The 288,358-nt window shown below is 44.6% G+C and overlaps 1 protein-coding gene across 4 annotated transcripts; it reads left to right on the forward strand.

The window, feature by feature from the left end:
- The first annotated feature begins 75,746 nt into the window (after window positions 1–75,746).
- On the forward strand, window positions 75,747–207,422 carry SEMA6A (semaphorin 6A). 4 transcript variants are annotated; one of them, XM_042250334.2, is made up of 20 exons: window positions 75,747–76,357; window positions 141,642–141,779; window positions 144,287–144,404; window positions 149,140–149,200; window positions 150,178–150,240; window positions 150,951–151,052; window positions 157,044–157,134; window positions 160,715–160,834; window positions 161,533–161,621; window positions 162,491–162,708; window positions 166,452–166,583; window positions 169,383–169,538; window positions 170,938–171,114; window positions 171,497–171,637; window positions 171,724–171,804; window positions 174,098–174,156; window positions 176,863–176,883; window positions 177,020–177,070; window positions 182,171–182,326; window positions 203,150–207,422. In XM_042250334.2, the coding sequence occupies exons 2-20, from the start codon at window positions 141,680–141,682 to the stop codon at window positions 204,352–204,354; spliced, it is 3,141 nt and encodes a 1,046-aa protein (XP_042106268.1). In that variant the 5' UTR covers window positions 75,747–76,357; window positions 141,642–141,679; the 3' UTR covers window positions 204,355–207,422. The 4 variants fall into 4 exon arrangements, with proteins under 4 accessions (XP_042106268.1, XP_042106270.1, XP_027825800.1 ...); XM_042250336.1 differs by lacking the exon at window positions 203,150–207,422 and adding an exon at window positions 202,769–203,143; XM_027969999.3 differs by lacking the exon at window positions 177,020–177,070.
- The last annotated feature ends 80,936 nt before the right edge of the window (window positions 207,423–288,358 follow it).

The raw sequence follows: 288,358 nt of genomic DNA on the forward strand, positions 1-288,358 counted from the left end.
CCTTCTCCCCTCTCCTCAACATCAACATCTACTCCTACAGCCTCATTTTCAGCTGATGGCCTTCTTACTTCTCTGAAACAACAGAGCAATTCAAAGACAGTCCCCATCCACCCCTCACCCTCTCATGTTCCTGGTACCAGCCTCTGCACATAGGCCCTCTGCCCACAGGCCCTCTGCCTTCCATGCATGAACCATCCGTGCCCCATTCTAAAGCCAGCCCCTCTGCTCTAACACTGGATTCTGTTTCCTCCCACCCAGGGGCCCCTGAAGTCCATCCCTCTGCCCACTATATAGACAATTCCATCAGCACATTAAGATGCTGTTATTTCCCCCATCTTAAAAAAATGCTTCTCTTGACCACACTTCTTCCATCAACCCAATAGCTTTCTTCCCTTCCTAGAAAAAAAAAAAATCACTTCAAAGAATTGTTTATACTCACCGTTTCATCTTTATCTCCATATTCTCTCTTAAATTAATCCTAATGAAGTGTTCATCCTCTTTACCCCATGAAAACTACTGTTGTCAAGGTTACCATGGACCATCTTGGTACTAAAGCCAATTTCTCATTCTCAATCCCCATATTGCTTGACCCACCTGCAACGTTTGATGTGGGTGACCTTCTCTTCTCCTTCATTTACTTTCTTTACTTGTTTTCCAAAACACTACATTTCCTCCTGCCCCACCCCAACCCATGACCTCCTTGAAACTCCTGTATCTCCTCTCTTGGTTCCTTCTCTTCTTTACCTATTAATGTTGGGTGCCCAAGCTCAGACCTTGAATTCTTCTCTATCTACCCACATTGCTTTGTTAAGCTTTTAGCTCAGAGCTCATCCTTCCACTAGAATGCTGCCAAACTCCAGACTCAACATCTCTACCTGAGACATCTAAAGGACACCTGTTCTCAACATGTCCAGCTTTGAGGTCCAAGATCACCTCCCATTCCATTGCTCCTGCGGTCTTTCCCATCTCGAATGATGGCAACTCCAATTCTCAAGTTGCTTATAGCAAAAACACGAGAACCATTCTTGGCTTCTTTTTCTCTTATATTCCATGTCCATTACATCAGGAAGTCATGTATCCAGACTATGAGCACTTCTCTTCACTATGCGAAGCTACCATCATCCCTCAACTTGGTGATTAAAATTGTCTCCTAATTGGTCTCCCGCTCTATCTCCCACCCACCAACTGCCTGTTCTCAACATTGCCACCAAAATGATTAGTTAAAATGTAAGCCATAGCAAGTTTCTCCTCTGGTTAAAGCTTTGCAATCCCTCGCCCTGCTTCGATCAGAGGGAAAGCCAGAGTCCAAACAATTGCAGACAAGTTACTACATGGTTTGACTCCTGGTTACTTCTCTGACTTCACCTTTTATTGTTCGTCTACTCCCTCACTGGACTTCCACCTCATATTAAACATTCCAAGCACGCTCCTACGTCAAGGTCTTTGCCTTGGCTTGTCCCACTTTGTGGGCTGCTCTTCTTTCAAATATCTACATAGCCTAGTCCTATATCGCCTGCAAGTCTTTACGATCAGTGAGTCCACTTAGAACATTCTATTACACTTGCAGTGACCTGCCCCCAGTATTCCCCAACCTTCCTACTGTGCTGTTTCCCATATCACTTATCATCATCTAATAGACCATGTAATTGACGCATTTATCATTTATAATACTTACTGCTGGTTCTCTACCCCGCCCTTAAGGCTCATAAGCTCAGGGACTTGTGTCTATTTTGCTCATGGGCGTGCCCTCCCAAGCCCTCAGAACATCGTCTGGCCCTTAGTAGATGCTCAATGAGTAATTTTTGAGCAAACAAATAATCTGAAGACAAAATCTACACAGAAATGGAGTAGAAAGGAACTTATAAGGTATGATTTTTAGGGACATGATGGGGCTTCTCTTGTCCCAATGTATTTCCCCCAACAATACCAAGGAACCACTGTCCTCTACCCTCTGTCCTACAAGTCCTACATTAGATTCAGTCATTATTAGTCCAGAATAGTGAGCCAAATAGCTAAAACACATGTTTATCATGAAATGCTGGTAGGACCTCAGAGAAAACTTGGATTGAGGTTGGCAAAGAGGTGAGGAAGACAGGAAACAGGGTGATGAGGTCAAAGGCCGCTGAGCCTGGGGAAAGATGCACAATCTTCTTGCCTCATCTGAAAAGCTGAAGGAGTACACTATGATCACAGTGTTTCATTCGTGCCGTGGAATAAACAATCATTGGACAGGAAATCAGACTGGGAGATTCACATTCTAGCTTTCTCACTTAGAAGACTGGGAAAATTATCTAACTTCCCCTCCACTCTGAATAGTGAGCATCATGAAGGCCCTCGGAACCTGAAAGATAATATTCAGGGTATATCCTTGGAAAAGATGTTGAAGAATTTGGGAGGCACGTGGACAAACATGACTGCCTCCATCATGAAGCCCGTGTCTGTCGTGTGAATATGGCTGTGACAAACACAGTCTCCATCTTCTTTAGAATGTCCTAGTGTCCCACAGAGGGCACACAAGGTGGAAAAGAGGGAAGATGCTGTTATTTGGTCATTCGTTCTTTATCGATCACTTTGATGAACACCTAGAAGTAAACGTGTCCCAACAGACATTTGTTTTAGACCAGGGGCAGATGACTGGGGAATAAAACTTGAAGGGAAAGGAGACACAGGTCACTCCTGCAAAATCCAGCCAGGCCAACATCCTGGGGTCCTCTTGAGGTTCACAGGTATCTGGATCACATGTTCATATCACCACGGTACAGCCAAAGCAAGTCAGTTCAGCCAGATTCTCATTCAGATCCAACTTACTTTCTCACCTAAACAAGGTCTCAAGTAGTCACTAATACAGCTGGTTTATATTGTTATTGTTCAGTCACTAAGTCGTATCTAATTCTTAGTGACTGCAGCACACCAGGCTCCTCTGTCCTCCACTATCTCCTGGAGTTGGCTCAAATTCATGTCCATTGTGTCAGTGATGTCCATCTAACCATCTCGTCCTCTGCCACCTCCTTCTCCCCCTGCCTTCAGTCTTTCCCAACATCAGAGTCTTTTCCAATGAATTGGCTCTTTGAATCAGGGGGCCAAAGTATTGAAGCTTTGGCTTCAACAGCATTCCTTCTAATGAATATTCAAGGTTGATTTCCTTTAGACAAGACTGGTTTGATCTGTTTGCTGTCCAAGGGACTCTCAAGAGTCTTCTCCAGTAACACAATTCAAAAGCATCAATTCTTTGGCTCTCAGCCTTCTTTACAGTCCAGTTCTTACATCCATACATGACTATTGGAAAAACCATAACTTTGACTACATGGACCTTTTCAGTAAAGTGATGTCTCTGCTTTTTAATATGCTGTCTAGGTTTACCATAGCTTTCCTTCCAAGGAGCAAACATATTTTTATTTCATGGCTGCAGTCACTGTCTGCTGTGATTTTGGAACCCAAGAAAATAAAATCTGCCACTTCCACAGATGAGCCATCCCCCCGCCCCAGGTCAGAAGGCATCCAATATGGTACTAGGGAAGAGCAGAGGGCAATTATTGATATCTCCAATAAGAATGAAGAAGCTGGGCCAAAGCACGAACATTTTTCTTGACACTCAGCTGTGGATATGTCTGGTGGTGAAAGTAAATTCTGATGTTGTAAAAAACAATTTGCATAGGAACATGGAATGTTAGGTCCCTGAATCAAGGTAAACTAGATGTGGTCAAGCAGTAGATGGCAAGAATGAACATCAACATCTTAGGAATCAGTGAACTAAAATGGACTGGCAAATTTAATTCAGATGACCATTATATCTACTACTGTAGGCAAGAATCCCTTAGAAGAAATGGAGTAGCCACTATAGTTAACAAACAAGTCTGAAATGCAGTACTTGGATGCAGTCTCAAAAATGACAGAGTAATCTTGGTTCATTTCCAAGGCAAACCATTCTATATTACAGCAATTCAACTCTATACCCCAACCACTGATGCTGAAGAAGCTGAAGTTGACCAGTTCTATGAAAACCTATGACACCTTCTGGAACTAACACCAAAAAAAGATGTCCTTTTCATCACAGAGGATTGGAATTTAAAAGTAGGAAGTCAAAAGATACCCAGAATAACAGGCAAATTTAGCCTTGGAGTACAAAATGAAGCAGGGCAAAGGCTAATAAAGATTTGTCAAGAGGATATGCTGGTCATAGCAAACACCCTTTTCCAAAAATGCAAGAGACAACTCTACACATGGACATCACCAGATGGTCAATACTGAAATTAGATTGAGTGTGTTCTTTTCAGCCAAAGATGGAGAAGCTCTATATAGTCAGTAAGAATAAGACCTGGAGCTGACTGTGGCTCCGATCATGAGTTTCTTATTGCAAAATTCAGGCCTAAATTGAAGAAGTAGGGAAAGCCACTAGGCCATTCAAGTATGACCTAAATCAAATCTCTTATGATTATACAGTGAAGGTGATGAATAGATTCAAGGGATTCAAGGGATTAGGTCTCATGCCTGAAGAACTAAGGAGAGAGTTTCATAACATTTTACAGGAGGCAGTGAGCAAAACCATCCCAAAGAAAAAGAAAAGCGAGAAGGCAAAGCTGGTTTGTACTCTCCCCAAATTCTTCATGGGCTGCATCACTTTCTGAGTAGCAACAGACAAATGGTACCCCCACACACATTCTCCCTCTCACTTCCCCATTCTTCCTCCTCCCTCCCCGGCCTGCCTCCTTCCCTTTCCAAAAACTGGTTTAGAAACCAGGACAGCATTATTTGCAGAATCAACAAATTAAGAGTGCTACTCACTGAAAAGAAACCAGATCCCATCAAGTGCCTAAGGTGTGACTGCATGTACATCAAGTTCAAAACCCAGCAACGCTCGTGGATGATGTGAGAGGTCAAAACTGTAGTTTACTAGGTAGGGGCTGTGGCTGGGAGCTCTGAGGCACTAGTAACGGTCTCTCTCTCCATTTGGGTGCCAGTATACTATAACGTACTTTTCTGTATGTTTACTCTGTGGTGGTGGTTTAGTTACTAAGTCATGTCCAACTCTTGCGACCCATGGACTGCAGCCTGCCAGGCTCCTCTGTCCATAGGATTCTCCAGGCAAAAACACTGGAGTAGGTTGCCATTGCCTTCTCCAGGGGATCTTCCCGACCCAGGGATGGAACCCAGGTCTTCTGCATTGCAGGCAGATTCTTTACCAACTAAGCTACAATTTGACTATAGAATAAATGTTTATTCTACTTCATTTAAAAAACAGTGAGGCGTTTCTTTGGGAACAAACTCCATTTCATCAATAAGACCCAGTTCAATCACACTAAAATGAATATTGTGTTCAATCCATTCCAAAACTGAGCATAGAAAAAAAAAAAAAAGTCACAGGAGTAAATGAAAAAAAATCTATTTTACCATCACATATTTAAATAACAGCATGAATGCTTATAATATTCCAGTATCAAATTATTCAAATATCTCAAACAGCACATCTCAAATATTCATATTAATATGGTAGCTATTGCCTAAAATACTAGATATATGCAACACATGAGTTTAATTAGCATTTGAAATTTCTGACAAAGCCAAAGCATGGTCTGAGAGCAAAGGAGAAACTGAATTCTAATAGATCTTCTGAGATATATTGCTCAGAAAAATCCCACATTCTAACATTTCAACAAAAATTGTAATATAGGACCCACCTTCTCAGCCCAGATTCTGAACCAGTGAGTACAGGGGACTGCCTCTGCTGCAGTAGAAGAGACCATCTGCTCAGGGTAGCTGATAAGCCCCACAAGACAGGAGGAGGCGGAGAAGCTCACCAAATAGGCAATTTCATACCCTCCTCCCCACCCCCAGGGTGGGAAGAAATGAGTGCAGGTTGAGATACCAAAAATACTCCAACTCCATCCTCATGGAAGGAAACAGCAGGTCCAAACTGCCTTACTTATGGATAACAAGATGTAATTAATAAATGTGAAAGCAACTTTGGGCTTCCCTGGTGGCTCAGCGGTAAAGAACCTGCCTGCCAAAGCAAGACACATAAGAGATGCAAGTTCAATCCCTAGGTCAGGAAGATCCCCTGGGGGAGGAAAGGGCAACCCACTCCAGTATTCTTGCCTGAGAAATCCCATGGACAGAGGAGCCTGACAGGCTACAGTTCATGGAGTCACAAAAGAGTCGGACCCAACTTAGCAACTATACAACAACAATAACAACAAAAGTATCTTTAAATGAGGTGTGTGCTAAGTCACTGTAGTCATGCCTGACTCTTCGCAACCCCATGGACTGTAGCCCCCCAGGCTCCTCTGTCCATGGGATTCTCCAGGCAAGAATACTGGAGTGAGTTGCCATGCCCTTCTCCAGGGGATCCTTCCAACCCAGGGATCGAACCTGTGTCTCTTACATCCCCTGCATTGGCTGACAGGTTCTTTACCACTAGCTAAATGTCGTGATTATTGCTAAAAGCACACTTTATAAGCCAAAGAAAACTGTGTTAGCCCATGTCACAGGCCCAGCTTCACATAGAAGTGACTGAACCCCAGTGCTGCTTCTTCCTATGATTTGCCATGTGTCCCATGTTATACTGGGCTTGCCAGGTGGCTCTAGTGGTAAAGAACCCACCTGCTAATGCTGGAGACACTAGAGACCTGGGTTCGATCCCTGGGTCAGAAAGTTATCCTGGAGAAAGGAGTGGCAACCCACTCTAGTATTCTTGCCTGGAGAATCCCATGGACAGAGGAGCCTGGGGGGCTACAGTCCATGGGGTCACAAAGAGTCGGACACAACTGAGTGATTTAGCAGGCATGCATGTTCTATCAGACTTTACATCTAAGAACTAGTTAAGGCACACGACTAGCCCAAAACATGTGTGATTATGCTCACTCTACATGGGAAGTAACTGACTTGAGTTTGAGAAGTTAAGGATCGTGTCCACGGGTACTAAGCGGTGGGTACTCTCCTGTCTGTGGCACACCAGCCACTCTGCCTGGCTGCAGCCTCAGCACCACTATTTTAGGAAAATGCTGCAGAGGCACAAAGGAGCAAGGAGCTCCATGCGCAGGGGGGTGGAGGGCATGTTCATGGGGATGGTTAAACCAGGTGTCTCCATGGGGCCTGCAGGAGCAGAGGCTCAGGAGAAAATGGATGATTCTTTCAAGGACTGTTTTCCTGCCACGAGACTGGCACCTGCACCAAGGAAGGATCAGGCTGCCACTGCTGGCCTGAGGACCTCCATTCCACACTGCTGGGTGCAGGGCCACTCTGGCCTCAACGCAGTTAGATAAATTCCTACACTGCTTCAAGGACCAACCTGTGTGATAGTCACTCAGTCATGTGTTCGACTCTGCAACCATGGACTGTAGCCCGCCAGGCTTCTCTCTCTCCATGGGATTCTCCAGGCAAGGATACTGGAGTGGGTTGCCATTTCCTTCTCCAGGGATCTTCCCTACCCAGAGATTGGACCCAGGTCTCCCACACTGCAGGCAGACTCTTTACAGTTTTGAGCCCCCAGGGAAGCCTAGATAAACTCCTACACTGCTTCAAGGGACCAAGCTAGAATACAGTACATGTGCCCTGGTGGAGCCCAGAGAGGCCAACTTGTCTACTGGGAAAGAGATCAGGTTATGAGAGGGCAATAGCTGAAAGTCAGGGACGGGAACAAAGGAAAGACCGTATGACATCATGGTTACAAGTCAGCCTCGGATGGACTTGGCCCTGCTCCCTCAGCTACAGCTGCACCCACACAGGCGAGATGCTGGAACTCTGCACCCCTCGGGCTGGCCATATGCAAAATGAGAAAAACAGAATTATCTCAGAGGCTTATTGTAAAGTGTGAATAAGCATATGTATGCAAAGTATTTAAAACACCTGCTACATACAAAATGCTATGTAAGTTTTAGATGTTTATTAATAGAGATCATCAATAATAGGTAATATAAAAGTTAAGGCAGATTTGGAAGCCTAGAAATATACATACTTGGTTGTTTTGATTTGTTTTTCTGACTTATCAAGGGAGAAAATAAACAGGGATGCTCAGAGTAGTATTACTTGAGCAATATGAAGTTGCTGATATTCAGCCAATTTTTTGTGCCTAAGCAATAGCAATTTCATATAGCTTGAGTTATGATTAATAGGAGAACTAAAAAGTTTGCTCTTCTGGTCCTTGAAGTGTCTGGACCTGCCTTGAATTTTAAGCTCAAGGGAATGCCAGAAGACTTCCTTCTGTCACAAATTCCAGTCCATTGCTGAGAGTGTGGTGGCTAAAAGGTAAATACTCAACCTGTTTCCAGAGAAGGCAATGGCACCCCACTCCAGTACTCTTGCCTGGAAAATCCTATGGATGGAGGAGCCCTGGTAGGCTGCAGTCCATGGGGTCGCTGAGTGGGACACAACTGAGCAACTTCACTTTCACTTTTCACTTTCATGCATTGGGGAAGGAAATGGCAACCCACTCCAGTGTTCTTGCCTGGAGAATCCCAGGGATAGGGGAGCCTGGTGGGCTGCCGTCTATGGGGTCTCACAGAGTCGGACACGACTGAAATGACTTAGCAGCAGCAGCAGCCTGTTTCAATGTGAACAGTTATTTTTTAAATATCCATCCATAAAGGTATAAAATAAATATGAAGTCTTTCTCTCCAACCTTCAATAATTGATGCCATCCCAAAATAAATATTCTTAAGAGTTTCTTAGATATTTAACCAGAAAAAAGTGTTGTTTTTACCAATATTTATTTTGATGCTTTTGAGAATTTTCACAGATGGGATCTTACCATGCATGCCACTCTTCTGCTTTATTTCAAGATGGACGTGGATATCATCCCACTGTGGACACAGGGAACCATCCTGGAGGATGGGAGGAGCGACCCTGAAGAGTCGGACAGACCTGCATGTCTGTTTGGGAAACAGGTGTCTGTTGGGGAAACAGTTGTCAGTTGAGGAAACAGTTGGTCGTGTTATGAGAACAGTGACAGTCCTGTCATAAAATTAGCTAGAAGTTTCAAAGGCCAGAAGGAAAGAGATCTACCTGTGGAAAATCTAATTGCATAGATGTGCCCCTAATATTTTTTAAAGAAAAAAGTTCCTATTCATGACCTTTTTGGATCCTTCCAGTCCTTAGTTATGAAAAATGGGACTGTAGTACTATCTTTGGCTCAGGGATGCACTAATTTTTTTTAAAACCACCTGTTTCTTTGCAGGACATACCAGTTATTAGAAAAGGAGCCCTAAAATTGACTAAATATCCAACACTCTTTGAGTTCAAAGAATTGGTCATAACTTATAATTTTAGAGTCAGCAAGACAAAGAAACACGTAAAACAATGTACTCTCAATTTGTAAGACACTGGAAGTTAAGTATTTCTACATGTATCATGGGTAGACTTAACAGGTTCAACAGACAAAATACAGGGAACCCAATCTAACTTACTTTCAGATAAGCAATACTTTTGGGAATATAAATTTGTCTCATGTAATGTCTGGGCATAATTATATTTAAAAAGTGTTCATTGTTTACCTTGAATTCAAACTTAACTGGTGCCCTGTATTTATGTGGTAACCATACTTCACAGTTTCTTCCTGCAGCTACAATTGTCCAATTCCTGGGACCATAGGATTTTATTCCAAAACCCTCTAGCATTGGAACATCATTAAACCATAATGGAGAATTCTAGAGAGGCCCAGAGCTGGTCCTTCCTGCCATTACCCCATTCAGGACGGTGTCAGACATGTGCATCCATCTCATAACGACTGTGCCTCAATCACAGACCCGTGAGGAAATGAGCAGATATTTGGATCCCCTCATATCAGAGAGAGAGAACCAGAGTGAAGAAGAATGAACATCTCTACTGTCTAAAAAATGTGTCATCAGAAAACAGCTAAACCAGCAGGGCTGCTTTCCTTTGGCCACAATTCTCTCCAATATAAAAAGAAGCCATTAGACTGGAATTCTTCAGGCTACATGTAACACAAAATATAATACTATTGCATTTTGTTTAATGCAAACACTAGGCTTTTATTCTCCAACCCTCAATTGAAGTTTCTTTTATGTATGTACATATTTTTCATAACTTTGTCGAGCTGTTGGCTTATCTTTGACGCTTTTAGAGTAGCCAAAGTGGGCAGGTTTCCATAGACAGATCACATTGCCTCTCAATTAATTAATCATCAATTCAACCATGTGAGCTGGGGCGCAAGCAATGCATCCATTTGTTTTGACACTTTAACTACCAGTTTGGATTAGCCATGTTGCTCATCAAATGAGTTCAACCGGTTGATAAAGAAAGCAAACAAACAGTTCACAGGATGTAGATTTGACTCCAATGCTAACCCATGAAAAGCGGTGATTAAGAGAGGGAAGAATGTGGAATAAAAGGGAAGCAGAAATGGTAAAGGAAAACGGGAAGAAATGGCTGAGATAGGCTGGACAGGGAGAAAACCAACAGTTCTCCAGACTCCTAATCCAGGTCGTTTCTATTAGGCAATTATTTTAATAACCCAGATAAAACAGAATCATAGTACATTTATCATTTGCAACTTCCTTTTTCACGCCACTATACTTCCTGAAGACTTTTTTCATGTTAGCACTTACAGAGCTACCTCACTGTGTTCACTACTGCATCCAGTGTCAATTTAAAGATATACCACAATTTATTTAGACCCCTACTAAGCTGCTTACCTTTACGGCTATTATAAACAATGCTGCTGTAAATATCCTTGTTCATTCTTTCTCATGCATATTCAAGAGGCTTTCTTCAGTGTAACTTCTGAAAAGTAGAATTTTCAAGTCAAGGAAAAGGAACAACTTTAATTTAAATAGACACTGCCAATTTGGAAATTGTCTGGAGGGTAATAATTTGTCTTCTGGGAGGGGACTGGGACTGGTGTCACAGCCAAAAGGAATTTTCACCTTATCTGGAATGCTTTAATTATTTTTTAAACAAAGGGAATGAGTTCACTTATTAATTATACAATGAAAAAATAAATTTTAAAAAGTGATTTTAGGTACAGAACACATCAACATCTTAAATAACTTTGAGATTCAAAGAGATTCAATCAACCTGCTCATTCTGTAAGGGTCCCATGAGGGGCAGTGTGCGTGGGGTGGGAGGGGAATAGCTGTCCTATTGAAAGGAGGCCAAGCTTGCTAGATACCCATATACACACAAACACAGAAATAAACACGCAATCAAAACGAACCCTTGATCAGGCCAAACACTTGGCTGCTGCATCTAAATCTGGTACAAGTTGCACTCCTTGGGGTCGGGGGTTTCTGAGGGAGCCACCAATGAGTGTTTCCCCACTCACGCTCTGAATATGAATAATTTAAACACAGAATTAATGGAGAAGCCAAAATGTCTTAATCGAGTTGATTTTTTGTAGGTTTGAGGATGCAGATTCTATATGCGAGCAGGGGGTCCTACTGACAGTGATCCTCAGAACCAGGCAGACTTACTCACCAGTTGGGGGGTGGGGGGTGGCGGGTGTCTGGAGCTTGCAGCAGGGCTGCCCCATGTCACTGTGCCAGTCAATGAGGGTCCCAGCAGCGCTCAGAGGACACATTCAGATCTGGATAATTCAAAGAGAATCCATCAGAAGGTGAGCAGGGAAAGTACTCTGAACTGAAGAAGAGCACTGTCCAAAGTCAGTGCCCCAGGAAAAGGGCTCTGAAAGAGATTTAACAAACAGGAAGTTTAGTGGGGCTTGCACTCAAGAGCTATGCCTGTTGTGGAGGGAAGAAGTGGGGCTGGGCCAGGGAAGTGCTGAATCCCTAAGTGCCATCTAAAGCCTCATCTAACCCAGAGACTGGGATGAGCCTTCCCAGACGTCCTGCTTGATTGATGCAAGGAAGCTGGGCTTTTACCCTCATCACACACTGGATGCAGGCTGCCTCTGGGAGTGGAGTGTGACCTGCAGACATCATGACCTGTGGCTCTCTTTGCTGTTGTTCTTGTTTAGTCACGTCTGGCTCTTTTGAGACCCCATGGACTGTAGCCTGCCAGGCTCCTCTGTCCATGGGATTTCCCAGGCAAGAATACTGGAGTGGGTTGCCGTTTCCTTCTCCAGGGGATCTTCCTGACTCAGGGATCGAACCTACATCTTTTGCATCGGCAGGTGAATTCTTTACCACTGAGCCACCAGAGAAGCCCTTCTGTTGCTCTCTTTGCTGCTGCTGCTGCTAAGTCGCTTCAGTCGTGTCCGACTCTGTGCGACCCCATAGATGGCAGCCCACCAGGCTCCCCCATCCCTGGGATTCTCCAGGCAAGAACACTGGAGTGGGTTGCCATTTCCTTCTCCAATGCAGGAAAGTGAAAAGTGAAAGTGAAGTCGCTCAGTCGTGTCCGACTTTTTGCGACCCCATGGACTGCAGCCTACCAGGCTCCTCCGTCCATGGGATTTTCCAGTCAAGAGTACTGGAGTGGGTGCCATTGCCTTCTCCATTGCTCTCTTTAGTGGAAGGCAATTCCCAGAGAGGCTTCATCTCAGAGGCACAAGTCACTCCCATTCTCAGAAGCTGGGAGAATGAGCTCCTCTTAAAGGGGATCTGGCAGAGTCCCCAGTGTATTCACTAGGGTTCAGTCCTGAGACACCTGGATCCACTTTCTTCAATAGTAAAATCTGGGAACACCTTCTCCAGGATTCTGGCTGGCCTGTTTTTCTGGGTCAACTTACCAGAGGAAGGTGAGTGACATGAAGTCCAGCTCCTGTTGCTGCAGCTGCTTTCCAGGTAACAGATACACACCATCCCTCCACTCTGCCCCTCATTTTAGATTCCTCTCCCCCTTGGCTAGCATCTCTGTGGGTCTAACCTGGCGGGGTCATCCTGGCCCTCATCAGCAAGATGATCTGAGCCCCTGGTCACTATGCCCTTCTCAGACTATGGTTACCCCTTCATCCATTTATTGTCAAAGTGGGCAAGGGGGTTCCAAGAGACACCCCAGTATGTTACAGAAGCCCTACCTCCTCCTGATCAGTAGGGTCAAGTACTCCTACTGGGATAGAAACTAGTTCCCTTGCTTGATAGACTGGCACAGAGTCAGTCAGTAGATAGAACTTAAGAGCTTAATGGGACACCCAACTGGATTTCCTGATAGAAATGTTCTCCCTCTGGGAATCAAGCCCGCAAAGCCTAGAAATGCAGTAACAGGAAGCACAAATTCCCTAAGTAGGTCACTGAGAGTGATATAAGGAGAGCCACACCCACTTCTACGCAGATTCACGCTTGCTGCTGGGGACACTGCCCTCCATAACAGTTGTTGATGTAGGGTATATACTGTGTCCTAGAGGATGGTGCCAATCCTCACAGTTTAACATCTCTAAGCTGGATCTTCGTTAAGGAGCTATTTACACAGACAATTTCTGGATGATGCAGCATGTAATGAGGTCAGCAGATTCCAAGGTCATGTGCCCACAGCCACACCTCCTGGTCTATAACCAGGCTCTTCAGTTCACCGAAATCCTGTGGCAGGGGATCAGGCACTCTCTAAGTCCTCTGTCACGCAGATGCTTTCACACAATTTCCTATCTGCTGTGCATGCTGATTCAGTCAAGACCGACAGCTGCTCCTTCCAAGATCAGAGGGGTCTGATGTATTGACTTGCCACCAAGTGGCTGGTGGGCCTCTGCAGGGGACGGTGTCAAATCAGCAGCTCAGCTCTCATCTCTGCTCCTAGAAAACTGGGCTTTCAGCAGTGGCAAACCAGCCTTGATGAGAGGAAGCCCATGCTGTTGAGTCAATGCACAGCTTTCATTCCTGATACCATGGCAAGAAGCGCATTTTGCCAGTACTGAGTATCCATCCGAGGATTGAATTCAGCCGGCTAAGTCACTTCACCACCTTGGCTGTTTAGTGCCTCTTCCATGGTTAATTCATGCTTTCCAGTGAGCATTCATATCTGATGCGAAGTCTGTCACACACCATGCTCCAGCCCATGGATGCTTCCACAGGCTTCCCCAGCTCTCCTGGTCCTTAATCCTCCAAACTTCCTCTTTCCAGGCCTTGATCATTCAGATATCTGTTGTTACTTTGGGCTACTTCTCTTTCCATGCGTGAGTGAGTGCATGCTCAGTTGTGTCCCACTCTTTGCAACCCATGGACTGTAGCCCACCGGGCTCCTCTGTCCATGGCATTTCCCAGGCAAGAGTACTGGAATGGGTTGCCATTTCCTACTCTAGGGGATTTTCCCAACCTGGGGATTGAACCCACATCTCCTGTGTCTCCTGCATCGGCAGGCGGATTTTTTAACACTGAGCCACCTGGAAAGCCCTCTCCTTCTATACATAGTGGCAGATCAGATACATCTTTCAAATCTCTTTTGGGAGGATTTCCCTTCACTCTTTCTTTCAGGGCCATCCCTGAATGGGACTGTAAGAGAGCAGCCCACTTTCAGTTTACACTCACATAAAAAGCCAATCCATCTATGAACCAGTGTGACCTTTTACCTTCAACATCAGATGGTCACAGGGGTCTCATTGGAGAAGGTCACAGAGAGGGTCTGACCTCCAGTTGACCAGAGAGATGGAATTAGGCAATGGGAGGCTCCCCACTCTCTGCCCCTCCTTGGAATGTACATGCTACCCATCATTTCCATAGCTGGAGCCATTTTCACAAGCACAGCCTTGAAAGATCAATGTGTTGTTGAGACCCTCTGGATAGTATACGTGGCTGAACTCAGTTAAGGCCTCCATACAAACTTTAGGATTCTACCTGTCTGGTTTGGAGATCCACTGGTCTTGACAAGCCTTCTATGTAAATTCCCTTGCTTGTGAAAACTACCACCTCCCAATCTGGAGTGGTATGCCTCATCTCTTTCCTTGCCCTGCCTGTTAGGGTGCTAGTTTGCTCATCAATAGACCTTTTCGTGCCCTAAAGTCATAGATGTGAACTGAGGGAGAGGCATCAGTGGAAGGATGGGAGGGAACACACACCAGGCGACCTGCTTGTGTGGTTTCTGTGCCCCTGCCCCTGCTTGTGCCCTCTCCCTGATGTAGCCCTTCCACTTGGCCATAAATTACAGTTGAGAGTGTAAGATCACACAATACAGTGGGTCTGACAGAGGTGTAAGGACCTCATGGATGTAGACCAGCCTCCTGGAGCTCAGAGCAGCGTGGACAAGGTTAGAGAGTGGATTTACAGGCAAACAGAAGGCATCGGGCATCCCCAAACCATGCCCACCGCAGGGGCAGAGCCTTGGAGGACCAGCAGAACTTGTTCTCAGTGGGTAACTCACCGCAAGTTAGTCTTCCCAAACTGACCAATCAGAAAGCATCTGATTTGCTGGAGTAGACTCCCTGGAGTACTCTGAGGATAAAGAGCAGACAGAGGTCAGACGTGCTTAGGGGAAGCCTATCCCAGTGGAAACCCAGAGTAGGACTAGAATGTATGCTTTGATAGGTCTGGACGTCAAGCCCAGGAGAACTAAGTGCAGGCTACAAGGGGGAGGTCAAATTAACAACTAGAATGTTCCATCTCCATCGTTAGCCAACAACTCTTTCTTTCAGTGAAGTTGAAAACATGCTAGAAGCCTGTGCCGCCCAGAAAGACTGCCGCTAGCCACATGTGGTTACTGACCACTGACATGTAGCTAGTGTGATAGAGGAACTAAATGGTTTGATTTTATCATAATTAATCTAAATATAAATGGCCACACATGGCTAGGAGCCATAAGAAAACACAGAGGCAGCCTTGATGCTAGCAATAAAGACCTTCAGCAGCTCAATCATACAGGGTCCTATGGAACTAATGAAGCCACTGGATGCTTTACCTAAATCCCCTGAACTTGACGTAGCAGAGCTTTTTTGGCCTGGGGTGGAGAATAAGCTGTGAAGTCTTTCAGGCCCCAGCCATACTAACCAGCTGTGTGATTGCAGGCAGGCTGCTTTATCCTTGACTCAATTTCCTCCCCCATGAAAAGAGAATCATACATTATAAGGCTGTTATGAGTAGGAAATGAGAGGACATCTGTAAGGTATCTGGTTCTCAGGGGTCATTTCGCTAATATGTCTTCTGATGGCAGCCACCAGCCTCAACTCTCTCCTATGCCTCCTGTTTCTCTTTAGCAAGACCCCAGCACATCAGCTCCGTTCTTCGGTCAGAGCCTGCCATCCCACTGTGGAAGGGTGAAGTCCTCCACTGCAGACACTTGCATTTACTGATCTCAGAGAATCAGGTCACGGGTGACTCAAGAGTATAAAATGGAGGGCAATGTGGTTACTTTGGTGGGGGTGGGGGTGGGGTTCTTCTATTATCTCACAAACATGGCATTTCCTTCCATCACCATCCCAATGACTTGAACAACAAAATTGCCTAATAGAAATCAGCAGCCTCACTGCATCAGTGGAAGTGAGATTCTCACCTATTTTTGCTGCCAGCTCTTCAGAGTAAAAGTCTAAGATGAGAGGATGAAATTTGAAGTTGAGGGCCCTTATCTGGGAATTACGTAATTCCCTCAGGGCCCGCAGCCAGAAGCCAATTTTGGCAACTGACCAGGGCTTACTAGAAGCCGGTCCCGCCCGCCTCTGTTTGTGTGGCTGTTTGGCGCATTGCTTTTGTTTTGGTTTGGGATGTTGTGAGTGACATTTGGAGCCTGAGTGTTCTCAGGTCCGCCTTTTCGCCTGTTGTTGGGGGAGGAGAGAGAAGCTCTTCCTTTGTTTGTGGGGCTCTTGATGATCTTGTTTCCTTTGTGGCAGGAGGGTCCTCGAAGTTCAGGAGTTCAAATTTTAATCCAGCTATGCTCTGGGTCCTGCTGATGAATTTACGTTTTAATTTTTCATCCACGGCTCGGCACCAGACATCACATAAATAAATGAATGCATAAATAAAATTCATGAAGCCGGGCTGGGGATTTGAAGCTGAGAGGTCTTGCTGCGTTTCAGGGACAAGTCTGAACATCAGAGCCTCCTCGTCCTGTTATTAATAACTATGCACAACCCTGTAACGAAGGGACAAAGTAGGTCAGTCCCAGCTGCACCAAAACAGAACAGTGGAGGACTTATCAAAGAAATTAGAAAGCCTGCCGTTGCAAAGCACGCTTTCACAGGCTTTCTTCTGGTGATAAACCTGAGAGTCAAACTCACGGCAGTGGATTGACTTTTCACCCTTTTCAAAACAGCAGCAATTCATCAGCAGTCAAGGTTTGTGTGGAAAAGGGTGGCGAGCGTTCGTGAAAATTAAAAGCATAAAGAAACTTCCACCCCAGTCTAATGTTATTCTTATATCACTTTCTGCTCTTTCTCGGGGTTCTGTCTTCCTGTATAAAATAATAAAATAATTTCAGTTTCCTCTCAACTCCAAAAAGTCATTTTGTACTCATCTAGGGGAAAAAACAACACCCATATTTGGATAGAATAAGCCAACATTTCTTCAGATTACCCATATTTAAGTAGTTCTGGCAGTTTGCAAATCTTTGGAAAGATGAAGAAAAAGGGTTTGGTAATCTGCCATCTTAAAATAAGCTAAATCCCTGGAGATAAAGAAAAAGTGGGATTAATTAAAGTCCCAGTGTCTTAAAAGACAAACGGAATGAGTGAAGACCTAGAGCAAGCAAGAGGAAAGAAGAAATTACATCCTAACCAGATTATGGGTTTTCCACTTCAGAGGTTTTCCTCCAAGAAAAGCCCCACGTTAGAAAACATTTTCTCACAGAAGTTGTCTTAGCTGACCGATGCAGAAGATCCGAGTCCATCTTCGGGCTGAGAGGAAGCAGACACTGTCCTCTCTGGTTCTAAAAATGCAGGTGAAGCAAGGGGCCACATACCCAACATGCTGCACCTGGACAATACTTGTAAATTCCCTTCTCACTCATCTCCTTTTCCACCTCCATTCAGAGGGCCACCTGGGGAAGGAAACCTGCCTCTAAATAGATATCCAGAAAAAGCAAATAACAGTGCTTCTACAAAAACATCTCTGCTAAGGACATGGGAACCAGTGCCCTGTTGTATATTTGCCCAACAGGCAGGATGGTCTGAGTTTCTTTTGCCCAAAGAGAAGATGCCTGCACTGTTCCCTTCCTCTACCTCCCCATTCCCACCCAGGTATCTGATAGCTCTATGCAATCAGGCAGCTTATGCAGCACATAACACTAGTGTCATTATTCATAACACCTCTGCAAGATTCTTCTGCCTCCCAATGTCACTTCAGAGGGGAAACAAAATCCTCAAAGAGGAAAGGAGAGAACTAGGGCAGGTGGTTAGGAGCCATGCCTGCTGAGCAGCAAAATAGCCCTTCTCACCTGTGTTGCTGTTCTTGGAGACTAACATATACACAAATATAGATATATACATATATATGTGTGTATATATATATAGAGAGAGAGACACACAGATACAGCCCCTCCCCTGAATTAACCATCATAAGTGAGGGGCATGTCCTTTGAGAGCACTGGCTCCGCCCCTGTGCAGCTTCCTGTCTCTAGAGGCCAGCCCAGATGGTACAATCCTGGGCCAAGTCAGAAGTGGATCCTGTTTCAGCTTCTTCCAGATGCACAGTCTTGAGCAAATGACATAACCTCTTTGAGCCTTCTTTCTTTGTGTGTGGATAATAATACCTAGTTCACAGAGTTGATGTGATGTGCATTAGAGTGAAAAAAATAACAGAGTTGGCAAGAATGACCATACCTGCCTATTCCCAGCAGTCCCACTCAGGAGAGTGAAGACAAGTCTCCCTATCTCCACCCAGAAGCATTTAGGAGTCTTCAGGCCCTGGGTTCACGTCACTTTCTGAAAGTGAAAGTCACTCAGTCGTGTCCGACTCTTTGCGACCTCATGGACTACACAGTCCATGGAATTCTCCAGGCCAGAATACTGGAGAGGGTAGCCGTTCCTTTCTCCAGGAGATCTTCCCAACCCAGAGATCAAACCCAGATCTCCTGTACTGCAGGCAGATTCTTTACCAGCTGAGCCACCAGGGAAGCCTGAGAGTTCATGAGGCCCTGAGTTCATGCCACTTTCTCCTTTGGTGTATACAGCAGCACATGAACACACTGAGTTCATCTCCTGCCACCCCTATAACAGCTAACTCGTCCATGCTAAGCAGTGAATGGAGAATAATCAAAGAAAGAGAAGAAAAGGAGAAAACATGCAAGATGTGTTTCAGGATGGGTGTCTCCCCTTTATCTTGAGTTGGAGACTGGAAGATACCTGGGTGGTAGTCAGAGACTAGGTGGTCCTGGAGAGTCGCCAACAACCCACCCATTCAGTGCCTGGTAGATATTTAAAGCAAGCAACATTTTTTACATTTTTGAAAAGGGTGTTGACTTTTGAATCGAATTCAGTGTAGTTCAACAACATTCTCTCCCTTGACCTGTGTTGTCCCTGGGGGCAGGTGAAGGTTGCCTTTAGCGCCTTTAGCTGGAGATTCACAGAAGTGGGGGATTTTGTTTCCTTAACTCCAGGCATTATGGGTGTTTGCACGCAGGCATGGATGAGCAAGGCAGCTGCACTGGACTCGCTTAACCTGCACATACCCCCAGTGAATGCTTGACTCTAGCCAACTAGCATCACATAAAAGCCAGTTTTTTGCTGACAGGTTGGGGAAAAAAAAAAAAAAGAGGAGTGGTATTGGTTTTAAAATATGTTTCCTTCACTATTAAGAGTTCTTCCCTTTGCTTTTATCTCAAGTGAAATGGCTGTGCTCTCATTATAAAACTGCAGGAGAGTGGGAAACAAAAGGAAATAAACTTCTGGTGAAATAAGTATTGCAGCAGCTTCCCCCACCATGCCCCCATAGCTGTGATAGAAGAAATGAAATACCTTTTACAGTTTCCTCAAATTATAACTCTGAGGAGGTTCACTTGACCCATTGAAAACGGTACCCCACTCTGCACACCCCACACTGACACACTGCACACACCGCACACACCCCACAATGCACACACTGACAGCATGCCAGGCATCACACTGGAATGGTGTGACTTTGCAGGGAGCCCAGTGGCATGATTTTACCCTGTGCTGTCTGGCCTTTCTGTAGTGTGTACTGAATGAGAGAGCAGTTGACGGAGGAGTTTCCCTCCTTGGTGTGACCTCTGGGGCTTCTTGACTTCCTAACAAGGCTTGCAGAGAGGTCACACCACAAGACTGAAGAAGCTGGGTACCACAGTCCCTGGCAGTTCTCCCCATTTGCAGAAGGAACACACATCCTTACCATTCTGCATGTTTGCCACTGAGTTCTCTGCACCCTCTCCAGGCAGATCCGGCTATTGTCAGTGAACACTGATGAGAATACCAAAGCCCAAACCTGAACTTTCTGCCAAACAAGAATCCATCTTTGCAGGGCTGGGAGGCCCCAGTCTTGGGAGCCAGATGAGCCTGCCTGATTTAGAGGCACTACCAATCTGATCCTTTAAATTGTTTCCTAGCAGAATGTAACCAGCTCTTTTGAAAGTCAGTCTGACTATAATTTGCTACTAATTGTAGTTTAAAATGAGCTGCTCTGAGCCCAGCTGATAGCCAAGCATAAATTCAAGTGGCTGCTCTCAGGATGTCCTTGGATTAAGGGGAGCTTGAGTATTCTCACAACTTGAGCTTCTGGAAACTGGATCGTTTCCATGTCTACCACATATATCACTTTACTCATCAAATTAAGGTAAGCCCCTAGATATTGGGAAGGCTAAGAATTATTTGGACAGTGTTTAAATTTCATCAAAAACAGCATCACAGTGGTGAACTGTGCATTTGCTTCTATTATACACGACTTCTGCTGGCTGCCCATCTTCTAAGTTTTTTACTGCTCCTTGAACTACTTACTCCTTAGGGCAATATTTGCAAAGTGTGGTCTATGGAGCACCCTGGCTTCTTGCAAAAATGCAGCTCCCTAATTCCTCCGGAACTATCCTACGGAATCAGAACTTGGGTGTGTGGTAGGGGACAAGTCCCAGGAATCCCCATTTAAAATAAGATCCCTGAAGAGGGTGATGCACACCCAAGTTTGAGAACCGCTGCCTTATAGAGAGATCAGGCTGGTTCATCACTGGGAGTTTTCAAGTCAAAAAACTGAGTGCTGATTGGAGCAAAATTGAAACCTAGAGGACAGAGTGGCGTAGAGGTGCTAGGATGAGCCCCTGCACCTCCCTCCAACCCCATTACCACTCCACCTCTTGCCACACCTCGACCTTGGGCACTGAAGTGGCTGAGTCAAGATCACAGACCACCTGTCAGGGGTCACCAACATTTGGTTTTGGTCTCCTCCTCTCTCTCAAGCACACACCACTCCGGTCAGGCTGGTGGCCTCTCTTGTCCTCACAGCAGCCGTGTTCATGCCAGTCCCCAGGTCTTTGCTCACTGGGTCTCCCCTTGCCACACAGAAGGTCTCACTCTTCCCTGTGATAATCCCAACCCCACATATCCCTCCTCACTCCATAGGAACCTTTTCTGTCCATTTCAGAACACTTTCATCTCTCCATCCTCTGAAACTTTTACTTCCCTTAAAACCAGTCTGGGTTTTTTTTTTAATCTTTTCAATTATAACTTAATGATGATATTTGTATAAGAATTCATCTTGCCAGCTAGATTTTGAAATTCTCTAGGCAAGGAAACTATTATTCTTTTCAATATTTCCCTCGGATTTTAGCACTGAGCACAAAGTAAGCATAAGTGCAAACCTAATAAATTCTTGTGAAAGTACTGATTGATGGAATAACACCTCCCTGGCTGCCTAGAGGATTTGTGATAATTTTAGCCACCATGACCCCCCTACCATGTCTGGCCCCAGTCATCACCAGCTGAATCGGTGGTGCTGCCGAGGACACTGAGGCGCAAGAAACACACACGAAGAGGAGGCCACTCAACCGGGCACTACTTGCTAGGCACCAACTCTATGCCAACCATTGGGTTGGGTTCTGAGAATGCAGTGATCAGTAAAACATTCTCCTTATGGAGTTCTGGCCCTCAGGGTGGAGATAATCATTCAGGTGATCATAAAAGTCGATATAAGATGACAACATGATACATATTAGAATCAAGGATATATGTGGGTTCTGAAAACAAGATGCCAGAGGACCTGACCTTCCCCATGGGGTCAGAAGCCGGGGCACCATCCTGGAACCAGAACTCTGAGCTTCCAGGTTAAAACTGTACAAATCTCCCCACGTTCTCCACCTCCCCTAGAATTTCAAGTAACATGACCTTCCCTTTGGGCGCATCCAAACAAACACATGCCTGAGTCCACGAGGCTGAATTGTGCCTGTCCAGTGATTCATCTGCCAATATTTGGCTCAATTCCTAGAATTCTCCTTGGACTTTCTGGCAGTAAAATGGGTATAATAGAGTCCTACTGAAAACACACTGTGAAGATTAAGGAATAAATGTAAAGCATTTGAACTCCTGGAAACATAAAGCAATCATGGCCCCAAGCTAGCAGAGATTTATTCCCAAATTTCTTCACTAATCAACCTCAGAAAAACGTGAAGGAATGAGGCTCAAGGGCTCTGGGTGTCTGCGTGTGTATGTGTGCGCACGCATGCGTTTGCCTATGTGTGTATGTGTGTACATCTAATAAATAAAACTCAGCTGCACAGTTCAGCTGCTCTCTTGTGACCTTCTGTGGTTGCAACAAAGGGACATTTCGAGGGTGCCACAAAAGAATTCTCTTAGGGAAATCTGGCCTCCTAATAGATGGCAGAGAGTATTGTTTAATCCTGAATGGCTTTGTCAGCAATAGGCAAATTCAACAAGACAGTTACCCTGAAAACTCAGTGTGTAGAAAAAGCAATAACATATGGAGACAGAAAAGTGTTTTTATTATCTTTCTCTGGAGCTTGCATAACATGTGCTCCACGTCGCTCTCCCAAGAGCATGTGGGAAGATAGAAGGGTGGCGGGGGGCCCAGGGAGTCAAGCAGGCCACTTAATATAGCCCTATCCAGTCAGGTGGTTGTGTTACGCAAACTCGCACATTGAAAACATTCTTTTCAACCTTTAAAACATGACATTCAAAACACCATTGTAATAAGACCCAGAAGATTTAAATAGATAATGCCTCTGATTTAATTTAACAAAAAACAAAACACTTTCAAAAACTAAATCTATTCTAGGAACACCTTTGATTAAATCTGACTTGCTTCTCATAGCCATTTGACTATTAATCAAACTATAAAAGATAACTATTTTTACAAATATATATATGCTTTCCTGGTCCATCTGGATGTCTTTCTTTCCAATACTCAAATAGTTCACATTTACAAGACAATTTAATGATAAGAAGATGTGCTTACATTTTGCTTTCTATGTGTCCAGCAACTTCCAGAATCCTTGGGTATCTTGACTCATTTACTACTTGCAACAGCTCTCTAAGGAAGATGTGATCTCTACTTCCATTCACAGATGAGGAAATTGAGGCACAGAGAGGTTAACAGCTTACCCTCCATCGCAGAGCTGACAAATAATAAAGTCAGCATTTGAATCCAGGCGTGTGGATGCCAGCATCCATGTTCTTACCCTCTCTGCCATAGTCTCTTTCTGAGGCTTATTAGGAAGAGAGATGGCTGGCAGTAACTGCAATTGTCTTGGAATAGGTTGGAAAAATAGAGTATTTCTTGAGGTCTTCCATAGGTTAATTTTTTAAACTCTTGTTTAGCTAGATGGTTAATGATAAGGTGGCCACAAGTTATCAGCAAACTAAATGTCATAAAAGAACCATGGATGGCTCATTCGTACCACCTAAGTCAGAATACGCAATGAAAGCAAGGAGGAGAAAATGTTTGAGAAAACTGTCTTCAGAGAAAAAAAGCAATAAGTTAAAATTGACTCCCGGAGGTAAAAAGACTCTACTCTTTGCAATTTACCCAAGTGCTTGGAGGTGACTTACAATTCCCAGCCTACGCTCAGATCTGAGTTTAAAAGTGCTTCTTTTAGCAGCTCTTGCAGGATAAATTATGACTTCAAAGTAGAAATGTCTCCATTCACAAAATGGGTCGCTGACAAGAGCTCTAGGGTATGAAGAAGCTATAACAAGCAAAGAAATATGGCAACAAGAAAAATGAATTTTTAGCCCAGAATCTGCTTCCACTTATCTCTTTCACACTTTGTTACAGTGAGCCTCATTCTCCCTCCCATCACAGTGGGAGGAGCACAGGAAAGGGAGCGGACTCAGTTAGAGCCCAAGGGTCTGGTCCACACAGAATGATGCTGGGAACAGTAGAGGCATCATATATGTCTCCCAAGGCCTGGGTGGCTTTTGCAGTGAGAGCTGCTGGCCTGAGGCTGCATCATCGTGGCTGACCGAGACTTGAAGACCAAGCCTGGGGCTGGTAGCCTGGGCCAAGTACAGCACAGAAATACCCTAAGGGAGCTTTCCATGAGGTCTTTCTTAGACAAGAGATTCCAGGTCAGTTGAGGATCTGCACTGGCCTGCAGTTCTTGCTGTGTAACGCTGGCCACCTCTACATCAGGATGGACAGGAACAGCCAGCATTGACATTTTTCAATGGCACACACAGAAATAGCTTTAGAAGTGCCAGTGTCTACAGTGTGGGTCTCTGGGCTTTATCTCTTCCCAGCCTGGCACTGCAGCTCTTTCTGAGCATTGGAGCATAGCTGGAATTCACACCAGTTGGCGGAGGTGCTGACAGCTCATCTGGATCTTACCATTGTCCTCCTTTACCCTCCCAGGGTAAGAACTTTCTCTTATCCCAACGCCCAAGAAAGAAAATTTGTTGAAACAGAGCTCCATTTCATGACGTCTTGGTTCAGAGAGAATTTGTGAGAATTCCCAAGAAACCATGTTCTGCCTGTTGATGTCACTCCTTGAAAATCATAACCACCTCCAGACCGGGCTTTGTGCCAAGCACTTTAGTTCATCCTCACCTCTAACCTGGGAAAGAGATATTTTTGTTCCTGTTTCAAAGATGAGGAAACAAGGTACAAAAGGTAATGATGTACCCTGCCCTAAAAGATGCAAGGGTCAGGGGTCAAATCAAGAATTTGCTCTGAAATGGTACATTTCTTCCAAGGCATGCCGAATGCACTCCCCCACCTTGCTCTGCTCCCCGCCTGCCACACCCCTGCTTTTCTCCAGCCAAGGTACCTGCCTCAAGGTCACTGGGTAAGGCAGTAGAAAGAAAACATGATCTGATCAGTGAGTCAGTTCTGCAAGGCAACTGGTGTGACGGGAAAAACCTTCTCTTAGAACTAAGAAGAGGACTTCTTTGGTGGGACAGTGGCCAATGCAGGAGACACAAGTTCGATCCCTGGTCTGGGGAGATTCCACGTGCTGCAGAGCCACTTAGACTCTGTGCCACAACTACTGAGCCCGCACTCTAGGGTCGACAAGCTGCAACTACTGAGCCTATGTGCCGCAATTACCGCAACTACTGAAGCCCGCACACTCTAGAGCCACACACCATGACTACTGAACCCACATGCTGCACTTACTGAAGCCCTCTCACCCAGAGCCCGGGCTCTGCAACGAGAGAAGCCACCACAGTGAGAAGCCTACGCACCACAACAAAGTGTGCTGCTGCTGCTGCTGAGTCGCTTCAGTCGTGTCCGACTCTGCGACCCCATAGATGGCAGCCCACCAGGCTCCCCCGTCCCTGGGATTCTCCAGGCAAGAACACTGGAGTGGGTTGCCATCTCCTTCTCCAGTGCATGAAAGTGAAAAGTGAAAGTGAAGTTGCTCAGTCATCTCCGACTCTTCACACCCCCATGGACTGCAGCCCACCAGGTTCCTCCGTCCATGGGATTTTCCAGGCAAGAGTACTGGAGTGGGGTGCCATTGCCTTCTCCGACAAAGTGTAGCCCCTACTAACTGCAACTAGAGAAATGCACAGTGATGCAGACCCAGTGCAACCAGAAACAAATTTAAAAAAATTTTAGAAAAAGGACTAAGAAGACATGGAGATGTCTTCTCCAAAGAAGACATCCAGATGGTCAAACGGCACATGAAAACATGGTCAACGTCACTAATTATTAGAGAAAAGAGAAAGGGTTAGTTGCTCAGTCATGTCCGACTCTTTGTGACCCCATGGACTGTAGCCTGACAGGTTCCTCTGTCCATAGGATTCTCCAGGCAAGAATACTGGAGTGGGTTGCCATTTCCTTCTCCAGGGGATCTTCCCAACCCAAGGATCAAACCCAGGTCTCCTGCATTGCAGACAGATTCTTTATTATCTGAGTCAAGAGGGAAGCCCACACAATTATTAGAGAAATGCAAATCAAAATTACAATGAGGTATCACCTCATACCAGTCAGAATGGCCATCATCCAAAGTCTACAAACAATAAATGCTGGAGGGGATGTGGAGAAAAGGGAACCCTGTGGCACTGCTGGTGGAAATGTAAGCTGATAGAGCCACTATGAAGACCAGTGTGGAGGCTCCATAAAGAACTGAAAATACAACTGCCATATGCTGCAGCAGTCCTACTCCTAGGAACATAGTCCTACCTCTGGACAAAACCATAATTTAAAAAGATATTTAATGCATACACCCCAATATTCATTGCAGCACGATTTACAATAGCCCGGACATGGAAGCAACCTAAATGTCCATTAACAGAGGAACTGATAAAGATTTGGTACCTACATACAATGGAATATTACTCAGTCACAAAAAAGAAAGAATACCATTTGTAACAACATGGATGGACCTAGAGATTATCATACTAAACGAAGTAAGCCAGGCAAAGATAAATATCATGTAACATCACTCATATGTGGAATCTAATTTTTAAAACATGATACAAATAAACTTATTTACAAAAAGAAATAGACACAGATTTCAAAAACAAACATGGTTACCAAAGGGGAAACATGGCAAGGAAGTATAAATTAGGAGTTTGGGATTAACACACACACACTACTATATATAAGATACAAAACCAACAAGGACCTACTGAATAGCGCAAGGAACTCTGCTCAATATTCGGTAATGATCTATATGAGTAAAGAATCTAGAAATGAATGGATATATGTATAACTGAATCACTTTGCTGTACACCTGAAACTAATACATCATAAATCAACTATTCTCCAACACGAAGTTTTAAAAAGGAAAACAAATCAATAAAATGAGGTTTGGGGAAAAAAAGAAAAGGGAGCGAAGAGTCTGTTAGCATGATTTAATATTTCCCTTCCCATCATCCTACCTCCCCCCTCCACTTTCGTGGCAAACTAAGAAACAAAATAAAGTCAACACTCCAACCCTTCCTGCAATCTCGATTTAGCCAGAAAAACAATGAAATCAGACCCAGCTCTCTGGGAACAGAGTATTGACAAGAGAGAGTGGAAAGAGTTAGCTGGGAGCCCAGTGAGGGGAAAAACTGGACGCATCAAGAGAAACAGAAATGAAAACAAGAGTGAGTTCTTTTATCTCTACTAACACACAGTGTCAAGATACAGATGGAGAAAAACATACGGGGAAAAATAAACAAGAAAAGTAAAGAAAGAGGAAAAGTTTTGTAACTGTGTCTCCTCGGTGTCTTCAGCCCCTGGCAGTCAGAGCTGAGGCTCTGGTCTTGGTTGTGTAACACTGGTCAAGACTGCCTGTTTCTGGCTTTCCTTTCCCAGTTCTGGTCAAGCCGTAATCCAAACAAACATTCGCTCAGTTCCTCAGTCCACTGGCATCTACCCATCCTAAACTGCTCCTCCGTTTTATGTCCATGACATACAAAGAAGCCAAAGGGAAGGCCAAAAACTGCTATACTTCAGTTCAGTTCAGTCGCTCGGTCGTGTCCGTCTCTGTGACCCGTGAACCGCAGCACACCAGGCCTCCCTGTCCATCACCAACTCCCGGAACATTAGTCACCTGCTTTCTTGTTCGAAGACTTTTATTTTAATACTCAGGAAATAATTTAACAGTCACCTTTACATATTAACACACACACAAATGCTTTCCCTGTGCTTTTTGAAAGATTTTGCTTGTACTGAATTCAAAAAATAAATGAGTAGGTGATAAACTGTAAAATTACTACTGCTGGGGTTCAATTCTGCCATCATTAACTATAGTCAGGCAGGATACAGACAGAGCTGACTAGGCATGTGGACTTGTCAAAAATAATGCAAATTTCACCTACAGGAAGAGCACAAATCATTTCCTGCAAAGGAAACAATGACGGGGGGACTTATCTTACCCTTTTCTCTCTTTCTAGAAATTAGGAAACAATCTAGGCACAATCGTCAAGTCTGAGGACGCATCCTCAGAGTACATTCTCACTTAGCTATGAGACCATCACCCAGATTCTGTTAAATACACACACTGTAAAGGAGACAGGCACAACTATGGCACTTTGTATCAAAGTGAGTCTTTCCACAGTTAATTGGAACTTTGAAAATTCTCTGAACTCTGTGATTAATTTTTGATGAGAGCAGAAAACTCGAAAAATGGTAGATGATGTCCATACACGCTACCTTCACCTACAAGATGCGACGTGGAGAAACACAAGGAGTCGCTAATAACCTCCAGTGACATGTTCTTTATTTAATGCACTCAGCTACTTAATTAGTATGCCAATATCAATCTTTAAAAGAGCTGTGTGCAAAGTCAGCAGGGGGTCTGAGTCCTGATGTTATGTTTCCCACAGCTGAATAAATGATTTTCCCTACCACCACCACACTCGTAGGCTTGTCCTCATTAGTATGTATGAAATGAGCGGAATAAGCATCGGGAGATTTATACTATAGCATACCCAACTTAATTAATAGGAAAGGGAGCCAACTTTGAGAGGAGGAAGTACAGGTTCACAGGTTCCTATACTTCGGTGTGATTAATAATATAAATCCATCATAAGGAGACTCTAAAAGTGCCTTGTGCGTTTTCTCTATTTAACTATTAACCAGACCTCAGTAACTTACAGATGTTCAGGTGCTATGATTCTCAGGTAGAGTTTGCAATTTAATCATAATATATCCTTAGCATCCCGACCCCACAGCAACTCAGTCATTCAGGGAATAGTAAGTGAGTGGCCACCCTGGCCACTCTGCTGTGTACATGGGACACAGAAATGAACAGGAAGAACCAGATTTTTAGGTAACTTTCAGGTAAGTAGAAGAATGCATGCATGCTCAGTCGCATCTGACTCTTTGTGACCCCATGGACTGCAGCCCACCAGGCTCCTCTGTCCATGGAGACAAGGATATAAATAAATGTGATACAGGGAGGGGGGCTGTCGGAAGGGAGATGTGTGTATAAATTGCTTAAAAAAAAAAAAGCCTCAGGCAATGACACTAGGGAGAACAGAGCATAGAGGGAAGGTAGCTGGAGAAAATTTCACTAAGGAGTAACGATTTGCAGGACACGTGTCCATCTCAGCCCTTGATGCCGTGAAGGCAGAATTAAGTCTTGTCCGCCAGTGTATGCCTGCACCTAGGACAGAGTATGTACACAAGATGTTCTAAATGAGCCAACTGTAAGTTAGAGTAAGTCTACCAGGCACAGAAGGATGTGACAGCATCTCAGGGCAGGTACACAGGCAAGGGTCAAACAGTTCTTGTATGGTCCGAGAATCACAAGTAATTTGTTACAGTGGAGAATGTGGTTTGAGTGAGGAAGCGATGAAAAGTGGAACTGGGAAGGGATGATAAAAATCCTCGCTTATAAAACTGGGTAAAATAAATGGCCACCTTCCAAGAATTCTTACCCCACTAAAACCCAGAGGCATATCGGAGCTCATGTCATCCTCATACATAAATAAAACAAAATGCCAGCAGTGCCTTGATAGCCATTCCTGGGTTGTTCCTTGACCCGTTTACACGGCCAAAAGAAAACAGAGTCAGGAATCTCAACCACAAAAGCATATTTCTTTCAGTTTGGAAAAATGGAAAAGTTCTGGAGGTGGATAGTGTCGCTGGTTGCACATCAACGTGGATGCACTTAATGTCACTGCACCGTACCCTGAGAATGATTTAAATGGTGAGTTTTATGCTACGTATATTTCACCACAGTAAAAAAATGTTTTTGAGTACCAACCATGCACGATACACACAGATTTTATCTAGAATTCTGGTAATGCTTTGACACCAAGCTCATTGCAGTTAGTTCATTATATTTTATTGAAACACACACTCCTACAGGAAATCAATCCTAAATATTCATTGGAAGGACTGGGGCTAAAGCTGAAGCTCCAGTATTTTGGCTACCTGATGTGAGAACTGACTTACTGGAAAAAAAAACCTGATGCTGGGAAAGACTGAGGACAGGAGGAGAAGTGGATGACAGAGGATGAGATGGTTTGATAGCATCACTGACTCAGTGGACATGAGTTTGAGCAACATCTGGGAGATAGTGAAGGACAGGGAAGCCTGGTGTGCTGCAGTCCATGGGATCACAAAGAGTCAGACACAACTGAGCGACTGAACAACAACAACAACATACACACAGCCTTAAGTATACAGTTCAATGCATTTTTTAATATGTGAACACACCAGTATCCAGATCAAGTCCCCACAGCAAGGTGTAGACAACTGCCAGCACTCCAGAAGGCTCTCTCCTCTCCCCAGGCACTCTCCACAAAGCTAACTGCAGTCCTGATTTCTAGTTGAAGAACCTTTTTTCTTCCTTTGAATACACTTGTTCATCCCTCACTTTTGCCTGATTTTACTCTGTAGATTTTTGTGCCAATTGTTGGCACTGATGTTGAGTTTTCTATTATAGTATAAAGAGTCATCACAAACTTACTGACTTAAAACAACACAAATGTATTCTCTCTCAAAGCCCAGGGGTCGAAAGTCCAGGCGTGCATTAGTTGGGCCCTTTGGGCTTCCCTGGTAGCTCAGCTGGTAAAGAATCCACCTGCAATGCAGAAGACCCCGATTCAATTCCTGGGTCGGGAAGATCTGCTGGAGAAGGGATAGGCTATCCACTCCAGTATTCTTGGGCTTCCCTCATGGCTCAGACGGTAAAGAATCCGCCCGCAATGTGGGAGACCTGGGCTCAATCCCTGGGTTGGGAAGATCTCCTGCAGATGGGAAAGGCTACCCACTCCAGTATTCTGGCCTGGACTGTATAGTCCATGTGGTTGAAAAGAGTCAGACATGACCGAGTGACTTTCACTTTCACTTTGCTCAGGACATTGCCAGGTGCAGTCAAGATGTAGACCAGGGCTGCCGTCTGCATGGAGATGCAGAGCCCTCTTTCCAGCTCACTGCTTGGTGGCTGATTCATTTCTTACAGCTGAATTCCTGAGGCTCCTGGTTTCTTACAAAGTGTCAGCCAGGGATGGCTCTTAGTTCTGAGCTCCTAGATATCACCCTCAGGCCCTAGCCATAGGGCTCTCTCCTTTTCCAGCAGGGCACCTTCCTTCTTCAAGGCCAGGAGAATAAAGCTGCTGCTGCTCCTTCTCATCTCTTGTAAAGGCTCACTGGATTAGCTTACTCCCAGTCAAGAGCATTTCCCTTTTTGATTCAGTCAAAAATCAGCTGATATGGAGCATTAACCACGTGTGCAAAATTTCTTTTGCCATAAAACAACACAGTGATGGGAATGGTATCCCAGGCTATTCACAGCCCCATCCACACTTGGGGAAGGGACTGTATATAGCATACACACCAAGGGTAGGAGACTTGGGGCTGTCTAAGAATTCTGCCTGCCACAGTTGCTTTTCAAGTCATCTCACCTAATGGATAAGACAATGAAATCATTATTTTTCTATGTAAGACATGATAGAAAACACAAAGGAAAGGAAAATAAAAACTGTAATGCCATTTGCTATTATTACCAGATATAATCACTCTTAGCACTTTAGTAAATCTGCTTCCGGGATTTTCCTAAGCATTATAAATATACATATATGGGTATTTATAGAAGGGAGATCTCACTGTGTAGACTGTTAGTTATTTAAATTGAGTTTTCAGGCTGGTTCTTCACTGTGCGCGTGGAGGCCTATTTTCATCTTCTGGGGTTTAACATACATTGCTGAGCAGCCCTACATTTATCTATGCAATATACTTGTATATATACGTGTATACATATAATTCTAAATGCTGCCAAGCCAGAATGTGCAACAAATCAGCAAAGTATCTAAAAAGTCCTTCTTTCCAGGGGGCAAACACAGAGCAAATGGTCCAGGAAGCATCTTCTTCAGCTTACAGGTTTGCCCAATGGAGTTTTATTGATTGGTACAGGGGTCCCAACCTTTTTGGCACCAGGGACAAGTTTCACAGGAGATAACTTTTTCCCAGCTTGGGGGGTGGGGTAATGGGTGGGGACAGTTCATCAGTCATGTGAGCGATGGGGAGTGACAGGTGAAGCTTCACTCACTGGCCTACCACTCATCTCCTGCTATGGCGCCCAGCTCCTAACAGGCTGTAGACCAGTACCCACGTGAAGCCTCTAGGATGGCAGGAAGTGCAATGAGTGAGCAGGTCAATGAGGTATGATAGAACTCATTTGTTACTAATTATTTTTCTCTTTTTCAACCTGTAGTGGTAACTGGGCTTTCATATAATAGGACCACTTAGGCCATCGGCACATAGGTTGGCCGAAGTGACTCATCTTGGCCACAAAATAGGAATGAAGGTGATGTGTGCCAGGGCATGACAAGAACTGCTCCGTGACTGGTGATGCTGGCTTCACCAGCTCTTCAAGCTGGTGAGCTGCTTCAAGATGGCAACTGTGTCAGTAGGGTCCCTGGACGACTAGCAGAGCATGCCCTCCCCTGTAAGCTCACACTGCACAAGGAACTAAATGTTGGGGACTTGCCTGGTGGTCCAGTGGCTAGGATTCTGCACTCCCAGGGCAAGGGACTGGGGTTCGATCCCTGGTCAGGGAACTAGATCCCACATGCCGCGATAAAGTTTGAGTGTCGCAACTACAGATCGTGAGTGTCACAAATAAGACCTGGTGTAGCCAAATAAATAAATGAATTTCTAAAAACAGAAATGAAATGCTGTATGAAGCCACCAAGGGTTGTTTCCTACTGCAGCATAATCTAGCCTTACCTGAATAATACCAAAGGTAAAATGTGAGAAGAAGTTTTTTATTTTTGTACATTGGAGCAGATTCAAGTTCATGCCTATTAAAATACCTCTCCTACTAACTTGCATTCTGATGTGTTTTTGTTCCAATGGAAGGGAGCAGGTAAAGGAAACGAGGATGTACTGAACGGTGCACACGGGAGCCTGTCCTCGGAGTGAATGTCTTCCTTCACGTGTGACTTGGTAGAAAAGAAAAAGTTGAGAAGAGCAGATTATCACACTGGGGCTGGCAGGAGGAAGAGCTGAAGTGCCCGTCCCCCTCAGTAAGTGTGTACCCACTGCTAATTTGTCAGCTTAGTTAGGATCTGAAAATGAATGTATCTCAACACATATCCAAGCTGTGAAAGTCTAACTCCACCAGCATTCACCCTTCAAAGTAGGACAACATAAAAAATGACTTTAAAAATACATGAGTAAGTCTTTATGTACATTTAATCAGCCCTTTGAAGTTATGTCTAATTTAATTAGCAAAGGGTAGAGTCTCCTAACTTACTGCTGTGGCCAGTTACAATTCCAGGTGGCCAAGACAGGTATGAATTCTGATATTTGCTATTAATATAAAAAGAAAACAGGTACAAACAAACAAAAACCCAGAACAAAACCAGTTCTTTTTAACATAATGAGGAGAGATGAGATTTTTAGCAGAGAGCAGAAAGAATGCTTTTAGACAAACTACAATCTAGATTCTAGTCAGGTGGCACAGTATTGTATTAGATAATGAACTCAGCACCTGCCCCCAGCATCCATCCCCTCTCTTTGACTCACCTTTCTGATCTTTTCCCATGAGCCCTTGTGCTTTGAAGGAGTGAATGTGCCCTGCTCCTACTAGGTATATAGCTCAGGCCTAAAATAATCAGTGTGATCCCCTTCCATGGCTACAGTAACTGGCTCAGGTAAGGAGAAGGCAATGGCACCCCACTCCAGCACTCTTGCCTGGAAAATCCCATGGATGGAGGAGCCTGGTAGGCTGCAGTCCATGGGGTCGCTAAGAATTAGACACGGCTGAGCAACTTCACTTTCACTTTTCACTTTCATGCATTGGAGAAGGAAATGGCAACCCACTCCAGTGTTCTTGCCTGGAGAATCCCAGGGATGGGGGAACCTGGTGGGCTGCCAACTATGGGGTTGCACAGAGTCGGACGCGACTGAAGCGACTTAGCAGCAGCAGCATGGATGGACAATATGGGAGTCAGTAAGACCAGAGGAGATGCTTTCTGCACCTTCCAAGAGAGAAGCATCCTTGCCCTTTTCTGAGAGCTTCTGAATATGACCATCTCTCTGGCTGTTTCCAAGGATACATGTTAAAGCAAGCATCCTATGAATTTGTCAGCAGCTCAACTACCACCACGAGGCAAGACCAGCCCCAGGATAAATCCACCATACTGGTGGGCAAAGAAAAGAAGTGGTGAGAAACCTGATGACGTTAATGAACCACTGAATTAAAGAATCCCTCAGAGTTCTGTCCTACCTGTAGGCTGCCAGCTCTACAGGCCAACGAATATGCTTCTAATGTTTCCTGAAGCCAGCTTTTGTTGGGCTTTGGAGTCCTTGTATCTAACACACACTTAAACAAATATAATTACAAATTGATTGGAAACCCAGCTGCCCGAAGACCTAGATGAAACCCCAAAATCATAAAGTAGTTGCCCATTTCAAAGCAATGGCTTTAAGCAGAAAAGTCTACGCTTTCTAAGATGACAGATCATAGAAAGCTACTCTTGCAGTTCCAATTATTTTGAACAAAATGGTAGACTGTGAATAATTTTAGACGTGGTCTTTCTAGCGGCTTTTGAGTAAAAAGGTGTGATCAGGAAGAGAATAAGAGATTTAAAAAAAAGAATGTAGATCTGGCAATAAAAACAACACATTTTGCTTACTGTATGTCTGGCAGTATCCTAGGCAGTAGACAAATTAACTCACTTACTCTTCATAATAATTGCATAATGCTATTACATTTATCTCCATTTTTTTCAGAGAAGAAAACAGAACCTTCAGAGGTTAAGCATGGTGCCCCGTCCCAGGTCCCATAGCTCCTAAGAGCTGCAACTCAAGGGCTTCCCTGGTGGCTCAGTGGTGAAGAATCCACCTGCCAATGCAAGAGACACGGGTTCGATCCCTGGCCCAGAAAGATTCTACATGCCTTGGAGCAACTAAACCCGTGTGCCACACCGCTGAGCCTGTGCTCTAGAGCCCAGGAACCGCAACTACTGAAGCTGGTGCAGCCTAGAGCCCACAGTAAGAGAAGCCACTGCAATGAGAGGCCCCCGCACTGCCATGAAGAGCAGCCCGAGCTCACTGCGACCAAAGAAAAGTCCGTGCAGCAACAAAGGCCCAACACAGCCGACATAAATAAGTAAAATTTGTTTTTAAATGCTGCAGCTCAAGCCAGAGGCTGGCTCCAGTGCTGACCCACCACCTCTGCTGCTCTTGCCGTTTCGGTCCTTAATTTAAAGCTGTCATTGAGATTTCCCACTACGATCCTGGGTGTTCTCTGTGTACTCTTCGTTGTAACTTCCTTTGAAACTCAGCATGAGACATAACTAGGGTTCATCTGAACGAAGCACAATGTTCAGACAGGGACATACCTGGCAGAGCTTAGTAGACAGTGTTTGAAGTGATTCATGCCAAGGAATTAGGTAAACAGAGGGAGTTCTCCTGCCAGTTACTTGCACAGACTTCGCCACCACCTACTAACCTGTTGATGTCACTGAGAGCCAAAGTTTTTCTCTGTAAACAGATCCGACCTCTCTTTCTCACTCCTCTTTACAGATAAGGATATGAGGACAAAAAAGCACTTATTTGGAAGAGGATATATATATATATTTTTGCTTACATGGTAACCTTGTTAGTTAAATCTAATCTAGCTTAAAAAGTTAACAAAACAAAATAATGCATTAAAATGTCTGATGGTAGAAATGGATGCTCTTATTGTTTTCATTGTACATGTAAACCATGAACTCCATGAGTTACATGAGACAGTCTTTATTAAGCTCTTTCTGCATCATCAGTAATCCTGGGTAAGGGACTAGAGAAAACAACAAAATATGTCTGTGGATGGTTACTCTTTTAAAATATTCACTTATATTTTTTTCTCTTTGTTTCTCATTTTATCCCAGTAAATCTCTCCCATCCCACCCCATTCCAACACCAGATCAGATCTCCATTCATTCAGGAAAAGCACACAATAGAGGAGAAAACAGGGCAAACCACAAGCTTTTGTGTCTTTGTTTTGTAAAAGCCCCAACCTATGGGGAGAGATTCTCTATTCATATCCTGAAGAAATAAGAATGGAGCCATTCCTCTCAACTCTCCCAGTTCCCGGGGCTTGGGGAAGCGTAGAAGAGGCGGAGGCCCAGGATCCGTCCCAAGGGCAGAGAGCTGCGCCTTGCATTAAGCAGTCCTCTAGGAAGGCTGCCAGCCCCCAGAGGGATGGCTACATTGTGCACACTGACAGAAATATAAGCAGCCTTCATGAAGATTCCTGGGCTCCCAGCATGACATGGGAACAGCAGACCATTAAAGCTGAGGACAGAGGCGACAGGCTCTCAGGCTTACCCTGTCTGGAGCGCTAACAGAGGGCCCAGTGTCCCCTGCCTCCCCAATCCTCGGCTCTGCGGAAGCTCCCAGAACCCTGGCACGGTGCCAGAGGAGGGGTGAGAGAAGCCCACGGAGAACTAAAATTTAGTTGTGTTTTGCTTGTTGGCTCGTTTTTCCACAGGCTTCCCAGAATGGGCACATCATAGTCAGTTCTCAAGTTGAGCTACAGAAAGTGAGAAGTATTACTTGTGCAGCAGAGTTCGGGGTGTGGACCCTGTGGCTGCTAAAGAGAACTCAATCCCCTGCCCTAAGAGTTTATAATCTTCTAGTACCCAGAATACTGAGACCAATAACACAGAACGTAGCTTACATGATGACAATGTGGGGTAGGAGATGTGATTTGGAGCTAGGCACCCAAAAGAAGCTCTCTGGAGAAGGTGGGTAGCTGACATGGTAACTCAGCAGAGGGTGTCACAGCAGGACGTGCAGGGCTGGGGGCAGACTCTCCAGGCCATGGGGCAGAAGGAGCCAGGATGGAGAGTGAGCATATATATTCAACAGCATCAATGAAAAGGAGATAATCTAACCAAATAAGTTGAGGGACTAGTGGATAACTAGAAAAATAAAGGTGGGCAGTCCTGTAGAAGGTCTTGAGAGCCTGGCTCAAGTCTGTACAACACAGGCAACAAAAGTATCCAACTAGACTGTGAAATCGTTTTTTAAAAATTATATTCTAAGAACTTCCCTGGTGGGCCAGTGGTTAAGAATCCACCTTGCAATGCAGGGGACATGGCTTCAATCCCTCGTGGATGAACTAAGATCCCACCTGCAGTGGAGCAACTAAGTCCGTGCACCATAGCTACTGAGCTATGGTGCACTGCAGTGAAAGATCCCACATGACACAACTAAGACACAATACAACCAAATAAATATATGAATATTTTAAGATTTATATTTTAAGATGAACATGAAATTGATATAAAAGATTACTGATAGCCAAAACAGGGCTTCCCTGGTGGCTCAACAGTAAAGCATCTGCCTGCAATGCAGGAGACGTAAGAGATGCAGGTTCAATCCCTGGGTCAGGAAGATCTCCCGAAGGAGGGCACGGCAATCCACTCCAGTATTCTTGTCTGGGAAATCCCATGGACAGAGGAGCCTGGCAGGATACAGTCCATGGGGTCACAAAGAGTCGGACACAACTGAAGTGACTTAGCACACACAAGTAATGTTACAGGCCCAAATCGTGTAATACATTGTGGCTTGCTATTTTAAGCTGCTGTTCACCTCAGTCCCACTGGAAATGGGTTGTCTTGGTTTGGGCTGGGAAAGAATTACAGGAGTGAAGAGAAAACAAGCGTTTCCATCCTCAGAATGCTTCATTCTTGTAACGTTCGGAGCTACTGCTGTTTTATGTCTTCTGACACTTTGACGCACTGCTGCACAAGGCAGCTAGGAAGACAAACAGAGCTAATTGCAGGAACAAAGCCACCTCAGAGTGCTTGCATCTGTTAGGGAAGGAAGAGAGAATTCATACAGAAACAAGCAAGAGTTGTGCAAAAATTACCTCTGGAACATGAAATATATTCAAAAGGATTCAAGGAATTGCTTCAAAAAATAGCAGTCTTTAGAAGGAGAGTCCCGGGTTCAAATCCTGGTCAGTCACTTAAAGACCACGGATAGCCTTGAGTATGTTACTTGCAAGACTGGCCCTTATGACCTCGGGAAAATTAGAAACAGGTGGCCCTCTAGGCAGATGAAACTCCTAAGACGGCAGAGGGCCCATTTTCGACCCACACCCTCCCACTCACATGACTAGGTACCCACGTGCAATGAGCAATCCACACAGCTGTACATAGTGGCTCTATGACCCGAAATCTCAGAATTTTCATTTCCTCTTTATCTGCTGAAAGAATCTTATGGGGCTGTTTGGAGGATTACATTGCTACAGAGCAAACACAGAAAGCGTGCTGCAAGTCTTTACTATTATTATTCATTTTTATTTATCTAAATCTTTCCTATTTTAGGGCAGAGGTGAGCAAACTAACCAGCCCACCACCTGCTTTTCTACAGTTGGACAGGTAAGAATTGTTCTTATAGTTTTCAGCGGTCGGAAAGAAAAGAAGAATATTTTCTGACATGAAAATCATTGCTGTTTAGTCGTTAAGTCATGTCCAACACTGCAACCCCATGAACTGTGGCCTGTCAGGCTCCTCTGCCCATGGAATTCTCCAGGCAAGAATACTGGAGCAGGTAGCTGTTCCCTCCTCCAGGGGATCTTCCCGACCCAGGGAGCCAACCCACGTCTCCTACTCGGCAGGTGGATTCTTTACCACTGAGCTATATGGGAAAGTGAAAGTGAAAGTGAATTCGCTCAGTCCTGTCTGACTCTTTGCGACCCCATGGACTGTAGCCTACCAGGCTTCTCTGTCCATGGGATTCTCCTCTGGTCCTTTACAGAAAGGATATGCCGAACTCCGATTTATGCTGTTTTTTTTTTTCATCCACTCCAGGATTTGCTCTTCAATCGTTCCCAAGGATTAGAATTAAATCAAAATGATTTTCCAAATTCTGGAGCACCAGTTGACTAGCATGTTGAAAAAGAAGCATTCTTATCTTTCAAAACACTGTCACCTCTTTTCATGGGTAATGACAACGTGCTTAACATTAATTCGCCTTCCGATATACAAAGATAGTTGTAGCACTGTGTTGAAGTCAGAGCAAACATGTGCCCATAGTGGCTGCCTAAGGGTTCGCTATATGTTAAATAGGTTCAAGTTTGAAACCTGTTTTATAGTCTACGCAGACAGGTGCCAAGCAAACTTCAGCTGCCGCATGATGCAAACATCCAGATATTTGGAAACATCTGGATAACTGACAACGTTTCACTTTTCATCTGGATTAGGCAGTCAGCCTATTTCAGCTAATGAGAAGAGCCAAATATTATCAAGAGCTGTACTCTAGACACTAACTAACATGGGGAAAGGGCCCACTTTCTCCCAGCTTTTCCAAGATAAGATTCCTATTTGGCTTCATCCTTTTTAGCGCATCCACTATTTCCCTCTTTGTTTCTCACCTTCTTTCCAGATCTTTTTTATTTTTTGGCCTTGACTTTCTTTCTAGCACAACCTCTACTGCAAAACTTATAGAGTATCACCTTCTTTCCCCATCTTTAGTCCCTTTTATCCCAAGAACAAAAATGACTGGCTTCATAATAATTGAAATTAGCCATTCAAACTCAGAGCTCAAGTCTCTGAAGGTGTACCTGGCTTTTCAACTGCCAGAGACTGTTTTGTGTCCGGTTGACTAGACTTCATCCATGGAAGGATCCAAGGTCATAGAGACAGCCTTTCATTTACCCATTCATACTTTTTCTATTATTTTCATATGATTTTTAATAGTCTGTTCCATGTTGTAAGTGTATATAATACCTCTATGATATAAAACAGGCTTCTCTGGGCCACTTATCCCCAGTTATGGCAATTACACCCTTTCCTTGACTTTGGCTATTTCAGGAGGTGGTAAGGGTCTACACTGGCCCACAGTCTTCTTTTGTGATAACATGGACCTTGCCAAGACAAACGCAACCCTCTCCCACTGCTCCCCTAAATTCTTGATTGATGCTCTGCCTTTATGAAGTCTTGCTGTGAACACAGCATTTAATCCATGACGCTCCTGTCAGGATGCCTTTTGCACATTCCCAGTGACAGCTTTTGCATCTCCAAACAACACTGTAGGGTTAGCTGTAGCTCCAGATCACATAAACAGGGATAGCAGCTGCAAAACTGTGAATTTTATTGTCTTTGCTCCTAAGTTGCCAACTTCATGTTTAAAGAAAAAGAGCAACAAAAGAAAATTGAAAATAATTTTTAAATAATTATTGCATGATTTCTGAAGGTGGTGAGGTGTGTTATGTTCATACAAACACTTGATTTCACTTCTGCTTAAAGATCACTATGAAAAATACAATTTTCCTGAAATCCTCTATATTTAAAGAAGAAAAAATTATGCTTACAATGCTAAATTGGTCAGCCTAATTTTAATGTTGACCAAGATCATAGAAGACACTAAATACAAAACTCCTAGAAGAATGTAAATAGTGATGATGAAATAGCAACCAATCTGGTTGTATAACAGGAAACTCAAGGAAGACCACTTTAACTTGCAGGTAAAATTACATTACAAATTATGCCATTACAAAACATTTCTGTAGAGCTAAATTGCCTTCCAACACTTACTAGAGTCAGACTCCCACCCACTAAAGTCAGACCCCACTGAAACATAATCTGGATACCTGTAGAGTTGTGTGTGTGAGCAGACAGAGTGGAAAAGAAGAACAAGCAAACAGCAGCAATGCTAATATCAGTGATAGCAGCAGCTAAACAGTGGAAATGGCAAAATTGTGGAATTTGACCTAACTCTTGATGGAGCAATGACTCTGATTGACAACAATTAAAATGCATCAATATTTCAAGAAGACTTTTGATTCAACTCCCATAAGCAAATGTCCTCCATGCGAAAGTTCAGAACTGTCCTGGACTATGTTGTCACTCCTATTTAGATAATACCCTCGAATCACAGTCCCGCCCCCAGGACAGTTATCAGTAGTTCAGTGCCCACATGTAGATTGCATACTTTGGAGAATCTTCCCAAACTGCATAGTTGTGGTCAAAGCTGTAAAGAAAAGCCAGCTCCAAGAAAAATGTAGGTCAATATTTAAACCCTCGATTTTTAAACTAAAAGATGGTTCCCATATGAAAAAAGAATAGTGTAAAAGGGAGGTCAATAGTTGAGAATTTGATTTGTATTAAAAACAGACCTAAAAGAATTATAGGTCCAATTAGTAAACTGGGTCTCAGTTCACATTTCTGTTTCCAGTGTAATGATGTATTTATTTAACTATCTTCAGATATTCTTTGTACTTGGAAAACAACAAATTTCTATAAACTATTGATGATCCTTCAAAGAAATAAAAGAATAATATGTAACTTTCTTCTCCTGTGTGCACTGTGTCTCTGTTCCTGCTGCCTCAAATGAACCCTGGTGCCATCAGTTAAACCAAGCTGCTTCATTTACTCACTATTCCATGTTCTGGGCAGTGTGCTCAGTGCTGCTGCTGCTGCTGCTGCTGCTAAGTCGCTTCAGTCGTGTCCGACTCTGTGCAACCCCATAGACGGAAGGCCACCAGGCTCCCCCGTCCCTGGGATGCTCCAGGCAAGAACATTGGAGTGGGTTGCCATTTCCTTCTCCAATGTATGAAAGTGAAAAGTGAAAGTGAAGTCGGTCAGTGGTGTCCAACTCTTAGCGACCCCATGGACTGCAGCCCGCCAGGCTCCTCCATCCATGGGATTTTCCAGGCAAGAGTACTGGAGTGGAGTGCCATCACCTTCTCCAGTGCTCATTGCTAGGGATTTAGAATTAAAAGGCACAGACCCTGCTTTTCCAGATCTCATAAGTAATACAGCCGCTATGATAATAGTGTGATACAGATGAGCTGGACAGAGCAGCCCAGCCCTGGGGTAGTGGAAGGAGGAAGGTGGTGGTGGGATGCGTGGAGTAAACAGGCTTTTTCCAGGAATTAAGAAGCAGGAAATAGTGACAGATTTTATTTTCTTGGACTGCATAATCACTGCGGACAATGAATGCAATGAAATTAAAAGATACTTGCTCCTTGGAAGAAAAGCTATGACAGACCTAGACAGCATATGCAAAAGCAGAGACATCACTTTGCCAACAAAGGTCCTTCTAGTCAAAGTTATGCTTTTTCCAATAGTCATGTACAGATGTGAGAGTTGGACCATTAAGAAGTGCTGAGCGCTGAAGAACTGACGCTTTCCCACTGTGGTGCTGAAGAAGACACTTGAGAGTCCCTTGGACTACAAGAAGATCAAACCAGTCAGTCCTAAAGGAAATCAGTCCTGAACATCCATTGGAAGGACTGATGCTCAAGCTGAAACTCCAATATTTCAGCCACCTGATGCAAAAAGCCAACTCATTAGAAAAGACCCTGATGCTGGGAAAGATTGAAGGCAGGAGGAGAAGGGGACGACAGAGGATGAGATGGTTGGATGGCATCACTGACTCAAGGGACATGAGTTTGAGCAAACTCAGGGAGATAGTGAAGGATAGGGAAGCCTGGCGTGCTGCACCATGGGGTCACAAAGAGCTGGACACAACTCAGTGACTGAACAAGAACAGGAAGCATGAACTATGCTGGAAAGGGGGTAGGGTTAAGAGACATTCAGGGAAGGCTGGGAACATGGTGGGAGACACCCAATAACACTCTTCAACTTGTACTTCTGATTATTCCCCCTCCACTAACAATGCACTAGGCTATAATGTATTCTTTTAAGATCTGTGTTAATATCTGTAGGTGCAGCACACTCACTCCAAGTGTTGTTATTATTTTGGCATCTCAGTATGTCCTCCCAGCCTATGGGTAGGATATCAGTTCCAGGATCCCCTCAGACAAGAAGACACCCAAATCCAGGGATGCTCAAGTCCCTTACACAAAATAGCATAGTTACCTTGGCTCTTGTACCCAAGGATTCTACATTCTAGGATACTGAGGGCCAACCATTTTTTATTTATCTTTTTCTCTATTTACAGACATTTAAACCATTTCCATTGTTCAGGTATTATTTCTGCTGTTAAAACAATGCTGCTGTAAACATTCTTACCACTCCTCCTTATCCACTTGTGAGAGATATTTTATAAGCAACACATCCAGAAGTGAAAATGTTAAGTTTTAGTGCATGTAAAAATTCAAATTTACTAGATAATTCCAGAATGTTTTCCAAAATGGTTGTATTCCCTCTTCATTGGTATATTGTTTGCTCACACTTTCTCCAATCCTAATGTCATTTTTTAATTATGAGGAGTCATAAATGGCACATCACTTTTGTTTCAATTTGTAGAATTCTGGTCATTGATGAAGTTGAATCTTTTTTTTCAATACCTGTTTATTTCTTTTGAACTTCTTTTGATAATGATCTGCTTACAACCTTTACAGACTTCTACTTTTTAGTCTTTTCTTATTGATTTAAAGACATTGTTATAAACTATATTCTGGATATCAATTCAGCCTTTATTATATGATATATACTCCTGCTAGTCCATTTTAACTTCAGAATGTTTCATATTATTTTTTATCTATATATTTTTCTTCACCGTTGTTCTTTAAAATGAACCTGTTTAATAAGTCATATATCCATTAAAATTAGCTCATTGGAAAACATACACACATATATTTTGGCCTGTCAGAGAATCTTGTTACAGATTCAAATTATTTTTAGCATTACTAGACTTATGAAGCAGAAGTGCCCTTTGTAAAAGAGTTCTAACTGGACCATGAATAAGACATCTCAACATTTAGTAAAGTGATTTTCCCTAAAGCTTAATCACTATATTTTCAGCATATAGTTAAAATGTGCTTATTTATTTGCAGTAATTTTCAAAAAATCTTAATATTCTTTCTACATTAGTACATTCATTTTCAGCAGGTTAATGACATCTGCTTGAAAAAAATCCAATACTTAATTTTTCTTAGAATGTGGCTAATTTTACTTTCTGAATCAAAAAGTAACAAGTTCCCATACTGAATTAATTTTTCTTATACCACAACAGCGGTTCTTTTTAGTACACTTGATCTTAGCCAAAATGGCAAGAAATGATCATCATGGTTCTTTTAAAATGGCATATGTTAGCACTGACTTCATCTGATTAATATGTAACAAGCATATAGACCAGAAGAAATCAAATTTTCTGGCATTAAGCAAAAATGAAGTAAAATACTGCAGATAACAGAATCTTTCAATTTCCCTGGCAATGTTTAAACAATGCTTTTTAAAGCCTGTCTAAAAGATTATCACACCAGAAATGTCTACCGACCCTCCCTCAAGGAAATAGATGCAAGTAAGTGACACAGAATAATCAACATGAAATTTAACCTTTAGAATAAGGAGAATTGGTCAAGATAAATTTTCAATTCCCAGTTTGTCACTATGTAAAGTAAATCCTCAAGAAGTGGTAATTTTCAGTCTGTATTTCAGACCCCTTTGTCCACTGAGTCTCTTGTGAGAACTACTTAGACTCAAAACACACATGGCGGGTGGGTGGAAGGAATGAGCTTTGTTTTATCTTTGTTAGTGTAGCAGTTTCTTTTAAAGGCTCTTCTGAAGAGCATAACAAGCTCCCAAAAGGAGTGAACTGGCAAAAGGCAGATGAAGACTACATATAGGATCGTTAGCTCCTGAAACCTTAAGTTTTAAAGCAGTATAGGTAGACTTGTATCTAGAATTGAAGAACTAGTTAATAACATCTGTGGGAGGGCTTGAACATGCAGGCATCGCTATGCTCTGCTTCACTCAGTTAAGATTTGTATTTACAGATGGCCACCGGCCACACAAAAAGATGTTCAGCACCACTAACCATCAGAGAAATGCACATCAAAACCACCATGAGATATCACCTCGCACCTCACACAGTCGGAGTGGCAGTCACCAAGAAGGCCACAAATGAAAAATATTGGTGAGGATGTGAAGACAAGAAAACCCTTTTACACAATTGGTGGGAATGGAAATTGAGGCAGCCAGTATGGCAAACAGTATGGAGGTTCCTCAAATAGAGCCAAAAACAGAACTACCGTATGATGAAGGAATTCTGCTCCTGGGTATATATCTGAAGAAAATGAATGAAAACACTAATTTGAAAAGAACCATGCACCCCAAAGTTCATAGCAGCATAACTAAGATATGGAAGCAACCAAGTGCCTATCAACAGATAAACAGTAGGTGTGTACATATATGCCTATATACACACAGTGGAATACTGCGCAGCCGTAAAAAAATGAATTCTGCCATTTGCAAAAACATGGATGGATCTCAAGTATATAATGCTTAGTGAAATAAGTCAGAGAAAGACAAATATTGTGTTATCACTTACATATGGAATTTAAAAAATTAATGAATGAGCGTAACAAAACAAAACCGACTCACAGATACAGAGAGCAAACTAAGGGTTACCAGTGGGGAGAGGGAGGGGTGAGAGGCCGGATAAGGGTAGGCAATTAAGAGGCACCAACTACTATGTATAAAATAAATCAGCTACAGGGATACATTATACAGCACAGAGAATATAGCCAACATGTTATAACAATTTTAGATAGAGTATAATCTATTAAAAAAAAACATTGAATAATCATGCTGTACACCTGAAACCAACATTGTAAATCAACTATACTTTTTAAATTTAAAAAAGGATTTGAACTTAAAACATAAAATTGTAATATTTCTGTTGAGATAAAGCTTGGATGGCAAGTAAGAGATGCGTGGCTGAAAGTTTCTTAGAATGACAGATTAAGTGAAGAGCTGGGCAGACTCCTTCATGTTTCCAACGGAGAAATGACTCTGTAACAACCTGTGATGACCTTTCCTCTGCCATCTTCTAGAGGCTTCTTGCTTAAATACCTCTTTCTCTATCTCCTCTTTAGGATACATTTCCTCAAAATATCTAGCTACCACAGGGGCATACACTGCCGTGAAAATACATGGCTATTTCATGCGACTCTGAGGGGCTCTCAGGTTCCAAACTATATGGAGAGAGGGAGCTGTGGAAAGAGCCTGCCACAGGCCTGCAATTGTGGGTCTGTTCTGTTGAGACTGAACAAATTTTTTACCCAACCTCAATAGAACAGCCAGCTCTATGAAAACCCTTGACTGAAGTAACTTACCACTTCAGCACGCTCAGTGGTTTTCTGAAGAAGTCAGCCCAGCAGCTCTGCATCCCAGCTCTAGGCCTTCTCCCTGTGAAGGCAGCTAATCTCCCCGAGTTTCCATTTTCTTATCTCTGAATCCCCTGTGCACACAGTGCCTTTCAGCTCTGAGGTGCACAGCAAGGACAGTCAATGTCAAGTACCTGTTTGGCAGAAGGAGTACTCCTGGAATCCAGCTCCAGTCAGTGCCTGGGGAGCATGCATTCAAGTCCCAAGCGGGTTGAGGACGTTCAGTGCTTCTGCCATCCCTGGAGGCCGTGTAGGCAGATGGCGCAGCCGCAAGGTGCACGAGGGCTGCTCACTCGCGTGGGACTGTGCGAAAGCAAGAGATGAAGCTTTGTGATCTTCAGCTCCTGAAATCCAGGAGTTTACTTTCTACTGCTGTATCATCTGGGTACGGACTTGAAAGGCATACTGTCAGACCCCACCCCTGGCCTGCTAACTCAGAAAATCTGGAGATGGAGCCCAGGAATCTGTGTTGGAACAAGCTCTCAAGGTGATTTTGACATACTCTCCATACTCTCATGTTTGATAACCATTGCAGAGACATGCTGACCCAATCCAGCACATAGTGACTATGGGAGAAATTATATTGGTTAAGTCACATGACTGGAGACAAACCAGCTATTCAGTTCAGTTCAGTCACTCAGTCGTATCCGACTCTTTGAGACCCCATGGACTGTAGCACACCACGCTTCGCTGCCACCACCAGCTCCCAGAGCTTGCTCAAACTCATGTCCATCAAGTGGGCAATGCCATCCAACCATCTGATCCTCTGTCATCCCCTTTTCCTCCTACCTTCAATCTTTCCCAGCATCAGGATCTTTTCCAAGGAGTCAGTTCTTCGCATCAGGTGGCCAAAGTATTAGAGTTTCAGCTTTAGCATCAGTCCGTCCAATAAATATTTAGAACTGATTTCCTTTAGGATGGACTGGTTGGATCTCCCTGCTGTCCAAGGGACTCTCAAGAGTCTTCTCCAGCACCACAGTTCAAAAGCATCAATTCACTGGCACTCAGCTTTCTTTATAGTCTAACTCTCACATCCATACATGACTACTGGAAAAACCATAGCTTTGACTAAATGGACCTTTGTCAGCAAAGTAATGTCTCTGCTTTTTAATATGCTGTCTAGGTTGGTCATAGCTTTTCTTCCAAGGAGCAAGTGTCTTTTAATTTCATGGCTGCAGTCACCATCTACAGTGATTTTGGAGCCCCCCAAAAATTAAGCCTCTCACTGTTTCCATTGTTTCCCCATCTATTTGTCATGAAGTTATGGGACTGGATGCCATGATCTTAGTTTTTTGAATGTTGAGTTTTAAGCTGGCTTTTTCACTCTTCCCTTTCACTTTCATCAAAAGGCTCTTTAGTTCTTCGCTTTCTGCCATAACAGTGGTGTCATCTGCATATCTGAGGTTACTAATATTTGATTATTGATTATTTGGTATTGATTATTAAGGTTATTGATCTTTCTCCTGAAGTATCAAGAAGCAACAGTTAGAACCAGACATGGAACAACAGGCTGGCTCCAAATTGGGAAAGGAGTATGTCAAGGCTGTATATTGTCATCTTGTTTATTTAACTTATATGCAGAGTACATCATGTGAAATGCAGGGCTGGATGAAGCTCAAGCTGGAATCAAGATTGCCGGGAGAAATATCACTAACCTCAGATACATAGAGGACACTATCCTTATGGCAGAAAGCAAAGAAGAACTAAAGAGACTCTTGATGAAAACCAGCTATTACAACTAAGTAAAAACACTCCAGGTTATATTCCTCACAACAAAATATGTGGGTTATATTTTATAAATGGAATCTTGATTCCCAGTTAATACATGCTCCTTCCTCTATTTGGAAATGAAGATGGGGGGATTCTTAAAATGCTCCAGAATTTGGGATGTCATAATCCCATTGCAAAAGTCAAGTTTATCGTCATGTGTGCATGCTTAGTTGCTCAGTCATGTCGACTCTTTGCGACTCTGTGGATTGCATCCCAGCAGGCTCCTCTGTCCCTGGGGATTCTCCAGGCAAGAATACTGAAGTGCATTGCCATGCTCTCCTCCAAGGGGTCTTCCCAACCCAGGGATCAAACTCAGGCCTCTCGCACTGCAGGTGGATTCTTTATCATCTGAGCCACCGGGGAAGCCCTTTATGAGTATAATCAAGTTGATATGTGAGATCCCTTGGTAAAATGTGGAAATGAAATCCCCTAAGTTTATAAATATTTCATAAACAGTTATGCAACACAGCTGAAATTACCAAATAGTAAACTCATAAGAAAAGTTGCAGTTGTATGGTGTTTCAGAATTTCAGCTGTCTAGCTTTCACGACAAGTGTGAGTGTGCGTGTCTGTTTCAGTGAAGCTGACCTTCTTTGATAATACTTAAATTTAACTATGAGATTTATTTTTAGTTTTCCTTCTCACCTTTTCTTTGTTCATTAATGTCTGTTCAGACTTTACATCTTGTTTTGGCCGCACCACTTCTTTAGGTGCTGGAATAAGCAGCCTGTGATTCTCAACTGAAAAAAAAGCAAGTTTTATGTGCTCAGGCTGAGCCATGAATCTGTCTTGTGATGACCTTGGACATTTTTAAATAGCCTAAAATCTTTACACTATGTTGTACAGAGCCTATGGTTTTGATTCCAAGATGATAATGTCTCACTTATCATGCCCAGCCTCATTAATTTGATGTGACAATCAATTTTTCTCTTAAAAGTACTGAATAACACATAATTATTTGTCCTTATTAAAAATGAATTAAAGCAAATTTTGTTTGAAGAATTTGCTGGCACCCATGGAGATTTCCCAAAGATCAGCAGAATCACATTTAAAAAACACATTTCTGAGAGTACTGAAACTTAACCATTCTTAAGTAGCATACACAAGAGCAAGAACAATGGAATTTTCTCCTCAAGGACTCTTTAAGAATTAAAGGACAATTTTGTACACTTATTTGGAATGTTTGATGCTAGTGGCAATCAGAATATTTCTATTTCAGCTGTACTAAGGAATTTTCTCTTTTTAAAGTATCGATAACAGGCTATGACTGTCACATTTCCATCATTATTCTCAAAATGTTGGACAGAATCCCCAGCTAACAAATGGATTATTATAACATCTTGGAAACCCTATTTTGCTAATCCTTAAAAACCCACATTTTCTCAACTTGGAGTTTCATATCACTTGCAGATTCCATTCATCAATCATTTAACAAACACATTTGCCCTCTCTTACTTTAGATACTTTTCTATTTGATTTTATTTCCCATGCCCATCCCTCCCTTCTATAAGCAGCCATTCTGATACATTTTGGAGAAGGAAATGACAACCCACTCCAGTATTCCTGCCTGGGAAATTACATGGACAGAGGAGCTTGGCGCACTAGTCCATGGGGTCGCAAAAGAGGTGGAGATAACTTAGTGACTAAATAACAACAATCCATGCCCATCCCTCCCTTCTATAAGCAGCCATTCTGAGATGTTTAACGTATGTCTTTTTATTTGTACCCTGCAGAATATGCATTGCTGTTCTGCATATATGTGCTATTTTTTAAGTGGCCTTGTATTATATATCAAATTTTCTTTTACCCCACTATCACTCAGCACCATGTTTTCAGATATTCTTGGGCTTCCCTGGTGGCTCACATGATAAAAAATCCACCTGCAATGCAGGAGACCTGGGTTCAATGCCTGGGTTGGGAAGATCCCCTGGAGGAAGGCATGACAACCCACTCCAGTATTCTTGCCTGGAGAATCCCCATGGACAGAGGAGCCTGGTGGGCTACAGTCTGCAGGGTAGCAGAGTTGGACTTGACTGAGCGATTAAGCAGACACGATGCCATATACAGAGTCAGTCTACTCTTCCCAATTCTTGTATATGAATGGTGGAGCCTTTTTTCTAGTTATTAGGTATAAAGGGTCAAGCAAGAAAACTCATGGTTCCTGCTTCCACAGAGCCTGCATTCTACTTGGGAGAGTGGACTTCAAGGAAATAAACACACATGGTATAGTAAAGTGTTCATCATTCATTTTTTTTCAATAAGTATTTATCAAATGCCTTCATGTGCTAAATATGATGTGAAGCCCTAAGAGAATGAGACAGAAGAGACACTTGCCCTCATGAAGCTTACATTCCAGAGGATTAGCCAAGACTTGCAGATGGTGGTAAGGATTTAAGGTCAATGGCAAATGGTTAAGTGGTTCTCTGCAACAGAATGATATGATGCCATTTGTATCTTTATTCCAGGTGCAGTATTAGGGATAATAGATTAGAGGGAACCAAGATGGGATGCATGGTCCTCCATGGTGGTAAGGAATCTGCCTTCAGTGCAAGAGACCTGGGTTTGATCCCTGGGTTGGGAAGATCCCCTAGAGGAGGAAATGGCAACCCACTCCAGTATTCTTGCCTGGAGAATTCCATGGACAGAGAAGGCTGGCTGGCTACAGTCCATGTAGTCGCAAAGAGTTGGACACGACCGAGTGATCAACACACACACACACAAGATGGGGTTCAGAGAAACTAGTTAGGAGGCTGTTGCAGCGAAACAGTTAAGAAACGACAGCAGCTTCAGCGGGTGTGGTGGCAGTAGAACAGGAAAGAAGAGAGGGAGATATGACAGATATAGGAGCTAGAAGAAAACATTTGCAAATGAATCAACTGTGAGAGGTGAGGAAATATCAAGAAGGATCCTTGGTCTCTAGTCTGACAAGTGAGATGAGGAAGACTGAGTGTGACCCGAGATTAGTGAGAAAAGCAAAGCCCTATCTGGGCCATGCTTGTGCGGCATCTCAGTGGAGGCGTCAAGCAGCAGTTGAGTGTGTCAATCTGATTTCCAGAGCAGAGCTATGGACTGAAGATGCATACTCCGGAGTCATCACATATGAATGGTCTTTAAAATCACAGAAATGAAGACAGAAGCATCAAAGACAGGAGGGGGGTATTATAAAGCCCAAATGAATCCCAATATTTACAGCCTGGATAGAGGAGGAAAAGGTCAGCAGGAATTGATAATGGAGCGCTCAAGGGGTCTCCTGTGTTTGAGCCACTTAGATGCCTACATGTTTCCCCAACGAATGCCTTGAGCCCAATCTCTTTTGGTGGAGAGCTGGGGAAGGATGCTGTAGTTGTTGTTATTCAGTTGCTCAGTCATGTCTGACTTTTTCCGACCCCATAGATTGCAACATGTCAGGCTTCCCTGTTCATCATCTCCCAGAATTGGCTCAAACTCATGTCCATTGAGTCAGTGATGCGATCCAACCACCCATCCTCTGCTGCCCCCTTCTCTTTCTGTCCTCAATATTTCCTGCATCCGGGTCTTTTCCAATGAGTCAGTTATTCCCATCAGGTGGCTAAAGTATTAGAGCTTCAGCTTCAGCATCAGTCCTTCCAGTGAATATTCAGGGTTGATTTCCTTCAGGATTGACTGGTTTGATCTTCCTGCTGTCTAAGGGACTCTCAAGAGTCTTCTCCAGTACCACAGTTCAAAAGCATCAATTCTTCAGCCCTGAGCCTTTTATGGTTCACCTCTCACATCTATACCTGACTACTAGAAAAACCATAGCTTTGAATATATGGACCTTTATCAGCAAAGTGATGTCTCTGCTTTATAATATGCTATCAAGGTTTGTCATAGCTTTTCTTCCAAGGAGGAAGCATTTTTTTAAATTTCATGGCTGCAGTCACTGTCCACAGTGATTTTGGAGCCCAAGAAAATAAAATCTGCCACTGTTTCCATTTTTTCCCCATCTATTTGCCAGGAAGTGATGGTACTGGATGCCAGATGCCATGATCTTAGGTTTTTGAATGTTGAGTTTCAAGCCAGCTTCTTCACTCTCCTCTGTCACCTTCATCAAAAGGTTCTTTAGCTCCTCTTTGCTTAGAGAGTGGTGTATAAGAGTGAGTGACAGTTAGGAAGCAGAGATGGTGCATGCAGACAAATCTTTCAAGAACATGGAGATAAAGGGGACAAAAGAAGGCAGAGTGATATCTGGGAGGGAATTCTGGATTGACAAAAGGACTTATTTAGGTGGATCAGACTTGAGCATGATTAGAACATGACCCACAGATGCACAGGATAATTGAAAGCAGAAAGCTGCTGAAAGTCTGGAGTTGGAACCCATGCCCTTGGGTAGACTCAGGCTGCTGGGGAGGGGAGCGGCAGCTCCCTTTGGATGGCACCTGTCGCTTACCTTGTCCTGGGTGCTACTGCGTGGACAAAATGTGATAAGAGGAGGGGCCAGCTTGAGAACTCTGCTTGAATGCGTTTCACAACGAGCAGAAGGAAAGGGGCCTCCTTGAAAAGCAATTTGCTCAAAGGTCACTGTCAGAGAAACTAGGCCTCAAAGCGAGAAAACGTCTATAGAACCCGGCAGAGACTCTGATTTTACATTGTCGCAGGGCAAATCTGGGTAGGAAGAGGCTGTCTGGTAGAAACCGATGACCCTCTTCTGTCTGGGAGGAGACCATAACAGGCCTCGACAGGAACCCAGAGAAACCACGCAGCCATTCCTTGTGTCTGTCAAAAAGCTGAAAGCTCCCTTCTTTTTCCAGCTTAAAGAGACCTACAGAGCAGAAAATAGATTATCCATGGTAAATAAAATTCAGGAATATCAGAATGAGCCGGCAGAATGATGAACCCAGTGGATGGTGGTCTGAAAACACTTGAATCCCTTCCAGCATTCGCTGGGCACAGACCAAGAGGAAGTTCCCTCTAAGACTTTATCTGTGAGTCTGAGAGGACCTGTGAGGACATTTTCACTTAGACCTTTGAAGAGACTACACACAAATTAAACAGGATTTAATAGCAGCTAAAGGATAGGTGCAAATATATCTAAATGTATTTCTTTCTTTAAATCATAGGCTCAAGAGTACAACTGTTTGATTTTCCTAGGCATAGCATTCATAGCATTCTGGCACCTTCTGCATTGACTTCTTATACACAGCAATAAATTTACTGAATCACATCCTGTTTTTCTGATCTTTATGCCATGGAGAGGTAGGTGGAACCCAAAGTCATAAACAAGAGGCCAACACTGACCTGGAGCAACAGTGTGGTGGGCAGAGTAGCCCAGAGGAGCTAAGCCCTCCTGCAGGGCTGGGCTCTCAAACTCCAGCTCATAAAATAGCATTGCAGGAAGTAAACATAGGCACAGCATACTGAGTTGTAAAGAACGCTTACTTGGGAATCAGGTTTTCAGGGCTGGCCCGCCACTCCCACTGTGGGATAACACTCTGCCACTAGGAAGTGGCCGGCCACCTGCCCATAGTGACTTGGGGCAAGTTACTGAACTCCCTATTATTTCATCTGTAAAGTTCTCGGGAACTTCCGCAGTTCTTCATCTGCAGTTCCTCGGGAACTGTTAAGGTCTATCCCAGTTTCAAAAATCCCTTGACCTGATATATTAACCAGGGTTAGTTGGGTTTCAAGTGACAGAGGCAGACCTCAAACGGATTTAAATAAAAGGGGAGATTTATTGGTTCACATAAGTAACTGCAAAGCTACTGAGAGCCCACTAAGCACCATCTGAGAAATGGAAAGAGGGACTCCTGTGTGAGGATGTGGCTCGACAGGCCTTTGTGTGAAAACAACAGAGAACAACAACAACAATAAGATGGCCCTTCCTCTAGGTAGATGCTGACTGGCTCCCAGACCCACAAAATGGACTTTGGCCCCCTTCCTTGCTTTGGCTGGGAACCCTCTGCAATTCACAAGTTCTCTACAATGATTTCAAATCCAAGGAGAATCTGGTGTCAGGGCCAGCTGACCAAGGGACTCAAACACTGTCACCAGGACTTAGTCTCACTTATTCTTCCTGGCTCTGCTTGCCTTTTGTTGAACCTGTTCCTCTGCACGTATGCATGTGAGAGAAGATATATGTGGAAGCACACTCTCATGTGCTGATTTTGGGATCTGAAGGTGGGGAGGTGCCATCAAGCCACACGGATTGAGAAAGCAGAGAAACTCAGGGTGCTGTTCCTAGAGAAAGGGCATGGATGCTGAGCTGGGAAAAATAATCCTTGGGCTTTTATGCAACTCAAGAATTTTTACTCAGCTCACCAAGTAGTCTTCAAAGAGTTGAGCAGCTCCTCAACTTATTACATCAGCAGAAAGCTTGAAATGATGTCAGCTGATGTCAACAATACTGAGGTGGACCTGGTATATTTGTGCATCGCTGGGGCCATCATTAATTGGCACAAGGCTTTGGAAAGCTATTGAACAATTTTAATCAATAGGAATAAAAACTGCTTGTATCATCTGGCCGTTAGCAATGCCTTTGAAAACTCATCCAAGAGAACTAACTCAAATTTAAAAATGCATTGTGTGAAAATGTTTACTCAACATTATCTGCGGTGAGTTGGAAATGGCTTAGATGCCAACCACAGGGGAACAGATAAGTAAATTCCAACACAACATAATTCCAACTGGATGAAATATTGAGAAGCCATTAAAGTGACAATATGAAGCATATATAGCAAGTCTGATAAGTGAAAGAAGGTATGTACAAAATTATATAACCCTTTAGTGACAACAGAAAATATATAAGCATATAGATGAAGCCTAGAAAGAAATACCTTCCCTACAAATGGAAACCATGTTTTGTTTACAGTGGAGGGTAATCGAAAACTAGTTTGTCTAAGTTTTTTGCAATGTTGATATATTGTTTTACAATAAATAAAATTTGGTGAGAAAATTCTGCAAGAATAATTATCTCAATTTTCTCATAGGGGGTTTTGTGAGGATTAAATGAGATAATATATAAAATATTTACTGAGTGCCTGCCACATACTGAGATGAAATAAATGTTAGCCATCAGTATTAAGGTGATACAGAGGAAGGTGGTGAGAAGGAGAGAAGGGCAGTTACAGGTGAAGAGGGAAAGAACTGCCTCTAAAAAGTCAGTGTTTTATATAGCACATGGAACTCTGCACAATGCTATGTGGCAGCCTGGATGGAGGGGAATTTGGGGGAGAATGTTAGTCACTCAGTTGAGCTTTCTTGGTGACTCAGACAGTAAAGAATCCGCCTGCAATGAGTGAGACCCAGGTTCAATCCCTGGATCGGGAAGAACCTTGAGAGGAGGAAATGACAACCTACTCCAGGGTTCTTTCCTGAGAAATCCCATGGACAGAGGAGCCTGGGGAGAATGGACACATGTATATGGATAGCTGTGTCCCTTGACTGTTCACTTGGAACTATCACAACATTATTTGTTAATTGGCTATACTCCAATAAAAAATAAAAATATTTAAAAAATAGATTTAAAAAAGAAAAAAAAAGTCAATGTTTTACCTACTATATATAAAATAGAAAAACAACAAGATCCTATTGCAAAGCACAGGGAACTATATTCAATATATATCTGTATCACTTTGCTATACACCTGAAACTAACAGAACATTGTAAATCAACTATACTTCAACTTTAAAAGCCAAAGTTTTAATTACATATATAATATGTTCAGTTCAGTTCAGTTCAGTCCAGTTGCTCAGTCATGTCTGACTCTTTGCAACCCCATGAATCACAGCACGCCAGGCCTCCCTGTCCATCACCAACTCTCGGAGTTCACTCAGACTCGCATCCACCAAGTCAGTGATGCCATCCAGCCATCTCATCCTCTGTTGTTCCCTTCTCCTCCTGCCCCCAATCCCTCCCAGCATCAGAGTCTTTTCCAGTGAGTCAACTCTTCGCATGAGGTGGCCAAAGTACTGGAGTTTCAGCTTTAGCATCATTCCTTCCAAAGAAATCCCATTCCTTCCTTCAGAATGGACTGGTTGGATCTTCCTGCAGTCCAAGGGACTCTCAAGAGTCTTCTCCAACACCACAGTTCAAAAGCATCAATTCTTCGACGCTCAGCCTTCTTCACAGTCCAACTCTCACAGTCCAACTCTCTCATCCATACATGACCAATGGAAAAACCATAGCCTTGACTAGATGAACCTTAGTCGGCAAAGTAATATCTCTGCTCTTGAAAATACTATCTAGGTTGGTCATAACTTTTCTTCCAAGGAGTAAGCGTCTTTTAATTTCATGGCTGCAGTCACCATCTGCAGTGATTTTGGAGCCCCAAAAAATAAAGTCTGACAATGTTTCCACTGTTTCCCCATCTATTTGCCATGAAGTGATGGGACCGGATGCCATGATCTTCATTTTCTGAATGTTGAGCTTTAAGCCAACTTTTTCGCTCTCCTCTTTCACTCTCATCAAGAGGCTTTTTAGTTCCTCTTCACTTTCTGCCATAAGGGTGGTATCATCTGCATATCTGAGGTTATTGATATTTCTCCCAGCAATCTTGATTCCAGCTTGTGTTTCTTCCAGTCCAGCATTTCTCATGATGTACTCTGCATAGAAGTTAAATAAGCAGGGTGACAATACACAGCCTTGACATACTCCTTTTCCTATTTGGAACCAGTCTGTTGTTCCATGTCCAGTTCCAACTGTTGCTTCCTGACCTGCATACAGATTTCTCAAGAGGCAGGTCAGGTGATCTGGTATTCCCATCTCTTTCAGAATTTTCCACAGTTTATTGTGATCCACACAGTCAAAGGCTTTGGCATAGTCAATAAAGCAGAAATAGATGTTTTTCTGGAACTCTTTTGCTTTTTCCATGATCCAGCGGATGTTGGCAATTTGATCTCTGGTTATAATATGTTAATACATCCTTATTCTAAAATATTAGAACATTATAGCTAACATGTCGGTTAAGTCTAAAACAACTGTCTTAGTCAGCTTGAGCTGCCATGACAAAATACCAGACTGAGTGGCCTAAAAAGAAACCATTTATTTGCTCACAGTTTGGAGGCTAGAAGTCCAAGATCAAGGTTCCTACAGGTTTATAGGGTTTGGTTCCTGGTGATATCTCTTCTTCCGACTTGCAGAGGGCCACCTTCTCAGACTGTCCTCACATGGTGAAGACAGAGATAGAGGAGGTGAGGGCGGGGATACCAGGTGGCTCTCTGGTGTCCCTTCTTGCGTGCATGCCCAGTCACTCAGACGTGTCCAGCTCTTTTGTGACCCCCATGGGCTATCGCCCTCCAGGCTCCTCTGTCTACAGGCTTCTCCAAACAAGATCGCTGGAATGGGCTGCAATTTCTTCCTCCAGGTAATCTTCCTGACCCAGAGATCAAACCCACATCTCCTGTGGCTCCTGCATTGCCAGGTGTATTCTTTACCACTGAGCCACCTGTCTCTTCTTACAAGGACATTAATCCCATAAAAGTAGGCCCTGCATTTATGGCTTCAATTTACCTTAATTATTTAATTCCAAATATAGCCGCCCTAGGGGTTAGGGCTTCAGCATATAAATTCTGGGGACATGGACATTCAATTCATAATAACATCATCCCCTTCATCCCACACCTAAATGCTTCCCCTGTTATGTCTTCTATTATCAGTTCTCAGGTACAAGGACATTCTAGACTTTTTTCTTTAAAAAAAAAAAAAAACAAAACTATAGACTTGCAGGTTTTATAAAGAAAGAAAGAAAGAAAGAAAGAAAGTGAAGTTGCTCACTTGTGTCCGACTCTTTGCGACCCCGTGGACTGTAGCCCACCAGGCTCCTCTGTCCATGGGATTCTCCAGGCAAGAATACTGGAGTGGGTTGCCATTTCCTTCTCCAGGGGATCTTCCCAACCCAGGGATCAAACCCAGGTCTCCCACATTGCAGGCAGACGCTTTACCCTCTGAGCCATTAATTCTGACCAGTTTTTAAATCTTGTGTGTAGACCTCTTCAACTTGTTTTTTATAAAATATGCCTGGGTGAATTCTCAGACTGGTATACAAGTAGTTAGCTACTATGTTATTTTTAACTGCTGCATGATATTCTAAAATATGATTACCTGATCCTATCAGCTATTTTAAATAACTGCCACCATACTGATAAACATTTTAGTCATTTCTAGGATATTTTCCTAATTACAGTCTACCCTGCAATAAAAAACTTTTGTACCTGCCTCTCTGTGCACAAAGGTGAATGAATATTTTTCTAGCAGAGATACCCAGAAGCTGAACTGCTGGATCATGGAATATATACATTATCAATTTTAATAGACACTGTCAAACAGTCCTCCAAGGCAGCTATCCTAATTTACATTCTCACTAGTAATTTATGAGGCTGCTCGAACATACTTGTCACCATGTGAGAGTATCAAACTTTAATATTCTCTGCCAAGCAGATGAGTACAAAGTTATCTCATTGTGTAAATTTGTACTTCCCCGATTAATGTGAAGTCGAGCATCCTCTGAGATATATATCGGCCAATTGCATTCCTTCCAAAGTTCTGCTTTTTATGTGTTTTGTCCATTTCTTGTTATCAAATTATTTATCACTTTCCTACTCTCAATTTGTCTGGCTCCTTTATATGTTAGTTAGATGGCAGATACTGTCTCCCAATTTGCCATTTGCCTTTTAATTTATATACTTTGAAAATGGTCAAAGTTTCTGATTTTTTCGCTTAGAGGTCTTGCTCTTAGGGCCATAGAAGGCCTTTTCTGTCCCAAGATCAGTCCGCTCTCTTACGTGCTCATCCAGCTCGCTAACATTTGTGTATGTTTCGCTTTTAGATCTCTAATCCATCTCGAATTTATTTTTGAAAGTGGTGTGAGGTAGGAACTAATGCTACTATCGTCTGAATGGACAGCCAGTTGTTCGCATGTAGAGACTTGACTCTTTTTTAGAAGCTCAGACTCTAAAAAGAGAAAACACTTTTGTGCCTCACTGTTTCTGGATGCAGCTCAAGAGGAAAATATACTGGTGCGTAATGACATTCCCAACACGGCCCAGAAGAACAAGACCACACCTGTGGAAGCACAGACCCCGGGGTACATCCATTCTTCATGCAACTAACACAGGTTAAGTAGGTGATACTTCAGTAAGGCTAAACATTAAACCTGAATTGCTGCTGCCAGGTCGCTAAGCAGCAATTCAGTCGCTGCTGAACTGCTAAGTCGCTTCAGTGGTCTCCGACTCTGTGCGACCCCACAGACGGCAGCCCACCAGGCTCCCCCATCCATGGGAGTTTCCAGGCAAGAGTACTGGAGTAAGTTGCCATTTCCTTCTCTGAAACCTGAATTGAGAGCCGACTAAAATATCAGTGCCTCTCAAAAGGACACCAATGTTTCTATAAACCAAATTATCAACCCCTGCTTCATCTCTTTTACAATTAAGATTTTCCTCTAATTTGGTTTTGATTGAGCGAGCACACATTTAAACAGTTTTCTGAAATGGTGTTAGGGGCAGATTCACCAGAAAATGACACAAGTTCCAATCAGGCTCTATTTCATCAAGTGAGCAGCAGTATTAAACACCACACACCTCAAGGATGTTTTGGACTTCCATGTGTTTCTCGCAAGGGTTGACACAAGGAACCAGCTGAATATAACTCACATCCTTCCTTGGCCTGACTGCCCAGTGCAGCTGGTGGCCGCCACCAAAGGCCTGGCTCTGAATGCTGCCTCAGCCACATCGCAACTGCAAGACACTGGCCATGTTTTCACTGGTTTCTATGCTTCATCTGTTGAATGGGGATAATAACACTACTCAGATATTAGAATTATTATAAAGACAAAATGGGCTAGTACCCACAAAGCTCTTAGAAAAGTCTGCAGCAAGACCAGTGATCTATGGCAGAGGAAGGTTTCAGGCCTGCTGCTTTCATGACGCCCCACTCAATTTTCTCCTTTTTAAACTTTGTGTGTTGTCAGATTCGCTTCCCTTTCCCATGATCAAGGACTTTCTTGTTCACTTTCAAAAACAGAGTCTTTGTCCCGAATGTATTGTCGAGGCAAGTTGGAAAATGTCTTTGCTGCCAGCCTGAGGAGGAAAGCACCTTGATCCCCACATGCAGCTAGATCCCAGGGGATGTGTGATCCAGCCCCGGACCCTTCCATAGTCACCCTAGCTCCAGGTCTCAGCACCCCTGCTCCTTCATGACACTGTGAGCATCTCGCCATGTTTGCTGTCCAAGGACCTTTTCATGAGAGGCACTTTGCTAGGAGATTTCAGCTATCTATCCCAGATTTTAAAAAACTAAGGCTCAGGATCTCTGGGGTCACCTAGGTGTCCTGTGTCCCACCCCAGTGCTCTTTTACCACCCAGGCTTTCTCCCCCTCTCACAGAGGCCCTCATTTTATAGAATCTAGGCTTTAGTGTTAATTCAGAGGCTCCCCTGTCAACCCCACCCTGGGGGATGGTCAATTTGGGGGAAACCTCTATGTTTGGGGCTCTACCCTGAAACCTAAGAACGGCCTTAAAGCACCCAGGGTCCTTTGGTATGCCATATGAGAGCAGAACCAGAGGCGGAAAGATTAGTTACTGAAGAGGCTGAGGACACAGGGGCACTGCTCATTCTGCAAAAGTCCTGGAATGAGACAAGGACAATCAAGGGAAATATGGATGGGAGGAGAGCAGGGGAGACCCGCCCACTAAGCCCCAAGAAAGAAATGCTGGGAGGAAGAGCCAATATTGGACGACAACTAAGAGTAATAGAGATGGCCAGCAAGGCGGATACGGTTCCCCAGATCTAGAAGGCAGCCCCTCTGATGTTGGCAGAGGCAAGGTGCTCCATACACCAAAAGATAAGGCGTGCCAAACCAGGCTCATAAGCACTGTGCAAATATTTGATTTGTAAAATAACAATATAGAGGGAAGAGATCAAGTTTGCAGAGCTCACCTCCCCCCAAAACACATCAAAAATCCATCCACCAGAGACACAGAAAACGAAGCTATAGTTACCTAAAGGGGAAGAGTGTGTATGTGCGCTAAGTCACTTCAGTCGTGTCCAGCTCTTCACAACCCTATGGACTGTAGCCCACCAGGCACTTCTGTCCATGAGATTCTCTAGGCAAGAATACTGGAGTGGGTCGCCATGCCCTCCTCCAGGGGATCTTCCTGACCCAGGGATGGAACCTGCATCTTTTATGTCTCCTACACTGGCAGGCAGGTTCTTTACTACCATCACCACCTGGGAAAGGGATAAATTTGTAATTTCAATGAACAGATACACACTACTATATATAAAATAAATACCAAGGACTTACCATATAGCACAGGGAACTATATTCAATATCTTATAATAACCTACAATGGAAAAGAATCTTTAAAGAATAAATAATACACATAATGGAATCACTTTGCTATACACCTGAAATATTATAAATCATCTATACTTCAATCAAAAAATTCAAGCTAAAAAGATATATTTACTTGTAGAGCAATTCTCACTAGAGACTGGAAGACTCTTTTGCCACCAAGCTTGTAAAGAAAAAATCCACACAGAGTCAAGGAAGAAGGGAAGAGAAGCGACTGATCACAGGAACCCTGCTCCTTGGAGTGGATACAGAAAAGGAGAGGATTACATAGACTCAGAGATCCTCCCCAGAGAGTGAGGGGTTCAAACCACAGAGTGGGCACGCCAGCCCTAGAGGCTGACCCTGGGAAGACGAGTCCCCTTAGCTGGTCTGAAAACGAGGGGAGCTCACAGGAGGGCTGTAAAAGAACTTGTGAAGAGTGCTCATATGCTTGCTTACTCCCAGGAACAAGGCTGAAGAGGCAGACGGACACTTCCTGGGTCTAGCTGGTTTCCTGCAACCATCCCAGCACCTGCCCTGGCCCCTCTAGCTCCAGATTACTACCCCCACTCCCCACCAAGGTGAAGGCTGCCATTGCCAAGAGGAGTGCAAACTCAGGGAAGACAGAGCTGGCTCAGATCTAGTTCTGCCTCTGAACATGTGAGGGCAGCCAGTACTGCTGCTCACAAAGGCAATGGATGAGGAAACACCTAGAACTTTGACTGGCACACCAAGACCAACCCAGCGGGCTCCCTGGATCCCATCTGGCACCTGCTCTGGGTCCTCAGGCTTCAGCACTGCTTCCCTCTGGGGCAAAAGGACCACTGCCTCGAGATGGGAGAATACACGCTTCACAGGAATAGAATCAGCACTGATCTGACCCTCAGAGCTGCTCTTCCAGCATCTTGGGCTCTCCCCCTGCCCCTAACAGGGCACTGATAGGCACTGAGCGCAGGGGAAGACCTGGTTCACACCTGGCCCTGGCACTACCCCTCCACCTCCAGCCCCCCCTCCCACCAAGGCAGTAACTGCCAGCACACCCTGGAGAAAGACATGACTTGTGTTCAACTCAGACCCAGCTTTCCCACCACAGCCACTGGGCAGACAGAGACTTCATAAGAACGTTCCCTCACAAGGACATCCCTTCAAGACAGGGATAAGTAACTGGTTCTTCTAATTTCATAGAGATAGAGAAAGTTAAACATAATAAGGAAACAGAGGATTTGCTATAAACAAAAGGAAAAAAACCCTAAAGATGATTAATGAAACAGGTGAATAATTTACCAGATAAAGAGTTCAAAGCATTCATAATGAGAATGCTAACTGAATTTGAGAAAAGAATAGATGAACAGATGAAAATTGTTACAAAGAAATATGAAATATAAAAAAGAAACAGTCGGAGCTGAAGAATATGATACGCAAAATGAAAAACACACTAGAAGAAACGACCAACAGAATAGGGGACACAGAAGAACACATGAGTGATCTGGAAGACAGAACAATGAAAACCACTCAAAGCACTAAAAAGAAAGCAAATTTGTAAAAACAAATATACTTAAAAGGGCCTCTTTGTCAACATCATACTAAAATTCACATATTAAGGGTCTCGAAAGGAGAAGAAAGAGTAAGAGGTTGAAAATGTATTTGATTAAATTATGGCTGAAAACTTCACAAACCCAAAGACATCCAGGTTCAAGAAGTACAGAGGGTCCCAAACAAGATGAACCCAAAGAGACTCACGACCGTCTAGACATACATGCAAGATCAGAAGCCATAAAATTCCTAGAAGAAAACCCAGGACATTTTTTGACATAAATTGAAAAATTTCTGGGGGCTCTTTCTCTGAAGACCGACTCATTGGAAAAGACTCTGATGCTGAGAAATATTGAGGGCAGGAGGACAAAGTGGGGACAGAGGATGAGATGGTTAGATGGCATCACTGACTCAATGGACATGAATGTGAGCAAATTCTAGGAGACAGTGAAGGACAGGGAAGCCTGGCGTGCTGCAGTCCAAGGGGTCGCAAAGAGTGACTGAACAACAATTGAAGCGAAAGGGAAAAAAAGCAAAAATAAACAAATGGGACCCAATTAAACTTTAAAGCTTTTGCACAGTGATGAAAACCATTGACAAAATTAAAAGACAGCCTATGAAATGGGAGAAAATATTTGCTATTGACAGGACCGAAAAGGGATATCCAAATACAGAAATAGCTCATACAATTCAATTGAAAAAAAAAAAAAAAGATAGGCAGAAGACCTGAATAGCTAGTTTTTTGAAGAAGACATACTGATGGCAACAGGCAAATGAAAAATTATTCAAGGTCACTAATCATTAAAGAAGGGCAAATCAAAACCAAAATGAAATATCAGCTCACACCTGTTAAAATGGCTATCTTCAAAAAGACCATAAATTATCAATGTTGGTAAGGATACAGAGAAGAAGGAACCTTTGTACATTGTTGGTAGGGACCTAAATTGGTGCAACCACTATGGAAAATGGTACAAAGCCTCCTCAGAGATTGAAAATAGAACTACCATATGATTGAGCATTTCCACTCCTAGGTATAGATGCAAAGAAAATGAAAACACTAATTTAAAAAGATACATGCACCCATTGTTCATAGCAGAATTATTTACAATAGCCAAGATATGGAAGTGACTTTAGTGTCCATCAACAGATGAATACATAAAGAACCTGTGACATATATATGTAATGGAATATTAACCAGCCAGAAAAAAGAATGAAAATTAGCCATTTGCAACAACATGGATCTGGTAGGTATTATGCTCAGTGAAATAAGTCAAACACAGAAAGACAAATACTATATGTGATTATTCGTATGTTACATATCAAAAATGAAGCAAATTAATCAATATAATAAAACTAAAACAGACTTATAGAGAACAAACCAGTGGTTATCAGTGTAGAGTGGGAAGGGGGAGGGGCAAGATAGGGGTAGGAGATTCAAAGATACATATGACTACATATAAAATACACTACAAGGATATATTGTACAGCACAGGGAATATAGCCAATATTTTATATTAACTTTAAATTGAGTACATGGTATAAGAATATGGGATCACTATGTTGTACAGTTGAAACTAATATTATAAATTAACTATAGTTCAATAAAATAAAATAATAAACAGTTTTATATGTTATATATATTTAATAAACTACATATATCTTATATACATATACATATTAAGGCTATAGTTTTACCAGTAGTCATGTATGGATGTGAGAGTTGGACTATAAAGAAAGCTGAGCACAGAAGAATTGATGCTTTTGAACTGTGGTGTTGCAGAAGACTCTTGAGAGTCCCTTGGACAGCAAGGAGATCCAACCAGTCCATCCTAAAGGAGATCAGTCTTGGGTGTTCATTGGAAGGATTGATGTTGAAGCTGAAACTGCAATACTTTGGCCACCTGATATGAAGAGCTGACTCATTTGAAAAGACCCTAGTACTGGGAAAGATTGAAGGCAGGAGGAGAAGGGGACAACAAAGGATGAGATGGTTAGATGGCATCACCGACTCAATGGACATGAGTTTGGGTGAACCCCGGGAGTTGGTGATGGACAGGGAGGCCTGGCGTGCTGAAATTCATGGGGTCACAAAGAGACGGACACAACTGAGTGACTGAACTGAACTGATTAATATATTTTAATGTGCATGGTTATTTTTATTCATGTGGTATATGTGTGTATATGGACATTATTTGAAGACAAAATTATAAAAGATCATGAGAGAACTTCTCAAAACATGAGACCAAAACCCAAGGGTTCTGCTGGGTACTCCTTTATATAAGCCTGCCTGGAAGACAGTAAGCATGAAATTTCCTAGTATTCAGCTCAACCTGGAAGGGAGGTTTTTAGGAATTAAATACTTGTGTTCCCCCAGAGTCCCTCTGTTAAAGCCCTAACCCTCAGGTTAAATGAGGTCATAAGATTGGGACCCTGACCCAACAGGATTAGTGTCTTTATAAGATGAGACATGAGAGCTCACTGTCTCTGTTCTCTGCTCACACATCCCCAGGAAAGGCCATGCAGGGACACAGTGAGAGGGAAACATCTGCAAGCCAGGAAGAGAGTCCTCAGAAACCAAACCAGCCAGAACCATGATCTCCGATTTCTAGCCTCCAGAATCAGGAGAGAACATACTTTTGTTGTGTACGACATCTGGTCTGTGACATTTTATTATGGCTGCCCAAGCTAATACTAAGGCCCACGGGAAGGCTGTGATGTGAGGCCAGCTGTCCTTTACCTCTTGGCCTGTGAAAGTGATCATCTGAAGTAACCAGCAAGTAGTAGCCAGAAACAGCCTCATCATCATACCAGGTATTTCTCATTCAGAACCTTCTAGCTCAGCATGCCCTACTTCTACTCTGACCGCCAAACAGCAGCACTGTATTAAGAGCAAAAAACAAAAATGTACCAAGCGCTGCCTATTATAACATTAGACAGAGAAACTGCTAAAGGGAACTATGTATTTGGGAGCATTTCTCCAAAGAGACCTACTCACTTTGCTTTAAAAGTTACCTAGCATAGTCCCTGCAACCAGTGGTTCTAACATGATGACAACACACATGTTAAGGTGTGGCTATTCATTCAGTTACTCAACAAATAGGGACTGCATTTCTAGGATGTGGCAGGCACTGTTATAAGTGCTGGGGATACACTGGTACATGAAAGTCTGTTCCTGCCCTATTGAAGCTTAGTCTGAGTGGCAGGAAACAGACACTGTTAGTCACTCAGTTGTGTCCGACTCTTTTCGACGTTATGGACTGTAGCCCTCCAAGCTCCTCTGTCCATGGTGATTCTCCAGGCAAGAATACTGCAGTGGGTTGCCATGCCCTCCTCCAGGGGATCTTCCCAATCCAGGACTGAACCCAGGTCCCCTGCATTGCAGGCAGATTCTTTGCCATCTGAGCCACCAGGGAAGCCCAATGGACACTAAACGAATCAGCAAGTAAATATATACGTAGTCACAGGGCAATAATGGCCATGAGGAAAATGAATTCGGTTAAGGGGTATCAGAGGAAGCATAATAGGTTGAGGATTTGTAACATTATATATGGTGGTCAGGGATGCCTGACATTTGAGCAAAGACCCGAACAAGGGGAAGGAGTGAGCACAAGGGATATATTAGGAAACAGTGTTTCTGGTGGAGAAATGAGCATAGGGCGTGATGTGGCGGGAGAGAGGTGGCTAAGAGGAGCTGAGGAGGACAGGTAGAGAGCAGACCACCAGGCGTGGATTTTGACTTTCACCCTGAGGAGGTGGGAGAGAAAGCCTTGGATGCTCTGGAGCAGAGGAGTGGCCAGACTTTACTGAAAACATTAACTTAATGGATCTTTCTGATGGCCATGTGGAGACTAGACTGTAGAGTACAGAGTATAGCACATTCAGGGGTGGGAAGACCAGTTAAGAGAAGACTCCAGATGAAAATGATGGTGGCGTGGACCAGTGTGATAATGGGGAAAAGAAGTTGTCAGACTCTGGATATATTCCGAAGGCAGAGCCAACAAGGTCTGCTGACGAACGGGTGAAAAACATGGGAGAACGAGAGGAGCCAAGATGACTCTCAGTCGCTTGGCCTGAGCAGCTGGAAGGATGATGATGACCTAATGTGATCCACAGAGAGCAAGCTGATAACAAAGACACCACAGCATCTGATTCACCATCCTTCAATAACGTATCAGTGGAAACCTGAGAGCCCAAGGACGACTCTCCCACCACGTGAGTGGGTCAATACTACCATTCAACATTATTATATTAATTATTATTACAGCTTACATGGTGTGTTTCGTAAGAAAAATAGCTAAACAGCTTTCTCCTCTCCTTCTCCCAAAAAAGTGACCAGAAAATGTATTGACTAAAGAAAAGTGAAAGTGAAACTTGCTCAGTCACGTCCAACTCTTTGCAACCCCATGGACAATAGCATGCCAGGCTCCTCTGTCCATGGAATTCTCCAGGCCAGAATACTGGAGTGGGTAGCTCTTCCTTTCTCCAGGGGATCTTCCCGACCCAGGAATCAAACTAGGGTTTTCTGCATTGTAGATGGATTCTTTACCAACTGAGATAGACTCAGTTCAGTTCAGTTCAGTCGCTCAGTCATGTCCGACTCTTTGCGACCCCATGAATCGCAGCACGCCAGGCCTCTCTGTCCATCACCAACTCCTGGAGTTCACTCAAAATCACGTCCATCGAGTTGGTGATGCCATCCAGCCATCTCATCCTCTGTTGTCCCCTTCTCCTCCTGCCCCCAATCCCTCCCAGCATCAAAGTTTTTTCCAATGAGTCAGCTCTTCGCATGAGGTGACCAGAGTACTGGAGTTGCAGCTTTAGCATCATTCCTTCCAAAGAAATCCCAGGACTGATCTCCTTTAGAATGGACTGGTTGGATCTTCTTGCAGTCAAAGGGACTCTCAAGAGTCTTCTCCAACACCACAGTTCAAAAGCATCAATTCTTTGGTGCTCAGCTTTCTTCACAGTCCAACTCTCACGTCCATACATGACTACTAGAAATACCATAGCCTTGACTAGATGGACCTTAGTCGGCAAAGTATATCTCTGCTTTTGAATATGCTATATAGGTTGGTCATAACTTTCCTTCCAAGGAGCGAGCGTCTTTTAATTTCATGGCTGCAATCACCATCTGCAGTGATTTTGGAGCTCCCAAAAATAAAGCCTGACACTGTTTCCACTGTTTCCCCATCTATTTCCCATGAAGTGATGGGACCAGATGCCATGATCTTCATTTTCTGAATGTTGAGTTTTAAGCCAACTTTTTCACTCTCCTCTTTCACTTTCATCAAGAGGCTTTTTAGTTCTTCTTCACTTTCTGCCATAAGGGTGGTGTCATCTGCATATCTGAGGTTATTGATATTTCTCCCAGCAATCTTGATTCCAGCTTGTGCTCAGAATTAGGGCCTTTCAAAAGTTTGCTTAAACAAGAAAGAGGCTGCAAAGGGCCATTTGGAAAACAGAAATGACTCAATCGCTTTGAAGCATGGAAAGAAAGGGAGGGGAGCTAGGGGGAAATCGACGTGTGTGTTTTTAGAAGTCTTAATAATACAGTTCATGACACAATATTTCTTAAGAAAACGGATGGGTAGGTTTTCAGTTCAAATGTTAAAATGGAGCATTCTAGTTTAAATTAATAAGCACCTGGTTATGAATAAAGGTATATTTAAGAGGTTTCACAAAGAACATGACATCAATTGTTCCACTTGTCTTAAATTCTGAAGTACCAATTAAGCGCTAGTACCTTGTGACTGAGTCGTTTAAAACTCTGGGGAAGTGCTGAACAGTATGCTATTTATTTTCAAAGGTAATATTTAAGCTCATTTCCACCGAAAACTTATCTTTGGAAACATTAGTAAATATAGCTAGTTACATGTTGTCAGTGTTTTATAGGACTATTAACTAGAGACTTGCCCAGGTACAAAATCCAAAGACAGCTTAGGACTTTAGGAAACCATGCTTATATTTTATACTTATAAGTATAGAGGCGTTTTCGGAGGATCATTTTGTATTCAAAGACATCATTTTTTTATACTTCATTTAAAAATCTACATTAGATCCAAGTATATCATTTTTTTAAAGTGCTTTCATTGTCCGCAATCATCCAGCCTAAGTTTGACATTTAAAACAGCTGTCTTCTAAGATTTTGATGTTAAAACAAACAACATACCCTTGGTTGTCTCCATCTCTCTAGTTATAAAATTTATCTTAAATACGCATTCATCATAAACAGCCTGGAAAAAAATCTTTCAGTTGATATCAATTCAGTGTTTTCTCACATAATCTAAAAGCTAGATTTGGAGTGAATTTGAACCTATTAATAATTTGATATTAAGCTAAGCACAGGCCAGTGCAGAGCTTCCAGAGGCCTTCCACTACCTGGAAGCAAAGGCTTTGAAAACAATTCTCAAAAAATAAGTATATTTGACTTGTCATCATTCTTTTGGCTAAACAGCGAATTTCAAAGTGTTGTTTCATCATCTGGTTGATCTGGTTATGAAAATTTTAAATTATACTTAGCAAACTGAATGTTTAAACAAACTCATATTTAAAGCAGATACTTTTAAAGATCTAAACGGTAGGAGGAGGGACAATTAAAAGAGGTTAGAATAGTAGAATAGAAAGACGAAAATAAGGTCAGACATAGCTTTGGCTCTGTGTTACATAACTAAACACTTTGATTAAATGCAAAGAGCTCTTGTGAGGGACAAAAACAGAGTTCTGGTTTACTTAACATTTATTGTTCATTCATGGCCTTCTTTCTAATCTACCATTCTCTTCACTTCCCAAACAATGATTTGATATCAGGAGGGAATGGAGGTCAAGCGGCCCTCTGGGACAGTGGCACAATTGTTACACACGGAGAGGGTGCCACCCGTGAAGCTATTCACGATGGGCAGACAGTAAATCACTGTTAGCAGACTCCAGCCTGCTGGGACAGTGGTCCCCAGAGATGGTCTTACATCGTCCCCAGGGGATTCAAACTATAGTTTTATCTCATTCCACAAGTGGTCTTTTAGGGTTACATTTCTATTCTTATTGCACCTCATTTTCAAGCATCTTGTTAAGTAACTGTGATATTTACTCATCACTCACATCTGTAAACCCTTTTATCCTCATTCAAAAAACAAGTCAGACATCATACACCGAAAGTTCTATGATGGGGGAAAGCCTAGATTTTGTTCATCTTGAAAACTGAAATCTCAAAATAATTTTTTTTTCTCCCTTTTTAAGTGGTGCTTAAAAGTGGTCCCATCCAACCATCTATTTCTTTTCCAACTGAATCCCTGAAAAAGAACTCACTGCTTTCACCCTGTCTTTTAGGTACCAGGCCCCTACTGTCTGCTAGGTGCTAGAGGTATAAGAGAAATGAAAGATATGTAGTCTTATGACTCAAGGAGTTTGTGATCTGACAGGAAAGAGAAGCATTCGATAAGCTACTGGACCAAAAATTACCTCTAGCTGTGACAGATGGACTGATTGGGCAGGGTACTTTAAGAACACATAGTGGAGGGGTTATGATGCCTTCTGGAGTATCAGGAAAGTCTGTTTCAAGCAAGAAACATTTGGGCTGAAACTTGAAGGATGGGTAGGAGTTAGCCAGGTAAAGAGGGGAAGATGATAGTGTTGCAGAGTAGGGGTGTAGTTACAAAGCAGCTTAGAACTTTCCACACCAGTGATCCTGTGAGGGAAGAAGGGGATGGGATCCTGGCAGAGAGATGAGACCAGAGAGGTAGGCTAGAAGTGAGTCCTGTACAGGCTTGAAGGTCCTATTAAGGTTTTGGGACATCACAGTGTTTTAAGCCAGGGAGTGACGTGATCAGATACGCAACTTTCACAGATCGCTTTAGCTACAAGGTGGAGGACAAGAGTGAACAGGATATTATTTATGTTAATTTGGGGGATAACCCCACCAAAAATATTTCTATATATATTGGTTCTGGGTACATATGATCTATATATAAGTATAGAAAAAGGAACTATAAAGATGCACAGGAAACTCAAGACCATGAGTAATATGAAGAAGTGGAAAGATAGTATTGATTCTATGGACACTAAGCTTTATACACCATGTGTTATTCCTTGCAATAAAGACAAGAAACAAATATGAAAGAATATGAACAGTTGCTAATTCTGGGATGGTAAAAACTGGGATGTTTTATTATTCCTCAAAATTTTCTGGATCTTTCAATGGCCTCAAAAGTTTTTTTAAAAAAAGGAGGCAGGAAGAGAACCAGGAGAGAGCAAAGGCTATTTCCCAAAGGAAGGAGTGGTCGTGTGCATGGCTGCTAAGACTTCAAATACAATGAAAACTTTAAAGTGTCCACTGGATTTACTGTCATGGATGTCACTGAAGACATAAGCAAAAGCCCTGGCAATGGAGTGCTTGGAATAGAGGCCAGACAGGAACAACAAATGAGAGAGAAGACAGTGGCAATGGTGATCATCAACAGTCCTTCATCTTTGGCAGAGAGGAGAGGATACTGAACAGCACAGAAGACCCAAGGAAGGCTTGCTTCTAAGGCGAGAGAGACTAAAGCCTGTTTACATGCAGCTGGGGAGATGCAGAAGAGATGGAGACAGTGGGGCAGAATTTCTGAGACTGCGTAAATGATCTGAAAACAGGTGGAGGGTTTGGCCTCAGATTGGAGGAGGGAACTGCCTCCACTCTAAGAGGAGATAAGCAGGAAATGATAAGTACAGAAGCAAGAAGCACCCACGCGATGGACTCTTTTTCAGGGAAGTAGAAGACACCGAGGGGAAGTTAGGGAAAAAAGTTACAGACTAACACAAAGAAAGGGAAGATGATGATGAAGCAGGTTCATGAAGCAAGTCAGGTTCACGACAGAGTGCACAGCCTGCTTAGATGTGTGCTTGAAATGTTTTTCTAGTAGGTTTCAGCTGCCAGACGCAAGAGCAGAGAAGGAAGGTATTTCTGTAATTTAGGACTGGTTTTCACTCGGATGGGCGTGACCAGAAGAAAGAGGAGTCAGGGAGTTGAAAGTGTTCGCCAGAGAGACAGTTATTATGAAGCTCTCCTGGACACAGAGGGGAATGAAAGAAGCAGGGACTGGATGGACGGAAAGAATGGCAGGTGGCTTCCTGCAATTAGGGTGAGTGTGAGGAGGTGCGTAGGCAAGTAAGCTGGAAGGAGAGTCCATTGTGATTAAAGAGAGGATGTCAGCATTAGTGATTTAGAACCTGGAGCCTCTTCTGATAATAATGAAGTCCTGGAGTGGGAGGTAGAGGTGAGGAAGAACAAAGGACAGAGTAGATGAGGAAGGCAAAAAGCTGAGAATGCAGAGGCGTGGTTAGGTGGATGGCATGAATGGTGACAGGCGGTGGGGCAGATGAGAGGACAGTAAGCCTGGTGCTAAAATCTTTAAAAAGTGGGGTAAAACAAGATCTGTGGACAGTAGTACCAACGTATTCATAGGGCACAGCCTCCAAAGGTCCAAGAGTTTCGGGGAAAAGGAGGAATCGTCTGACAAGCACCAAAGACACTAACTTCCCTTCATGATACTAACTTCACTTTGTGATAACAGCCTATTTGTACGAACTGTACTTCTCATGTAACTTTCAGGAACATCCACATGGAGTTGAGCAGTAAGTAAGCACCAGCAGACATTTCCTCCAAATTCACTACTCCATTCTGTGGTAAAGCTGCTGTGGTTTAGCCGCTAAGCTGTGTGCCTTTTGAGACCCCTCAGACTGTAGCCCGCCAGGCTCCTCTGTTCATGGGACTTCCCAGGCAAGAATACTAGAGAGGACTGCCATTTGCTTCTCAGGGGAATCTTCCCAGACCCAGGGATGGGATCCACCACTTCCACACTGACAGGTGAGTTATTCACCACTCAGCCACCAGGGAGGCCAGAGGTATTAGCAGAGATCAGATCAAATAGCTAGATGTGATCTTTAAAAGAATCCTGAGTGAGTTCGCCTTTTCATTTCCTCTTCCTCCATCATACTTCTTCCAGGTGATGTGGGGGAAAGCAGGTGTGGTCTCTTGAGCACTGAAGAGGAGTTATGATGGGCTAGCTCCCAGCACTGACACAAAGCAAGCCCCTTCTTTCCTCCGCCTCCGTCTGACCCCTGTGAAACGGTGGTGGGAGGTTTGAAGTGGAGGATGGCAAGGATGACCATGATGCTAGTTAATCTTTATAGATGCTAGTTAACCTTTATCTCTACACCCCCGCGGTTTACACTCTCCATCTCATTTAAATCACACAATCCCTGGGAAGAAAGTAATAGCGAATCCCCATTAACAAGTGAATCCACTGCTCCAGAAAAATTAGTGACTGCCCCCAAGGTCACCACCAGCTAGTAAGTTACCTAAAAACATCTGGCCTCCAGAGACTAAGGCTGTTCTCACTCCAGGCCACTTAACTACTAAACAGTCCAGGATTTCTTCTAGTCCTAACGCTTGGTGATTCTTTAACTCCCATTAACTTTCTTTCCCTGAAGGGACAGGGTAGACAGCAGACTTCAAAGGCTCTGGAAAGGCAGGGTTTTACTTAAAAGTTAAGGCAGACTTCTGGGAGTCAGTCCGCGGAGCGCAGAAGGGGAAATGACGTCATGAGGTTTCTCAGGGCAGCTCCCCACAGGTGCTACCCCGAGGGCTTCAGGCAGAGACACAATAGCTGGCTTTTCTGCCAGCTCCCAGGGAGCATCTCTCCCCTGGCAGGTGGAAATGTCATCTCACCTGGTCAGGACCACGGGTGCCTAATTGGATGGTGAGACTCCAGATTCTAGTCCTTGCCAGGAAGATTCTGGGCGGTATTTCTCAGCCACGCAAAAAGTTAACTCAAATTCTTTTCTTCCTGTATTCTCTAATTTTAAATTACGTAAATTTAATCTCTTGCTTCTTGGCTCAGCATTACTGCAAATTAAACATGCAAATATTAATAATGAAAATAATTCCTCTTTAAAAACGTATCTTGAAAGTCGATGTGGGGCATTTCCAATATATCCATAAAACAAACAAGACAGTTTAATTGTTTGTTTCTCCAAGGGAAGAAGCTAAACCCGGAATTAATTTGGTTCAGCCTGTGAAACAATTCGTTTGCTCTGCCTCATTCTGCCAATTAAAGAACTTTTCCCAGACACAATTAGCATGTAAACCAGGGGCAGAAAAGGAAGAAGGGGCCTCTGCGATCCCGCCCGGATGGAGACTGCCGGCGGAGAACCCCGGGGACGTCTTGGGCCAGACATGAGGGACCGCGCCAGGGACGCACCGACGAGCTCGGGATTGAACGTCGAAATCATGGGCGTTAAATAGTCGCGGCAGAGGATTGAGCGGTCACGGCTAGCCGGGATCCTTCCCCCGTGCCCGGACTGGATTCGAAAGGGATGTCCGCGAACCAGTCGCCATCCGAACCGCAGAAGCGCGCAGACAAGCCCGCCGCCCCCACGCCCCGGCCTCTCCGGGAGCTGGCGCCTCGTGAGGCGGGGGCTGCGCGCGCACCTACGGCCGGGGCACCCCAGCCCCCACCACCGCGGATCTCTAGCGGCTTTTGCCTGCGAAAGGTGGGGATAGCGGCCCCTGCTGGCAGTTTTGGCGAACAGCAGGGAGACGGACCTTTTTCCCTCAAACCATTTTCCTCACCTTTTCTACATGGTTTGTGGACAATATCGATACTGTTCTCACGAGTGCACTTATTTTATTCTTCATGAGCCCTCATTAGCATGCTTGTGCGTATTTTAGTTGCCTGTACGAAAGACAAAAAAAAAGGGGGGGGGGGGGAAGGGGGTGTTATTAGTGGCCCTAGCCCCAGTTAGGGAACAGGTACAGTTTCTAATGCATTTATTTAAGGGCACTCGGCCTAAGGGGGACTGAGACCCTGATCTCCTTCCCAGTGCTTTCCTCGGCCGACCCCATAACTAGTAAATAGTGATCGGAGAACTGCTTGACCGCTCGCGCGAACCAAGTGAGAAGCCCCCTGGGGTGGGGGTGGGGGGGGCGGGGAACAACGTGCTTCTTTACGGTCTTTGCGCCAGCAGGCAGGGAGCGCGCAACGGCCGGGACAGGGGGACGTCGTGTGGCCTGCCCAGTGGGCACAAGCCTTGTAACTGTAGGACTTTGGGGCTACTTAACTTTCAAGCGAACGGAGGAAGGCTGTGTCTTCCATTCTCCTCCTGATGGTAACACAAAAACGCCTTGGAAGAAGTTGCGATTTAGTTATTCCATGAAGCTGCTGGATACTCATTGGGATTGTGTGTTATCTCTGAAGTTTACATAATTATTTCTAAGAACAGTGTACACAGTTTCTAAGTTTAAAAGCTGATAGTCGCTACCAGCATTCCTTGCACTATAGTTAATTTGCTTACTTAACATGCTTTATTAACGTGTGCTGTATGTACGTTAACTAATAGCTGAGTTCATATCGTCGAAGTGAATTTTTAAGTGTACCGGTTTCTATCCAACTCATCTGGGTGCGCAGAGCGTCCGTCACTTCTGGAATTTACCTCTTGATATAGTAATCAGAAAGGCTCCCCGTTCACTTACCCTCATCCTTTAAAACTTTTCCATTTAAAAAAATCGATGAACAAATCCTTTCTTGTAACTTGCTCCTGCACTACGTCTATTTTTATTTATATTTTTGATTTGGCAGGGCTCGGCAATGCTGTCCAAGATTTTTTCCCCCCAGCAAGAACAAATGCGGGGGTGAGGGGAGGCATAGGCTGGGCTTCTGCGGGTGTCGCCTCCGCCGGGACCTCCACCGAACGCGCCGCGGGCGGGCAATAGTGGTGGAAGGAAGCGGCGCTGACCAGTCGGTCAAGGCTCCACCTGCGGCCACAGCGCGTAGTTTCTCCCTCCGCCTCGCTCGCTCCGGTTCACACACAGAGACCGCAGCCCTCCTTCGGGTCGGAGAAGACGCCAGCCAAAGTAGGCGGGGTTGCAGGAGGAGAGTCCGCTTTGCGCAATCCAGTCCGGGACTTGGCTCCGCCCTGGAGCGGCGGCCTCTCCAGTGACAGAGGAGTAGTGAGCGGCACGGGGTGAGGCTGCAGCCAACTCCGCTCCCCGCGCACTCGGCTGCCCAGGCGCTCCGGACGCAGCAGCAGCGCTTCTCCGCGGAGCCGACTGCCCGCGATGCCCGCTTAGGAGCGGCGGTAGCGTCCGGCACCGCCACACCCGCGGCGTAGCGCTCCCGCTCGTGAAGCGGGGCTAGAGCGCGCACCCCTGCCCCAGCCCCCACCCCGCCCCCCACCCTGAAATGACTTGTTAATCGGCGCAAACACCACCGAAGGGACTCGCCGGAGTGGAATCCAAGTGAAATTTGGATTTGGAGAAGACTTTCTTGAACATTTCCTCCTTTCTTGTTGGTTTTTTTTCTCTCTTTTTTCATCTCCCCTTCTCCGCCTGTCATTGGAAATGAATACGGCGCGTTTGCATCCCAGAAAGTAGTCGCTGCGACTGTACCCCCACAGAGACGAGCACCCATGTAGGAATGACAAAGGCTTGCGAAGGAGAGAGCGCAGCTCGCGGCCCGGAGAGATCCCCTCGATAATGGATTACTAAATGGGATACACTCTGTACCAGTCCGCTCCGAGCCCCGGCAGCCTGCCCGTCGATGCACCGAAAAGGTACGGCTGGGGCGCCCTGGTGCGCCCCACCTCCCGGGCGGTTCCACTCCCTCCTGCGGGTCCCGGGGCCGTGGTCCGCACACCGTCTCGGCTTTGTGGTGCTCGCGTTTTATTTTGTCTTGTGTCTGTCTTCCGAGCGTTGCCCGGCCCTGGGGGAGCAGTCGCGAGCCCTGTCCGCCGCTCCTCTCCGCCCTGCGCCCCAGAGACCTCCGGGCTCCGCGTTGTGAGCTTCCCCACTCGCGTCGCGCACACGCCAGGCGCCGCCCGGGACCCCAACCGCGCGGATAGCTGCCTGGCCCTGGGAGGTGTGTGCAGTATCCCTGAGGGCTCGTCCTCACTTTCGGGCCAGCAGGCAGCAGAGAGGCCAAGAAAGGGTGAGATTCTCGGAAGCGCCCGGTCCTGGTGCGAAGGCAGGGGAAGGGGTTCTACCCTCGAGGGCTGGAGGAGGTTCGGTCCAAGAGCGCTGTTTTCGCTCGACACTAGGTTTGGGTTCGAGGTGGGAGGAGGGGTTCCACAGACACGGGGAGATGGGGGGCGGGAAGCAAAGAGAGTCTTTTGTTGTCGGCGCGGGGTCGGGGCTGGGCTCAGTGGAGTGCGGGAAACTTGCAATGGCCCTGGCACCCGCGCACCCTGCCACTTGGTGACATCCCGGCTCCCGCGGCCGCTGGGCACCAGAGGTTCCGGGCTTTGTTTGCTCGAATGAGTGGCCTCCTCCCGGTGTGGCGCGGCTTCCCCGCCCTGGGTCCTATTCCCCGCCGCAGCTCCCTCCTGGGCGGCGAAGACAGCATCTGTAGCCTCTGCGTCCCCCTCGGGCTCAGAACCCCGTGTCGGGGGCTGGCGCCCGCTGAGCCCTCTTCCAAATACTACGTGGTCCCTCTTTGGAAAGGAGGTGTCCCGGGAGGGGGAAGGGTGGGAAGACCTGGCTAGAAATGGCTCAGTACTTGCTAACCAGACAAGACCTCTGCAGGGGCCCCGGGTTCTCGATTGTCCGGACTACTTGCTGCGTCTAGAGCGCTGCCTCGCTGGCAGTGGGGCGCTCCACTGCCAACCCAGCCCGACAGCGCCCACCCACTCTGCATGACCCCGCTGGGATGGGAAGTGTCTCTCCCCCCTCTCCCAGATGCTCTGCTTTTTTTCTCGGCTCCCCACCGTATTACACGGTGCATAGCAGGATCCCGTAGTCCGTTCCCTCCTTCCACGACCGGAACGGCACAGGGGGAGCCAGGGAGCAGTCCTAGCCTAGACTTGCGGGTATCGGGAAAGGAAACAGGATTCCGCTGTCTTTCCCGCTCCCTCGCCGCCACCACCCTCCGCCCAGCGTCTCCCCCTCTCCTTTTTTTACCCCCCCCTGCACGGGGTCACTCGACCAGGCACTTCTTAAAAGTTTCTCTGAAAGCCAGGGATGGGGGGCACGACCGATTTCGGGCTCAGCACGTGCAACCCGCGGGAAAACGAACCCCCGGGGAGGTGGACAGACCGCCCAGGATATGGCTAGGAGGCAGGAGCCAGGAGCCAACCCTTCGGAGAGTGGCACCTCAGCCGATGGTCAGCTTGGTTGGGGTCGCGGTGCGGCACTTGCTGGACTGGTCTCTCAAGCAGTCGAACAAGGGGAGGGCGTGGGGAGGGGCGAGAAGGGGAAGTTTCCCAGCAGGACTCGGAAGCTGGTCCGGCCACTGTGGACAGCGGCTGGCGCGAGGGTGCGTATCGACACCGGCCGGGGATCGCTGGCTCCAAGCACAGCATCTCCAGTGTCCTGCACCCAGCTCGCCGTTTTCCAGCCGGCGGGTGTTCAGGGAGGAGCAGAGCCGGGAGTCAGGTGTGCGTGAAGCCAGGGAGGCCCCGCTGTTTTCGCAGCCAAGGCAAGCACTTCCAAGGGGCCTCCCCGTGCCTGTATTGCAAGGAGCAGCCCCTCCAGCCAGTCCGCGTCGGTCCTTGGGAGAAAGGCGGCTGCTTAATGAATGTGGTCACCAGAGGAGATCACGGTGGGATCGTGGGATCGCTCTCTGCTTGGGCTGGATGGAAATTAAGTAGCAGCTGAGTGTGATCCATGAAAGGCTGAAAACACAGGCGTGTGAACACACACACACGTACAGACACAGACTCTCTCACATGTACGCCCAACTTTCTTTGCCTCCAATCTGAAAAGACGTTTAACCATCAGCGGCAGTGTCCTGCCAGCAGGTCTCAGGAAAGCTATTTAATGCCCCCCAGCGCTGACTCTTAAGTCTTTCCGGGTAGGAAGGTCGAGTGCCTTTGCCTTGCCTTTCTCTAATCCTGATAATTGTCTGGTCTTCTTTCAACATACCTCTTGGGCATTAAGTCCATAGACTGCCATTCTGATGACAGCGAGACGATTGTTGGTTCCAGATAATATGAATCTTTATTAAGATTTTTTTTCCCCCAAAGTAAAGATGCTGGTACATATTTCTGAATAGAACATCTGATTTTTCACACCCTTTCCAAATGACTACAGAGGTCAAGATTGCAAGTATTTTGTATGGTTTTTTAGTACCCTTTTAGTCTGCATGGAGCAGTTTTTATAGTAAGCTTTGATTAAACTACTCCAGGCATCAAAGTTAATTATTAACCTAACCTTAAATATAGTGGCAACACTGTGTGTCGCCACCTATTAACCTAAACTATCTGTTAAAAAATAATTGCACTATTTGAATTTGGCTTACCCATGCTTGTTTATATGGTAACTTTTATTTGACTCTTGAGTAACCACTACTCTCTATTATGTTGGTTTTAGGACCTTCTTAAATGAGGTGCTTTGCAAGCCAATCTGAAAGCAGAAATGAATAACCATCAGATTTAAACCTTTTTTGTGTTAGGCATTCTAGTTCATTTTTCTTATCTACCCTGTGATGGCAATCTTCCCTAAATGTTCTGTTTTGCAGTTATTACCCTTTAGAGATGGGCCACAGTCTCATAATGCATTTAATGTTCAACAGACACCTAAGATCATTATCTCAGGGGCTACTTGCAAAGTATACTCATTGGATAAAACCATCTAAGTTTAAATAAGTTAAAATTTCATAAGAACCAGTATAGAAACTCAAGTAAATGTTGAATGAGTAAAGGAAAGAAACAGTCCCAAATGGGTCATGTGTCTCCACTTGAAGGAGACCTGGGCACGTTTTTTTCCCTGCAGTGAAAAAGAAAAAAAAATCTGTGCCTTTAAGTAAGTGGTTATAATAAAGTGGCAGTAAGTGCAACTCTTTATTTACACACACAGACACACACACACAGACATACACCCCTCAAGTTCTTTCAAAGTCTAGTGACTGCTTTTCCCATCATTAAAAAAATATAGCATTTGCATTTCGAGGAGGTGGATAAGATCGCCAGCCAAGTGTGTTGAATCAGAAGGATGGCAAGAATTAGGAAGACTGCTATCATCATTGAATACAAATAAGACACCCAAATTAAGAACTTGTATTAAATTCGGAATAAATCTTCCTGCTTTTAAAGGCTAATGGGTAGTTGCATTCCTTTATGAAATGGAAGGAAAAATACTGTTTTGGACAAGGAGGTAAGTCAGATACTTAAGGTTGTGTACATAGTGCTTCAGCTCTCTTCTGAGCAGGACAAAAGAGTAATGATGGGAGAAAAAGTTTTTTTTAGAACTAGATTGCCAAGAACTAATATATTCTCCCATCATATTTGTTTGCAGAAAGGAATCACAGAACAAGCCAAACTAATTGCAAATGCTTTAATTAGGCATCTGCCATTTGCAGCAGTAGAAAGTCTAGGAAAGTCTGCACGAATCCCTGCACTGCCTCCCGCCCTCCACACACACTTTTAAGTTCATCGCCCTCCTCCCAGAGCGAGTGTTCCTGGGTGTTCACATCTCCAGGCGAAGCCTGGAAGCCTCCTGTTGGGACCTCCCAGTGTCCCCCACTCTCTTGGGGTGCCCTGGAGCCAAGTTGTCTCTGAGAGATTTCTATTCCAGAGTGAAGGCTTTTCTCCTCTGCCTTAAAATATGCTACAAGAGCAACTGAGCTATTTCTCTACTGGCAACCACACAGCTGCCTCTTGGGGATATGGGAAGGGAGGGAAGGGAGGGAGGCATTTAATCCCTTTGAAATGGGCAAGTAAGATGTCATACCACACAAACCTCAAGGGGGGAAGGGAGATGAGGATACTTCTTAGCCTGGGACTATTACAGTATAGTTTATACACAAGAGTAGGGTATACACTCATTTCCAAGCAGATGAGTGCTTGCAAAACCTTTTTATTACAATAATTCTAATTACACTAATGGAGAATGTCATATACAACTATCAATACTCTGATCTTTCCCAAATAACTCCTTCAGCACAGATCTTCCTCCTCCACATATGCCTTTATCATCTTCTCCATCTTGGTAAATGGCAGTCCTAGCCTCTGAATTGCTTAGGCCAAGAAACTCAAGAGTTACCCTTGACTGGCCTCTCTCTGATGTCGTCACCTCACTGCCATGTTGTTGGCCCCACCTGCAGAAAGCATGCAGACTCCTTCCAGGCCTTCCACCTCAGTGGCCCTCACACTGGCCAAACCCCTGTCTCCATCTGCCTGCCGGGGGGATCTACTGGGCTAACCTCCCAGCTAGTCTCTCACCTTTGGTCTATGTCCCCTACAGTCTTTTCTCAACACAGCAGCCAAAGTCATATATATTTTTAAAAGCAAAATCTCATCAGGTTATGTGTTCTCAAATGCTTTCCCATCTTATTCCATCAAAGCCAGAGTCCTTCTTATGGTCTTTGTGGACCCACATGATCTGCACTGGGGCCCCACCTTTCTGACCTCCACTCTTCCTTGGGGTCACTTGAGCATGCCCCCTCCTAATCTGGCCCTTTGCAGGGTCTTGCCCTTTCAAAGGCTTAGGGCAAGCCTTTGCCCAGAAAGCTGAAGAATTTGCTTCTCCTCTCCTCCTGCAGGTTCTCTGCTCACATGTCGCTATCTCAGTGAAGCCTTTCCTGATCATCTTTCTTAACTTCACCATTTTCCCCCCAACACTCCCTATCCCAGTGGACAGCCTCAGGGTTTATTTTTTTTCCTTAGGACTTTTCACATCCTGACAGACTGTTGGTTGTCCCCGTTTATTTTCTGTCTTTCGCTAGAACATAATGCCACAAGGGTAGACATTCTCATGTCTCCCTACTGTCTCCAGCACCTACACCTGTGCCTGTCACATCACAGGCCTTTCATAACAAGTACTTGTTGAATGAATGAAGAGGGAATTGTTTTGTGAACAGCCAATCTTTGTCTCTTTTGCCTGCTCCTGTTTCTCTGTGGGCCCATGAAATGAGACGTCTCTATGCCTTGATGAGTGTCTGTGTGTGTAGCACTGTCTTCCATGTACACAGGTGATGTGTCTCATATGCCATCAGTGGAGCATCCCTTCACGGTGGTTTTCCCAGTCTTGGTGATGGATTGGAGCCTGCCCGTTCCCACACTCACGCCCATCAGTCCTGTAGTTCAGAGCGCACATCTGTGGGACACCTGGTTGAAGCTGGAGGGGCTGTGAGTTAGGTAGAATCAGCCTTCTAAAAAACAGAGCTAAGAAGACAGCCAGCACTTACGGGGCTTGAGCTTTTGACCTTGGACTCATTTGTTCTGCATTCTAACCTCTGGCCACAGAACCTTCTTGCCTTTTAGGAGTTTGCTCAGAGTAGTTTTCAAAATTCAACTTTCCACCAGGAGGAATAAGCATGCCCATTAACTCACATTTCTGCCCGGTCCCAGTGCAGTGATGACTGTTGTTGAAGATCCCATGCTTGAAGTCAGATGACCTGAGTTCCAGACTCATTACCGTGGACAAGCCCCTTAACTCTTCTGAAGGTCGATATTGTAAATAAAAACTGTAAAGAGTAAAAATGCATGCTTTCTATCTAGTAGAAGTATAAGGAGAATAATACAAAATCATGAGTGTGATTGTATTTGGTAAAATATAAAATGCACTGTGGTTTGACAAGTTTGACAAGTTTGATGCTAACTCCCTTCTCCTCTCCAGAGACCCCAGGCCTAGCAGAGACCCTGCTTCATTGTCATTTATAGAACAAAAGAAAGATTATATCTTGTGGATATCATTTTAATTTTAACCACATGATGAAATTAAGTAAGGTCCTCAGACTCACTGAAAATAATCTAGGTAGTGTATGGATGGCAAATTTATGAATCAGATGCCAACCGTTTCAACTAGTGATTGTTTTCAATGTGACCACTAAATTAGGCAAGGTCATAGGACTATCACTTTGCCAGGCATTATTTTTTTTTTTTAAGTAAGGGCATTTTTTTTTGCTCAGGTAAGTTTTAAATAGTTCACATCAATGAAAGTACTGGGACCTCCCTGTGGTTCAGTGGTTAAGATTCCTTGCTGCCAGTGTGGGGGGTGGGGTGGGGCATGGGTTCCATCCCTGGTCAGGGAGCTGAGATGCCACATGCTGTGAGGCACCACCTAAAGATAAACAAACAAAACTACAGACAAAATAAAATGAAAGCATCAATGCAGAACAGACACACCAGGGAAAAGTTTTGATCTCTGCTATATACTATCTTCCCCATCAAAGGCAGGGCAAATTCATTAGGTTTTGTGGCATATAGTTTCTAAAAATGTGGAGGGACTATAGACAGCTTGGGAGGTGATGCAGAGGTCACAGTCTTAGGCAGACAAAACACAGATCTGCATCTCCCCTTTTTTTTTTTTTTTTGCCATTTACAAATGGCCGTGACTTTGAGAAAGCTACATCTCTGTCTCAGTTTCCATTTGTCAAATGCTGGTGATGTTACAGTTGTTGAGGAGAGGAAATACGACGACATCTGTAGGATTCATGGCGCAATGCCTGACGCACTACACACACTCATTAAATATGAGGTGTTATTTTTATTTGGGTGACAGTTGTCATGGAGAGTGCCCTGGTGGGGAGAGGACCAAAGGAAACAGCCTTCCACGTCTGCAACATGAGGAGAGGATGCAAAGGAAATGACCTTCAGACTGGAAAAGAACATTCACACCATAAGCTGGCCACGATGTCAGGGGTTCTAAGCAGAGGAGTGTATGAAAGGGTCACTTGCGTGAGAAGAAGAGCTGGGATCCTTTGCCTAACTTTGGAAGTAGAAACATCACACCCAAAACAGGGAAGAAGAAAACACTGTACAAGGAAAACAGCAGCAAACAGCTAAGGTCTGTATATCAACTAAGTACCCAAAGGACAGTTGTTTTTAAAAAATGATAGCTGTCACTAACACTGCAAAATACACAGCCTGTATCCACTAAGGAATCTGAGAGCACCCACATTTAGAATCTGAGAGCTGCCCATAATGACCATCCAGGGATGAGCTGAATTGACCCCAAGGACCACACACGTGTCACAGAGGAGAAGCTTGGCTGTCAATCAACTCCTCCAGGAAGCCATGGCTGGGATCTGCATGAGTTTCTTCATGGTGGACATATACTTGCCAGATCACTCTTCCGTGGCCAAACCTGACATAGTGACAGTTTGGGGGTGCCTGGATCTCCATGCCGAAGCAAACCACTACTTTCCCACGAGGTGGTGCAGTAGTAAAGAATCCACCTGCCAATGCAGGAGACACCGGTTTGATCCCTGGGTCGGGAGGATCCCTTGGAGAAGGAAATGGCAACCCACTCCAGTATTTTTGACAGGGAAATCCCATGGACAGAGGAGCCTGGTGGGCTACAGTCTATGGGGTCGCAAGGAGTTGGACATGGAGACTGAGCACACCTTCCCCACCAAATGCAGAAAATAGTCAGCTGACCCCAGGGCAGACAGGAATTACGCTACTGCTGATATGCTGATACACAACCTGAAATTTGATTCAAACGATAGCCATAGATGTCCTTATCAGTGAGAAGACGCTCACTCCTCAAGAGCATAGCAAAAGGGGCAATAAATTGTTATTATCCCTCCAGTTCCCTGAAGGAGTAAGAATCCCTCCACGGCTTAGAATTACAGTTATTTTCATCTAGGACAAAATTTTTCTCTTAAATTTTGTAAGCGGAACGAGGATGTACAGAGAGCAGAATAAATCAGCAATCCACAGGCCCCAAAGACTGAAGGACCAGCTCCCGAGGAGCAGCCCGTGCGAAGACCAGTGCTTTGAAAGTATTGTTAGTAATAGATGTTTCCACGTACAGCCTTCAGACCTGAGGCTTTCATTTAGTATGACTCAGCACTTTCGAGTGGTTTCCAACTAACCAGTAATTGCCATCTGCAGAAACTTTAATTCAAAGAATCCAAGCCAATTTGAAAACCTTAGCCGATGAATTTCTAAAATTGATGTTATTTATCCCTCTCTTATCCCTTCTGCCCTCACACGTGTTTAAGACCAAGCCTTTGGCCATCGTTTGATTTGAAGCATTTATAAAAGAGAAGAGCATCTGGCATTGAAACACAATGAAAACACACCACTGGAAAATAAGCATTTGAGGGACTGGGAAATAAAGAATCTGTTAATTATGGTTTCATGTTATATGAGAATTTTAAAGACAAGCTGTCTGTGGATCCATTCTTTTTTCCTTTTTCCTATTCCCGAGTCTTTTTTTTCAGGAGCATATTCAATCTTTTCATTAATATTGCAGCGATTCCAGTGCTCCCCCGACTCCTGCCCCCGAGACTCTTACTGCCCTTGAATGAGGAAACTAAGAGAATACTGATGGAGCTGGTGAATGCAAAGGTTCCTTTCCTGAAAATGGAATGCTTTATGAAAAAATTGCACTCCGTAAAAGACACACAACAGTCCAGCGACGGTCTCTCCTTTTCACCCCAAGAGCCACTTGACTTCATTCATGTATTTTGGTGTATGAATGCATTTGTTCTCAGGCCTCAGAAACCCAGGTGGAAAACCAGCCTATAAAGCCTTGCGTTATTCTAAAAACGTGAGCTCTGAGTTACTTTAAGAACATTTTCTGTAGAGTGAGCGCTAAATAGAAAGCAAACTGTTTACAGCATTCTAAACTGGAGTCTACATAGCAGGCAGGATGGCAGTTGGGTGGATTTTTATAAATACTCGTTAATGGTTTCCGAGATGGATTCTGTGCTAATTCTTCTCACATCATGAATGATGGCCCTAGCTAGACACCGTTGCTGAGATCTTCATCTATTAATCATGGAGGCTGCTTTCTTATTCGGTTGCCATAGTTTCAGGGCCTCAGATAGTGTTGGGGTGTCTTGGGAAAGGTTTGAGATAGACTAGGCTTGCGAGCCTCGCAGTGATTTTGGCAGTCGTGGTCTTCTGAAAGCGCTGAAAACTTCTCGTATAATTCAGTATTGAATTAAAAGAGGCGACTTCTGAGAGTGTCTCTCTGGACCTTGTTAGGTGTGCATCCAGCTGATATTTACCCCAGGATCTGTCTCTCACTCAGTCTTGCTGGTAAAAAATTACGGTCCAGGGGCTGGTGTCACTTTCATCCTTGGACAAGCCAAAGGGTGCAAACCCTTCGTTAGGCTGTTCCTACACGTGGAGGTAAATGAGGCCAGTCCTGACTTCCCTCACGTTTCAGTCTCATAATTGGGTTTTGGCTCTGCAGATGGCTAAATAAATAAAGTGACTTCAGGAGGGTTGAATGCTGTGCTTTGGTATGGCCGTGTAAGCACTTAGTCCTTTCCTTCAGGTTTCACCTTCATTTTTTCAGGTTCGACACACATTACTGAAGGGCTAGGGACCATTTGACTGCGTTTTGCAACCCTGGCCCAGAGGTCTACTGCTTTGCCAGTTCTTGAGTGCATGAGCGATTTTTTTTCTTCCTGTAATTATAATATCTTACTATGTGCGGGTGATGAGGAAAAGCTCTCCTCTGGGACACTGTGTGAGTGACCCAGTCAAGAGAAGATGTGGAGGGGTAAATTGGGACAAGAGGGAGATACACCACAATTTATGGGCTTCATGTGCAATGGAGAACACAGCTTTCCTTTTTTAGTTAAATCTGGCCTCATATGACAGATACAGGTACATGTCTTCCCGTTTTAGTTCCCATACTCCAAGTGGACTTTCAAGGATTCCTACCCATCTAAGCCCAGCCATTTCATTCCTTTGTAGATTAAAACATAAAACTATCTCACACTTGAAGCACATAGCACTGGATTCAGGACGTGCAACACAGCACATGAAAATCCAGGTGGGTTCAGAAGAAGAAAACCTTGAATTCATTATAGATGGGCTTAATCTCGAAAATTAGTCATTTTTTAAAAAAACTAGGAAATGACAGGGTGAGCTTCAAAGCAGCCATTTTAAATTTCCACAGATCCGGCCTGCCAAAATTTTTACTTACGATCAACAAGCATTTGTAATGCATGTGCCTATTAAATTGACCCCTCCCTTACTCAGCCACACTCAATGATTGATTTTAGAGGCCAATAATTTGAAGTAAATGAAAAGGATAACATGGCCTTAATTGCTACTGGCTTCACCAGGCTTCTGGGCACCAGAATTCCTTGTGGAAAAACACTTTAAAGTGTCACAGCAGTTTTTGATCATGTGGTCTGGCCTTACCCATAGGCCGCAATTATCCCCCAGCCCTTCCCCACCTCCCTCCAACATCCCTGGAGAAGCAAAGAAAACATGCGTGTGTAAATTCAGTATTACAGACTCTCGGTTATTTGGTAGGGTCAGAAAACAGGTCCTGCTCCTTCTATGGTGTCCTTACAAGATAGTTGTTGTTACTGTTGTTGTTTTTACAAAAGGCATAGAGTGGGAAGGACAAAGGGATTCATATTTCAGATCAGGAGCTTTTTCTGCTCCAAGGAGAGTTTCTGGGAATTGACTTTGCTGTCCTCTCGACAATCCAAGATGTGATTACTCTTCAGTATCCAGTCAGACACAACATCGCGCACACCGGAGCCTGAAGAAAGTCACAGGGCTTTTGTGAGGCTGTCAGTCAAATACAATGTAGACTTTAATTAACCTTAATTAATGATTTCTGATTACAGATTTTTTTTTTTTTTTTGGTGCCTCCAAGGCATCAGTACCTTAGAGGCGGCATTCTGTTAGAACATTTTCAGACAGCAGGGACATGAGCATGCTTCCATTATCTTTCCATGCAGACTGCATGAGGTTCTTACTTTATGAGAAACGTGATTCTGTATCATTTGCAGAATAGTCATGTGAAGAATAAGATATCACTTGAGGGAGAGTTCAAACTGATAAGTGGTGCAAAGTGTTTTGAATCTTTAGAGGAACCATTTTCTATTTTAACTTAACAAATTGGTTGATATTTACTGGCACCTAGCTGGATTTGAGGCCATGCTTTACAAAAATAGAATGAGACTTTGAGTGGTGGACTTCCCTGGTGGCTCAGATGGTAAAGCGTCTGCCTACCATGTGGGAGACCGGGCTTCAATCCCTGGGTCGGGAAGATCTCTTGGAGAAGGAAATGGCAACCCACTCCAGTATTCTGGCCTGGAAAATCCCATGGACAGAAGAGCCTGGTAGGCTACAGTCCATGGGGTCCCAAAGAGTCGGACTCGACTGAGCGACTTTCTTTCTGAGTGGTGGTGCCCCAGGTCTTTCAAATGAAAGCCATTGTATGCTGGTGGTGCGGGATCAAGTGGTATCTCCTTTGTCTGCTGTACAGAATCCACTCGCTAGTGCAGGAGACTTGGGTTCGATCCCTCGGTTGGGAAGATCCCCTGGAGAAGGAAATGGCAACCCACTCCAGTATTCTTGCCTGGAGAATTCCATGGACAGAGGAGCCTGGTGGGCTATAGTCCACCGAGTCACAAAGAGTCAGACACAACTTGGCAACTAAACGACAACAACAAAATGCTAACCATGGTGATTAAAACACTATAAGCGCTGGAGAAATTGACCTTACTTTTGGTTTACAGTACTTTTCCTTGTGTCATGCGTTTTAGGACAGATGTCAAGGAACGGAGCTATAACGTTAACACACTATTTACATTCAACTTTTAACCAGAGGGCCTAGTGAAAGTTAGGTATAATATATTCATGCCAACTTATGAGTTAAGTTTCTGTGTGAATAATCATTTTTGCAGCTTATCTGAAACTCTTAATAGCATATAACCTATCTGGTTGAGCATAATTTGTGCTTATGAATTACAAGTGCCTAACTTTTACAGTTAAGCTTACCAATCTAGAAGCATCTTTCATGAGAAATTACCTAAGTTAAACTGATTGATATTATTTGCTGTACTGTGTTCTAGGATAGTGTTTACCTAAAATATAGGCAAGATGGTTGTCCCCCCTGCATGCAATATGGTTTTACTTTTAACAGAAGTCAAGTCGACCCAGTGTCATGATCCCATGTTTGCCCAGACAAGAGGATATGCTACTAGTATCATCTAGAAAGCAGAGTAGTTTCCTCTGTAGCCAAGGGGAAGAAAACATCTTTTGGATACTTTTCTCTCTTAAAGGGATGTTCGGCCTACAGGGAAAAGTTTTCTATTAAAAAGGCAACTTTTATCTACAAGATGTTTCCGCTCATTTGTGATGAGGGGAAGTTCAACATGTTGAATATGCTGATTAATTAATTCTCCTGGGAGACCATGGAGGGTGGAGCTTTCGTTTTCATATTTTGTCCTGTCCAGAAACAAGACGTGTTAATACTACTCAAACACATCCGTTCCCAAGAATGAAAAGGACAACGTCACTGCCAGTACTGTTAGAAAACAGCCACTTCCAGTTCCCCAAGCAGATCCTACCACACGCCAGGTGTGCCAGCGGAGGCTTTAAAATGTTGTGAATAGCTTGACATTATCACGTTGTTATTGAAATGCAAATTCTCCAGCACAACTTGCAAAGGTTTTCAACATAGGCAATGTCTATTCTCGCTTATTGTCAGCGATACCCAGCCTTCACTGGAGGGCTTATTCTAATAAAACTAATCACAGTGCATTTGCAGTTTTTCATTGTTTCTCATTGCCTATGTTTGAAGAGCTCGACACACCTCCCTGGAATGGTATCTTGCAGGGAGAGGACAGACTGACTTGCAACAGTGAGGTGCACACCCAGGACTGGTCTGCCCAGGAAGAATCATGCTGCTCAGATTTAGAAGTCAGGCTTACCGATGATGATCAGAATCAACAGTATTTAACAGTATTATTACTATTAATAAAGACCTCATTGTATAGTCCTTATATTTTTCTAAGTATGTTTACAAACATTGCCTCGTTTAAAATCATTACAACCTAGGTTACACAGGGCGGGTATTATTATGCCCAATTTAAAGATGAGATAACTGAGGTTCAGAGAGGTCAAATCATTGGCCTAACTGTATATGCCTCTGGGAAGGGAAGGGCTTGAGACAAGGTCTGAAGCCTTCTGAAACTGAGTTTTTTTACAGTCCATGACATTACAGTTTGCTGAATAGTTTAAAAAGAACTTGGAAATAATTTAGTCTTCCAACAGAAGATGTTTTCACATTATGCCTACTATGCAGATTGACTCCTGCCACAGAAAAACCTTAGAAGTAGCTTTCCGAGGACTCCACCCAAGGGCTCAGGCCTTAAACTCCTGCTTCTCGATGCATGCCAGTGCAGGTCTTTGTCTCCAGCAGCTCTTGAGTCTGTCATACAGAAAGACATCACTTGAAAAATGGAGGATGTTGTTATTTAGGATTCTAGCCCTGTTTGATAGTAGGAATAAAAACAAAGGTGGAAACTTTGACCCTGGTGCAGGGTACATCTGGAGGGACAGAGGGCTCAACCAGATATTCCTGCAGGAATATCCTCCTGGGGCTTGCAACCTGTACCTATGAAACAGAAACATGCTTTTAGCTAGGAATAAAGTAGACCGCATGGCTCAACATAAATGGATTTTCCCTCCAGCCAAGGTCATTTCACTCCTCTGGTCCACACTGCTGGATGCAGTGAGAGCATCAGGTCCATTTAATTCAGCAGATACATATCTAGCGCCTATTCTAGGCAAGATACTGCAGAGACACAGTGATGAGCTAGTTCAGAATCTATTGATCAACTGTGGCATAACCACTCAGGGCCTAGACAGCATATTAAAAAGCACAGACATCACTTTGCCAACAGAGGTCCATATAGTCAAAACTATGGTTTTCCCAATAGTCATGTACAGATGTGAGAGCTGGACCATAAAGATGGCTGAGGGCCAAAGAATTGATGCTTTTGAACTGTGGAGTTGGAATAGACTCTTGAGAGTCCCTTGGACAGCAAGATCAAACCAGTCAATCCTAAAGGAAATCAACCCTGAATATTCAATGGAAGGACTGATGCTGAAACTGAAGCTCTAATACTTTGGCCACCTGATGCAAAGAGCCTACTCACTGGAAAAGACTCTGATGCTGGGAAAGATTGAAGACAGAAGAAGGGGGTGACAGAGGATGAGATGGTTGGATGGCATCCCTGATTCAATGGACATGAATCTGAGCAAACTCCGGGAGATGGTGAAGGACAGGAAGCCTGGTGTGCTGCAGTCCATGAGGCTGCAAAGAGTCGGACGTGGACATAGCAACTGAACAACAAAAACAACACTCAAGGCCAGACGTTGGGCCCACATACTATCCAGGAAGGTAGATGTGCAGAAAAAAATACTACAGTGTCTGAGGGCTGACTGTTCTCAATGTCCAAAGCAGTGTGGTAAGGATGCTGAGGACAGAAAGGAGTGCTCTGTCCAGTCTGGGAGGAAGCACTTGAGCTGCACCTAAGGAGTGGACAAGATTTTAGTACTTAGTTGGCAAGGGGCAGAGGAGCAGTAGGGCTAAGAGAGAGGCAGGAGAAAAGGCCAGAGGCAGAGAAATCCAAGATTTGGCCACAGAGCAGCAAGGGAAACTCCTGGTGACTGGGGATATGGCTGGAAGCCCCGCAGACAGAAAGAAGGATGGAGAACAGCCCGTGGAGGTCTCGGCCCTGCTTAAGAGGTAGGACTCCAAGCTGTGGGCAATTAAAGCTTTTCAGCCAAATGTTGATGTCATCAGACACATGTTTTAGAAATATAAATCTGCTCGTGCTATGAGTGGAAAAAAGGAAATGGATTCTGGGTGCAGTGACAAAGTTTAGCCTTCAGGACTTAGGGGCCAGTTGGACGTGTAGGGTAAGGGGATGGAGGAGTGAAAAAAAATGGTTCCAAGATGTCACATCTGCGGAGCTGAGTGGATGGTGGTGACATTGGCCAAGACAGGCCAGGTTTAGAGACAAAAATTGTTCATTTTTAACGGCTATCAGAAACCATATGTAAATGACACATAAGAAGCCAAACACCAAAGCCTGGGACTTAAGTTCTATTGTGCTCATACCCAGCTTTGTAAAATGAGTGCTAAAGATTCTCAAATTAAGAGCACTTAAACTGTTGCATTTGGTCTGGCAGCTGGTACCACTTTCTCCAACATTAGGGAGGTTAATACCATGAGCCAAGGTGGATAATAACGAGAAAGACTGAAGCGCCATCGAGCGCATCTATAAAGACTGGCTGCAAAGTGCAGGGCAAGCAAGAAGCTTGTGATTCACTCATGGAAGAATCAGGGCCCACATCAAGCCACCTGTTTCCTATTTTTTCCATTCTGAACAGTATGCAAGTCTTTGAATTCTGAAATTAAATGTACATGTGTTCGCCCCTTCCTTCCCTCCCTCCTCCCCACACCGCCGTGGGCATATTTATATGAGCGTTTATCTCTTAAGTTGCCTTGTGCAACTGAAATGTTACAGGTGACGTAATTCACAAAACACAAATAACACCTAAATTGTGTTGTTTATTTAATAAGACAGTGTTAGCATACAGCTAGGCCTTTTCTGCTGCATGGTGCTAAGAAAAAATGTGTTGAGTAATATTTTATTTAGGAAGAAACCAACCTTCAACTCACAGGTGAACGACACAACACAGATTTCATTTTATGGTTTCAACCTTTGGATAAGTACTGATACCATATAGTTGTCCACAAGAGTCCTCCAATGCCTTTAATGGTTGAAAATAACTAATATTTATGCTATAACAAGGAACCCTAAAAAGATGGATACTCTGTCTTTACCCTTCACATTGCATTTTTATTTCAGAGGTTTCTGAATAAAACTTGTAACAGAAGAGTTTTATTCTCTAATAAAGTTTTGTTTGTTATTTTAAAAAGAGGTTGAATAACAGAAGTGAAACAAAACAGGACTAGAAACATCGAGCATCTTCAGGAGGGTTTAACAAATGAGTGAGTTTCTAGAAGGGAAAAAACATTTATGAAGTTATTTGAAGTCTTCTTTTAAAGACATATGCAAATTAAACACTAAGGAATGATATGATGATTTTTTGTTTTTCACTGGGATGCCATATTTGAGCTGTTGCCTATTGTGCAATGCCTAAAGACTGCGCCTGTGTAGGCTGACTTGTTTCTAACTTGTAGGCTGCCCTCTAGTGTTACTTAATCTCAGCACATCCACTTTTGTTCAGATCCCAGGCAAGGTGAAAAAACATACAAATCTCACCAGCCAGTTAGCAGCTAACCTAGCCCACCTAGAGACTGTCTCCAAATACAGTGTTAAAAAGTTTGAGGCCTGGTTTGAAATGTGGTAGACACGTTTAAATATGCCCATCACCAAAGCTCTTGATAGCAAAGAGGACAATATTGTGTGGAAAACACACACACTGATGACTGGGAATGCAAGTCCAACTCCATTATGACATTAATCATCGGACGAGAAGTTTTAGGACTACGTTATCCAATTAATTTCACTGATATTTTCCTTTTATGTCATGCAGAAGAGCAATATATGATAACATAAGCTCTGTCAAATAAGTCTACAAGACCTTTAACAAGTTTAACTAAAATTACAAATGTCAAGGAAGAATTTTCAACCACCCCTGGGTGGGAGATGTTTGACCAGAGAGACTCACCTCAAAGTCTCCCTCAGGGAAAGGTTCTCTAACTTCAATACACTATCCTATTACAGACCTTCAAAGAGTACATTTCAGCACTTTATAGATTATCCTCTGCAGATATTAAGAAGAGAAGCACGCACTGCAGCCTAAACCATGGCATTAAGTACTTTCTGACAGCACTGCCAGCTCTGCTTTTTCTCGGATGAAGAGCAAGCGTACTCCAGAGTTGGCAGTAAGTGGAGAGTAAATTTCAGCCTCGGTGGCTATATTTTGCATGTGTAACCTTGGCATTCTCAGTGGGTTATGGAGGTAACGTTACAACGTTCCAGATGCATCCAGCTGATAGAAGCAGAGTGATGGACACGGACTTGATAGAAATGCTGACTGATGACAATGGTGATGATCATGTGCCTAAAGTTCGAGGCTAAGATCAAGAAGAATAACTGAGATCCCATTACTGCTGGAAACACACAGAATGAAGCTGAGGGTTAAAAGTGCATTTAGGAGTCAACTTTTCTTCCAGAGGGGTATCATGACGAAGGAGTTAAAAGTGTGAACCCTGGACTTTCCCGTTCTGTTGGCTGTGAGAACTTGGGAAAGTCACTTCACCTCTCTGTGCCTTGTTTGCCTCATCTGTAAAATGGGAATACTAATAGTACCAACCTCATGAAGCAATTCTGATGACTAAATCAGGCTATATGTACCAGAAGATTGTCTGGTATATAATAAGCACTCAGTAAGAATTCAGAGAAGGCAATGGCACCCCACTCCAGTACTCTTGCCTGGAAAATCCCATGGACGGAGGAGCCTGGTAGGCTGCAGTCCATGGGGTCGCTGAGAGTTGGACACGACTCAGTGACTTCACTTTCACTTTCATGCATTGGACAAGGAAATGGCAACCCACTCCAGTGTTCTTGCCTGGAGAATCCCAGGGGCGGTGGAGCCTGGTGGGCTGCCATCTATGGGGTCGCACAGAGTCGGACACGACTGAAGTGACTTAGCAGCAGCAGCAGTAAGAATTATCTGGGTCTTCCCCAGTGGCTCAGCGGTAAAGAATCTGCCTGCAATGCAGGAACCGCAGGAGATGTGGGTTGGATCCCTGGGTTGGGAAGATCCCCTGGAGGTGGGCATGGTGACCCACTCCAATATTCTTGCCTGGAGAATCCTATGGACAAAGGAGCCTGGCGAGCTACAGTCCATAGGGTCGCAAAGAGTCGGACACAACTAAAACAACTTAGCATGCACAAAAATTACCTATTATAATTTGACACCAAGTTCTCCCGATGGAATTGGGGAAATTCAGTGCTTCATGTCACTAGGAGGGCATCGCTGACATTGTAAGTTAAACTGAGAAGACAAGATGATGACGAGATGGCAGCGTCCGGATGAGTCTCTCTCTCTGCTTCTGTTGCCTTCTCTTTTTCTATGTACTTTTGTGTGTCGGGTCATGATTTTAAATGGTTGATTGAATAATCCTTCATTTCGGAAATATTTTAGTGCGTACCTGCAATATGCATCCAGCTATATTATATATTAGTTCCTATGGGATGAGAAGTTAGGTGGGTAGGTTTTTCTCCCATTCTAATTGTTCTTCTTTGGGTCTGGTGTTCCGCAGGTCGCCTGTTTTTATCAGGCTTATGCCACAAACCTTCCTGCACTCTGGGAACAGACTGTGTAGGAACTCCAAGGGAGTAATACTGAGGGCTTTTCTCACTGAGAGAGTTTTCTGTGTTAGAGATTGTAGTTAGTCTTACGTTTGGAATCACAGTATTCCAGAGAGAGCCCAAAGGTCTCTGGTACTCTAACCTGACTCAAAAATCAGTGTGTAAATACAAAAAGTTTATACTTTATACAACAAAACTTTAAGATATATATGGCATTAACTACCTACCCCAGTAAACTGAAAATGTCAAATTGATCCATTGGCTTTAAGTGGTGGTTTTTCACAAAACCCAAGAACTGAGCACTGAACCGCAGAGTAGATGGATTGAAAGGTGAATCCCCAACCCAACCCAGTCTTCACCCCTGCTTTCCTGAGGTGCAATGAGAAGACTGAAAGGAGGCTGGGTGGTTAAAGCATCAACACAAGGGCCACGCTGCTCATTAGCTCTCAAGCAAACGCCAAGTTACTTCTGGCTTTATCCATTCAAAGTACTTACTCCAGTGGGCAAAGCCTAACTCACAAATAAGGGAGTTGCTGGTCAGTTAGGTAATGCGTTGGTGGCAGGGTCCTTCCTGAGACAGATAATGGAGATGCCGGCCCCTCCGCCCCTGTGGCAGAGTGGACTCTGTGTTTGGTCCACCCAAACGCAGGACCATCTGACAGCTGTCTGGTGTTTCCTGTGAAATGGACTTGGGCCCTGGCCAGATGCTAGTGGACAGATGTTCACAACACAGACCCGTCACCCAGTAGGCGCTAATTGGGGCCCTCCTAATGATCCGGACAAAGAAGGCAGGAATGGGCTGGATCTGCCGTGCCCCTCCTGGAGCCCACGCCCAGCTTTCCCGGCTTGTGCACGAGGCTTTGTTGGGAAACCCGGCTCTCTCCAGCCTCAGGGATTTGGGGTCCCTGGACCCTGTGATATAATACCTCCACGGGGATAGTCAGTGTCTGCTTTGTGTGTACGGAGGCCTGTATGTAGGTACTTAGAATCCAAACCTTTCTAGAAAGTGGGCAGATCAGGTTGTTTAGACTACATCACTCACCAAGGCAAGTCTAAGGGTGGAGAATTTTCTCCACAAATTTGGTTTCTGTGCAGTAGTTTTTGATACTTTACAAAAATTATTACCTTCATGGGAATCCTCAAACAGAATGTGTTCGCTCACACCTCTGGTTTACCTGGTTAGCTGCAGCGTACTTTTGTTCAAATGTTTTGGATAAAATGGTTTTTTAAAAAGTAAGTTAGTTGAAAGTGAGTATTTCAGGGTCAAACTGGTTTGACAATGCCTCATTCATAATTAGGTGGAGTTGTCCCTACTTGTACAGACTACAATTAACTGTCTTTGATTTCAACAGTTCAACTGTCTTTTAAGTGCCTGGGGCCCTTTCTAAATAGGAATTCTCCCCTCTCTTCTCTCCATTTTGCAAGTTGGGCACAAACTAACTCCTGGCTTGTTAATAACAGAATGTTATCTATCTTGAGACTGCTAAATAATTCTTTATATAAGGCAGGATGTGGTGGTGCAGTAAAGGATCCGCCTGCCAGTGTAGGAGACGTATTGGATCCCTGGGTCAGAAACATCCCCTGGAGAAGGAAATGGCAACCCACTCCAGTATTCTTGCCTGGGAAATCCCATGGACAGAAGGGCCTGGTGGGCTACAGTCCACAGGGTCGCAAAGGGGTGGACATGACTGAGCACATCAAGAAGGAGGAGGCAGGATATAGTTTTATAATAAGTGATTTAGAGCATCTTTTTCTGATGTTTCTGTTCATTGCTTGTTTTCCCTGGATTCAGATTGTATACCGATGAGTACTCAGAATAGAGACCCTCCCTAACTCTTCAAACTCGGTAGCCCACTCCCTACACATGAAAGCCTTCTTTCCCCCACCCTTTTCCAGAACTAAAAGATCTAAGAAAGACTCATCCTTTACCCAGATCTTTCTAAAGCATGCCCTATACTAACCCAGCTAAAGAGGCTGGGCTATTCTGCTAGTCCTTTCTATAGTTGTCTATTTTATATATATATATATATATATATATATATATATAGAGAGAGAGAGAGAGAGAGAGAGAGAGAGACTTGGTTGAGTGTGGGAAAATATCTTATTATTGTATTCATCCTGGTTGAAATTCTCTAGTTTTTTCCCTCTAACATCTTATCCTCCGATTGCTCTGGACCAAAACTACACTCCCTTCCTTTCCATTCTTTAGCATAGCTCCCGCTCCCTTGAATGAAAGGCGGCTCAACTAAAGCAGCTAGAATATGCCCAGCAACCGGTGCTGGGTCCTATTGAGCCCATTGTTCGCTCCCAGTGCTGTGGAGCCAAATCTCATTTGATAGCACAGTGTGTTCTAGGAATTCCACTTCATCAGTACAACAGACCCTCTCTAATGCTTGCCTCTTTTCCCCATTTGCCACTGTCACCGGCAGCGCCACACAGCCCCGAGGCCGACAATTATAATTCACTTCTCTCCAAGGCTCCGCTCACCCTCATTGGCAGGGACCACGAGGCATCAGCTGCCATATTAAGCAGACGCTAATGACACGGAGTGTGATCAGCTACAGCAGTCGACGTGATGGTGCGTTTAAGATTTAATCCCTTTGAGGGACTGAACTTGGAGTTCAGAGGTGGTCTCCCTATAGTGGTTACCTGGAGGTTCATAAGAAATCTGGCTAAAATTACCGTTGGATTTTTAAGTGCTTAACGGTCAGTGAGGTGGCTGGCTGTGTGTGTTTAAATTGAACATATTAAAAAAAAAAAGTCTTCCCAATACAGTCACAAAAAATGAGCCTGATACACAGTTGCATAATGTGTTATTTGAATGTACTGTATGCATTTATAATCTACATTGTCAAAGCAGTTTGCAAATTCATAATATTGTCCTCATTTTCCCAATGGAGATGTGTCCTTTGGTGCCTCACAAGGATTCTTGGGAAGAAGGGATGCTCTTGAGAGTCCACTCACGCTGCATCCTCGTCTGCCAGGAAGAGGCTCTCCTCCTGGAGACAGGGTCTCCATCCTTTCTTATTTATCCCTACATCCTATCCACATACAGTTTCACCCTTTCGACTTTCTAGTGGATTTTGGCAAGGAATACACTGGATGAAAATGTTTTCATTTTTGTCACCTCTGGCAGCATATGGTACCACTTATGAAATAATTTTCTATTGGAGGTGTAAAACTGCCCTTTTAATAACACTCCCTGGGGACTTTTCTGGGGGTGCAGTGGCTAAAACTCCACACTCCCAACCCAGGGAGCCCGGGTTCGATCCCTCACCAGGGTACTAGATCCCACATGCCTTAACAAAGATTGAAGACCCCATGTGTCACACCTAAAACCTGGCCTAGCCAAATAAATAAATTAAATACTTTTAAAAATAACACTTGCTGTAAGGAAGCGTGAGTATAAGTGGTTACCTGCCACTGATAGAAAAGCCTTTGAGAGAGGATGGGAGCTGCACCTGAATGACAGGCACAAATACCCCTCCCATCAGTGCAGAGTGCTAAGTCGCTTCAGTCTTGTCCAACTCTTTGTGACCTTATGGACTGTAGCCTGCCAGGCTCCCTTGTCCATGGGGAGTTTCTAGACAAGCATACTGGAGCAGGTTGCCATTTTCTTCTCCAGGGGATCTTCCCAACCCAGGGATCGAACCCGGGTCTCTCATGCCTCCTGCGTTGGCAGACGAGTTCTTTACCACCAGCACCACCCGGGAAGCCCGGCCCCACCTAACATGGAGACCAGCTCACTTTCTCACCTTCCAACTCCTCGGGAGCTTACCTGACTTGCTCCAGGGCCCTAAGCAACTGAGCTGAGAGTTGGGGAAGAGCACCATCCTAACAAGCCCAGCCTGGGAGAATCTCACTTCGTACCAAGTCAGTAATGGGCCCAGACAATGACCCAGTAATTAGAGCAAGGCTGTCAATGCTCTTTTCTATCCGCCATCTCATTGACTCTCACAATACTCTGTCTTTGCCTTGGTTTGGAAAAAGAGAAGAAACCTTCTCCTCTTGAATAAAAAGACAGTCCGTGTAAAGTTAGATGTGCTTACTGTTTGGTCCAACTCTTGTGCTTTGTAATCTTCAGCTTGGCAAAGTGAAACATGTTGAAAAGGATGGTTGGCTACAGAATCCTTTTTTAAGCAGAAATGTGAACATCAGAGGAAACCTGGGGCCGGGACTACAGTTATTTGACACGTTCCGGGAAATTTTCAAGAGTAGGAACAAAGACCGTGGCTCACCTCGAGGTGCTCTCCAGGTTAATCAGTAATTCTCTGACTGTTGTCGGTGACATGCAGTGGATGGTGGTGGCCTGCCTATGTTTTTTTGTTACCATTTTTTTTTCAGGTTCATGTAGATCACTGAGTCAGGCTCTACGGACAGAATCCTGTGACAGACTCTACGGAGAGTCCTTGTGGCAAACATCAGGCAGGTGTTTTTAAAGCCCTGTGTGAGCTGTCAGAAAGTTGATGGCTCCTGATACTTTGTCAATTCAGACATTCTATTCCTTAGAGGGATTATTGGTGTTGTTGTAGCACGTCTGCATTTAATTGCCAAGAGGAAGCTGATAGAGCAAGCTTGCTCTGTTACATCCTCCAAGATACTTATTCTATCTGAACCCAATAACCAGGTCAAAACTTAGGGCTGGGTGGGAGGGAAATGACTTTAGCAAAAAAAGCATGTGCTGGAGAGAAGAGAGGCATCATGTCAGTGGTCACTGGCAGAGAGGCTGGAGCTTGGGTACAGAGTCAAAGTTCATCACTCACTGAGCTGTGTGACCTCAGAAAAAAGTCTCAGCCTCCCTGTGCCTCAGTTCACTCCTCTGTATAATGGAATGCTAATGGTGTCTGCTTCAGGGTTACTGTGAGGATTAAATGAGTCAATATGTGTAAATTGCCTTAAGGGTCTATTATATACTAAGCAGTGAAAGTGAAAGTCGTTCAGTCGTGTGTGACTCTTTGCGGCTCCATGGACTATACAATCCATGGAACTCTCCAGGCCAGAATACTGGAGTGGGTAGCCTTTCCCTTCTCCAAGGGATCTTCCCAAGTAGATAAGTGGTTTTTGGGGGGTTTTTTGGTGTTTTTTGTTTGTTTGTTTTTTTTTTTGCTATTTTTACATCACCACCCGCCCGAATCTTGTTTATATAAACATACTGATGAGGCATAAGCTACAAAGAGTGTGTGTGTGTGTGTGTGTGTGTGTGTGTGTGTGTGTGTGTGTGTATTCTGTATCACATTCACACGTGCCGTAGAATGGGATATAGAGTTGAATTGACACAAATGGCAACATGAGCAAGTTTGCCCTTTCTGGCCTGGCCGACCTCATCTGCTTTAACACCTTCCCTGCACCCAGGGTCCCTGCTCCGTCACTCCCCTCCCTCCCTCCCTTCCTCCTTCATTTTCCTTCACCCACGTTCTCCTCAGTCATGGTCTGTCTCTCATCTAAGTGACCTTTTATGAACTCCATCAAGCCACTCAACTTTGAGGTCCCCGAGAACAGAGATTATACCCTAATCATTTTGCCTTCAGTTACTTGTTGAATGGGCTAACTGATACTAATATTTTAAATATTACGCTAACCCAAGACCTCTTTTGATGATACTGGATAGCCCACCTTAAAGGTGAGAATTTTAGGCATGACGTGTTTTGGGAAACTAGGTTGCCAAAGACCTACCTACCTAACCAGAATCGCCAGGGTGAAGGCCTGGGGAGCAGCAGGAGTCAAATGTCCCTCAGATGCTTGTGAGGATCTGCCCATTTGGGGAGCCCTGATTTAGTGAACTGTTCTAAGAATAATGTTCCCTGTGGTGTGAGAGGATTAGAGTCAAACTTCCCTCCCAGGGTTTGCTGCAGATGCCATATCTGTGTTTACACAGGGTGAAGTCCCTGGTAAACTTAAGGCACTCTTCTTACTGTTAGATTCTGAGTCCCTGGGAGCTGTGGTGGTGCTCTGGCCACAGGGCCCAGAAATGTCTGCTAGGCACACTGACACACCGGCCCTTCCAAGGCTGGTCATTGGAGAGAATCCTTTGCTTTCGCTATGATTCAGTAAACCCACTTAAAGCCAAGATTTCAAGCCCATGGAGCCGGACATGGGGTTCTGTGGATCATCGATATTGTTAACATTAGCACTTTTTAGAGTATCATTTCACAGAGCTGGTTTCAAATTCAAGAATTAAATGGTCGAGTAACAGTGTCAGATAACCTCGGAGGGGATCATTCTCTTGGTAATCTCTCCTTTCTTAAAAATAATTCAGACACTGCTGACGGCATGAAATTTGTGACTGACCTTCAGTAGGTACATTTATTTTGCTTTTAAAACACAGTTAAAGTGGCTTAGAAGTAGTCATAGAAGGAAATATCAGGAAATTAATTACCTGAAATAGTTGAGGGGTATGTATAAGAACATCTCTATTTAAAATGCCTTAAAAAAAATAAACTGTTACCATGGACCCCTTTCTATACAAACCCTAAAGAGAGACAGTTCCTTATTGTCTATCGGTACAAAGCTAGGATCCATCACTGAGTTAAACATGATCATAAGATGCCTGTTGAGAAGGCTTGTGACCGTCTACGGCCATACCACCCTGAATGCACTGATCTTGTCTGGTATTGGAAGCTAAGCAGGGTTGGGCCTGGTTAGTATGGATGGGAGAAGACCCATGACCAAGGAACCCATTCACAACCAAGTGACCTTGAATGTCTGCTCTCACCAAAGGTAGTGGCATTGACCTTTGGCAAGAAGAATTTGTGATAGTGTATGAATATTGGTTAAGAGTTCTGGTTATTGTGTATATACTTCTATATGCTCTGAAAATGTATAATTTACACACGGTATAAGTGACATGAGGGAAAACTCTCTTGCCCACTTCACATAAATGGCACATCCCATTTGTCGGCAGAAGAGATTCTGTGGACAAGAATTGGATATCTATGCCTCATTGAAAGTGAAATGAAAGTCATTCAGTCGTGTCCAGCTCTTTGAGACCCCATGGACTATGCAGTCCATGGAATTCTCCAGGCCAGAATACTGGAGTGGGTAGCTTTTCCCTTCTCCAGCGGATCTTCCCAACCCAGGAATTGAACCGGGGTCTCCTGCATTGCAGGTGGATTCTATATCAACTGAGCTATCAGGGAAACCCTGGGTAGTATAATTTATCACTTATTATAAATAAAAATCATTTTTATTTCCTGTCTCCAGTTTCCATCTCTTTACATTTTATTTCTCTGGTCAATGTTGGCGAGCTGACAAGAAAATTAACCTCTCTAACCCTCAATCAGAGGGTAAGCAAAATGGGTCACAGGGGGTTCCAGCTGGAGCCCTGCTGGGTCAGCTGCCCATCCTTATCCTCCCCTTCTGAATGTCACAAGAGTTTCACAGTAGTCTGGGCTCCTCCGGGAAATACACATAATCACCAAGATCCTTCTGCTTCTTATCTCTGTCCAGGCTTTAGCCTGAGTTGTGTTCTAGTATCTGAAATCTCCATATGCTGTGGGATGGTGCAGAACAGAATGTATCCTATCGTTAAGGCTAACCTCTTGGACTCCAAGGGAAACTTTTATTTCTTGATATAGTCCTCAAATAGAGGCTTATAAAGTATCCTCTTACTAGGCCCTTATATTAAGGGAATATAGCATGTGATTCCCCCCTCCTAATTTTCAGAGACATTTAAGAGATGATTTATCAGGTCTATTTTCTTATTTGCTTATAATGACTTTTAATTGTATTTTTAGTTGATTCATCAAGAGCTTGAAAAGTGCTTATCTGGTCTTCCCATCAGTTAGTTCTGAGAGCCTTTAAATTCATGGTTTACAATACTGTATCTATAAGATAATGCTTTAGTTATTGTACATGTTTTTCTAGAAGTAAGAACTGCCAACAGAGAATGCCAGGCCTGTCCCATTATTCCCTTCATTTTCAAGACAGCATTCATGTAAGAACAGAGCTTTAAATTGTTTTGGATAGTGACAAAAACCCGTTTGGTTATGAACCATGGATCACAGAATGGAACTGTGCAGAGGAGTACTGTCTTAAGGTGAACTGAAGCTGTATAAGCAAAGAGAGTAGAATTGCTTTTGTATATCTTCTGTTGACTTGGTAAAATCTGTGAGCAAGCCTGTTGGTTCCCTCGCCTCAGTTTTCCCATGGAAAGGGGGACTTTTTTGGAAATAGATCTTAAAACCCTTTATTTGGCTGAAGAAGCTGTATTAATAAAAATGTATTATTTAAGCATAGCAGTAGCTTTTGGATAGTGTGTGTGTGTGTGTGTGTGTGTGTGTGTGTGTGTGTGTGTGTGTTCAGACGTGTCTGACTCTTTGTGACTATAGCCCACTAGGCTCCTCTGTCCATGGGATTCTCCAAGCAAGAATACTGGAATGGGTTGCAATTTCCTAGTCCAGGGGATCTTCTCAACCCAGGGATTGAACCCACGTCTCCTATACCTCCTGCTTTGGCAGGCAGATTCTTTACCACTTCACCTTCTGTATATACCATTATGTCTCTAGATTACATTGAACAAAATGTAAAACAGATAGTAGGAGGCCGGCTTAATGATTCTTTACCATCAAAAAAACCTAGAGATGTATTAGAAGCTGTATTAACCCTCCAGAACCCATTTTCAAAGCAGTCTGTGTTAGAATGACACACACAGTTTCTGCCCTGCATGGCAGGAGCTTGAAACTTTTCTCCACACACCACCCCAAAGGAAGGTTTCTGCTCCAGTGTGACAACAGTGTGATATTTACTGAAACACCCCAGGAGCCTTGAGAACCATTGTTGAGCTGACCTGGACATGGCAGCTCGGTAGGCACCGTAGGGAGTGTGCCAATCCTCCTTGGAAGCAAGGTCCATAAATCAAATCTCAAGTATGGAAAAGAAAGAAAGAAAAGAAAGTTGTCAAGGGTGGGGGGAGGGGCGAAGGCTTCATAACTGGCTCTCACTGTTCTGTAGTGCCCAGCTATGCTGATGCCCACAGAGCTTTGGGGCCAGTTCGAGACCAGTCAGCCACCAGCTAGACAATAAGTCCAGCGCTGCCAGACATCCCTGCCTGCGGGTGTGAATGTAAGTGATAGGATAGACAGTCTTACACAATAACTACGATAGCCATGGGGCCAGAGTCTTCCAGCACAAAAGGTATGTATGTCCAGGGATAAAGTTTAGCCCTTTTGGAGATGGTATTGATCTGTAGCCCCTAAAAGTGATTTTCACTTCTCCCAAAGAATAGCGTATGTATTGCAAGGTTCTGGGTGGAATACACCTTAATAGACTTGAATCATGTTCCCTCCTTGTTTGCAGAATGCTTTACATTCATGATGTTGACTCAAGGGATCATTTGGCTTCTTTTACTAAATATCAGATGTATAGGCGTTTACATCACTGGATTTTCTTCTCTGGTTTAGATCCAAAGACATTAGTCAGTCTGAATGCTTGCTTCTTGGTACTACTGTTATGAATAAAATCTTCTGTTACAGAGGCTTCACAAAGAGATAAAACAAAGGCCTTTTCTTAATCAGCATATGACTTAACAGAATACTAGTCAAATAGTTCAATAATGAGAAAAAATAAATGCTTTTAAAACTTTTCACCTTAAGAATATAGAAAAACCACTTATTTCTGATAACACATTCCAGATTGGCTGGTGTTTGAGGAGTTAATTCCTAAGTGTTAACTTCATGTTTGAATATTGAAAAAATAAACAAACACAAATGGAGTGTGAATATATTTAGAGGGTTTAGCACCTTGGATTCCGTGACTGGGGGTCCAATTGGGATGACCAAAAGGAAAAGGATCAAAGCAAATATTTCCAGAAAATTGACTGTGAGGTTTTTCAGCCATATCAGGGCTCTGCCTCACTAAGATATTCGGTACACATGTCCATTTCTTTAATGCCAGTAGAATTAAAAGGATAGATTTTTTTTAAAGCTAATAGTTTCTTTTTTTTCCAAAATCCTTTTCAATATCTTTATAGAGTAGCAGGAAAAACTGATGCAGAGGCAGCAAACAGGATGACTTAATGGAAATCAGGCAACAAGCCTAAGGAAAAAAGTAGGTTTGGAACTGAAAATAAATTGAACACATAACACCTCTCCATTCTGTTCCCTTTTCTTTTTGTTTTTCATGAGAATCTATATTTATGGAAAAGTCAGCTGATTGCTTATCAAGTTGAAGCTTGTGTTTGTTCAGACTAGTGATAATGAGCAATAAAAAGAGGTGGGCATGGCTAACATGCAGGGAGATGAAATCAGGGAAAATGGGTCCACTCGGGATGTGAGTTTTGAAAGCTCTTTAATTCTCCCTTGTGCTGTGATGGTCACTGGAGGAGGTTAGGATAAGGATCTGTGTAATAGGATAAGGATCTTTGTAATTGGATGGGGGCTTCCCAGGCAGTCTGGATAGTCTTCTGGCTGCAGGCAAGAGCTATCAGTCATCATCTACTTCCAGCCCTATGATCCAGTTGACAGGTGACCTACAGCCTTGCTCCTGGAAGTGTGGCCAAGAGACCAGCAGAATTAGCTTCACCTGCAAGCTTATCAGAACTGCAGGTTTTCAGGCCTCTCTACCCCACTCCAGTACTCTTGCCTGGAAAATCCCATGGATAGAGGGGCCTGGAAGGCTGCAGTCCATGGGGTCGCTAGAGTCGGACACGACTGAGCGACTTCACTTTCACTTTTCACTTTCATGCATTGGAGAAGGAAATGGCAACCCACTCCAGTGTTCTTGCCTGGAGAATCCCAGGGACGGGGGAGCCTGGTGGGCTGCCGTCTATGGGGTCGCACAGAGTCAGACACAACTGAAGTGACTTAGCAGCAGCAGCAGCAGCTACCCCACCCTCACCCCTGGCCAGACTGTCTGGAGAGGATTCTGCACTGTAACAGAGGCACTCAATGATGTTTCAGAGCTACTGGCCTAAAGGATATGTGGACAAGAGGTATGAGGACACAGTGGAATGTGGGGTGCAAAAATGGGGGTCTTAGAAAAGGGAGGAACAGTTTTAGCTCAGCAGCTAACTACATTGTAGGGATATGATGGTATTTATTGGTAATATATATCTTTCAGGATATAAAGCAGAGTGTCTTGAGGAAGTTGTTAACTTGGACTTTGACGTACTTGTACCGATGGAGTCATGAGGGCCCCATATTTGTCTAATAGCCCCAAGGCCACGTGGGCAAATAGAAGTGCAGTCAAAGCACTGGATGATAAGAGTGATGCTAATCTCCATGATCTTTAGGATTATGGCTGTTATTAGGTTTCAGAGCTTTGACTCAGAAACAAGACTCCCCCTTTGGTTTCCAGCAAGTACTTATTACTGAAATGACTTATTATTTTATTAAAACTTCCTGCCTCCAAAATGCTTTCCAGCCCTTTAAAGACAGTCTTCGTCATCATAATAACCTCGCTGGGTAACTCAGCATTGTGTTCCCTGATCCTAAGTCAAATGAGGATTTCTGCCATCACTTCCACAGTTTTGCTGAACAGAGGAACCAGATGAGGCTGTGAAGATGTCAGGAGAAAGCGATGCCCCTCTTTAGAGCAGTCTGTCCCCACATCTGAATAGCCTCTTCACACCCACATGGGGAGATGAGATCAGACCTTCCCTCTTACCTTCCCACTCTGGGCCACCATTTTCCAGAGCAATCAAGTGATTAGGTGGTATGTGAATACGCCTCTTAAACAGTTTCCTGTAACAGTGGAGGGTGAGGCTGCAGATAAACACTTGCCACTTCACCTTGTATGTCAAAGTCTAAAAGCAATAAATACAGCACTAGAGAAATATTGACTAGAAATGACGATATCACAGTAATTGCAGATCTATTGTTTTGTCCTTGCAACATTTTGATGTAATTATCTCAGTCCTGTTTGGCAGGCAGAATCCATTCTGAGAGTCACAGGAGGTCTCTGCAAAGAGGTACACAAGGAGACTGCACACTGCATCCATGCCCTGGTGCTGCCTGGCCCCAAGCTCAGCAAGGTGATTCCTCAGTGAGCTCACAAACAAACTCTGAAAAGAAAGGGCCACCCCTAGTGACAAAGGGTGGAAGAAATGCCTTCAACAGTAATAAACCAGAAGTGTAAACATCTTGCTGGAAGAAGGACTAAAGTCTACTCCCAGCTTTTCCAATAGACAGATCATTTCTTGGAAACACTAGGAACCAAAGAGAATTCTCTTTTTTCCCCCATCTCTACCAAGGTGCATTTACTCTGCATGATAAATTCTGCGGAGGATACTGACTGCCACATCATCAAAGACTGACCAGACGGATTTCAGGAGCTGCCCAAAACGTTAAAGAGTTTCATGACAAGAGGAGGAGAAGAGAGAATCTACGAAGTTTACCACAAATGGGAAAAGCATTAGTTGGGTGTGGATCTGATCACACGGGAGACTCCACCAAGAGTGTGGAGGCTTAACCGCATCATCTGCACACATCTGTCCACTTTATCGTAGTGTCCCACTTCCGTTTTCTTCTTCCAGCCTAAGCTCATGTCAGTAGTGGGGGCAGGATCTCTGCTGGCTAGTCCGGATGTGATAGCCCTGGGAAGGCAGCAGACTAGTTGGATTATAAACCTCTGGAGAAGATCAAAAAGTTACCACATGTTGGCCAGTCTTGACCGCTCAGAATTAGGAAATGAAATTCTTAGTCTTATTTAAAAGGTTAGTAAGTCCAGAGATTAAAGAGAAGCTTTGTTTTTAGATTAGTGGGTAATATTATATACAGTATTCTATAGTAGAGCCTGTGAGGGTTCAACAGTAATGAGAATTACTCTAGGAAGAAAGACGTATTTTCAGCAGAAGGTAGGTCAAGAGAAAAACAAGACTGAGACCCATCTCCAATTGCAAAGATGATCTCAGAAGAGGTGAAAGGGGTTCTGAATGGAAGAGAACCTCTCCTGACCTGGGTCACCTGGTACTTGGGCTCCATGTGTGGAAGGGCACAAGGGGAGGGGGGTCTTACCGAACCAAGGGAACTTGTAAGGACTTTCTAAAAACATGAAGTAAATTTTAACTAGTTATGAAATACAAAGGCTGGACTTCTATGGCTTAAGTGAATTCAGGTTTAGTCATAACCGAAAAGCCAATCACAACCCCTAATATTTGAAAAATGAAGTTGACATCATCTTGAAAGGAAAAGGCTAGTATTTTCAGGGCTTAGGGGGTAAAAAAACCTTCATCTTCATGATATGCTGCCTGGGCTTTGTGAGTATTCAAATAGACCGACATTCACAGAATCTCAGTGTTATAAGTGAAAAATGATGCTATCTCTGACAGGACAAAAAAAGTCAGGGAAATGTTTCAAGCGGTGCTAAAGCCGTAGGCTCTGGAGTAAAGGAAGCGGTTTCCAGCCTAAAGGAGTGAAGAGATGGAAAAGTGAACGAAGCAGAACCAGCAGAAGAGGCTCTGACGCCCTCACTTCCTTGCTCCTGGGACAGTTTAGCCACAGACGCTTCCTGTTTCTCCAAGCATGACGCAGGAACCAACTACCCTCCCAGCAGCAGGGACAGAATTTTCAGAAAACATGGGGAAGCAATGGAGTGGGCAAACCCCCATGCATTTCCCAAGATACAACATGTGTTTCTACATGGGAGAAATTGGATAAGAAAGCATCTTGAAAAAGTTAAGTTTCTTCTGCCCTAGATATCCATTCATGTATAAGATGTTACCAAGTTCCTCTAACTGTTAATTAGCATTTGAACTTACAATGACAACAATGTGAGCTCGGTACCGACAGGAGGAACTTGTGTGGGTTTAGCATAGGATCACACACAGTAATTTATCCTTTATTTAGTTACATTAGTCCAGGGTTCCTACCTTTTAAGAATACCACTTTCAAATGTCCTGGAATACTAGTTATCACTTAAAAATATATATATAATAATAATTTTGGTGACTCTACCTTCCCCCTCCCCCCCCACACAATAATCACAATAGGACTTCTGAAAACAAACACAAGTTTAGATCAGAGACCTGCAGGATGAATTTAGATTCTTATTTTGAATATGTAACACGCAGTAGACACAGTGATCATCGCTAATTAGCATTCTGTGTAGCCAGGCTGGCATGTGAGTCAACTGCTTGTGTGCTCGCTCCCCACCTGGGCCACCCATCGACACTGATCCACATGAAAGCTGTCAAGCCACTGCAGCTTGAGAAAGACGTGATCTTGATCTGCCCCAGTTAGAATCGGGGTGGGGGTGGGGGGGAGGTGGGCACAGCCTCCTCCCCCGTAAGCCATTTCCATTGTCATCTTCCTATTAACGTGCTTATGAATTTTTATTGTCTTGGGATGGATCGAGAGCTTTCAGTGTTGTTAAAGGAAACTATTATTTACACAAGACTTTTTCCTGTCTGCTTCTCTGTTGTGCAGAAATATACTGTCATCTAAATGCCAAAAGATGCTGATCTGAAGAATTTGTTGGCTGGTATGGGTGCCAGTCAGATGAGAATAAACTGCCAGGGAAGACACAAGTACAAAATGTTAACTTGGGCCAAGTCTGTTTCTCTCTTTCTCACTCTTGACGTTAGGTATGTGACACACAACGTCAGTCTCTAAAACAGGAGGGATGTCTGATCACAAGCAAACAGGGACTCTCGGGACAAAACTCTAGTGTCCCCTCATGCCCCACCCCCTTATCTTGCCATATCATGGTTCTGACAGTGAGAGATTAGCATGATCTGTGCCAAAGATGGGGGAATTCATTTCTTTTGCTTCAGGGAACAAGAAGGGGCTAGCCACTTCTAGTAGAAGTGGAACAGAGCCTTAGCCAGACAGTAGGATCTTCGTGAACACCTGCAGCAGGAGTCCATCCAGGGATGGAGGGCACAGGGCAGGAAATGGCCTCTGTGCCGCAGTGTGTGGTGATGGCGCAGTCCAGTTTGGCCTGCACTTCCCATAATAATTGTTCACTCACCTACTTTACAAGTGGTATTTGAACTGATGGTGAATCAAAAGAATGATAATGGATACTTTCCCCAATCAAAATAGAATATATGTATGTATGTGTATATATATGTGTGTGTGTGGCAACCCACTCCAGTATTCTTGCCTGGGGAATCCCATGGACAGAGGAGCCTGGCGGGCTACAGTCCATGGGGTCGCAAAGAGTCGGGCATGACTGAGCAATTAACACACACACACACAAAGCGACTAAATATCCTGCTAATGTGGCCTACCTGTCTTTATTCCCATATGCCAACTCATATACTTTTGTGGGTGTTTTTTTTTAATTTTTCCTAATATTTTTTTCTAAATATACTAAAATTTCTAAGAAGGTGAAAATATGACTACTGTTAATAATAGCAACAATCATTAACAACCAATATATTTTTAGTACGTGCTATTTGTTCACGTAATCTGTACAGCACCCTTAAAGGTACTTGTGACTATGATCCCCATTTTTTAGTTCAATGAGTTGAGATTCTGAAGAGTAAAAGGATGTTTCCCTAGGTCACACAACAGGAAATCAGCAGTGCTAGGTGTCCAAGCCCAGACTGGACTGCTGGCAAAACCCATGATCTGGTCTCCACTGACTCAAACACTGTCTTACATGTGAGGCTTGTGGAAGTTTCTCTGTCAGGTATCACTGTCTTTGGGCAGGTCATTTAATCTCTCCAGAAGCCTGCTCTTCAGGAAGAAGGCTTCTTCCCTGCAGCAGAGGTACTGAATTAGATGTTTTCTGTGGTTTTAGCTTCTATTTGTTGTTGTTCAGTTGCTCAGTCGTGTCCAATTCTTTACAACCCCATGAACTGCAGCACACCAGGCTTCCCTGTCCTTCACCGTCTCCTGGAGTTTGCTCAAACTCATGTCCATTGAGTGATGCCATCCACCCATCTCATTCTCTGTTGTCCCCGTCTCCTCTTTCCCTCAATCTTTCCCAGCATCAGGGTCTTTCCAATGGGTTGGCTCTTCACATCAGATGGCCAAAGTATTACAGCTTCAGCTTCAGCATCAGTCCCTCCAATGAACATTCAGGACTGATTTCCTTTAGGATTGACTAGTTTGATCTCCTTGCTGTCCAAGGGACTCTCAAGAATCTTCTCCGACACCACAGTTCAAAAGCATCAATTCTTTGGCACTCAGCCTTCTTTATGGTCCAACTCTCACATCCATACATGACTTCTATAGATTGCATTATGGTACATAACTTCTATTACCATCTTACATAAGAAATGCACTTACTATGAACACAAGCTGTAGTTTCCAATCAGTTGGTCTCTGAGTGAGCGTGTGTGTGTATGTCATTGTTGCCAAAAGATTTTCATCAAAAGCAAAGGAATCAACATCCCTACCTTCTAACTGCTGCTCAAGCTGCTTCTGGCTAGGTAGGTATTCCAAATACTGGGCTGCTCTTATTATGGACTCGGGTTTTTTAGGAACGCCTATTCTTTTTCACACATGCTAATACACCGTCTTGCCTCTCCTATTAGCCCATGAGTCTTGAACTTGGAGCCAGAAAAGTACTGCCTTTGTAAAGCACAAAAGAACACCAGTTTGGGTGTTTTTTTTTTTTTTTTTTTAATCACACAAGGCCTGAATAGAAAGCTCTTGAGCCATTCAGAGGCTGCTTGCATTGTACGGCTGCTTCTTGACTGCTGAGAACAGGGCCCCGCTGACAGTGCGCTACCTGAAGGAGACGCCGCTCAGGAGTTGCAGGACCTGGGATTTCTGCCAGTGTCCTCGGAACACAGAGGGCCTTTTTCTTGGTCCAGCCCTGATAAGCATTTTGCAGTTTGTTGCTGGTCATGGCCTGCCAGCCAACATTTGTTTCACAATTTTATTGCCACCCTGTCTTCCCAATGTGCTGACACTTGGGGACTTTTTCTTTTCCTGTTTCGGTCCCACCTCCGTGAAATGTACAGCGAGACTTTGATTGGTCATAGTCCATGCTCAGTTAGCAATGCATCACTGTGTGAACTGAATTCCCAGGACTCAGCCTCCCTAGGACAATGTCTCTTTCTTCCCCCAAGCTGATGGTAAATATCTGGATGGCCTCATCTATTTAAAACCAGCCAAGCAGGCATTCTATTGCAGGGAGAGGATTCTTTTGTTTGTTTGTAAGTAAACAATGGGCCCGATCTTCCTTACTAAAATTAAATTCCAATCACTCTTAAAATAATACCAAAAAACAAATCTGATTGCAATAGTGGGGTGGAGGAAGAGGAAGGCAAATTTACTGGTGCTGGTTGCTGTTCCCCCATGCTGCCTACAGTGAGTTTTCTAAGTGATGATTCTGGAGAATTCTTTAATGCAGAGGAAATGACTGTGTTCCCCGCAGGTAGACAGGGCTGAGTGAACTCAAAGCCAGACAGGCATCTTTATTTGAAATCATTTCCTTTGGGATATACAGGATTGAGTTAATTGAGTTATTTAGTGTCAGCATTTCATTTTTAAATAGTATTTTTTAGTGCCTAAAAACTAAAGGGCTATGCAAAATGATTACCGTATCTTCTTATTTTTGAATGATGCAGAAGTCCCCTGCTGTCAGGAGTCTCTGTATAGGAAAATCCAGACTGGAGAACAATCAAGGGAGTGGGTGTAACCTGTTTCACAAAATCATTATAGGTCTTTAGCAGTTCTGCTCCCATAGCTACAACATGACTTTTTAAAAAGCTGAACATTCGTTGAAAGGTGCTACGTACATATTTCCAGCTTCTGCTTCAGCTCAGCATCAGCCCCACACTTCAGGGTGTACGGGCCCCCTGAACCTAGCAGGATATCCATATGCACAGTGATGCTTTATGACTCCAGCTGAGCCCCAGCTGACAGGCTGCTCTCATCAGCCCCCTTGGGTTGACAGCAGCCTTGATTCCTGGTTTACATTCCCATCTAATACTCGAAACATCATCGATCCAATTACCTGTGTTTCTGATTGGACACAAAGTCAGGATAACCGAGATATTACCTGGATCACAGTTTCACCTTGTTCAGAAGCCAGTGATCACGTGCCTACCACGAAACTCCTGCTGCTCACTCATATGTGCTCACAACAGCAACCTACTGCCACGGGCTTTTGCTCATCACTGCAGTTTCTATTCATCTCCACCCAGATCCTTCCTGTCCTCTGCCTCTAACCATCGCAAAGCCAACTTTGCATTTGTGCAGACTTGCAGTTCTGCACCCCCCAGCTACCCAGCTTCCCTGTTTCCTGACAAGGTCAAGACCTTATTACTTGTTCTGACTTTGGCCTCCCTGCCCCTCCCACCCCCAACCCCCTGTGCTCACAGCTATCCTGCCACCAAGTTGCCCTTCTTCCTTCTTCAGGCCACCCTAGTCCCTGCTCTTGACACAAGGTCTGTGCTTTTCTTTGGACTCTCATTTCCTTATAACAGTACATGTATTTATATGATGCTGAGTGCTTTTACCCTCCTGGCTGTGTGGCCCAATTTGTTGTTGTTTAGTCACTAAGTCTTGGCCAACTCTCTGTGACCCACGGTCTGTATCTCGTCACACTCCTCTGTCCATGGGATTTCCCAGGCAAGCATACTGGGGTAGGTTGCCATTTCCTTCTCCAGAGCGTCTTCCCAAACCCAAGTATCAAACCTGGGTCTCCTGCACTGGCAGGCGGATCCTTTACTGTTGAACCACCACGGAGGCCCCACGGCCTGATTTACCTACAGGTAGATACAAGTAGGCAAGTCCAAGCCTAGAAAGCTGAAAAGGTGAATTTCTTCAGTTGCTCTTCATGGAGTTGTATCTCCGGTTAGGTTTCAGTAATCTTCTAAACAGGCCCTTTGTTGTAAGAGTAGAAGGTCTATCTGCTCATTCAGTAACTACATGCCCAGCACAAGCTCAGCACTGGGTGTCAAGTGGTAAATGAAAAGCCCATGATCTGCGGATTTAGGAGCTCACAGCCTAGTGGCCACAAAAGATGAACCCAACCAGTGAGCAAGTGAGTTCACTGCCCATGACTGCCCGTGGTCAGCAGTGTGAAGGGAAAGAAAGGGGTTCCATGAAAAAGATCAAGGTGATAAGGAGGGGTGTTGGGAACCCACATAGACGGTTTGGTCACAGAAGTCTTGAAGGAGGTAGCATTGGAACAAAGACCTGGAGGAGAAGGAGCAAGCCAGGGGAGACAGAGGGATGAGCTCTCCAGGTTGACAGAACCACAGGTAAAAACAGCGCCATGCAAGAAGGAGCTCCAGGATATGTAAGGACCCTTGAAGGCGGCTTGACTGGAATGTGTTGAAGAACGGAGCAGGGCTCCCAGGAGCTGAGTGTGCAGGTCTGTGGGTTCAGGAAGTCTGTATTTTGTTCCAGGTGCAATGGGAGCAGTGAAGGGGGTGATGAGGAGCCTGACTCATACTCCATACCCCATCGGCAGAAAGAGGGTGGCTGCAGAGGTGGAGAGGAGGGAAGAAATTCTAGCTGTGTAGAAGAATCAGCAAGGCTGGCAGAGACAGAGCCACTGGATTCCAGAGTTAGTCTCTGATGGCCTTTGCGAGGGCAGCTTTGGTGTAGTTCCAGGTAGGGGGACACATACCTCTGTGAGTGATGGAGGTTGGGATGTTTACAGATGGGTCAGAGCTGTACTCACCCTGTTGAGGGGTCTGGCAACAAAGGTTAAGGCCTTCAAGGGAAGGACAGAGGGAGAGAAAGGTTTGTTTGTAGCAGGGAGACAGGAGTGCCTATGGGCATGTCAGTGGGTTGGGAGAGGCGAAACTCCCAGAGAAAGGGCAAAGAGATGGCCGCCTTCTTGGGGAGGGTGGAGAGAATGAATCCGGAACAGGGGCGGGCAAGTCTTGAAGCAAGTGGAGACTGGAAAGAGGGAAGCCTGGGGGTGTGTGAGGAAGGCAAGAGAGAGCCAGTGGCCACCTGGCCTTGGTTTTATGCCCCCAGTAGCAAGTGGGAGGATTGAAGCTGAAGCTCTAATCTTTGGCTACCTGATGGGAAGAGCCAACTCATTGGAAAAGACCCTGATGCTGGAAAAAATTGAAGGCAGGAGAAGAAGAGGGTAACAGAGGATAAGATGGCTTGACGGCATCACCAACTCAGTGGACATGAATTTGAGCAAACTCCAGGAGATGGTGAAGGACAGGGAAACCTGGTGTGCTGCAGTTCATGGGATCACAGTCAGACACAACTTAGCGACCGAACAACAAAACAAAGGAAGTAGGGCCTCCACCTAGACAGGGGAAGAGGGTAGGAAGGGTCTGGAATCCCGACTGCCTCGCCAATCCAGAGAGGCGCAGCTTTCGAGCAAGAGAAAGGACTGGAGAGCACGGAGCAGCATTGCTAAATTTGTTTTGCAGCCGCTGCAAACAGCTATGTACAATTTTTCTCCGGCAGTATTGCTTCACTCCAGAGAAAAGCAGCTGATGTACTTTGGAAAGATTTTCAATAACAAGGGCTTTCTAAATAACTTTCAGCTTAACCAGGAAATCATTCAACCAGCACTGCCCCCCCCTCCCCCAAGTATTCCAGTTAGTCAAAGTTTCACTGAGACATGTCAGCGTTGAAAAATGCCGAAGGCATCTAAGTAGGAACGGACTGAAAAGGCATCAGAAATCACAGAGCAACGATGGCCAGTCTCTTTAAAGGCTAGCTGTTTCAAACCTGCCATCTCCAACACATAAGGGCTCCACAGGTTCAAAGAGGGAAAAAGAAAAGAAAGAAATCCACAGCTCAGAGTAGAAAGACTGTCCATTCGGAGTATTTCAAGACACGTGTGTTTATTTTGTGGACCGGGCATTCTGCAATATTAACTTCAAAATTAACCACTACCTCTGCACAGTCTGCATGAACAGTCAGGGATTCCGATGGCCAAAAGGTTACTAAGTAGGTGTGACACAGGATTTATCTAGAAACAGTCCTGTAAAAATGTGTAGCATGCAGATTGGAGCCCAGTTAAGGTGTGCCAGTGAGCTGCTGGCAGAGGGCATGGAGAAACCTGATCCTGCACTTTGTAAATTATAAACTGTTTACAGTTGTCATCTCAGTCTGGGACACTTTTTAACAATTGGCTTATGTGTGACAGAGCGTGCCGAGCCAGCAGCGTCAGAGTAACCGCATCCCGGGGCATTCTGAGTGACGTCCGCTGGAGCTTGGGGGAAGGTCGCAGGCGCCGTGATGTGACAGGGGTGATGACCTTTACCACCAGGCTGTGGGTGCCTTTAGGAGAGTAACTCGGTAAATGTCTCCAGGGGCAAAGCAGGGTCTTTCCACAGGCTGCCTGGGCCAGGCATGCAGGTATACCATTCTGAGGCACCCGAGTGTCTCCCGCGCTAGCCTCCAGGTCCCACAGTTCTCCAAGCTGGAAAGGTCAGCTGGAAAAGGCAGGATTTATAATAGCAAACTATCGTCATTTGAGGACTTCTCTGGTGGTCCAGTGGTTAAAACTCTGCCTTGCAATGCAAAGGACATGAGTTGTATCCCTGGTTGGGGAACTAAGATCCCTCCTGTGGGCAGTTAAGCCCATGCACCGCAGGTAGAGTCCATGAGCTGCAACGAAAGCTCCCACATAACACAAAGATCTGACACAGCCTAATTAATTATTTTTTTAAGAAAAGGAGATACAGAGGTGGACTGGCCAGCGGGATCTCAACAGCCTAGGGACCAGGGACCTAGAGACACCTCCTGGTGCTCAGGGGGAAAAACAACGTCATTAAGTCATGTCTATCTGACCCACAAAATTGTAGGAAAAATTGTTTTTTAAAAACTTTGTGCCCCAGGTTTCTCCACTCTAGACCCTCCCGTTTCTGACCCCCAGTCTCCAGTACAATGCCCTACACCTAAACTAATAGGCACTTATTAAATGTTTAGCAAATTTAAAATTCAGGAAATGACTATGATCAGAGGGCAGTATATGTAGTAGTTAAGAGGAAGTTTTGGAGTCAGCTTGCCCAGGGTTCAAATCCAGTGTGTGACCCTGGGAAGTCTCCTGGCCTGTAAAGTGGGGATAATAATAGCATGTGCCTGGAGATGTTGTGGGGATTAAATGAGTCATTACACACACAGAGTGCTGAGCCTGGTGCATGGTAAACACAGGAAAACATTATTATTTTGCAAAACGAAATTCCTCTTGGGCAGAGGGAACCCTTCTGAAATATACCACCTATAATAAAGGTAAACATGTATTTTTACGTGTTTGGTCACTGATTAAGAAAGATTCTACAACTTCTGCATTTTCATTACCCTGTTCCTAAAGGTAAAATTCTCAGATTAATATGAGATTTTTACTCTTCAGAAGACCAAAGGGTTTAAATAAATTATATACAATTTTATCTTTAAAAAAAATCAGTATGAGCCTTTTTAAAAAGTAAGTTAAGCTTCTAAAATAATTTTTCCTCTAAAAAACAAAAACTTACCAGATTCTCTTTGGAAACAGATTCATGTCTAGATTGCCAAATTTCACTCTTAATACGGTATGGAACAGCTGAGTTGTAAATTTTAACCTCCCAGAACATACACACTTGTGATGGGAACATGGGAAAGGACATTTATCTTTTCAGCTGCATGAAAATGAAACCCACAATATTTGAGTGAACTAAACGAAAAGTATATATTAAAAATTAAGACCATGTGTAACAGGGAGTGTCTATATAACTACAACATTGAAATTTGGATAGTTAGGCTATTATAATGTCCTTTACCAGTTGCTGGTAAGATAGTGCCTTTTGTATTAGAATGAAAGCAATGAAAATTTTCATTCTAAGGTACTCAGGATTTACATTTAGCTCAAATGGATGTGCAGCCATATTGAATCAGAAGCACCTTGTGATTAGGAAAATAAAAGCACTGAAAGAAAAGGGGGAAATGCTGATTTTAAATGCTCACGTAATCCCTAGTTTTAGGCCATACAACAGCTCTCTCATGGATGTCTCTCCAGATACCAAAATAACAGGCTGAAATATAAAGTAGTCCATGAATCACTAGTCACACTACCTAGGTTCTTTGTTCACATTCGCCAGATTATTTTTCAGTTTTGTTGATGTTTTATTTTAATGCCTGCAGTTAATAACCACCCTTAGAGACTGTCTATGTGTCCACCTAGTACGTGGCAGAGCTTGGATTATTATGCTGAAGGCAGTTTTACAATCAGAATCCATTAGTTAATTTAACACAGAGCAAAACTCATTTGTCTCCTTCAGTGCAATTCATACTCAGAGTGACACAGGGTCAGGCCTTATCTGGTGGAGGGGGACAGCGAAATTAAAGTCCGTGGGTCCCGGCCATTCACAGCGGTGGGATGGATGATTATCAGGATGGATATAATTGTACAGCCGCAGCAGTCCCCTACAATACACTGGCTATCTGCCCAGCACAAAGGTTTAGATCCTTAATTTGTTGCCAGCCAGAACATCTATGAAGGAGCTATGTATTTTCGTGCACCATCAGTCACGACTTAGATAGGCTGCTGCTGCTGTTTGCATTTTGGAAGCTTGGCAGCTGTCAAGCTCCTGCCTAGTTTTTGGCCAGAAAGAGAGGACGCAGGGCTGTGGAAAGGCTTTTAGTGGCGGAAGTGCACCTCTGCCCGGGTCCTATCTCAGGCTCATTAGCTGAGTGGATATTTGAGCCTTGTTTCAAAGGTGTACTTCGATACAGAGTCATCTGTTTCATTAAGTTAATTTACCTGAGCAGGCTTTCCTGATAATCAGCTCAATGATAATACAGCTTCTGCGGTATTCGCTCAATTCTAAAGACAAACGAGGATGGGATGAGGTGAGAGAACTGATGTGCAGGGTACTGGGGTCTGCGTACATGCACTTGCCTTTCGTGGGACATTTCCAGAAATTCACATCATGTCCCTAAGCAAGCAAGAACCGTGGCAGGAAGTTTACCACGGCTTGGTATTTGCTTTTAGTTTCAAAGGATGAAGTTGGAAAATGAGAACAAGAGCATGTGCTATGTTAATCGCTTAAGAATAGTATCCAATTGTTAAGAAAGGAAATGAAGAAAGGAAAGGGAAGCAGTAAAAAAAATGGGGGGGGGCTATGCTTTTGTTGATTAGGTGTTTAACCTCCAGTGATCCTGGAGAGAGTAAATTGTTTTACAGCTAGATTCACTGAAATGATATGGCCTAAAGGAAATGATATCTCCAACTTATGTCCTGTAAGAAGCTGTTAATTAAAAATCCACATTCCCCTCCCCCTCCCTTTGTCGGTTCTCTAAGTTGTTCATTTTTAATAAGCTTTTGCTTTGTGGTATTTAGACTTGAGTGTTATTATATTAATGACACTTGAGTTGGATTTCAGCCTGTTAGACAGATTAGTTGAGAGCTGTTTGGATGTTAAAATTTAATCTTATCTAAGGTTTTGTGGTCTCAGGGTTGACTTTTAACTGAAAGTGCTCATCAACTTTCACACCATGCAGTTAACAGACCATCTAAGACTAATCATTAGACTTCATTAGAACCACAACTGGTTGACAAGGACAGATGAAACAGTCCATGTTCCCTACCCCTTTCTCCTAGCACGGAGCAAGAATATCAGCTCTCAGGAGAAAGATGGAGAAGAATTTCTTCTCCAACCTCATTTATACTTTCATCTTTCCCTGGCCTGCTGATGATAAAAGATCACTTTCTGACAGTGCTTTGGTGAGAAACATTTTCCCCTCCATATAGAAAAAAAAAAACAACCTTATATTTCCATGCTTCGGATCATTATAAACAGTTTATTTTTATTGAGCAAGTCCCAAATCCATTTGTTTAATCTGGCAATAATCATCTTTTGGCCATGTTCAATCTTCTTGAGCCAACATATTGGAAGATCCAACTCCACCCATTTCTAGGGCAGAAATGGTCAACTGCTTCGTTCTGATGACAAAATGTTGAAAGCCAAGTAAGACTGTGAAGAATTAACCTCTGTTTGAGTGATATTTTTCTGGTAGGAGCTTGAAGCAACAATTTAAACTTCATTGTCAGGAGTAGATAAAATAAATATCTTCGTTTCACACCCAGGGGAATCTGGGCCAGCTACCTCTTTCCCAGTTCTTATTTCATTGTCCATGTAATTGAATAAAATATATACTCTAATGTAATATTAAGATCACAGATTTAATAATACAGAACTTGGGGAATGCAAAATTTACTTTTCTCAAGATAACAATTTCTTCCACGTGCTAGGCATTACATGCACTTAAGCTGTGCTTTCAGCAGTGTAACTAGGTCAGGGATTTCGTATACTATGGAGGTGTTCCTGTCATTATGTGAATACCAGTGTCTTACATTTCATGTATATTTCAAGAGCCTGTATTTGCAAATAGAAAGGCCAAGCCTATGTTAGTCTGCTGCTGTGTGTTACCAGGGCATGCATACATAATAGGGTTTCTGAGGCCAGTTTGCATGAAAGTCTTTTAAAATGGAGGTTGGTTTCAGTCTATAGTAACTGCTTCATGGCTCCAATCCATTATGAAGTGAAATAAGCAGGTAAATCTAAGCCTTTCTGGAAAAACTCAAATGTGTGACATTTTCCTTACAGTACATTTGTATTTGGACTTTACCTTGCAGTTTGTGTTATTGACATATGTCTCCCCCATAAATTGGAAATCCTCTGGGGACAGAGATTGTGTATTTGATTATTCATTCATTGATGCATTTATCTATCTACCAAACCTTTGTTATTTTGTTAGCCCTTGCCTACTGGGTTCACTGTCCAGTGGTGTGGGCAGATCAGTAAACAAATAATGCCAGTTTGACTGTTATGATAGAACTCTTTCAAGTGGAAGAAAGAAGAGAGACATTAGTGATTAACTGTCAGTGGGGATCAGGAAAGACCTCACAGAGGAGGTGATGTTTGAAGAGTGTCTTAGGGAAGGGAGGAATTCCAAAGGCAGAAAAAAGAATGGGATGGAGAAGTAGGCTGGGCTGGGGGGATGGCAATGAAGAAAATATTGGGAAAAAAATCCCCCTTCCTTCATAGATCAGTTGGTAAAGAATCTGCCTGCAATGCAGGAGACCCTGATTTAATTCCTAGGTTAGGAAAATCCACTGCAGAGGGGGAAGGCTACCTACTCCAGTATTCTGGCCTGGAGAATTCCATGGACTATACAGTCCATGGGGTCTCAAAGATTCGGACATGACTGAGCAACTTTCACTTCAGTAGAGGAGAGAGCAGTGCAAGACAGATACAAAGGATGGATAGATGAGGAGTAAGAAGGCAAAGAAAGACCAATAATGGCCAGTTCAATTAACTGAATTGTGAGGATTCTCATCCTATTGTTAGGAGCTGTTCAGTAAAACCCTGGTGTATATTCTTAATCCTGGGCACAGGTAGGAAAGATAAGGTACTAAGGCAGGGCCCTCACCAAGGAGTACTAGGTGAAAAGATTCCAGAAAGAAATCTTAAAAAAAAAAAAAAATTTTTTTTTTAATCATTTTGGCCATGCTGTGCATGTCAGGATCTTAGCTCCCTGGTCAGGGACCAAGCCTGCACTTTCTGCAGTGCAAGCACATAGTCTTAACCACTGGACGGCCAGGGAAGTCCCCTTCAGGAAGGTTCTTAGGGCTGCCTCCTTCTCAAGTTCTTATACATCAGCCAGCCCTCATCAGTATACTAGCCACAGCACCATGCTCATCAATATAGACAATAAATACTCAATGTATTGTCTATTATAAAAGAGTTTTTTCCTTTGAGGTGTTTGTAAAGTAGCTGGAAAGAGGGTTGTGAGCCTAGCAGATAATGACTAACACCAAGGACCATAGGCTCTCCCTCCTTTTCATAATGTCATGGCCCTGTGCGTCCAAAGCAGTACAGCACTCCCTCCCCTGAAGAGGTCATTAAACCGCCGTGACAGTTCGGTAAAGCACCAGACTGCATTCGCCGTCTTCTCAGAATGGCAGCGATGCATAAGTGAATCAAGATGTGGGTGACTCCAAGGCAAGACCCAGAAGGTTATATGCGGTTGGGAAGTTTGGGGACAAGAGGCAAAATAGGACCTACAGTGAGGAAGTATTTTTAGGAAACAAGTGATGTATAAGTACAGTATACAAAATTCAAAATGCTGAAACGTGAAGATAGAGTTTCCTTATGCCAACCCCAAGCACAAAGGGGAATGGAGAAGAAAATGGAGGCATATATTAAACACCTCTTCAGGGTCCAAGGGCTTTTAGTCCTAAAAATAACCAGACAAAGAGAAAGTATTACTATCTACTTTACAGGAAGCTTGAAAAGTGAAAGTGAAAGCGAAGTCCCTCAGTCGTGTCCGACTCTTTGCGACCCCATGGACTGTAGCCTACCAGGCTCCTCTGTCCATGGGATTTTCCAGGCAATAGTACTGGAGTGGATTGCCATTACCTTCTCCAGGGGATCTTCCCAACCCAGGGATCGAACCCGGGTCTCCCGCATTGTAGACAGACGCTTTACTGTCTGAGCCATACAGGAAGCTTACAAATATTAAATAGCCCACCCAAGGCCACAGAGCCATGAACAGAAGGAATCAGCTGGAAGCCCACTAGAATTACCTGAAAGCAGAGGAATCCTCAGTGCCTAGGACATGCCTGGCACACAGTAGGTGCTCAGCAAATCTTTTCTGAAGCAGCCCAGACTTCTAAGCCTTTGTTTATGGCGTGGGCAAGGTTGAGTCAGTCACAGAGAGAAACATACATTCTCCTGGGAAAAAGAACTGCATATCAAGGGTTAGGGTTAGGGTTAGGCAAGAGGGCAGACATTCAATGGGAATAAATAACAAAGTAACAGCAGTAAAAACTAACATGATTAGGAAGATGAGGAGTGAAAGCGAGAGTACTGTCTAGATTGTTACCCAAAATATTTTTTTCTTATACTAGTATAAAAATGTTGTCATTGCAACAATAGCCAAGACAAAGCATAGAACCTCTGACCCCTAAAGAACAGCTTCTAAAAATTAAGTGTGTGTGTGTGTCTTTATGTGAGTACAAGTAGTCACACACACATTCCATTGAGGTTAGAAATCTGTGAAAATAAGTAGACACACTGAAAGCTGTCTTTAACCCTAGCTATAGCATTTGCTAGTGGAAACTCTGCAATAAGTGTTGTGTTTTTGGTGGTGGCCGTGATTTTTGTTCAAAGTTCTGACAGCTGCCCGCTTGATATTTATGTGTTTCTTGTTAGGGAGCCCAAGATGCACAACTGTGAGCTTGTAATGAGGGAAAGAAGACAATACAAATAACATGAAAAGGGGAGATGAATTGCTTATCGCCAGAGAGACAAATCACATATTCTATGCTGCTTTAATTGGAAAACAGTTCTTTTCAGGGGGTTACTTTCTCTTCAGCTGAGATAATTAAGTCTGGGCTGACACTGGTGACCAGCTCCTGATGATATATAGTCACTTACTAACAATGCAGCAATCAGTAATCAAAATTTATATTTCGCAGGTTACCAGGGCACTGTCGAAAAGAAAAGCCGTCCTGATAAGGCTGCGAGATAGGGTTCTAATCCAGTGTTCACGTGGCCTCTACTCCGTAGCATCTGGGTGGGTTAATTAGATCTGCTTTATTTCAACTCTTGTCATAGAAGAGAACGTACCTATTGTCTGTGTTTACATTAGAAATACTTTGCAAGCCCCATGCTAGAAAAGAAGTTTCTGCAGGGCTCCCTGTAATTTTGAATGGATTAAATTATATTTTGCTAGTGGTTTGGCATGAGGGTGGGTGGGCATGAAATACGCTTGGATATTTGAAAAGCCACTCCATGTGGCTGGCACAAATACAAGTTCTCTGAATCATGATTAATTATCCCTGGCTGAAGCTGAAGGCATTGCAATGAAAGGGATTCAGATTGTAATTTGGAAGCCATTTGTGTTTATATCAGCAGTTCCCAAACTTGTCTGCTCACTTGAGTCACCTGGGGATCTACTAAAATTTCCGAAGTCCAGGTCACACCCCTGGGTCACAATCTCTGGGTGTAAGACACAGGCATCCTTAATGTTTAAAGCTTTCCAGGCAACTCCAGTGTACAGGCAAGTGTGGAAAGCAGTTTTATGCCCACAGTGTGGTCTATTTTCACATTTAGCTGTGGATAGGGCTTCCCAGTGGTAAAGAATCCGCCTGCCAATGCAGGAGACACAGGAGAAGCGGGTTCGATTACTGGGTTGGAAATAGCCCCTGGAGGAGGAAATGCCAACCCACTCCAGTATTCTTGCCTGGGGAATTCCATGGGCAGAGGAGCCTGATGGACTACAGTCCAAGGGGTTGCAAAGAGTTCGACAACCTAGATAGCATATTCAAAAGCAGAGACATTACTTTGCCGACTAAGGTCCGTCTAGTCAAGGCTATGGTTTTTCCTGTGGTCATGTATGGATGTGAGAATTGGACTGTGAAGAAAGCTGAGCACCGAAGAATTGATGCTTTTGAACTGTGGTGTTGGAGAAGACTCTTGAGAGTCCCTTGGACTGCAAGGAGATCCAACAAATCCATTCTGAAGGAGATCAGCCCTGGGATTTCTTTGGAAGGAATGATGCTAAAGCTGAAACTGCAGTACTTCGGCCACCTCATGCGAAGAGTTGACTCATTGGAAAAGACTCTGATGCTGGGAGGGATTGGGAACAGGAGGAAAAGGGGATGACAGAGGATGAGATGGCTGGATGGCATCACTGACTCGATGGACTTGAGTCTGAGTGAACTCCGGGAGTTGGTGATGGACAGGGAGGCCTGGTGTGCTGCGATTCATGGGGTCACAAAGAGTCGGACACGGCTGAGCGACTGAACTGAACTGAACTGAGCATGCATGCACAGGGCAGCAGATACTGGTGGAGTGTGGAAAAGAGAACGTTCATGTTCCAATAGGCAGCCCTTGCCTCCAAGGTTCAAGTTGGAGTTGAAATTCAAATCAGAAACTACTGTCTCCCACTGAGAGTCCTAGAGCCCCAAGAAGAGCAGTATGTGACCCACCTGGCAAGAGAAGCAACTCAGTGATTGAAATGGACTTTTAGGAGGATGGAAACCAAGGAAGGAAGCAATCAGCCTTTGCCCCCATCTCAGCACGGAGCTGTGTTTGCTGAGTAAACAAGTGAGGAGAGGAGCAAGGAGGAGGCTGTCCCTCATAGCTGCCCTCCTGCAGAGGGATGCTGGGGGAGGGGGAGGGACACTTCTCACCCAGCATATCCCGTGGGTACAGTGGGTACCTTGCCACTCATCCCCCTTCGCTCTTCTCATGAAGTTTCATTCTTTCTGTAGTCAGTGACCCCTCTTCTCTGGGAGAAGGCATTCTGGGAGAGTCTCTGGTGATTGTTCACAGAAGAGAATACTCATTCCACTTGTAAAAACCTGGGCATCGTCTGGAGATGCTTTGGAAGCAGCCTTTGCCATGGGATGTGAACGCCAAGAAAGGGCAATCATGCCAGAGAACATGCGGCCAGGAGCTGCCAGAAGTGAACAAGCAGAACATCCGCTCCCATACACAGCCCTGTAATCTTGCTTACAGAAAGTAAAGTTTTAAATATGAAGGGCATTTGCTTTGAGTTCATCTGATGCTTAGTATTCGACTTCATCACGTCCTGCCTTTCTGACTTGGTTACATTTTTATTTGAAAGTTAATAAATTAGGCAGCCATTCATATGGCACACAGGGGGTGATTTGTGGTGTTATATAAACGACCAGCCGCCATAGATATTCATCTGTGTCACAGATGGAGTCACGACCGCTGACCCTACAGTGCCTGTAAACGTATCTCACCCTCCTCCTGTATTCCAGAACATTACCACTGGCTGAACATGCTGTGAGGGGACGGGATCCTGGGAAAAAACTGTGGGAATTGGCAGGTAGCACCAGGCCTGTGTTCCAGGTTTGCCTTTGGAGACACAGATTTTAAAAAATAACTAGTTTTGTTTTGTTCCAAAAATGAAACACATACATAAGGGAAAAAATTGAAAAAAAAAAAAACATAAAAGGACACAGCATAAAAAGTGAGTTTTTCCCCACATCTGACCCCCAGTCCTTCCCCCTCTCAGAGACAACCACTGTAGTTGCATATGTAACCAAGCTGAAATATTCACCACAGTTTTAAAAAATTAGTCAGTCTGACTTATGTTTCAGTTTTCACTGAAAATTTTGCCCCTTTTACAAACACTACAGAACGCAATGCACTGATATATAAAAATAGTCAAAGCCACTTGGGATCAATATCAACAAATATTTAACAAGTGCTTTCAGTGTACAAAACATTGCCTAAGCAAGCCATTTCGAATGAGGATTTCACACATATATATTTCCTAGTTTTCTGGTGTATAATCAACTAATCTAATTTAATGTCTTTGTACTAAACCCTTTTCTCAGAAATCAAGCTCAACCCTGTCTTGCCCCCCACCTCTACCCTCTCATTTATCTTCTCATCCTTTCACACGTTCTTTGATTGGAGATCTGTTTTAAGGCCAGACATCTGAGTGGGTGGTTCATTCATGGCCAGAGTACTACCTCTCATACCTTCTCCGGATGGACTGGCTCAAGGATCTAATATTCCCCAAAGAAATAAAACTTTTCCAAGTTGAAGAAAAAGAGGAGCTGCAGAGCTTTGTGCTCAAAGACACATACGTGTTGGAGGATGGGAGATGGTCCGTGACAGAGCTGATGTCCCCATCCACCTCTCATCTGCAGAGGGGGAAACAGCCCCCCACTCTCTACCCCATGGGAGCACTCTGGGCTGACTGAAGATGGGAGACCCCCAGCCCCCTCTGACTCCAGCCAGCAACATCTGTCTGTCTTCTCTCCAGCTGGCTGGCCCAGCTGCTGTGTTGTCAGGAGAAAGTTATGAGTCACTGGTAAGGGATTTGAGACAAGAGTGGAGTTAAATCATCTCTTGGGGTCTGTGTGTCATTGGCAATTGAGCCTTAGTAACAAGCCAGTGGATGACATGCATCCCTAGGAAGGCCACACACCAGAACTTAACTGTATCCCACACTTCAGGATTTTCTGTGAGCCTTACAGAGATGGAAGAGGCTGGGCAGTATGCACACGGAATATTCCCAGCCCAGAAGGCTTCTGGTCATTAGGTTGTGACCATCTCTCCTTGCATATACTTTTTGGCTACTAACCCGTAGCCTCTACAAGCTGCTCAAACTGGGATCCTGAATGAATGAAGCCTGGTCAAAGCCCAACAACATCCTCTTTGATCCTTTGATTGCAGGCACGTTATTTCATCTTAAGAGCTTGAGTCAACAGGAGGATTGTGCTGGACCACCTGTGATTTCCTGCTGTAAGCAGTGCTTCCTCAGACTTATCAGAGGATCCAAGAATCATCAACAATCAGCCTCCCCACTGGGACCTTCGATATTGTCTAGTCTAGCCCCACATCCGATGTCTGACTCCATGCACAATATTCCTTCTGTCCCAGCCTTCCTCTGGCCTTCTGGTCCCTTAGGGGAGCCAGTCGACGTTTGTGTTACTAGGACTACTAGAAGGTTCCTCCTTATTTTCAGCAGAAGTTATCTCCTCAAAATTTCTGTCCACTGATCTTCGTTCTGTCCTTGTAACTGTCTCCTAGGTGTTCCTTCAGATATCTGGAAATACCTCTCCTTGCCCCTTGCATCTCCTCTTTTCTTTGTTTTTAACACTGATCTGTCAGAAACTGTTCCGGCCTCTTCCTTGGATTAACATTTATTCATTATTCAATGAATAATTGTTGGGAATTCCCTGTTCCTGGATGTGGATACCGTGATTAACAAAAAACAAACTTGCCCATACAAAGCTTACATCCTCATGGAGGGAAGGGACGGACAGAAACAAATAAGAATATAAATGTAGGAACATCAGTGAGAGACAAATCCATTACAGAGATTTAGAACAAAGGGATAGAAGAAAAGGCACTGGGCTGTTTTCAGGGTCAGGGAAAGCCTGTTGAAGGATATGGCATTTCAACTGAGTTCTGACGGACAAAAGTGAACCAGCTACGTAAAGACTGGGATAGGGGAAGATTATTCTAGGAGCTGCTGCTGCTGCTAAGTCGCTTCAGTCGTGTCTGACGCTGTGCGACCCCACAGACGGCAGCCCACCAGGCTCCCCCCGTCCCTGGGATTCTCCAGGCAAGAACATTGGAGATTCTGGGGGCAGGGAGCGGCAAATCCAGAAGCAGGAGTGAGAGCTGTGCATTTGAGGAAATCCAAACTGAGAGGTTGGAGCAAAGTGGGCCATGGTGAGATGAACAAGACTGGGTCTGGGAGATGGGTGACGCCTTTTGCACCCAGGATAGAGGGTTTCAGCTCTGTTGTAAAAGCAATAAGGAACTACTAGAGTTTTATGCAGAGGAGGACATGATCTGATCCATGTTTTTAAAAGACCATCTGTTGCTGTATGGAGAGTGAAAGGATGGAGAACCAAGTGGAAGCAAGGAGGTTAATTAGGAAGCTACTGCGGTAGTCCAGGCAGGAGCTGACGGGGGGTTAGATGACCGTAGGTTGTACACAGAGAAGACGGCAGATTCGACAGGTGCTTTGGTTGTAGAATCAACATCGTTATTGTTTAGTCACCAAGTCATGTCCGACTCTTTTGCGACCCCAGCAGGCCAGGCTCCTCTGTCCATGGGACTTCCCAGGCAAGAACACTGGGGTGAGTTGCTGTTTCCTTCTCCAGGGGGTCTTCCCGACCCAGGGATTGGACCCTCGTCTCCTGCATCAGCAGGTAGATTCTTCACCACCGAGCCGCCAGGGAACCTGGATGTTGCCTCTCAGTGCCGTGAACGCTCATCCTCTCCTTTTACGTGTACATGCTCTCTACTTTGCTACAGCTGCCTGTGTGTCTTCTGTGTAGTCGTGGGGCTCCTCAAGGGCAGAACCCGCAACTGACCTATGGCCAGGGTCTCCCCTGCCACCCCTGCACAGTGCCTTGGTTGCTCGTATCAGACTCCTGAGGGAATGAAGGGATGAGTGAGTCGAGGTGGAACCACCAACAAAGGCAGTTTCTCATTTTACCTTTGGTGCCTACACACTTGTACGATACTTTCCTCGTGCCTCGTGTTCTTACTGGTAACCCCCAAAACATTAAAGAGATAATCCATGATGTACAAAAGCTATGCTCCTTTGAAGTAAAATTATTTGCATAACATAGGAAAATGATGAATCACGACCCTCAACCTTCGAATACACCTTCTGTGTGAGTAGAGGGGGAGGCATCCGAATGCCCCTCACTTCCAGATGAGGTAGCAATGCCCCGGGGGCAGGGATCATGCCCTCCTGCTCGGGAGCACCTTGCTCCCTCCTCACTGAAGATTCCAGAGGCGATTCGGCCTTTCCTGTCTCAGTGCTGCTGGAAAGGACCGATTATTAAATCAGTTAACGCGAGGAGCACACTGCCTGCTCTACCTAACACTTCGGAATGACTTTTCTGTTTCTGCTCTTCGGAGAGATGACAATTGTGTTAACTGAGCAGGAAGACTATTGCTATTAGGGTAGGAAATCACGCTGCTTTAGACTTCACTTTAGTTATTCAGAGTGAACGGTGGACTCTCCCTTTCAAGAAGTTCATGCATTATGCCCTCTCCTTGTGTTCCATGGCGGTATTTCTTTCCATCTCACTGCTCAGACCTTAGAGTCCTCACCAGGGAAAGCCTGGGTGACCCAGAGGCACCTCTGTGCTTTCCAGTAACCAGGCAATGAGGAGCTTTCAGAACCATCTGAACCATTCCTTCACCTCCTCCACTTCCCCCCCTGAAAGGTGAGCCCGCACGTGCAGGGTTCCTGAGTGCCCAGCCGCCCGGCACGCCTGCTGGGCTCAGCCCAGGTCACGCATTCGCTTTCTCTCTGATTTATCACATCCCTTTCGTCTAACCCTCAGCACTTTAATTTGGTTTCTGCCTGTCACCCTCAAGCTTATTGAATAATTTCACTTTTCCTCCTGATTCTGGTCTCTCTCACAGAGATGGTAATTATACCGATTTGTCTGCTGGGCTATTAATTACGGGAATTGTGGCTTATTTATTTATTTTTAGACTCAGAGGCTAATTGCTGATGGCCATGTGCTGTTTTCCGCCCCCAGATAATTTGGACTGCAGTGATTAACCTGGTGTCCAGGTTACCTGCTATTAACCATCTGCCTCCCTTTTATCCCAGAGTTAGAACTGATCACCATCGTGCCCAATGCCCAGCATCCCTTCCGTGAGGAAGGAAGGAGAGAACAGTGTGTAGCGGAGCCTCTCAGCCAGGAGGGCAGGAGAGAATGACTTCCTCCTCTGCCGCCCCGCCCACTGCCCAAGATAAGAGTTGTCCTCCCAAAATATTTTTGAAATTCAGCATCTTCATTGTATTCATTAATCCTGCAACCTAGTTGTATTCTCCATGAAAAACAGAATTGCAAGTAATGCAGGTTCAATCCCCTGGGTTGGGAAGACCCCCAGAGGAGGGCATGTCAACCCACTCCAGTATTCTTGCCTGGAGAATCCCATGGACAGAGGAGCCCGGTGGGCTACAGTCCATGGGGTTGCAAAAGCGTCGGACATGACTGAATGACTTAGCATGCATGCACATTTAACAAAGCAGAGGGCAGGCCCTGCCAGCCCACGGTTCCCACTGATTACAGGGACTGGAGAAAGCCATTACCAGCGTCATTCCATGGGGAAGAGAAAAATTACAGGCTGCAGACAATCCTTTGGAGAAACCACCACCAAATGCACGAAAAAAGCCTTTGAGGTCTTTCCATTTGGGCTTCCCTCATAGCTCAGTTGGTAAAGAATCTGCCTTTAATGCAGGAGACCCCAGTTCAATTCCTGGGTCAGGAAAATCTGCTGGAGAAGGGATAGGCTACCTACTCTAGTATTCTTGGGCTTCCCTGGTGGCTCAGCTGGTAAAGAATCTGCCTGCAATGGGGAAGACCTGGGTTCGATCCCTGGGTTGGGAAGATCCCCTGGAGAATGAAAAGGCTACTCACTCCAGTATTCTGGCCTGGAGAATTCCATGGACTATACAGTCCATGGGATCCCAAAGAGTCAGACACGACTGAGCGTTTAACTCAGAGAGGAAGGAGTACGGCACCGCCTGAGGTTGGCTGTTCAATGGGAGGAACGTCCTCGCCAGGTGAGCCTGTCACCTTCTGCTACTGCTGGATGTCACCACTCGCTCAGGAGAGCCTTGGAGCCCATCTCTACCAAGATCAGCCCTGCTCTGTGAGCATCACTCATCTGTGCAAGCCTGCCCAGTCTCTGGTATGGCTGGGAGCCTGGAAGCCTGTCGTGATGAGCACAGAACAGAGGAAATTGAGACTAGACGACTCCGTCAGCAGTTCCTAATCTCTGAATTATTCTTGCAAGCAAAGTATAACAAGATATACAGTTTTTCCAAAAAATGAAATCAGATTGCATTTTTTAAATTCTGTGAGAATCTCACAATACACCTAGGGATAATTAGAGAGCTCCATGCATGGTTATGTGCGTGCTCAGTTGCTCAGTCATGTCTGACCCTTTGTGACCCCCATGGACTGTAGCCTGCCAGGCTTCTCTGTCCATTGGATTATCCAGGCAAGAATACTGGACTGGGTTGCCATTTCCCTCTCCAGGGGATCTTCCTGACCCAGGGATTGAATCCTCATCTACTGCACTGGCAGGCGGATTCTGCTCTAAAAGATCTCCTTCCCCCTACCCCCTTTTTTTTTTTTCTTGTTTTTAAATCTCTTCGAGACAGAGTAATATAATTCTATAGTCTTTTTATCAAAACCTTTGAAACAGATGTGCGTCAGAAAATTTAAAATTTTTCAGATTTCAGAAAGGTAACTTGGGACATATCTCCCAGTGCAGGCAATATCTAGTAATTTATTAGTGTTTTTGCAGTGAAATGTATAAATATTCATCCTAAGAGAGACAGAGTGTCAAGCCACTGGAAGTCAAGTTTTGTCACCAAATGAATAGGAAAAAAAAAAAAAAAACCTCTTGATTTGGTGGGGAGGCATTGTTATTGTTTGTAATTGCAAATAAAGGACTGTATACCTGTATTTCAAACACTAATTTGCTTGTCTTTCTATAAACTAAGGGAGAAATGAGGCATTTTTAAAACCAGCTCCCACTGCCAAAACACTTCAACTGGACACTGACCGCCTTCATCTCAGTGGATGGGATTTCAGATGGTTCTGTGCAGTGACCTTTAGGCCACCTATATAAGGAATCGAGTCACTAAGTGGTAGAAGCATTTAGACAAACTCATAATTTCCTGGAACTGACTCTCAGTGGCCTTAAGGAAGCCTATTTTCAGGATGTTTAGAAACAGTTCTTCATTTTGAAGGTAGGATTTCACATTAAAAACAGATAAACACTTTAGGGAGTGGGTATGTAGTAAGTGGGTAAGTAGTACTCTCTCGACCCCAGTCCAAACTGATCCTGTCCTAAGTAAATCAAGCTGGACTACTGAGTCATTTTCATATGTGTAAAGAACATGAACAAAGCCAGTAAAGATATTTACTCCAGAAAAGTGCAGCGATATCTACCAGATACCATAATAACCTGAAATAGGTTTAAATGTATGGCTTTGCAATTTCCCTCTAGTTTAATGGGACATAAAGTGGACTGTTTGGTTTTTTTTTTTTTCCTTTTCATAAATGAAATGAATTTCCTAAAGAATATAAGAGAATTATAGAAATTCAAGAGACAATGCTTTCATCTCATTTCTGTTCTGGATGTGTCTACACAGAGACAGATAGTCCGCTGCATATGGAGATTTCTGCTGCCGATAAGTACTGGTCAGCAGTATCATGCTATGTGATGGAACAGATCCTGAAATTATCGCGGGTCTAAAATCAGAAGCTTACAGTCAGATATAAACTCAACTTTTGGCTTCCAGGGTACTGGGAGAGCATCAGCATTCACTGAAAGAGACAAGAAATACGATGAAAGATGGCATGCAGTAAACACCAGAGAATCTATTTCAAAAGTTTAGTTTAAGGAAATGGTTTTTACTCCCTGATCTTAAACTCCTTACCAAAAACAGCAGTAAGCATGTATAGGATTCTGTTGGCTTCAGTCTTTTGTGCTTGGTGATTTTGTTATTTGGGACTGTTATTCGGAGCTCAAAAGGAGAAACTTGCAAGTTCTTCTTAATTCGCTCTCATGTCTGCGGTGGACTTTCACTCCAAAATCGGGCATGGTCACAATCCCTCAGCCACCTGAGCCTCACAGGTATGGCTGGGAGATTCTGTTTTCTGTAAATTATACTGAGAGCAAACACAGGAGTAATTACTAGGGAGAATCATCTTGACAAAGGGCAGCCATTGCTCTGTTTTGATTTAAATCAACTCCGGTTTTGACAAAGGTTCATGACTGGAAAACTCCAGTCCGTAATAACCTTCGTTTGTTCCCTTTTAAGTTACTCTGCAAATATCTTTCTAAGGGCTGGCCCAAATTGCCTTCAATTTAGGCATGTTAGTTTTGCCCTCTTTCATTTTTAATGAAATCACAAATGTGTAGAAAACCAGTGAGAGTAATATGACAATAACTCATATACTCAGCACCTTGAAAGAATAAACACCAATATTCTCAGCTATTCCCTCAGAGTTTCCCCCGACACCACTTTTTCTTCTTCTGTCATATTCTTAGAAGGAAAAAATAATCAGATACGTTCTTTAAACTGAACTTTGGAAAAAAAAATCCATTCATTACTTCAGACAAATATTTGAAATTCCTTAAGCAGAGAGTGAAACGGCCCCATCTGAAAGCATCTGAAAGTCTGATCAGCATGGAATCACCCATTTCAATGCCCTGCTCTCCAGACCCAGCCCTTAGACCAGAAATGTCCTCCGACCTGCCTCTCCTCTAACCCCCGCCATCCATGGTGAACAGTCATGCAACCTGCCAAGGTTTTCTCCAAACAGAGGTCTTGATGAGCATCCCGCCCACTTTCCTCTGCAACACCTGCACCCTCCAGATAGTATTCTCCCCAACAGAATTTTAATTTCTTTTGTAAAAATGATTGTCTAGGTGTTCTATTTTTGGACAATGATCTAGAACTGTCAGGCCCACCCACTAGGACAGCAAGGTCCTGAGGAGGCAAACAGACCTAGTTTTTTCCATCTCTGGCTGAGACACAGCATCCACCACAGAGCCTGGCTCCTGACAGAAAGCAGGGAACCAGTAAGAGGGAGAGCAAGTGATGGAAGTAATGAACATCAGGCAGAAAGCCAAGGAGAAATGAATGAGCCTTGGCTTCCTTTCCGAAAGCCACGTAACATAGGGACCGAGCTCGGGGCTGGCGTCCGGAGTCCTCAGTGGCTGCTCAGCATTGCCACTTCTCTGCTGCACTACATTTGCCAAAATGATCTCACTTCTCAGGGCCTCAGTTTCCTCAACAGCAAAACAAAGCAGGTATCTGTTCCTATCTCTGGAGCAGATGTTTGAGGGCAGCAGTATTACGAAAGTCAAGAAGCACGGAGATGGCAGGGAGCTAGGGTGTGATGTGGGTAAACATGGTTGGGATGGAGGCAGCTTTCTGAGATCAAGGGAGTCTGCCACAGTCTTTTCTGCGTAGATTGCCAAGATCATGCTTGTAACTGCGGAGCCCTAACGAGTCACGAGACTGTATCTGAAACAGCCAAGAAAAAGTGCACTAAACACACTGCCTCAAGCATTGGTGGGGTGGGGAGAGCCTTGCTAGAAAGGAAGAAAATGACCATAACAAAGACTTTATTACCTGAAAGACCAGACTTGCCTTCTCTCCTCCAAAGTATCATAGGTTTACAACCAACCTTTATTTTTCTTAAAAAAAAAAAAAAAAAGATTTTTCTAAAAGGACTTCTGAATTCACAGCTGTTTTCCTGCTCCTTTGTGACTGGTTTCAGATCTAAAATAGGACACTTATTAAACACAGTCGATATTTATTACTGCACTCCACTGAATGCCATCATCCTTCTCCAAAATGTGTTGAAGTTCAGTCTGTGCCACTTCCCTTTCCCCTGACATGGGAGCTTTTATGTCTCTGTTAATGGCTGAGAAGAGGAGGAGAAAAAGATCAGATGCTTTACTTGAAGGCTAGAGCTGTTTTTCTCACGTGCATAAAACTTGTATCTTCACGCAACATCGCCCAACAGGTGGCCAACATGACCTGTGAAGACTGGGTACAGTAGACATTTCAACCAGACCAGCAGGTCCCAGTCGTCCCTACCGCCATGTGGGAGGGGCTCTTCCGCGGCCATCCCTGTCACGCTGCATCCCTTGGAAGAGGGAGGCCCAGGCCAGGGGAGGACACGTGCTGTTTAAACACTCCTTGATTCTTGAACTGTCCCCTTGGTACAGGAATAACCTTCAATCTCCAGCATTCAGCAAACTGGATTTTCTGCACTGACAGCCGCTCCCCACCTTTTCTCTGAGCGGAGGTTCCCTACTTGGACTTGAAGAGTGTCCAAATCTATTTATCCTCTCAGCTCCTGAAACAGGCAGCTTTGTTTTCACCCTTCATCACAGACAATGTTCTCCATGATGTATTTATTTTAAAACATCACTCTTGAGGGGGCTGCCAGCAAGCAAGTGGTTCTACTTAACACAGAGGTGTCACGAGCTCATCTATACCTCTTAAAACTGTGGTCGAGAAGCATTTGAATCTTTTTACCACCTTCAGCCTGCAATCACCAGGCCATAAAGTAGAATGAGCCTTTGCATGCCTACACCTTTGCAAGCGACTGTGTACTACTGAAGCCATTAGGGACTTTCATCCACCTAAGCACAGATGTGTCAACCTATATCCAACTGTGATCATTAAGCGCAGTTTCCATTTATGCCAGCCTCTCTCTCTTTCCAACCTTCCATCTGTTCCCCTTTCTTTGACATGCTAGGAAGGACATCCACTTTGGCATCACATAGCCCTGGCTCAACCCACGTGGTACTAATGGTAAAGAACGCAAGAAGATGCAAGAGACACAGGTTTGATCCCTGGGTGGGGGAGATCCCCTGGAGGAGGAAATGGCAGCCCACTCCAGTATTCTTGCCTGAAAAGTCCCACAGACAGAGGAGCCTGGCAGGCTATAGTCCATGGGGTCACGAAGAGTCGGACATGACTCAGCCGCTATGCATGAGCCCTGGCTTGGCTTCCTGGCTTTCCCCTTTTACTGATGGGCTGTAAATATTGACTGGACATGTTACTTATCCTTTGCGAGCCTCAGTTTCCTTGTCTGCACAATGGAGAGGATATGGCCTGTCTCTCTGGCTTGCTGTGATATTTAAATAAAATAACATACATGTGTGTCTCACATAGAAGGTGTTCAATAAGCGTTCACTTCCACCCCACCCTTCACCAGTGTCCACACCAATGTTTTCCTTTGCACTTGTGAGAGTGTTGTGATCACATTTTTAAAATCACACAACGTGAGCTGTGTCATGTGAGACAGACTCTCCCTCCAGAGAGGAAGCTTAAGGGCTGGGAGGAGGATGGGAGTGATGGAGGGAAGGAGAAAGAAGAGAGAACTGCTTCTCCCACTGAAGACACAGAACTCCAGCTGTTAATCTGGGAATTCAAAGAATCCCAAGAAAAGCTGTTAAAAGGCAATTTTTAGTATCTCAACTGAAGAAATCAGCAGATGTTTGTGGAGGGCTATCAGTTTTTATGTGCGTTCCCTCACAATCTTGAGAAGCGATTTTAGCCACTTTTGTGATGAAGCTCAGAGATCTTCAGCATCTCTCCAGAGGTCCCAACTCATGAGTAGAGCAAAGGCATTCAAGTCCTGTGTTCCTGCCCTCTGCTCCCACCGCCTCCCTATATTATTAGCCATCATTTCATTTCAAGGAAAAGCTTTACGCCAGCTTCACTTCAGATTTTTTCAAGATAGTCATGTTGTAAAGCCAAAGATGAAGAGGGCAGAAAGCTGGGCAGTAAACATGAAAATGTCATCCTTAGAGTAAAACCTGACTAGACTCCAAATGTGACTCAGTAGTAACAGCGATCTCCTCAACCAGGTCAGAACTAGCTATGGGCCTTGAACTTTGTCCTGATGTTGACAGTAGGCAGCGTCACCGTTCTTTTGCCCCAGCGTGAGGAACTTTCCACAGTTGGTGTGTGGTCTACTGCAGTCCTCAGTGAGCAAAGCTGAAGAGAGCCTGTTCCATTCCTCCCACTTGCCACATACAGAACCAGTGACACAATACGGCCCCTTGAGTTTCCAAACCATATGCAAGTTAGGGGCAACCAGGAAAGGATGCTGGCTTCCCTGGTAACTCAGCTGGTAAAGAATCCGCCTGCAGTGCAGGAGACCCCAGTGCAATTCCTGGGTCGGGAACATCCCCTCGAGGAGGGAAAGGCTACCCACTCCAGTATTCTGGCCTGGAGAATTCCATGGACTCTATAGTCCATGGGGTCGCAAAGAGTCGGACGTGACTGAGTGACGTTCACTTTCAGGAAAGAATACAGAAAAAACCCAGCCCTATTCTCTGGAAGGAGCATCTGCTAGGTGCATGGAGTTTGTTCTGTCCCCACCTCTGTGGTCATCTCAGAGCGGGGCCAGCACAACCACCCCCAGAGTCCAGCTGCCTCTCCCGCTGCCCGGAGCCCCAGTGCCCACTCTGCCTGGACTCCTGCTCCTCCCATCCCAGCCCCACACCTCCACAGGGTGTCCGCGGCCTTGCAGCATCCCAGTTCAGGGTCAGATCACCATCGCGTACTGGCAGAACCACCGAGAATTGTAACTGCTCTAGTCTCAGAGCAGTTTGGATAGGCCATTATATTTTCCATTATATTTTACTGTGCAGCCGAGGAAGGCAGGAGTCAGCGCGGCTATGACACTTACCTAGCGTCACACCTTCCGTTTGTTAACGATGGCGTGAACTAATGATTACCTTTTACACTTCCTATGACATTAGTAGAAAATGCGCTTTTTAAAAGAAACGTTAGCAAATGCTTTTCCTCACAGGAAAAATAAAGGGCTACTACCATCATTTCCTCTTTATTTCTAGGCTACACTTGAGTTCTCATCAAGAGCATTTTGCATTTGCATGTTTCCAGATAAATTATTTTCTCATATTACCACTTACTATTAAAATGTTCACTGGGTACCAACATTCTGGAAGAATGGTTGTAACAAATCAGATGCAAGCTGTATCCATACAGCCAAGTCCAAGTACAATGATGCTACAGCTGAACACATAGATAGTACGTGGAACAGCCCACTTGGGTCTTTAGAAACAGCCATGCCCATTGACTTGCCTGTCTCAACAATACCTGGGTTTCTATTTACACCCCCGCCCTTGTCATACAAAAGTCAGTGTGTCAGTAAAAGCATGAAGTGAAGGGGATGTCACAAGAACCAGAAATGGTTATGAAGTCAAAGAATGAGATCACAAGTGGTCACATCTTCCTTCTTATTAATCAGGTTAATTTCACAAGTGCTACATGACCGAGTGCCACAAGTGCCATGATAAGCCCACCCAGCCAGAGAATTGCTCACACTTTGCCCAATACTAGTTCCAATCCTCTACCCACTACTCCCCAAATCCTGCCCCAGAAAATTCTACTTGGGCTCACAAACTTATAGGATTTGGACAAACTGACTCACAGAGAAGAAAAACACTAAATTAGTTGCCAACATTTAGAAAAAAAAAATAGGAGATTTAACATACAACTTTAGATTTCTGGCTTCTTAAGGAAAAGAAGAAACCAGAGAGCTGGATTTGTGGGCCAACACTGCACCAGGCCAGCACTCCAGAGCTGCGTGGCTGCTGTCCACGGGAGAGGGGCCAGCCCTCCCCCAGTGGAAACACTCCCACCATTGTCTTAAGAATGTCTTTTATATCCATTAACTTCGTCTGCCTATTCTTAAGGCAGTTTTCCAGTGAATTTTGTGGGTTAGAAAAGTGTTGAAATATCATGTTTTAGGGATGGTATATTTTACAGGGGTCATTTCTCTTCTGGCTAAGAATAATGGAAGGCTGAGATGATGTAGATGGAAAATTCAAGCATAATAAGCTTATTTTTGAAGTGAATGTTTTTGTTTAGAATCCTCATATTGATAGTCTCCCCAGGAGCAAATATTCTGGGTAGCTGATCAAGTCTAAGTCACTTTCAGCCTATACAAGCACAGTCACAGAGAGGGACACCGACAAGAGTCTACAGATGCCTATAAATATGCTGTATGTTGTTGGTTAGTTGCTCAGTTGTGTCTGACTCTTGCAACCCCATGGACTGTAGCCCACCAGGCTCCTCTGTCCCTGGCATCTCCCAGGAAGGCATACTGGAGTGGGTTGCCATTTCCTTCTCCAGGGGATCTTCCTGACTCAGGGATCAAACCCTTGTCTCCTGCTCTACCACTGTGCCACCTGGGAAACCCCATGCTACACTTTACAGAGTTTCCAGATCACTTAAACAACGCCATAGCAGCACCTCAGCTAGCTCAAGCTGTTGAAAAGCAGTGGAAAGTTCTTATTTGTTTTTCTTCTCCTGGGCTAGTACAAGTCTGTGTGCTGTGGTCTTAGCAGGGAGACTCAGCCCGTGTTCAGCAGGATAGAAAATGACAATGGGATTGAATTGGGATCTCTCCACAAAGTCATTGTTTCAACAGGAAAATATATTGTCTACTTATTTACAAGGGTTAGAGCCCAAAGTTGTGTACGAAGGGAATGATACATCAAAACCTCAGCTGAAGAAAACTATAAAGCATTCACGTGGACTAGACAAGATTAACCGGGACTGCCAGAACACTTTCACCCATATGATGTACGTGTTGAAAACCTGATGATATGATGAGAGGAAGACACATAAAACAGATATTTTTCCTGGTATAGAGCCCTCCTGTAAATCTGGAGATATTTAAATAACCCATCTCAACCATGATTGGGGCAAGGTGTAAGGATTGAAAAAAAAAAAGCCATTGGATTGCCTAAGAGATTTCCTCTTCATGTGTTGCTCTTCCTGCCAGCATCTGGGTTTGAGAGTGTTGCATCAATCCATGCAGTTGTTAAGATGGAAAAAATTAAAACTGGGAGACAGATTAAAATAGTGGGACTTCGTCTCATTAGCTGGAGGACATCTGTACAAAGATGGATGTAATTGTGGGAGGATACAGACTCCTTTGTCATGTCAAGAAAAGTTAATCTTTAAAAGGATACAGATTTTCTTAAAGATTTCTAAAGGAATGAGAATCGGTTGTTGAGTCTCCATCGGTTGTTGAGAGGTGAAGGCTTCTGTACAGTACTATGATATTGCTCTTGAGCCCTTGGTAAAGGTTGCCACTTCCTCTTACCCGAATACTTTCTGATTGGGGTCTGCTTTATGTCTTACTTACTCCTATGATTGATTTCTCCTCCCTAATGTTATACTGAACAGAAGCCCTGACAAGCCAAATCAGGGCATCTCAGAGCTTCCCTTTGGGTTTAGATTCTCCAGAATAGGAAGAACTGGCAAATGAATGAATGGCTAGAGCAGTGCTTTTCACCTGTCTGTAAATACACATTTGCATCTCTGGGTAATGGACTGCCCTGTGAACAAGTAATTATTTAAAGTTTAATTTTAACCTACACATCAGCAATGGAGATATGGAAAGGCTTAGGCTTTTCTCTCAACCTCTCTCCCTCTTTGATTTTCAAGGTAAGGCAAATTAATTAATATGCACTTTTCGACTGAACAAATGATTAAGACCCAGCTGTGTCTGTGAAATTATCAGTTGCGATGCAACACTTGGGGCTTGTTAATGCTTTTTTTGGGTATGAAGAAGAGACACACAGGTATCTAATATTAAGTGTGTTCCAGAAAGCGTCAGTTAGCAGTTTGTTTGCCAAATTAACTTTCAAAGACATGTAGGTTGCTAAGTGTGACTTTATTACACCCAAATCTTAAATGATTGATGGACTACTGTGAAATAACTTTGTTCAAAAAAGACAATCTTTGGCAGGCTACTTCAAAGACGTTACGAAGATAAAAAGATATCCCCATTTTACATTAATTTCCCTGATAGATCAACAGTTATTTGAAATATGCCTGAGAATTACGCAAAATGTTCTGTCTTATGACTTTCCTCTCACTGTATCCAGCAGCCCCACATGGGAGTGTTTCTACTTCTAATGATTTAGATTATTTTTTCTACACATAAAGAGCATCTTTAAGAAAATGCAGATGGGTAGAACAGTATATCTAGCATTTTTATTCACTACCATTTCACCACATGGCAGCATCTGACACTAAAATATACAGAGATAGGGTTTTTTCAAAGTCCACAATACTATTCAGGATGTGGATTCAGATGCTGCCTGTAACGTTCTCCACAGAGTCGGAAAGGATCCATTTCTTTCTTTTTAAACATAGACTGTGTGATTTTATTTATGTCTAAGGTCACTATAGAATTACTGTAGAATTACATAACCAGGAGTGAAAAATCTCAACTAAGGGGTCAAACAGGTAATGGAAATCATTGAACTGGGCCAGTACAGGTGTTGGGGGTCAGGTGGGGTGGTGGTGTTTGTGGCTGACAGCATAATGCTTGAAGGAAACTGTCATTTAGGTCAGTATGTCAGATACTCTGATTTTTATAAAGAAGGGTAGAAACCTTCTAATTTTTCAATATTGGGGAACTATTTCAAAATTCTGAAAGATCCTGGGCTGGCCACACAAAACATGTCTGGGGATGGCATGCTGCTCTAAACCTGCTGAGAAGAAAAAAAAAAATGTGTTTACATTAAAAGGGGGGAAAAAAGCATTCTCAATTATCCACATTTTTTCAGAACGTCATTTCATGATTGTGAAATAGTCACACATAATGACCTCACAATGGCTCAGGGCAAAAGAACCAAGACTCTGAGTCACTGGTTTGGGAGAAATTTTGCAAAAGGGCTCCTATGCATGAGGGAGGAGGGTGCAATGGGTGATAAGACAGGGGTTCCTTCTGCAAAATACCATCACGAGTGTATCCACAATGAGAAAGATCGAACACAGAGGCCCCTTTCTCTAAAATTTATCTTCAAGGCCATTTGATTTTATGGAGTGGAATAAAACTGACCTGCAAAAAAAATAAAAGAAAAGAATAAAACTCCCTTCTTTGCTCTTTGGCAGGGTGAAGTAGAGAAGTCAAGTCTCCCCGCTGAACTACTATGAGGTCAGAAGCCTTGCTGCTATATTTCACACTGCTACACTGTGCTGGGGCTGCTTTCCCAGAAGATTCTGAGCCAATCAGTATTTCGCATGGCAACTGTAAGTATCCACCTCTCTCTCACTCTCTCCCTCTGTGGGCACTTGTGCCTGTGTCAACCGGCAAAGCTCACACATTAAACATTTCATAGAAGAGACTTGTTAGTCACTTAAACTTGTGTGGATGGCATGCATGGGGGCATGCTAAGTCGCTTCAGTCGTGTCCAACTCTTTGCGATCCCATGGACTGTAGCCCTCCAGGCTCCTCTGTCCATGGGATTCTCTAGGCAAGAACACTGGAGTGGGTCGCCATGCCCTCCTCCAGGGGATCTTCCCCACCCAGGGAGTGCCACCTGGGAAGGTGGATAATTCAAGTCTAGTCAAACTGGTGGGATGACTGTTCTATGACTCCAATAAACAAGGTTGCAGGGACACACTTGTATGAGGATTTAAAACATCCCTCAGTACCTCCAGTGAAGTCTCAGTTACTACAAGGAGGCTGTGATCACGTCTAGAAACCAGCTGTGGGAGAACATCATGGTCTTCTGGGTGTTGCCAGGACTGCACATTTTCATAGGGTAACTAATACAGAGGCATTGTTACAACAGAAAAGAAGACTGGGACAAAAATTAACTTCTGTTTAGACTCAGAAGTATATCATTGCAAGACTTAAAGTGCTTCTGAATTCCCAGGGGACCTAGTTTAACTGTTCATAACTTTTTTTTGATCTCTGCTTCAGTATCGAGGGTAGAAAGCACCATGATGAAAAGGTCAGGTGACTCCTCAAAAGAGGATAATTCTACCTGCATGTGGAATGAAATAGACAATTAACTACTTTTTTTCCTTTTCTCCAAAAGATAAAATATTTTGTCACAGTAAAGGGGAAAGCATTTTACCCAAATATCTATTTTCAGTGGTTATCCTCAAACACTGAATGAACCATTAAAAAGGTATTTGACAGTAATATTAGGATACTAACGCCGTCCACCCAGCTTTCTGCCGGAAGGTCTAGGTTGTAAAAAGAAGTAATTTTACATGAGGGTGAGGTGGCAAGGCTTTACACCTCTAATTAAGAACAAAAGGTAGGGTATGACTAAGGACCAAACTGTGTAGCTTGAAATCATCATTCTTGAAGTGGCATGTGTTCGTGCCAAGTCGCCTCAGTCGTGTCCAGCTCTTTTGTGATCCCGTGGACTGTAGCCCACCAGGCTCCTCTGTTCATGGGGATTCTCTAGGCAAGAACACTGGAGTGGCTTGCCATTTCCTTCCTCCACCTAACTCAAGGTACTAAACCTTAATAAGCGTTTATCTCCATTTGAGATAAGTATTCTATCTTCGGTGGCCCTGTGCAGAAGACACCCCAGGAAAAAAAATGAAGAAAGAGACCCCAAATATGCTGCTGAAAACCATACTTCAGTGGACACTCAAATCTTTGACAGGACAGAGACAGGAATTAATTGTTTTAGCAACTTCCTTGATGAATGGGTGGATAAAATTTCTGAGCAGTGGAAGGGAAAGTACAAGATAATCCCATACCAAGCATGGTTGTGAGTAAGATATACTGATGCTCTAAGAGTGAGTCAGAGTCAGAGGCTACAGGGGTTTTACGGTGTGTGGGTCAGAGCATTCATCTATGAATGGATTTTGAGTCATTACTTATACCTCTCACCCCTCAAAACAACTGCCTCTTAAATGTGACTCATCTTTTTTCTCCCCCTTAGTTTCTCTGAAGGACCGCCAGTGCTCTGGAGATCATAGGTTTAAAGGCAGAGAGATTTTTGAGATGTAGGTATTTCCAAAGGTCAGGTATTATTACAGATTGCCTATTTTCCACTGAGGAGAACTGCAGAAAAGGAGAAATACGCTCGCTGACTCTGCAGGTCAGGGAAAATTCCAGATCACCCGACTGGCTACACTCAGTTTGACCCTGTCCTGTCAAAGTCTCCATTTCTATGAGATTAGCCAATTGCTTAACTTAAGAGTGAACTTCCCACAGTTCCTAGAATGCCAGCCGACCTAGCGGAGCTGCCTTCAATAGTAGATTATTCCAGCTGGACGCCTGTGGAGACTGTATTTTCCTTCTGGCTCCTGGACGAGGGCTCTTGCCTCCAGACCACATTGCCTTTGCGGTGATTGATGGGAAGGCTGCTTTGAAATAGTTTTGTCCGGAGACAAGATCTTTGGCAGACTGCCCCTCAGGCTTAGCACTCTAAAGGAGATGAAAAGAAAACTGGGGAAGAAAAGAGCACCTTCATGTAAAGGGTTCACTGGCAAGTTTAACCCCCCCTCCTCCCAGAAAGAGGGACAAGTCAGAAAGAGTGACACTCAGAAACCTAAGCCCAGGCTTATTAGCATCAGGAAATGAAACTGTAACTCAATTATCCTTAAAGAGCACTTTTCTATCACAACATTTCCTAAAATAATAGACCTGCGTGGAAATGGAAAACGGTGGCATGGTTGGACTTCAAAATGGTTTTGTTCGGCGGCCACCCACTTCCGCCCGCCCCGGCGCTGTCAATTCTTGGCTTGATTTCCTCTTCCCTCTCTTGCCCCATGTCGTCTTTTCACAGATACAAAACAGTATCCGGTGTTTGTGGGTCACAAGCCAGGACGGAACACCACGCAGAGGCACAGGCTGGACATCCAGATGATTGTGATCATGAACAGAACCCTCTACATTGCCGCCAGGTGAGCCCCCTTTCCCCACGTTTGCCTTGGGCGCATCCAACGGTCCTAATACCTAAATGTCCACACTCTAAGCTATGCTAAGTCACTTCAGTAGTGTCCGACTCTGTGCGACCCCATAGACGGCAGCCCACCAGGCTCCCCCGTCCCTGGATTGCCGCCAGGTGAGCCCCCTTTCCCCATGTTTGCCTTGGGAGCATCCAGCGGTCCTAATACCTAAATGTCCACACTCTGCCTCAGAGTAAAGATCGTGACATTCCCAAAGAGAGTGTTACTTCACTCAAAGGCTACTTTCATTTGTCAAGCAACCATTCTTTCAAGATTTCCTGTGTCCTTTTACCTTGATGGTGTGGATTTGGATAGAAAGAATTGCATATTTTGGAGTTTAAACTTAAAATAATCCACTGTTTATCTTGAACATTGTGTATATATACATATATATGTATATACACACATACAGTATACACAGATATTTACTCAAGCATAGGGTAAAGTGTTCTCCTTGATACTTGCTAAATTGAACGTGTCAACATGCATCAAATTAAGTTGAATGTGTGTGTGGGTGGGTGTATGTTAAACCTGTATTTTTGCAGATAATATATAGTATATATTATTACTTTAGCAGAATGGCAGCAGCCACCCTGTAGAAGTTTTTGATAGGAATCTAGTTCAGAAAATACTCATCCACTGGAGAAATGTTATTCAAACAGACCATGACTTAAGGATAAATAGCCTGGCAAGAATACTACCCAGACAGGGTTCATATGGATTTAGGTTTTGTTTCAACTCTAAACTTACCTGGACCACAACTTCTCTGGCTGTTCAGTGTCCTCTGTTAAATAAGACACTAGAGTAGAATTTCTTAATGGTGTCCCCTGGGATTCTAAAAATACATGATCCGCCACTGAGGACAGGGGTTGTGGCTTATTCAAAATATTTCTAAATAAACAGCAACAAGGAGCACTATCTTGTGGGGTCCACTGTGGTATAACCTGGGTCCAGACTGATGAATAGTTTTACACTGGGAAGGAAAAATAAAGATTATGTTTTTAGTACCTGTCTGGCTGTGCACACAAGTAAAGTAAATAACAACAGTGCTGGTTCCTTCAAAGCACTTAGATGTTCTGAAAATACAAGCTATACAATGTAAAGTTAAAAAAAAAAAAAAAAAACACTGGCTAGATTAAAATATCCTACGAGTACCCTACATTTTGCTCCCAGGGAGCAATGCCAAAGCACTTTCTAAAAATTCTACTTCACAAACACTGAGTACATACTTCTTATATGTGCTATATAAATTACAAATATGGTTGTAAGTTCTTTATAAATGTTAATTCATTCAATCCTGGGGCCAAAAAAAGAAAAACCCCTTTGAGTTAGAGCTATTTTCATCCCCGTGTATACCAGGAGGAAACCAAGGTACACAAAGGTGGAATGACTGGGTCAGAATGACAGAGGCAGGATTTGAACTGGAATAGTCTAGAGTCTAGGTCACTACTCTCTGTGCTCTGCAGCCTACTGAGCCATAGAAGGCCTACTTGTCCTGGTAATAACCTGCTAATAGCTTTTCCCCAAGAACAGTAGCCACTGTGGGTATTCATTAAAAACATTCCAATGAGTCCCCAGTAGCCACCTCTCTGGGAGAGTATTCAGTTCAGTTCAGTCGCTCAGTTGTGTCCGACTCTTTGCGAACCCATGAATTGCAGCATGCCAGGCCTCCCTGTCCATCACCAACTCCCGGAGTTCACCCAAACTCATGTCCATCAAGTCGGTGATGCCATCCAGCCATCTCATCCTCTGTCATCCCCTTCTCCTCCTGCCCTCAATCTCTCCCAGCAACAGAGTCTTTTCCAATGAGTCAACTCTTCGCATGAGGTGGCCAAAGTATTGGAGTTTCAGCTTCAGCATCATTCCTTCCAAAGAACACCCAGGACTGATCTCCTTTAGGATGGACTGGTTGGATCTCCTTGCAGTCCAAGGGACTCTCAAGAGTCTTCTCCAGCACCACAGTTCAAAAGCATCAATTCTTCAGCGCTCAGCTTTCTTCACAGTCCAACTCTCACATCCATACATGACCACTGGAAAGTATTAGCTCCCTCTTAAATACCATTTTCAGTTTCCTAAATGTAACAGGGATGGAAGATTACATTTGTACCCAGTTAGCTAAAGGCTGGTCAAAACAAATGATTAAACATTATATCTGTGAGAAATAGGCTGACTCAAGACTCTTCTATGAATTGTTCATTTTGCAACCCAGTCTTTAGGGGGAAAAGAAACATAACCGACTACCTGATGACTTTAACTTGGCTGTAAAACAGTCCAGGGGGCACCAGAGTTAGGAACAAGGTGCTGTGCAGACTTTAAGGTGACCAATATTACACCTTGTTAACACCAAGACTGTTTCATCCTAACTCCTGACCCTAAGAAAAGGAGAAGGGGAAGAAGGAAAAAAGGAGAAACAGATTCACTTTTGTAATACTATAAGACAGACTCATCTTTGGTTAAAGGTCAAATCTTGACCTTGGTTAAAAGTCAAATCTGTAACAGCCTAGCACTGACATGTTGGTTTTCACTTTGTGCAGTTACTTCCCTGGAGTACCCACCCCTGGAAAAATTCCTAAATGATTTCTTCGGTTTGCATATTTAGGGTCTCTCCTCTCTCTTTAATTTCACATTTCCCAACAGAGCCCCAAGAGATCCACGTTCCCAGGCAGCCACTAACATGATTTAAAGTGAAATCTTTCCCCAGACTCAAGTCATGCCAACATAGTTCAGTGGTGCTCACCAGAGAGGGGAAGAGGAAGTCCTAGGACTGAGTCAGTTTGTGTTCAAGTAAGAGCAGTGTACAAACCCGGGATGCACGCACGGTGCTGGGGAAAAACCCCTGACCCTTGATATGTGGTTTAGCATAATGCATCGTTCTGTGTGTTGGGCAATGTGATCTCTTGGAGACTGAAAAATATTGCCACTGTCCAAGGGAGATTTCATTCATAGAATTTTGATTTTTAAAAGGGTCCCTGGTTCTTCTAGACAATGGGTGTCAGCTATCAGAAGCCATGTCCCCAACCAGAACCCAGGGACTGAGTGAAGCTTGATGAGCAATGCCCCTTTTCAGTTCTGCTTTATTATTATCCATTTTGTAAATTCTTTTTTTGTTGTTTAATCTCTGAACTGCTAATTAACATAAACAGGCCATGCCAAAGGGCTGGGGCGGGGGAGTGGCAATCAAGAGCTTTCTGAGGAATTGCCAGTGCATATTAATCAGATGTTAATTTACAGTTCATACGTTCAGCTCCTACTTAAAGTTTTGAGGAGAGGCAGGGCCAGAAAAAATCTCGAGTCATCTCAAAGCTGATACCAAAGTAATAGGCAATTCCACTCCAATAATGAACCTGACCCACAGCACCGCCAATAAAGTCAAACAAGCAATAAAGGAATGCCGTAAAACTGCCTCGGAATTAAAGGGCAGAGCAGTTCTGGCACCCTACTGGAGTCTGAAGAACTTTCCAATTCAGCAGTTTACAAAACAGGCTCTCTCTCCCCCTCACCACTCTTACACACACATACACACTCACACACACTCACAAGGGCAAGGGAATTTTATAGGCCAACTGCCTTACCCCCTCCTTTTATTTTCATAGGAGAAAGCCTGTTTTTATTTCTGTTTTTCGCTGTTGTTCTTTCCCTAAAAGTAGTAGCAAACAGATTTCCAAAGAACTAGGGGGGAAAATGGAAGTAAATCCTGACAGCAGATAATTCCTTTCTCTTTTCTTTCTTCCCTTCTCCCCTTTCCCTTTCTTTTAAGTAATGAGGGGCCCTGAAAGTCTGCACGGGAGCCCTGAGGTCTTGCTTTAAAGCTGTGGGTAATTTTCCAGCCCCAGGACTTCCTGCATTTTAGAAAAAGTCAATGTTATTTCAAGGGAAAACGAGCTGTTTTGCTTTCCCTCACTAGCCCCCCATCTCCTCAGCTGAATGTAGCGCTTTTCTTTTCTGTCTTCTGAATTCCAGACAAAAACGCCCTTGTGCTCAGCTCACACAGAAGGGGATGTTTAAATATAGCCCCACACCTGAGCTGCTCATTCTGTTTCTCCCCTTCCAAGGGGAGATTGGCAGCGAATCATAAAGACAGCCAAGTTCTCAGCAAAACAGGAAGGTGAACAGAAGCAAGAAGTGTAAACTTTAGCTCAAGTACATCTTCACCTTAATTGACCATCACCGTGTGTAAAAGAGTGGCTTCTGGAAATAATTTTACCTTTATCGTCTTCAGTCTTGTCAATCAAATCATCAAAGGTAAAGCTGAAAATATGTTTTCGAAAAAGTGATGGAGACAGACATTAGCTTTTTGTTAGCTCTCTCGATGAACAACTCTAGATGCTGAATGCCAAGTGAGAGGGCATGCGAACTCATCTGTGTGCTAGTTTGGAAGCCTGTTTAACTTTCAGACATCTCCCACCTAAACTACGGACGTACACAGATGTTACTGTTACAGGATGCAAGAGACTACTGGAAAGTTTTCATAAAAGGTGGCAAGATCCCGTGATTTCTCTGAAGGTACTGAATGTGTTTCTGAAGCATCTCTTAGAAGCTGAACCCTCCTCTTCTTCTTGCCCTCTGATCTTGTTTTTAATAACATGGATGTGGATTTATCTGCCTTGAATGAGACACGGACTCATTCAGGAGAAAACGCACTGGCTTGACTCTTGCGTCTAACATTGTCTTAATTCTTCTTTGTTTATAGGGACCATATTTATACTGTTGATATAGACACCTCACACACAGAAGAAATTTATTGTAGCAAAGTAAGTAGTTTTAAAACCTTCTTTCAGAAATGAAGGATCTTAGGATGGTTCTTGGAGAGAATATGTATTGTAAATGCATTGACTGAGATGACATGGCTTAGAATAATTGGGAACATTTTATGAAATTTTAATTTGGGGATGAGCTAGGGCTTAATATGAAATGGTTATGTACGTCATATTTTATTCATCAATTACGTGCACATAAACACATTGGAATTGTAGGTAATTCCTAAATTCGTTGGATAAAATATTGGATATTTGTCCAGGAAAAGATCAGTTTCCATACGTAAACTTTTGTCCCACAAGTGTTTCACTGTTATGTTTCCATATCTTGCAATATTAAGTTTGACTTCACTGTTGTGGTTCAGGAATTTGATCATTATCCATTTCAGACAGATATAAAATATAACCAACGCTTTCTTATAACTCCACATGGAGGTATTTTAAGTTAATAAAGTCTGCCCCAGAAGTAGATGATCCCTTCAGCACATGAATTTATGTGAAGGAGTGTAACCTGAATTAAATCTTTGTCCACCTAAGGTGAATGTCCCCTTTATGTTTAAGAAAATGACTTCCATATTTTAAGGAAAAGGCCTGCTTTATGGAAACTGATTTATCAAGTGAAAGGAAAGGGCAAGGACATGTATTTTATCAAAATGAGCATAATTTAGCAAGTTAATGTGGATATTTTATGTGAAATTTCCACACTGCTGTTTATTCTTCTTTCCTTTCTCCTTCATCTTTTTCTCAAAGAGAAGATCATTTTGTAGTCTAATGAATAGATAGGGGTTCAAAATTAAATGAACACTTCCATTTCTAATCTTTTGTTGTTATGGTGAATTAATCACGGAGAAAGGGTGTGGAAAGCTTTCAATAAATATATGTTCAGCTTCTAGTCTCCCCCAGGGAACTCTTACTTCTAAAATCAAATGCAACAACGTCTGGGCTCTAATTGATTTCTTTCTTGATCCCTGCAGAAACTGACATGGAAATCTAGACAGGCTGATGTAGACACATGCAGAATGAAGGGAAAACATAAGGTAGGCAATTTTCATTTCTTCTGCAGCTGCCACTTTGGGTTAAGTTCTTGACTGTTATCTCCAGCCGCAGACCCTGATGTGGAATGGCTCACGCTAGTCCCTTTTCCCCCAGTAATTGCTTCTTCCATCAACTTATTGAAGGCTTTAATTTGCAAAAAACAGTTTGCTTTTAATGTGATGAAACAGTATGACAGCTGCGAGGGCTGCATCATGAACTATTTAGGGGGCACCAGGGACTTTGGACCCCAAACTGGCTTGTGCTGAGTCTTCTGAGTACACTTGCTGGGAGCCCACCTCGTGCTCCATAGCCCTCAGAAAGTCTGCAGGAGAGCCCAGAAAGGCTGCCGCAGACGCAAGGGGTCTGCGCCTCCCACCATAGAGCAGCATAAAAACACACTCCAGCGGCAGACCTCGTGTATCAAGGGACTCTGGAGCCTCTGGCATTAAAATTAATGTGACGGGGTGCTGCTACGTCCTGGCTTGCTTTCCTTTGGTGGCACAAACACACACCTCCTGTTCTTATTTACTGTTGAAAAGCAGTTGTTACTGTCAGCATCATCTTGGGGGTAAAAACACGAGGAGGAGCCGGGACTCTCCCAGGAGAATGCCCCAGCCCCTGCATTTTCACCTTGCTCTCAGCACATCTTGGCCCACGGTTGAATGGGTTTCTACCCTGAGCTGGACACCCAAAAGTTTGAACTGTTTTTCAGGATGAGTGTCACAACTTTATTAAAGTTCTGCTGAAGAAAAATGATGATACTTTGTTCGTCTGTGGAACTAATGCCTTCAACCCTTCCTGCAGAAACTATAAGGTAAATGATGTTTTGTCTGTTGGAACCACACAGCCTGGAGGTATTTCATAATTTACTGTGATTGTGCCCGCAGTCACCTAAGAGGGTTAATTCAACACCACCTGGGTTCCTCTTGCTTGTTCCACTTAATGTAGTGCTCCACATGACTGATCCTGAGCAGGCTTCTAAGCTTCCTGTTTGTTCAGGATTGACTGACGTGGCTTTAAAGAGCCGACCCGGCAAAGTATGTTTCTATTAAGACCCTATTCTCTATTGTTCAGAATGTCAGCCAGTGTACCCCATAGACCATGTGGGTTTCCTCTCTCTCCCTTTCTCCTTTTCCCTCCCATCCCACCATCTCCTCTCTGAGCACAAAAACACACTTATACTGTGAACGATTTCCATTTTAAAAGGGATCTCAAAAGCATGCCATTGGAAACTGTAGACATTCCTCTAGGTAAGATTTTCAAGAACAAAGGAATTTAATTCCATTCAGAACTCGGCTTACTTGACCATGGTCTGACTTATCTTGGCCTTCATGCAAAGGGGAAAAAGATTAACCCTTGCAGCATTAATAAATCAAGTTAGTTCCTCTGATAATGGTGTCGCTGCAGGAGTGGAGGTAAAAATGACCTGAGGTCTTGACCCCACATCTTTACCTTTCTTTGTCCCTCTTCCGGCAGTAGCCTCTTGTTCAGCAAATACGTGCTCCCATGACTAGGAACTGACACTGTAAAGACAGATAGGAGGTGTCCATTCTTAGTGAAGCCAGTCACTAATAAAACTCAGGGAGAAGAAAGCTTCAGTCCATGGGTTTGCTGCCATGGTGGCATAATACAGAGCATGATGGAAGCACCGCAGAAAAGTGCTTACTTCAGCCTGAGACGAGCAGTCAGGGAAAGCTTCCAGAAGGAGGTGGACAACCCCTCTCTTCGAGTGCTCCCTCCTGTTGTCAGGACATGTGGAACATGAACACCCCAGCCCAGGAGAGACCCGAGCATCTGTGATTGCCCAGAACCTGACATAGTGTCTCCAAACAGGTGTTCAGTTCATTTTTTGTGGGGTAAATAGTGAATGAGATAATGCCTAACCTCAGTCTTAAAGAAGAAGTAACCAAATGAAAGGAGCGGGGCATTCCAAGTAGGGGAACAGCATGCACAAAGGCATGGAGTAAGAAACTGTCTACTGAGCTTGAGAAACTTCATTTGGTGCCACAGTGTTGGACCTTGAAGTGACAAGTGACAGTCAACAAGAGTCTGCAGAGGTAGGTGGCCCCAGGGATGAAGGGAAGAGAAGATTCAGGAGATACTGAAGTGGCCAAAACCAGGATTTATGTTGTTGTTGTACAGCAGAAACCAACACAGCACTGTAAGGCAATTATCCTCCTATTTAAAAAAAAAAGGATTTACTAATTAATAAGAAGCACAGGATAAAGAGAGAGAGAGGGGTTAAGAACTACTGTGAGACCATCTCCTGGTTGGGTGGATGGGGCAGCCATCAATGTGGACAGGGAGGACAGAAGAGCGGTGGGGCAGTGAGAACATGGGGGGTTCCATTTTGCATATGCTGAGTGTGCCTGGCACCACAGATGGCAATGCCCACAGGACATGAATAGAGAGCTCCAACAAAAAGATGGAGGGCTCAGCCTTGATTTAGGGAGAGACACGGGGATGTCTAGATTTGGGTTTCACCAGCATAAAGTAAAACCTTAGGGATGAGAAAAGAAATGATGGGCTGCTGTCAGGACCAGAGGGCTCACCAGCCTGAGTTAGACAGTTTTAAAAGACTTTGCCTTGGCACAGCCAGAGGGAGAATCTATTTTACCCTCATGCTCATCTTCCACGTATGTTTGGAAATGGGCACCAGCAGGGCCAGCATTAGGGTGAGGCAAGGGAGGCACTCTGCTCAGGAGCAACATGCGAGGGCACACCAAAAACAATTCAGTAATGGGGCTTCCCGGGCGGCAGTGGTGAGGAATCTGCCTTGCAATCCAAGCGGCATGGGCTCAGTCCCTGGTGCGGGAAGATCCCACACGCTACAGAGCAACTGTGTACAACTGCTGAGGCCATGAGTCGTAACAGGAGAAGCCGCTGCAGCGGGAAGTGCACACCGCAACTGGAGACTACCCCCTCCTGCTGGCTCTTAGTAAACGGAGAAAGCCCACTTGCAGCAATAGGACCCACCAGAGCCAATACATAAGTGAATGATTTTTTTATAAAATTTAGTAATCAAGATGCATGATATTTCCAACGTGGTATTTTTATAAGTCTAAACTAATGCCCAAAATGTGAAAGTGTTAGTCACTCAGTTGTGTCTGACTCTTTGCAACTTCATGGACTGTAGCCCACCAGGCTCTTCTGTCCATGGAATTCTCCAGGCAAGAATACTGGAGTAGGCAGCCATTCCCTTCTCCAGCAGATCTTCCCAACCCAGGGATCAAACCCGGGTCTCCTGCTTTGTAAGCAGATTCTTTACCATCTGAGGCACCAGGGAAGCAGAGGATGAGATGGTTGGATGGCATCACCGACTCAATGAACATGAGTTTGGGCAAACTCCAGGAGATGGTGAAAGACAGGGAAGCCTAGCATTCTGCAGTCCATGGGGTCACAAAGCTGGACACGACTGAACAACAATGCAAAAAAATACTACCACTAGATACTAAAATTTCACACAATGACAGGAGCTAATTCAGGTGCTAAGAGGCAGCCAGTAACGGTATACTGGAGCTCTGACTTTAATTCTGCCACTTAATATTCCATCCCTGTGTGTCATTGTTTAGGACTCATTAAGATGAGTGCTTTGAACAAATCCGAACGAATTCCCTAGCTGGAGACCTATCTCCTATGACAAATTACAGGTTTCCTTGGCACTGTGTTACCCAGCCTGCAAGGGATCCAGCTCCTTCTTCCCGCACGTGTTCCATTCCCCAGGGTGCTCCACCTCTAAGAGGTGCCTTCACCTCCCCCTTGTTCTAGCCACACCTGCTGAGACATGTTCCAGGACCCCAGGGCCTCTCAGGAACAACAGACAGGATATACCTAGCATGGAGAATGGCTGTGAGAACTCTTGGCATTGCTCAGAAAAGTGTTTTCAGACTCTCCGGGCAGACTGGGACTTTCCCGAGGACATGGGACATAATGTATTTGGCTTCAGAGAAAATGGACAGCCTATCTCATAAGTGCTTTTTAATCACCAGATCAGGACCAAAGGGTCAAAGCAAAAACAATAGCCAGTCTTCCACTGAAAGACCCAAATCACAGAGTTCAGAAGCATCAAGTGAAACTACTTTGAAGCAGGAAAGTGACAAAATTTTGGTCTCTGCTTCTGCACCGTGCCCTGACTTCCACAAGTTTTATAACAGAAGTAAGCTGACTATATTAGAGAGATTAGAGCCCCAAATAAGATTATCCAGGGAAGAATTCTGAAGGCTGTCCATTATAAATCTACAACTACACTCCATACCTTTTCCCTCCTGTCTTCTAAACCTCTTGAACTTCTGCACAAGTCAGGCTGGTTCTAAGTATAATTATCTCTACCCCACGGTGATTTAATTTCCCAGGGGCTGTTGTTAAGTCTCAGATTTGATGACTGCTACAAGGATTAGTTCTTACTTCAGGGAAAGAGGATTTCACCATGGCATTGTCTTGTCTCTGGACTTTCCAAGTTCACAAACCAATACATTAATTCCTCATTGCTTCCCATCCGTGACTAGCTATAGCTGTGGCCACTTTTTTAGAAGTAGGTACATTGCTACTATATCCCCCTCGTATATTATTGTTTCCCCATGGGCAGGATTACAGCCTGCAACTGCTTGGGATAACAGCATTTCTGTTGCATCACTGTATAGCGGGTATCGCTCTGAATACTTGTCACAGACTGCAAAGTCTGTCGCAGTTAAACAAGAAGCTCTTGTTGGGATAAAATATTAGGAAAAGACTTTCATAAAAATGTGCCAGGGAAGAGTACATTTGCTTTAAAGGGTGTCTAACTTGAACATCTTTCTCCTAAAAATGTATTTCTAACACAACTGCTTTATGTGATTCTCAGCCACAGTTTAAACAAGCATTATGGCTTTGATGGGGGAGATCCCAAAGTGGCTGCACACAGAAAAGGCCTGTCCTATCCTTGAAAAGTTTCTGTGGGTTGAGGGCAAAGGGCACAAATGACTGGACTATACTAGCGACTGCTCAGTAAGGATCTCACTCTTTCCTCCTGGGCAGCAACTCCAGGCTCCTCGATTCAGGCACTTCGATTTTAATGCTAAAGAGCATTTCACAGATCCTTCCTTAGTGCTGTCTTGGGTTTGTCTTCTTTCCGTTTTCCAGATGATAAACAAAACACCCTAAAACCATAAAGAAGACTGAAATACAGAGGAGTCAGAACATTAGCACTGTGGAAGATATCACTGTTTGGTCTCTGTGATGCTGAGACTTAAATGCTAGGAAGCTCTCATGGTGTCAGGAAGGGAGGGTGGGAGGAACCCCTGAATTATTGGTCTAGATGCACTGACAGTTGGCTGATCAACAGAGGTTCATTTCCTGCTCACATCACAGTCAAGTGTGGGTCAGTCAGTGAGTTTCTATTCTGAGAGGTTAAAAGCCGGCTCTGTCCTGCTTATATGTCTGCCATCTCTTGCGATCTCCTAGGATCTTGGAATTCTCCACTGGATCCTCTCTAGGATCCAGTGAAGAAGATGGAAAGAGAAGGGAAGAGTGTGGAAAGAGAACAAGAGTGGAGGATCTGGGGAGGTTTTCAGGGGCAAGACCTAGAGGTGGGGCAGAGCCTTATACTCACACCCCATTGGCCAGAGCTCAGTCATGTGATCATACCTGACTGCAAGGGAGGATGGGAAATGTAGTTTAGTGTGATATGGAGGAAAGGGAAATGAATTTGTTGAACAGCTAGTAAGGCTTTGCCTCACCTGCAAATGCCTGTGAGCCAGGCGGGTAACTTGTAAGAGTGAAGCAAGCAGCATGTCAATACAATCTATGGGTCAAGGGGTCTTGGTGCTAGAGACTATATAAGCAAGCAGCATGTCAATACAATCTATGGGTCAAGGGGTCTTGGTGCTAGAGACTATATGCCGATCTGAAGAAAATGGCAGGGGTGGCCATTACTCAACTATAGCTTGCTGCCCCTTGGCTAAGAAGGGCCGGAATTGACTTACCCACATGTTCAAAAGATGCAAGAAATCCAAGTTTTCATATGCAGTCTGCCTTTTTAAGAGAGAGTTAGTTTTCCTTTTTCTTTTTCTAAACATACTCAGATGACCAAAGAGGCAGGCTAGTAATAACCTCTAGGGTACAGGAACAAGCCTGGGTTGGGCAGGAGGAGATGGGAGTCAAGTTGCAACCACACTGCTCATATCTGGGGCCCATGGGAGCCTCTCAGCTTCTGGGCCACTCTTTCTCATCTACATAATCTGAAGATCAGACATGTTTCTGAAGTAGGTGCAAAGGCCACCTGAGCTCTGCTTGCATCTGTGTTTTCGTTCATGCTTGCTGATGCCATACTATTCTCGCAGGTAACCTGAGAAAGAATTCCAGGGTCTTCTCCTAGAATTTAACCCACAAAGGCAAGACTCCTCTGGCAAAACAAAACAAAAACTGGGGTCATTCTCTGTAGAGTTCATGACTTAGCAGATAATTCTAGGGGATGGGGGAATATGTTTTCCTGGTGAATACCTCAGAAATCCCTTTTCCAAGGAGAAAGATGCTTATTTCTCTAGCATTCCAGGAGGATATGGGAATCTCTTTATTGTCATGGTTCTGAGTCAAGCAGACATGACTGATTCTTCTGACTCTCCTAGCTACAGAATCTTGGTCAAGTGACTTAATCTCTCTCAACGTCAGCGTCCCCATCTGAAACCAAAAGACTTAACCTTAGAGGGTATTTGACTATTATTTGCACCAGGCATATAAATTGCTCAAAAAGTTAAGTGCTCTGTAAATATTAGTTGCTGTTATTATCTGTCGGTTGCTGTGCCTAACTTAGTCCTATCATTTCATTTAGATGGATACTTTGGAACCTGTGGGTGATGAATTTAGCGGAATGGCCAGATGCCCTTACGATGCCAAACATGCCAATACTGCACTGTTCGCAGGTAAATGACCTGATTTCCTGATTTCTCCTCATTGCCTTTGTTTTCGTGGGCTCAGCCTGTGGCCCTGCAGGATTTGCAGAGTCACAGTTGTACTTTGATTCTCTGGTGACTACTGTAACTAGGAATGCCTTTTCCATTGGAAATCATATGGAAATTGTACTTTTGTTTTTTTGTTGTTGTTCGGTCACTCAGTTGTGTCCGACTCTTTGCGAACCTATGGACTGCAACACACCAGGCTTCCCTGTCCTTCACTATCTCCTGGAGTTTGCGCAAACTCATGTCCATTGAGTCAGTGATGCCATCCAACCATCTCATCCTCTGTCATCCCCTTTTTCCTCCTGCCTTCAATCTTTCCCAGCATCGGGGTCATTTCCAATGAGTTGGCTCTTCACATCAAGTGGGAAAGTATTAGAGCTTCAGCTTGAGCATCAGTCCTTCCAATGAATATTCAGGGTAGATTCCTTTAGGATTGACTGGTTTGATCTCCTTGCTTTTTTTTTTCTCCTCTCCTCGCTTCTTAAGACAAGTCTTTGCCATGCTTACCCATGCTTCTCTGCCTTCAGAAAGAGTAACAACTTTGCACTGAACATGCTGCATACTGGTTAGGGCGCGTCTGGGCTGAAGTAACAGAAAATCCCACCTCTAACCCCCAGTGTGAACTGAGTATTTAAGGTGGGGTAGACTTTGAGGTGCTTTGATTCAACAACTCATTCATCTCATCCAGGACGTAGGTCCTTTTCATTTCTCTGCTCAGTTTTCTTTCTTTCTCTGAGGGAGACTGGCCGTTCTCACAGTCATAGGATGGCTGTTGGGTCTCAATTAGGGCTACATGTCCTTTGGTCTGGGCTTCTCAGGTGGAACTAGTGGTAAAGAACTCACATGCCGTGGGTTTGATCCCTGGGTTTTGAAGGTTCCCCTGGAGGAGGGCATGGCAACTGACTCCAGTATTCCAGCCTGGAGAATCTGCTGGACAGAGGAGCCTGGCAGGCTACAGTCCATAAGGTTGCATAGAGTCGGACGTGACTGAAGCAACTTAGCACATACACACATCCCCTTGTCTACATGTAGAAGGGAGAAGGAAAGAGACGAAAGGAAGCTTCTGTAAGCTTTCTCGGTTACCAGCACATCTTCTCAAATATCATGACCTCATGAGCTTACCTGCCTGTCTCTGATAGAACTATAGTGCCCGAAGGGATGCTGCTGATGATCAAAGGTTGACCAACACTCCCCATTGCTGCTCCTTCCTTCCATTGCAAAGGATATAGAATGAAAGCAAATAAGCCATGACTTTCAGATGGGGGTTTTTGTGTATGTGTGTGGGTGTTTTATTGATAATTAGAAATTTATTTAGGAATTCATTGCCAGCTGTGCTCACTGAGGTGGGTGTAGGGAGAAGTATTGGTATAGGAGCTCCTCCAAAGGTAGAGCATTCCTAGCAAGCAGCCTTGTAAGTCAGGTAAACCTATTTGTAAGCATGGGTAGGGACAAGGCCACTGGAAAGAGTGCTTGAGGATTATATTCTTAAGTGCCTAACTTCTACTGCAGCACTTTTCTGACACGTGGAACCTGCATTAGGAATAGAGCAATGGAGGTTGTGGACTGCAGTGGAGAATGTAAATTTAATAAGGAAAAAGAGGCAGCCCAAGGTAGAAAGAGGAGAATGAGCAGAGTGCTTTCCGAGGCCACCAACCTTCCAAGAGCAAGCCCCATGAAACCATCTTGTGGCTGCCGCTCCTCCTCCCCAGAAGGTGTATCTGAATCCATGTCCACTGAAATGCTTGAAAGCTCTTAAAACTTCCACCATTATAAACAGAGGATACTTGTTGCCCCTGAATAGTTGTCGTATTACCAAAAGTGACAAAATAGTACTCTATTTTACGAGTAAAAGTTCTGGCAAGATATCCAGTTTAAAATGTAAGACAAAGAGTATGGAGGTGTGTTCAACAGCAGTAACACACACACACTCACACACACACACAGCTCACACACACACACACACACACCCCACTGTCCTCTCCTCCTCAGGTATATCCATATGATCCAGAACTATGATTCTGTAAGAAAAATTGTGATTTTTGCAAACTCATGTGTATCAATAGAAAGGTTTGCCATCTGCAGCCAAAATCTAACCCAGAAGGTCAACACGTACAGATACATGACTGTTAGTAATGTAGATATGAAGACAGCTCTACCTGAAACAGCAGATACCAGTTAAGACCAAAGAAAGTGAAAGTGAAAGAAAGTGAAGTCGCTCAGTGGTGTCTGACTCTTTGCGGTCCCATGGACTGTAGTCTACCAGGCTTCTCTGTCCATGGGATTTTCCAGGCAAGAGTACTGGAGTGGGGTGCCATTTTCTTCTCCAGGGGATCTTCCTGACCCAGGGATTGAACCCAGGTCTCTGGCATTGCAGGCAGACACTTTACCCTCTGAGCCACCAGGGACCAAAAGTAGACCTCAAAGACTTTGCTTTGGTATGTTTATTTAAAACAGAACCATATGCTTATCCCACGAGGGCTAGAGCTTAAAGAGAACTGTGATGTATATAAACCACTTCTGAAGATGCTCTGGGAACCACAATTAATGAAGACAGGTAACCCATTAAAGCTGAGACAAGGAAGCTATTTTTTATATTGAATATAATTATTGTTTCCATTTCATCTACACAGATTTTACTATTCCAGAACAGCCCATTTGATTATCTGTGTAAAGAATGCTTGCTAATCCAAGAAAAGAACCACAGATTTTAAGGATTCATCTTTAATCATCTTGTCTCTCTTTTGCCTTGGATGTATCCTCAAGCAGAAGTCTCAAAGAGCATGAATTCTTAAAGAAAAGTCCAGTTTGAACTCAGCATCATCCCTTCCCCCTCTTTATTTTGGCTTTTTGTATATCAGAATGTTCTCAGTTTGAGACTTTGGAAATACTGAAACAAGTATCTCTTAAATGGAAAGCTAGATCAGTAGAACTTAGTGGCTCTCCTGATTGAGGTAAAGAGGAGCAGAGACTCAAAAAGGATACATATACCAATCTTCTTTTTTTTCTTTTTTTTTAATCGGAGTATGATTACATGTAGCAATTTTAGTCAGTTCTTTTTTGCTTACAAATCCTCTTTCTTCAACGTCCCTCACTTGCTTAGGCTGCGGACTTTCTTACTTCTGCTTGTACTTAAATTTTTCTGGTGATACAATCAGCCTCTATCTTTCCCGGGGCTCCTACCTAATCCAGTTTACCATGGTATGGTGGTGGCTGGAGTGTCCAAGCGGCCTTGGCCTTGAGATTTCAGTCAAGGTCCATCTAATGGAGTGAAGCAAACAACATTTTTCATTTACCCTGTTCCCTGAGCTGCTGCTGCTTAGAAATTGCCGTGCAATTTAAAAATGAAAAATGTTTCATCTCTTGTGATCCCAATTTAAAATGGTTAGGAATGTGGGTCAAGTATTTTCCTACAACTCTTGGATTTGTCCCAGTTGTCCTATCGTATTTGCCTGATTTAGGAAAGCCAGGTGGGGATGTCTCTGTTATTCCCCCATGCCCACCATCTTGCTCCAACCCTATTCTCCTCTCCTCTTTCTCTTCAAAGATGGAAAACTGTACTCTGCTACAGTCACAGACTTCCTTGCCATTGATGCAGTCATCTACCGGAGTCTTGGAGACAGCCCAACCCTACGGACCGTCAAGCATGATTCAAAATGGTTAAAAGGTGAACAAACAATTAAAAAAAGAAAGGAGGTGTGGTGGGGGAGATATATATCTTGAAGGAGATTTAGCGTCTGAATGGTCCAGATTGTAGTTTCACTTTAGTAATGGCTTCTCACGGACAGGAAGGTGGAAATTGCATCTCTTGCCCCGAGTTGATTTATTACCTCCCCTTTTCACGTCCCATGAGTTTCTGGAGTATTATCAAAACTACCAACACCACTATAATAGAATACATCACATTCATCTTTCCTGCTTCAGGCTCTCATTTCAAAGTCCCACACGAAACCAACTAAACAAAACACTTCATTCATAGAAGGGAACGGGGAATTCGAGGTGGTGGGGGACAGGAAAAAAGCAGTTCACAACCCGAATGAGTCAAGGTTGACAAGGCAATGTGTACAAAATCTATTCTGTAATATGAGCCTTGTATTATAGAAAATAAAATTACAGAGATACGCAAAACTCATTTATTCTTCATTGTTCATTGCAACTGCTTCTGAAAGATTAAATCTGTAGGCTTAAATGCTTTTGGAAATCATTAAGCACGTGCATGTGTAAAGTCACTAGAAACGGTTAGTGTTAACCAAATGTCTAATGGCCCTACAATTTTATTTCATAATATGTCTTTGGTTGCAACTGACTGCAGTTCTTTTAACTCTGTGTGACACGCCCCCAATTAAAGTGCCCATTTGTCCACAGAACCGTATTTTGTCCAAGCGGTAGATTATGGAGACTACATCTACTTCTTCTTCAGGGAAATAGCGGTGGAGTACAACAGCATGGGAAAGGTAAGAGGGGAGGATGTCTTAATGTGCGGCCAATGTGGTTATGAATGGCTTTGAAATAAAACCATAAATCTAAGGACAAGGTTATCATTTTGAGAAGACCCAGCAAAGACTGGTGGAAGTGAAACATTTTGCTTCCTTGAACCCCTATATGCTTTTTCTGATTAGTAACAGAATACAGGGAAACCTCTTAAATACATTGAAAACTTAATGAACAGATGAGTTTCAAGTATCTTAAGAAAGATGTGGTTTCCAGGTCTCAGGTCTACTCATCAAGTTTTTTTTTTTGTTTGTTTTGATTTGTTTTAAACTAAGCTGCTCTACAGAGAGAAAGTAACTATTCAATACCTATAAGCAAACCCAGGGTCTTGACTGTATTCATTGCAAAAAGCAATAGAAGACTTAGGGGATGTCTATTTTGATTGTTTTTACCAGAGAGTGGATCAAGACCACTGAGTTGGAGGGCACAAATTCAATACCAGGGTGGCTTGCACAGTTAGAGGAATTCAGAGCATGAGAGGCAGAGCCCAGAGGCAGCCAGGGAGGATGGCAGAGATGGCGCATACAAAGTACGCTTTTGTTTGAGGAAATAAAAAGCTAAGCAGTCTGTATGGAAATGAGTGTATGTGCCTGGGAGCTGATCCCCTGAAGGATTTATAGTTCTGTATTAAATGCCACAGCCTTATCTTTCAAAACATGCTGTTCCAATGCTGAGATTTTCCCTTTTTTTTTTTTTGCCACTGATTTTAGAAACACAGGATTAAATGAAGCATCTTGTTGTTCTGTTTTTATTTTTCTAAGAAAGGTAAATTCTACCAAGATCTCCATGAAGAGTAAGTGCATTTCATCTTCTCCGTGTTTTCCCTCTGCAGGTAGTTTTCCCAAGGGTGGCTCAGGTTTGTAAGAACGACATGGGAGGGTCTCAGAGAGTGCTGGAGAAGCAGTGGACGTCTTTCCTGAAGGCTCGCCTCAATTGCTCCGTCCCCGGGGACTCCCATTTTTATTTCAACATCCTGCAGGCAGTTACCGACGTGATTCGTATTCACGGCCGTGATGTTGTCCTGGCAACCTTCTCCACACCTTATAACAGGTAACCATGCCCTGGCGGTGCGGACTTCATCGCTCCTTCCCGGCTTCCTTTTCCCAAGGGGTTCTTGTCTAATACACAAGATTTGCAACCGATGGAAACACTGCCATTCGCTATTTGTAACTAACAAGCACTTAACACTCAGTTTTCATCCACAAATGAACTGTCAGTATAAGTGCTGTTAGAGAATTTTGGAGAAAGTAATGAGATAAATTATTCCAATATCTTTTCAGATGTCTGGGATAGAAATACTATTCATGTGTTATTTCTCGATCCCTCTAGTTATCTTGAAAAGTGAATACCGTTGCCTTCTTTTTACACTTGAGGAAACCAAGTTCAATTATATTCTGATCCAGGTAGTCCACAGATAGAAGCAGCAGCTTTGGCATTCCAGAATGTTCCTCTTTTCTAGGTCACCTAACATTTTATTTGACTTTTAATATTTCTATGACTAGATCAGTAATTTTTGAAAAATACTGGATATGTATTAAAATGCTACAGGGTGAAATTTAGGAAGCAGATGAGTCCATCTTGCATCCCACCTGGCTATCATCCTGTCAGAGGAACCAGAATCCCAACCACAGCACCATTGTCTGAGTCTGGGGGCGTTTATTGAGGATTTAGGTTTCCCTGGTGGTTCAGTACTAAAGAATCCACTGCAATGCAAGAGATGCAGGTTTAACCCCTAGGCCTGGAAGATCCCTTGGAGAAAGAAATGGCAACCCACTCCAGTATTCTTGCCTGGGAAATCCCATGGACAGAGGAGCCTAGCGGCCTACAGTCCATGGGGTCACAAGAGTTGGACATGACTGAGCGACACCACCACCACCTCCACTGAGGATTTACAAGTCATCAAACATTGTCCTGAGAAATACTGAGTCTCAGCCCATTCATTCCTATTTTGTATTTATTTAAGCTAAGACACTGAGCTATTAAATGGCACACTAAAAACTGTCCCTGGAGCAGTGGACACGTGGAGACTAAAGAATAGAGGAAGAGGGACACTATGTTCCTGGCACTCGGCTCTGCCAGACCTCGGAGTCCTAGCACCGTCCTGTGCAAATGATCTCCACTCCGGCGGCGGCCAAGAAATTGAGTGCACGTACTAGACTGTGTACAATTCTGCCTGTTCTCTCTGATCTTCTGCTAGGAATCCACTGTCTTGTTTTGGATTATACTTTTTACAAAGACTTTGAAGAACCTGATGAAAGGCTAGATGACAGGAACCAACCTGATGAGACTGGAGGACAACAGCTAGGAAAAAATGCCTAAGAACTGGGTCAAGTCTAAACAGAGCAAGCTGAAAGATGAAATAACGTTCCTCAGTTATACAGAGGGCAAGAGTCAAGAGTGCCCCACTGAAGACGTAAGAAAACATAAACCTGTATTGCAGCAAGTATTTAGTTAGGTTTAAGTAAGTTGTGACCATCCGAAGGAATTTTGAGACTTGAGAATAGGAAAGATGTAAAAATTCAGGCCTTGACTGCTTGTACTTTGGAACCCATGTATCTAGCAGTGTTGAAAAAGAAGACTGTTCTGGAACATAGGAATGTAAGTGCCAATGGAATTTCAGAGCACATTTCTAAATTTTTTTAAATGTTTTTTGAGAAAATGAGTTTGTGATTACACCAAAGTAGGAGATTCCAAGAGTACTGGAGTGGGGTGCCATTGCCTTCTCCGAAATATTACACATACTCCATTTAAAGAATTTTCTTTAAAGGTCCCTAGGAGACATTCAATAAGTGCCTACTAATGCAGTCTCAGAAACTGTATTTGGTCAGTAAGATCAGAAAATGGCAAAAGTATGCAGGCCAGTCTTCATCTACAAATGACAGTCCCTCTCTGATCACTCCCTCTGGTTTCATCCCTTTCCACCCCATTCTCCACACATTCCCACTCCATCATGCCAGGCTGTCTCAAATCCTTTAGGGGCTCCTCTTGCCCTGAAGATAAAGCCCAGCTCCCTTGTTGGCATGGCATGGAAGCCCATCGTGGTCAGGTGTCAGCTCCTCCTCCAGTGCAGAGGGTTGACTGAACCGCTCATGCCCTGCTGTCTTGCCCAGTTTGCTCCCCCAACCTATCTGCTTGCCCACTGAGCCCCTGGGCATACTCCAAGGCTCAGTTCCAGTCACATCCCCTGGAACTCTGCACGTGCCTTTCATATATACTGCCTTTACCAGATGGTCTTGGAAAAGTTGTTGTTGTTATTATTATCACTGCTGTTGTTGCTTGCCGCCACACTGAATTATCAATCAGCTGAGAGCATGATTTGTTATTTACTAAGCATTCACGGCTTGAGATTGGGGATTCCATAAATATATGTTGAATGAACAGAAGATGGGAATAAAAGGAGGGGATAAAGTAGGGAAGAAAAAAGAAAGGATTTTACACATGATTCTAACATTAGGAAGATTACAAACCCTACGGTATCTTTAGCAATTATGAAGTCCCTCATAAAATACTTCAAAATTTATCCTATTTTTCTTAATATTTAAAGTAAATGTGTACACCTCTTACTTTTAGGAGAGCAAGATGTGAAAAGAGTCTTACAAAATTAAATAATGTTAGGGGCGCTGAAGTTTCAAAACAAATGGGATCACTGTCTTATTATAGACTTAATATTGTGAATAATACATACACACACACGCTACATACTTTAAAATTCATCCTGCCACTGTTTTAAATAAGCTTTCTAATCCTCCCCCATTTCTCACTTTCTTAGTAATAATTCAATAATTATTTTGTGAAATTAAAGATGGCATAAAATTCTCCTAATCATACATGGAGTGTTTTCCATATCCTTTTGACATGTGCAAAATCTGGGCCCAATCATTCTCTCTGCCCTGTATGACGCTGATGCTGCCAAGCACCTGTGTCTTGCCCTGGGTGCTTCTGTGAGCAGTGACCCGCTATCTCAAAGCCTGATTCAAACTGTTGGCCAGCCAGTGCCTGAAATTTATTTGATCAAAATCAAGGAACAACCATAGAAACAAACACAGGTTCGAGTAGCGTACCTAGATGAATGAATAATTCATGTCTTCTCACCATTGATGAAAAACAACCCCAAAGTCCTTCTAGGAGTGCCAGGCAAGAATGTAATTATAGGTAGAGATTACTGGTGGTATTATTATTTAGCACTTAATCGGGCATTTTATTTGCAAAGCGTTGGTGCTTTAGAGATTTAAACTGTTTAGTCTTATGCAAATAAACAGGGAGTAAAATTTGCAGTGTGCAGTGACTAACGTGAAACATGTTTGGGTTCCTGACACATTCATTCTCACTACTGACGTGCTTGACTTGAGGAGCCAAAGTCAGAGAAGGAATCTGTGGACAGCAGGGACACTCTGACTTCAAACTTTTACGAATATCGGAGATGCAGAGTGTTGTCCAAACATTTTATCTTTGGTTTAAAGTCTGGTAATTAATTTCAGGGAATTCATGAAACTTGAAAATCACCAGGTCAACCATTCTTCCTCTATAAACAAAAGCAGTGCCAGACACAAGACCAAAACAAGGGGTTTTTTCCCTATGATTTTGCTTTAACTAGCCCTTTCTGTAAGACCAGTGAGGCAGATTTGATTCGCTGAAACATTCTTATGCACTAGGATCCCTTACATTTAGCGTGTTCAGAGTATGAACATTAAATTTCAACTGCCAGTACTAGGGAAGCTTCTTTGGTATTGTTTTCCAAACTGCATGCGGAACTGTTGCGTAAGTAACACTTTGTATGAAATGTCCCATCGCAGCATCCCTGGGTCTGCAGTGTGTGCCTATGACATGCATGACATTGCCAATGTCTTTACCGGGAGATTCAAAGAACAGAAGTCTCCAGATTCCACATGGACGCCAGTTCCTGATGAACGCGTGCCTAAGCCCAGGTATGTGCCCATGTTTATCAGGCTCTTTTAAAAATCCAGAAGTGGTGCACTTAGCTCCCACGATAATGAGTATCTTGGGCTTCCCAGGTGACTCTAGTGGTAAAGAACCCGCCTGCAAATGCAGGAGATGTAAGAGACGTGGGTTCAATCCCTGGGTTGGGAAGAGCCCCTGGAAGAGGGTATGGCAACTCACTCCAGTATTCTTGCCTGGAGAATCCCATGGACAAAGGAGCCTGGAGGGCTGCAGTCCACAGGGCCACAAAGAGTCAGACACAACTGAAGCAACTCAGTACAGACGCAATGAGCATCTTATCAACTGCACACCAGGGCCTTCCATGCTGGCAGATACAAATGCCAACACAACAGAAAGGACTGTGAGGCCATTCACCTTCATTCCCTTAAGCAAAACGCCAGATTACCCAAGTTATATGCAAAGCAGGGACTCTCTAGTCTTTCACTTAGACTGTGTATCTGCGGATTTTCCACTGTAATCCTTGGATGACCGGAGCCATCTGCCTCAGCAGCCCCAGTAGTCGATAGCTGAGGAAACTGAGGCCCAGAGAGGTACAGAGGGTGCTGTGCAAGTTTCTGGGGAGATGACTTCCACCACTCCTCCCTGCTTCCCTTCAGTTTCACGGAGACCCATGTCTTCCAGCCTTAATAAAATGTAAAATATAAACGGTGTTGGGTGGATTCTGTGACTAGACTGGATCAGAGCTAATCCCAAGCTAAGGGCAGGTAGGGATCAGCAGGAGCAGTGGGCCATTATTAGGATGTCTCTGGTCTGAGGGTTCTAGTCTGTTTGGGGTCTGGATATACTGTGGATTCCCTCATCCTCAAAACATGCCCCAAAAGTGCTTTCACGGGGAACCTATTGTCCAGAGACTATCTAGAGACTTTTGGTCCTGTGTAATTTCCATCAAATCTGCACACTGAACCAGTCCAATACTCTGTCCACCTGATATGAACAGCCAACTCATTGGAAAAGGCCATGATGCTGGGAAATATTGAGAGCAGGAGGAGGGGGCAACAGAGGATGGGATGGTTGGATGGCATCACTGACTCAACAGATGTGAGTTTGAGCAAACTCCAGGAGATGGTGAAGGATGGAGAAGCCTAGCACGCTGCAGTCCATGGGGTCACAAAGAGTCGGACACAACTGAGTGACTGAACAACAAACCAGTTCATTCATTTCTCTAACTGGGACGGGATGAAACCCTCTCCCAGCCCTGTGCCTGCCCTCTTTATGTTCCACACGTGGCACACCTCCCTTTGTTGTTCAGTCACTCAGTCGTGTCTGACTCCTACAGCATTTGAAACCCACATTATGAATTTACAGAAACATCCCTGTGTGTTTGCTTCCTCCACTTAATCTGTGGAAGGAAACCCAATGTCTTTTAAACTTTTTTGGTTTCCAACTGTTTCCTCCAACATCCAATTCCATCCCCCAAAAAATACCTGACCCAACTCACTGAATTGAATGACCTTAGATGATATGAATCACTGTACCCGGGCAGACACCCCTATGATCCATCCTTTTTCATCCCCTGAACCATCTGGCATGTGCCTTCTCTGTTACTAAAGGAGAACAGGCTAATTGTAAAAACCATTCCCTGGCAACCTCAGGTGAATTCTCAAAGGCTCTAAGTCAGGTGGATTCTCTAAAGGAGTGTTGACTACCTTCCAGGCAAGCAGGACGCATACTTTAAGTGGCCTTCCACTGGTCATCGCTCCACGTGCAGGCCTGTCTCTCTTACAGACAGCAGGATGCTCTCCCTGGCTGGCTGGGTTAGTGCCGTGAAAGCATGTGCCCAGGGCTAGGTCCTGCCACTGCTGTCAGGGCCCACTTTCCCCTCCTGCTTCAGAGGGGAGGCCAGGAGTCTGGACAAGACCACTGCTAGTGTCTCCCTGATCTGACTTTGCTGAGATGTCCCTTGACTCCTGAAACCATGTCATTTCTTCTAGAAACCAATCTTCAGTGTCATTGTTCAGCGTGTTTTAAAATGACTTTTCAGACAAGAATTTCAGTGTAACTGGCTTTTCACGCCTACCCAAATCAAATGAAAGCAATAAAAAACAAAAGGTTCCCTGACCTCCTGGTAATGAGAGAGGGTTACACAGAGTCTAGCAGGTAGGTTCAGTGGTAAAGAATCCACCTGCCAAGCAGGAGAGGCAGGGTCAGTCCCTGGGTCGGGAAGATCCCCTGGAGAAGGAAATGGCAACCCACTCCAGTAATCTTGTCTGAGAAATCCCATGGACAGAGGAGTCTGGTGGGCTACAGTCCGTGGGGTCGCAAAAGAGACGGACATGGCTTAGTAACTAAACCACCACCGCAAAGCAGATTACATAAGGCCAGCAACTTTCTGAACACCTTTGTTTGCTATATTTGTGAAAAGTCAGCCCAGTTGTCTCCTTCTGTGAAACAAATGCCTCCAGAACTCCTAGCAGGGTTTTAAGACAGGCAGAGCAGTCCCAGGGACATGCAAACGTCTCACTTGTTTCAAAACTCTCACTTGTTTTGAGCTCCATCACTGTCTGTGGAGTTTGTTTGTGTTTCTGGCGGGGAAACCCGGCTGCTCTCAGCCAAGGCTGAACCGTCCTGGCTCAGGCTTCTCTATGGAGCATGGAGGCGGCCCTGAGGCAATCTAAGCATATTTTTTGGTGGCATTATGCATTGTTCAGCTTCCTATTCTCAGCCTCCAATCTATTCTCCCTCATGCAAGTTGCACAGAGAAGCAGTTCATTCAAAGAATTTGCCATAAAGCACGATAGAAGCTCCCTCCCTTTGTTTCTTTGTAGGCCAGGCTGCTGTGCCGGCTCCGCCTCCTTAGAAAAATACACCACCTCCAATGAATTTCCTGACGACACCTTGAATTTCATCAAAACGCACCCGCTCATGGATGAGGCCGTGCCGTCCGTCATCAACAGGCCGTGGTTCCTGAGGACGATGGTCAGGTGGGTGTCAGGCAAACCGCATCCTTACTGGATTTCCCCTGTTGCCACCCGTGATCATTGGACCTGTCATCGGTGGATCATGATTTCAAGTGCCATGAACCCCTTCTGTCATCCTGGCCTGGGTTCAGTTCTGAAGTCCTGGGTGGTTGGGTGGATGCCACCAAACCCCCATAACCACATTCCCAGTGAAAACACAGTTCAGAGAGTTTCAGGCTACCTGGACCCAGACCAGCAATTAGAGGAAGCAAAGATGTCTCCTTTGCCTTAGCTGGTTAATTCCAGGTGTGTTCAAGTAGAGGCGCGTGAAGACAGTCAGTCAGTGGATGTACACACCTGTTTGTTGTGGTTGTAAAACATGGTGCAGATTCCATCTGAGCACTGTCTCTGAATTGTTAGCTGTCACAACAGGCCTCCCTGACAGCTCAAACAGTAAAGAATCTGTCTACAATGCAGGAGACCTGGGTTCAATCCCCGGGTCAGGAAGACCCCCTGGAGGAGGGCATGGCAACCCACTCCAGTATTCTTTCCTGGAGAATCCTATGGACAAAGGAGCCTGGCAGGCTACAGTCCATGGGGGTCGCAAAGAGTCAGACACCACTGAAGCGACTTTGCACGCACAGAGTACTATAATGGCTCTTGCCCGTAAGCTGGAAACCATGGTACAAAACTTGCAGAAGAGACCGTTTTCCATTTCCTGCCACACCGCTTAAAGAGAAAAGGGTATCCATGGACTGCTGAACTGCTATGGGATTTTAGAGAAGGAAGATGCCGTGTAGGACTTACCTAAGAGGATGATAAGGACTAACGCTCTTTACCTTTGGCTTTACATGAATTTTATTTGGTTTATATATCCTTTTATTTATTAACAGTGCCATTCACACTCTACCCCGCCCCCACATCCTTCAGAATTCTCAACCCCTCTGTACACAATCCAAAATCTTCCCAACCTGACGTTTTGTTGACAAGTCTTGGCACCTCAGGGGAAAAGTGTGGGAAAATGGTAGCCAGGGCTTTTCTTTTCAGTATTCAGTGAAGCGTTAGTGGTTAGTGCGAAATATTAAATGAGTTCACTTATTTCTTCCCCTCTTCATAGGAGACATCAGTCCCCCCTTGTTGCTTATGGAAGGGATAACTGCTGAGTGGTTTCAGATGGTATGGCTACGTATTTATTATGTAACTTGGCCTCTGCAGATACATACCTCTTTCCTCCCCTTGGAGCCACACTAATGCTCTACATATGGAAATAAAGGAGCAGAACAGCTTGAGAGCATTATTTATATGCATATATTTTTCTTGAGGGTCTTACTAGAAAGCTCGATCACAATTGTTTGAAGTGGAAAACAGGGACACGTTAATGAAAGACAACAAAGATACAAAAACTGTGATCCTGTCGTTTTAGATACCGCCTGACCAAAATTGCAGTGGACACCGCTGCTGGCCCGTATCAGAATCACACTGTGGTCTTCCTGGGATCGGAGAAGGGAATCATCTTGAAGTTCTTGGCCAGGACGGGAAACAGTGGTTTCCTAAATGACAGCCTTTTCCTGGAGGAGATGAGCGTTTACAATCCTGAAAAGTGCGTAGAATGTTTGGTTCTTTTCCTAGTAATTATTTGTCACGTTATAATCTTTTCCATTCAGAGAAATCATGGTAGACTTAGATTTTATGCAATTTAGGTGACTTTTAACATTATTTGTAAAAATCCTTTCATACATTAAAAGCATTGTTTTCTCCTTGCTGCTAATGTGTGCGTTTATATAGGTAAACACATATATTGTGTATTTATGTGTGTGTGTGTGGGTGCACACATAAGGATCCATTGCTTCTTCAGTTAGATCAGATGAAGAGATCTAACCTCATAGGCTTGGGGGGGGGGCGGGTGTGGCAGCTGGTGGCATGAAGGAAAGAACTAACCCAAGAGAGACTATGAATGATATTATCCTGCCTTGAAAACTTAGGTGCAGCTATGACGGAGTAGAAGACAAGAGGATCATGGGCATGCAGCTGGACAAAGCCAGCAGCTCTCTGTACGTTGCATTCTCCACTTGTGTGATCAAGGTTCCCCTTGGCCGGTGTGAGCGGCATGGCAAGTGTAAAAAGTATGTATTTGCCTCATTGATCATCGGATGTTCACGGTGCTTAGGGAAGAGTCCTAGGTAAGCTCACAATCATTCTCTTCCTGCAGAACCTGTATTGCTTCCAGAGACCCCTACTGTGGGTGGGTAAAGGAAGCAGGTGCATGTGCCCATCTGTCGCCTAGCAGCAGGTAAGGAGCCCGAGGCGTGGGAGAGTTTAAAGTGGCCTAAACGTAGGATTGACTGTGCTCACACCCAGCACTGCCGCTTGGCCTTCTGTGCACATACCTCATCATTGCGACTGCCGGCCGTTCTCCTTCCTTTCCCCATTTCATAGAATACCCCAACATCACACATGGCAGACTTCCAATTGATTAATCATCCATCCTCAAAGTGGGTAAAAACAGAGAAAAACAGCACAGTGGACTTTAAGTATTCCCTGGGGAGAGGGACAAGCGGGTACGTGCCTTGCTCATCACAGTGCAAGAACGGCAGAGAAAGGGAGCATGAGGGTACCGATTAGGTTAGTGATGGTCTGTCCCAGCCATAGCAAAAGTGGCTCCTGTAATTGACCATCCAGGGCTGAGAACAAACCGCAGGGCATTTGTTAATAAACAATGCATTTGTGCTGCAAGCATGGTGTACATATCCAATAAACCTTTCTCCTGCACCAGAGAACAGCTGACCCTATTCCTCATTAGGGAGGAAATCAATTCTTGGCATTTCTCCAGCAGATCAGCTAGATCAAGCCAGTCTATCACGCATGTGATTTTAGTGCTGAGAATTGTTACCCTGACTTCCAGTGCTTGGATGGTGTCAGTTCAAAGGCTTTATGCTTTTACTTCTGTGGATTTGAAATCCAAAATAACATTTGGAGAAATATTCAGTGCATGTCCTTGACAGGTTATGGCATTTCAAGGAAGATGCCAGATGCCAGCACAGTTCTTTCATAGTCATTTCTTCACTTCCCCCAATCCACCAGGCAAAAGGAATTGTCCCCCCAACACAATGGGAGAGCCCCCTCTCCCATTTGAGAATAGCAACTTAAACAGATAAGATAGCTGATTGACCACCACCTGCATAATTTGAGGGGAAGTATTCCCATAAACAGAGCTGACGGAAACTGTAAAGTCTGACCTGGAAATCTGGCTGATGCAAAGAGTTGACTCACCATGCAGTATTAGGTCAGCTTGCAAGTAGCAATACTGGCACACTACAGGGTGAGAGCTTTATAGCTTTTCAGGGGACCTTGAAGTGACGGAGGAAGGACCTCAGAAGCGCACAGTGAGGGAAGCTGAGAAATGGCCCACCTCCTTTCTTTAGTCAAGATGCAACAAAGGTAATAAGGCTGAATTTTAAGAATCATTTTTAAGTCAGCATGAGAACCCAGTTGTTCAAAACATGTGCAACTCTCCTTGGAATGTGGCCTCAGGACCGGGTGAATCCTGGCTTTCATTACAACTAGAAATCTTTATCCTTTGAGGCTGAATTTGATTTTTGACACAGCATAAAAACACTAGAAACGAACACGGCAGATTATTAGATCAAGGTGTGACTGTCAAAGTAGTTTTCCGAGATGGCTCATAAGTAAACTCTGAAGGCAGCTGCAAAATCCGAGTTTTGAGTATGTTGCAGAAAGAAGAGCAGAGTTCCCCAAAAAAAACAAGACTCCTTTGGACTCTTCCAATGTGTTTATTTATACATGTTGATGTATGGCAAAATCCAATACAATATTGGAAAGTAATTAACCTCCAATTAAAATAAATAAATTTATTTTTAAAAATCAAATTAGATTCTATTAAGATCAGTCCTTTTGGGGTACAGAGTTCATGCAGCCCAGAGGTGACCTGGTGGACTTGAAAGGAGAGTGAACCTGTAGAGAAGCATGACCACAGTGCCCCTGAAGACGGGACGTGGGGCCAGGTGTGAGCCAAGTACCCACATGGGCTCAGCAAAACACACCACCGTGTCCTGTGTCCTCTCAGAGGCCCCTTAGAGCCACCGACTGCTGGGAACACGTTGCTGTACAAAGCCATTTCTAAACAAAGAGATAGGTAAAGGTCTAGGGAGGCAAGAGTTGGGGTGAAAGAGAACGGAGAGAGGAAAACGCTTTTCTTAAGGTGTAGACTTCTGTATCACTTACATCAGGATGTTGGTTAACATTTAAATTTTTCAGATGTTTCAAAAATGCTCAGGGCATTAGCAGCAAAGAGTGATATAGGTAATCCACAAACTTGTTTACCCCCTGAATAAAACCTGAATTGACTGCCCAAACCATGGCTTCTCCTTAGAGATTCACAAAGGACTCATTTCTATAAACTTCAGAGATAAATTTTCAAGCTGTTTTATCTATTTCTTTTTATACCTGGCACTCAGGTTTTCAAACTGTGTTAGTTGCTTTAGTGAAATTTAAGATGCATGCTGGAATAAAGACTCATATCATTGAATCTGTTTCTATCTTCTTCTCCTTCCTTCCTTTTGAAGACTGACTTTTGAACAGGACATAGAGCGTGGCAATACCGATGGCCTGGGGGATTGTCACAGTAAGTGGAGTTTTTATCCATGCTTGTTTTTGGATATTTAGTCGATAAAAGATGCTTTTATAGAATGGCCTAGAAACATGACCCCACATGTGAAATTGAGTGCAGCTGCCTCTAAAACATGCAAAAATAACATAAATCACCTTCTAAATATCAGAGAAAATAGTGCCTTTTGAAGCCACAGTTGTCAATGCTGTAGCTGAAAACGCTGGCACCTAGTTCGTTATCATAAATGTGAAACAAATTCCCTCTTGAGGATGAACCTGTAGCAGAACAGTCAGCTATATCAGCATTTCCACTTAAAAACCAGTTTTACCAACACAACACTGTAAAGCAATTTTCCTCCAATTAAAGAATAAAAAACTATAAAAAACAAAACAAAACAACACTAGTTTTGCTGTCTTTAAAAATACAACATTGGCACAATCTTTAGACAAATGATTTAAAAGGTTGATCACTGAACTCTGTTTTTTCAGTTGAGTGGGACACTATTTACTTTTCTTGAACATATTGGCAAACAAAAGTAATTATTTTTTAATTAGACTTATGTTTATTACCATTTTCAATAAAAACAAATGTTCAGAAAGAACCCACTAAGTACAAAGTGATTCAAAATACCCTTTTTATAAGAACTGACCTACTATGCTAAATCTCAGGGTTCATTTCAAAAGTTATTCAATTCAGTAACTCAGTCGGGTTCGACTCTTTGCAACCCCGTGAACTGCAGCACGCCAGGCCTCCCTGTCCATCACCAACTCCCAGAGTTTACCCAAACTCATGTCCATTGAGTTGGGGATGCCATCCAACCATCTCGCCCTGTCATCCCCTTCTCCTCCTGCCTTCAATCTTTCCCAGTATCAGTGTCTTTTCAAATGAGTCAGCTCTTCACATCAGGCGGCCAAAGTACTGGAGTTTCAGCTTCAACATCAGTCCTTCCAATGAACATTCAGGACTGATCTCCTTTAGGATGGACTGGTTGGATGTTAATATTGTAGTTAGAACCTTATATAAAGGATCCTAGTCAAAACTCTGCCCCCCTGTTCAGTGATCTGATTAGTATCCATATTCTCTTGAAAATGCTTTATGAACACTAATTTAGAGAATGCCATACCCTTGAAAAATGTTTAGTTTGCTATGTTTCAAAATGTTATATGTGATGAATTTTCAAGAAGCTTGTATTCAGAATGGCACCAGAAATAGCTCCTAGGGGAATGAAACTATATTACTTCTGATACTTGATTCGATAATGAAAATCATGGATATAACTCTCCATCTTTGAGCCATGAGTCCTGAAATGACGGACTCTAAGGTGCCATTTAATACCTTATCTTTTCTGGAGAAGAGACATAAAGAGGGCTACAGACAGCCTCATCTCCAAATTCTTGGTCATATATGTTTTGGGTTTGCAAATATATATTGGCAAAAGCTTCTTCCTTTGTCTTTTTCTTACTATGTCCTCACACACAAAATCTGAACTAAGAAGTAGACATAGGAGACAGCGGCATCACCGAAAGATCTGTTAGGTGTGTGCAGCTAAACAATGTGATGTTTGATTGGTGGACCTTAGTCAAGTTGACGCTTTCCAGTGTCATTTTTAGGGAAAACAGGCTTTGGTCTGTATGTGTGTCTATGTGAGTGAACTTAATTAGCTGACATCAGTGAATGTTTTCTTCATATTTTTATGAGTTGGTGCTAAAAGCATCTGTAGAAAAAACAGGGGTATCGATGTGGGTTGAATAGGTGCACAGATGAAAAGCGGGATCGTGTTACTGGCTCCCTGAGGTGCAAACTACACCGCACCCGGGTCCCAGCGCGGAGCTCCGGGCAGGCCTTCAGGTCCAAGGTCGGAGATTTGCCCTTTAGTCTCAGGGGTCCAGGCTCCATGTTTTTGTGTTCCCCATAACCTGACACCCATTCCCACTGAGGCACATAGGGTGCCTGCTCCAGGGAGCAGGTAGTGACTTTTCTAGTGGCATCTCTCATCCTGGGCGCTCACTGGAGCATGACCTACTTTTGTGAGTTGTTACGTAGTCACACGCAGGCATTCATAGGACTTAGATATCTGGTGCACAATGACTCTCGCACAGAAGTTTTAGGGGAAATGAGGAAACCATAAAGAGCCAGTATCGGAGGCTGAGGAGCAGGCTGAGTGAACCACTGACATGACCCAGATACACAGCACATATATACATGCGTGCGTGCACACACACAGGATGTTACCTCTATGTGTGATTTTTATTTTTGTTAATTTCCTAACTTAAACCCCTGCTGCGGTCAGAACATTGTGATACCGGACAGCTCCTCACAGCACAGTTGGGAGGATGAAATGAGAGGGACTATAAAGAACAAGTGCTTCGTAAGTGTGGTCCAGAAGTGACTCACCTTATCCATGTACACGTCCCTCCTGATGGAGCAGGGCTTACGTATAATCGCAGTTACCCTTCTCTGCACTCACGCTTGCTTTTTCTCTGCCTCTTGGCAACAAAGGCATGACTTTGAGGAAGCCCACTTGGTAAAGAGACACAGGGGTATGAAACTGAACCAGATAGGAAGCATCTTCTGTTACAAGCAGAAACTAAAAAGCACTTCCTTAGTCTAGGCCTTGTGTGTTAGCGCAGCTCTGTATCAGCTCATTCCCACTGATTACAAAAGTCACATCGAGCAGCGTGTTAAACATTAACTCACTCACTCCTCCCTTTTGTCTTTCAGATTCCTTCGTGGCACTGAATGGTAAGGAAGATGTTACTGATAATTCAATGGCAATGGAAATCTATTTGTGAAATCCTATTTCACTAACCCTCTTGAGTATTTCCGAATCTTATGTTTCTTTTTCAGTTAACTTTTAAATTCTCATTATTTTTTATAGACATTTCGACTCCTCTACCAGATCATGAAATGTCTTACAGCACAGTCTATGGTCAGTTTGTGGTTTGGTTTTGTTTTCTTATTCTTCGAGCCACTCACCCTGTGGTAGTTTAGCGTTTTCATTCCCAAACATCATGGACCAGATACTTTGCTACCCCAGGGCCCCAATTCACTAAAATTATTCATAGCTTTCATGATACTTCAAAAATTTCTCTACATATATGAGACAACTGACGTGTGAGAAGGAGTCTTACATTTTTAATCCACGTAACATGAAATACAATCCACGTAACAGGAAATATGCCAACCTTAGGGAGTTTGGTGAATGCGTTTAATGAGTTCTTGAGGGAGAGGAAATTGCTTTTGGACATAAGTACATCCAAGATAGAAGAACAGTGCTTATAAGTAATAGGCCACAGCTCCCTACCTGATTCCCCAAAATGCTGACTTTCAGAACAACATCCTCGGCAGGAAAAGTCCATACAGAATGCAGATACCAAGTTCTTAACAGGCAAAACTTTCCAATATAGCCATCAAAATTTAATCATACCTGGAGTATGAATTTGTAGACCTATCTTCAGTGACATTTCTTTAAATGTACATAACGAAGAGTTATGCAGTCAAAATGATGTGCAAACAGGATCTATCCCATTGTTCCTGCTCTGAAATACACAGACACTCTACTAAATAAAGCCCGCAAATCCATAAACAGATATTCTGAGCTCTTTATAAGGAAAGTGAATATGTAGTTGAAATGTTCCAGTTCCTTTTCTCAAAGTTTCCCCGAATGTTTATTAAGGTAAACTATTCATGTGGTTTTATTTTTAAAGATAATGAACAGCACATATGTAACGGCAAATTTAAGCTTCTGTATTATACCGGGGACTACAAGTTGCATTGGTCTGCAGACATTTTATCATTTTTATGTTTTGAAATACATAACAGTAACAGCTCCAGGTCAGTCTTTCAACGTAGAGGTAGGTAACAGAGGAAGAGAACAAAATAAAGGAAAGAAAAAAGAGGGAGGAAAAGAAAGCAAGGTAGATTCAGGATTCAGAAAAACAGTTCCTAATGGCTGCAAATGTGTTTAATAGCTCTGTAGAAACTGTCACTCCTGTGTCTAACTAGCATCAATAAAACGCCTCTTTGAAAGTCCTAAAGTTTATCTTATAAATGGCGGCTGTACAGATACAGAAAACAACACCCAGTCTCTCCTGTCATGAAGTGAGGCAGTGTGGAGTCAATAAGCCCACTGAATTCATCCACCTTTAACCTCCTCGCATCTCTGATTCAAGCCAGAATACTGAACCCCAACAACTGGGAGGAACATTCCTCAGGAGGCGAGTGTCATGTAGCTCAGTGTGCCCTTCAGAAAGAGAACCCAGTTAGCATCTGCTCTTTTCAATATCATGCTTTGCAATCATTTCCTGTAATTGAATAATATTTATCAGATGTTGAGAAATTCAGGTCTTAAATCTCCTTGAACCAGCAGGCTCCCCAGCATTCATCAGTCGGACTAAGGCCAACTTTAACTCCCAGGTAGTTTCTCATATAGATAGAATAATTAAAGCATGGGATGCTCTTCGATTTATGGATCCCTCTTCCTGCCTTTACAAAAGGAAAGGAACTTATTAATTCCTCCACATTAACACTTTAAAGGACAATCCCCATTCGCTCCATCAGTGGTTTCTGTGATGACACTAAAGAAGAGTTGGAATTTTCCTTTCAGCTAATAATTCTGTCCATTTCAGGCCCAGTCTCTCCAGTGTAAAGTGGTTAGATGATTAACTGACCATCAAAATGAGGGCTGGTTCAGTCAGTACTTACAAAAGCACAGGAGACTTTCTTTACACCAACTACTGCAAAAGATGCTTATTTTGGATCTAATAAACCTAGAAGAGATTTAATTCATTCATTTGCAGACATCTGCTTAGGGCCTACTATGTGCCAGGCACTAGACTAGGTACTCTTTTTTGTACCATCAAAAGAAAAACCAAATAGCTGTTTTTATGAGCCCAGATATAAACAAGGAAGCCAACCCCAAAGTCCAAAGTGCACCCACTGTGTCTAGCCGTGTCCTTTACATGTTCCCATAATACTGAAGCCCAGTGGCTGAGTACAGACTCATAGAGTGACCCACAGAACAAGTACTGCCTCACTCTGAAAAAAAGAATCATTCAATAACCCATGCAAACTCTGCATGGTAGAAGCTCTCTGCAATACTGATTACATATACCAGAACCCCTTTTTAGTGAATTGGACCCTGACTGTCTTCTTCTCTCATCCTCTCTTGTACTGATTTAGTGTCTCCTCTGTGTCTAATTGGCTACCATCACCGTTAATAGGTTAGAGTAGTTTGAAGGGTTTCTAACCTCTGGAATTATTAATACAAAGACTTGTAGATATAGAGAAACAATTTGATGCATACTGGAGTTAACTTTTAAAATCTATTTCTTGGTATATTGTAAGAATAATACATAATTAGCTCCACTGATTAAAATTATGACTTTTCGTATTGGATTAACAAGACAAAATTATAGGTTCCAAATTGTTGACCTGTAATACCATATCCACAAATGATTGCCTATTTTTGTTGCATGATTTTGGTTACAGTCTCTTAGGGAATGCACAAAAGCAACATAGCCCATAGAATCAGACTCTAAGAAGAAACATGAGTGATACCTATTTAACAGTTGGAGAGGTCGTAATAACAAGGTCATAATAATACACTTCTTTGATTTCAAATGAAGGACGGCTGCTTACAGGTGCTTTCACATGGTAGTTCTAAAATTCCTGAGAATCAGGCACTGCTTTCTCCGACTATCTATTTCCACCACTGACACACACTGTCTGTCCTCGAGCATACGTTTCAAAGATTACAAGCCTCATGCTGCTCTATTTTTTTCTTCCATTTGAGTATATACGATGCATGGTTTCTCTAGATTTACATGGAGAAAACGGAGATGTGGTGGGTATTAAACTAACATTTCAGCAATAGGCAGAAGCTGATTTCTCACATTTGCGTGCAACATTTTCCTACCTAACTACCATCTGGTCCATACTAATTTCCTCTCATAGCCATAGCTTTCCATTACCAATGACTTTTCCATGTATTTGCAGCATATGGTCCAGGAACTCTTTTCTACAGAGACTGTGTCCCTTAGGCATATATTTCCCCTAGATTACCGTATTAAGAAATGTTCTGCCTAAACCATACTTATGGCATTACCATAAAATTGCCCCTTGAACACAGTTAAATTGAAAGCGCTCAAAATGCATATCAATTCAGGTAAAAGAAGTTCTTGCTACTTGGAGGAAAGGCTTCATTTTTCCTCCCCCCTCTTTCTGACTCACTACTAAGCTATTTCTCACTGTTTGGATGCTGAAGTCTCTCTTAGGTTGACAGTATGTTTCATGAGAGCATGGTTAATTCAACAGCAGAAAATAGAGGCTATATTTTAGACCTCAATATAAGCATAAAGGAAGTAAAAGAAAGTCTGTGTTTCCAATTCCAGGTTATTAATTTTCCTACTCGTGTTCTCTTATCAGTATTGGGAGATGAAATGTGAAACCCAGAAATGTAAAAAACAAACAATCTAGATGCAAGCATTCTTGAGTTTTAAATGAACATGTTTTTAGCGGTTGGATATGAACTAGACTCTTTGCAGCAAAGCAGATATTTGAAGCTGTGTAGAAGCCAAACAAGCCCTACACAGAAAGAGGCCTCTTAAATGTTACCAAAGCTTTGTGGTAACGTTTTAAATGTAGAGCTCCCATGGAAATCCTATAGCTTAGATACTCACTTGGCTTGCTTGCTTTTCCCTGCTTTAGTCACACACACACGTTATATATATAACCATGTATGTATATGGTTACATGGTCTGTAATTTACAGTATTAAAGTCTCCTGAAAATCCAACTTGCAATAATAATTGTGAAAAAGAAGAATGCAGTGCATTCACTAGAATCTTTCTTTCTGGTGGCCGGCATTTTATTTATCACATGTGTGGTGATCACAGCCCGAGGCTGCAGTCACTTGTGAAATCTGTCCTACTTTCTACCAAAGGCATCAAGTACACGTTCACAGTAGTTCCCTGATGTCTTTTTAAAAATTGTTCAAGAGGTTGCTTCTATAGGTAAGATGGTTTAATAAGCCAAAGACTCCACTTGAAAATCATAGAGAGGTTATTTTTTATTTCCACCAGAGAGAACAGGTAGTGGGGCTTCTTTAAATCATTGTGACAGTTCAGATCAAAGCACCAGATGCGATCTGCATTTAACCTTGTGGGATGATGGAAAGGAAGGCTTAGCAACGTATTCACAGGAAATGTCCAATTTCTGCCATAACTCCCAACCTGGCCATCCTTCTTCTAGCATTATCCTGCAGTAGGCGACTCTGGATCTCAGGAAGCTCTCCCTTTCTAGTCTGAATCGTATTAGTCATGGTGGCCTCAAAACCCACCTCTCACGGGTATGAGTCAGGAGACCATGAAACTTAACTTGGTTTGAGTAAGACACAAAAGGCAGAGCCATAGCAAGGCAGAACAGTTGAGCCCTGTATTCCAGACAGGAGGGCTAGAGCAGCTCCCTTTAGAAAGCGGAATGCCTGTGAGGCTGCGCTGCTGCCAAATACTAGACACATCCTCCATGGGAGAGGCTCGGGGCAGCTGCGTTGTCTGTGACAGGGCAGAGACTCACCCACTACCATACACCTGCCCCATCATCATGAATGTCACCCCCTGAGTGGACGCATTCTGCCTTAGTGCTGCTAAGGGAATACCAAGGGACTCTGATATTTCCTGAGCACCTACTATGTGTCAGACGCTGCTAGGTACTTTCAGCATGATGCCACTTTATCTCCCAAACACTGGAGGCCTCTATTTTGTGCACAAGGAAAACCAAGGCCCAGGGAGGTTAAGTGATTCCCTCGGGCTTACCCAGCAAGCAGGAGAGACAAGACCTGGCCCTTCACCCCCTAACTGCAAGTTCAAGGGCTCTTCTGCCGAATCCTACCACCAGCCTTATTATGTCTAGGGCAATCCCCTTTGAGTCTTTTACCGCGAGCGTGGGTGTCCCACCTCCTGGCCTCTGAGCAAAGAAAAAGCAGGGGTCTCCGGTGATGTCTTCCCTAACTGTATTTGTGATGAAAACAGGGCACTCCAGTTCCCTCCTACCCAGCACCACCACGTCCGATTCGGCGGCTCAAGAGGGGTATGAGTCTAGGGGAGGAATGATGGACTGGAAGGAGTCACCCGACAGCACAGACTCTTTGGGGGCAGTGTCTTCCCATAATCACCAAGACAAGAAGGGTAAGGCCTTGGAAGCACCTCTTCCTCTGCGGGGAGAGGGAGGGAGGAGCGGGGAGGACTGTGTAACTGCTTCCAGCTGAACCGCAGCAGCGTTTAAGGAACGGACCTCCAACATACTCTGATGGAAAGCGTCTCAGAAAAGACTGCAACCCAATCCTCTGTGCTAGGCTTGATCCGAAATGATTCCCCAACCAAGGAGAAACCACACAAAACAAATAACACATCCTCTCAGCTTCCTCCACCCAAGAGAGGCATGGCTTGGCCCAAAGTGGACACTGGCTCCTGAAGTCCCTTTCCACTCCTCTTAGCTCAGCCAGTGATTTCTGGATCCTCTTTTTTCCCCCATAATAAGATGGAATGCAATGCGGGCTTTGGCAAGTACCTGTAATTGCAGTCAAAGCCCGTTTAATCATGAATGGAGAAGTAGCAGAGTGAAGTCTTTTCTGGCTGGTCCCATCCCTCACCCTTACAGGGGGGCTGAATCTGAACAGAGCCGAGGTTCTGAGACGCACTTAATTGCCCTTAGAGGACAACAGCTAAAACAAAAAATATGTTATTTAATCAAGCAGAATTGCTATGCATTTAAAATGGAAAGGAAGCCGTGCTAAATGAAAGGGACTCTGCTGTGAACTGTCCTAAATTCTCCCCGGCTTTCTTTGCTAGAAACTAGAGACAGGAAATGTCATCTCTTTTCTCGCCATTTGCTGCTTCTGGTAACACATCCTACTTTAGTCGCAGCTGCAACCAAAGAGGCCTTTACTTGTCCAAAAACCAGTCCTGTAAATCAGAGACTGAAAAGCTCAGTTATGTTGTGAGCTGTTTCTCCCCATTCAGCATTGTTTACTTCTATATGTTTTCAAGAGTTTCATCCAAGTGGGGGTTTGAGTGTCGAGGGCAGACCAGCTCTGGTGACCTTTGGAAGACAGTCTCTGTCCTGTCCTCCCCCACAGGTTTCTGTATACATACTTCCAGCTCTGCTTTTAGAGAATGTTTGCTCGGCAGATTCACACTAAATTTTCATCCTTTTTTTTTTTCTGGCGGCTCCTCTCCTGAGAATGCCGTACACTCAGCTGCTACATGCCAAGCCCACGTGGGACGATGCAGCCCTTTTAACTTGTGAACTTACTCCCTTAATCGATTTTATTATTCTCCTGTAACTTCTTACTGCTAATATGTCCTGCCCCCCAATTTTTTTTTTTAAGAAGCTGGTGTCTCGGCAGCCACTTAAGTTGGTGGGACCCCTGCTCTTCATCATCTCAAGACACCACCATATCCATTTGTGACAGGGCAGAGCTATCACCGCAGGCTATACCAGCCCTAACATGTGCCGCTATTTGTTTTGTGTGGCTCCCGACCATAGATGTGTTAGTCTTGGCCGACTACTCAAGAAGAGACAACACAGTAAAAATCACATTGTGTTTGCCCACTGCAACTTGCTGAAAAACCAAACAGCCTTTCCAGTAAAGCATTAAATATGTCAACCAAATATCTAGCAGTTGGTTATAGTCATTTCCTCCTCACTTCCCCGAGACGGATGGCGAGAATTTTCTCCAGTCGTTAACTCTCCCGGGGGATGGAGGTTATCAAAGAGTCCAATTAACACTTTGACAGATCATTTGAAAATTCGGCATTGTTCATTCTCTTGGGTCTTATTATGAATATTGACAAAGCTGGAAGCAGTCTACAGATTGTCAAACAATGGTGGCAGAGGTGATTGCATGGGTGTTTAACATGATCACTGTTCTCGTGCTGTTAGCTCTTTGCCTTGCCCTGTCAAATTGGAACTTCATTTTTTGACAACTGATTATGTATTTGATGGGGCAACGACAACGAGTTGTTATGCCGAAATTGAAAAAATAAAAATGTGATGTAGCTTAATGTTCCTTTTACCATGATTTTTTATGATTTTGATTTCCATTTTGCTCTGAAGTGTTTTTTTTCTGTTGAATGTTCATGATTTATTTCCAACTTAATGTTCATGATTTATTTCCAACTTTTCTTTGGTTTTGCCAAGCGCTGTGTGGTATGACTTGGTGATGGCGTGACTCTGTTGGAAAAGTCTTGTTTCTTTTCTGACTCGTGATGACGTTCTTTAACTTGACCCAATCTGTGATCCCCTTGCTGCTTTTCATTCCCTGATGTGGGCGCCTTAATGATGTCACATCCGTGTGTGCAGCATCTCCTGGGATGCAAGAGTTTTGTGGGTTTTCTGCGGGCCTCTGATGGGTCCTCTTTTCACTGGGCCGATTGTCTCATGGGAATGTGACATTTGTGTGCCCCGGCTTTAGGAGCTAAATATACTCTGGAATTGTTTCTAAAATACCACACATTTCCCCGCTAAGCAGAAAATGGTATCTGCTGACCAGTTAGCTGAAGAGGAATCAAGTGTCTGGTGCCCTTTTTACTTTGGCTGCTGGGCAGTGGGGGGAAAAAGCCAGTGAGCAGATGAGCCCGGAGCTCTGCTCTGCAGAAATGCTGAGCACCACTGGGCTGGTCCCCTCCTGGTCTCGCTTCATCTTCCAAACAGTTCTGCATTTCCAGAGTATGTTTGCTTACCTTTTTCTTTCTTTCCCTTGCTGTGTCTTTCGTCTTGATTTAATTCTGTGCGTCCCCCACATTCTGTCAAAGCACCGTTCCTCACCTTGCAATCTAACCCCCTTCTGCTACCATTGTTCTCAGCCTCCCCTTTTCAAAATATTAATAATAGATGCCAGCCCTCTGCCCCTCTGCGGACCGTTCCAAGGCTCTTTCCTTCTACACTGGGGGGTAGTGTTCCGACACTGTTTGTGTATATACAGTCATGCTAACAAAGTGTGAGAAGAGACCCGCAAAGCACACAGAAGCATTATCACAGAAAATGAAGTAATTTTCTCTCTCAGTAACTGGCCTTGCCCTTCATTACCCTACTGGCCTTGTCTAATGTCACTTGTCCTTGTTGCTTTTCTTTAAAATTGCCTGATATCTTTCAAGCCCTAGATTCATTAGGAAAAAACACAGCCAACTGCCCTGTTTTATCTCTGGCTCCCTAGATGTCTGGAGCCTCTACTAGCCAGCCCTTTAATCACCAAGCTGATAAATTAGAAGCAGCCCTGGCTACTTCTTTCTTGGTTTTGCCACATTAAAAAATATATATTATTTATTCATCCTATAACTATTGAGGTGGTAATGGGTAGTTACAAAGAGGCTCTAACTACCTATGAATAAGAAAGAAAATCCAGTTTATTTTTAGATTTGGCTTGTCTCCCCTCACCACCCCACCCCCACCCCCCATTCCCACAGCAAAATAAATAAGAGCTTTCTTTTCTAGGTTGAGCAATAGTGAGAAGTAATAGCCACTCTTGTGCCTCGTTTCTGACCCAAAGTAACAGTCCTCTAAAACCTGATTTCTAAGAAGACTGCAAGATAGGTGAGGGGAGTAGCCAGGACAGCTCTGCCAAGAGAGCTGTGGAGCATAAATGTCCGATGGACACAGGGACCACTGCCCTCAGGACACAGGAATAAGCCAGATGAGAAGAAAATCTCCTTCAGAGCTTATTTTCCAGAGTTCTCGTGAGTTCTCAGAAAGCTGATTAAATAGTCGATATGTAGAAAAATGTTCCCATTGGATTGGAAGTGCCAGAGCTGTAGTATGCATATATATTTTGGGAAATCTTTGAAACAAGTTATTATCACATTATTATATTTAGTCAAGAAGATGTGCTCAATTCAGACCAGGAAAAGATGTAGAAACAGAATTTAAATTAGAGATCAAATGAATAATTTAAACTAAAATGTACAGCAAATGCTGAATATATTTTAATCAATGTACAAGCTGTTTTGTAAGCAATTTTTAGTCTGGGAAATAATGTTCCCATAAGATTCAGAAGGTCTATAAAGGCTGCTGAGTATACTGTCCACACTTTCTAACAATCCTGAATGGAACTGCATAAATCATAGAGTTTATCAACAATCCTCTTTACAGCCAATTCTTTATTCCTCAAGTACATCATAGCCTCCAAGGAGGACAGGTCACATCTTAGAAGAGATGGTTTAAATGACTCAGAGACATCATGGCCTTCAATACCGAATCATACGGTGGAAAGTCAATGCCCTTGTCATTTCTCCTTCCGTCGTCTTCGTTCTGTCAACACAAAAGTCTGTTTGGTGCTTTAACAACTCCAGAAACTCACTGCTACCCTTTTGAGAAGAAAGAACAGGCTTTAGATGGCTTTGCCATGCAGCTGAAGCTAGCTGGAACTAACTCTGTTTTACTTTCAGTTAATTTGATTTGGGGGCTTCCCAGGTGGCTCAGTGGTAAAGAATCCACCCGCCAAGGCAGGAGACACAGGAGACTCAAGTTCAATCTCAGGTCAGGGAGATCCCCTGGAGTGGGAAATGGCAACCCACTCCAGTATTCTTGTCTGGAGAATCCCATGGATGGAAGAGCCTGGTGAGCTATAGTCCATGGGGTCGAAAAGAGTCAGACACAGCTTAGTGACTGAGCATGCAGTTTCATTTCTGTGGTTACCTTCTAGTTATGAAAAGTGACACTTTTTCCCATTTATGATAATGATATAAACTTTCTACCTGAAACACGTTTTAAAGGCAATTTAAATAAAATACTAAGTAAATGCGGATGTAGGAAGTAGAGGGATACAGGAATACTAAAAGTAAATAACACTGTAGGTGAGACTCCTTGATTTGCAGCACTCTTAGCTGACGACTAAACTGTGGGTTGGAGAAGGCAATGGCAAGCCACTTCAGTACTCTTGCCTAGAAAATCCCAGGAATGGGGTCGCACAGAGTCAGACACGACTGAAGTGACTTAGCAGCAGCAGCAGCAGCAAACTGTGGGTACCTCTGGCCTGGAGCAATTAACAGAGTACAGCGAGGATTAAATTACCACCAAAACTGTGCTTCTGGCATTTGGAAGAACGAGACTGAATGAGGATGCTACCTTATACTGGCTGGGCTCTGACCGCTTCAGTTATACGATCTAGTGCTCTTCTGATTTCTCTTCCAACTACAGAGCTTTGTGATTAGAGATGAGAAGTTTGGTCAAGTAGGAATCGAGAGCACGATGGATTTAGACTAAAAAATTAGTCATCCTAGGCTTGGTAGGCATCTGGAGAGATGCTTTCCAGACCAGCAGTGAGCATCCAAGTATAGATGACAGCTCGTTACTTCCCTAATTGCAGCCCAGGGACAGTTTACCTCCAGCACTTGCACTTTTGCAAGATCTGTAAGGACTCTTGTGCTACAGCGCATCCCGTTGGCCTGGCAATAACCTTTACTTGACCTTTTCTTTCCCTTTTCTCTCTTTCAAACTTTACCTACTGTGAGTCCCAAACCCTAGAGTCAGAGTTTCATCGTGAACAGACTAAGAAACCCCATTTTCAGACAGCATATTTGGTAACAGAGTCTAGCCCAACTGCTTCTGCATTTTAACCATCTGTAATGCTTAAAATGCCAACAAAGGTCCATATAGTCAAAGCTGTGGCTCTTCAGGTAATCATGTAATGTACAGGTGTGAGAGTTGGATCATAAAGAAGGCTAAGTGCCAAAGAATTGATGCTTTCACACTGTGATGCTGAAGAAGACCCTTGAGAGTCCCTTGGGCAGCAAGGAATTCAAACCAGTCAGTCCTAAAGGAAATCAACACAGAATGTTCATTGGAAGGCCTGATGCTGAAGCTGAGGCTCCAATACTTTGGCCACCTGATATAAAGAGCCAACTCATTGGAAAAGACCCTGATGCTGGGGAAGACTGAAGGCAAAGGAAGAGGGGGCAGCAGAGGATGAGATGGTTAGATAGGATCGCCGACTCAATGGACAAGAATTTGAGGAAACTCCAGGACACAGTGGAGGACAGAGGACTCCACGGGGTGGCAGAGTCCGACATGACTTAGTGACTGAACAACAATGCTTAAAATCTAATGGATGAAGCTTTTAAAACATCTCATTTCTCCCAGTGGGGAAACAGATCTCTTGGCTCCTAGCAAGTCATATGCAGGTGATCATATATACACAGAAAATGATTGCTGATGAAGGTAATAAAGGCAGAAAAATAAGCATCTTTTCCTGACTTGTAAACTTGGACTGCACTTTTTTTCTGCCATTTCTTCAGTAACATTAACATAACAAAAATGTTTTCTGAGGAGTCTTCAAGCAAAATTTATTACTGGCTCCACTGCACAGTAGTGGATGCCAATAAGGAGTTAGAGGCTAAACTGGAGATAGACAGAGTTCTTGTCCAAGAAATATCAAACCGCCAGATAGATGAAGCACACACAGACACAAAAATGCACCAGAAAGTCTTTACGACCACTGTTATCCTTGTTCACAAGGCAAAATGGTGCACAGCAGCTTTAGAAAAAGATATTAGACAACTGAAGACAACTTGGCTGGACACATCAAGGACACAGGACTTGGGAACAGTTTCCCAGCCCCTTTTCTTTAGTCGCCCCCTTCAGTACCAGTATTATAGCAGTCATATATCACTTGACAGGGAGGATGAGGGAAAGGAGGTGTCTTTGGTACAGAACTCATATTTAAAATTTTTGTGGAAATGCTGGCAAAGGTGGGCTCTTTTTGAACACTCTGAGCTTTATTTCAAAAAACAAAAAACTAAAAGCTCAACAGTAATTTTCATAGTTTTTACTAATAAAACCTATAGTATCACAGCCATTTTTAAATGTGATAGGACAGGACAGTGTTGGAAGCAAAAGGGGTTCAGGGGGGGTTCTGTTTGACGGGGAGGGGGCTGCAACTTCCACTTAACAACCAACAACTAACTCAGCCAGGTGGGAGCATGCCTGGCGAGGCCCAGGGAGATGGGGGACCGGTGGCTGTTTTCCCCACAATGCTTTTGAGTAAGACTTCACTTATTTCTGGTTTTGAGAGGGAGAGGAAAGGTATCCTTCAAAATTCATAAGAAATTTGGCATCTACGTCGTTGCTGATAAAGAAAAATACAATTCATGAAATGTAGTCCATTCATATAGTTTTAAATTTGTAAACTGTGCTATACCTGCCCCTTAAAGATTTACTATCATTGTTATTATGCTCTGTTAAACTGTTTTAATCTCCAAAAGTTTAGAGTGAGTCTGAAGAATAGTGATGGGTAACGAATAGATGTGCATCAGCTGGGGGTGGAAGAGCAGGGCTGCTAACGTTAAATACAGAGTACCCAGTTAAATGTGAATTTCAGAGAAACCATTAATAATTTTTAGTATAAGTGTGCCCCACCTGTTTCATGGGACATGCTTACACTAAAACATTATTATTTATCTGATGCTGAAATTTAGCCAAGAGTTCTGCATATTGATTTGCTACCTTAGCAATTCTATTGAAGAGGCTGCTGATAATTTATTCAGTAAGTATATAAGATTTAATCTGTAGTCTACATTTGCCCTTTAACTCTTAGGAAATTTATAGTAACCTTTAAGAGCAATTAAAGTAAAAATTTCATTCTGGGAAAAAATATTTTCATTATATCTAATTCCAGAGAAATATCACTAAAAGTTGTATATGTGTTTGGATATTAGGGTAATTGAAAAAATTATCACTAAAAGTAAGCTTTCAAGTGTCACTTTTAAGTGAAGAAAGCTCAGAAATCAAATTGTTCCTAAACAAAGACAAGATTAAAACCACTGTTTCTAATTTTAATTTAACCTCAGGTTTTTTATCAACTATTATGTAACTATATGGGGGTTTTTTTCTATAATTATTTGGATGCCTTTTTTTTTTTCATTTCTCATTTCCATGACTTTGAAGGAGATGAACTAGAATCCAGAGAGCACTAGAAAATAAGTCAATTTCGCAGTTAATTTAATCTAACAGAAAATGTAATAATGGTGACACTAACCCTAGTCGCAAAGAAAGCCATGCGTTTCAGTCATTCAGTCGTGAGCGATTTTTTGCAACCCTCTGTCCATAGGATTCTCCAGGCAGGAATACTGGAGTGCGTTGCCATTTCCTCCTTCAGGGGATCTTTCCAACCCAGGGACTGAACCCAAGTCCCCTGCAGCTCTTGCACTGGCAGGCAGATTCTTTACCACTGAGCCACCTGGGAGGCCCCAAAGATGTAGTAATTTAACCACACTTTAGTAACATTAACCCTAGCTCAGTTGGTAAAGGACCTGCCTGCAATGCAGGAGACCCAGGTTCAATTCCTGGATCGGGAAAATCCCCTGGAGAAGGAAATGGCAACCCACTCCAGTGTTCTTGCCTAGAGAATCCATGGACAGAGGAGCCTGGCGGGCTACAGTCCATGGGGCCACAAGAGTCAGACACGACTTAGCGACTAAACCACCAACCCTAGTATCAAAGAAAGGGAAAACAGCAACTTTCCTTCATTTCTTTCTTCATGCATTCAAAACATTCGGCAAACGTGTGTGCTATACGGGAGCCTTCTGCTGAGTGCTACAGTACAGGCTGATCTGACTCACGGAGCCTATACATAAGGAGCCTGCAGATTAGCAGGGGGTTAGCAGGGGCCCACGGGTGGCCTCCTGGCTAGCAGTGTGGCATGGCAAAGGCTGAGAGGTCAGAGAAGGACATAAAGGGTCAGAAAGGGAGCTGATATTGAAATGCTAGTCTGCAACCTTAGAAGTCACGCCCAGGGGTTTTGGCTTTACCTGTAGGCAGTGGGTGGGAGGGAGGGAAGCACAGAGATCAAAGAGACTGACAGATGACAGATAAATAATAAATTGATTATTCAGTCCTATAGATTGTTAATTACACATACACAATATGTTTGGAAAATGGAATTTTGCATCAGTTTTGAATCTATAGTATTTTTCTACATATCACTGGCACTTTCTACAGCTGTTTCATGCTGAACTAAGACCTCTGTGCTGGTAAAGCTGAGCCCCAGACTCCGCCTTCTCTGTCACTGGGTAAAACACTGGGGCTCAGGGGACACGCCAGACTTCATCCAGAACGGATTTTGAAATGGGGGGCCCAGGGGAGACTGAGAAAGAAATGATAATATAATTCAGGGTGCCACCATTTGGGGCTTCCCAGGTGGCACTAGTGGTAAAGAACCCACCTGCCAATGCTTTTACTAAATTAATATTTCTTTGTCACCTGCCAGAAAAGGAATCTATTGGTAGTCTCTGATGTTTCTTTGAGGCACCAAGGAAAAGGATCTATTGTGAGCCAGCCAGGCTCTGGGCTCTCTACTGGATGACCTGGAAGGTTCCCCGTGAGCATGGGCGTTTGGGGGTGGGGCAGCGAGATACCCACGTGGTCAGCTGTAATTGTTCTTTCAGCCGCACAGGCAGAGATGTAGATTTGATCTAATTAATTTTGTATCCTCTTGACAACTTGCTAAATTTATCTGGGGTCTTTATGAGATTATTGTGGAAAGGGTAGAAGGAAAAGGAGTTAAATGTCAGCCATGTAGAAAGCTGTTTCATCTCCCTGCCTGCCTGGAAGTGCACACCAATATTTGAATTTTCTTTTCTAGAGATACCAATTAAACCTTCTATCTTCACCTAACATCATTTTCTCAAAAAAAAAAGGACTCAAATTATGATTAGAGAGACTTTAATTTTTTATTTTAAAATCAGCAACTTAAATCTTGGGGTGTTAAAAAAAATCAGTTCACCTCTAAAAGTGCTACTTACTTTAATCTGTAGCTACTTTTTTAAGCCACATCACCCTTGACATGAATTCATTTTGCCCCATCTTTTCCTTCAGTCTTTTCCCCCTCTTTCTCTTCTATCTTTTGCACAAAAACACACACAAATGACAAAGTTTTCTGACAGCTTAATGGAACTTTCAAGGACTACAGGGACTAGGTTAGGCATGATCATATTAACTGAACATCTGGTGTAGTTAAAAATGTGCTCTTTAATTGGCTCAACTGCACTGTGTTCAGCTAAAATTTGTTTTGTCCTCACAGTAAAATTGGGAAGAGTCAGTGTGTATTTTGGAGCACAAATACTAATGGGAAAATAATACTAGCTTTGTCTCAGAACTCTTTCTGATAGCCTCGTTTCTTGGAGTTAAAAAAAAAAAATGCTTGTTATATACAGGTTTCACTTTGCAAACCTCACTGCTCCACAGACAAAGTAGTCTAGCAAGGGCAAAATGGTGGAAACAGGGAAATTTCTTGAGGATAGCCTCTCTTTTCTTGACGTTATACATGAGAATGGCCTCAAAAGCTGCAAGAGTTGCTCAGAATACATAATTCATGCCATTGCTATAGAAGGAAAGAGGATGGAAGCGCTGTATCCACTCGGTGGTTGCAGGGAGACACAGGCTATGCAAGTCATAATAGGTAAAGTCCTGCCAAGCGTGTGACTGTGCTGCAGGCCTGAGCAGACCCCCAAGAACCCCATCAGACATCAGTCTCCCAGCACTTCAGTCACAGAAAGACTCTAGAGTCAACCAGTGAAATACAGTTGATAAATTCACATATATTGGGTACAGAGAACACGGGCTCCTCATCTGTGTCAGAAAGCTAATTACGGGTGATATGAAGGTTTGTCATCCTTAATTAGTATTTCTTAAGCTCTTGTAAGTCTATAGCTGAGTGTTATCTTTGTAAAGAGATTCCTTTTTAATGGGACAATAGGAATTTCCTACTGCAATTATTTTTAAAATTTGTGTTTTTAAAAAAGATGCAGTCTTTTTCAAATATGTATCTGCAATTAGATTTCTCCACTGAAGGCAGGCGCAGCCATTAGGAACTGTATGGAGATAATGGAAGTTCAGTACAATCACCACAGACAGCTCTCATTAGGAGAGAAAATGATGTCAAGAAATTTACAGGGCAGCACACTGCGTTACGCCTAACCTTTTGGACATATTAGAGCCTGTCATTTCCAGTCCTACCGCCTCTTGTTATTCATAAATAATAGATAACACTGGACACAATCATCTGACATTTGTTAAGGTAATAAATATACCCTAAGTGCTGACGGGTCTTGCACTCCGTGATTTAAAAGCACACAGCAGAAATTTAATGTAACTTAAAATGTCTTATATAATTCTATGGGTTTGCAGATTCAGTTCAGCTCAGCAGATGTGTAAGCACCAAGCTCTGCTGAGTGCACTGTTGTAAAGCAGGACCTTCATTTGAGGAATAGAACATGAGCTCAGGTCCCCTACTTCTATCCAGAAAAGAAAGGAAAAGAGTCTTCCTGAGTTTTTTATTCTCTGGTCTGATCGTGGCGAGGTAGGGGAAAAGATCCCCTGAACCAGACATCCCTTGATGGCTGTGCATTGAGTGGAGGAGATTTCAAGGTGACATGGGATGCAAGCTTTAAAGGAGGATGCTCTATGCAACTATTTAGTAGTGAGTTCCTACCAAGCTTCTCTTTCCTCTGTCCCTGAGACCCAGTCCTGACTGGGCTCTCTAGTACTATCCACGAACTGAAGGCCCCTGGGACAGAGATGGGGAGCATGAGAAATTCCTGTGACTTTATGGTGGGGCAATTAAAGAGATGGTGGGCATTTTCCCAGCAGCTTCTGGCTCTAGCAGAAGGGGTTGATTCTGTTACAGAAGTAGTGGTGCCGTGTTTTAGGCCATACATCAAGCTTTGGTCAGGTGCCAAGGGGACGTGTTAGGGATGTACTATTCTCGACAATAAAATCACATCAATTTTGTATTCTTTGTCAGAATGTGGCAACTGCAAGAAAATGTCATACACAAGACCTACTACAGATTCCTACTCTTGTAAACATCAAGGAAGATTGCATTATTATATTTTTTATTTTACAAATAATTTAGCAAGTCTGGCTATACATTGCCTCAGTGCCTCTGGGGTTGGACTTCAAAGTGAAACACTTTGATGTTGTTCTCTGGAATATTATTCCTATCATTTAGGGCAGTGCCTCTCAAGCTTTAGCGAATGTATGAATCATCTGGAGGCCTTGTTAAAACACAGATTTCTGAACCCAATCTCCAGAGATTCTGATTCAAAAGTTCAAGTAGGACCCAAGGATTTGTATTTCCAACAAGTTACTAATACGGAGTCACCCTAATTTAGGACACTTTTCAAATTGTATGGGCTATCTTATTTAAGGTCTCTCTCCAAGATTCTGTTACATTTTTAAATCCTTATTTCTCCATTCTTGGCTAACAAACGTGAACCCAAACAATGTTTTGCATCAAAACAGTTTATCTGGAACCACACAGAAAGCAGGTAACTTGTCAGTTGGAAACACTCGCCTTACATTATTAATTGAGCATTAAATGTGTCCTGCACAGTGCCAAACGCTTTACATGAATTTGTTTATTCAATCTATTTAATCCATCCACAACACCCATCTCAGAGTCAATACTACTGGGGCTTAGAGAGATTGAGTGACTTGCCCAGGAACACAACTAGTTAGTTATAGATCCAAGACTGATATCCAGGTCTTTATGATCTCAAGATTTACATTCTTAACCAATACCCAGACTCATCTATAACCCAGATTCCACGAACTATATTCCCAGTAAGTTTAAGTTTTAAGAGTATTCAAACAAACCTGTCTCCTTAACAGTAAGTTTAAGTTTTAAGAGTATTTAAACAAACCTGTTTCCTCAAATTTGTTTTATCTTTGCATTGCAGAGAAAAAAATATCAGAGTGCTACAAAAAAATCCCAAAGAATGACCCAAATTCCACAGTTTTATAAGACGATCTACTTCCTTATTTTGTAGCTTTGATGTCTCTTAAGAGAACAAAGGAAGATGGAACCGGGAAGCTAGAAAACAGAAATGCTTTGTCTGGTTTCCAAAACTTTAGATGTTGGGTTTCTAGTCTTCCAAGAAAGAAAACCTCAAAAAGAAGGAAAGTAAACCACGCAAATTCTGCTCTAAAACTTGGCCCATCTGAAATAGTCATTACCTTTACAAAGACAGTGACAGTTTCAACACATGGAACCACAGGTCAACATTCCAAAGCATGGCTTTTAAAAATGATCTGATCATGACCGGTGCAGTCCTCCCAGGGGCAGGGCCGAGTCTAAACTAGTGGGGCTGAGGAGGAGGAGCCAAGCAAGCACTCCCCCTGGCACGGAGGGGAAAATGAAGTTCTATGCTCATCCTCCCTTTTCTTCCTGCGATGGCATCCCCACAACAAATAAAAATGCATCAGTTTCAGAGGTGATAGGACTGGAAGTGGATTCATCCGCAGACGACCACAGGCAGCATCATTTCAATATGGGAGTTTTAAAATAGCCTCTGAACTGAGGATATTAAACAGCCAGGAAGCTGTCTCTACTGTGGCGTGGTCAGTCATTAACTTGATACCTCTGGAAGACAGACCATGGCCCCTTCTAGTACCTAATCTTCGGCATGCCAGTGGGGGAAGAAAAAAAGATTTGAAAATAAAAGAAACAGGGAAAGTTTGAGTTATAAACTCTGAGCCCATTTCCATGGCTGCTGGCGGGTCCGGTTATTCCTAAGCCATCTGGTTCGCATTATGCCGTGTAAAACTAGGAGAAGGCTGCTTCCTGCCGAGATAACCACAGAGAGCTCCCCCTGCACTTTCCGTGTGGTCATCTCCATGGGCCGGGGTGTGGCTCTGAGAATAAATTATCTGCAGTTAGGTTTTTCCCCTATTTGTTTTTTTCTCTCTTAGCAGGGATTACAGCGGGTGCTCTGTGGTTAGCGGCCGCGATGCTTGGCCCGTGACTCGTCCATTCATTCATGCTGCCTTGCAGGACTCTCAGGCTGGCATTTTGGTGCACTTAAGATTTTCAAACAAGAAAAATTGGGTTGTTGGATTCCATTCACCCAAGTTGTTATGAGGATTTCAAGGAAATTACAGGCTTGTCTTGCTATAAAGCAGAAGCAAGAGTCTATTTTTAGGGGATCCCACTCCAGAGCTTTTCTTGGTATTTTGCCATCTTTCTTAGCTCTCAGGCCCAACACGAACCCCGCTCTGGCTCAGTGGTGGAGGAAATGTCCATCCTCCTTTTTGCCTTTGCATGTTTCTCTAAAGGACACAGAGAGGCTTTGTTGTCTTTGTGGTCACCGGGTCCGCTTCACACAGATGCCTATTAATCACTTCACTATGGAGACAGACACATCCATCATATCACAGCAGCTCCGACACAGGCAGTCCAGTGAACAGGGGTGAGAGGGGAAAGCGTGCACTTAACCATTTCAAGGTTCTGACAGTCGAAGGCCTCATGTACTCAGCAAGGTAACTGGAGCGGGGATGGGTAAGGCTTTTCCTTTGATACTTAGTTTAATAGGTGCGATAGAGTAAATGTATTTCTCTTTGTTTGGCTTCATTTTTTTGATAGGACAGGTAACATCTCCCAGCCATGTCTGTATGGTGCAGGGGATAAGTATAGTTCAAGACAGAGTCTTAATTTTAATAACAGTGATAATAAATTCAAGTAGGTTGGCTGTGCTTTTGATGCAAAGGTACTGACTCTTTGAAGCCTGTAGTTTCTCAATAATGGATTCAGTGTGGAACAGATAAGCTGAAAGTCAGCTTTCTCAGGCAAGAAGACCCTTGAAATCACAGGTAAATTAATCAGTAATTTTCCTTCCAAACGGACATGTCTTCTAAACATCTTTTTCAGAATTTCAAGGCTTTTCACAGCCTGCTTCCAAATGGGGTTCAGCTCTCACTCCTATCTTCCCCTCCAAGTACTCATTCAGGCATGCATTCGTTTACTATTTATTTAACAGCTCTTTACTGAGCACCTGTATACCTGGGGGTGCAGCCGAGCAGAAAATCTCCCCTTCCTGGAGCTGTCTGGAGCAATTTAGGGGTAAAAAACAGAGCATCATAAGAGTGATGACTTTAAGGGAGAGAGGTACAGAGGTCTGGGAACCCTTAACAGAAGGAAGAGCTAAACTGGCTTGAGGGAATTAGAGACAGTTTCTTCATGTCAGCTGAGACCTGAAGGAGTTCGGAGGGCTGGGAGGTGAGCAGGGGTTTTCTGGGCAGAGGGAACAGCCTGTGTGAAAGCCCAGAAGCAATGAGAATGCAGCAGAGAGGTGGTGCCTAGAGCTAGGAGGCTGGAAGGCAGCTGGACCACTGGCCATCACTGAATACAGCCTTCGCGTTCCTCCCCTCCATGCCTTGGTTCTTGTTGCTCTCTCCACTTGGGTTGACATCCCATGCACTTAAAGACTTAGCTCAAACGTCAGCTCCTATATAAAGCCTTTGCTCACCCATGTTCAGTTCAGTTCAGTCGCTCAGTCGTGTCCGACTCTCTGTGACCCCATGAATCGCAGCACGCCAGGCCTCCCTGTCCATCACCAACTCCCGGACTTCACTCAGACTCACATCCACTGAGTCAGTGATGCCATCCAGCCATCTCATCCTCTGTCGTCCCCTTCTCCTCCTGCCCTCAATCCCTCCCAGCATCAGAGTCTTTTCCAATGAGTCAATTCTTTGCATGATGTGGCCAAAGTACTGGAGTTTCAGCTTTAGCATCATTCCTTCCAAAGAAATCCCAGGGCTGATCTCCTTCAGAATGGACTGGTTGGATCTCCTTGCCGTCCAAGGGACTCTCAAGAGTCTTCTCCAACATCGCAGTTCAAAAGTATCAATTCTTCGGCACTCAGCCTTCTTCACAGACCAACTCTCACATCCATACATGACCACTGGAAAAACCATAGCCTTGACTAGACAGACCTTAGTCGGCAAAGTAATGTCTCTGCTTTTGAATATACTGTCTAGGTTGGTCATAACTTTTCTTCCAAGGAGTAAGCGTCTTTTAATTTCATGGCTGCAGTCACCATCTGCAGTGATTTTGGAGCCCAGAAAAATAAAGTCTGACACTTTCCACTGTTTCCCCATCTATTTCCCATGAAGTGACCCATCCATATTAGGTAGAAGCAATCATCTCATGATGCTTCTGGGCTTTGGATGTAGTTCATGTGCACACACCTATCTTCTCCTGTACTGGATCACAGCCTTTGTGCCTCCTTCATCTTTGTCTCCCCAAAGCCCACCAAGGGACTTTCATCCATGCTCAGTAATTGTTTGCTGAAGACAGCCACAAGGTGCATTTGGTCAAAACCTTGTTGGTCCAGGAGAGGACAATCAAGGTGCCAGCAACATCACAATCCAGCCCTGAGTTAGGAGAGTATCTTTTCTGAGGCATGTTGTTCCCAAGCCTGGCACTGGGCATCCTGTGCAGACTAGAGGCAATGGGAGAGAATCTTTGAGCTACCAAAAAACATTATTTAAATAAGAAACTTGATGTTTGACATTTCAAAGTGCATGGACATTGTCATCACAGGAAAAATCAGAACTGTGTTGGGTTTCCTCTTATTTTGCCATTTATAACTGCTCTTATTGTGAATTCCATATTGTAGGGCCTGGAGGGTGGGGTTGTTCATAATCTTTTCAGCCTCTAAAGAGCTTCACACTGCCCCTCTGAGACCTCCTTCCAGCAGCCTCTGAAAACTCTCTCAGCTCAGGAAAAAAAAAAAAAAAAGTGGAGATTCTATTCTTTCTCAGTTCTGCCAATTTAAGGCATGATTTCAGAGAAATCTTTGAGCCATTGTGTGTCTAGCTTCCTGCAATAGGAAGGTGGAAAGAATAACCATTTAGCACCTCATGACTGGTGAGAAATAGCTGGCGGTTAATGAATCAATGCAAAGGGTTTCTCAGATACTGTTTTCATTACTAATGCCCCATTTTCAACTGGTGAGACCAGAAGGCCCAGGGGTTGGTAGAGGATGGTATTCCAACAGCCCAGGGTGGAAAAGGCATCACCCTACAAAGGCCCTTCTACTTGCCTAGGGTTTCCCTGCCACTCCTGGGGCAATGATGTTCCTCCAACCCCAAGCCTGAGCCCTTTGCAAAGACGCATTGGTTTTGTATTAGCTGATTTCTCTGGAGCACTCAGTTGTTACAAATAACCCATTTACCTTCATCCTGTCTTTTGGAATTATCCCAGAACAAGTATCTTTTTACTTTAAAGACAGTTTGTCCTATTGTTACTCTGAATACATATTGAGCACCTTTATAGATTTCTTTCATTTATTGGTTGTTTGTATGATTATATTGTTATATGGAGATATAGTTATGTGATTTCAAAAGCAAATCACTTCAAAGATGACCCACCAAGTTTAGAAGTCTATTTAAAAACTGTCTCTAAATGTGTTGCAAACTCATTTATTTAATAATTACTTAGTAAGCGCCCGACCAAGAGCCCTGGGGATGGTGAGGATTATAAATGCATATAAAATATGTACCCTACCCTCAAGGAGCTGATTATAGGATTATTACCCCACCAGGAGTCTAACTAGTAATATGCATGAGTCCTAAGTCATTTCAGTAATGTCAGACTCTTTGCAACCCCATGGACTGTAGCCCACCAGGCTCTTCTGTGCAAGGGATTCTCTAGGCAAGAATACTAGAGTGAGTTGCCAAGCCCTTCTCCAGGGGATCTTCTCAACCCAGGGATCAAACCTGTGTCTCTTTACATCTCCTGCACTGGCAGGAAGGTTCTTTACCACTAGTGCCACCTGGGAAGCCCAACTATTAATATAATTACTGTGTTTTGCTCAACATTTCCCATTGTTGTTGTTGTGTCACTTATTTCAAAATTCAGGGCCTATAGGCAATCCTGAAACAGGTACATGTTCCCTGATGTTGCCTCAACATATCAACCTTTTGGCAACATTTGCACTGCCCAAGGTTTGGAGCTGGGAAGAACACGTCTACCCCTCCTCTGGGAGACCCACAGCAAATGGAATCTAATGGCAAAGCTGTGACTGTCACTCTTAAGCCCTCCGTGAGCTACTAACCCCTCATCTCTCTTTGGTGGCTTCCTCTGATCTTTAGATGTGTCCAGCAGAGTGCTGTACTTAAGCTCTTTCTTAATCATTATTTCAGCTGATTCTTGTAACTACGCAGTAAGGCATCAAGATTAAGGGTGTTCACCCCACATTACAGATGAAAAAAACTGAGGCCCAGAGACATTGTCACTTGCTGGGTCACCCAGCAGTAAGCGGGAGCCTGCAACTCCAGGCCTTTGGAGATCTCTAGTGTTGTACTACCCTCAGCCTAACTGACAGGTCTGGTGTGTTCAAGTCTTCACAATGACCATCTGTACAAAGCTGATTTAATCATTTCCACAGATGCTGCTTTGCCCTTTTCTTATGATATAATCAGAAAGCTTTAAGTTTGGAAGGCATCTTCCAAAAATAACTTTTCACGTCTTATCTTCTTGACTTTGCTTTCAACTTAATCTCTGATCCGTTTCTAACTTTGGACATGGGGTTTCTGAATTTGCACAAGCAGAGGAGGGAAGCCACCTGTTTCAAGGTAGCTATCTCAAAGCCCAAGAAATGCAGCAAGGTTTTTAAAGACACTATTTACATAACAAAATGAGCCAAAGAAAGCTGTCTGAGACTATTTTTCTCAAAGGTCAGACCCTGCTTGATTTGTTAACAACCAAACACCTGAACTCAAATGTCATGCACTAAGAGTTTTTCCCAGTGAAAGAGCAAAGGGGGTCCGAGAGACTCGGATAGTTAAGGACCTTCAGACATGGAAGACTATTTGGAACTAAAAGCAAAGTTAAGAAGCAATGCATATACTTTAAAATTTTGCAGTTTTCCCAATTAAACAATAAATGAAACAAATGGATTGCTCTAGCCTTCTGTGATCCTCTTAAACTGAGATGTTAAGTTAAACTGTAAACTGACAGTCAATTGTAGATCACTACCTATCACAAGATGAATTTATTGGGAAGCCCCCATAAATACAGTTGCCAGAAGGGACCCAAGAAATGCCCACTGCTATGAAACAATCTATCTAATATCTATATTGGGTGGGGCCTAGCCTGTGTTACACCCCCACTGACATCACCAAGTCAATAAGTGAAATTAAACCCATTTTATTCACAGGTGTGCATTTCTGTGCCATCATATGTAGGTGGTTAAAAATGATGTTCAGTAGAACACCATGCAAAACCAAAGTTGAAAGAAAATTGGTTGCTATTACAAGGAAATGCAAATTTAAGGAAGAAATTCTCATAAAACATATTTGGATGCAAGATACCCCACTGTTTGGGGAGCTCCACAACCTAAAAAGGTGTGAGTTTTAGCTGAATTTCCTGCTGGTTTTTTGCCTCTCCGTTTCTACCCTTTAAAAGTTCATGAAGCTAAATCGTGAAATATTTGACCAGTGTCACATTTGGAAATTAGTCAGTGTCTGACCGGTATTTTCCCTGGTTGAGTTTCCTCCCTTGCCCTTCAACACCAAGGGCATTTGTTTAATCACAGAATCTTTGTTTCTCAAGAGATATTTGCTGTTTCTATAATATTTATTCCCCTACCTGCAGTTGCAATCCTTTGTCACAGGACAGTCATTTCCACAGCAACCAACTGTGATGTCACGACTGAGGGGATGAGGAAGTGCACAAAGAAAAGAGAAAGAGAATGCTTTCTTCTCCAGGCTGAGTTTTCTGAGTTTTAAAACCATCGCTTCACCAATCAAAATATTTTAACAGAAAAACTTCATGACAAAGCTGCATTTCCTCAGGGTCTCAGGTGTCACACACAAAGCATTTCCGTGTAAGGGTTGTGTGTTGTGGGTTTGGGAAAGGGTAGAGATTTTTATTTCATTTTATTCTCATTCTGTACTACTGATATCTGCCAGTAAAATACATTAAACATATTCCAGAAAGAGTTGATTTAGTTGATGAAAAATGTGTCTCCTGAGACCAGAGAAGGTACATTTTCTGTCTTACTATCATTTCCATAATGGGAACAATGTTTACATTTCCTCAGCCCATGTTAGAGCCTCTAATGTATTCATGTTCTTTCACTCTCCAGAGGCAGGAATTGAGGTATTTGAGATTTTATTTTTTCAGCTACTGCATCAAGCACTTAAGATCTGACAATTGTGATGTGTATTCTCACTTGGCATTAAAAAATAAAAGCCTCAGTGTTTACATTTGATTAGAGTCTCTCAGCTTGGTGGCTGATTAAGCAGGAACAGGGAAAGCCACTTTCTTCAGAAACACTGCATCTTGGTTAATGTAGTGTAAGATTATTGACGGGCAGAGTCACATAATTTTTATTAAATTGAAGAGATTAGCTCTGCTGAAGAATCTCACCGTGACAGCAAACTCTAGCTGTAATAATGAGACCTGACACTTCTCAAACCCACTACAGGACCCCAAATGGTCCTACTTTGAAATATTCTTTCAGCTCAAGTAGAGGAAGAGCTTCATTCAAATATTCAGCCTATTTACCTAAAATTGAGGTTTTTCTTACATGGGTTTGTTTGTTTGTTTTTGGAGCAGTGATGCAAAATCAGCATAAACATTTGTAATCTATGGGCTTTAGCTACTCTCTTTCCTTATAAATGATACCCACTGTCTTTCTCCCTGTTGCTTGAAATGCTAACCTAGCTGTTCTCCAGACAGAGGCCATGAGGCTCACCAGGAAGTAAGTCATCAGCAAACTCCCTGGAAGCCTGGAGCAGTGTGCCATTTGTTCATTTAACATGCATAAAAGTATTGCCTATTTCCCCAGACTCAAAATACCTCACTGGCACTTTTATGATGGGGAAGATTGAAAAAAAGATGAAAAGGGAAAGAGGCCTAGATTTTGGAAAGGAAAAAACCGCCATATTCCACGGACTGAACCAACTTAGAAAGAGCCCATTACTTGAAAAGAGGGGAATGCACCTTTTCAAAACAAAGAAGACAATAAGGGAAGTCTGTTTACATCCTGGGGGGTGGGGCGGGGAGGATTAATGAGTTAATGTTTGGCAAGAGGGAGCCTCAAAGACAAGTTCTGCAGAGGTGCCATTGTCACTTATTACTGTTATTAATTAACAGGGTGAATGCCAAACAAAGTTAATCCTCGGGGTCTGCTCTCATTTCTTCACACCATATGCGATGTCTTTTGCAGGAGTGATTCGGGAGAGCTATCTCAAAGGCCACGACCAGCTCGTTCCTGTCACCCTCCTGGCCATCGCGGTCATTCTGGCTTTCGTCATGGGGGCCGTGTTCTCGGGCATCATCGTCTACTGCGTCTGCGATCACCGGCGCAAAGACGTGTCCTCCGTGCAGCGCAAGGAGAAGGAGCTCAGCCACTCGCGCCGCGGCTCCATGAGCAGTGTCACCAAGCTCAGCGGCCTCTTCGGGGACACCCAGTCCAAAGACCCCAAGCCAGAGGCCATCCTCACGCCACTCATGCACAACGGCAAGCTCTCCACTCCCAGCAACACAGCCAAGATGCTCATCAAGGCCGATCAGCACCACCTGGACCTGGCCGCCCTGCCCACCCCGGAGTCCACGCCAACGCTGCAGCAGAAACGCAAGCCCAGCCGCGGCAGCCGCGAGTGGGAACGGAATCAGAACCTCATCAACGCGTGCACCAAGGACATGCCCCCCATGGGCTCCCCAGTGATCCCCACTGACCTGCCCCTGCGGGCCTCCCCCAGCCACATCCCCAGCGTGGTGGTGCTGCCCACCACACGGCAGGGCTACCAGCACGAGTACGTGGACCAGCCCAAAATGAGCGAGGTGGCGCAGATGGCGCTGGAGGACCAGGCGGCCACCCTGGAGTATAAGACCATCAAGGAACATCTCAGCAGCAAGAGTCCCAACCACGGGGTGAACCTGGTGGAGAACCTGGACAGCCTGCCCCCCAAAGTCCCCCAGCGGGAGGCCTCCCTGGGCCCTCCCGGAGCCTCCCTGTCGCAGAACGGCCTGAGCAAGCGGCTGGAGATGCGTCCCTCCTCGTCCTACGGGTTGGACTATAAGAGGAGCTACCCCACGAACTCGCTTACCAGAAGCCATCAGGCCACCACCCTCAAAAGAAACAATACTAACTCCTCCAATTCCTCCCACCTCTCCAGGAACCAGAGCTTTGGCCGGGGAGACAACCCGCCCCCCGCCCCACAGAGGGTGGACTCCATCCAGGCGCACAGCTCGCCGCAGCCCTCAGGCCAGGCCGTGACTGTGTCGAGGCAGCCCAGCCTCAACAGCGCCTACAACTCACTGACCCGGGCGGGGCTGAAGCGCACGCCCTCGCTAAAGCCGGACGTGCCCCCCAAACCCTCCTTTGCCCCTCTTTCCACATCCATGAAGCCCAACGACGCGTGTACATAATCCCCGGGGTGGGGAGGGGGCAGGTGTCGAACCAGCAGGAAAAGGCGAGGCGCCCGCCCGCTCAGCTCGGCAAGGTTCTCCACGGCTGAGTACCCACCCGACCAAGACGGCCGCGGCGGCGCCCGGGACTCTGAGTCCCTCCCTGGGACGCAGCGCGGGGAAGGGACTGTCGACAATTGGGCCGTGCGGTTCGGTGAAGGTTCGCGACGCGACGCGGGACTCACCTCCATTTCTCTTCCTTCGCTCTTCCCCCACGCCCTGCAACAGGTTGGACTCACGAAAGACTGCAATCAGCATCACAAACATGAGCCAAAAGCACACATACCCGCCCCTCCACCCACGCCTACCGAGTGCGCCTGCGCACACGCGCGAACACACACACACACACACACGCACACACGCACACACACACGTGGATAGCAACGGCAACATCGTGTCCATGACTGCACGGGGCGCTGCCCAACTGGGCTAGCGTTCCCACCTGCAAAACACATTTTTTAAAAAATGAGAATTAAAAAGACAAAAAAAAAGAATTCATTGATAATTCTAACTCAGACTGTAACAATGGCAGAAGTTTACTATGCGCAGATACTGTGAAATGCCCACCAGTTACAGCTTTCTGTTATAACAGATGAATGCCATGCTGGGCAACTATGTCATAGATTTCTGCTCCTCTCTTTTAATGAAATAACGTGACCGTTAACGCAAATAACTCTTTATTTATTGTTCACTTTTTTTTTTCCATAAGGAAAGGACGCTTCCACATACCATCCTCTGAACAGCTCTTCAGAAAGCCCCCTTGATAGTTAAAACTATTTAACGTGAAATCCATTAACTGGAATAATTGAGTTTCTTTATTTTTACAATAAATTCACTGAGTAAATAAGTCGGAGCTGGAATTCTGAGCTTTGTGTTTGGACTGTCTGATCTCTAGCTAAAGAAAAAACACTTTAAGAGGGGAATATTTATTTAAATCTACCAGCTTAACTTTCTGGTCAGGTCCCTGGCCTATAACAGGCAAAAGAATATTTTGTTTTAAAGTCCTTCCAGATCCTAACTTCTAATGCAACCAGGAGAGGAACTTTGAGAATGGCACCTCGTGTCCCATTGCTGCCAACATAGCTTTGTCAAGGGTTCCTACTTTCTGTGAAGGCACCAGCCTGTGAAACACCATCTCATTTCACCTTGCATGTGAGACAGCAAACAAAATCTACCAATGGTGTGAACTAATTAATATGCTGGCTGCTACCTTGCATAAATTAATGGTTTGATCACACAGGTTTTTCGTGGGGTTACATCTGTGAATAGCCTGTTTTCCACATGTAAATTTGTGCCTTACACCCTGAGTTGTGTATACTTGTAAACTGTCATTCTGATAATCTTTTCCCTCTTTTGAAATAAATGCAGATATTTATTTGATCCTCCCTCCCCCCACCCCCACTGCAGTCCTCTGGAAGATTAGCATCCAGCTGAGAGGAGGAGGATGCAGTAGTGATGGTTATAGGAGAGCCAGGTGGCACTGCAGCCCGATTCACACTTCCATCTAGTGGTGCCAACCCCAACCACCCCTTGGCCATGCTGCCAAGCATGGATCCCAGTATTGTGGGTGGCAAATCCTCTTTCTTCCTCCAGAGCTCCCTGCTTCCCTTGTATTCTCAGATCATTTCAACATGATGATGTCCTCATTAGCCAGCAGAAAAGGGACTAATGTCCCAGTCCTCATTTCTGCTGTGTCCACTGCCAGGAGAACACGCTGTGTAAGGCTGGGCAGGCACCTGGGGGTAGTCTCCAAGCCATGTGCTAGGCACACATGTGCAATGCACACAAAGAAATAACATGGAAATAGATGCAGGCAGGCTGGTCCCTGCTGTGATTAACGAGTAACTCCAAGTACAAGGCCAACCACAATGGATGCTGCAAAAACGTTGACTGGGGCAAAAGGTTTTTAATTTTTTTTTATTTCATTATCCTTTTGTGGCTGTTGTTTGTAGGGGGAGGGGGTGGGGGGGTGTTTTTCCCCTTGGTTTTCATTAGTTCAAGCACACACAAGGGACTTTTGTTTACTTACCCTGTTGCAAAGAACTGTCAACATACTGTAAACTGTGAGCATTGTTGTTAGTTGTTATTGTTTTTTTAAACCGCTAAACAGTATATCTGGTGGCCTCTTTGTCTCGTTTTCATTTCCAGTTCAATCTCTGGGTTTAGTTTTGTCTCAAAAAGAAAACTTCTGGAAAAGACAATCTGGGTTAACTTTGAATTGGCTGGTGAAGAGTGGTACCTCCATAATCAGAGTGAGACCTGGGTGTGTACCCGTGCACGACCTTTTTATTCCAGACATCCCTTCAGTTTTGCCCTCGTTTGGAATAGGTGTTTGTTGTTCTTGTGTTGTTACGCTTTTGTTTTGTTAATGGAATCCATATTCACACCCTGTGAACTCTGCCCTGAAACCATGAAACGTCGCTGCAAAGAGAGAGATTGTCTCTTTCCGTCCATTTTCTTTAGAAATGGGGAACTTAGGAAGATGATGGGTATAGATCAACCCTGCTGCCTTCTTCCCGAAGCTTCACTCCCACTAGAAATGAGGTGCAGCACCCACCCGCTCTCTCTGGTCCCCATGTGCGGGCATCGATGCCTCAGCTGTGTTACAGAGACCCGTGTCTGCCTCCACCCCTCCCTGCCTCCCACAACCCATCACTCATGGTGTTAACCCTAAAATGCCCACAGGTATTGAGGTGGTCTTCTGCATTGAAGTATTTTTCCCGTTTTCTTTTGTTCCCCACAGCGTGTGGGGGGAGGGTCCCTAAGCCTGAGTGTGCCTTTGCTCTCCACCCTTGCTAGACACTGGTAGATGCAACCAACTCAGATTTATATTTGTTGTAAAGTTGTAAAAATATTGTGATGTCACCAATTTTCCTTCCATCTCCACATCCCCTAACATCTGATTCATGACTTAATGTATGTTGTAAAAAAGTTAAAAAAAGAAGAGAAAAAAAAGGGAAAAAAGACAAAAAGGCAAGGAAAAGGCTCTTTATTACTTAAAAGTAATAAAACAAGACTGTTCTGCATTCTCTTTTGTGTCCTGAATGCTTTTGTTTATCTCATAATTTCCTCCTTTTTCGCCCCTCCCCTTGTGGGCTCAGATGCTTCTCTTTCCACCTTTATTTGGCTTCCAAAGCATAAATCACAATGTAGTTAGGCCCATTTGTTTGCAGTACCCACACCCTGCTCCCCAAATTATTGATGTGTTTTCTCTGCCTGCACCCAGCCCGGAGCAGGATTGGAGCAGAAGCCACCAGTAATTAAAAGGCAGAGCACACGTTGACTCCCTCGATTCATTTTATGCATTTTCTTTTTATGGGCTTGTTCATCATCAAACATTTATGGTAGGCTTGATAGTTTGAGAGATCAAGGCTAGGATTTTAGTATGTAAGGTCCACTAAAAATAGATCTTTGCACAGATGTGACTTCAGCCTTTTTACATATTAATAAGGTAGAGGGTGCCAGATTTTACTCCTTGTTAGCATCTATCTCTTATAAGTCAGAAGACACGGCTGGAGGTATATTGCAGCGCAGCACTTGGTTTTTATTTTGCAGGATAGCATTTTGAAATGCCTAGATCAGGTTTTTTCCCCCTTCTGGCGTATTTTTAAAACAGTTATTTAAATAAGTCTTCAGCTGTAGTAGTTTACTGTTGACCTTCTGAAATTATTTTTTTCAAGTGTTTTGGGTCAGTTTGAATGTGAAAAGCTGTGGCTGGACCTCAGTTTACACCCCTCAGTGGTCTGGTCACCTTTTACTAAGTTATTTCCAATTATTTTACTTGAATCCCACCCACCGGGCCAAGTGCTATCAAACACAAAGTTGACTAGAATATAGTCCCTGCCTCCTAATTTATAAGGAGGGGTGGACATGGCCTCTAAGATTGGGTGATGGGAACAAAGTGCTGAGGGAAAGGCCCAGAGATCTGGGGCTCTGCATATGAGCTGGTCCTTATAGAATCAGTTCTCTGGACATCTGACCCGGACAGAAGGGCTAACTTGTACAAAGGTGCCAAGGGCGCTGTGATTGCAACACAGAAAGTTGCGTGAACCTTGAGCGGGATCTGTGAAAGAGCCTGGCCAGGGCAGGGCTGGGAAAGGGGTCAGATCAGGAGAGGCCTGTGTACCATAGGCAGGATTCTAGCTGATGGTCAATGGAGCGCACTAGAAGTCTATGAAGCTGCAAGCACATGTGTTTGTGTTTAGAAAGCTACCTGGCAGTAATGTGGAAAATGGACTGGTTCAGGAAGAGGCTGCTGACTGTCAGGCAGTGTGCCAAGCGGCATGCCAAGTTGGTAGGAGCAATGCATGAAAACCCCACATCCAGTTTTGGATTCTTTTGGAAACAGAACTGACTCAGCTCTGTGACCATTCCTTCCTTGGCTGGTCAGAAGAGCTTCCTTCTCCTTCTGTGACTGACAGGTTTGTCCTGTCCAGTTATACCCAAATGTCAAATGGAGAGAATGACCAACAGCTTGTCAGACCCTTCTGTTTTAAAAAATGAGGAAGCTGTAGTCCATTGAGTAAAAGGATTTGCCCATGATCCTAAAGCTGGTGGTAAAAACACAAATTTATTGCCTTTTACTATTCAGTTCAGTTCAGCCACTCAGTCATTTCCAACTCTTTGCAACCCCATGAACTGCAGCACACCAGGCTTCCCTGTCTATTACCAACTTCCGGAGCTTACTCAAACTCATGTCCATCGAGTTGGTGATGCCATCCAACCATTTCATCCTCTGTCAACCCCTTCTACTACCTTCAATCTTTCCCAGCATCATGGTCTTTTCCAATGAGTCAGTTCTTCGCATCAGGTGGTCAAAGTATTGGAGTTTCAGCCTCAGCATCAGTCCTTCCAATGAATATTCAGGACTGATTTCCTTAAGGATTGACTGGTTGGATCTCCTTGCAGTCCACAGGACTCTCTAGAGTCTTCTCCAACGCCGCAGTTCAAAAGCATCAATTTTTTCAGTGCTCAGCTTTCTTTATGGTCCAACTCTCACATCTATACATGACTCCTGGAAAAACCATAGCTTGGCTAGAGAGACCTTTGTTGGCAATGTCTCTGCTTTTTAGTATGCTGTCTAGGTTGGTCATAGTCTTTTAATTTCATGGCTACAGTCACCATCCACAGTGATTTTGGAACCCAAGAAAATAAAATCTGTCACCGTTTCCTTTTTTCCCCTTCTATTTGCCATGAAGTGATGGGACCAGATGCCATGATCTTAGTTTTCTGAATGTTGAGTTTTAAGCCAGCTTTTTCACTCTCCTCTTTCACCTTCATCATTAGAGTAATTCTAGCTTAAAAGACCTGACACCTACTACTCCCAAACTGCATCTCCAAATCACTCAGCCATCCTTCTGGAAGCCATTGGACACGCCTCACTCTTCCCCAGCTGAGCATCCCAAATTCCTTCATCCAGGTTGAGGCAAAGGGATAGGCTGAGGTTCAGACCACACTGACAAGTAGGTAGACAAGTCCTGCCTACTGTGCAACCTGAAACTTGAGATGGTGACTTTCACTGAAGTCGGCTTTGTTCTGGTGGTGAAGAGGTGACCAAAGCTGACCAGATGCAGCCTATATTTTAGCTGCATTTTAGGCCCTGAGGATGTCCCTGCTCAGACCTGAGATGTGCATCAGGTAACCTAGCTTCTTAATTGTGTTTGCTTGCTTGCCTGCTATAGGGTTGGTGGCTTCTGCCAAAAGTTTTTAGATAGCCAGCTCCCAGGAGTGGCTGTCCCAGTACAGGCTAAGTATTTCATGGGGCCAGGCTAGGTATTTCATGGTGTCTTAGACCTGCCTGCTTCCCTTAAGTACAGTGTCAAGCAAGCACAAATGTGTCTCATTGTTCAGTCTTGTAAGTTGGCAGAAGACATACAAGACTCACAGAATCCACAAGGCCTAGGTCTGACTGCCAGAACAAAAGCTCTTTCCAGAAAAGTCATTCGGCAAGTGAAATAGAAGTTGTCAGAAGGGCACCTACAGTTTCAGACCCTGGGATATTTTGCATGAGGGAAAGGGGTGAGGGAGATTTCAAAGAACCCTTTAGTAACAAAATAGCACAATTAAGAGCTTAATCCTTGTCCAGGCTGAACACTGTGACAGCTGGGTGCTTGGACTCAGTAACTCTTAGAAACCTGCATCTCACGCCCTTCTGAAACCCAGATGGTGACGTGCCTCTTGTACAGAATTGGGAAGGAAGGGCTCACAATTATTGATCGGGCCTGCCAGACAGATGGGCATCTTCAATATTGCATTTAGACTATTGTGTATCCTCAGCTCTAACCCCTAGGGGATGCCTGGAGGTGGGGGTGGTTAACCTCAACAGAGGGTTAGGGCTGAACTGATGCACATTAGATATGACTGGGCAGAAAAACGTGCAGATGTCCCTCTGGCAAATGGAAATGAAATCTGAGCCAATCCGGAGAGGCAGCTGAGTGGTGGGGAGTTCCCCAACCCCCTTGGTAAACACATCACTGCACACATGTGCACACAGCTGCTGTGACAAGGCTTTTCCCCTCTTGGTGTCTAAAACCAAACATGGCACAGGGGTCAGAACCAGTGCCCACTGAACGTGGACCCTTTGGGAAGGCTTTCCTCCGTTTTCCTGATAAAACATGCGTTCCATCTCAGCACTTTGTAGTCAAAAGTGAACAGTCATAAGGGGCTTCCCAGGTGGCTCAGCAGTAAAAGAATCCACATGCAGTGCAGGAGATGTGGGTTCGATCCCTGGTCTGGGAAGATCCCTGGGAACAGGAAATGGCAACCTACTCCAGTACTCTTGCCTGGAGAATCCCGTGGGCAGAGGAGCCTGGCGGACTGCAACCCATGGGGTCACCAAGAGTCAGACATGACTGACTAAGCGTGCACACACAAACTGTCATAAACCGTAGTCACAGGAGTGGGGGCCAAGACCTTTGCAGAGTGGCCTGGACACGGGTCACCGGCAGCCCACAGGCACTGGCAGGTTTTTTTTATTCTTCCTAATCTGCTTCAAATAGAAGGAGATTCTCTCTCGAGAATCACTAACATCAAGTGATTGGTCCCACATTATTGGTCCCACTGACGGAGCTGCAATAATGGTTCAAATAAGGGGATGTTAATGAAGGCGAAAGTAGAACACCATGAAATTGAAGGCATTTTTCTCATTGATGATTTTCAGTTAAAAAAAAGAAAAAACAGATGAAGGTGACATTGGACACGACACCAGTGCCAGGCAACACGAAAAGAAACTCTGGCAGGATTCCCAGGGGTCTCCTAGAATGAGAAAGATGATGAAAACTCTGTCTGAGAAGGAAACGCTCTCTTCTATCCTGTTCATCATGACACCTGCCCTGACCACGTTACAGGGTGATGAGAAAGTGGGTGTAGGTATAGACACTGTGTCTTAGGTATGGACACTGAACATTTTGCAGGCCTGATCCGTGTCAGCGCAGAAGCACAAATCTCAAAAATAAGGCTAATGCTTGCTTCATAAAAGATGTGGAATGGCACCAACCCAAAAGAAGCAGGTCTTCTGACTGCTGATGAAAATGACAATTTACATTGGGGGCATTTTATAGTCTGCAGACATAATCTTATCCATTATATCATTAGATCTTCATCGCGGCCTAGTGGGGTGGGCAGCCACATATATGATTATCTTCGTTTTACAGAAATTGGACTTTGGAGACAGGGGATGTTACTGGAGCAGTGATTGACATTTTAAAAAAAATGCAGTCATGTTTCTAAAACCTGTGTGTTGACATCATCTCCTCAGCTCTCTCGGGGACATCTCAGGTTACACAATTATTCTGCTTCACCAAAGGGGGAAAGCCTCCCACAGCATTTCCCAGGAGAGATGGTTACAACAATAAAAGTCCCCAAAATAAAGGCGAGGTGCACACGTTCTATTTTGAGGGCATTGTGCTCTAATATTTTTCCATCATTAAAGAACACATCTCTTCCTTCCTGCGTCTGCAAAGTCCTGATGCCAGCCGGGTTATAAGGAACTGTCCACAAAGCAGGAAAAGAAAGAGCTGAAGCCAAATTCTCTGACCTCCCTTCTGGAGACGCACCCTGCCACTTCAGGGGCGGTGACGAGGGCCGCCTCAGTGGAAGAAAAGGATGAAAGGCCCGGCTGTTATAGCTTCTTCCTATCCAAACCCCAAGAGCACAAGAGAAATTTAAGAAGCTTAAGAGAACGCAGGATTAATTCAAAACACAGAAGAAATGTCCCGTATGTAGAAGGATAAAGACTCTGCTTACCCTTCCTTTCATAGAAGAATGAGGAGAAGTATAGAGGAAGAGGTTAGTAAGAAATAGCTCCGCTGGGGGACTGCCCTGGCGGGACAGTGGTTAAGAATCTGTGCTCCCAATGCAGGGGGCCTGGGTTCAACTCCTGGTCAGGGAACCAGATCCCACATGTTACAACTGATAAAAACAATACTGCGTGCTGCAATTAGGGCTTCACAGGTGGCGCTGGTGGTAAAGAACCTACCTGCCAATTCAGGAGACGTAAGAGACGTGAGAGATGCACATGTGACCCCTGGGTCAAGAAGATCCCCTGGAAGAGGGCATGGCAACCCACTCCAGTATTCCTGCCTGGAGAATCCCATGGACAGGGGAGCCTGGTGGGCTCTGGTCCATAAGGTAGCACAAAGTCGGATATGACTGAAGCGACTTAGCACGCACAGATGACGCAATTAAGACCCAGACTAAACAAAAAAATAAGTAAATGGTTTTCTTTAAAAAAAGAAATATCCCTGTTGACTTCTCACGTTAGCCCCTTTGGCCACTTCGGCACTATGGATATCAGCTAAACAATTTGACTCCATTTCTGATGTCAGTGGTGGGATGATTCAGTTGAACACCTAGACAATTCTCCCAAAAGGAGACAGAAGGTGATGGCCTCCACCTAGGTACCCATCTTCCTCTCGCACATCACTGCCCATGGCCACCCTGGAGTTCACAGGGCACGTGGTGCACAGGTCCATCTCGTCCGGAATGGATGGCTGGCCTCCCTCCTGCCCTGGGGGCAGCGTGACCCAGCCAGTCACTATGCAGGGCTGTTCTACAGCACTCTGAAGAAGCCGGCATCTTCACTCACCTCCTGACTTGCAACCTCAGACAGATTCCACTTGGAGGGAGAGGAAAATCACCCCTCTTCTTTACCCCACTGTTACCTTTCTGCTTGGTTGATGGCTTGCTATGTTTATTTACCAGTTAAAACCCTGATCCCAACCCACAAGCCTTTTCTCAGTACACAACTATGCTTTCAGCAAAGATGAAGGCTTGGCTGGCACCACCTTTGGTAGCTCTGGTACAAAATATATACATAATTCTAACTGCTACGGGGTGCTGTTTACTTAATTATGTACTCAAAAAACAGAATGACCTTTGAAGCAATTAACTTTCCCTGATCTAGAGGGTCTGAACCAATAATAGGTGACTTTGTAAAGGAAGTTTTTCTATTCCAAAGTGTGTATTCCAGGACAATACCGACTGCAATTGTTGTGAAGACATGCCTCCTCCATCCCTGGGGAAAGAGTACATTTCTTTTGTGAAACAAAGTTGTCTATAGACGTCTGACTAGGTGCGGGCTGATTCAAATTCTTATTGGTGTTTAATTTTAAGAACCAAAGATGTGTCCCTCTCTGCTTCCAGGGAGAAGGCCTATGATCACATTTCTGTCTTGGGGAGAAAAGATAATGTGTTAGACTTACATGAATGAATAGAAACAGGTAAATACTCATATTTCCTTCTGACTTTGTAATTTAAACAGTGTAAGTCAGTAGGGAAGGGCTGTAATTGGAGCCAGAGTAAAGTGAGGTGAAAATTACTAGGTGTTAGAACATCTGCCTCTCATTTTAATTAGGTGACTGTAATAGCAAGATCAAAAACTTTTCCTTGTCACTCAATCTGTTGAGCTTTCTAATTGAGAAACCAAAGGGCTTGTTTTGTCCGCAGGAAAGAGTGACCCAAAAAGATCCTCTCTAATTACCTGGCCAGAGCAGCTGAAGAGCCTGGGCCCAGGGACAGAGCAGGGCTCAGTGGGGGTGGTGTCAGGAGGATGAGATGCCCCACAAAGGCTAGCCCCTGGGGGCTTTTAGGGACAATCAGCCCTCATTTGGTGACTTAGAGTTCTCACTTCTCACAAGGCAAAGCAGCTGAGAAGAAAGTGCCTCGCATTGTGAGTCTGTGGGCCTACTCTAAGCCTGCCTCCCTAGTTGTGGGGTGGTCATTCAAACTCTTGGCATCTTCCTCTTCCCATCTGCGAAGTGGACGATGACAGCGCCCCTGTCTACTTTGCAGGAGGGCGTTAAAGTCACCCAAGGTAAACGTTTACTGGTGCTGACAAAATGCAAAATCCTACTGCATTCTTCTTCCCCAACTTGGCATCCAAAATGAGGTCCTAGTCCTTTAAATCTTCCGATTAAATAAATGACTTTGAGTCCCCATCCTGCTGATAATGGAAACGTCTCTTTTTTCTCTCTCCCCTAACACTACTTATCTGAAAACAAAAGCAGCCAGCCAGACCTGGTTAAACAAAAGCTCTGCTTGGCCGGAGAGAGCGCGGGCTCTTTCTTACTGGTGTGGCCATCTCAGCCACATGACACCTGCGCAGAGGCCAGGGCCTCCCCAGCCTACAGTGCTGTTCTCCTTCTCCATTCCTAGATGGCTGGCTGGGGGGACCCAGTAGTCTTATCACTGAATCCTGCCTTCGCTGCTCCCGGGACTCTTCCTCTCTGCTTGGCCCCAGTGCAGTCTCTGGGCTAGACAGCCTGGCCTCCAGAACAGGCCCCAGAATGCACTGCAAGGAACACAGCTGCAAGTTCACTCACCGCCTTGGGTGTTGAGGCAATGTTCACAGCTTCCTATGATGCCTGGTGGCCCTGGATCACCTGTCTGCTATGGTGACTTGTTGTTGTTGTTGTTCAGTTGCTCAGTCGTATACAACTCTTTGTGACCCCACGGGCTGCAGCATGCCAGACTTCCCTATCCATCACCAACTCCTGGAGCTTGCTCAAACTCAGATCCATCAAGTCAGTGATGCCATCCAACCATCCTCTGTCTTCCCCTTCTCCTCCTGTCTTCAATCTTTCCCAGCATCAGGGTCTTTTCCAATGAGTCTCGTACTTTCTGCCGACACCCCCATAGCCTCATTCCCTGAGCACGCCTGCAGTGCTGCCCTGTCCAGGTCCAAAGCATTTCCAGTCTTGGCTCCAGTTGGCCTGGATGGAGGAACTGCTCAGTCAGTCCCCAGCCCATCCCTGAGCCACATCCCAAGAGTTTGTGACATTTTTTTCAAGAGAAAAACTGCTTTGTTACCCCTGTAAAGCATCGTACCAGAAATGTCAGTGAGAGTCAGTATCACGTGTCTCAAGGTGCTGAAGACATACTGCGACACCCTTCTCTTGGAGAAGATGAAATCAGAAGTGGTGGCTCAATGATACACTGCTTGTCCGTGTCTAGAGCTGAGGGCAGGAAGCAGGCGTCCCAATTCCTAATTCACTGCCTGACACCATACGCTGTGAAGTACAAATTTAACTTCTGAAAAAAAAAGTAACAGCAGAACTTGGAGGCTGAAAAAAGAGACAGAAGTTCATTTCACTCTCATAGAAAAGCCCCAAAACACACGATCCAGCAGCTCTGCAGCTTTCAACATGCTCTTTCTTTCTTTGGATCTGAGACGCTCTTCTAATTGTGCCATTTTCTCAGTCAACAGGAAGAGCAAAGGAGAGTAGAAGGCACGCTGGAGCATTCCCAGCCAGTTTTAAGAGCTCATCCCAACAGTTACAAGGAACTCTTCAGCACATCCCAGGGACAGGAATGTAACTGCAGAGCAACACAAGTGATGGAAACTAGGAAATGTAGACTTTAGAGGCTTGTGCTCAGTGAAAACTCAGAAGTGTGCTGGGACTTTAAAAAAGAAGGGGAAGGGACTTCCCTGGTGGTCTAGTGGCTAAGACTCTGCTCCCAATTCAACAGGCCCAGGTTCAATCCCTAGTCAGGGAACTAGATCCCACACGCCACAGCTAAGAACCGGTGGAAATGAAACATAATCAACCACGAACTGCTACATCAACACTTGGTTTAGGTACCGTGCATCCACCAAGCCTTCCTGAGTTCTCACGCAGAAGCGGACTTTCCTTCTCTTGCCCCCCAAGGCAGCCTGTAACTTCTCATTTGTACCACAAACCCATTGGAAAGATTTAATTCTCCATTAGACTGTAAACACACCAAAGGGCAGGAACTGAATCTTTTTTTACCTTTGTAAGTCCACAGTCAACAATTGAGCCTGATAAATTGTAGGTACACAAGAAATTATTTGCTAAACTAAGTTATCATCAGAGATAAGACAGTAAGAGTTGAGTCTCCACACACATCCACGCAGGAACAAAGTTACTGCTAGCAGTTACCACGGTTGTCATAACAGCAGCAGCACTGATCACACACTCACCAGGTACCAGACCCTGGGTTATGTGTTTTCCCAACTTTGCTGCTGCTCCTGCTAAGTCGCTTCAGTCGTGTCCGACTCTTGCGACCCCATAGACGGCAGCCCACCAGGCTCCCCCGTCCCTGGGATTCTCTAGGCAGGAACACTGGCGTGGGTTGCCATTTCCTTCTCCAATGCATGAAAGTGAAAAGTCAAAGTGAAGTCGCTCAGTCGTGTCCCGACTCTTCGTGACCCCATGGACTGCAGCCCACCAGGCTCCTCTGTCCATGGGATTCTCCAGGCAAGAGTACTGGAGCGGGGTGCCACTGCCTTCTCCGTTTCCCAGCTTTAGCTCATTGAATCCTCACAAGAACCCTGCCTTTGTCAGTGCCATATGACAGACAAGCTAAGTGAAGCACAGAAAAATTAAAGAACCTCCATACTCACTGAGCTGGTGATGGGTAGATAACCCCACAGCCAGTGCTTTTAATTATCTTATGTCTTATGAGGTGAGGTGGGCTAAGAGATACTTTTTTAACATGATAAAGAGTGCTTATCAGACACCAGGGCTTCCTGAGTAGCTCGGTTGGTAAAAATAATTCACCTGCAATGCAGGAGAACCCAGTTCGATTCCTGGGAAGGGATAGGCTACCCACTCCAGTATTCTTGGGCTTCTCTGGTGGCTCAGATGGTAAAGAATCCACCTGCAATGCAGAAGACCTGGGTTCGATCCCTGGGTCAGGAAGGTCCCCTAGAGGAGGACACAGCAACTCACTCCAGTATTCTTGCCTGGAGAATCCCATGGACAGAGAAGCCTGGGGGGTACAGTCAGTGGGGTCGCAAAGATTCAGACATGACTGAGCGACTTACACACACACACCAGACTCCAAGAGACAGCCAACTCTGCAGGAAACTAAGTGATTAATGACACAAGGGATGGGAGTCAGACTAATCCCTCAGCGACACTCTTCCAACGGTACAGACAACACCGAGCAGCCCATCCCGCAGCTACACCATATGCTCACGCCCACGCCAGTGCTGCAGGGACGCTGGTCCTATTTTCCAAAGGGCTTTTGCATGTGAGATGAAGTTAGCAACTGAAATTTCACATGTCCAAAACAAACAAATCTTCTAATACCCTGAACCCTGGAGCCTCATGAGAGCCCCACCCCAGTACACACTCAAATACTTACATTGTCTGCAAAAATCACAGTAAGAACTAAACACACAATGATAGTGGAATAGAAATCAGAGATTACCCCAGACGGCAGAGTGGGCATGAGGGGACTGTGAGTTTGCAATGACCCTGGAGACACATAAGTACATCAGCCGCGGACACCAAGCACATACCTGCTGAATATCAGGGAGAAGGAGGTGGGAGAGGGAGGAAGGGAAAGATGATGGAAGAGGAAGAAAGGATGGCATGAAGAAAGGAGGCAGGTTTGCTTCTCTTTTTTGATGTTCCATGTAAGTAGTAAGAAGAATCTCCTAAAACCATCATAGGAGTTTTTTTTTGTTGTTTTTTTTTTTTTAAGCAACTTGAGTCTGGGGGGTGGGAGACATGATTTGGAGGGGAAAAGACAATGAGATTTGATTCCACAGACACTTCAGAAATAATGGCATAATCTTATCCGTTTTCAGCAAATACAATCTGAAGCATTCAAGCCTTTGATAAAGGTGTATCACCTTCATTGGTGCAGCAAACTGCAGATTAAGCTTTTTTTTTTTTTTTTAAATGCTGTTCAAATTGCCGGTGGAGCAACCTTTTATGAGATATGATGGTTCAAACAATTTTGCAAAGAGCAGAAGACAAAGAATACGTTTTTACACTGAACTGGTTTCCTAGGAAACACTGAAAAAAATGTAATAGGATATCTTTTAGAGGTAGTTCAAGGACCAGGGCTCTTCTTTACTTACTTTTTTTTTCTTTTTTTTTTTTTTTTGAGCCATGTTTAATATCTGCCTCTCCCTCTCTTTGCAGTGGGAGCTAGGAGGGTAGAAGAAGCTCTCTCGTACCCAGAAGCCCAAGTGTCCTCTCATTAATTGAGTGTGCGCTCTACACAAAGGAAAAATATTTGAGCCAAGTTGAGCCTTCATTACTCTCTGCAGCAATGTGAAGAAATTAAAGGGATAGAACTTGAATCTTTTGCTCTACCATTAAAAAAAGAAAATCTCCAAATCCCAACTAAGAAATTAATCAGAGGGGGGGAAGCCAACCCACTCTTTTTCAAATCACATCTAAATTAATCTGTTTCAAGGTCTTCAAATACCATTTATTTTAGGTTCATTTTTACTCTGGCTCTTCATCCATCTCTGTGATGTGCCAGCATAGGCAAGCTGACAGAGGGAGCCTGAATTAGCAGGCTCACACATTTCCCAAGTTCAGACACAAGATCAACCAGGGTCTTGAGGGGGCAGAGAAGCTCTGGGTGAAGAGTTGGGAGAATCCACAGGTCAGGAGCCTTTCAAGGGGCAGGGGGTGGTTTGCAATGACAGCTTCGCTGGCCCTCATTTCCATCAGTCATCACTCATGTCAAGCGGAAGTCAAAATAGGAGAAGTAAAGGAACATCTGGGCTGTGTGGGAAGGAGTTACATTTGATTTTAAAATAAATAAGGTATCAAAAGTTTCACTTATTCAAAAACTGGAGGCGAAAATGTTGGCTTAAAGAAGTTTCAGATCTTTTCGTGGGTGGGCAAAGGGGAGAGGGGGACGCAGCCTCATAAGAACTTCCTCACTTAGGAGTGCCCTCACCCCAATGCCTCCTTCCAAGACCTGCAGAGAGCCCAGAGAAGGCAATGGGGCAGGAGGATGGTGGGTGCTGGTGGAGCCCCTTCCAGCATCAGCAGGCCACCTACACCCCACCTTTCTTCACATCCCCTGAGTCGGGGAAAGGGTGACACTCTGGGAGGAAACCTCTTCAAGCTAAAAACAACACAACTGTCTTCCTTTCAGGATCTTTGGGAACTGGTGTGACAGTCTTGAGGCTCATCCAGACACAGAGTAACTGCCTTTGCAAACAGAATAGTGTGACGGCTTCCCCAGGGAAAGGGAAGGACCCAGAATCTGAGGCCTCTCACTAAGATAAGAAACTGTAGGCTGCTCAACCAACAGAAGCAAGCCGACATGCACAATGCTTCTCCTTAAGGTTTCGCGGGACTCAACCCATGCTAAAAGACACGGCAGGCCCCAGAGGGGACCCTACAACCCCACTCTACAACTTTCAAATGCAGGTTGAATTGGTTTATAGTAAATATAAAGAACCACATTGCTCAGTCACTGCAGTCGTATCCGACTCTCTGTGATCCCACTGACTGTAGCCCGCCAGGCTCCTCCGTCCATGGGATTCTCCAGGCAAGAATACTGGAGTGGGTTGCCATTTCCTTCTCCCCTGACCCAAGAACCTCATTTGAAGGTGGGAAATTTGATTTTAATAGAGCTTATGGAGATACATGGGCAGGGAACAAAGCAGCCCTCCCATTTGCCTTCGTACATGGAAAACGCAGGTGAAAATGAACAGAGGCCACACATGGTAGCCTTGGGTAGTGTAGATATTTAGATGTCCTGCTTGTTTGCTTCTTTTTTTTTTTTTTCTGATAATAGCATCCTACTTTCCTTTTGGAGAGCTAATGCCCCCTTTGTTACGGTCTTGATGGGACCATACATTAAGGTTGTTTGTCCTCCTCTAAACAAGAGGAACTGAAGCTCCAGTATTTTGGTCACCTGATGCAAACAGCCAACTCATTGGAAAAGACCCTGATGGGAAAGACTGTAGGGCAGAAGGGGAAGGGGGCGTCAGAGGATGAGTGGTTGGATGGCATCACTGATGCAATGAACATGAATTTGGGCAAACTCCGGGAAATGGTGAGGGACAGGGAGGCCTGGTGTGCTGTGGTCCATGGGGGTGCAGAGTCGGACAACTGGGCGACTGAACAACAACAACCAGGAGGTAGACAGGTGACCCAAGCTAGACCAAAGCCTTCTTCCCAGAATCTTAAGGAGAAGGATGTTCTCCATGGTCGGCACCGATGCCTGAATGAAAGGAACGTCACCAGATGCACCCTTAAAAGTCCATCACTGTGATACAGCCCCACAGCTGCCAGCTGCTTCAGATGTCGACAGGAAAACACCCCTGTGCTGTAAAGTCTAGGATAAGTGCAGTTTGAAGGGGAGAGCATGTGGTAAAACAGGAAGTAGAAGCCACTATTTGAGCCCTCCATCTACAGCAGGTGGGCCTACAGGCGGCGTCAGTCAGCTGTATCATCCTGGAAGGCCTCTTGGAAGGCATGTTGAATAAAGGCAGTGTTTAGTCAGCTTTGGTTAATCGTGGGGCTGGGATAGGGAGCCTTCTGGACAAAGCATACAACTTGGGGACCAAACTAACATGACATGTAGGTGTCGTTGTTGTTTAGCCACTAAGCTGTACCCAACTCTTTGTGACCCCATGGACTGTCATCCACCAGGTTCCTCTGTCCATGGGATTTTCCAGGCAAGAATCCTGGCTGTGCTGGGCTGTGCTTAGTGCTAAGTCATGTCTGACTCTTTGTGACCTCATGGACTGTAGCCCGCCAGGCTTCTCTGTCCGTGGGATTCTCTAGGCAAGAATGCTGGAGTGGGTTGCTATTTCCTTCTCCAGGGGATCTTCCCAATCCAGGATCAAATTCATGTCTCCTGCATTGGTAGGCAGATTTTTTACCACTGTGCCACCTGGGAAGCCCAACCTGACACAGATTCAATTAAGTAAAGCAGGAGTTTGTTAACAGGATAGCAGGGTATCACAAATCCCAGATGCAAGGGTTCATTGGGCCACATGAACGCCCAGTCCCCAAAACTAGTAAGGCAAGTGCTCTCTGTGTCTCAGGAGCCCCTCAGTCTCTGGTGCTCTGTCTTAGTTTATTGGCAGAGATTGCCCTGCAATCTCTGACTCTCTTCACGCAGATCTAAAGTGGCCACTCCACAAAGGCACATGAACCCCCAACACACATGACTTCTGGATTCAAACACTTGGCAAGAGACTGACCACACTCTCTGAGTCTCCGCCTTGGAACTCATGGCTGAAGCCCACAGCTGGGGGGTGCCATGTCAGTGGAGGCCCAGCAGCCATCCTCTCTAGCCAGATCAGAGCCTTGCTGCATTCCCTGGAGCCTCTGTGCTGATTCAGGAGTTAGCTGCCCACTGAAGAATGTCTTGGGTACCATCTAAGGATAGAAGGAAGGAGCATAGTCTGATTTTTCAGTTTGATGATCATTATTTTTAAGTTTGGGGAAAATTACTCAGCCTTTCTGAGCCCAAATTTCCTCATTTTTAAAAAGTAAGTTTTTAGGAAAGAATTAAATCAGAGAATTTAAGAAAATGCTGGCACACAACAATTCCCGATAAACAGTATCCATCTACCCCCTTGCCTTGCTGCACAGAGGGATCAGAGGACAGGGGCCTTCTCCTGTGATTTTTTCATGGCCCTGAGATTTCAGACACAGGTAGGGACTGCTGGATTTTCCTTAGCCTTTTTGAGGGTCTGTTTCAACTGTAAATACAAGTTCACTGGGCTTGCGCTAACATCCTGACTCCGCATGTGAACGCATTAGGCTGAGTGGCAACGCTGTAAGCAGTCTCTGGGCCCTGAATGGGTCTGAACAAACATGACATCCCATGTGGATAATGGGACTCCACAGGTGCTCGGTATATTTTTACTCTTTAAACATTAAAAACGGAAATAGAGTTTTCCCAGGATATCATAGCCCCAGATGTCAGATGAAGAGGGAGATTCCCAACAAGTGCCTGGTATTCAGAGATGGGGCCCAGTAGGGGAGGGATGGGACATTAAATAATAAAGTCTCTCCTCTTGGCTAAGCCTCACTGTACTTTAGTGTTACGTTGACAAGCATTGTGGCCTAATTCTAATGACCACTTGGAAACAGAGGCCTTTCCCCAAAATGTCTGTCAGAAAATCTGAAACTGATTCATTAGTGAGCAAACAGTGATTACACATCATGCTGCTGGCTTCTATTCTAGCGGCTGGAAAAGTGGGCAAGATCTGGTGAGGCGGGGCCCAAGGAGAGACCAGAGGAAGGGCCCCCACCTGGATTGTGGAGCTGGAGGGGCCTTCGAGAGGGCTTCCTGGAGGAGGTGGCCCCCAAGCTGGCTCTTCAAAGGTGAGTAGGAATGAGCTGAGTGAGTGGGGCTGACAGTTGGATCTCACGATGGTGGCATAGAAGGGTTGTTCCATGAGAAAGAGACAGTGTGTCTTAACAAAGGCCCAGCAGAATAAACCTCCTGTAGAAATCCACAAGCATCCGTCTTCAAATCTAAGACAGACACATTTCTTCAGATGCTTAGGTCTCTGAAGTCAGCACACATTACACAGTCAATTTCTACACACAGTGCTGTTTTTCCCTGAGCAGTCTCTTCCTCTTGTACACAGAGGCACACATACATTGTAACCAATGTTAACAATCTGATGTGTGCTCTCACGTACTTTCTCTTTGGCAGGATTCTTTTCAAATATGGAATCTATCTATATTTCCATTGTCCATATACTGCTAATCGCAATAATTACATTCACTAGATCTCCAAGTGAATAGTGATATTGAACTTCACGATATTTTAAACAGTATATCGCATTATGTATTTACTTGTTCGCATGTCAACACAGCTATAATACATAAACTGGAAGCTCATCATTAAAACTTGACATTATTTTTATTTATTAGATTCCCAGAAGTTGGGTTACTATTTTAAAAGTGAAAGTTGCTCAATTGTGTCTGAGTCTTTGTGATCATGGGTAGCCTTTCCCTTCTCCAGGGGATCTTCCCAACCCAGGGATCGAACCCAGATCTCCCACACTGCAGGCAGATTCTTTACCAGCTGAGCCACCAGGGAAGCCCAAGAATACTGGAGTGGGTAGCCTATCCCTTCTCCAGTGGATCTTCCCAATCCAGGGATTGAACCTAGGTCTCCCACACTGCAGGCAGATTCTTTCCCAGCTGGGCTACCAGGGAAGCCTAAATTAACAGTTGTGCATATTTTGGTATTAATGATTATTTCTAAAAATTACTCAAAAATGAACCTTTAATTCACAATAACACTAATGTCTTACTTTGGGCTGCTATAACAAAATACCATAATTTAGGTGGCTTATAAATAACAGATCAGGTGCCAGAATGATCAGGTTCTGATGAGGAGCCTCTTCCGGTGCTGACCTCCAGCTCTGTGTTATAGGCTCACCTGGCAGAGAGCAGAGAGAGGGCACAGCTCGCTGGTAACCCTGACAAGAACATGAATCCTGGATGCGAAAACTCATCTGGAGCCCTTCTAACCCTAATCATTTCCCAAAGGCCCCATCTTCTAAAACTACCACATCACGAGGCATAAGGTTTTGACATAGGAACTTTGGGAGGACACAAATGTTCAGCTCAAAACAACCAATCACAAAGGTAGTTCTCCCTCTCCCCACACTGTGACCACCCTTGTAAGGTCTCTGTCTTTTTAAGTTGAGTCGATCTTGTGGGCAAAAAGGTTCACTGCTTTTAAGGTCCCTGAATACTGGTAAAATTTTAAGTGTACACCCTGCATGCATGCTAAATTTCTTCAATCATGTCTGACTCTTTGAGACCCTATGGACTGTACCCTGCTAGGCTCCTCTGTCCATGGGATTCTCCAGGCAAGAATACTGGAGTGGGTTGCCATGCTACACCCTCCTCCAGGGAATCTTTCCAACCCAAGAGCTGAACCCATGTCTCTTAGGTTTCCTGCACTGGCAGCGGGATTCTCTACCACTAGTGCCACCTGAGAAGCACCAGGTATAACCTATAGTAAATAATAAATCCTTTGTATCAGGGCTTCTCAACTTCAATGGTATTAACACTGGGTTGGAGTTCTCCAACACATCACTGTGTTATGTGCGGCTGTCCTGTGCATTGGGATATCAGTAGCTCCCTGCCCTCTGTTACACACTGTAGCACTTGTCCCTTAGTTGCAGCTACAAAAACATAATAATAATGTCTCCACACATTGCCAAATGTACCTTGGGGTCAAATCACCTCTCTTGAGAACTGCCACTCCATGTCACTGATAGTGGTTCTGCTTCTGTGATTGAACCCAGAGTGTGGTCGTCATCTTTATCATACACTGTCTTCAGGATCTCCTTCCTTGTTCTCTTCTGTTCATCAGGCTGTGCATTTGGGTCAGTACTATGCCTGCATTAGTTATGGTAGTTTTAAAGCAGGTAAAGCAAAACCATCGTACTGTTCTCTTGTCAACCTTTCCTCGGCATTTATCACATATTTATTCACCCACATATGACGTAGACATCTCTGACCGGGAACAACATCCCACTGAAGCCATCCTGTAGAGAATGGGTTTTTAAACCAGAGTTCCTGACCCCCTTGAAGTTGTATGTAAAATTACATGTGTACATGTGTGTCTTTGTGTGTGTCCAGAGATGCTATGAAAGGTGATCACTCTGAAGCGTAATATTTTTCTAATCACCCTACCTTTTCAGAATCTCCTACAAAGCACATGGCAGGCAAGTCAGGGAGATCCATCCACAGTAAAGATGGATGCAGGAGGGCTTCTTCCCTGGTGGCTCAGTGGTAAAGATTCCACTTGCCAATGCAGGAGACACGGGTTCAATCAATAAGTCGGGCAGATCCCACGTGCCAAGGAGCGGCTAGGCCCAGGCACCACAACTTTTGAGGCTATGCTCCAGAGCCAGGAACCACAGCTACTGAGCCCCCATGCCACAACTCCTGAAGCCCTTTCAGCCCTAAAGCCCAGGCTTCACAAGAGAAGCCGCTGCACTGAGAAGCCAGCACACCACAACTAGAGAACAGCCCCCACTCACCACAACTAGAAAAAAGCCCAAGTAGCAGTGAAGACCCAGCACAGCCCCAAAAAATACAAAAAATAAAAAAGATGAATGCAGGGGCCTCCCCGGGAGATCCAGTGGTCCCAGGTGATTCAGTGGTTACGAATCTGCCTTGCAATGGAAAAGATTTGCAGATTTGATCCCTGGTCAGGGAACTAAGACCCCACATACCACAGGGCCACTACTGATCCCACGTGCCACAATGAAAGATTCCTCATGATGGAACAAAAACTCCATGTGCTGCAACTAGGACACAACACAGCCAAATACATACATACAGATCGTTTAAAAAAAGATCAAGGCCTTGCATGCACAGAACCTATTCTCTGAAATCTGTGACAGGTGCTCCAGTGAAAGGACAAGTCAAAGGACTTTATTCCAGCGAGGGATGATGTAAGCAGTGACACTGCCTTGCAAGTGTGACCAAGAATCCCGGGTGTGCCTTGGAGGAAGGCAGGAGCATACATCCACAGATGGGATGGGAAACCTCTGGTGTTAGCAGCAAGGCTGTTGTGGAGCAACATACGAACACCATATCGTGTCCTCACCTCCCATTTATTATTTATGTCCCACCTGCTTCTAAAAGGATGTGACATGGCTTTCAGTGAAAAGCACAGATATGAAAGAATCATGCAGCCTCTAAAACTAAACTTAGGAGGTGAGAGCCAAGAAGGCAAAAAGGCAAAAGAAGGAGGCAGTCTGTAGAATAATTATATCAGGAAGCACTGGCTTCGCTCTGAACTTCCTGTCCTCCAAGAGAGAAAAAAGAAGGCAAACACAATGGTATATCGTTTCCTTTAGCTAGTAACAGGAAACAGACCATCAGGAGAGGCGTTAGCCATCCCCTGGGAATTCTGGCCCTTTTGGCCAGTGGAAACCTAAGGAAGGGGAGGAGAATGGAGGTGAGTCCCTCCCCGAACATCCGGCTCCTGCAGGGATGACATGTGTCCATTTAAAAAGGGCTGTTTCTGGTATCTAAAGAAAAGCTGCCCTTGTCAAACTGTTAATTCTGCTCATCAAATACTTACTGAATAACAGACTGGTTCCAAATTGGGAAAGGAGTATGTCAAGGCTGTATATTGTCACCCTGCTTATTTAACTTATATGTAGAGTACATCACGCAAAATGTCGAGCTGGATGAAGCACAAGCTGGAATCAAGATTGCTGGGAGAAATATCAATAACCTCAGATATGCAGATAACACCACCCTTATGGCAGAAAGTGAAGACCTAAAGAGCCTCTTGATGAAAGTGAAAGAGGAGAGTGAAAAAGTTGGCTTAAAGCTCAACATTCAGAAAACCAAGATCATGGCATCTGGTCCTATCACTTCATGGCAAATAGATGGGGGAAAAATGGAAACAGTGACAGACTTTATTTTGGGGGGCTCCAAAATCACTGCAGATGGTGACTGCAGCCACGAAATTAAAAGACACTTGCTCCTTGGAAGAAAAACTATGACCAACCTATATAGCATATTAAAAAGCAGAGACATTACTTTGCCAACAAAGGTTCATCTAGTCAAAGCTATGATTTTTCCAGGAGTCATGTATGGATGTGAGAATTGAACTATAAAGAAAGCTGAGAGCCAAAGAATTGATACTTTTGAACTGTGGTGTTGGAGAAGACTCTTGAGAGTCCCCTGGACTGCAAGGAGATCCAACCAGTCCATCCTAAAGGAGATCAGTCCTGAATATTCATTGGAAGGACTGATGCTGAAGCTGAAACTCCAATCCTTTGGCCACCTGACTTGAAGAACTGACTCACTGGAAAAGACCCTGATGCTGGGAAAGATCGAAGGCAGGAGGAGTAGGGGACAACAGAGGACGAGATAGTTGGATGCCATCACTGATTCGATGGACATGAGTTTGAGTAAGCTCCGGGAGTTGGTTATGGACAGGGAGGCCTGGCATGCTGCAGTCCATTGGGTCGTAAAGAGTCAGACACAACTGAGTGACTGAACTGAGCTCTGGCCAGACTCCAGACTAACACTTTAATGTTGAGAATAAGAACCTGGTGCCTTCGTTCAAGGATCTCATGGTCAGGGAAGGTAGATGTGAGCAAATAATTAGAATGAACCTCGATATGTGTCCTGAAAGACAGATGACCATCAACATGGAAACACAGAAGAGAGACATGAACTTTACTTGGGAGGAAGGCCAGCATTCAGGAAACTAGGAGGAGGGAACAGGAGGCTTCCCACCTGAGGGCCTCCTCCAGGCAGAGGAAGTACAGAGGCAGGCAACCAGTTTTATGGGAAAGGAGCAGGGTGGCACACCTAGGGTGTGGAGTGCATGGTCATGGCGGAACAAGAGGAGGCTTGAAATTTTGGCTGCAGTTAAATCATAAAGGGCCTTTTATGTGAGGCTAAAGAATCTGGGGCTTGGCATAAGAACCATCAAAGATGTTTAAGCAGGGAGCAACGAATTCAGATCATGGGTTTCCTCTATTTGCTTAAGATCCTCAAAGCCCACAAGGCTGATGGAGAGTCTAAAATTGGCCAACAAAACCTCACCTGCAGCAACCAAGAACTGAAATGAGGGCATTGCCTGTAAGCTTGGTGTTCTTTTGTGAAGCAGAACTGCGTGTCCCTCCTCATAAAACAGATAACCAGGGACTCTGGCTCAGTGATCCTGCTCAGGAATAACCAAGAAGAGGCGTCATATCAGCAGCAGGGGGCTACTTCCAAGAATAAGTCTAGGCATTTTGGAAGAAAAAAGGAAAAGCCGAATTGGGAACCGTCTAACAACTGTTCCTTGGAGAAGGACACACAGGTACTTTCCGCTCCTCTGTGTAGTTAAAGGAACAAAAGTAATAGCCTGTTTCCCCTTCATACAGCAGCTTCCAGTGGGACAAAAAGCCAAGTGCAGCACAGCCGAAGGAGGGATGGGAGCTCAGAATGGGTTAGGGGCCAACACTGGGGTTTTAGGCAGAGACCAGCGGTTCTGGGGGCATGTGGACAGGAAACATACCTGTTTTAAAAGTGTAGTGGGCTAGCAAGGAAGCCAAGAAGAGGCAAGACGTCACAGAGCACAGGTGTCCCTGCTCTTCGCAGGGAGAGAGATGGGGCCGCTGACAAGGACCTCATTCCCTGCTCCTCGATGGCCAGCCTCCCCTTGAGAGCCCACCATCCTTCACTGGGACAGAGCTGTGAGCTCTACATCCTTCACTGTGAGCTCTACAGATGAGCTCACAGCATATGTTCTGAGCCCAAGGAATCTGATGGGACAAGGACTTATTTCCACAGTTTGAACAGACAATTTATGATCCCAGGGACCCTGAAGTAGGAGCAGGCTGCATTCCAGTCATGACACTCTCATTTTGTGACTATCAAGACCTCGCTGCGTAGATCCTGAGCATTAATTGTGACCCACTATTTGATACAGTAAGTCCTTCCACAGGGCTCTGTGATGTCATAAGTTTGTTTGCTTTTTTAAATTCCAAAATGATGTTATTTGTCCTCTGCTCTTTCGGAGAAGCAGCCTGTCACAGTGTCCCATGGCTTTATGAGAGCTCCCAGACAGCTTTGCCAATGACCATTCAACAGCTCAGAGCTCCCAGAATCCCTTGCAGAGATGCTGCTTGGAGCCTTAGTCTCAGCCAGTAAATACAAAATTGCTTGCTTCTCCAAGCCTGTCTCTTTTACCCTCTGACCCCCATTTGGGCTGAGACGCCTGGATACCGTTTTGAAAAATGGCTACTGTAAAAGGATGCATGCTAAGTTGCTTCAGTCGTGTCTGACTCTTTATGACCCCATGGACTATAGCCTGCCAGACTCCTCTGTCCATGAGATACTACAGGCAAGAATACTGAAGTGGGTTGCCATTTCCTCCTCCAGGGGATCTTTCCGACCCAGGGATTGAACCCATGTATCCTGCAGCTCCTGAACTGCAGGCAGATTCTTTACCACTGAGCCACCAGGGAAGCCCTGTAAAAGGATAGTGCTTCATTATAGGAAAACCTTAGAGTTCTCCCCAGACAAACTGGTGAACTCAATACAGTTTCTGGTTAGGACCCATCCTCCTTTTAGCAACCTTATCTCATTTAGCACTGACCCTACACTCTCCAGGGCTCAGGGCCTTCTTTTCCTCTTGAATCCTTTACCCAGATTTGACTCTTATCAGTTTCCATGTTCCAGATCTTTCCTGAAGCCCAGCCTTCCATCAAAACACCCTGTGTCCCATCTCCTTACGCCCTGAACTCCAATTCTTCTAATGGTGGAGTGGCGCTGCTGCAAAAGCTCTTTCCGATGGCAGACTGCTGTCTCCGCCCTAGAGCACACCTTTAGTGCCTGTGCCGCTCTGCACCCCTCCCCCATGCTCTCAGGTTCCGTTTGCGGAACCTCATCTCTGCAATGTGTGCCATCTTAACAGGACGTTTGCTCAGGATGACCCGATCTGTCAGGAACAAGAGGTGGACACGGGACCATAACCAGGCCAGTCTGGCTTTCCTTGACAAAAGTGACCTGAGGATAACTCAACAGCTGGAACCAGCTGACCCAAAAGTAGGGCTCTGTGCACTGGCTATCTAGAGTTCCAGGCCTGCCCTGTTTCCTTTCTTGTCCTTTCTCAGGCCTGAATAATTACCCAGGAAAAGTCCAACCACACCTCAGCTTTTTTATTCTCTCTTAGATTCGTTCACAAGGCACAAAGCCCTAATCCCATTTCTTACCGGAAGGAATGGTCAACTGTGGACATTTTAAGAAAAGGAAGCCTTGGAAGAGACTATTTCAGAGAAAGTGGCCTCAGGAGAGGCTAGGTGCGCTCCTTGAGAAAAGAGAAAATCCCAGCGGATATTTCTGGTGTAGCCTAGCCTCTCCACCAGCAGATTCCATTGAGGGGACATTCAAAGGGCTGGGGGTGACATTTGACATGTGCGAAGACCTTGGCATGAGGATCCCACTTGTTTTCTGGTCAGGGGGGATGACTCTGCCACCAAAGCCTGGCTGGGCCCTTGCTGGAGCCCTCCTGAGGATGACACCCCTGGACATGCAGGCAGCTGTGTTTTCAGGGCATCCCTGCCAGCAGTGCAGGCCCAGCTTAAACCGGAGGACATCCCCACAGGGAGCCCAGGAAGAAGCCAGCTCCCCCACCCTCCCTGAGGAAGCTCTGGCTCCTGGCTCCCATCCTCCTAGACCAAAGGGGGAGAAATTAAATCAGCTGCGCTCAGAGGCAGACTCCCAGGAAGCAAAGAACACCCCAACTTCAGGATCAAGTCCTTACACCAGCCCCTTCCAGTCTCATACAAGTAAAACTCCACTTCTACACCCAATCCCACAATGTTCTTTTCCACTTTTTTTTTCCCATAAAGTAGGCCCTTCACATCATGTAAGCACAGACCCCCACAAAACCTGGCTCTATCCCCAGTGGGATACAAATAGAGGAAAGAGCAATGAAAAGAGGAAACTCATCAGTGGGAGTTCTCTGCACAGAAGAAATAGAAGAGAATGGTAAGCAGGGTGTAGCAGGACCCGCCCTTCTTTCTGTATCACAGGGAGATGTCCCTCAGTACTTCATGGGGACCGTGGGCAAGCAAAGAAATACGCATGATGGTCCCTGGGGCCAAAGGAATTAAAGGCCGATGCAGAAGGGCTGGGCACTACCAGGTAACCAGGAAACAGGTGCTTCCTCTCTGAAAGGGGTGCCGCACCCGTCTTCCTCGGCAGGAGCTCTCTCTGAACTCAGCAGGACACTTTACTGAAAGAAAGGTAGCCTACGGCAGATACGGTGAATGGGCAGGAAGAAGCAGCTTTATTTAATCAGCATGGTTCCTTGTCCCAGACACACTTGGGGCTGGGAGAACAGACCTCAGAGTTTAGGTCTTCAGAGGATGTCTCCCACGGACAGTCCCACAGAAGCAGTGCTTTGTTCTTATCCAGAACAGCTGCCAGTTTATGCTGAGCTCCCGTGAGAATCAGAAAAATCAGAAAGTTCCCTACTTCTGTCTTGATGGTGCGCCAGGCAGACGATGGTTCGTGCCTGATTCCTGGCTTGGTGAGTGGGGCACACCCGGGATTCCAGTCCACACCCACCCACCGGTTCCCTAATGCTCCCTGCTCCAGGGCGCCCAGGTAGGGCCCCTGTCCCCAGGAGCCTCCATCCCTCTTCTCCTATAGCCCTTCTCTGAGCCCTGCTGCTTCCCATCCCCTGCCCCCATCTGTTTGGAGTCTACCTTCCCCATGGGCTTCCCTGGTAGCTCAGCTGGTAAAGAATCTGCCTGCAATGCAGGAGACCCTGATTTGATTCCTGGGTCGGGAAAATCCCCTGGAGAAGGGATAGGCTACTCATTCCAGTATTCTTGGACTTCCCTGGTAGCTCAGCTGGTAAAGAATGTGCTCACATGCAGGAGAACTGGGTTCAATCCCTGGGCTGGGAAGATCCCCTGGAGAAGGGAATGGCAACCCACTCCAATATTCTTGCCTGGAAATCCCTAGTGGGCTACAGTCCACGGGGTCACAAAGAGTTGGACACAACTGAGTGACTAACACTTTCACTTTCCCCATGGGAGACAAGTCTGCAGGCCTCCAGGAGTTATGTGAGGTGGTGCCCCTTCTCCTCTGCTTTCTTCAGAGGCTGCAGAGTGGACAGAAAAGGACTCTGTCTCCGGTTCAACAGGAACCTCCTTTAGCTTCTCCACCATGATGGCTCAGGTCCCCTTATGACTACCTAGGAGCAGACAACTTCACCCAGTAAGAATCTGCTTTCTCCTGAAGTCAATAAAATCTAGCTTCATGTAAAGTATGCTTTTTTTTTTTTTTCCAATAGTTTGGGTCTAGTCTCAGAGAAAAATAATCCTGGCACTATTATCTTCAAGAAAACGGAGCCATCTCCAGTTTCATCTTGATGTGAAATACCCTACCCACAGACACAGACGGAGGGGAAACTGCAGTATGTGACACTCCAACATGTTTTCCAGGCTCAGCAGAAGAATAAAGCTCTAGTCCCTTTGATTATTTTTATTTACTCATTCGGCTGTGCTGGGTCTTAGTGGAGGTACTCAGCATCTTCAGTTACAGCATGTGAACTCTTACTTGTGGCGTGTGGGATCTAGTTTCCTGACCAGGGATCTAACCCAGGACCCCTGTGTTGGGAATGTGGAGTCTTAGCCACTGACACCACTGGACCTTTAGTCCCTTTTCTGCACCAGTAATTCACTTTGTTCTACTGCTTCCCTGGAAAAGTTACTGAATATATGAACCATTTATTATGGATGATGAAATTTATAAGGTAGTTATCAGTTAGCTATTGCCACAATAATGTTGCATTAACTCACAGGCCTATGACCAGAAGCGTGTATTTCTCCCTCTGAAGATCAGCCTGGGTTCAGCTGGACTTTACACCAACCTGCAGGCTGGGTCCAGATCTCTCCACAGGTTTTCCACCCTCCTTGGCCCAGCAGCTTTTTGAAACATGTTATTCTCATGGTTTTTCTAAAAAAAAAGTGGGAGTGCAAGCTCAACCATGAAAACACATTTCAAGCCTCTGCTTACGTCATGTCTGCTTATATGCCAACAGCCATAGCAAGTCGCATGGCCAAGAAAAAACTAACTAGGGCAAGCCCAGTATCAGTAGGGCAGAAAAATATATTCTGCCTCTCATAGAAGGGACATGGGAAATGGCACACAGTAAGGGGTGAAGAACTGAGAAACCATCTACCATAAGGAGGGAGGGTAAAGGGAAAGATGGCAAAATAAATAATATTTTTAGAGATCTATTTTGTGCCAGGTATTGTCCTATGTGTTTCAGGCATAAGAAGCCCATATTGTAAATAGAAAACAGACATCTAGATGGGAACGCTGGTGAGCAACTGAGCCTGGATTCACACATGGGTCCAACAGACCCCAGACTCTGCCAAGGGTTAGAGAGCTGGAGGCATCAACCTCTGTCTTACTCTTGCAGGAACACAGATGGATGTTGAGCGAGGAGAGAGGTTAATAAACGGTGATCTTTTCAAACCCAGGCCTCTCCCAAAGAGCCTGAAGCAGGAACATTGTGTTTGAAGTAATAATTGGAGTCCAGTGGCTGAGTCTTTCATCATTTAGACTGTAGAGTCACTGCTTGCTCATTCCAACCCTCTTGCAGGCATCGAAGTTAGTCCTAGACTGTATGAGTCATACAATCTTGCCCTAAATTCTACGCTATAAAAGGGTCAGGAGTCATTTTCAAGCTACAAGTTCAGACTTTTACATGTTCTAATTGCTTCCTTACATTTGACTCACGTATTAATGCAGAAGATAGTATAGGAGGAACAGGATAACGTTTTCAGACAGCATTCACAGGTGTAGCTGTGAGTCTCTAGGATGCTCTTAGGGAGAACAAAGCAGGTCACAGAAGTGTAGGGGTCTGGTGGTGAGTTAGTTGGTGCTCAATTAATATTGCCAAAAAAATTAATCTATCAACAAAGATTATCTACCTGTGCAGTCCAGCTGTATTGTACCAGGGTGCTGGTGACTGGAAGATGTTTAGAATTCGTCTAAACCACCAGCAGGCTTCCCTGATGGCTCAGACGCTGAAGAATCTGCCTGCAATGTAGGAGACTCTGGTTTGATCCCAGGGTGGGGAAGATCCCCTGGAGAAGGGGACAGCTACCCACTCCAGTATTCTTGCCTGCAGAATTCCATGGACAGAGGAGCCTGGTGGGCTATAGTTGATGGGGTCGCAAAGAGTCAGACATGACTGAGTGAATATGCTACCATTCAAAGAGAAACACTACCTCTGAGGTTTTTTTTCCAACCTGCTTTCTCATTCTTGTCCTTTTAAACATGGAATGACATTCTGATGGTTCCTCCATATTTACTGATGACTTGGGCTCATGTGTTAGAACCTTCCCTGATCCACAAGTCCCATCGTTCTCCTGGAGAACTTGGGTGCAATTGCGAAAGACCACGTAGTGCCCGAGCTTTGCAGCTCCCAACTCTGTCCACACTAGCAGCCTTACTCTTCCCCACATCCATCCATCTCCATTACTCAGGCTTTAAACCTAGGGCATCACCCTCACCACATTTTCAAACTGCCGATCAGAGCCAATGGTGAGTCATGAAGGCAATGCAGTGAGCTGTAGCATTTTTACAAAATAGAAAAGAAAACACCCAAGATCATTGCATGTAATAAGGGCATATCTCAAGAAACTTTTGCTTGAATTATACATACTTGATAGGCATACAGAATTGTGATGTCAGATTTTTTTTTTCCTGAGAGTTATGGTCAAACAAGTTTGAGAAATACTTCCCTTGGCTTTTCATTCACAGAACATTCCATTTTTAAAATATCACTCTCTCATAGCCACCAGTTATTATATCTCATTCTCTACTCTTCATACATTCATTGCTGCAACTCTTTTGCTTCCATGTGACCCATGAGCATGGCAGGTAAGAAACTTAAGAACAGGAATAATGCCCCATTGAAAATCTCCTAGTCCATCCTGTCCCCTCTGAAACACACACACACACAATACTGTACTGCACACACATATGAACTGTCTAGTGCACATAGGGTGTGTGTGCATGCTCACGCTTGAATGGAAATTGACACAAAAGGTAAGTTTCACACATGAGCTGATATGGAACAGAACAGACACCACATGTGGTTATGGAAGGTGATCAGCAGCACAAACATGGGAGTTTGCAGAAATCTTAGGCAAGGAGGTATGGACTTGGAATTTGAATTAACTTCATGAAATTAATTCAAGATGCAGGCAGATTTCTCCTGTTACCTGAGTCATAACCCAGAAAAAAAAAAAAGCCCAATGTTAAAAACTCAAGCCATAATCTAAACTTTGACCCAATGCAGACTGTAAATTCAAATTTTCCCTTGGGCCACTGGATATAGCAGGACTTATCAACCTGGGGTACTATAGACATTTGGGGTTGGATAATTTTTTATTGGGGAAAAGGGGTGCAGCATCTCTGGCCTCCATCAACTAGATGCCAATAACATAATCCTTCCCCACTTGTGACCACTGAAACTGTCTCAGACACTGCCAACTGATCCCTGGGGGTAAATTCACCCCAACTGAGAACCACTGGTATATGATGATGGTATAAAAACAATGTCATGAAGTGTCTCATGGGTGATAAGCGCCTTTCCACGCATGATTTCTTCTGGCCCACATAGCAGACCTGGGGAGTAAGACAGGCCCCACAGGAACGTACCATTGCCCCCCTGCCTGGGGCACCTCAGTGCTCTTGGAATCTCAGCCTCAGTCTTTCTACTCTGAAGCAGACAATCTGTGACTTCATGTAGTTGAGTCAATCACAAAATGAGCCACTCCTTACCCTATTCTCAGTCTTCCAGCAATGCTGAGATGAGAATCAAAATACCAGGAAACGACAATGTTTATAGGAATCTAAATCAGTGCAGCCACTATGGAGAGCGGTAGGGAGGTTCCTTAAAAAACTAGAACTAGAGCTATCATATGATCTAATAACCCCACTGCTAGGCATATATCCAAGCAGAACTCTCATTCAAAAAGACTCATACACCCCAATGTTCATAGCAGCACTATTACAACAGTCAGGACACGGAAGCAACCTAAGTGTCCATAGACAGATGAATGAATAAAGATGTGGTATATATATGTGTATATATATATATATAATGAAACATTACACGTCACAAAAATGAATGAAATTATGCCATTTGCAGCAATATGGATGAACCTAAAGATAGGTGAAGTAAGTCAGACAAAGATAGATATGTGAGACAGATTATATGTGGAATCTAAAAAAATAATACAAATGAACTTATTTACAAAACAGAAATAGATTCACAGATTTAGAAAACAAATTTATGGTTACCAAAGGAGATGGGGGAGCAGAGATAAAGAAGAGTTTGGGATTAACATATACACACTATTATATACAAAACAGACAACCAACAAAGTCCTACTGTATAGCACAGAGGACTATATTCAATATCTTATAATAACCAATAAAGAAAAAGAATCTGAAAAATAATATATATACACACGTATGTTGTATGTATATATATGGGCTTCCCTGGTGGTGCACTGGTAAAAAATCCACCTGCAATATAGGAGGTGTGGGTTTGATCCCTGATCCAGGAAGATCCCCTGGAGAAGGAAATGGCAACGCACTTCAGTATTCTTCTCTGGGAAATGCCATGGACAGAGGAGCCTACAGATGCAGGCTACAGTTCATGGGATTGCAAAGAACTGGACATGATTTAAGTGACTGTGGCTCAGATCATGAACTCCTTATTGCCAAATTCAGACTTAAATTGAAGAAAGTAGGGGAAACCACTAGACCATTCAGGTATGACCTAAATCAAATCCCTTAAGATTATTCAGTGGAAGTGAGAAATAGATTTAAGGGCTAGATCTGATAGAGTGCCTGATTAACTATGGACAGAGGTTCATGACATTGCACAGGAGACAGGGATCAAGACCATTCCCATGGAAAAGAAATGCAAAACAGCAAAATGGCTGTCTGGGGAGGCCTTACAAATAGCTGTGAAAAGAAGAGAGGTGAAAAGCAAAGGAGAAAAGGAAAGATATAAGCATCTGAATGCAGAGTTCCAAAGAATAGCAAGAAGAGATAAGAAAGCCTTCCTCAGTGATCAGTGCAAAGAAATAGAGGAAAACAACAGAATGGGAAAGACTAGAGATCTCTTCAAGAAAATTAGAGATACCAAGGGAACATTTCATGCAAAGATGGGCTCGATCAAGGACAGAAATGGTATGGACCTAACAGAAGCAGAAGATATTAAGAAGTGGCAAGAATACACAGAAGAACTGTACAAAAAAGATCTTAATGACCAAGATAATCATGATGGTATGATCACTCACCTAGAGCCAGACATCCTGGAATGTGAAGTCAAGTGGGCCTTAGAAAGCATCACTATGAACAAAGCTAGTGGAGGTGATGGAATTCCAGTAGAGCTATTTCAAATCCTGAAAGATGATGCTGTGAAAATGCTGCACTCAATATGCCAGCAAATTTGGAAAACTCAGCAGTGGCCACAGGACTGGAAAAGGTCAGTTTTCACTCCAATTCCAAAGAAAGGCAATGCCAAAGAATGTTCAAACTACTGCACAATTGCACTCATCTCACACGCTAGTAAAGTAATGCTCAAAATTCTCCAAGCCAGTCTTCAGCAATACGTGACCCATGAACTTCCTGATGTTCAAGCTGGTTTTAGAAAAGGCAAAGGAAACAGAGATCAAATTGCCAACATCCGCTGGATCATGGAAAAAGCAAGAGAGTTCCAGAAAAACATCTATTTCTGCTTTATTGATCATGCCAAAGCCTTTGACTGTGTGGATCACAATAAACTGTGGAAAATTCTGAACGAGATGGGAATACCAGACCACCTGACCCGCCTCTTGAGAAATCTATATGCAGGTCAGGAATCAACAGTTGGAACTGGACATGGAACAACAGACTGGTTCCAAATAGGAAAAGGAGTACATCAAGGCTGTATATTGTCACCCTGCTTATTCAACTTATATGCAGAGCATATGATGAGAAACGCTGGGCTGGAAGAAGCACAAGCTGGAATCAAGATTGGTGGGAGAAATATCAATAACCTCAGATATGCAGATGACACCACCTTTATGGCAGAAAGTGAAGAGTAACCAAAAAGCCTCTTGATGAAAGTGAAAGAGGAGAGTGAAAAAGCTGGCTTAAAGCTCAACCTTCAGGAAACGAAGATCATGGCATCTGGTCCCATCACTTCATGGCAAATAGATGGGGAAACAGTGGAAACTGTGTCAGATTTCATTTTGGGGGCTCCATAATCACTGTAGATGGTGATTGCAGCCATGAAATTAAAAGACACTTACTCCTTGGAAGGAAAGTTATGACCAACCTAGATAGCATATTAAAAGGCAGAGACATTACTTTGCCAACAAAGGTCCATCTAGTCAAGGCTATGGTTTTTCCAATGGTCATGTATGGATGTGACAGTTGGACTGCGAAGAAGGCTGAGTGCCGAAAAATTGATGCTTTTGAACTGTGGTGTTGGAGAAGACTCTTGAGAGTCCCTTGGACTGCAAGGAGATCCAACCAGTCCATTCTGAAGGAGATCAGCCCTGGGATCTCTTTGGAAGGAATGATGCTAAAGCTGAAACTCCAGTACTTTGGCCACCTCATGTGAAGAGTTGACTCACTGGAAAAGACCCTGATGTTGGGAGGGATTGGGGGCAGGAGGAGAAGGGGACGACAGAGGATGAGATGGCTGGATGGCATCACGGACTTGATGGACGTGAGTTTGAGTGAACTCTGGGACTTGGTGATGGACAGGGAGGCCTGGAGTGCTGCAATTCATGGGGTTGCAAAGAGTCAGACATGACTGAGTGACTGAACTGAACTGGACTAAGAGACTAGACAACAACATATGTATGTATAAGTATGTATAACTGAATCACTTTGCTACATACCCACAACTAACACAACATTTTGAATTAATTACACTTCAAGTTAAAAATTAAAAAAAAAAAAAACAGGAAATATGACATTGAAAGTGCTTTGAGGAGCCAAGTTTGTACATTTCCCTTCTGCAGTGAATCAACACAGATCATTAGCTTCATTCACAGAAGGACGAGGCCCAGAGAAAAGAAGTAACTTCCCCTATCTTGAACATATATTGGGGTGCCCCTGCTCTGGGCTTCCTCTGACCCAGAGACAGGACTCTGGGTCTGTCTGCCAATTACAGTCCTCATCTGTCTGCATCCCAATTCCAAATTCCTGGGAGCAAATCACAGTGGGGCCTTCAGGATGGCGGCACTGAGAAACTCCAGAGGGCGCTATTCACGCAGACCAGCGAACTCCTACGGCACCTGGTTTCCTAGCATGAATAGGGCTTCAGAGGGCACCCCAAGGATGAAGAGCGAATCTCAGACAAGGTGGTAACAAACTGGACAAGCACAGCGTTCCTCATGATGTACCCTGCAGTTAAATAAGCAGGGTGACAATATACAGCCTTGACATACTCCTTTTCCTATTTGGAACCAGTCTGTTGTTCCATGTCCAGTTCTAACTGTGTCTAAGGTGTCTACTGAAGTGACCTCCAGCAAGTCACTAGATGTCTTGGGGCTTCAATTCCCTCATCCCAACTTGGCAGTTTTACAACATGTCCCCCCAGTTCCTCGCCACTCTTCCCACTGAGAGGTACAGGCCTCTGTGCCTCCCCCGCAATCTGGGCTTTGTGACAGCTGCGCCAGCAGACTCTAGCACAAATTCTGCTTTGCCAGTGTCTGAACCCAGGCCTTTTAAAACACAACAGAATTTCACTCTATGTCTCTTGGGATACTCATTCTCAGGACCCAGCCACCATGCTGTGATGAAATCCAACTAGCCCCTGGAGAAGCCCAATGGAATGGCCAGCACCACTTGGCCAGCCAGGTGAGTGAGCCATCTTAGAAATTCATCCTACCGCTTCCCATCAAATTGTCTCAGCTTATCCCTCGTGGAGCAGAGGCGAGCCTGCCCCACAGAGCACTTCTCAGATTGCAGACTCATGTGGTGAGGATCTGCTTATCGGTGTTTTGGGCCCATGTTTGGGCTGGGCTGAGATGCAGCAATGACCCAGAGCCCTTGCATATTCTCAGCCTTCCTTGTGGAAGTGTTACGGCACTCAAATGAGAGAGAAAGCATGAAAACTGAAAATTCTCCATAAACTCAAAGAGTGTCAGCATAGCTTTTATTTTGTATTATTCCAAGGTAAACAGGCAGCAATGCTGTAGTTCTCTCAGCCAAGTCAGCTTTGGCCCGAGTTCAGGGGAGAGGAGGTGGTTGCGAAGGGCAGCAAGCACAGAAGGCAGGATGGAGGAGGAGCGGGCGTGGAGAAGGGACAACACAGGCCAGGATGGGGCGGGATGCTGCCGTTTATCATCTCAGGGCTGAAGGTGACCTGGGGAGGCTGTCTGAGACCCTTCCTCCAGACAGATACATGAAGAATATCGATCTTCTTTTAAAGGTGCTATGAGGAAACAAATGTCAGTGTCTAACAGTAAGTTTGAGTTATTCTGTACTCTCTGTCAGGAAATTCTAAACCAAGTCCCTCTGGTTTCCTTTTGGACCCATACCTTTGGATTATGGTGTCAGTTACATTATGGAGCAAAACTAGAAAGTCTGAAGGGGAAATAATTCAGAGAGAGGAGCCAAAAAATCAGCCCGGTTCAGCGAGCACCTGTGCCTTCAAGGACATCCTTGGCCACAGTGAGTCTGGCGCAGAGAGTGCTTCCAAAAGCCTCAATCTTTGCAAAGGGCGGTTGTATGGCTATCTTTTTAAACAATATTTTCCTTATCTTTTTAAAGTCTATTTCACACACTGAGCAGAAATCTGATAATCCAAGTCCCAATTTAATGACGGAAATCAGTAACTTACTTTGTACATCAAGGTGTAAAAACCACCAAAGAGGTCTTTCTGAATCAAATTCATTGCCTGGTTGTTGCCCTTCAGTTTTTCTCCTTTGCGATTCAGTTAGGCCTGAGTTTGGCAGAAATGGCCTTTGACCTTCCTACAACCCTGGATCTGCTGAAACGCTGCAGAGGAGTGAGTTGCAGCCGAGTATGTTCTGGAAATCAAACACAATGTCAGCAGCAGTGCTCCTGTAGCCATGTTAGGACTGTGCAAAGTCAAGACAAAGCAAATGGACTTATTCACAAAATAGAAACAGAGTCACAGACTTCGAAAACAGACTTACGGTTCCCAAAGGGGAAAGGTAGGAGGTAAATTAGGAGTTTGGGATTAACATATACATACTACTATACATGTTATAGTATATATACATACTACTACATAGTATATATATACATAGTATATATACATAGTACTACTATATATAGATAACTGAGACTTCCCTGCTGGTCCAGTGGTTAAGACTCTGCACTTCCAATACAGGGGGTCGGGGAATTAAGATCCTGCATGCCACATGGCATGGTCAAAAAATAAAGACAAAAACAGATAATCAACAAGGACCTACTGTATAACACAGGGAACTCGACTCAGTGCAACCTATATAGGAAAATAATCTGAAAAAGAATGAGTATACGTGTAACTGAATCACTTTGCTATATACCTGAAACTAACACGACACTGTAAATCAACTATACTCCAATATAAAATAAAAATTGCATTTTAAAAAGACAGAAGCCAACTTGGTAAATAGTGCTGAAAATGAAAGGAAAATTGAGTTTTGAGGACACTGTCTGAGGTTCGTGCTCAGCCATACCCAAAACCAGCCCTACCCCTGTGCAGTGTAGCCTGAGAAGTGAAGTTGCTCAGCCGTGTGTGACTCTTTGCGATCCCATACGCTGCAGCCTACCAGGCTCCTCTGTCTATGGAATTTTCCAGGCATGATTACTGGAGGGGGTTGCCATTTCCTTCTCCAGGGGATCCTCCCGACCCAGGGGTCGAACCCAGGTCTCCCGCATTGCAGGCAGACGCTTTGCCCTCTGAACCACCAGGGAAGCGCCGCCAAGGAAGTGCAGTGTAGCCTACAAGAGTCAATACCTTCTCGTTTTGTTGAAAACTCTTTGAGCTGGTTTGTGTGTCACTTGCAATTAAGAGCCCTAATGAGGGTTCTCCTGGTGGCTCAGTGATAAAGAATCTGCTTGCCAGTGCTGAAGACACGGGTTCGATTCCTGGTCTGGGAAGATCCCACATACCACAGAAAAGCTAAGCCCATGCACCACAGCTCTTGAACCAGTGCTCTAGAGTAGGAGCTGCACCTACTGAGCCCACACGCCCTACAGCCTGTGCTCCGCAACAAGAGCAGCCCCCACAGCGAGAAGCCCGTGCACCACAGCTGGAGAGCAGCCCCTGCTCTCCGCAACCAGAAAAAAGCTCGCGGAGCAGTGAAGACCCGGCAGAGCCAAAGATAATAAATAAATTAAAATTAACCGAATTTAAAGAAAGAGCCCTAACCAGTCAACACACACAAAATTTCCTGAGGTGACTGAGGCAGGAAAACCACATAGTGAATAGGTCTCTCTGCCCAAATATTATAAAGACCCCCATCCCAGCGGGAGCTCTTTTATTTTGCCTTCCAGCCACCTTCTCTGGGCCAGAAAAGGGCACTGGTAGAAGACCCTTGGGCTTCCACTTTATTTTCCTTCTCAGTGCTGGGCCTCCTGCTCCTCACATCATATCAGTTCACCTGCTCTCATCCTCTCTCTCAATCTCTAGCCTTGCCACCCCCTTCTCTCCTCTCTTTCTTTCTCCAGTTAGTTTGGACCACAGCAACGCATGCTCATGAAAGAGTCTGAGGGTTTCAAGTAATAAGATACAAGGGATTAAAGTTTTGGAAAACGTACAGCTGCATTCAAGCCAGCTCATAAAACCCAGCAAAGCAGCAAAGGGCACAAGCTGCCTCCAGGTGAGTCTACTTTTACTCTAAGCACCAGACCCATGAAGGAGCAGGAGAGCAGCCACCCCACCCCACTCCAAAAGTGCTGTGGCTACAACAACCTCACTCTCCATATTTTGGGGAAATGTTTCATTTAAAAATATTCTATCCCAAAATATACAAGCAGCTCATGCAGCTCAATATAAAAAAATTAAAAATGGGTGGAAGACCTAAATAGACATTTCTCAAAAGAAGACACACAGATGGCCAAGAGTCACATGAAAAGATGCTCAATATCATTCATTATTAGAGAAATGCAAATCAAAACTACAGTGAGGTATCACTTTATGCCAGTTAGAATGCTGCTAAGTCGCTTCAGTCGTGTCCGACTCTATGCGACCCCATAGACAGCAGCCCACCAAGCTCCCCCAATCCCTGGGATTCTCCAGGCAAGAACACTGGAGTGAGTTGCCATTTCCTTCTCCAGCGCATAAAAGTGAAAAGTGAAAGTGATGTCCCTCAGTCGTGTCTGACTCTTAGTGACCCCATGGACTTCAGCCTACCAGGCTCCTCCATCCATGAGATTTTCCAGGCAAGAGTTCTGGAGTGGGGTGCCATCACCTTCTCCACCAGTTAGAATGGCCATCATCAAAAAGTCTATGATTAATAAATGCTGGAGAGGGTGTGTTGAAAAGAGAATGCTTTTGCACTATTGGTGGGAATGTAAACTGACACAGTCACTACAGATAACAGGATGGAGATTCCTTTAAAAACTAGCAATAAAACCACCCTATGACCCAGCAATCCCATTCCTGGGCATACACCCTGAGAAAACCATAATTCAAAAAAACACACGGACCCCAGTGTTCACTGCAGCACTTTTTACAATAGCTAGGACATGGAAGCAACCTAGATGTCCATCGACAGATGAATGAACAAAGAAGATGTGGTACATATATCCAATGGGATATTACTCGGCCACAAAAAGGAATGAAATTGGGTCATTTGTAGTGATGCAGATGGACCAAGAGTCTGCCATAAAGAAGGAAGTACATCAGAAAGAAAAGAATAAATATTGTATATTAATGCATATGTATGGAATCTAGAAAAATGGTACAGATGAACCTATTTCCAGGGCAGGAATAGAGATGCAGATGCAGAGAACAGAATGTGGACTCAAGGAGGGGAGGGGAAGCGCGAGGCGAATTGGGAGGTTAGGATTGACAATACAGCGGTGGTGATGGTTTAGTTGTTAGGTTGTGCCCAACTCTTAGTGATCCCCATGGACTGTAGACCATCAGTTTCCTCTGTTCATGGAATTCTCCAGGCAAGAATACTGGAGTGGGTAGCCATTTCCTTCTCCAGGGGACCTTCCCAACCCAGGGAAGGGTTCATCTCCTGCACTCCAGACAGTATCCTGCATCTCAAGCGATTCTTTACCTCTGAGCCACCAGGAAGCCCATGCATGTCTACATATACACTACCACGGGTAAAATAGATAGCTGGCGGGAACCTGCTAAAGCACAGGGATCTCAGCTCAGAGCTCTGTGATGACCTATAGGGGCAGGATGGGGGCGGGGTGGAGGGAGGTCTAAGCGGGAGGGGGTATATGTATACGTACAGCTGATTCACTTTGTTGTAGCGCAGCAACTAACACAACATTGTAAATATATAATAAAATATATATTCTATCTTGTGACCAAACCATGTATCTTGATTTGGGGTTCTGGAAGCATGGCTACTGCTCACATTGCAACAACTGAGCAGTCTGGGTTCTCAGGAAACACACCTCTCATGACAGATAGGCACTGCCCCAGTGTCACTCAGGGCCTGTGTTGTCACTGTCCTTTCTCACACCAGGGCGAGGGGTGGGCACTGGCAGATTCCAGCTCTTAGGACCCCAAGTACAGACAGCCCCATGCAGAGGAGGAAAGCGTTCTTGGTCCCCTTGGGCCTTGATTGCCATAGTCTGGCCCTCGGATGATTTATAAAGGCCACACAAATACTTTTTATTCCAATTATCCTAATTTAAGGACATTTTAGAAAACTATATAACTAGAAAGTAATTTGATGGATACGATTGCCTGATAGGTGGCCAAAATACAAATGAGTCAAGTCTAAATATAAAATAAATAATAGCTCAGTGATCTATTGTAATGACAAAAATCATAAAGGCAGCAGAGAAAGGAAAGACATCTAGCAAACTCTGCCCTTAGTTGTCACTCTAATGCCTTCAGAGGAGTCTGTTTCTCTGGACCACATTTCTTCAGTGTATTTTACCTTGTTTTTCTTGCCTTCAACCCTCACCCACCTCCCCACAGAGCAGAGAAATGTCGCATTTGGCTACATAAGAACAGTGACCAGGCTACTGGGCTTACAGGAATCTCTCCGCTCTGCTGAAAGAACAATGAATTGCATGATGAAGTGTGCCCCAGTAGTGGCTGTTCTTTTCAGTTGCTCAGTCGTGTCTGACTCTTTGCGACCCCATGGACTACAGCACGCCAGGCTTCCATGTTCTTCACTATTCCCCAGAGTTGGCTCAAACTCATGTCCATCAAGTGAGTGATGCCATCAAACCATCTGATGCTCTGTTGCCCCCTTCTTGTCTTGCCCTCAATCTGTCCCACCATCAGGGTCTTTTCCAATGAGTCAGCTCTTCGCATCAGGTGACCAAAGTATTGGAGCTTCAGCTTCAGCATCAGTCCTTCCAGTGAATATTCAGGGCTGATTTCCTTTAGGATGGACTGGTTGGATCTCCTTGCAGTCCAGGGGACTCTCAAGAGTCTTCTCCAACACCACAGGTCAGAAGCATCAGTTCTTTGGCGCTCAGTTGTCTTTACGGTCCAACTCTCACATCTGTACATGACCACTGGGAAAACCATAGCTTTGACTAGATGGACCTCTGTCAGCAAAGTAATGTCTCTGCTTTTTAATATGCTGTCTAGATTTGTCATAGCTTTTCTTCCAAGGAGCAAGCGTCTTTTAATTTCATGACTGCAGTCACCATCTGCAGTGATTTTGGAGCCCAGGAAAATAAAACCTGCCACTGTTTCCATTTTTTCCCCATCTATTTGCCATGAAGTGACAGAACCAAATGCCATGATTTTAGTTTTTTGAATGTTGTTTTAAGCCAACTTTTTCACTCTCCTCTCTCACCTTCATCAAGAAGTTCTTTAGTTCCTCTCTGCTTTCTGCCATTAGGGTGGTATCATCTGCATATCTGAGGTTATTGATATTTCTCCTGGCAATCTTGATTCCAGCTTGAGCTTCATCCAGCCTGGCATTTCACATGATGTACTCTACATAGAAATTCAACAAGCAAGGTGACACTATACAGCCTTGATGTACTCCTTACCCAATTTTGAGCCCTAGTGATTAGGTGATCCTAGTACACACTTCACATACAGACTTTACACTGGGGCACATAATAAAAGGCTCATCTGCTCACAACTTTATTCTGACTGTGGTTCAACACTTTTTAAACTTGTACTAAATGAAGAACGGTGCTGGGTGCAGTGGTGGAAGAGGAGCGGGGGGTGAGCCGGGGAGACTACACTCTCCACGCTCGGTGTTCACAGGAGGAACGATGGCCAAGCCACACAACCTACTGCATCCACAATTTTCTAGCCTAGTGTGGTCAGCTTCCAGTTGTCCATTCTATGGACCCTGTACCTGCATCTCTAATCTACACATATTGCTAAGCTAGGCAAAAGAAACTCAGTCCATAGCAATAAATTTGGGGGAAAAAAATAGACTTGGAGTCTTGGAACTAGTTGTTCACCCTTCAGGATGCACCAGAAATCAAGCCAGGAGCCTGAATTTCAATATCAGAAAATCTGGAATCAAGTCTTGATCACCTGTCTTACTGGCTGCATGATGTTAGTTGACTCATTTCTTAGGTCGTTAGCCCCAGTTTCCTCATTTTATAAAGGTAGAGGGCTTGTGGCTCAGTGGTAAAGAATCCGCCTGCCAGTGCAGGAGACACAGGTTCAATCCCTGGTCCGGGAAGATCCTATATGCCACAGAACAACTAAGCTTGTGCACCACAACTATGGAGCCTCTGCTCTAGAGCCTGGGAACTGCAACTACTGAGCCCATGTGCCATAAAGACTGAAGCTCACAGACCCTAGAACTTGTGTTCTACTACAAGGGAAGCCACCACAATGAGAAGCCTGTGCATGGCCACTAGAGAGTAGCCCCTACTCACTACAACTAGAGAAAAGCCAGTGCAGCAACGGAGACCCAGCACAGCCAAGAACAAACGGTTTTTAAAAAAAGAAAATGTAGATTACCACCCCAATCTCTCCAAGTCCTTGTGACAACTCAGATGGATTAATTCACATAGAGCAGTTGGCTCATGGTTGACAAATACTGACTGCTCGTTCTCTGGTTCCTCCCCCTCCTTCCTTCCCGTGGAAAGCCCATGGGAGGAAGGAGAGGGGACCGCCAGGAGGCGGCTGGCGGGACACTGAGATGTGGGTTTTGCAGGCAGAAAGCTGCAGCTCTATTCTCTCGCCCCTGCCCCTCCAGCCCTAAAGACAGGGCCACTCTGTTGTGTTCTCAGGGAAACCAGCTCCTTTCACACCATCTGGCTTTGGAGGGCAGAACCTAAAAGGGGAGATGGGTCAGGCAAGGGCAGAGAATGCTGGGCTAAGACACGCAGCCAAGGCTGTGCTTCCTAGTGGGCTCTGCCCAGGGCCTCTCCTTTGCCAGCGGCTACATTCTGGATTTTCTCTCTTGTGGATGCTCTCTCCAACACACCAGCCTGTTTGGCAATCAAACTCCCAGTGATGGGCTAGACTGTTGGTGGGTCACACGGCTTGGATGTCATCCCAGACTCTGTGCAGTCTGGATGGATGGTCTGCCACAGCCACGATGTGGGGCATGTGATTCAACTGTAGAGTGGAGACATTTAGATGCTTTGTCTCCTTTATTATTATTTTTAAAATGAATATAATGTCACTAACAAAAAATGGAGCAGAAAACTGAAAAGTTTCCCAAGATAACTACTGGAAGTGAATTTTATCTGGAAGCATTTCAATTTTCCCCTGTCAAAACCTAAATTACTGTCACTCTGATTTCTCATAAACCGTTTTCTCTCAATATAACAATGCATCTGGCAAGTGGCTGTGATAAGGAGCATCCTGAGACAATCCAAGGCTATAGGTTCTGGAGGAACCCCAAGTTCTGGAGGTAAAGGTGGAGCCTCTCTGAAGGGTGGTGCTGGCCACATCCACACATGTCCCAGGTTCAAGTGTGACCTTCAGAGCCCAGTGCTAGTGAGGTAAATCACACACTGTCAGGAACCAAACAGCTGCCCCTTTCTTGAACTCAAAAACTTAGCAGACAGGAGGAGTAGAGATTTCAGGCTGCAGATTTCTGCAATCACAGGATGACAGGCAAAAACAGGTACAGAAAATGGACTTAAAGAAGCATCTCTCTACTGTGTTCCATTAATACAGCCTGAGTATTTTTCTCCAAAGGCAAGACTTCTCAAGGGCTGTCCATTCTGCGCGCCTCTGCATTTTGCAAAGGGGTGGAGTGGGGTTCATAATGACTCCATATTGGTATGAATTAAAGTACTATTTAATTAGTATGTTGAGCATTTAAACGACTTCTTTATGATGCATAATTGATAAAGTTTTGGGTACACAGCTTTGCTGAGTCACTTTAAAAGTTTCAAGGCCTCGGATGACAACTACACTTTCTCCAGGCACTCGGTGTCCTGCCACGTGCTCTTTCGGGGCCTGTTCCACTGAAGAGGGGAGCAGTTCTGGGAGCTCCCAGGTTGGTGACTTTCAGAGCAAAAACAGCTGCCTCGCAGCTGCTGAGAAGCCAGGGCAAGTCCTTGTCTTCCTGCTGCCAACTCAGGAGGGAAAGACAGCAGCAGGTGTGGAAAGCAGACCTCGTCCTCCAGGAGCCAACAGAGCAGAAAGGAGCGGCTGGTTGGAGTGCATCACAGCGGGGGTGAGGGGAGGGCTCCCCCCACGGCTGGTGCCTCCAGCCACAGAGTCAGGGAGTCGCGAGCACCTGGATGGGCTGACTTCCTGTCAGGAAATCTTCTTGGCTGCCTTCACCAGTCACAAGTCTGCAGCCCAGGTAGACCGAGTTGACAGAAAACCTGAGCCTGGGGCAAGTTCATCTTTGAGGCTGTGTGAGTTTGCTTGTTGCTGCTGTTCAGTCACTGAATCGTGTCTGACTCTTCGCGACCCCACGGACTGCAGCACTCCAGGCTCCTCTGTTTGGAGTCTGCTCAACTCCCGGAGCTTGCTCAAATTCATGTTCATTGAGTCGGTAATGACCATCCAGCCATCTCATCCTCTGTTGTCCCCTTCTCCTCCTGCCTTCAATCTTTCCCAGCACCAGGGTCTTTTCCAATGAGTCGGCTCTTCGCATTAGGTGGCCAAAGTATTGAAGCTTTAGCTTTAGCATCAGTCCTTCCAATGAATATTCAGGACTGATTTCCTTTAGGATGGACTGGTTGGATCTCCTTGCAGTCCAAGGGACTCTTAAGAGTCTTCTCCAACACCACAGTTCAAACGCATTGATTCTTCTGCGCTCAGCTTTCTTTATAGTCCAACTCTCACATCCATACATGACTACTGGAAAAACCACAGCTTTGACTAGACGGACCTTTGTTGGCAAAGTAAGGCCTCTGCTTTTTAGTATGTTGTCTAGGTTTGTCATAGCTTTTCTTCCCAGGAGCAAGCGTCTTTAAATTTCATGACTGCAGTCACCAACTGCAGTGGTTTGGAGCCCAAGAAAATAAAGTTTGCCCCTGTTTCCACTTTCGTGTTCTAGGGCTGCTATAAAACTGTACTGCAGATGAAGTGGCTCAAACAACAGAAACCGACTTCCTCACAACTCTCGGGGCTAGAAATTTGAGATCAAGATGCCACCAGGGTCAGTCTCCTCTGAGGCCCCCTGCTTTCACTTGGTAAGTGACCACCTTCTCCTGTGTCTTCACACGATCTTTGCCCTCATATGTCTGCATCCCAAGCCTTTTATTAGGCTGCAAATCATTAGGGCCCAACTCATGACCTCTTTTTACATTAAGTACATTTCCAAAGATCCTACAAATACAGTCACATTCAGGAGGTTAGGATTTTAATGTCTGAACTTGAAGGGGAACAAAACTCAGCACAGGCTTCCCTTGCAGCTCAGCTGGTAAAGAATCAGCCTGCAATGCAAGAGACCTGGGTTTGATCCCTGGGTTGGGAAGATCTCCTGGAGAAGGGAAGGGCTACCCACTCCAGCACTCTTGCCTAGAGAATTCCATGACTGTACAGTCCATGAGGTCGCAAAGAGTCGGACACAACTGAGCGATTTTCACTTCACTTCAAAACTCAGCACATAACAAAGGCCTTCTCTCTCTAGATTTCCTCTCACTCTGCTGTTCGACCCTCACCTGAGCTTCTTCCTGTGCTTCATCTGAATCCAAACACTAGCTGGATGCTGTTGGGACTGACCATGAGAGCTGATGGAGAAGAGAGACATTAGCTAGGCCAGTATGATTTCCCTTCTCTCAGGAATATAAACACAAAATCTGGAGAGAGGCTGCCCACTGGTCATGGAAGGCGAGAGAACATGCATGAACAGGAGCTGGTGAACCACGCAGGCTGAAGATGACTTCTGACTCCGCTGCCTGAAGCCTTTGAGCCACTGGGGACACAGAAATACCTCCCAGACCCAGTTGCCCAGAGCAATGTCCACATTGGAGTTTTCGTTCTGAGGTTTCTGAACAATTACACAAGGATCCAAAAAATAAAACCCCTTGTTGCTATGTATCTACCTCTAACAATGGCAACAAAAGATACCTCCAGGATAGTATAGATATAATACAAAGCATATATGTAATTTTTAACTTCCTGATAGACATATTGAAAAAATGTAAAAGAAGTCAGTAAAATTTAAATAAATATTTTATCTAACCAATTAAGTTCAAAATATTATCATTTCAACATGTAATCAATATAAAAAAGGTTAATGAGAATGCATGTGTGTATATATATATAATGTTCACTCCAGGATTGCCTGGAGAATCCCATGGACAGAGGGGCCTGGCAGGCTACAGTCCACAGGGTCAAAAAGAGCCAGACATGACTGACTAAGCACAGCACATATATAATGTATTATACACAGAGACATACATACATACATACCCACACACACACATACTCTGGACTATGCAATTCTAAGGCACAATCCCAGTTGGGGCCTCCAACCCCACCAAGTACATAGGTAAAGCCATTACATGGATTGCTCAGGTCCTAAATTTGGCTTTTTCTTTATTGTCTCAATTGAGTGATTCTGTTTCTCTAGAATCCCAACTAGAGTGGAGCACAAGGACATGTTTACTTAGGAGCTTATGGAGCACCCTTGCTTTTAGATTTGGAAATAAGAGAAATATTGAGATGATTTGCAGTCTGGGATAAAGTGCCAGGGATTCAGCATCATGTGAATTTATCCAGCTTGCACCATGGAGGTAGGGCAACTCTGGAAATACAGCATCCAGGTTTGTCTGTTAAGAAAGCTGCAGCAGGACTTCCTTGGTGGTCCAGGGGTTAAGACTCTGCACTTCCAAAGCAGGGGACACAGGTTTGATCCTACATTCTACATGCCGTGCAGTACAGCCAAAAATAAAAATGAGGGAACCCTTCTACACTATTAGTGGGAATGTAAATTGCCACAACCACTACAGATAACAGTATGGACGTTCCTCAAAAAACTAAAAAAGATCCACCGTATGACCCAGCAATCCCACTCCTGAGCATATACCTGAAGAAAGCCATAATTCAAAAAGATGCATGCATTCCAATGTTCATTGCAGCATCAAACTAAATGCCTATCAATGGAGGAAAGGAGAAGGAGGATGTGGTACCTATATACAAGGGAAAATTAGCCATAGAAAATACCAGAACACCGTCATTTGCAGAGATGTGGATAGACCTAGAGGCTACCATACACAGTGAAGTCTGAAAAGCAAACATTGTATACTATCTCTTATATGTGGAATCTGGAAAAATGTTAGAGAGGAACCAAAGCAGAAGAGACACAGATGCAAAGGACAACCATATGGATACCAAGGAAGGGGGTTGGTGCGATGCTTTGGGAGATCGGGAGTGACACACACACTACTGTGTATAAAATAGGTAACTCACGAGAAACTCCTGGAGCACAAGGAGCTCTACTCGGTGCTCTGCGGCGACCTAATGGGAAGGAAATCTAAACAAAGTGGATATATGTATATGTGACTGATTCCCAAGCAGACACCAACACAACATTGTCGAGGCAAAAGTGTGAAAGTGTTAGTCGCTCAGTCGTGTCCTACTCTTTTGCAACCCCTTGGACTGCAGCCCTCCAGGTTCCTCATCCACGGCATTCTCCAGGCAAGAATACTGAAGTGGGTATTCTTCTCCCATGTCCTTCTACGGGGGATCTTCTTGACCCAGGGGTCAAACCCAGGTCTCTTGCATTGTAGGCAGATTCTTTACCATCTGTGCCACTAAGGCAACTATACTCCAATAAAAGTTAAAAATTAAAAAAGAAAATATTGGTCAAGGGTAAAGAAAATTAAATAACACGTATTTGAGTCCTCAAAAATGTTATTTACATATATTTTATTTCTTAATAAATTTTATCATAAAAAATGAAGTGCTAAGTTAAAAAGAAGAATAACAGAAAGAACTCCTGTGTACCTTTTATCCAGATTCCCCGACTGATAACATCTTTCAAAAAAAAAGAAAGCGATGGTAGAGTGGACTCTGTTATCCCCTTCCCCCTTACAGATGAGGACAATGAAGCTGAGAGGTGACGTGACTTATTGAAGGTCACTCGCTAGTGGGTAGTAAGAGCCAAGACTCAAACCAGTTCCCTCTAATTCCCAAAGTGGTACTGTGCATGCTACCCTGACTTCCCTGGTGGCTCAGACGGTAACGCGTCTGTCTACAATGTGGGAGACCAGGGTTCAATCCCTGGGTCAGGAAGATCCCCTGGAGAAGGAAACGGCAACCCACTCCAGTACTATTGCCTGGAAAATCCCATGGACAGAGGAGCTTGGTAGGCTACAGTCCATGGGGTCGCAAAGAGTTGGACACGACTGAGCGACTTCACTCACTCTTGCTACCCAAGCTTCCAGGGACTTGGGTTTAAAAATAAGTGTTTTAGAAAATAAAATCTATGGTAAAGTAGGAAGTGTTGTTGTTATTGGTGTAGTAGCAGATCCTTCAGGTCCTAAGCTCAAGCACTTTGTCCATGGGGTACCCTTCTACCTCGCAGTGAGCAAGTGATCCCAGTACTGGGAGAAACTGATTACTTTACCCTCCTGCTCTGCTGAGAAGCCTGGGGTCAGGCCAGCCTGGTGTTATGAGTGGGAAGGTGTTGAGTGGGAAGTCAAAGCTATTCTCCTTGATGGGCGGAGCCAGATGGGTAAGATGGTGTCTGTTGCGGTGCAGAGTGTCTGGGAACAATGGTGCCCTCCCAAGCTCTGGGATCTGCCCTTGGGATGCCACACCACCTGTGCAATGATCCTCCTCCCCCCTCCAGTCTCTGGAACTGCTCCTGTCTTAGACCCAGCCCAGGTCTCCTGATCCCTCAAATGTATTAATAGACTCACCTGTGTGGGTCTGAGTTTAATTATACTTGTCTGGCAAGGGATTTGGGGAGATTTAATTTAAGGCTGGTGTTGAATGCTTTTAAATTATGTTAAATTTTCGGAGGCACCCAGGTGCAACACACATCTTTTATAAATTACAGAGCAAATGCTGTGGAGGCTGGGTGTACAGAAGGGCCAAGGATCAGAACAGATCCCCAAAGGATGAGATATATTTCTGGCAACGAGGAAGAGCTTAACGCACACCTCTCATTATTGTTAATGGGAGCTGGGTGTTCAGCTCATTCTCCGGACACCCGTACCATGTAAATTTAGCTCTTGGAATTCAGTTGCTCACAGCTCCCTGCCCGCCCAGTAGCACTGAGCCCTGGTGAAATGTGTATCAAGTTCTTCAAAACAATTATTGCTGCTAGAGGAAAAATGATCAGCCAAGTACTCCGATGTTAACACTCCTCAGAGCTGGAAATGGAAATGAATTCTGGAAATGTTTGCATTCTGTTTAAAATGAATCTGCAGACATCTCGGAGGCTGTGTGTAAAAATGGGAGGAGGGATTTTTAACAGATGATAATGAGCTTAAGAGGGTGCTAGCAAGATGTAGAGGCCAGAGCAATGATGTGACCTTGGGTGAGGTACTTAACTTCTCTGGTCTCCTTTTAGGAGTCTAACTCACAAAGGTGTTCAGATAAGCGATATATGTTAGAATCTAAATAATGATAAAAATCATCGGGAAGAGTGCTTGAAGACTCTTCAGGTGTGATTGAAATCCTCCCAAATGAGCAAGGCAGCAAGAAATCAGAATGAACCCTCCTGTGCAAAGGTGGGCCCCCTTCACTCCTGGGGCCACGGTGGCCCAGATCCTACTGATTCCTGGACAGAGAGATAATTTGGGGGAAGAATCCAAGGATAGGATTGGAGACCCCTCTACCAAGAAGATTCCACTTGCACTTAGAACTAGAAAACTCTGACAGTGACCCCAAGGCATGGACAGGAAATATATTTTTAATTTTATTTATTTATTTGGCTGCACTGGGTCTTAGTTGTGGCACATGGGATCTTTAATTACAGACGTGAACTCTTAGTAGTAGCATGTGGGATCCAGTTCCCTGACCAGAGATCAAACCTGGGCTCCTGCACTGGGAGCACAGAAGCTTAGCCGCTGGGCCACCAGGGAAGTTCCTGGACAGGAAAGTAACAGGGGGCTCTTTATGTCGTCTCAGTTTTGGTTAAGATCCCAGAGGCAGAGAAGTATAAGAGAACACTAGGAGTCAAGGAAGCTCCAGTCCAAAGTGGGGTGCTCGACCATTAGCAGGCCATTGTGAAGATGTCCACCAGCCGTCATCTGCCTGGAGGACTCCAGAGGGTTGAGGTGAAGGAAGCTTCCAGGTTTTCTTTGGAGAGGCATGAGAGTGTGCCCTGAGTCTGCAAGTCTCCATCCTCCAAGTTGTGAAGGAGGGCTGAGGCTTTCCCCCTTTTCAATTCAGCTGATAACAGCTTCAGAAAAATCACTTGGAAAGTCTGATCTGTGTCCCCTGGAATGCTTTGGGGATACAGGCTAAGTCTGGCTCACTGCTCAAGAAGTCCACAGGCAGAGGCATGCTGAACCAGCCTGGTGGTGGAGCAGAGAGGGTTCCTGAACACTGACTATACATCCATAATGCCCTTCTCCCCAGGATGAGATGTGAGACCACAGGAAGGGACCTGGCCTAGCAAAACATCTAAGACCCAGCCCATATGGGCCACCTGGAAGGAAAGTAGACCCAACAGGGCCAGTGGACTACAGGGGCTGAAGGAGAAAAGGTGATACCCATGGCAGTTGAAGGCTCCCAAGAATGTCCCCCCATAAACCCCACATGGGGCCTGATGGGAACCTGTCTACCCAAGAGGCAACAGCATGGGTTATAGCAACACCAGCCAAATATGAGTTTTCCTACCCCCATCTCTGCTCTCTCCACCCTCTCCAGGCTCTGGAGGAGCCAGAAGCAGCCTGGTAAAGTGAAGAGGAGGCGAACAGGACAGTGGGGATGGAAGAGAATCCAGCCAACCTTCATCCATCTCCCACTGCTCAAACCTAAGCTGGGAGGACAGAGCTTTCCTGTTTCAGTCAAGTTTGCTTTTCATTATTACAGCAGACTGGGTACTTTCAATTACTGAACTGTAACTATTCTTAAAACGACCAGAATTTTTGTGTGTGTGGCCTCACCATGTGGCTTGCAGAATCTCAGTTCCCCAATCAGGTATTGAACTCAGGCCATGGCAGTGAAAGCATACAGTCCTAACTACTGGACCATTCAGGGAATTCCCAAGAAATTTTATCATGGTTGGATAAAAATTGGTACAGAGAATGTTTCTGGAGAGTCAACAATGAGAAAGGGCTGGTGCTGAAGCTGAAGCTTCAATACTTAAGTCACCTGACTCAAAGAGCAAACTCACTGCAAAAGACCCTGATGCTGGGAAAGATTAGGGGCAGGAGGAGAAGGGGATGACAGAGGATGAGATGGTTAGATGGCATCATCAACCCAATGGACGTGGGTTTGAGCAAACTCCGGGAGATGGTGAAGGACAGAGGAGCCTGGTGTGTTGCAGTCCATGGGGCTGCAAAGTCAGACACGACTGAGTTACTGAACAACAAAAAAACTGTTTTCTACCTGCACCCCCCAAGTTTGGGTCAGTCAGTGTGCCAGTCACACATACTGCAGGGACAGCCATGTGCTTGCAATGGTTTTCACCCCCTGGACAGGTCTGACTTGGTGGGAGCGATCACCTCATTCACCAACCCAGGAGGGCAGATGAGACGGCCAGCGACACGATGCAGCCACTGCTCCCGGGAGCCAGAGCTTAGAAAGGTTTTGGGGTACACTGACTCTTCCCAGTCCCCGAATGTTTAGTTGGTGTCCCAGGATAAATGCATTTCCAAAGGTGCTTCACCATCTCTATAATGGATGTTTGAGTCATAAAAGCACATGTGCTTAGTCGCTTCAGCCATGTCCAACTCTGTGCAAACCTATGGACTATAACCCACCAGGCTCCTCTATCCATAGGTTCTCCAAGCAAGAGTACTGGAGAAGGTTCCTGTGCCCTCCTCCAGGGGATCTTCCCAACCCAGGGACTGAAACTTTGTCATTTATGTCTCTTGCATTGACAGGCAGGGTTAAGGCCTTTGCTAAAATCACCGTTCTTTTGGTTGCAAATGAGAAAAACCAAGCCAGGAAGGAAGGAAAGGACAGCAGGGAGTGAAGGAAAAGAAAAAGGCAAATATGTAGAATGTTTATTAGCTTCTGTATCTGAGGCATTATTTGCACAGGTAAGGCTGTATCTGGGGCTTCCTTGGTAGCTCAGATGGTAAAGAATCTGCCTGCAATGTGGAAGATCCCAGTTCGATCCCTGGGTCGGAAAGATCTCCTGGAGAAGGGCATGGCAACCTCCTCCAGTATTCTTGCCTAGAGGATTCCATGGGCAGAGGAGCCTGGTGGGCTACAGTCCATAGCAAAGAGTCAGACACAACTGAGCAACTAACACTTTCACTTTCAAGGCTGTATCTAGGTGCTCAATTAACATTATCCCAAACATGTATGTTTCTTCCATTTCTTGACAATGCATTTGCTTTCCTGTGAACAAAGATGGCCACCAGTAGCTCTAGTATTCTACCAACTGGGCAATCCCAATGAAAAGGAGTAGTTCTAACAGACGTCACAGCTTGAATTTCATTGACCCGGTTTAAATTGCATGCCCAATGCTGAACTAATCACCATAAGTCTGAATGTCCTGGCCTAGAACATTCCTCAGGGCTGGGATTTGGGATCAGTCCCAGGGAAAACATAGTAAGTGAGTGAGAAAGGGCTGCTGGTACTTGAAGATGAGGACATGGTGATGGGCAGGCAAAAACAACAGATGTTCACTCTGGACAGAAAGCTAGTAAGTAAATGGCAAAGCGTGGATCAGAATGTACATGTTTTGATTCCTAAATCAAAGATTTTTGTCGGTCCAAAGAAATTTCACTGAAATTTATATTTTTTATAAATTTATATTATTCACTAGTATTAATAGGTAAATTAATAAATTCACTAGTATTAATAGGTAATCCAAAAACTCAAGAAGGACCTGTTAAAAATACACCCATGTAAAAAATATCATTTCACACACAAGACAGCAAATGAGACCACTGGCCTCATTGTATTAGTATTGTTCCAGAAAATAATTTGTCCTCTAATTGACTCTGACACTTAAGAAAGCTCTAATTTGATAAACTCCTGATTCAGAATTACAAAGCACTGTTGCTTTCACATCAGTTCAGTTCAATTCATTTCAGTCGCTCAGTCGTGTCCGACTCTTTGCGACTCCATGAATCGCAGCACACCAGGCCTCCCTGTCCATCACCAACTCCCGGAGTTCACTTAGATTCACGTCCATCGAGTCAGCGAGGCCAACCAGCCATCTCATCCTCGGTCGTCCCCTTCTCCTCCTGCCCTCAATCCCTCCCAGCATCAGAGTCTTTTCCAATGAGTCGACTCTTCACATGAGGTGGTCAAAGTACTAGAGTTTCAGCTTCAGCATCATTCCCTCCAAAGAAATCCCAGGGCTGATCTCCTTGCTTTCTGACAATACAGCCAAATGTATTCTTCAGTGCTCTTGGGAGTTGTCAACCCATCACTGTGAGGTCGAAACGTGAAGAGATGAATATGGCTTGTGGAAGGGACAGAGCTGTTAATTTGTCAGAAGAGATCAAGAGCATAAACAGGATGTCTAATGGGAAGTCCGGAGTTTTCTTTTGTTTATATTTACCTGCACATAAGAAAAGGAAGCTTTTTTTTTTTTTTTTTTGCATAGAAACAACACCTAGACTATTTTTAATTCTTATCTTTGCTACACAGACGTTCAGACGCATCAGTTAAATGAGTGGATTCTGGCTAGCGGTCAGGCAAGTCACTAATTCTAAACATGCGATACTTTACCTGAAGCACGGAGGCACAGAAATGGGAGGAAGGTGGGCCATGGAGTGGTATTTCCATAATCTCTCAGTGACTCCTTTCTTCCTGAATGTTAAACCTGGGACTGGAAGTCCAGACCGTGCTGGGCCACGACCTGAGATGAAATGAGAGGCAGCTGAGAGTTGGAGGGTCCTATATCCGGGGTGCCTTCAAGGCCCTGAATGTGAGCTATGACATCTGAAGCAGACAAACTGAAGATGGTTCGTGTTATTCAAGAGTCTGGACATCAGTGGATACAATTTTTGATGCACTTAAATCAGAGACTTCCCTGGTGGTCAACTGGCTAATACTCCATGCTCCCAACACAGGAAACCTGGGTTTGGTCCCTTGTTGGGGAACTAGATTCTGCATGCTCTAACTAAGAGTTTGCACACCGCAACAAAGATCAAAGACCCCATGTGCCACAACTAAGACCCGATACAGCCAAATAAGTAAGTAAATAAATATTTAAAAATAAAATAAAGCAAATCATTGCATGCACACAAAATCCCTGAGAAAGATGGGTGCCCCTTGAGCTCCCCAAGAAGAAACCTGCCCCTTAGAGGGGTGCGTGCACGCTACGTCGCTTCCTTGTCCCACTCTTTGTGACCCTATGTACCATAGCCCGCCAGGCTCTTCTATCCATGGGATTCTCCAGGCAAGAATACTGGAGTGGGTTGCCAAGCCCTTTTCCAGGGGATCTTCTCCACCCAGAGATCAAACCAGCATTTCTTAAGTCTCCTGCATTGATGGCTGGGTTCTTTACCACTAGTGCCACCAGGGATGCCCCCCTAGATGGATAAGTGATGCAAACATATGGTCTCTCAGTTACCAATTCATACAGCAGTCTGGCCTAAGGCCAAGCGTTCAGTGAAGGCCACTTTAAAGTTTGATCAGCTTCCATCTATCCATCTATATGTCCATCCACCTAATGAATCTTCCCAAGTTCCCGTGTATCCCAGGCTGCGCACGTGAGACCTGATCTCCAACATCTGGAAGCATCAGGGAAGCACACACTGAACAGCAAATGGTTCCAAGGGTGCTGAGGATGGCAGGAGTGAAGGGCCAGGGGTGTGCCCACGTCTCCGGGTCCTGCTTTCAGGAACCACTACTGCCCCAGGTGTGGGGCTCAAAGAGGGTCACAGCCAACGGGGGACAACAGCTGGAAGGACAGGGCTGCCCCACACAGAAGGCAGGCTTTGTGCTGGCCCCGTGTGGAAACGCTGACTGGCTTTCAGATGGATTTCCTATCATTTATCTTCTTATCAAAAGGTTTAATCACTTCCTGCTCTCCTGCCTGTATGGGAATAATGAGCTTATTCTCTCCTGACCAATATAATGCACAATAGAAACAGTTCAGAGACTCCTCTGCCTTCTAAAATGAATGTTTTTATTGTACACACATCATCAGAGTCATAGTAAAAGGTGTATTTAAAGAAGAAAAATAAATCTCAGGAATCCCATGCATGCTCTTGCACATTGCCTGCTGTCCTTTGTGAAGACGAATTTTATGGGAAAATGAGTTGTCATGTCATTTCCACCCAACGCTGAATATATTTTGACATGTAAGAGAGACCTCTGACTTCTGGAGAAGAAAGCAGGCTCTTTCAGGATTGTCCGCCTCTCTGTCCGGAATAAGAAAGTGCTTATTTGTGCAGAGTTGGGGTGCTTAAGTCTCATTCTGAAAACAGTTAAAAATCCAACATTATACTCCTGGATGACAAGGTCTACCTCATATACCTTGATGCCTCAGTTAGCTCACCCCCTAAACAAAGCCCCTTTCTGTGAAGTCAGACATAATAAATACAGCCGAAGCAGCGTGGAGCCAGAGCTGCTCTGAGAGATGGAGGCTCCCAGGACCCCTTTGGCCCGTCCTGTGCAGAACCATCAAGTCTCTGATATGATTCTGGCTTTCCAGATTCCTTCCTCTGTCCTCTCTCCCAGGTCAAAGCTGGGGCCCTCATCCTCACTCCACCAGCAAAAGGTGAACCAGTCACTGCATCCCGTGAAAGAATTCATCACTGACACTGTGGCTTCAACAGTGTTTAACCTTTCCTCTAACTGTATAATCAAGTGCATTTTAGGCACTTAAAAGTGAGCGAAGGGACTTCCCAAGGTGGCAGAGTGATAAATAATCCACCTGCCAATGCAGGAAACACAAGAGACACAGGTTCGATCCCTGGTTCAGGAAGATTCCCTGGAGAAGGAAATGGCAACCCACTCCAGTATTCTTGCCTGGAAAATTCCATGGACAGAGGAGTCTGGTGGCCTACAGTCCACGGGGTCGCAAAGAGCTGGACACGACTTGGTGACTGAGTACACACACACAAGTGGGTGAAGAGGTATTAGGGGACAGAGCTGATGGGCCCTAAAAGACCTCAATAGCCTTATGACCCAAAATGTGGTCCCTGGACCAGCAGAATCTGCATCCCCTGGGAGCTTGTTAGGAATGCAGATGCTCAGGCTCCAGCAGCTGAACTGGATGGGAATATGCACTGTAACAAGACCCCCAGGTTGTGCTGATGGCACTGATCAGGGCCCACTGTTTGAGAGCTACTGCCTAAGAACTAGTCAGGGAATCAACACCCCTTGAGTTTCCCCTGGGGTGTTTTCCAATGGGGGTTGAAGAGGCAGTTAATGAGCTCTCATTTCCTTGCTGACAGAGGTGACCAACCAGCAGGGCAGTACACTTGGGGTGGAAAACTCATTCCCATTCATTGCTATCAGCTGTCACCGAGATCCAGCCTCTCCTGCATCCCACATCCCCTGCACCTCCTCTCACACTGCTCAGGCCTGTCTCTCTGCCTACAGGATTTCCAGCCAAAATTGTCAGGTACACAGGAGAGGGTCCCAGTTAATTATCACAACATAATTGCAGAAAATCCAAACCAGGTGATATAAAGTAGTATGGACTTAACAGTCTCATGTTATATACAAAAGCAGAATATGAATCCACCCCCAAAAAAATCCATCAGGAACTGCATAATTTTAAGACCAGCAGAGACCCTTGGACACCGTCTGCATTTTTCCCACATGTCAGGCAATAGAAATGTCTGCCATGCTTTTTCAGGATCTGTAATCTGTGAACCTTCTTAATGTTTATATATATGAAAGAGTCTGTTAGTATATTGGTGACTATTTTGGTAATATTAATCATTACTGATAGAATTTATTATCTTAAGAAAATCTGATATAGAAGTACCACTTAAAAGAGCCCTGAATGGGGATGTTAATGGGGGCTGATAATAAGGGCCCCCAAATCAAAATCTTGGCAAGAGAAGTTAGATGTGGCAAAATGCCATGATAAAACCCATCCATACACTCTGACATGCTGTTAATGCAAGAAAAGGCTCTGCCAAATATTAAAGATAATGCTGGGGGTGGGGAGGCAGCTTGAAAGCGAGAGGACAACATAGTAATTACAGATTTATGTGCTCCTGGAACACAGCCCCCTGACTTCACATTTGCTGCTATGGGAAAAGTTGTCCTGAATTATGCAGGATCTTCATAAAAGCATGGGATGAATAAAATGTGACCGTGACATATATGAGAATATTTCACTCCTCAGGTCCCTGAAGCCAAAAATGCATCCTGATGTGTCTAATGTGATTTCTCTCCTAGGTTCTAGAACTCATCTCCTCTGCTGGGAGAGGAGCCCTCACAGTCTCCATCTGTGCCCTGGGACCCCCCTCCACCCACCCACACACCCACATACCCACACTGCGTCGCACATAGTAGACATCCAATAACATGCTAATTGCCAACAAGAGAGTTGGTTTGTAATTCATTCTTTGCTGTTGTTTTTTAATCCAGGCTGATAATACTTTTGACTTCTAGCTTTGAGCAGGACTCCTGTCTGCTCGGCCAGATGGGTGTTTTACTGGTGCCTCAGTTTCCCATCTTTGCAAAGAGATTGGTCCCCAGCTGAAAGTCGTTGCTTGGAGAGAGCTCTATGAAGGATACAGATGGTGCCCTTCAGAAGCAAGGAGGGCAGGGGCCTCAGTTATGTCTCCAGCAGTGGGAAAGGGTGTATATGTCCACCCACACTTCTGTGCCCACTCTCATCCCAGAGGTGGAGGGAGGCATCACAGGTGGACACAGTCGCCCCATTCTTTCTCCCGCTGTGAGACATGTACTTGTCTCTCCAGCAGCGGATACACAGGGCTAGAACTCGGGAGACAGGGAGGATCTGCTCTGGGGTCTCTTCTGGAAGTGGCAGGTTAAAATTGTGAGTGATAAGCTCTGTGTATTAAGAGGAAACAGCGGATGGAGGCTGAAGATGGGAGACACTGCCTCAGGGGTCAAGAGGGGGAAGACTAAAAGCTAATCTGGGAGGTGGGGTGATAGCAGCCCAAATGGGACAGCCTTTCTGCTGCTCTTGTGCAAACTCCTCCTCCGTCCCCACCGGAAGGAGGGTCAAGAAGGCCAACAGAGAAGTACAGAGTTGAACCACACGACACTGCCATTTCTAGGCACAAAATGGCTGACTGTGGGCAACTTCATACAATTTAATCTAAAACTACCTGATGGGAAGGTTCGAGAGGGAGGGCATGGGTTGTTGTTGTTGTTCAGTCGCTCAGTCGAGTCCGACTCTTTGCAATCCCATGGACTGCAGCACGCCAGGCCTCCCTGTCCTTCACCATCTCCTGGAGCTTGCTCAAACTCATGTTCATTGAGTTGGTGATGCCATCCAACCATCTCATCCTCTGTCGTCCCCTTCTCCTCCTGCCTTCAATCTTTCCCAGCATCAGGGTCTTTTCTAAGGAGTCAGTTCTTCACATCAGGTGGCCAAAGTATTGGATCTTCAGCATCAGTCCTTCCAATGAATATTTAGGATTGATTTCCTTTAAGATTGACTGGTTTGATCTCCTTGCTGTCAAAGAGACTCTCTAGAGTCCCCTTGAGAGTCTTGAACCATAGTTCAAAGGCATCAATTCTTCGGCACTCAGCTTTCTTCATAGTCCAACTCTCACACCCAAATATGATTACTAGGAAAACCATAGCTTTGACTATACAGACCTTTGTCAGGAAGTAACGTCTCTGCTTTTTAACATGCTGTCTATATTTGTCAGAGCTTTTCTTCCAAGGAGCAAGCGCCTTTTAGTTTCATGACTCAGTCACCATCTGCAGTGATTTTGCAGCCCAAGAAAATCGTCTGTCACGGTTGCCATTTTTTCCCCATCCATTTGCCATGAAGTGATGGGACTGGATGCCATTTTCACTCTCTTCTTTCACTTTCATCAAGAGGCTCTCTAGTTCCTCTTCACTTTCTGCCATAAGGGTGGTGTCATCTGCATATCTGAGGTTACTGATATTTCTCCCTGCAGCCTTGATTCCAGCTTGTGCTCCATCCAGCCCAGCATTTCTCATGATGTACTCTGCATAGAAGTTAAATAAGCAAGTTGACAATACACTACCTTGATGTACTCCTTTCCCAATTTGGAACCAGTCCATTTTTCCAGGTCTGGTTCTAACTGTTGCTTCTTGACCTGCATACAGACTTCTCAGGAGGTACATAAGGTGGTCTGGTATTCCTATCTCATGAAGAATTTTCCAGTTTGTTGTGACCCATACAGTCAAAGGCTTTAGCATAGTCAAAGAAGCAAGAAACAGATGTTTTACTGGAATTCTCTTGCTTTTTCTATGATCCAATGGATGTTGGCAATTTAACCTCTGGTTCCTCTGCCTTTTCTAAATCCAGCATGAACATCTAGAAGTTCTTGGTTCACATACTGTTGAAGCCTAGCTTGGTGAGTTTTGAGCATTACTTTGCTAGTGTATGAGACGAGTGCAATTGCGCTGTAGTTTGAACATTCTTTGGCACTGCCTTTCTTTGAGATTGGAATGAAAACTGATCTTTTCCAGTCCTGTAGCCACAGCTGGGTTTTGCAAATTTGCTGGCATATTGAGTGCAGCACTTTCACAGTATCATCTTTTAGGATTTGAAAGAGCTCAGCTGAAATTCTGCCACCTTCACTAGCTTTGTTCATAGTGATGCCTCCTAAGGCCCACTTGACTTCACACTCCAGGATGTCTGGCTCTAGGTGAGTGATCACACCACCACGGTTATCCAGGTCATTAAGATCTTTTTTGTATAATTCTTCTGTGTATTCTTGTCACTTCCTCTTAGTATCTTCTACTTCTATTAGGCCGATACCATTTCTGTCATTTATTGTGACCATCTTTGCATGAAATGCTCCCTTAGTATCTCTGATTTTCTTGAAGAGATATCTAGTCTTTCCCATTCAACTGTTTTCCTCTATTTCTTTGCACTGATCGCTGAGGAAGGCTTTCTTATCTCTCCTTGCTCTTTTTTGGAACTCTACATTCAGATGAGTATGTCTTTCCTTTTGTCCTTTGCCTTTCGCTTCTCTTCTTTCTCAGCTATTTGGAAGGCCTCCTCAGACAACCATTTTGCCTTTTTGCATTTTTTTTTCCTTGGGGATGCTTTTGATCACTGCTTCCTGTTATGAACCTCTGTCCATAGTTCTTCAGGCACTCTGTCTATCAGACCTAATCCCTTGAATCTACTTGTCACTTCAACTGTATAATCATAATGGATCTGATTTAGGTCATACCTGAATGGCCTAGTAGTTTTCCCTACTTTATTCAATTTAAATCTGAATTTTGCAATAAGGAGTTCACGATCTTAGCCACAGTCAGTTCCCGGTCTTGTTTTTGCAGACTGTAGAGAGCTTCTCCATCTTCGGCTGCAAAGGATATAATCAATCTGATTTCAGTATTGACCACCTGGTGATGTCTGTGTGTAGAGTCACCCCTTATATGTTGGAAGAGGGTGTTTGCTATGACGCATGTGTTCTCTTGGCAAAACTCTGTTGCTCTGCTTCATTTTGTACTCCAATGCCAAATTGGCCTGTTACTCCAGGTATCACTTGGCTTCCTACTTTTGTATTCCAGCCCGCTATGATGAAAAGAACACCTTTTTTTGGTGGTAGTTCTAGAAGGTCTTGTAGGTCTTCCCAGAACTGTTCAGCTTCTTCAGCATTACTGGTTGGGGAACAGACTTGGATTACTGTGATATTGAATCGTTTGCCATGGAAACAAATAGAGATCATTCTGTTGGTTTTGAGATTGTACCCAAGTACTGCATTTCAGATTCTTTTTTTTGACTATGAGGGCTACTTCATTGCTTCTAAAGGATTCTTGTCCACCGTAACAGATAGAATGGTCATCTGATTTAAATCCACCCATTCTTGTTCACTTTAGTTCACTGATTCCTAAAATGTCAATGTTTACTCTTTCCATCTTCTGTTTGATCACTTTCAATTTACCTTGATTCATGGACCTAACATTCCAGGTTCCTATGCAATCCTGTTCTTTACAGAATCGGACTTTACTTTCATCACCAGACACACATCCACAACTGAGCGGAAAACGACAATCACAGAAAACTAACCAAACTGATCACATGGATCACAGCCTGTCTAATTCAATGAAACTATGAGCCATGCCATGTAGGGCCACCCAAGATGGACAGGTCAGGTGGAAAATTCTGACAAAACGTGGTCCACTGGAGAAGGGAATGGCAAACCACTTCAGCATTCTTGCCTTGAGAACCCCATGAACAGCATGAAAAGACAAAAAGATATGACACTGAAAAATGAACTCCCCAGGTCAATAGGTATCCAATATGTTACTGGATAAGAGCAGAGAAACAGGAATGAATGAAGAGGCTGAAGACATAGACGCCTCCAAAATTTGCCTGCGGTAGGAGGTGGGTGTGTGGATGGTGGTGAACAGAGAAGCCGAGCTGCAAGGGAGACTGTAGACAATCGGGGCAGGAGTGGAGTTCAGAAGTCACCCTGTCCCTCTGAGTGACCAGAGGGACACTTTGCATTGCCTCCATATCACCATTGCCCTCATCACCCTGCCTTGCAATGATTTGTTTTAAAGGTGCCTCCAGAGGGCAGGGACAGTGTCAGTCTGCTGTGCATTCCTAGACCCTACCTGGGCGCCTGACACCAGTGGAGGCTCCAGTAAAGGGTGACTCAGTACAGCAGATGCCTACTCAATAATACAGTGTACCTGTGGAGAACTAGTACCTAGCTAGGAATCTTACAAAGGAAGGAACCGGATACAGTATATCCTAACAGTATTAGACGACTAAATGTGTTGTTTCCATGGAACATCTCCCAGGACTGGTGTTTCCCAAAAATATATTTTGGTCATTCAGACAGGAGTTGAGCTAAAATATATCTATGCACATCTACAAACAAGAAATTAATAGTGTAAACTAGATTTCAAGGTATGTGTGTGTGCTTAGTCGCTCAGTCATGTCCGACTCTTTGTGACCTCATGGACTGTAGCCCACCAGGCTCCTCTCTCCTTGGGATTTACCAGGCAAGAATACTGGAGTGGGCTGCCATTCCCTTCTCCAGGGAATCTTCTCGACCCAGGGATCAAACCCGGGTCTCCCGCATAGAAGGTGGATTCTTTACTATCTGAGCCACCAGCGAAGCCCCAGATTTCAAAGTAGAAACAGTAAAATACTTAGCAGGAAAAAGAACTGTTTCTAAAGACCTGAAAAGTGTTTCAGAAACACCAAGTACATATAAATATTAGTAATTCAGAAAATATTAATAATAATTCAGTTATTCATTAAAATAGGTTCCCTCATGATATCTATGATGCAAGACTAGATTAGCCTAGTTGGAGATATATACTTGAAAGTAATATGACTGCATGGCCTCAACTACTTTCTAACTTTTCAATAATTCAAGCTACTTCTTATCACTTTCTTCCATACTTAAAGGTTTTAATCTACCCATTCAATGCACTAATTCATTTGAAAATCTGTGAAAGATATTGTGCTTGGTATCATGGGGCTACAAAGATGAATTGAGAGGGAATTTGCCTCCAAGGAGATTTCTATAAGAGGTGCTAAGCCAGGTGGATGAGATTAAATGAATATTCTTCAAAGGAGAACGTGATAAGTGGTATACGAAAGACAAAGACAAGCACTAGGGACTTCTGAGGAAGGGAGGTTGCTTCCAGCTGTGGGATGAGAGATGCTTTTCTGTCTGGAATTCTATCTGGGGAGACAGGCTGTTGGTGAGGAAGGGCAGAAATAGCAGGAGGAAAGAGCATCATCTTCTGGGTACCCTGGGTTATTATGTTAAGACATTTGAGTGTGTTTGTAACATCCGGCAGCCGAGATCTGGGACTTGACTCTGTTAGTCAAAGCGAGGGACCAGAGGACTGACCGGGGAGCAGCCAGTGACAGTGGGTGTGTCAGCAGCAAACTCATCAAGCGGGAGTTTATAAGAAGCTTTAATGGAGAGTTCCAAGTTAAAAAAAATAAACGTGTACGTTGAAAATGTGAAATTCTCAGTTTGGCTCTGTCTGCTGCACTATTAAAATGCTCCACTAACCCATACCTGAGAGTAACCAAAGAAATCCTGGCAAATGCACCAAGCGATTTGCCAAGGAAATAAGAACGGAAAGTGCCCTTTGGATTCAGGCTATTTAAAACAGCATCGGAACAAAATTAATGAGCTGTGTCATTTCAGTGTGAGGACACTGGGAAATGTCCTGGCCATATTATGTCAACCTCACACTGCGTCATCGTTCATGGAAACTGGCTCCAAAAAGATGCCGCCACATGAGTGGCACATGAGCAAGTCAACAACAAAACACGATGCCTGGGCTTTCCACAGATCACAGCCAGTATTTCCACCAGGACTGAACACCTTCAATTTTCCTATGAACCCCAGGCATAATGTCAGGCAAAAGGACCTTAATTTGAATCCAGATCCTTTTTACCTCAAACCCAGGGCTCCATAGAAGTCACACCTTTGCTCAAAAAACACCAGCTCCTGGGACTTGCCTGGCAGTCCAGTAGCTAAGACTCTGCAGTCCCAAAAGCAGGGGGCCTGGGTTTGATCTCTCATCAGGGAACTAGATTCTACATGCCAACCTGGCACAGCCAAATAAATAAATATTAAAAAAAATTTTTTTTAATAAACACCAACTCCCCACTTCCTCAGGATCTTGGGTCCTTTCTCTGTAAATGAGGGAGCAAGAGATAAGTCTGCTCATCTCACAGAGCCATTCTGAAGTTCAAATGAGAAAGCAGCTTTTCAGCTCTGAAGGAAGGACTTTATTAACAGGCATGCTTTGATGAAGAGATGAGAGCAGCGCAGGAGCTGTGCAAAACCTGGGCTCTTCTCCAAAAGCAGAATTGGCACCTCTGGGACCTCATGGGAAGGACACACCTTCAAGGGGGTGGCAGAAGGAAGTGGCCCTGAAACAAGCTGTAGGAGGAAAAATACTCCTCAGGCTCTCCAGTTTTGTCCAAGGCTACTTCTGGTCCCACAGGGCTCCATGAGCAAGGGCTCAACCAGCAGAACCCCTGTAATAACACCGCCACCCTCACTGGCCTAGTCCCAGGCCTCCAGCCAGGTGCGGGGTCTGACGGATGGGTCGGAGCAAGACCACCACCAGCCATCTTGCCAAGGAATGAGGCCTGGGTCCACGAGGCTGTCCTGCCACCAAAAACATATCCAAACAGATGCCAGGAAGCCCTCCTTTCTCAGCTAGCAGAGGGGCTCAGTGGCTTCCCACAGTTGGCACAATAAATCAGTCCACCAGCTTCAAGGCCAATAGGGGTCCCTGTTATCAGAGGCCAAACTCAAAGCTGGTGCCTCAGGGTTTATCTTCTGGTTAGTAAACGCTGGTTGATCCAGAGCCTGTTCTCCCAGCCCCGCTGGATGTTCTTTAGGGAGAGCTGGGCATGAAGCCTCGGCCATGGTCTCCAGGCCAAGTCTGGGGCTGACAGAGAAGGTACTACATACCCAGCAAAGCACAAATCTGGAGGTTGACTTTCCCCTGTAAAGAAATAATGGGGGAAGGTCAGGAGGGGCTCGACCTAAGTTACCCCGAAAACAGCCTCTGCCTTCTGCTCAGCTTGGGGATGGAGAATTGCTCTCCACAGCGTTGGGTTTCCTCCACTAAAAGCTCTAACCAGATTTTTCCTGGGCTTAACTCCCAGCAGGCCTTTCACTGGGTGTTAGCAGGTCCGTGAACTTCCTGAGATTGTCTGTGGTGTGTCTGTACTGTATACGTACATAGCAAGGAGGACACCTGCTGGCCCCCTATCAGGCTCTATTGGTCTTATTTCTTGAGTGCTTCCCTGGTGGCTCAGACGGGAAAGAATCTGCCTGCAATGCAGGAGACCTGGGTTCGATCTCTGGGTTGGGAAAATCCCATGGAGAAGGGAACAGCCACCCACTCCAGTATTCTTGCCTGGAGAATCCTATGGACAGAGGAGCCTGGCAGGCTACGGTCCATAGAGTTGCACAGAGTCAGACATGACTGAGAGACTAACAGTTTCAATGACCCCAAAATAGTTAAGAACTGTTGCTCCAGAAAGGTAAACCTCCTCTGTAATTCCTTTCTGAGAAGCAGGGCCCTTTGTGTCCAAACCTCCAAGAACCATTCTCGACTGCCTAGAGCACTACCTGCAGACAGGGTCTATGCCATGGCTCTCTGGAATTGGTATTTACCTCTTCAGAAATGGGCAGGGCTTTCTCCCTGATTCTTATGGAACACTGTTCCCCTTCTCCCTCAGAAAACAGGTTTCTACAAGGGTGGACACACTCAGTTACCTCATAGAGGAGGTACGGACCGGATGGGGTAGCTGCAGGGGGCCTTCTCAGGGACAGAGAGTGCTGTCTGCCAAGAGGCCCCAGGGCTGGATTCTGCTGCTGACTAGCCCCAGGAAAGGAAGGTGGCAGTTTGCACCGAGCTAAGTGTGCTACAGAGCCCTGTCTTAAAAGAATGCCCCCTGAGGTAAACAAGAACTATCAGAAGGCTGCAGCGACAGCAGCCACCCTAGCCAGGACAGACATGGTAACAGGAGAATGGTAAAGAGCTGGCTGAAAACAGCACAAGGATGTACCCAGACGGAAAACATTTTCGGTGCAAAAACAAAACCCCCAAACAAACAAAAAATCAGAAGCCAGGGAGATCTGGGCAATAGAAACACAAAAAAGCCCTCGGAACACCTCTCCTTCTGTCTGTCCTGAAGAGATGTCCTGAGGGTCCTTGGAAACCAGGAGGACTCTCTGGGGGTGGAAGGGGGTGGGGGTGGGATTCAGTGCAAGCCCGGGAGCCCTGCAGCATCGTGGCCGTGCTGCTACCCACTTGGGAACCCAAACCTGGGAAAGTCTGCCGTTAAGAAAAGCTTCAGGTCCATGTCATTCCCATGGGACTCACACATACTAGAGGAAATCTCTCTTCTCAGCAGTTCAGCACATCCTTACTGCAGTCACCTGCTTCTTTGATGGCTTCCAGGTGGTCAGAGGTAAAGAATCCACCAGCCGATGCAGGAGACAGGCATTTGATCCCTGGGCCAGAAAGATTCCCTGGAGAAGGAAATGGCAACTCCAGTATTCTTGCCTAGAGAATTCCATAGATAGAGGAGCCTGGCAGGCCACAGTCCACAGGTTTGCAAAGAGTCAGACATGAATGAGTGACTGAGAACGCACACACGCCGCTTTTTTGGAGAAAGAGGGAGTGTGGAGAACTACTTTTCCTACCGGTTCCCTATGTTTTTAGACATGAGACTTGCTGCTGACTCTTTTTCTTGAAGGCGAGTTGGGATACTTCTGCTAAGAATAATGTATACGATAGGTTTATTAATATTGAAAGTTGTTTGTGATATATTATCAAATTTTCGAAAAGGAATAGAGTAGACCACACAATAGTAGATTCACTGTGATTCCATTTGCGTATAAAAGTAAGGTGAGCAGGGACTTCCCTGGTGGTCCAGCGCTCCCATGCACTCAGCCTGGGTTCAATCCCTGTTCAGTGAACTAGATCCCACGTGCCACAACTAAAGATCCCAAATGCCACAGTGAAGACCGAAGATCCCATGTGCTGCAACTAAAACCCAGTGCAGCCCCTCAAAAGAAAAATGAGCAAACAAAATTGTCTAAACCCAAATCCATGCATATAAATATGTACACACATATGCATAGTCTATATTTCTATATGTATATACACATCATGCATATATTCAAACAAATACATAGATTATTATGTGCCTAGAGGTTAACATCGCATAACTCTAAGTAGTAGGATTATGAGTAATGCCTTTTTCTGCATACATTTTATGTTTATTTTAGAACTTCTTCTACAATAAGCATATAACAATTTTTTAAATTAAAAGTAAAAAATGCTCAGCCACTTCTGCCAGGAATACATGTTAGAAGGTGGACAGGTGTGAGGGCAATTCACTAGGATATAAACTGGTGCTGGGGGTCCACGCAATTCTGAGAGGAGCATTCTAACATTTATAGTCTAGCACTCAGCACTGGTGTGGCCTGAGGCAGATTCGTTTCCCTGTGTGTATTTCAAACAGCAACCCCTCAGACACAGAAGGGAGACAAAACAGAAAAGTTAAGTGACAGACCTGAGGCCCCACAGGGAGATGTGGTGAGAAGGCATAAGGCAAATCATCAAAAGCTGCCATTTCCCACACAACACCCTAGCTATCCAAACCACCCACTCGTAAGTGGACTCGATGGTTCCAAAAATGTTGAGAAATGAATCCACATTATAGAAGGCAGAATCTACAATCTCCTTCAGTGGAGCAGAGACATTTGGATTCAGCACAACGATTCAGCTCAACAAGTTGGTTAAGTGTACCCTGTGTGTGTGTGTGTATGTCTGTGTGTGCTCAATCACTCAGTCGTGTCTGACCCACCAGGCTCCTCTGTCCAGGGGATTATCCTGGCAAGAATACTGGAGTGGGTGGCCAATCTCTTCTCCAAGGGATCTTCCCAACCCAGGGATTGAACCCATGTCTCCTGCATCTCCTGCATGAGCTACTTGGGAAGCCCCTTAAGTGTCCCCAGCTGAGTTCTAAAAAGCAAGACCCTCCCCCAATCTTCTAGAAATAACAGTGTCAACAATGACAATATCTTGCTCTTGCAAAACAATTCTTATATCAACTGTTCACTCTCTACAACAGCATTATCATGCAGATATGATTATTACCATACTCATTCTACCAACGGAGAAAGTGACGCTGAGGGATACAACCAGGACTTGACCTAAATGAACTGACTCTCTTCTCCAGGTACATTACTGTGGCAATCTAAAAACAAAACTCATTCACCAGCAGCCAGTTATTCCAAATATGCATGGCAATGTTTGATATTTAAGCAGAGGAAAGGGCACAATCACACAAATCGAATTTATCATCTTGTCTGCTTATGCAATCAAATGAAAGTTGCTGATACCTTAAAGTGTACACACAAGTTTTTGTTGGATTTTGTTTTGTTAGGCCCTCAGTGGAATGTCTGGTCTCCTAATCAACCTGAAGCATGGCCTTTCCTCCTCCGGAGCCATCTCTCTGGGAGGAGGAAGCACACTGCTGGAGGAAGCTGACCCGGCCTTGGTCCCGGAGACTGGGAACCAGAGTAGCCCTTTTATCCCTCTCTCACTGCCAGGGCTGTGTTGCCCCATCCCAGGCCCTTCTTGGCAAGAGCTTTTGTGGGCCACAAGAGGAAGAGAGGGTGTGAGTGATTACCCCCTTCATTTCCCATTCTCTCCAAAAGGCCAGGAGGTGCGTGCTTCCTTCCAGCCCCTATGCCGAAGGCTCTGAGACATCCTGATGCTTTCAAAGTAGAAGCTATGATCTTAAAGACTAACCCAAACAGTGCTTAAATGAGAGCAGAGAGTACTCCCGGGCTCCTTTTGTGCTGAACCCTAACCCTGGGAGGACAGGAGTCCTTTGCTGAGGGGCGGAGGTCCCCGGGGGGGAACCGGATGCTGGCTCTGCCAGAGGCAGCCTCCAGCCGGCAGGACCCTGCAGGGTTCAGGGAAGAGCAATCAGTGGAGCAGCACGTTTCGCTTGCTTGTGTGTTTTGTTTGGCCATTCCTCAGACGTTCTTTATTGTTTGTTTCACTTTAGAAAAAATGAATTCATGTCTTTCAATTTAATTTTTTGAACAGGCCACATATTTAGATAGTTCAAAAACAGAAATAATATGAAAATGAATACCTGAAGAAAGCTTGCCCACACCTGTTTTTTAAGTGTCCTTCCAGTTGGTTACATATATTTATTTCCTCCCTTTCTTACTGAATAGGCATTCTCAACAGGTGACAACTGGTTTTCAGAAGTGAAAAATTCTTACTCTTTTTATGTATAAATCACAGATATGCAATATACATACAGCACATAAACTGATTATACAGGATATTAAAATTTCATAGCGGTGGCAATTAGGAAAAAAATGTCTTAAAAAAGGCTTCTTGGGAGGGGGATAATGAAGAAAACGATTGTTACAGAAAGTAGTATACAATAGATACTGATCTACACCTTGTGTTTTTTTTTCACTTTCCAATATATCCTAGAGATCCTCCCATGTTGATTCATACAGATTTACCTCGCTCTTTTTTATCGTGATGTAGTATTCCATTGTGCAGATGTACCAGTATTTGTTTGACCAGTTCCCTATTAATAAATACTTGAGTTTGATTCTAATCTTTGGCTATTGTACTATCGCAGTGAACAGCTTTCTGCGTCCACTGAATATATGTATAGGTGTATCAATTTATAGATGCCTAAAAGTGGGGTTGCCAGGTCCCAGGGTAAATTCCTCTAAAATGCAGGTGGAGGGGCCATCCCTGGTGGTCTAGCGGTTAGGACTCCACCTTCCAGGGCAAGGTGTGCATGTTCAGTCCCTGGCCAGGGAGCTAAGATCCACATGCCTCTGCCAAAAAAACCAAAATATTAAAAACAGAAGCAAAGACTTCCCTGGTGGTACACTGGATAAGAATCTTCCCGCCAATGCAGGGGACACAGGCTTGGTCCCTGGTCCAGGAAGATCCCACACGCCATGGAGCAGATAATGTGCCACAACTATTGAGCCTGTGCTCTAGAGCTCAGGAGCCACAGCTACTTCCTGAGGGCCCTAGAGCCCACGTGGTGCAACAAAAGAAGCCACCGCAATGCAAGGCAGAGTGGCCCGCTCGCCACAGCTAGAGAAAGCCCACACCTCGCAACACAGACCCAGCACAACCAAAAGTAATAAATAAACAGCAGCAACACTGAAACAAATTCAGTAATAACTTTAAAAAAATGGTCCACATGAAAAGAAATCTTTAAAAAATAAAATGCAGATGGACATTGCCATATGCCCCACCATTTTGTAATTCTGTCATCTGCAAGCCAGAAACAGTTCAGCTACTCTGTCCACGGCTTTGTCCCATACCTCCTGAAGGTCCTGTAAGTGGCTATTGGACTATGGGCAAGGAGGCCACAGAGGTCTGGGGTCTTCTCTTGGTTGTACTGTGGCCAGGGTGTCCCCAGTCCCAAAGAAGCCCAGTGTACCCTTGGCTAAGCAGAGAGGGGTCCTTTGTGACCATGCTTCAGGCCAGGAAGGGAACACTGCATTGTGGATGATGCAGGAGGTTTCAGGCAGTCAAAGAAGTTATTTCCTGGGATGACGTCAGGCCATGGTGTGGGACTTTCTGCCTCCAACCTGTGAGCAGGCAGCTCCCAGCACAAGCTGAACACAGCCTAACCTTGACTTCCTAGCCTGGGAGCAGAGGGCCTGCGCAGGGAGGTTACACAGAGTGTTCAGACTCCCACACATTTCAGTTCTGACACAATTCCCCTCCGGTCATCCAGTGCAGGGAGGAAAGTCACACTCCATGGCTTCACTGCCCCCAGACACTGTGGGGATCACACCTCCTCCATCACACACGTTGGCACTTTGTTGTTGCTATTGTTCAGTCACTCAGTCATGTCTGACTCTTTGCAACCCCATGGACTGCAACACGCCAGGCTTCCCTGTCCTTCACCATATCCCAGAGTTTGCTCAAACTCGCGTCCATCGAGTCCGTGATTCGAGCCCTGCTCCCACTTTAATCTGCAGCTCAAGAGACATTTGTGCTTCACACCTCAATCAACTCTGTGAAGATTTTATTTGGTCCTTAAATTATTTAAACCAACTTAATCATATTTGCTTTCAACAGAAATCCACTGCATTCACAGGTTTGAAAGTGGATTAAATGAGGCATGTGGCTGGCTGCTGCTCGAGGCTCTATCCGAATCCCCTCCTGGACACGTCATCTCATCGAGAGACACACATCCCTTACCGACATTTTCTGTGGCATTTCTCACGTCTAAGCTATTGCTGGGCAGGATCTTGACTAATTTATTCAAGAACTTTCTCTTCTTCCTTATTTCCCAGACTCCCAAATCCACCTGGTCTTTCCTGCACAGTTCTATAAGAAACTCAGAACAGCCATTTAGCTCTTCCAAGATGACTTTTTGGTTGAGTTGAATGAATTCAAATAAACAAACATCAGCCACCAACATGACAAGGACGAAGCGAGAACAGTGCCTCCCCTCCCGCCTGCTGCTTCTCTCCATGAAGCTGAGAGCAACAGAGTTTTGTGCCACTGAGAAGTATGCTAGGCATGCCAAACTGCATCAGTTGTGAATAGTCACTGTCCCATTTGCTTCGACACACTGTAAAAATTACAAAGTTTTCATCAAGAAAGAAGAACTCTGAGCTAGTCAGTATAGCTCAGCTGCCTTGACACTTCCATCACCCACACTCACCTGGTACCCGTCACCTCTGCCCCCTGCAGAGCAATCTGTGGGGTGCCACTGGCAGGGCCAGTGTGGGCACACACATTCCTCACTCTCTTTCAGTTGATCAATATTTCGGACAGCTTCCATCATCGTTTCATTCGTGGTCACAAGAGTGGGAAAAGATGTCAAAATAGAAGTCGCTCCTTCTGCTCCCTGGTAATTTCCACCGTGGTTATTTTTCTCCAATTTCTCTCTCTCTATCCTCTCTTTTCTAGCACTACATTTTCTCCCACTTGCTCAAGAATCTCAGAAACAGGCAGGACAGAAACTAGCATGGCCTGCTGCTGCTAAGTCGCTTCAGTCGTGTCTGACTCTGTGCCATGCCATAGATGGCAGCCCACCAGGCTCCCCCGTCCCTGGGATTCTCCAGGCAAGAACACTGGAGTGGGCTGCCATTTCTTTCTCCAATGCATGAAAGTGAAAAGTTAAAGTGAAGTTGCTTAGTCGTGTCTGACTCTTCGTGAACCCCTGGACTGCAGCCTACCAGGCTCCTCCATCCATGGGATTTTCCAGGCAAGAGTACTGGAGTGGGATGCCATTGCCTTCTCCGAGCATGGCCTAGACTTTGCAAACCACCCCCAGGTCCTTTTATAAAATGATTGTGAGGTTTATGGACAGCAGTACTTGTGTGAGGATACCTCTCAAAATTTTAGGGGTTACACTACGTCTATGGGCTTCTCAGGTGGCTCAGTGGAAAAAAATCATCCTGCCAATGCAGGAGATGCAAGAGACACAGGTTCGATCCCCAGGTTGGGAAGATCCCCTGGAGTAGGAGATGGCAACCCACTCCAATATTCCTATGTGGAAAATCCCATAGACAGAGGAGACCAGTGGGCTACAGTCCATGGTGCCACAAAGAGTCAGACACGAGTGAGCAATGGAGCACTACGTGTATGAGAAACGTTCCATGGCTCTTCTCCAAGGCCCTTCCCTGATGCCAGATGTATCTGAAACTCCAAATTCTACTTTTAGTCACACCTCTGGCTTTCCAGGGTCAATCTCTGCATAGTGGCCAGGGAATACCACCAGATGCCAGGCACTTGCAGACAGGCCTCAGCCCAGCAGTGTATTATTTCTTAACGGTCCATTGCTAGAAGTCTTGGTTTGGGCTATGGACTCTTGATACTGCTTCTGGGCAACAACAGCGTGGGCTGACGTACTGAGATGGAAAGGATGCTCATCTGATGTATTATGTTTAAAAAAGTATTTCAATACCGCCATCTGAAGCCTAAGTCAATTTTATTAAGTCCCTATAACTTAAAACTAACGAAGGAAAATGGGATCAATTTGCTAGGAATGGCAGTCTTATTTATTCTTTGGCTATGTATATGTGCTCATTCACTCAGTTGTATCTGACTCTTTGCAACCCCATGGACTGTAGCCCATCAGACTCCTCTGTCCACAGGATTCTCCAGGCAAGAATACTGGAGTGGGCTGCCATTTCTTCCTCCAGGGGATCTTCCCAACCGAGGGACCAAACCCATATCTCCTGCACTGGCAGGCAGATTCTTTACCATGGAGCCACCTGGGAAACCCCTGTGGCCATCTACTTATTTATAAATAAACATTATCAATATACAAAGTAAATCAACATGTCTCAATATACAAAGTCATGTGGTGAAGCAGAAAGATAGACAAGATGGGACCCTGCCATCAGAAAGTTTAAAGGAGAAGATATAATGATAACAATAGTAACAATTAATAATAATAAATAGCTAACATTGCTAAATATTGCCAGTCACTGCTGTTCAACATGGATTTGCTCAATTGATTTGCACAACAGTCCTATACAGTATTTAATCATCCCATCTCATAGATGAAGAAGTTGCACAGAAGGTCTAGTTAATTTGCCCGAAGTCACACAGCAAACACCCAAGCCAAGGTTTGCATCCAGAAAACCTGCCTCCTGAATCCACACGCATGTCTGCTCAGTTGCTCAGCTGAGTCTGACTCTGCAATCCTATGGACTGTAGCCCTCCAGGCTCCTCTGTCCATGGGATTTTCCAGACAAGAATACTGGAGCAGGTTGCCATTTCCTCCTCCAGGGGATCTTTCCGACCCAGGGATCAAACCCAACTCTCTTACAGCTCCTGCATTGGCAGGGAGATTCCTCACCAGTGATCCACCTGGGAAGCCCCTTAAATCCGCATCCTTAACCACTATACCAGGAAGCTAGACAACTATTAAACGATGCATAAATGAATAGGATACATAAAACATGTCACAGTAAATAGCTATGGGAGGGTCTTCCCCGGTGGTCCAGTGGTTGAGACTCTGTGTTTCCACCACTGGGGGCACAGGTTCAATCCTTGGACAGGGAACTAAGGTCTCACATGCCATGTGGTATGGCCAAAAAAAAAAAAAAAAAAAGCTGTGGGAATCCAGAGGAGATGGAGAGCCCCTCTGGGTGGGGAACAGGGGCACTGGGGTCTCAGTCAAGGCTTCACAGAGGATCTGGCATTTGTGTGCAAATTTAAGAATGGATGAGTTTGGAAAACCGGTACTAAGGGGGCAGATTTTCAGGTAGAAATGATGTGGTTGACGTGGCCTTGGAAGTGACAGAGAAACACAGGGACAGTAGAACATTCCGCTAAAGAGTTAAGTGAGTTATGTGAGGCAGAACTGGAAACAGTTTAGAGAGACAAGGCCATGTATTGTACACTGTAAGATAAATCTTCCAAGCATTATAGGGTTCATTTAGGTCTGATTCCACGTAAGTGTTAGTTGCTCAATCATGTCCAACTCTCTGCAACCCCATGGACTGGGGCTCACCAGGCTCTTCTGTCCATGGGATTCTCCAGGCAAGAATATTGGAGTAGGTTGCCATTTCCTTCTCCAGGGGATCTTCCCGAACCAGAAATTGAACCCAGGTCTTCTGCGCTGTCAGGCAGACTCTTTACCGTCTGAGCCACCAGGGAAGCTCTCTCAGAAATTTTCACCAAGTCCTCTAACTTCCATTTACAGGGCTTTAGGATTTCCATATAAAGAAGCATATAAATGGCAGGATGGAGGACCATCTGCCTGGGAGTGCTAGGAAAATGAGGGGGGCTGGAGGCACCTGTCAGTGGAGTATTAAACCCAGGCAGTCACCTCTCTGCTGTCACTGCAAACACTCCTAGGGAAACATAACTTTTTATTAGCACACTTAGATGAGGCCCGAGCTGATGCCCCAAATTGGCTCCGTTCCCTTTTTAAGGTGAAGTGTCACCAAGCTCCAGAGAGAAAGGGCTTGATCTCCGCAGATGGCTGCTCAAGCTGGCCACATCCTGTGCCCAGAGTCTCAGATGCATGCTCTGCTGGAGACGGCTGGCAGCTTCTTAAGTTTAATGGTTTGCCCCCCAGCTGAAAATAGTCTTCTCAAAGTAATGCAGCCTCTGGTGCACTGCTGAGGGCAGCCCCAGCCCCAGGGTTCCGGGCACAGCAATTTACTCTGAGGAGAGCTGGCACCTCCCTGGCCTGGACAACGCAGGTCAAGAGGTGAAGCAACAGCAGGGCCAGCCCGCAACTCGGTCCTCACCCAGAGCAGAGGATGTACACGAGGGATGCAGGTTTCCACCATCCCGACACTGAGGAGGCCTGGCCAGCAAGGGCAGTGAGAGAAAGAGTGGGATGAATGAGGTGCTCACTGGTCTCCTGGTTTACACAGGCCCTCAACTGTTCATTTGATTAAATAGCTAACTTAGGTGAACAGGCAGTAAGAAGATAACATCAAGTGCTTCCACTTCCTCTGGCATCTCCTTCTTGTCCTCAAAAGAGTTCCAAGTTTCATGCTTTTGGGGTGTTTTTTTCCCTGGCTTTGTGTTTTTTTCTTTTTTAATTGGAGGCTAATTGCTTTACAATCTTGTGTTGGTTTCTGCCGTACAACAATGTGAATCAGCCATAAGCATACGTGTGTCCCCTCCCTCTTGAACCTCCCTCCCACCCCCACCCCATCCCACTCCTCTAGGTTGTCACAGAGCACCAGGTTGAGCTCCCTGTGTTATACAGCAACTTCCCACTAGCTACCTATTTCACATGTCTAAAACAAACTCAAAATGAATTAAAGACCTAAATACAAGACCAGAAACTATAAAACTCTGAGAAGAAAACATAGGCAGAACACTCTGACATAAATCGCAGCAAGATCCTCTATGAACCCAACTCCCAGAGTAATGGAAATAAAAAACAAAAATAAACAAATGGGACCTTGTTTTGCTTTTTAAAAGGGAAATTAAACAAATCTTCGGCACACTGTGCGTGAGATAGAGGAGAGGTATGTGGTCTTTGCAAAAGGGTACCTGGCATTCTTTTCTGTTCTGCTTGGATCCTGGCTATAGGAAGGCCTCTCACTAGCAAACAGGGCTTCAGAGCTGGGCCAGGAGACCACAGGAGGAGACCACCACGGGCTCTGCTCTCAGCAGGCACCTTCCGCCCAGGCAGAGCATGATGACACAAAGAAGAAGGCAGCTACCCTGGAATAAACCCCTCATCCAAATTGGGGAAAATAAAGCATTTCTTCCACATTCATTTGTCAAGCATCTCAAGCAGACTGAGGTGAGAGAGAGGGAAAAAAAATAACAGAACCCAAAATAGCACAGCGCTGCGTGGGAGGGATTAAAAAAAAAAAAAATGACGGTGCTCTGAACAGTGACAGACAGCAAGGCTTCGGTTCATCACTCGGTAATAAAGTGTGCCCCCCGGGAGGCTCCCTTATTCCACTCCACTTCCTTCTCCACATCCCTGTGTTTCCTGCACATGAATATGTACACTGTCGTGTATTTGACTTTGAATTTGGGTGTTTTTGCTCATCTTGTCCTGCCCTAGATTCCCACAGCTGTGCTGCTGGGTGACGGTTGTGCTGGCCTGTATGTGATGCCAGAGCTGGAGGTCTAGGACTGCACCAGGGGGAGGCAAGTGTGGCCCCCACCCGGCCCTGGCCCATATCATCCAAAGACCAGGTAAGGCTGTGGTCCCTTAAGGCACACACGCACATCCCCCAAATCTGGGAAGTGGGATTCTCTGATACCTCTTGCTACCACCAGCTGGCAGAAGCCAAGCAATAATCTGCTCAACTGAAAGCAAGCTGCTGCTTCTCTCACTTCCAGCAACACAAACCGAAGCTGCTTTGCATCTTTGCATCTCCATCATGCCAATGTTGTGATGAACCGGTTGTTCCTCCAGTGGTGGTCATGTGCACAGATTCTACCTCCTCTCCATCAACCCCAAGGCCGGCTTGATTAGTCCAGGAGCTAGGGGAGTAGTAGGTGTTTCTCCCTCCAAAGTTGGGGTGTGAAGGGTCCCCACCACATCATTCGTGTGTAATCTCTCTTAGACGCAGTGTGACCACCCAACCTGCACACAATGAAGCTCCACAAATGTGATGCGCTGTAGACACTGGATCAGGCAGGGTTTGGCTGGAGAAGCAGAACCATTCTAGATGATTTACACTTGGATATCAGAGTTGGCGGGAGTTAGACCTCCTTCAGTGAAGTCGTGCCGTTTGCACGGCCTCTGCGTCTGTGTCTAGTGTTGGATCTGCAGTTACTCTGGGTCAGCTAGACCATCCTCGGAAAAGGAAGCAGATGTGGACGATGGCAAGGGCAAACTGGAACCTACAATATACTGAGACTCATATGACCCACTCCAGTATTCTTGCCTGGAGAATTTTCACGGACAGAGGAGCCTGGCATGCTACCGTCTACGGGGTCACAAAGAGTCGGAGACGACTGAGCAACTAAGCATAGCACATGACTGAGCGACTAAGCATACATAGCACGTGATGTCTGGAACCCCAGGGGGATGCTGCTCTGTGTCTCGACACCTGGGTGCTCTTGGTGATCTGCAGAAGCGGGGATTCTACGGAGCTGGCCCAGGCCTTGGAGAGGCTGAAGGAGATCTGGTAGGAGTGGGAAGGTCTGCAGAGCTGGGTGCTGCCCCGCACCTCCTGGGTTAGCCAGCACATCGGCATGGGTGTATACAAGCTGCTACCTTGCCCTTGCCTTGTAGCCACATTCAGGGCTTAAGAACTGTGGCTCCTGGAAAAGGGAACCCTCCTACACTACCATAGGCATGTAAACTGGCACCACCACTGAGGAAAATGGAATGGAGGTTCCTCACAAAACTAAAAGCAGAGCTGCTGTAGGATCCAGCAATCCCACTCCTTGGGCATGTATCTGGACAAAGTTACCATTCATAAAGGCACATGCACCCCAGTGTTCCTAGCAGCACTATTCACAATAGCCAAGACACGAAAACCACCTAAATGTCCATCAACAGAGGGGTGAATAAAGAAGCTATGGTACATATATGCAATGCACTATTACTCAGCCATAAAAAACGAACAAAATAATACCATTTGGAGCAACATAGATGAACCTAGTGATTATTACACTAAGTGAAATAAGTCAGAAAGAGAGACAAAAGCCATTATGATATCACATATATATATAAAATCTAAAATACGACACAAATGAACATATCTATGAGACAGAAACAGACTCAGACAGAGAGAGCAGACTGTGGTTGCCAAGGGAGAGGGGCAGGGGGGTGGACTGGGAGCCGGGATTAGCAGATGCAAACTGTTATATACAGAATGGATAAACAAGGCCCTGCTACATAACACAGGGAACGATACTCAATATCCTGTGATAAACCATAATGGAAAAGAATATGAAAAAGAATATGTGTGTATATATAAAACGGAACCACTTTGATACACAGTAAAAATTAACACATGATAAATAAACTATACCTCAACAAAATAAATTTTTAAAAAAAAGAACTGTGGCTCCTGCTTAACCTCCACCTTCCAAATTTTACTCAAAATGTCTCCTGTGGCCAAGGCTCACCTAGAACCATGCAGCTCAGGGAACTCGGTGGGGTTGGGGGGTGGGGGTGGGGGTGCTGCAGCTCCAGGTTCCTAAGTTGCTACAGTACAAACAAGCGAAATACTTGCTAAGAGAGCTGTGACCTTCCACCTCCACACCCCTTCCCCACACCTACAGAAGAAATACCCATCCCAGTGCAATGCATTTGTTCTCATCAGCTCCTATTTGTGTTTTGCTCACCACCATATGCCTGAGCCTAGTAGGTTCTCAGTCAAATTTGACTGAACGAATCAATGCCAAAGATGATCAAGGCAAACTCTAATCTTTGCACAAGTCTTCAGCCCACTTTTTTTTTTTAACATCAATCTATGAGTAAACGAGCATTTGCTCAACATCTGTTTTGAGCCAGACACTAACCTGGGTACAGGGGGAAATGCAAGGAAAGAGAAAGAGCCACCCATGACCTCAAAATAGTAGCCAGGTGGTTTAAGAGGTGACACAGATTCATCAAAAGCTAATTAATGTCATGGCATTACATTTGGTAAGGAGACAAAGAGTGCTAACAAACTACTCTATAAATCATGACAAGTGACTTCAGGAAGCCTTCCTAGAGGAGGTGAGACTTCAGTCAGGGCATGAAGATAGATGGAGGAAAAGGGAGAAAAAGCAGAAGTCAGAGTTCAAAGGGCCTATTTGGAATAGGGGGAGACCCCAACCCAGCTGGCTTTTCGACTTTGTGTGGAGGTGCTCAGTTGCTTAGTCATGTCCGACTCTTTGTTAGTCCAGGAACTGCAGCTCTCCAGGCTTCTCTGTCCGTGGGATTTTACTGGAGTGGGTTATCATTTCTTCCTCCAGGGGATTTTCCCAACCTAGGGACTGACCCTGTGTTGCCTGCATCTCTTGCATTGGCAGGTGGATTCTTTACCTCTGTGCCACCAGGAGGATAAAAAGCCAGGGCTCACGTCAAGGATGATATCAGGAAGTGATCCCCCCACCTCACTGCCTGAGCTTGTCCAGCACTGGGAAGAGAAAGTAGGCCCTGCTGACTCCCAGTGATGATGAAAGAGCCAACACTCACTAAGCATCTGTACCGGGGCTGTCACATCACTCAAGCCTGAACTAACCATTAGGTAGCTACTATTTTCCCCACTGATGGATGAGGAACCTGAGTCTTAGATGACATTCCGTGCCCAACCATCAAGTGGCAGAACTGCATTCTGAATCCATGCCTGCGCTTGCAGCCCTGTCCCTAAGCTGTCCACCCACGCAGAGACTGTCACCGCCAATGACCACTCCTCCCTAAGCGCTTCTAGGCTGCCCAATCAGGCCAGCACTTCAAAATCCCAGTGACCAAGATGCTACTGTCAATACTAAGTGACCAATCAAAACTCATGAGGGCCTTCTTTTGTTAGTGAATTTCAGTTATGATTAGACAAAGAAATAGGCCAGAATTTAAACTGGGTAAATGAGAAAATTCTGCTAAGAAAGTGGTTTTCTCTCCCCAGGAGGGCAGACTGAAGAGACAGCCTACATCGTGGTAAAACACGTATTCACCTTGGAATGAATACTTGGTACCTCTTTGCTTTTTAGTGTACAAGGGTTTTCCCCTGTAGATTATAGGTTTCTTTTGTGGAACATGTTTTCAGTTTGTAAGTTGAAAAGCACTCAGTAATGCTGTAATGAAACTGGGCTTGCACACAGAAATTGTCATCTAAGTTCCCAGCCTGTGATAGCCTTCCAAACAGTTCATTGCTGCCTCCAGTTCTGGGGGGAGGAGATGGCCTACATCCTCCATCCCCCACCCAGAACTGCTCTAGCAAGGAATGGCCAGGCTGAGGCAATGAAGCAGGAATGAGAAAGCCTGGCAAACCAGTAAATGTGTCAATTTATTTGGACTCCCTGCAATTTAGAAGTTGATTTCAAAGAAAAATTGCTTCAGGCCTCAACTCCTTCTGTTGTTGCCAACTCTGGCCCATTTTTACAGCTGACTGACCACTGGCTAGAAAGGCAGGTCTCCAGTAGTCCCGGCAGGCCTTGATGGCTCCTTGCTGTCCCCGAGTACAAGTCACAAGCATAATTACAGCTAATGGAGACAGGTTGGGGCAGGCCATGCCCCACACAGCTCTCACCACCTGCTTCCCCAAGGACTGAGCTACAGCTTGCACAAGCAGCTGCTTTGTTGTGAATCCCCGGTCAACAGCTGACATGATTCATGAGACCTTCACACTCCTGCACTGCAATCCCCTCATGCCTCTGGAACCTTCTCTGCTAGCCCTCACATACAGCCCCGGTCGCTGGCTTCACGTTCTCCCACCCTCGCCCAACACGACCTCTAAGGTTAATTGCGCTGCCTCCAGGCCTCCACCCAGCAGGAAAGTCAACAGTCTGATTTCCCCGGGAGGCACTGGCCAGTTTGGGACAAGAAACCTGCTCCACTCCCCACACATAAATCCTAGCAGACATCTTTCTCTTCAGCAGCTTACAATCTGAGTATGTCTCATTTAAAATCGATCTCACTCCCAATGTCAGTCTGAAATTAGGGGAAAGGGGTTATCAGGTGGCTCTGCGGTAATAAAGAACACATTAATCTCAGCTGAGTTTCCAGAGAATTTTTTTTTTTTGGTTCAGAAAGGGTAGTTATTTAAATAGAGTTGTCTGGAGGGTGAAGATTTAATACATTGTCCCCTCAACAAACTCTTTAAGAACCCATTAACAGCCTGGATTGTTCAGAAGGGTGATTCCTCTACATGGCCTAGCTCAGGGCGACTGGAGGATGTACTGTATCAGTTCAAACAGAGCCTGTTCTGAGGAAAAAAGGCAACCTGGGGGAGCAGCAGCAAGGAGCCTCGGCCTCAGGGTTACTCCAGGCTGAGGTAAAACACCAGTAGGAGGCCGGAAGCAGACAGAAGCCGCCACCTGCAGGCAGGGCCCTGTGGACTGAAGGGTGTAGACCAGATGACCTTTCTCCTCCGCTGTACCCTAGCCCTGGGCTCCCTGCCTGAATTTTCTTCCTTTGTGAAGAAAGCCATCTAGACAAACGGAGATAACCTTTCCAGACCAATCACAACCTTTCGCTGGGCCATTTGCATGCAATTCTAACAGAAAGGTCACCCAGAAAACTCCGTGGTCGGAGCCTCCCTCCAAACAACAAATGTGACAATTAAAACAAAGCACCCTTCTCATTTGATGGGCGTGGAAGCAACTGGGCTGGCCCAGGCCCGTGACATTTGTTACCTGAGGGAAACAATAGCAGCTCTGTAGGCACGTCTGGCCGAAAGGGCAGGAGCTGCTGCCGGCTTCTCGGTTTGGGCCGACAAGACAGGGGCACCAGGAGACTTCCCACCAAGACCGCAGGCGAGTTTCAAGTCTTGCACCACGCCTGCCCCGGCCTCCCGGTGTGAGCATGCGCGAGCGCCTGGACGCGCACGTGCGGGTGACGGCCTTAATCTGATTCCAGAGCCAGGTTAAGAGCCAGGAGCACAGGGCAGGCCGCTAGGCTGTGAGTGTGGCTCTTTTCCTTCCACTCTAGAAGAGCCATATCGGCTATGGCTTTGCCCTTGAGTTCAAAATGTATATTTAACTGTTAGAGCCAAGGACATATTTCTCATCTTCTCCTAGCTTTTTCCAGCCTCCTACAGAACCAGGTCTCCAGTGGGAGTGGCAGTTTAGGGAGAGCTTACGGCTGCTCTAAAGACTCTCAAATGCCTATAAGTGCCGGCTGTAATTGGACCATGCTCTGTTCAAAGAGAAACCAGTCCACGTAAAACCCTTGCTGCTTAGGTGTGTGCTTTTGAACCATCTCGCTCCATCCATACTCCTGCCCAACTCACTGGACCAGGGCTTGGAGACCTGCCACACAAAAAAAATCCAATTACCTTTCCAATTACCTATGACCCCTGTTTAAAAAAAACATAAAGAAGGAGAAAGTAATAATTAAATTTCTCTGTCTCACTAATATGAACCATGAATCAGACAAGACTTTCCTATTGGCAGAAGAAATGACTTCTGAAGAGTCATGAAGTAAATGTAGAGCTAAAGAAATCAAAATTAAGGATGAGCTAGGGCTGTGAGCACCAGGAGTCACTAATGGTGGAGACTGAGAGAGAAAGAGGCCATCACACTGAGTATAGATACAGTTGTTCCTTGGAATCACAGGCATTGATTCTGGCCACCGCCCACAGTCAGCCCTCAGCACCTGCCAGTTCCACATCTTCAGAGGTGGATTGTATTATATTTTGTCCTACAGGAGGAGTACCTGAGTGAGGACCCTGCTGGAGCCCCTTTGAATCTTCTGTACCATTTCCAGGCGACCCAGCTATGCCTTATTTTCTGACCTTGGTTTCTGGCCTTCCTCATTGCTCCCCACACAGCCCATCATCAGTTCCCCCTTCCAGGTGCGCTGTTCCTTCCCTGAAAACTCCCCTGGATAAACACAACAGATATCTTGGGGAGACTTGTTTCCCCAGGCCCAAAAAGAAAAGGGTGATTACGTTAAGAACACATTTAATCATTCCCGCTCTGTTTGATTAAAGGAAGGCAAACAAAAGCCCTGATTTATGAGGCAATCACCAGACCCTGCGAGGATGATCCAGGCAGGCAGAGGCAGTGCCATTTATACAGACTGAAAAACCCGATTGCCTCAGAGGGAGAAAGATGGCATCTGATCTCTCCTGTCAGAACGGCTGTCCATTTGGAGATTCAAAACACACCAGTCATGCCAGGCAGCTCTCACATCTCTCTCTGGGCAGGGCCACTAGGACAGGCACCACAGCAGATGTGGCCTGAGGAGGGATCAGAGCCCTGATTCCTTTAGATTGACAACAAATGAGAAGCTACGGAAAGTTTAGGTGGATTCCTATTCCAGGCTGAGTGTCAGTTACTTCGGTGTTTTATCTTCTTTTCTGTTTGATTTACAGTGAGCACACTCTAGGCTAGGAAGAATGCATGGTATTTTTATAAAATTCAAGAAGTTTCTAGGCCATGAAATATTCTTCACAACTTGTCTGAGGAGGCAGGCAGGGCAAGGGTGACGCAGACCATATAGTGTAAAAAGACCTCCACTAACCAGAATTCAAGTAACCCAAACTTCTCAGTTAATCAGACATTTTACTGTTTACTTTTATAAACATCAAAGGTGATATGACCAAAAATATTACTTTAAAAGTGTTAAACTAGGTGGTGTCTTACAAGCTGTGCTTAGAGAGCTCTAAAATGGTGACCGTGAGGTACTGTGGCATCTTGAATCATGTGAAAATGTGTTATGTTCATCAGACTCTAATTACTAAGGCACAAATGTGGTCACAAATATTTTGGGAAGATTTGCAACAACAAAAAATGTTGCTATTTTGTTCTCAGGGAA

This window comes from Ovis aries, chromosome 5 (genome assembly GCF_016772045.2).
Source record: "Ovis aries strain OAR_USU_Benz2616 breed Rambouillet chromosome 5, ARS-UI_Ramb_v3.0, whole genome shotgun sequence".
Taxonomy (NCBI): domain Eukaryota; kingdom Metazoa; phylum Chordata; class Mammalia; order Artiodactyla; family Bovidae; genus Ovis; species Ovis aries.

What these genes read in the sequence shown, in the direction of transcription:
- SEMA6A (XM_042250334.2), top strand. Translation starts at nt 141,680, where the DNA reads ATGAGGTCAGAAGCCTTGCTGCTATATTTCACACTGCTACACTGTGCT. An exon ending in CGGCATGGCAAGTGTAAAAA is followed by an intron (nt 171,638 to 171,723) that starts GTATGTATTTGC and finishes CTCTTCCTGCAG; the next exon opens with AACCTGTATTGCTTCCAGAG. An exon ending in TGGCCTGGGGGATTGTCACA is followed by an intron (nt 174,157 to 176,862) that starts GTAAGTGGAGTT and finishes TTTGTCTTTCAG; the next exon opens with ATTCCTTCGTGGCACTGAAT.